Genomic DNA, 274,948 nt, shown 5'->3' with positions numbered 1-274,948 from the left:
GAGATGTTTGAGAGGGAATTGGATAATTATTTCGATAGGAGTTATGTGCAAGTGTGCGAGGAAAAGGCAGGAAGTTGACACTAGGTAACAGAACCCATGCAGGCACAATGAGCCAAATGGCATCCTTCTGTACCGTAGCAATTCTGTGATTCTGAGTTTCTGAGAACATATTACAATCGATATTATATGCGTAATGTATATTCTAACACCCAGATTTACTGTATGTTAAATATGAGTGCTAGACCCCACAGCACATACCAGAGAGCAAATGTGGTCAAGTTAGATCCCTGAGATTTCTCAGCAACTTGACCCAGGTGCTAAAGACATGGTGGATGATCAAATGTCATTGAACTTTACAAAAGGGATCATACTTCTCTTTTTTTGATCTGATCTTGAAGCTCCATCATGGATGGCCTCAACAACTGCTTACCTTCCTCCTCAGAGTTTATATTCCCCTGGACTCGGCACTCCAGCATTTTGCCAGAATCAAAAACTAGTTACTGTACAGAAGGTGGCCATTCAGCCCATTATAGGTAAAAACAAGGACTGCAGATGCTTGAAACCAGAGTCTAGATTAGAGTGGAGTTTCCAGCATCTGCAGTCCTTGTTTTTACCTAGCTGATTTTAACCCTATTGTGAATCCTTTTGCAAGGATGCCTGCCTTGAAGACGTTATCCTCCTCTCAACCCCACCGCCCTGTGGCCCAACATTTCAACTATCCCTCCCACTCTGCCGAGGACATGCAGGTCCTGGGCCTCCTCCACCACTGCCCCCTCACCACCCGACACCTGGGTGATGAACGCCTCATCTTCCACCTTGGAACACTTCAACCCCAGGGCATCAATGTGGCTCATGTATCTCTTCACTCTGCAGGCACTCTACCTCTATTCCTGATGAAGGACATTTTGCCTGAAACGTCAATTTTCCTGCTCCTTAGATGCTGCCTGATCTGCTGTGCTTTTCCAGCACCACTCTAATCTAGATTCAGCCCATTATATCTACATTGGCCCTCTGAAGGAATGTTATAACTTGGTGCCATTCTCCTGCTTTTCTCTCTTCACCCTGTCTATTATTTCTATTCAAATAGTCATCAAAATCCCTCCAGAATGCATCTCTGGAACCTACCTCCACTCCTTGGAAGTGAATTCCAAACCCTAACTACTTGTTGTGTGAACATATTGTCTCACGACATGTTTTCCTCTTTTGCAACTTACTTTAAATCTGTGCCCTCGTGAACCTGATCCCTTCACAAACAAGACTAGTTTTGATCTCCTCTACCCAGACTCCTCATGATTTTAAAAACTCTGGAAATCCCTTAGCCCTCTGCTCTTTAAGGAAGACAGTCCCAACTACTCCACAACTGCAGTTTTTCATTCTTGGGACCATTCTTTTAAACCTCCTCTATATGCTTTCCAATGTGTTCACATTATCTCTGAAGTGTAGCAGAGAGAACACAGCATTCCATTTGAGGCCTAATGAGTGGCTTATATCACTTCATCATAGCTTCTTTGCTCATGCACTTGATGCAGGAAGTAATGAAGTTTTGGGAATTGCATGTTTTATTAACTGTTCTCTCCACCTCATCTGCCCCCTTTATTGAGTTATGCATTGATACACTTAGATCCCACTGTTCCTGCACACCTTTCAGATGATTTCCTTTGTTTTATTCTGCCTCTTTCCACCAAAATGCACCTCCTCACATTTCTCTGCATTAAACTTCATCTGCCACCTCCACCAACTTGTCAATGTCCTTCATACATCCTACACTATCCTTCACATCCTTTACAATTTTGATTCTGCATTGTTCACAACAGATCTTAAACTGCTGTATGTTTTCCCTTATCCCAATTACATACAACCAATGTAATTCAATTGCCTAACTCTTAATTGTTAACAAGCTTCTTTTCAGTATAGGACATCCCTGAGCACTCCAGCACTTGCTTACAAGCATAATCTGAACTTTGCACCAAAGGCCAGCCTATGCCTGGATTTTCTTCCAAACTTCATTTTTTTCCTGCTGGCTCAAACAAATACTGCAAACAGGTATCTAACCCCTGCTCCATGGTGTACTAAACTATTACTTGAGCACTAGCCTCTTTCATGCCCTTCACAGCTCCTAGGACTTTCTTGAACCCTTGCTACAGAGAGCTATTCAGCTGCTCTAGGACTTCTGTGAGGCCAGGTGATTGATGGGGAGAGGATAAAAGCTGACTGGAGATTCGTGACCAGTGATGTTCTGCAGGATCAGTACTGGGACCCCAGCTGTTTGTTATATATAAAAATAATTTGGAGGAAAATGTACATGGCTTGATTAGTAAGCTTGCAGATAACACAAAGACTGGGGAGCTGTGACAGTGGAGAGGATTCCCAGAGGGCATATTTAGGCTGGAGACTTGAGTATTTTGCTGGAAAAGCACAGCAGGTCAAGCAGCAAATGAGGAACAGGAGAATCAAAGTCTCAGGCCGGAGCCGAAACATTGATTCTCCTGCCTGACCTGCTGTGCTTTTCCAGCATCATACTCTCGACTCTGATCTCCAGCATCTGTAGACCTCACTTTCTCCGAGGCTGGAGACTTGGCAGATGGCGTTTAACCTGGACAAATGAAAGATGGTGCATTTTGGATGATCTAATGCAGGATGGAAGTATACAGTAAATGACAGAACGCTTAGTAGCATCAACTTACAGACGGATTTAAGCATATAGGTCAGCAGTTCCCTGAAAGTGGCAACACAAATAGATAAGGTGGTCAAGAAAGCATATGCTAAGGTTGCCTTCATCGATTGGGGCATAGAGTATAGAAATTGGCAAGTGGTGTTGCAGCTGTACAGAACTTCAGTTAGGCCACATTTAAAATATTGTGTACTGTTCTTGTTACCGCACCATCAAAGGATGTGGAGACTTTAGCGAGTATACAGAAACGGTTTACTGGGATTTAGATTTATTACAATGTGGAAACAGGCCCTTCAGCCCAACAAGTACACACTGACCCTCTGAAGAGCAACCCACCCAGACCCCTACATTTATCCCTTCACCTAACACTACAGGCAATTTAGCATGGCCAATTCACCTAACCTGCACATTTTTGAACTGTGGGAGGAAACCCATGCAGACATGGGGAGAATGTGCAACCTCCACACAGGACAGCTGCCCGAGGCAGGAATTGAGCCTGGGTCCCTGGCATTGTAAGGCAGCAGTGCTAACCACTGAGCCACTGTGCCGCCCCAGTGATGTTGCCTGGTTTGGAGAGTATTCGCTATGAGGAAAGATTGGACAAACTTGGTTTGTTTTCACTTGAATGTTAAAGGCTGAGGGAGTGACCTGATAGAAGTTTACAAAATTATGAATGACATGAACAGAATTGATAGATGGAACCTTTTTCCCAGGGCAGAAATGTCAGTTACTAGGGGACAAACTTTAAGGCAAAAGGGGAAAGTTTAAAGGAGATGTGAGAGGTTAGACTTTTATACAGGGGGGGTTAAGTGTCTGGAATACGCTGGCAAAGGAGGTAGTGGAGGTGGATACAATAACAACTTGACAGGTATATGAATATGATTGATGAGGAAAGGCTGTAGATGTCATACACATGGACTTTAGTAAGGTGTTTGACAAAGCTCCATGACAAGCTGATGAAGAAGGTGAAGTTGCATGGGGTCCAGGGAGTTCTAGCTAAATGGATAGAGAACTGGTTGGACAACAGGAGACAGAGAGTAGTAGTGAAAGGGAGCTTCTCAAAATGGAGATCTATGACCAGTGGTGGTCCCTGCGATATGTGGGGTACCACTGTTGTTTGTGATATACATAAGTGATTTGGAGGAAGGTGTAGGTTCCCTCATTAGCAAGTCTGCAGATGACATTAAGATTGGTGGAGTAGCAGATAGTGAAGGGGACTGTCAGAGAATACAGCAGAATTTAGATAGATTGGAGAGTTGGAGAGTGAAATGGCAGTTGGAGTTCAATCTGGACAAATGCGAGGTCATGCATTTTGAAAGATGCAATTCAAGAGTGAACTATACAGTAAATGGAAAAGTCCTGGGGAAAATTGATGTACAGAGAGATCTGGGTGTTCAGATCCATTGTTCCCTGAAGGTGGCATTGCAGATCTGTACAATGATCAAGTAGGCACACGGCATGCTTTCCTTCATCGGACGTGGTATTGAGTACAAAAGTTGGCAGCTTGTGTTACAATTGTATAGGACTTTGGTTTGGCCACATTTGGAATACTGCATACAGTTCTGCCACATTACCGAAAGGATGTGGATGCTTTGGAGAGGGTGCAGAGGAGAGGGTGCAGGATGTTGCCTGGTATGGAAGGTTCTAGATATGCGGAGAGGTTGGGTAAATCAGTATTATTTTCATTGGAAAGGAGGAGTTTGGGAAGCCCTGATTGAGGCCTACAAAATCATGAGAGGTGTAGGCAGGGTGGATAGCAAGAAACTGTTTCCGAGAGTGGGGGACTCAATTATTCGGGATCATGAGTTCAAAGTGAGAGGGGAAAAGTTTAGGGGAGATACACGTGGGAAGTTCTTTAAGCAGAGGTTGGTGGGTGCCTGGAATGCATTGCCAGCAGAGGTGGTAGGGGCATGGACAATAGCATCATTTAAGATGTATCTAGACAGATACATGAATGGACAGAGAACAAAGGGATACAGATCCTGAGAGAATAGGTGGCAGGTTTAGATAGAGGATCTGGATCGGCGCAGGCTTGGAGGACTGAAGGGCCCGTTGCTGTGCTGTAAGGTTCTTTGTTCTTTGTTCTAATAGACCGGGAATCGAGGGAGACAGAACAAGTTGCTAATTGGCTGACCCCCACATGACCAGCCATCCAAGCAGCACAGCCCATGAGCAGAAGTGGCACTCGCTTCTTTTCCTGCTGTGGACAACTGTGCCACAGCCCAAACATTTGTACAATTGAGTCCACTTAATGCAGCTTTGCCATCTTCTCTTCTGTATAGGCAATCGAGGATGACTTGCTGCTCTTCCAGCTCGCTGAAGTCTGAGATGGCTGGTAAGTTCAATGTACACAACAATGCGCACAACAAGGTAGATTTTACAATTGGGGGAAGGGAAATTACGATGCTGTAAGACAGGATTTGAGGAGCATACGTTGGGAGCATAGGCTGTCAGGGAAGGATGTGGTGGAAATGTGGAACTTTTTCAAAGAGCAGATACGACGTGTCCATGATATGTATGTACCTATCAGGCAGGAAAGAAATGGTCGTGTGAGGGAGCCTTGGTTGACGAGGGAGGTTGAATGTCTAGTAAAGAGGAAGAAGGAGGCTTACATAAGGTTGAGGAAACAGGGTTCAGACAGAGCAGTGGAGGGATACAGGATAGCCAGAAGGGACCTGAAGAAAGGGATTAGGAGAGCTAAGAGAGGGCATGAAAAATCCTTGGCGGATAGGATCAAGGATAACCCCAAGGCATTTTATGCGTATGTGAGAAACCTGAGAATGACGAGAACGAGGGTAGGTCCGATCAAGGACAGTAGTGGGAGACTGTGTATTGAGTCGGAAGAGATAGGAGAGGTCTTGAACAAGTACTTCTCTTCAGTATTTACGAACGAGAGGGACCGTATTGTTGAAGAGGAGAGTGTGAAACGGACTGTTAAGCTAGAAGAGATACCTGTTAGGAAGGAAGATGTGTTGGACATTTTGAACAACTTGAGGATAGACAAGTCCCCCAGGCCTGACGGGATATATCCTAGGATTATGTGGGAAGCAAGAGAGGAAATTGCAGTACCGTTGGCAATGATCTTCTCGTCTTCACTGGCAATGGGGGTGGTACCAGGGGACTGGAGAGTAGCGAATGTTGTGCCCCTGTTCAAAAAAGGGAATAGGGATAACCCCGGGAATTACAGGCCAGTTAGTCTTACTTCTGTGGTAGGCAAAGTAATGGAAAGGGTACTGAGGGATAGGATTTACGAGTATCTGGAAAGGCACTGCTTGATTAGGGACAGCCAGCACGGATTTGTGAAGGATAGGTCTTGCCTTACAAGTCTTATTGAATTCTTTGAGGAGGTGACCAAGCATGTGGATGAGGGTAGAGCAGTGGATGTAGTGTACATGGATTTTAGTAAGGCATTTGATAAGGTTCCCCATGGTAGGCTTATGCGGAAAGTCAGGAGGCATGGGATAGAGGGAAATTTGGCCAATTGGATAGAAAACTGGCTAACCGGTCGAAGGCAGAGAGTGGTGGTAGATGGTAAATATTCAGCCTGGAGCCCAGTTACAAGTGAAGTTCCGCAGGGATCAGTTCTGGGTCCTCTGCTGTTTGTAATTTTTATTAATGACTTAGATGAGGGAGTCGAAGGGTGGGTCAGTAAATTTGCAGATGATACGAAGATAGGTGGAGTTGTGGACAGTGAGGAGGGCTGTTGTCGGCTGCAGAGGGACTTAGATATGATGCAGAGCTGGGCTGAGGAGTGGCAGATGGAGTTCAACCCTGCCAAGTGTGAGGTTGTCCATTTTGGAAGAACAAATAAGAATGCGGAATACAGGGTTAATGGTAGGGTTCTTAGTCAGGTGGAGGAACAGAGGGATCTTGGGGTCTATGTACATAGATCTTTGAAGGTTGCCACTCAGGTGGATAGAGTTTGTAAGAAGGCCTATGGAGTATTATCGTTCATTAGCAGAGGGATTGAATTCAAGAGTCGTGAAGTGATGTTGCAGCTGTACAGGACTTTGGTTAGGCCACAGTTGGAGTACTGTGTGCAGTTCTGGTCACCTCACTTTAGGAAAGATGTGGAAGCTTTAGAGAGGGTGCAGAGAAGATTTACCAGGATGTTGCCTGGAATGGAGAGTAGGTCGTACGAGGATAGGTTGAGAGTTCTCGGCCTTTTCTCGTTGGAACGGCGAAGGATGAGGGGTGACTTGATAGAGGTTTATAAGATGATCCGAGGAATAGATAGAGTACACAGTCAGAAACTTTTTCCCCGGGTACAACAGAGTGTTACAAGGGGACATAAATTTAAGGTGAAGGGTGGAAGGTATAGGGGAGATGTCAGGGGTGGGTTCTTTACCCAAAGAGTGGTGGGGGCATGGAATGCGCTGCCTGTGGGAGTGGTAGAGTCAGAATCATTGGCGACCTTTAAGTGGCATTTGGATAGGTACATGGATGGGTGCTTAATCTAGGTTAGAAGTTCGGCACAACATCGTGGGCCGAAGGGCCTGTTCTGTGCTGTATTGTTCTATGTTCTATGTTCTATGTTCTACAGTCGGCAGCCTCTGCCACCTGCAGGTCAGGATGTATTCAAATCATCAACCTTAGATGAAACTAACTGAGAAAAGTCCTGGGACCAACCTGGGATTTTGTTTTGATCAGTGTAGCATTGCGCATAGGCAACATTGCATTAACTAACTTCTTTCAGGATATAAGGCAGATTGATAGCAAACACTGAAACTTTCTTGAATTCCTTCTATGTTTTGATACATATATGGGCTCATATTTCATTCGCTCATATTTCATGTGGAAGTAGTCATTGATATCCAAAGATTTCAGTGAAAAAATGTTTGAAAGCATTAGCTCTCATACTGCAGACATCTAAAATCCAGTAATGTGGTAGATATTCTGAGGGCTGACATTGTATTTCTTGTTTATTCTTCGCTGTGGTTCAGACTTCCCAGGGAGATATTGAATACAAAGCTCCACATGGGAGAATGTTGGGATGGGTTCTGGGATTCATCCCCAACTCACATTCCCACTCCCCTAACCGCACCCTGCCATTCACTCCATCTCCTCAAAAGATCCTGCTTGCCCACTCGCAGCAAGGATTACCATTTGTCTTCACCGTTTTGGCTGCGAGACAGTGGCAGCTACATTTTTGTCATTTGCCGTTCATCACCCTGTTTCAAGGGTCAGCTCTAAAACAAAAAGGCTTCTGTATTGGTTAGAAGCACGTGACTTGCATTCAGCACCAAAGTCACAACCTTTCCCCTTACATTGATTCTGTTTGGAGTCTGTCAATGGCAGGCTGCAGACATTAGCACTGTGATATCGGGATCAGATCTCTCATTGAAGCCAATTCTTGTTAGATAAGTAGGTGAAGGAATGAAGATACTATAGTTAAACTTTAGGCGATCATCTTTAGATGCTTATCAGATATCAGACATATACCAGTACAAATGTGCATTCTAGATAGGGCAGATGATTAACAGAAGTTGAAACCGGACTTTTTGCTGTTCCTCATCTTAACCATCATCAGCGAATAGGACTGGTCTCCTGTGCTAAAGGCAAAACTTAATAGCAGATTTTCAACATGTGACCTTTTAGGACAGTGAGATGCTCTATTGGATGCGTAGAATTATGATGGCCTTAGAAAGGATAGACAGGGAGAAACCTTTCTCCTTGATGGTGGGATCACTGACCAGGTGGCATAGATTTCAGGTGAGAGGCAGACAGTTTAACAGAGGAGTTAATAGTTTAACAGTTGAAAGGAAAAACACTCCACATCTAGAAGGGGGAGGGAATCTGGAATTTACTACCTCTGAGGATAGGAGAGGCAGAAGCCCTCTCAACATTTAAGAAATAATTAGATGTGCAGTTGCGATGCCAAAGCATACAAGACTATGGACCGAATGCTAGAAAATGGAATTAGAATAGTTAGGTGGTTGTTTTTGACTGACACAGATGTGATGGGCCGAAGAATCTTTTTCTGCTTTGTAGATCTCTATGATTTTAAAACACACCGACATCTATTTGAAAATCAATGACTTTCTCCGATGGAAATGAATGTCAACATTTCATCTTTACAGAAAGGCACCCGGGTCTATAAACAAGAACAATTTATATTTAGATAGGGATTTAAAAATAAGAAAATATTGTAAGGCATTTGGCAGAAGTGTTATGAAAACAAAAAGATGAACTTGAGCTACATAAGAAGATATTGGGTCAGATGACCAAAGGCTCAATCAGATGGTTAGGTTTTAAGAACTATCTTAAAGGGAGGAATATGAGGTAAAGAGATGGAGATGCAGAGAAGGAATTACAAAGCTAGAAATCTGAAGGCACAGTCAATAATGGTGTATTGATTACAACCAGGGATGATCAAGAACCTAGACTCTGAGGTCATTTTATTTGGCAGGATGTACCGATGATTTATTAATGTATTCTTCATGCTTAGAAACCACGAAAGTCAGGCTAATAGAAACAACAGTAAAATGTGTTTATAGACTGGAGACAAGAATTTAACTGGTGAAATAAAGACAAAATACACATCAGAAGCTGATTTAACAAGCAAGTATGCCTTTGGAGACATCTAATTCAATATAAAAATCTTTAATGCAAAGTCATAAAATTGATTTTACAATAATCATTGACAAGAACCACTTGTAAGTATCTGGATGATGCTGAAATATTTCAATGTACAAGATGGTGGCAGCGGAGGAGCAGTGTTTGGGCCTGGTTTCTGAACTTGGGCCTCATCCACTTCCATCTGCCTTTCTTCTTTTCTCAATTTGTTTTACTGATGCTCTTTCTTCTGCTCCTTTTTTGGCAGGGAAGGACTCCTTCCTGGAGTGTCAGTAATGGTGGGAGTTGTTCCTTTCCAGAGAGTAGATAGTAGTGAGAGTGGTTCCTTCCTGGAGTGTGGGTTGTGGTGGGAGTGGTTCCTTCCTGGAGTGTGGGTTGTGGTGGGAGTGGTTCCTTCCTGGAGTGTGGGTTGTGGTGGGAGTGGTTCCTTCCTGGAGTGTGGGTCGTGGTGGGAGTGGTTCCTTCCTGGAGTGTGGGTTGTGGTGGGAGTGGTTCCTTCCTGGAGTGTGGGTCATGGTGGGAGTGGTTCCTTCCTGGAGTGTGGGTCGTGGTGGGAGTGGTTCCTTCCTGGACTGTGGGTCACGGTGGGAGTGGTTCCTTCCTGGAGTGTGGGTCGTGGTGGGAGTGGTTCCTTCCTGGAGTGTGGGTCGTGGTGGGAGTGGTTCCTTCCTGGAGTGTGGGACGCAGTGGGAGTGGTTCCTTCCTGGAGCGTGGGACGCAGTGGGAGTGGTTCCTTCCTGGAGTGTGGGACACAGTGGGAGTGGCTTCTTCCTGGAGTGTGGGACGCAGTGGGAGTGGCTTTTTCCTGGAGTGTGGGACACAGTGGGAGTGGTTCCTTCCCGGAGTGTGGGTAGTCGTCGGAGTGATTCCTTCCCGGAGTGTGGGTAGTGGTCGGAGTGATTCCTTCCCGATGTGTGGGTCGCAGTGGGAGTGGTGGGTTTTTTTGCTGAAATGGCTGTCCTGTGTGCACCAGCGGCTGTAACTTGAGACTGAACGAGGCACCAGTTTCTTTGGCCCCATGGACCCGGTGTCGAGTTTGAGCCCAGTTCTGGAACCGGTGGCGGTAACTGCATTACTGAGTGTGAACGCATGGTGGTGGTGACATCGATAGAGACAGGGGCGGTGCTGAGGAATAGTGACATAGTCCCAGAGATGGCAGTGTGGCTCCAGGACATAGTTTGGCCTAGCTACCTGACGGTGGAGACAGTATCTGTGGGAGTGTGCAGGATCTGGGAACACCTGAATGTACACAGACTGAGGGAAGGACCCTGTGGTTTTGTTTATCTGGCAGTGAAGAGTCAAGGCCGAGGCAGGTGAGTGATCTGGAATTTTCCTTTTCTTTTGCCATTCTTTTATTTCTGCTTTTGTTTTTAATCCTGTCTTTTGAATCTAATATGGCGCTGGAGCATGGCCACTTTGTACACTTTTGACTGTATTCTTGTACTCGAGTATACACGACAATAAAGTCTAAATTTTCTGTAACAAAAGAAACAGTTTGCTAAATGATGCTTTTTGAAGAGCAATGTCTCTTTAATTTAAAATGGATACTAATGCTAACATAAAACTGCCAAGCATGACAACATTGAAAGAATTTCTTTTTTTCTGACACGTGGATGAAAGGAATAAACTTCTCATTTATAAAACAGTGACTGCAGATGCTGGAAACCAGATTCTGGATTAGTGGTGCTGGAAGAGCACAGCAGTTCAGGCAGCATCCAAAGAGCAGCGAAATCGACGTTTCGGGCAAAAGCCCTTCATCAGGAATAAAGGCAGTGAGCCTGAAGCGTGGAGAGATAAGCTAGAGGACGGTGGGGGTGGGGAGAAAGTCACATAGAGTACAATGGGTGAGTGGGGGAGGGGATGAAGGTGATAGGTCAGGGAGGAGAGGGTGGAGTGGATAGGTGGAAAAGGAGATAGGCAGGTATGACAAGTACGGACAAGTCGTGGGGACAGTTACTGAGCTGGAAGTTTGGAACTAGGGTGAGTTGGGGTAAGGGGTAATGAGGAAACTGTTGAAGTCCACATTGATGCCCTGGGGTTGAAGTGTTCCGAGGCGGAAGATGAGGCGTTCTTCCTCCAGGTGTCTGGTGGTGAGGGAGCGGTGGTGAAGGAGGCCCAGGACCTCCATGTCCTCGGCAGAGTGGGAGGGGGAGTTGAAATGTTGGGCCATGGGGCAGTGTGGTTGATTGCTGCGGGTGTCCCTGAGATGTTCCCTAAAGCACTCTGCTAGGAGGCGCCCAGTCTCCCCAATGTAGAGGAGACCACATCGGGAGCAACGGATACAATAAATGATATTAGTGGATGTGCAAGTAAAACTTTGATGGATGTGGAAGGCTCCTTTAGGGCCTTGGATAGAGGTGAGGGAGGAGGTGTGGGCACAGGTTTTACAGTTCCTGCGGTGGCAGGGGAAAGTGCCAGGATGGGAGGGTGGGTCGTAGGGGGGGTGTGGACCAGACCAGGTAGTCACGGAGGGAACGGTCTTTGCGGAAGGCGGAAAGGGGTGGGGAGGGAAATATATCCCTGGTGGTGTGGTTTTTTTTGGAGGTGGCGGAAATGTCAGCAGATGATTTGGTTTATACGAAGGTTGGTAGGGTGGAAGGTGAGCACCAGGAGCGTTCTGTCCTTGTTATGGTTGGAGGGGTGGGGTCTGAGGGTGGAGGTGCGGGATGTGGACGAGATGCGTTGGAGGGCATCTTTAACCACGTGGGAAGGAAAATTACGGTCTCTAAAGAAGGAGGCCATCTGGTGTGTTCTGTGGTGGAACTGGTCCTCCTGGGAGCAGATACGGTGGAGGCGGAGGAATTGGGAATACAGGATGGCATTTTTGCAAGAGGTAGGATGGGAAAAGATGTAATCCAGGTAGCTGTGGGAGTCGGTGGGTTTGTAAAAAATGTCAGTGTTAAGTCAGTCGTCAATAATGGAGATGGAGAGGTCCAGGAAGGGGAGAGAGTTGTCAGAGATGTTCCAGGTGAATTTAAGGTCAGGGTGGAATGTGTTGGTGAAGTTGATGAATTGCTCAACCTCCTCGCGGGAGCACGAGGTGGCGCCAATGCAGTCCTCAATGTAGCGGAGGAAGAGGTGGGGAGTGGTGCCAGTGTAATTACGGAAGATCAACTGCTCTACATAGCCAACAAAGAGACAGGCATAGCTGGGGCCCATATGTGTGCCCATGGCTACGCCTTTGGTCTGGAGGAAGTGGGAGGATTGAAAGGAGAAATTGTTAAGGGTGAGGACCAGTTCAGCCAAACGAATGAGAGTGTTGGTGGAAGGGTACTGTTGGGGATGTCTGGAGAGGATAGAACGGAGGGCTTGGAGGCCCTGGTCATGGTGGATGGAGGTGTAGAGGGATTGGATATCCATGGTGAAGATGAGGTGTTGGGGGCCGGGGAAACGGAAGTCTTGGAGGAGGTGGAGGGCGTTGGTGGTGTCTTGAACGTATGTGGGGAGTTCCTGGACTAGGGGGAATAGGACAGTGTCAAGGTAGGTAGAGATGAGTTCAGTGGGGCAGGAGCATGCTGAGACAATGGGTCAGCCAGGGTGGTCAGGCTTGTGGATCTTGGGAAGGAGGTAGAACCGGGCAGTGCGGGGTTCCCAGACTATGAGGTTGGAAGCTGTGTGTGGGAGATCTTCTGAGGTGATGAGGTTCTGTATGGTCTGGGAGATGATGGTTTGGTGATGGGGGTGGGGTCATGGTCGTGGGGGCAGTAGGAAGAGGTGTCCTTGAGTTGGCGTTTGGCTTCAGCGGTGTAGAGGTCAGTGCACCAGACTACCACTGCTCCCCCTTTATCCACTGGCTTGATGGTGAGATTTGGATTGGAGCAGAGGGATTGGAGGGCTGCGTGTTGTGAGAGTGAGAGGTTGGAGTGGGGGAGGGAGGTAGGCAGGTTGAGGCGGTTAATGTCCCGGCGGCAGTTGGAAATGAAGAGGTTGAGGGCAGGTAATAGGCCAGCGCAGGGTGTCCAGGTGGATGCAGTGTGTTGGAGGTGGGTGAAGGGGTCCTCGGAAGGTGGGCGGGAATCCTAATTGTGTAAGTAAGCTCGGAGACGGAGGCGACGGAAGAATTGTTCGACATCATGGCGTGTATTAAAGTCATTGATGCGTAGACGGAGGGGGATGAAGGTGAGTCCTTTGCTGAGGACTGATTGTTCGTCCTCAGTGAGGGGGAGGTCTGTGGGGATGGTGAAAACACGGCAGGGCCGGGAGCTGGGATCTGGTGTGGGTGTAGAGCTGGGAGTGGGGGCGGAACCTGTAACTGGAGTGGGTGTGATGGTGGGGGGAATGGGGATGGAGTCATGAGCAGGGGTAGTGTTTCCCTCGGGGTTCTGGGGAGTGGGGATAGTGACAGTGGGGTCTGTGGGGGGCATGTCAGCAGAATGCAGGTGAGTGGCGCTGGTGGGAGCGGAAGTGGTGGTGACCATGGCAGTAGGGGTGGCGGAAGTCACTGAGCATGTGGCATCAGCGATGATGTGACGGGCGGAAGTGATGCCACGCGTGATGCATGAGGAATTGTGAGGGGTGGAAGTTGTTGTGGGAGTGGCCATGATGGGGGCGGAAGTGACATCATCAATCAGCGTGGGGCATGAGAGCTGCATCAGCTGCATGGCTAATGGCGTCTGAGTAGATTCCAAGGCCAGGGGAATCTTCTGGAATGTTTGAGGAGCGCTGGTTATGGCGGTGGGTAGATAAAAGTTTGTTGTACTTACAGTTTTTGATGTTTGAGATGGAGTTGAAATACTGTTTGTTGAGAGTATGAATTCTCCTGAGGATGTAGTACAGAGTGGGTCCTTTGCAATTCTGAGAGAGTGTGGCCCTCAGCTGAGGCAGGGCTGACTGTAGAGAGGTTAGGTGCCGGCGCATTACTGCAAGCGTGGAGCGGAGGATCTTGAAGGAGAACTGTTGCTGGTGTTTTTGAATCTGTAGTCTGTACTGTTTGTCCTGTTCGGGTCTGAACTCTGCTGGTTTAAAGGTGGTCCGGATTCCGTGTGGGATGAGTTGATTACGGAGGCAGGCACTGAGGAAGCAAATGTGGCTGTGGTACTGAGTTTGTTTCACGACATGGTTGAAGAGCTTCAGAGCAGAGAAAATGACTTGGGAGTTGCAGTAGAAGAGGGACTCCCTGAGATTCTTGTAGAGAGAGGAGGAAAACTTCTTCAAGGCAGGCATCCTTGCAAGAGGATTCGCAGTAGTATTAAAATCAATGAGGTAAAAACAATGACTGCAGATGCTGGAAACCAGATTCTGGATTAATGGTGCTGGAAGAGCACAGCAGTTCAGGCAGCATCCAAGGAGCAGTGAAATCAACATTTTGGTCAAAAGCCCTTCATCAGGAATAAAGGCAGTGAGCCTGAAGCGTGGCGAGATAAGCTAGAGGAGGGTGGGGGTGTGACTGTTGTCAGATATCGCAGCCCTGGTGTTAAAATGAAATGCCCTCCACAGTACATCAGGCAAGTTAAATTCTGACCTTGGTATCACAAATGGAAATGATTGCTATGGCTTCTGTCCACAGCTGTTTCTCACAAACCCCATTTCATGAGTGCTCAAATAAAAATAGGGATGCTACAGTCCAATCCTGTCTATTCTCTGTGTTGTTAGGGTGCATGCCGGAGAAACAGATGAAAAGCTAGTCATTTATTTTGTGAGGATTTCTTAAGATAGGGATTTTGAGAGATTCCTAAATTAATTACATAATAGAGAGACTCCAGTACTAAAGGTTACATGACATCTCCCTCAATGAAAAATTATGCAGAATGACCGATCATTAAATTTTATTCACTCTGCACTATTGAAGTGCCAGAATACCACTCCAGTGACAAACCTGACAACAGTTTTGGGAAAATGGGAAGTATGGGGTATAAAAGCAATTGGCTGACCTGAAGCAAGATGGACACAGGCAAGATAGAAAACATGTTAACATTGATGCTCATATTACAGGCAGCAGACTTCCACAGTCAGCCTTGCTCTGTGTGTTGTGGTCAAGCAATATAGGATCTTTAATGGAAAAGCACTCAGAGAGTTCCTATCATGACCTCGGCAAGTATCAAAACACTTTATAAATAGAGTAGAGCAATTTGTGTAGTGCAAATACAATACTGCAACATAATAAAAGATTACAAGCTGTTCATATGGAAGAGAATATGACAATGAGGCACATCAGGGGATATTAAGCAATGATGAAAAGCTTGGTCACAGAGCTGGTTTTTATGGAGAATTTTAAAAGAGACGAGAGAACTTAAGAGGTAGAAGGATTTTGGGAAGTCGAAAGCTTAGGGCTGTGCCAACTGAAAGACAAACCACAAATGGTGGATTGAAAGGCACTCACCAATACAATTAAAGTCAGGAATGCTGAGGAGGTCATATTTAGCAGCACGTACAAATCTAGGGTTTCAAGACTGGGAGGATATTTCACAGATAGGGAGTGAAAAGTCCATGATATGATTTAAAAATAGGCGCATTTTCTTTAAAATCCAGATGTTTCTTAGACAGGAAGCACCAGAGTGGTGGGTAAAAAGGCGGAAGTGGGTACTGCAGATGCTGGAGATTAGGGTCAAGATTAGAGTGGTGCTGGAAAAGCACAGCAGGTCAGGCAGTAAAAAGTAAAAAGGTGGGTAAAAAGGACTTGTTGTGAATTATTTTTATCTCTTCATGGGACATGAGCATTTGTGGGAAGGCCTGTGTTCCTCGCCAATCCCAAATTAACCAGGAGGAAGTGGCAATCAGCTGCTTTTTTGAACCACTGCAGCCCATGTAATGCAGGTACCACCATGATCCAGCCACATTGAAAGAAAAGCGATATTGTCCCAAGTCAGGATGATGTGTGGTTTTGAGGAAAGTTTGGAGGGAGTGTCAATCTCATGCCTGCTGCCCTTATCCTTCAAGGTGGCATATAGGTCTTAGTTTTGGAAGGTGCTATGGAAGGAAACTTGGTGAGTTGTTGCAGAGCAACAAATGGTTGAGGAAGTCAAAAATCAGTGTTGCCATTAAATAAAGAAAACGGACCATTCTAACTCCACTGGCAGCTGCCATAATATCAGATGTGTAACGTGATGAGAAGAGTGAACAAATTGATATTTTGGCTGGGTGTCACCAATACTTTACCCCAAAATGATCTGAATTGAGTTGCACCTTCCAAATGTCACTCACGTATGATGGTATTATGCTTTCCCCATATGTCATTTTGTTGTCCATCCATTGAGTAACATTTCACATGCTGTCATAGAGAAGTACAGCACAGAAACAGACCCTTCGGTCCTACCTGTCATTGGCGACCAGATATCCCAACCCAATCTAGTCCAACCTGCCAGCACCCGGCCCATATCCCTCCAAATCCTTCCTATTCACATACCCATCCAGATGCCTCTTAAATGTAAAATTGTACTAGGCTCCACCACTTCCTCTGGCAGCTCATTCCATACACGCACCACCCTCTGAATGAAAACGTTGCCCCTTAGGTCTCTTTTATATCATTCCCCTCTCACTCTAAACCTATGCCCTCTAGTTCTGGACTCCCCGATCCCAGGGAAAAGACTTTGTCTATTTATCCTATCCATGCCCCTCATGATTTTATAAATCTCTATAAGGTTACCCCTCAGCCTCCGACGCTCCAGGGAAAACAGCCCCAGCCTGTTCAGACTCTCCCTGTAGCTCAGCTCCTCCAACCCTGGCAACATCCTTGTAAATCTTTTCTGAACCCCTTCAAGTTTCACAACATCTTTCCAATAAGAAGGAGATCAGAACTGCACGCAATATTCCAACAGTAGCCTCACCAATGTCCTGTACAGCAGCAACATGACCTCCCAACTCTTCTCCTCAATACTCTGACCCCATTCTTTAATGCTGAATAGTGTAAGGGAAACCCTTCAAACAATTGGAATTTGAAAGGAGATAAAATATCAATTTGTGTAAAAAGACTTGACTATCTTTAAACCAATAAAGCTTCATTACGTAAATCAGTAAAAAATAAGACTACTCTTGTTATAAGAAGCAAGTGAGTTTTAGATTACTTACAGTGTGGAAACACACCCATCAGCCCAACAAGTCCACACTGACCCACAACCCATTCCCCTAACACTACGGGCAATTTAGCATGGCCAATTCACCTAACCTGTACATTTTTGGACTGTGGAAGGAAACCAGAGCAAACCCACGCAGAATGTGCAAACTCCACACAGTCAGTAACCTGAGGCGGGAATTGAACCCAGGTCTCTGGCGCTGAGAGGCTGCAGTGCTAACTACTGTGCCACCCACAGTGTCTTAGCTACAGTACCCCCAGCCTCACCCTCCCTACTATTTATCTCTCAGCACCCAGGCCCACAAGCCTCATTCCTAATGAAGGGCTTATGCACGAAATAACGACTCTCCTGCTCCTTGGATGCTCCCTGACCTGCTGTGCTTTTCCAGCACCAGACTCTCTACTCTTGTTATAATCCCAGACCACACTACCAAAAATTATGTTACAGTCTAGTTATTGATCATCAGTTCTTTTTTAAAGTAGGTAAAGTGTGAGAACCCCATCATTTACTAAGAAAATAAAACCAGAACATTCCACACTTTGAATAAAGAACAATACAATGTATAACTGTAAACCAATCAATGATATTTAAACAATTAACATTGAAGCATTCAGAAATCTCATCAAGTTAGTATGGATAGCAGACAAACTGTAATCAAATACCTGACAGAGGACAAATAATAAATGCAGTTAAGAGAGATCTTACGGACTTTTCAGCAACTACCTCACCAACTTGGTTTAACAAATCTCATTAAAACTTCACAAGAAATTCTGTAGTCTTCTTGATTTCCTTCAAAAACTGTTTCATCATGGACTGCTTCAGTGACTGCTCAATAACTTCTGGTACTTCACTCTCCTTTCCTGGGATAACTCTTCACTGGATTATTTATCCCATACTTCAGTCCTTGAATGTTGGCATAACTTCAGGCTTTTTGCAGACAGCTAGCTTCACCAAGCTAGTAATCTTCTAATCTTCTCCAGCTATGCAAAGCTGTATTCCTTGTGGGCTGCCTTTACCCTCATTTCTCCTCTGTGCTAAATTACTAATGTTACATGACTTCTTCAGAGCTGCACAGCTTCCAGGGCATTTCCTGAACCCTAACTCCACCTGCTCCACCTCCCTTCCCAAGCATCTTCTCTGTCATAATGACTGAAGCTTGCTTTTTATGGGATCTTCTCACTGCTCAAAGGTATGGCATTTTCCTAGTTGATCACTGATGGCACTGTAGTACTTGACACTGCCATGAGTACATGCTACACAATAATGATGGTTTGAGGTGAGTCAGAAGAGTGGATACTGTGGGCAATCTCAGTAGAATGAGTGGAACTAATATAATATCAACACCTTCAGAACCATTTCCTTTCAACAAAGAAAACAACCTTCTCTGCTGACTACCACTTTCCAACTAACTAAACTGATTTGTTGGTAATCCTGGAACTGTTTTAGTACCCTGTTGAGATAGTTAAAACAATATAATGGAATTTTAATATATGTAAGAACTGTGTTAGAAGAGGTTACTTTAACTTATGTATTTCAGGATTCTATTGCGGCCTCAAACTTGAGTTACTGCGGTTGCTGAATAAAGAGGCTATTCTCACCCCTCACTGACTTCAGTCGTTATTTGAACACAATCCCATGGTTCACACCTGAACCCCTATTATAATTGTGATGATACTTGCTAACAAACATGTAAGAACACCCTTTCTTTATAGAAACTTCCTCCTCTTATCCTGCAGCATAGATCATCTTTATATTCTGAAGCCACTAACTATATTTGCATGATTAAGCTTTTACACCAATTAAACACATGTACATAAGGCTGCTGGACAGGTACAAAAGATAATTGATATGCTTAGATTGGAATGCTAGCCTTCATCTCAAAAAGGGTTAAAATTCAAAAGAGTGCAAATTATGCTAAAGAGCTCTGGTGAGACCCTATTTAGAATATAATATTCATACCTGCACTTCAGGGCAAACTTACTGATGGCAGTGTGGATCAGCGGTTAGCACTACTGCCTCACAGTGCCACGGATCTGTGTTTGATTCCACACTCAGACGACTGTCTGTGTGGAGTTTGCACATTCTCCCTGTGTCTGCATGAATTTTCTCCGGGTGCTCTGGTTTTCTCTCACAGTCCAAAGATACACAAGTTGGGCGGATTGGCCATGCTAAATTGGCCACAGTATTCAGTGAGGTGTCGGCTGGGTGGATTAGGCATTGGGTTACAGGGATGGGGTGAATCTGGGTGGGATGATCTTCAGACAGTTGGCATGGACTCAGTGGGCTGAATGGCCTGTTTCTACACTGGAGGGATTCTATGATTGGCCTTTTGAGGGGCTGCTTTACAAATTTATCAGAATAATACCAGGATTAAAAGAATTAAACTATGAGGAAAAATTGTATTGACTAAGTTTGTATTCTATCAAGTATAAAGTTTTACAGGATGGCGATATTCAATATATTTTATGATACTTATGTGATAGATTATATCCAGACGAACAAGTTTCTCTGATGGAGGAGTTCAGATAAGATAACATGGCCCTTGGGAGGAAACCAGAGCACCCAGAGGAAATTTGTGCAGATACAGGGAGAATGTACAAATTCCACACAGACATTCCCCGGAGTGTGGAATCAAACCCAGGTCCCTGGCACTGTGAGGCAGTAGCGCTAACCACTGAACCACACTGCCATCAATAAATTTGCCCTGAAGTGCAGCTATGAAAATAGTACTCTAAATACAGTCTCACCAGAGCTCTTTAGCATAATTTGCACTCTTTTGAATTTCAACACTAGGTCATTTATTGCCAGGAATCAGTCCTGCATGTAGAGTATAGTGGGAGTCTAGAATTCATCCTCATATAAAGCTGTCAACATTGGGTCAATTGAAAGTATCAGAACTGTGACTGATAGTTTTCTGCTTATATCTGTGTACAAGAGGATACGGAACTACAAATGGATCAATCATAATCTAACTGAATGTACAAACAGGCTCAAGGTACTGAGTAGCCTTCACCTACCTCCATGTGCCATAAAAAATGACTGTAACATTAGGGTTGACAAGATAACTATAGCAGCAGTATGTCATGTGCTGTTTGTACTCCCTGGGCTGAGGGTGTGAAATGGTAGCAGAGAGGTTATCTCCTTTCTGACCTCATCTTTGTCAAGGGGAGAACTATCCTGATTATTCCACGTTATGGATGATTATTTTTCAGTTCAGTGAAAAATGAAAGATGAACCAATAATTCCCCACATTACAAATTCCACATACTGGTTTTGGAATCTTATATTGTGACATATTTATTAAAATCAATGACAAAATTAAACATTTAATGCATCAATAAATTTTATAAATTACTGGGAAACATTTTTTTGTGTTTTGATTTCAATTCAATATTTCTATTTTGATTCAAGTAGGCCAGAATGCATAACATGTGAAGCAATTATATCCCAAAAATGTGTTATGAATTTTATATTAAAGATTAACTAGAAAAAAAAGTCTCTCTCAAACAGTATAACTATGACAGGTATTAATAATATTTAGCTAAAACTGAGTTGCCATCCACAATTTTGCTAGTTTTAAAGTAATCCCAACCAACCATTAATGCTATTCGCATTAAGAGCTGTGTGAAACATAGTGCAAACATTTATCTTCAAGTTGATTTCTCCCTAATACTGAAGTGCAGCACCTCACTTTTACTTGCTACAGCACTTCAGTATTAACAGGGCCAGGAACTCACTGTGTGGAAATCAGTTAACATTAGTCAGTTATTGTAGCCTTCACTTAGCTGATTGTGAATTTCCTTCACATCTGTCATCAGAGATCATTCCATTGTCTTTTCTTAAAACTTAAATTATTGATTTTCTTTTCCATCAGTTTTAAAAACTCCTACCTTAAAACATCAAAATTGTTTAAAGAACATAAATATATTGTTGCAGCTTAATATTTGAGTGTAAGTTTACCACTAATATTTGGGTGTAAACATGCGTTTAAAAGAATTTGAAATCAACTAATTGGATCCTACATTAAATCCCTTTTTATAGGACAAGGACAAGAAAGTGAAGTATATATTTCCATAATTACTCAAGGCTATTCAAAACCATTTAATTTATGACAGCAGTAACTCGCGCAGTATTCTGTGACTACACATAAATGCATATATTTCAATTAGATCACTTTTTCTACTCAGTGATAATAAATGCACAGCAGGTCATGTTAACTTCATCTCACTTAACCGTGTCTAACTGAATATTAACTGTATTGTGGACCCATGAGAATCCTGCTATAAAATTTGGTCTCTAGTTTTGTGTGCATTTCAGCATAAATAACTCAAAGTTAATTAGTTTACTTAAATTCTGAAGAAGGGTCACTAGACTTGAAATGTTAACTCTGCTTTCTCTCCACAGGTAATGCTGAGTTTCTCCAACAATTTTTGTTTTGTCTCAGGCCTCCAGCTTCTGCCGTTGTTGATTTTAACTTTCTTTAATCTATTGGTAATATAGAATGTAAGTATTATTGAAAATTGAGATGTTGTTGAAACTTTTTGTCTTGTGCTCATCAGGACAGTTGCAAGAATACCAAATTTCAGAGGGTTTGTTATGACTTCTGTTCAAGTCTAAGAGACACAATGTCTAGATATATTCCTTTATCCTGCAGACAACAGGTACATCTATATAAATAGGTGCAGCATCCAGCAAACGTTAATGACCTATATTGTGAGTCCAACTGGTAATCTGATTGTTGGATAATTCTTATCATGTTCTGGATTATTTAATAATTGCAGTCCAACTACTAATCTAACATTAAAAATTGTTAAACTTTGCAACCGCAGGCTGTTTGAATATTGTCAGCAAAGTGACAATTCTGAACAGCCATAAAGATGTACTGTTTAATATAATTTCCTAGCCTTGGGGTGTAGCCTACGTACCGGGCATTGCACTGGCACAGAAATTCCCACATTTGTGTAATAGGCAGACGATCATCTTAGTTTGACAGCATTAACTTATTAATGTACAATGGCACTTGTTTTGCTCCTGCACAGAAGCTATGAAAAATAACTAGCTTTACCTGTTCCTCAATGTTTAATTTGGATACACCAAATTTCCAGGATGATTTTCAATGGACTCAACACTTTACTCATTCTTAAGTGGCAGCCTTAGGTCTATTTATGAGGATGCACAGTAGACAATTATCTGAGAGGGTGTCAGAGAATTGTCCAATTATAAATAAAGCCATTATGCGGATCTTGTGAAATTGACACTCACGCTATATTGTGAGAAGAGAAATTGACAGCACATAGGCAAACGGACACTTTGCACAGTTGAGTCAAAAGGTCGCTTTCCTGAGCCCCAGGTACAGTCAGTTCTTATAGGCTTACAAGAGATCAATGTTAATTGCAAGACAATACAATTTCAATCACATTTGAGAGGAACAATGCTGCTAGTCTGGCAGTATCAATCAGTTAACAGTAGCAACAGGAGATTAGTTAATCTAAGAGATAGGTGCTAATATTCAGCATCCTGGCTGCAATAGTTTCATAGGGCAGTGAACATTCATCTCAAGTATCCTGGTGCCATTTGGTCTGCATGGGCATTGTGGTGACGGTTCCTGGGGAGACAGTGAGCACCCTTCAGGCTTCAGGAGCTGCGATGCCATTGTGTGGCAGTGAATCTCAATAGTAGGTCATCTAGAGAGATGTTCCTTCAGTCAGAAAGGGCTTAGGGTATGTCTCTATTACTGTCTGTTCCTGAGTATGGCCAAGTTGAGATAGCAGTGGCATTATGGGTAGGCCCTCTTTGGCTAAAGACAACTATAGTGTGTGTAAGCAAGTGGTCTGTAGGCAGAGTGGTTTTTCCTTCTCTCACGGGGAGCCATTGTCCCACAGGATAGCTTTAATGTGCTTGCTTGATTGTTAGCGAGAGCAACCTTTTCATGCAGAGGGTGGTGTGTGTATGGAATGAGCTGCCAGGGGAAATGGTGGAGGCTAGTACAATTATAACATTCAAAAGGCATCTGGATGGGTATAGGAATAGGAAGGGCTTAGAGGGATAGGAGCAAAGTGCTGGAAAATGGGACTAGATTATTTTAGGATATCTGTTCGGCATGGTCGAGTTGGGCCGAGGGGAGTATTTCTGTGCTGTACATCACTATGACTCTACGAGTGGCAGGTGAAGGAGGAGTGGTGGCAGTGAAAGGGGAATAGGTCATAGAATCGTACAGCACAGAAACAGACTAGATTAGATTACTTACAGTGTGGAAACAGGCCCTTCGGCCCAACAAGTCCACACCGCCCCGCCGAAGCCAACCCACCCATACCCCTACATTTCCAACACTACGGGCAATTTAGCATGGCCAATTCACCTGACCTGCACATGTTTGGACTGTGGAAGGAAACCCACGCAGACATGGGGAGAACGTGTAAACTCCACACAGTCGCCTGAGGCGGGAATTGAACCCGGGTCTCTGGTGCTGTGAGGCAGCAGTGCTAACCGCTGTGCCACTGTGCCGCCCACAAACCCTTCGGTCCAACCTGTCAATGCCGACCAGATATCCCAACCCAATCTAGTCCCACCTGCCAGCACCCGGCCCATACCCTCCAAACCCTTCCTATTCATATACCCATCCAAATGCCTCTTAAATGTTGCAATTGTACCAGCCTCCACCACTTCCTCTGGCAGCTCATTCCATACATGTACCACTCTCTGTGTGGAAACGTTGCCCCTTAGGTCTCTTCTATATCTTTCCCCACTCAACCTAAACTTATGCCCTCCAGTTCTGGACACCCCGACCCCAGGGAAAAGACTTTGTCGATTTATCCTATTCATGCTCCTCATAATTTTGTAAACCTCTATAAGGTCACCCCTCAACCTCCGACGCTCCAGGGAAAACAGCCCCAGCCTGTTCAGCCTCTCCCTATAGCTCAAATCCTCCAACCCTGGCAACATCCTTGTAAATCTTTTCTGAACTCTTTCAAGTTTCACAACATCTTTCCGATAAGAAGGAGACTAGAATTGCATGCAATATTCCAACAGTGGCCTAACCAACGTCCTGTACAGCCGCAACATGACCTCGCAACTCATGTACTCAATACTCTGACCAATAAAGAAAGCATACCAAATGCCTTCTTCACTATCCTATCTACCTGTGACTTCGCTTTCAAGGAGCTATGAACCTGAACTCCAAGGTCTCTTTGTTCAGCAACACTCCCTAGGACCTTAACATTAAGTGTATCAGTCCTGCTAAGATTTGCTTTCCCAAAATGCAGCATCTCGCATTTATCTGAATTAAACTCCATCTGCCACTTCTCAGCCCATTGACCCATTTGGTCCAGATCCTGTTGTAATCTAAGATCACCTTTTTCGCTGTCCACAACACCTCCAATTTTGGTGTCATCTGCAAACTTACTAACTGTACCTCTTATGCTCGCATCCAAATCATTTATGTAAATGACAAAAAGTAGAGGGCCCAGCACCGATCCTTGTGGCATTCCACTAGTAACAGGCTTCCAGTCTGAAAAACAACCCTCTACCACCACCCTCTGTCTTCTACCTTTGAGCCAGTTCTCTATCCAAATGGCTAGTTCTCCCTGTATTTCATGAGATCTAACCTTGCTAACCAGTCTCCCATGGGGAACCTTGTCGAACGCCTTACTGAAGTCCATATGGATCACATCTACTGCTCTGCCCTCATCGATCCTCTTTGTTACTTTTTCAAAAAACTCAATCAAGTTTGTGAGACATGATTTCCCACGTACAAAGCCATGTTGACTGTCCCGAATCAGTCCTTGCCTTTCCAAATACATGTACATCCTGTCCCTCAGGATTGCCTCCAACAACTTGCCCACCACCGAGGTCAGGCTCACCTGTCTATAGTTCCCTGGCTTGTCTTTACCACCCTTCTTAAACAGTGGTACCACGTTTGCCAACCTCCAGTCTTCCGGCACCTCACCTGTGACTATCGATGATACAAATATCTCAGCAAGAGGCCCAGCAATCACTTCTCTAGCTTCCCACAGAGTTTTTGGGTACACCTGATCCAGGTCCTGGGGATTTATCCACTTTTAACCATTTCAAGACATCCAGCACTCCCTCCTCTGTAATCTGGACATTTTGCAAGGTGTGACCATCTATTTCCCTACAGTCTATATCTTCCATATCCTTTTCCACAATAAATACTGATGCAAAATATTCATTAAGTATCTCTGCCATTTTCTGTGGCTCTACACAAAGGCCGCCTTGCTGATCTTTGCGGGGCCCTATTCTCTCCCTAGTTACCCTTTTGTCCTTAATATATTTGTAAAAACCCTTTGGATTCTCATTAATTCTATTTGCAAAAGCTACCTCATGTCCCTGTTTTGCCCTCCTGATTTCCCTCTTAAGTATACTCCTACTTTCTTTATACTCTGCTAAGGATTCACTCGATCTATCCTGTCATATGCTTCCTTCTTTTTCTTAACCAAACCCTCAAATTCTTTAGTCATCCAGCATTCCCTATATCTACCAGCCTTCCCTTTCACCCTGACAGGAATATACTTTCTCTGGATCCTTGTTATCTCATTTCTGAAGGCTTCCCATTTTCCAGCCGTCCCTTTACCTGCGAACAACTGACTCCAATCAGCTTTTGAAAGTTCTTGCCTGATATCATCAAAATTGGCCTTTCTCCAATTTAGAACTTCAACTTTTAGATCTGGTCTATCCTTTTCCATCACTATTTTAAAACTAATAGAATTATGGTCGCTGGCCCCAAAGTGCTCCCCTACTGACACTTCAGTCACCTGCCCTGCCTTATTTCCCAAGAGTAGGTCTAGTCTTGCACCTTCTCTAGTAGGTACATCCACATACTGAATCAGAAAATTGTCTTGTACACACTTAAGAAGTTCCTCTCCATCTAAACCTTTAACACTATGGCAGTCCCAGTCGATGTTTGGAAAGTTAAAAATCCCCTACCATAGCTACCCTATTATTCTTACAGATAGCTGAGATCTCCTTGCAAGTTTGTTTCTCAATTTCCCTCTGACTATTGGGGGGGGGGTCTGTAATACAATCCCAATAAGGTGATCATCCCTTTCTTATTTCGCAGTTCCACCCAAATAACTTCCTTGGATGTATTTCCGGGAATATCCTCCCTCAGCACAGCTGTAATGCTATCCCTTATCAAAAATGCCACTCCCCCTCCTCTTTTGCCTCCCTTTTTTTCCTTCCTGTAGCATTTGTATCCTGGAACATTCAGCTGCCAGTCCTGCCCATCCCTGAGCCATGTTTCTGTAATTGCTATAATATCCCAGTCCCATGTTCCTAACCATGCCCTGCCTTCCCTGTCAGGCCCCTTGCATTGAAATAAATGCAGTTTAATTTATTAGTCCTACCTTGTCCCTGCCTGCCCTGACTCTTTGACTCACGTCTGTTCTCAGCTGTATCCGTCTCAGATCGATCTCTTTCCTCACTATCTCCCTGGGTCCCACCCCCCCCACCTTACTAATTTAAATCCTCCCAAGCAGTTCTAGCAAATTTCCCTGCCAGTATATTAGTCCCCTTCCAATTTAGGTGCAATCCGTCCTTCTTGTACAGGTCACTTCTATCCCAAAAGAGATTCTAATGGTCCAAAAATGTGAATCCTTCTCCCATACACCAGCTCCTCAGCCATGCATTCATCTGCTCTATCCTCCTATTCCTGCCCTCACTAGCTCGTAGCACTGGGAGTAATCCAGATATTACTACCCTTGAGGACCTCCTTTTTAAATTCCTGCCTAACTCTCTGTAATCTCCCTTCTGAATCTCAACCTTTTCCCTTCCTATGTCATTGGTTCCAATGTGGACAATGACCTCCTGCTGGCCCCTCTCCCCCGTGAGAACATTCTGCACCCTCTCTGAGACATCCTTGATCCTGGCACCAGGGAAACTACACACCATTCTGCTTTTTCTCTGCTGACCACAGAAATGCCTGTCTGTACCTCAGACTACAGAATCGCCTTACACAATTGATATCTTGGAAGCCGACATGCCCCTCATTGCATTAGAGCCAGTCTCAATTCCAGAAACTTGGCTGTTCGTGCTACGTTCCCCTGAGAATCCATCACCCCCTACATTTTCCAAAACAGCATACCTGTTTTAAATGGGTATATCCACAAAAGACTCCTGCCCTAGGTGCCGACCTCTCTCACCCTTCCTGGAGTTAACCCATCTATGTGATTTTATCTGAGACTTTCCCCCTTCCTATAACTGCCATCCATCAGATACTGTTGCTGTTGCAAATTCCTCATCGTTTCTATCTGTCTCTCCAACCAATCCACTCGATCTGATAAGATTCGCATCCAACAGTATTTATGGCAGATATAATCCGCAGTAACCCTAAAACTCTCTTTAAACTCCCACATCTGACAAGAAGTACATGTCACTGCAAAGGCCATTTTTGCTCCTTCACAATCTACAGACCGTCTTATTCCTCTACAAGTACTGCCCAGGTTAATAGCTATGGCTTATATTTTAAGTTTAATCAAGAGACTTATCTCCAAAAAAATATAATCAAGAAAGAATCCACTATACTTACTACTGCAGCCTTTCTCTTGGACAGACTTAAAACAACGATTAACTTATCTGATTCTGTGCTGTGAACTTCGCCCAACAGTTCCTCCAACATTAGTTGTGAATTAGTTGTTAATTTTCGCAGATGCACTCCAATGTCCAGCGATACACGAGTTCAGACAGCAAAGACGATAAATGTGCAGGCTCTCTCATTCTCTCGTGTTCTCTCTCTCTCTCTCTCTCTCTCTGTCTCTCTCTCTCTCTGTCTCTGTCTCTCAGTGATGCAAAATACTAGTTTAGTATCTCCCCCATTTTTTGCGGCTCCACACAAAGGCAGCCTTGCTGATCTTTGAGGGGCCCTATTCTCTTCCTAGTTACCCTTTTGTCCTTGATGTATTTGTAAAAACCCTTTGGATTCTCCTTAATTCTATTTTCCAAGCCTATCTCATGTCCCCTTTTTGCCCTCCTGATTACCCTCTTAAGTATACTCCTACTTCCTTTAAACTCTTCCAAAGATTCACTCAATCTATCCTGTCTATACCTTACATATTCTTCCTTCCTTTTCTTAACCAAACCCTCAATTTCTCTAATCATCCAACATTTCCTAGGTAAAAACAATGACTGCAGATGCTGGAAACCAGATTGTGGATTAGTGGTGCTGGAAAAGCACAGCAGTTCAGACAGCATCCGAGGAGCAGTAAAATCGACGTTTCGGGCAAAAGCCCTTCATCAGGAATACAGGCAGAGTGCCTGAAGGGTGGAGAGATAAGCTAGAGGAGGGTGGGAGTGGGGAGAAAGTAGCATAGAGTACAATAGGTGAGTGGGGGAGAGGATGAAGGTGATAGGTGAGGGAGGAGGGTGGAGTGGATAGGTGGAAAAGAAGATAGGCAGGTCATGAGGACAGTGCTGAGCTGGAAGTTTGGGACTAGGATGAGGTGGGGGAAAGGGAAATGAGGAAACTGTTGAAGTGCACATTGATGCCCTGGGGTTGAAGTGTTCCGAGGTGGAAGATGAGGCGTTCTTCCTCCAGGCGTCGGGTGGTGAGGGAGTGGCGGTGAAGGAGGCCCAAGACCTCCATGTCCTCGGCAGAGTGGGAGGGGGAGTTGAAATGTTGGGCCACAGGGCGGTTTGGTTGATGGGTGTGAGTGTCCCGGAGATGTTCCCTAAAGCACTCTGCTAGGAGGTGTCCAGTCTCCCCAATGTAGAGGAAACTGCATCAGGAGCAATGGATACAATAAATGATATTGGTGGATGTGCAGGTAAAACTTTGATGAATGTAAAAGCCTCCTTTAGGGCCTTGGATGGAGGTGAGGCAGGAGGTGTGGGCAATTCCTGCAGTGGCAGGGGAAGGTGCCAGGACGGGAGAGTGGGTTGTAGGGAGGGCGTGGACCTGACCTGGTAATCAAGGAGGGAATGGTCTTTGCGGAAGATGGAAAGGGGTGGGGAAGGAAATATATCCTTGGTGGTGGGGTCCGTTTGGAGGTGGTGGAAATGTCGGTGGATGATTCGGTTTATGCGAAGGTTGATGGGGTGGAAGGTGAGCACCAGGGGGCATCTGTCCTTGTTACAGTTGGATGGGTGAGGTCTGAGGGCAGAGGTGCGGGATGTGGATGATTTGCGATGGAGGGCATCTTTAACCACGTGGGAAGGGAAATTGCGGTCTCTAAAGAAGGAGGCCATCTGGTGTGTTCTGTGGTGGAACTGGTTCTCCTGAAAGCAGATACGGTGGAGGCGGAGAAATTGGGAATACGGGATGGCATTTTTGCAAGAGGTAGGGTGGGAAGAGGTGTAATCCAGGTAGCTGTGGGAGTCGGTGGGTTTGTAAAAATGTCGGTGTCAAGTTGGTCGTCATTAATGGAGATGGAGAGGTCCAGGTTGGGGAGAGAGTTGTCAGAGATGGTCCAGGTGAATTTAAGGTCAGGGTTGAATGTGTTGGTGAAGTTGATGAATTGCTCAACCTCCTCGCAGGAGCATGAGGTGGTGCCAATACAGTCATCAATGTAGCGGTGGAAGAGGTGGGGAGTGGTGCTAGTGTAATTACGGAAGATCAACTGCTCTACATAGCCAACAAAGAGACAGACATAGCTGGGGCCCATACGGGTGCCCATGGTCTGGAGGAAGTGGGAGGATTCAAAGGAGAAATTGTTAAGGGTGAGGACCAGTTCGGCCAAACGAATGAGAGTGTCGGTGGAAGGGTACTGTTGGGGACATTGGGAGAGGAAGAAACGGAGGCTTGGAAGCCCTGGTCATGGCCGATGGAGGTGTAGAGGGACTGGATATCCATGGTGAAGATGATGTGTTGGGGGCTAGGGAAACGTAAGTCTTGGAAGAGGTGGAGGGCGTGGGTGGTGCCTTGAACATATGTGGGGAGTTCCTGGACTAGGGGAATAGGACAGTGTCATGGTAGGTAGAAATGAGTTCAGTGGGGCAGGAGCATGCTGAGACAATGGGTTGGCCAGGGTGGTCAGGCTTGTGGATCTTGGGAAGGAGGTAAAACCAGGCAGTGCGGAGTTCCTGGACTATGAGATTGGAAGCTGTGGGTGAGAGATCTCCTGAGATGATGAGGTTCTGTATGGTCTGGGAGATGATGGTTTGGTGATGGGGGGTGGGGTCATGGTCGAGGGAGTGGTAGGAAGAGGTGTCCTCGAGTTGGCATCTGGCTTCAGCTACCAGCCTTTCCTTTCACCTTAAAAGGAATATACTTTCTCTGGATTCCCATTATCTCATTCCTGAAGGCTTCCCATTTTCCAGCCGTCCCTTTACCTGCGAACATCTGCCCCCAATCGGCTTTTGAAAGTTCTTGCCTAAAACTGTCAAAATTAGCCTTTCTCCAGTTTAGAACTTCAACATTTAGATCTGGTCCATCCTTTTCCATCACTCTTTTAAATCTCATGGAATTCTGGTCGCTGGCCCCAAAGTGCTACCCCATTTCTCTGGGTGAATTACTCTTTGGAGGGTCAATGTGGACTTGTTGGGTGAGGAGCCTGTTTCCACACTGTAGGGATTCTAATTCATTGGTGTGGGGTGGCACGGTGGCTCATGGCTAGCACTGCTGCCTCACAGCGCCAAGGGACCCAGGTTCGATTCAAGCATCAGGCACCTGTCTGTGTGGAGTTTGCATGTTTTCCCTATGTCTCTGTGGGTTTCCTGTGGGTGCTCTGGTTCCCTCTCACAATCCAAAGATGTGCAGATCAGGTGAATTGGCCATGCTCAATTGCCCATAGTGTTCGGTGCATTAGTCAGGGGTAAATGTCGGTAGGGGAATGGGTCTGGGTGAGTTACTCTTCTGAGGGTCGGTGTGGGCTTGTTGGGCCGAAGGGCCTGTTTCCATACTGGAAGGAATCTAATAAAATGAACAAACCAAACAGACTCGCACTCCCCTGCAGGATGTGATCTCCCTGTGAGTGAGGAACAGGTAGTGTTTGGGCTGGGTCCATCTGCTCTAAGCCAGCCACATCATTTTTCTCTCTCTACTTTTCATCTTTTTCTTTCCTTCATATTCCTGATGTCACAGGGAGGCTGGAATGGTGCTCGAGTGGAGCTTTGTAGACCTAATATGTGGACTCCTGGAATGGCGGCTGGGCATCAGCTGCAGTGATGGTGGAGCAGGGACTCCTGGCTGTGATAGGCACCGAGCAGGGACTCTTGTTATTGGGGTCAGGTCATGGAGTCATAGAATCATGGAGATATACAGCATGGAAACAGACACTTCTATGCCGTCCAGACATCCTAACCTAATCTAGTCCCATTTGCCAGCAACTTGGCCCATATCTCTCTCAATCCTTCCTCTTCATATACCTACCCAGATGCCTTTTAAATGCTGTAATTGTAGCAGCCTCCACAACTTCCTCTGGCAGCTCATTCCATACACGCATCATCCGTTTTACAACATGCTTCTGATAGGAAGGAGACCAGAATTGCATGCAATATTCCAAAAGTGGCCTAACCAATGACCTGCACAGCTGCAAAATAACCTCCCAACTCCTGTACTCGATACTCTGACCAATAAAGGACTGACTATGGCAGTATCAGCACCCAGAATAGGGACTCCTGCATGCGATAGGCCTGGAGTGGGGAACTTGCAGAAGTCCGGGAGCTGTGTCTGAGACCCCGACCAATGAAGATGAACTCTAAGCATTTTCTTTAATTCTTGGATCTCAAAATGATGCTGGAGTAGAACGACAAAACACTTTTCACTTTATCTCCCTAGGTATATGTGACAATTCATCATTCATCATTAAATAGTGTCGCATTTTCACCTTTTGCAACAGATATTAGAAACTGCGTTGTCAACCTCTGATTCATCCTGCCTTGGCAATAGGACATTGTTCATCCTGTAATACACTCAGCAATTATGACCAAATATGGAGCTGCCAGTTTCAATTCACTGGAGATATGGGTTTGCTTATAAAAATTGTCAGAGCATTAGTATAGCATGAGGAAAAAAAATTTAAACTGTAACTTATCCTCAAGCTTCTGCTTCTCATGTTATGCCACATTTTTTTTCCCGGAATGAATAGCTTGAGACAAAGAGCCCGGTGTTACAGCCGCTTGGGGAGAAACTCAAAGACATGGCCCATTGTTTGTATGATTTCTGTTCCAGAATGTAGTGTAACCTGAGCAGAATGACATTAAATAGCCTGAAAGAATATGGAATATTCAGCATAAATAAGCTATGAACATAACTCTTGGAGGCTGAATTATCAACAATCTTCTGCATTGATTCAAAAGTCCATTTATTTAAAATAATCCCTCTCCACAAAACTAGTCATCTCCTAAGAATAACATAGCCAATAGCACCAATTTAGAGGTGTCCATTACACTGTACTTAGTGTTACACTCACACAGGCAGTCCTGATTTAATTATCCATTGCTAATAACCTACAATTGCACAATCCAGCAGTCAATTGTGGCCTCACTCAGACCTGCTTCTTATATTGATGCCACAAATACATCATATTCAGCTTAAATGAGTTCAAATTCAGTCAATTAACTTTCCCTTGAACATCAGACCACTGACCAACAGTCAGTGAAAGCACTGAGCATCCTTTTTTCAGCTGCAGAGACTACTTGGGGGAAAAAATGTACAGTCTGAATTAGTTAGATCTCAAGATTTCCCATTGACAATAACTTGAACCCAGACTTTGTGGCCTGGAGGTACTGTACTACAATACTGAGTACATTTTGCAAAGGCATGTTCTGAATGATTTAGAAGGGACCTAAAGGGCAACTTCACTTCAGCAAAACCGACACACTCTGAGTACATTGTGCTGTTCAGGTCCTGATGAGGGTACTGCTGGTCAACCAAGTTTAGCTCCAGAACCTACGTTTATTTATTTGATATGCAACTAGCTTCAAACACATCCAACAGGTGACATTACACTGGCAGTGCATCTTGTAGATAGTGCACACTGCTGCTACAGAGCATCAGTGGTGGAGGGAGTGCATGTTTGTGAATGTGATGTCAACAAGTGGGCTGCTTTGTCCTGGAAGGTGTCAAGCTTCTTCTGTAGCCATTCTATAATACAAAGCCTGTCTATAATGCATCACTGGGGCTGCATCATCCAGGCAAGTGGGGAGTATTCCATCATACTCCTGACTTATGCCTTATAGACAGGCTTTTGGGAGTCAGGCGGTGAGTCTTTTGCTGCAGTATTCCAAAACTCTAACCTGCTCTTGCATTTATGTGATGAGTCCAGTTGAGTGTCTGGTCAATGGTAATCCTAAGAATGTTGATAGTGGGGGATTCAATGATAGTAAAACCGTTGAATATCAAAGGGTGGTCACCATTTAATATCAAGAAGAGGTGATTAGATTTTCTCCTATTGGAGATGGTCATAGCCTGGAATTTGTGTAGCACAAATGTTACTTGCCACTTGTCAACCTAAGCCTGGATATTCTACAGATCTTGTTGCCTTTGAACAGAGGAGTCACAATGTCAGAGGAGTCACAACTGGTGCTGGACACTGTGCAATCATCAGTGAAGATCACTGCTTCTGAGCTAATGACAGAGCGAAGGTCATTGATGAAGCAGCTGGAGATGGCTGGGCATAGGAAACTACCCTGACGAACTCCTCTGCCAGAGATATCCTGCAGTTGAGATGACTGACCTCCAAAAACCATGATCACCTTCCTATATGCCAAGTATGATTCCAGTTAGTGAGAGTTTGCCCCCGATACCCATTGATTCCAGTTATACTGGAGATTCTTGATGCCACACTCAGTCCAATGCATCCTTGATGTCAAGGGCTGTCACTCTCACCTCACCACTGAAATTCAGCTCTTGTCCATGTTTGAACCAAGGCTGTAATGAGGTCAGAAGGTGAGTGACTCTGGCATAACCCAAGCTGGGCATCACTGAGCAGGTTATTGCTGAGCAAGTGCTGCTTGATAGCACTGTCGATGACATCTTCCATCACTTTACTGATGATCGAGATTAGACTGATGGGGCGATGATTGACCGAGTTGGATTGTCCTGCATTTTGTATGTAAGACATATCTGGGTTACTTTTCAAACTGTTGGGTAGATATCAGTGTTGTAACTGTACTGGAACAGCTTGCCTAGGGGAGCGGCAAGTTCTAGAACACAGGTCTTCAGTATGATTGCCGGAATGTTGTCAGGATCTTAGTCCTTTGCAGTATCCAACACCCCCACCATTTTTTTTTGACATCACGTGGAGTGAATCAAATTGGCTGAGGGCTGGTATCTGCGATGATGGGGACCACTGGAGGAGGCATAATCAATTGTCCACTCGGCACTTCTGGCTGAGGTTTGCTGTGAATATTTCAGCCTTATCTTTTGCACTGATGTGATGAACTCTTCCGTCATTATGGTTGGGGATATTTATAGACACTCCTCTTCCAGTGAGCTGTTTAATTGTCAACCACCTTTTGTAACTGAATGTGGAAGAACTGCAGAGCTTAAATCTAATCTGTTGGTTGTGGGATCACTTAACTCTGTCTATCACTTGCTGCTTATGCTGTTCGACTTGTAAGTAGTCCTGTTTGGTAGCTTCACCAGGTTGACACTTCAGTTTTAGGTTCAGCCTGGTGCTGCTTTTGGCATGCCCTCCTGCACTCTCCATTGAACCAGGGTTGATCCCCTGGATTGATGGTATTGTTGAGTGGGGAATATGCCAGACCTTGAAGTTGCAGATTTTGCTGAAGCACCTTTCTGCTGCTGTTGATGGCCCACAATGCCTTATGGATGCCTGGTCTTGAGTTGCTAGATCTGTTGGAAGTCTGTCCCATTTAACACCATGATAATGCCACATAACACGATGGAGGGTATTCTCAAGTGAAGGTGGTACTTCATCTCCACAAGAACTATGCGGTAGTCACTCTTACTCATACTGTTATGGAGAGATGCATTGGCAGCCAGCAGATTGGTAAGGATGAGATTAAATATGGTTTTCCCTCTTGTTGGTTCCCTCACCACCTGCCATAGACCCAGTCTAGTAGCTATGTCCTTTAGGATCCGACCTCCTTGATTACGAGTGTTGCTGCTGAGCTAATCTTGTTGGCGGACATTAACTCAGAGTACATTTTCCACCCGTGCCTCTCTTATTGCTTCCTTCATGTGTCACTCAACATGGAGGAGTACTGAGCCATCAGCCAAGGGAGGACAGTATGTGGTAACAAGGCTTCATTATCCATGGTTAATGCCACCTCTGCTGTGTCTGTCTTACTGGTGGATTAGTGGTGCTGGAAGAGCACAGCAGTTCAGGCAGCATCCAAGTAGCTTTGAAATCGATGTTTCGGGCAAAAGCCCTTCATCAAGAATAATCATGCTTTATTCCTGATGAAGGGCTTTTGCCCGAAACGTCGATTTCAAAGCTACTTGGATGCTGCCTGAACTGCTGTGCTCTTCCAGCACCACTAATCCAGAATCTGGTTTCCAGCATCTGCAGTCATTGTTTTTACTGGTGGATGATGATGGTGGTGTCTGGGACATTGTCTGTAAGGTATAATTCATTATGTATGATTATGTCAGATGGTTGGTTGATTAATCCGTGAGCCAGCTCTCCCAATTTTGGCACTAGCCCCAGACTTTAGTCAAGGAGGACTTTGCAAGGCTGACAGGGCTGTTTCTGCCGTTGTCTTTTCCGAGGTCAATGCCAGGCGATCCATCTGATTTCATTTCTTTGAGACTGTAGCGATTGATACAACTGAGTGGCTTGCTAGGCCATTTTGCAGGGCAGCTAAGAGTCAACCACATTGCTATGGGTTTGGAGTGACAGTCAAGAGAATGAGGGGACAGAGCTGAGTATGGTAGCCATCGTCAAGGAGAAGGTGCTAGATAAACTGTATGGCCTGAAGGTGGATAAATCGCCTGGCGTCAGTAGTGATCTTTCAGGAATCACTAGAATCAGGGAGAGTCCCAGAGGACTGGAAAATCACTAACAAGACACCCCTCTTTAAAAAGGGAGTAAGGCAGAAGATGGAAAATTACAAACCGTTTAGCCTAACCTCAGTCATAGGCAAGATCCTGGAATCCATTGTGAAGGATGACATTTCTCCATACATGGAAATGTATGGTAAAATAGAGGAAAGTCTGCATGGTTTCATCAAGGGGAAGTCATGCCTGACAAATCTGCTAGAATTCTTTGAGCAAGTAACAAGTAGGTTAAACCAAGGAGGCAATGGATGTTATCAATCTGGACTTCAAGAAGGCCTTTGACAAGGTGCCACACAGGAGGCTACTGAGTAAGATGAGAGCCCATAGTGTTAGAGGAAAGGTGTTAGCATGGATAGAAGCTTGGCTGTCTGGCAGAAAGCAGAGAGTGGGGATAAAAGGATCCTTTTCATGATGGCAGCTGGTGACAAGTGTTGTTTTGCAAGGCTCTGTGTTGGGACCATAACTTTTCATTTTATACATTAATGATATAGGTGAAGGAACTCAGGGCATTCTGGCTAAGTTTGCAGACAATATGAAGATAGGTAGGGGGACAGGTAGCATTGAGGAGGCGGGGAGGCTGCAGAAGGATTTCCAGGTTAGGAGAGTGGGCAAAAAAGCACCAGATGGAGTACAACGTGGGAATGTGTGGGGTCATGCACTTCGGTAGGATGAATAGGGGCATGGTCTATTTTCTACATGGGGAGAAAATTCAGAAGTCTGAAGTACAAAGAGACTTTGGAGTTCTGGTCCAATATTCTCTTAAAGTAAATTTGCAGGCTGAGTCAGTAATTAGGAATACAAATACAATAATGACATTTATTTTGAGAGGTCTTGAATATAAAAGCAGGGATGTACTTCTGAGGCTCTATAAGGCTCTGGTCAGACCACATTTGGAGTATTGTGTGCAGTTTTGGGCCTCATATCTCAGGAAGGATTTACCGACCCTGGAGCATGTTCAGAAGACATTCACGAGAATGGTGCCAGGAATGAAAGGCTTAATATATGAGGAACATTTGAGGACTCTGGGTTTATATTTGATGCAGTTTAGAAGGATGAGGACTGATATAATCAAAAAATATGGAATATTGAGTGGCTTAGACAGAGTAGATGTTGGGAAAATGGTTCTATTGGTAGGCTAAAACCCGAGGGTATAGCCTTAGAGTAAAGGGAAGACCTTTCAGAAGAAAGAGAAGGAGAAATCTCTTCAGCCAGAGAGTGGTGAATCTATGGAATTCATTGCCATAGAAGGCTATGGAGGCCAGGTCATTGAGTATAGATAGGTTCCTGAGGATCAAGGGGATGAAGGGTTATGGGAAGAAAATGGGGTTGAGAAACATGTCAGCCATGATTGAAAGGCAGAGCAAACTCGATGGGCTGAATGGCCTAATTTCTGCTCCTATGTTTTATAATCTTATGGTTTTAGGTAGGCCAGACCAGGCCAGAGGATGGCAGATTTCCTTTCCTGAAAAATATTAGTGAGCCAGATGGGTTTTTCTGACAATTAGTACTGGTTTCACGGTCATCAGTCGGTTCTTAATTCCAGTTTTTTAAATTGATTTCAAATTCCACCACTTGCAGGGTTTCAATCTGAGTCCCCAGAACATTAGCTGAGTTTCCAGATTAATAGTGTAGCAATAAAACCACTGGGCCATTGCCTTTCCATATGTTTGCAATAGTTTTTAGATGCAACATTGGAGCTGAGAGACTCTGTAAGGCAGCATTAAATCTTTATAATACTTGTAGAAATCAAATTTTAAATATATAGTAAGAGTTCAACAGCATTTTTTAATTGACTGTGCTACCTGAACTGCAGGAGTTAACTAATGAGGAGACATTAGACAAATTAAGCCTTTAGGCTTTGGAATTTAGAAGACTAAGGGGTTATATAATGAAGGTTTCAGGATATTAACAGGAAAAGACAGGGTAGATAAAAATATATAATTTCCATTGGTTGAAGATTCTAGAACCAGGAGAATTAGAGCCAGGCCAATCAGGAGATATGTTACAAAGCACTTCGACTAATAGAGGTTTGGAACTCTCTTTCTCAACCAGGGGTCAATGCAAATTCAACTGTTAAATTTAAATCTGAATTAGACAATGCTTTACTAAGTAAGAGTGTCAAGTGATATGGGCCCAAGGCAGGCTTATGGATTTAGGCCACAAAAGGCGCCATGATCTTACCAATTGGTGGAGAGAGGGCTATTCCTGTTCCCATTTTCCTAAATGACACATATGCAATTGAGCTGACGTTGCCTATCATTTTTCACAAATGTTCCAGAAGCTGTTAAGTGGTGAAATATTCAGTGAGTGACCATGCTTGCTCCCTTTTACCTCAGCATTCAGACTTCAATCACTGCTGTTGTGTTGCTTATGTTGAGGGCACAGGTCAACCCCAGGGCATCAATGTGGACTTCAACAGCTTCCTCATTTCCCCTTCCCCCACCTCATCCTAGTTTCAAACTTCCAGCTCAGCACTGTCTCCTTGACTTGTCCGACCTGCCTATCTTCTTTTCCACCTATCCACTCCACCCTCTCCTCCTTGACCTATCACCTTCATCTCCTCCCCCACTCACCCATTGTACTCTATGCTACTCTCTCCCCACCCCCACCCTCCTCTAGCCTATCTCTCCACGCTTCAGGCTCACTGCCTTTATTCCTGATGACGGGCTTTTACCCGAAATGTCGATTTCGCTGCTCGTTGGATGCTGCCTGAACTGCTGTGCTCTTCCAGCACCACTAATCCAGTATTTGGTTTTCAGCATCTGCAGTCATTGTTTTCACCCTGAATAAAGGAGAGTTTGGCGACATGTTTGATTGGTTATGTGGATTGATTAGTTCGATTGATTATCCAGCCCAGAAAGTGTAGAGGATGTTGAACCAAATGATAAACACATGGAGGTGTATGTGTGGAGACTATACTTCAGAAAGAATGTGATTGGACACTTCGGTGCAATATTGACTAAAGACCTGAAGTCAACCTTGAGATACTGCCTCACCCTATCAGAGCTGGTGAAAATCTCTATACTAGGTTGAATTGTTCTGGTTGAAGAATGTGGTGCTGGAAAAGCACAGCTGGTCAGGCAGCATCTGAGGAGCAGGAGAATCGACGTTTCGAGTATAAGCTCTTCATCAAGAATTCTTCTGGTGTTGGATTCTTATGCACTTTTGTTCTCTTTCAAGTTTATGTTGTGACATTATGATGATCCTTCAGATTCTATCATCCCCAACATAGGCTACTTTTTTGGAGACCTCAAGTCTGCAGCCTACTTTCTTATCAGAAGTAGCTCCCATGTTCCTTGTTACATTCAGGGCTAAATTTCTGTCCAGTAGTTAACCCCTTTACTTCAGGACATTTCTTCTGCAGGCGGTCTTGAATGCCCATTTGTCACGATATAACAGATTATCAATCAGTGTTATCTTCCCTCTTGCAGGAAACAGCTTGTTTATGTTTGTGTTGCTTTGACTCCTGCTTCCCAGGCTAATTAGCATATTTGTTTTTAACTTCTTTATAAAAGTTTCTCTTGTCCCTTTTATGTCAGGAAATAATTTATTCTGGAAAGAGTCCATCCATGAAGTTATTAAAGTTCTAAAGTTTACATTGTCACAACACCCTAAAAGGAAAGTTGAGAGCTCATTTCAGAATCTCAACAAATGTTAGAGTTAAGCAATTGACTGTGCATAAGATCTCTGTTATCCCTTTAGTAATATTACTTCCACCAAGGGAACAGACATTGGAAAGAGAAACGTTACAATTAACTCAATTGTTTTAAATTTTTCTAAGTGTTAATACAAATATCATTTATATTTTAATGGTCTAATTTCATATTTATTGCATGTTAGGGAGGTTAATATTCAGTGGTTTACAATTGCTCTAAAGGGAGATTGATGATATAATCATGCTTAAATCTGAACTGGCAATTGAAATTCAGTAATTGAGTCCTACACTGAGGGTGGTAGGGAGATGAGGTGTAATTTCTAAGTGATTCAAAGAATTCAGAATGAATTTATTGCCCTTTAATTAACATGCCTTAAAATGTTTATTAGGGATCATTGCCACAGGTTTACCTAGCCTGAAATCTCAGTGCTGCATAGCTAGATGAACTATTGTAGAGAATCCCCCATCTGCGCCACCCACCCCGCTGAAATTAAAAGGCCCATAATGCTAGTCAAAGAGCTGAGAAGTGCTGCCAATGTGCTGACCAATGTTACGATCACCTCTCAAGCATTTAACTGGCCATTTTTCAATTCTGTCTGTGGGACATAATGTGAGGTTATCTGCTTTAATAGCAAAGATGGGTTATTATCTGACTGGTCATAAATAGGGTAAAGAGGAGGAAAGCTGAAGGTCCTTGTACACCAGTCACTGAAGGCAAGCATTCAATAGGCACTGAAAAGCAAAATAGTATGTTGGCCTTCACAGCCAGAGGATTTGAGTACAGGAACAGGGACATCTTACTGTAATTGTACAGGACCTTGGTGAGACCACTCCTGGAGTATTGTGTACAGTTTTGGTCGTCTTCTCTGAGGAAGGATGTTCTGGCAATGGAAGGAATGTAATGGAGGTTTCCCACACCGATTCCTGGGATGGCAGGAATGATGTATGAAGAGAGACTGGATTGGTTAGCACTATATTTATTGGAGTTTAGAAGAATGAGATGGGGACATCATAGAAACCTATCAATTTCTAACAGTATCAGACAGGAAGGATGTTCTTGATGACTGGGGTGTCCAGAACCAGGAGAGTCACAGTCTAAGGATACAAAGTATGCCACTTAGGCCTATGAGGAAAAATAACAACTTAGAAATTTCAGAAATTTTTAAGCACCACAATCTGCAAATTCTACTCCAAACCGTTTACCATTCTGATGTGGAAACGTATCACTGTACCTTTACTGTCGCTATGTCAAAATCCTGGAATTCTCTTCCAAATGGTATTGTGGGTTTACCCAAGCCAAATGGACGGCATCAGTTCAAGAGACCAACTCACTACCACCTTCTCAAAGGCAACTATGGATGGCCAATAAATGCTTGGTCCAGCCAGGGGTGCCCCCAACCCATGAATGAATAAAAAGTAATAACCTACCACTGAATGTAGTTGAGGACAAAACACTTATTTTGAATGTTTTCAAGAAGTAATCGTGTATAGTTCTTAGGGCTAAGGTGATCAAATGGTGTGGAATGAAAGCGGAGCCAAGTTCAGTGTTGGATGATTAGCCATGATCATTTTGAATTGTGGAGCAGGTTTGAAGGGCTGAATGGCCTGTTCCTGCTCCTATTTTATATGTTTCTCTGCTTCTATGTCATTGCTGCACCATTTTTGCCTGTCATGTTTCCCTATTGTTCCAGCAATGCCAGCACTACAAACTCTTCGAGAGCTTTTGAGGACATCATAGATGCTACATCAAAATACTTTCTTTTAGCTTGGAACTTTCTAAAATACGTGCATGAAACATTGGTATTCAGATTAAACTTTTCTTGAAGACCTTCCTCTAGGACCCCATCCCTGGGGCTCAATATCTGCAGCAGGACCCAAGCCCTCTGTCTGATTTGTAAACTTTGCTGTCTCTATTGTTCTTCCTTCTCATTCACTCACTCTGATGCAGTGTGTTCTCCTGCAACAAGGTAGCTGAAACACTCAGATATATCCTTGCTACACACACTGTTTGGACAAGCAATTCATAATGTTGTGTAATGCTGGATATGACAGGGTAATCATTAATCTCTGGGGATATTCTCCTCAGTAGTGCTTTTTAGCTCAGAAGAAAAAGATGATTTAGAATCTTGACACCCCTTGAGTCAAAGCCATACATTTTAAAAATTTTAATGTATAAATTCCAGAAACTTCTGTTTGGTATTTAACACTAGAAAGTAATTTTAGCAACAAACTTAAACTAATGAATAAATTCATACTTCTCCTGGTACAATTCCTCATGTGGAAATGATCCTATCAAGAATATTGGTTAATAAATCAGTCTGAACTGGCTGTTCAATTTGCAGCCTTCATCCCTATGGACTCTTCTTGGCTGTCTTACTTCAAATGCTTTATAGTTATTTTTCATTCTCACCATCAGCAAATCCCAATGTTAATATCAATTGCAATCAACTCTTTATTTTATTTAAGAATTATAGATAACTATATGATTCGGTGGTATTGATGTACTGGTGTTTATGTAAAAGTTAAAAAGCACAGACTGATCTCTAATACACAGTGTCCTATCTTCAAATCTCAGTATAGACAGAATTTGTCATAAATACTCAGTGATAATTTCAGCACTGTTTGTACAACAAGCTCATTTCAGAATCATTTACAACTTTCTACCCAATTGTCGCTGGACTCAAACTACCTCAGAGAACATTCCATTGGCACTAACTGCAGGCCTGATGAGATTATCCTCAGTTGGGTTGAACAGTGGTTAATTGAGTTTTGAATATATAGAAATGGCATGATGCCAAGATCACGATGCCAGTAAGAAACCAAATGCATGAAGTATTTCATGGGACCATTCATGAAGCAATAAAAGACCAGTTAATGAAACAAAATCCTACAGAGCAATCAACTTTACCATTAATTTAGTCTCTCTGGAGACAAGAGTGGAGTTTTATTCTTGTCTGATACTCAGAGAGAATTCTGTGACATGATTTTCATGATCTGGCCATCACCCATCAAATTTCTGCCATGAATCTAACATTTACACTTGCTCAGCCTTCATTCTTCAATTATAAATGGTTCTGGGATATGATGGATCACTGAAAGAAGCTTATTATGCCAAGTGTCTGGTCCACTTATGGGCAAAGCAAATTTTCACTGCAATATAAGATGGAGGTAGCAAACTCTGACCAGAAATAGTTCATTTCAAATTTTAAAATGAGGATAATATGATGTAATTTCATCCTGCCAATATTTTCTGTCATTCAAAGAGTAAATATATACGCAACATGTTCTTATGTTTGTTAGGGATTAATCTAAAGAAAAGTTAATTTAAAAGGTATTGTAAAAAGATTGATTTAGCAGAGTGTTCAGGGAGGTGGTGAAAACAGATAGCGTGAAAGCTTGAGGGAGAATAGACAGACATTTGAAGGCATTGGAATTGAGTTATTGCCTTTGGGAGTGGATGGCTTGCATCGTAATTCCTGGTCCTAAACTCCCCCTTATTCCAAACAATAGTGAAAGTATCTTATATTTATAAAGCATCTTTAACGCAATAAAACATCCCAAGACACTTCTCAGAGCAATTTTAAACAAATATGAAATATCAGTCAGATGACCAGATACATAGTGAAAGAAGAAGGTTATAAGAAATATCTTAAAGGGACAAAGATGTTTAGCAAGGGTATTCCACTGCCTAGACATGGAGGCATAATAATGAGTATAATAATACTGATGGTGAAATTAAAGTTGTGTATGATCCTTGTGTATCCATGAATACTCAAACTGCTGCCCTGGATCCCGGGGGAACTAGACTGGGAAGAGCTGTCTTTCATAACTTCAAAATGATGGAATTAAGTCCAGAAAATGCTGAAAATGTCCAGTAGCTCAGGCAGTATTTGTGAAAGGAGAAATAAAATGTAAGTTTCTGGTTGTTGAATTTCATCAAGACTGCATAGGTCACGGATGCAGTAGTTTTGATCTTCTGGAAATAACTGGAAAGTTATTCCTGGTACCCTCCAATTAAGTATTTCTTAATCAGAAGGAGGATTGTCTATCATGAAGTCATTACTGTTTGTGGATCGTTACTGAGTGCAAGTTGTTTGACACATTTCCTACATTACTAAATAGCAAAAATAAAACTGACTGTGAAACTTCCAGTTGTCATGAAAGGCACTATATAAATGCCAGTTTTTCTTTTTTATTTAAATTATTTTTTTCAGCAACTGAGTCTTCCAATGAGGGGCAGCACAGTGGCTCAGTGGTAGCACTGTTGCCTCACAGTACCAGGGCCCGGAGTTCAATTCCAGCTTCGGGCTACTGTCTGTGTGGAGTCTGCACGTTCTCCCTGTGTCTGTGTGGGATTCCTCTGGTGCTCTGGTGCACAATCCAAAGATGTGCAGATCACGTGAATTGGCCGTGCTAAATTGTCCATAGTGTTCAGGGTAAAATGTAGAGGAATGAGTCTGGGTGGGTTACCCTTCAGAGGGTTGGAGTGGACTTTTGAGCCGAAGGGCCTTTTTCCATACTGTAGGGAATCTAATCTAATCAAACATCAACACATGAACAATTAGAAATGCATGTAATATCAGTCAAAGGGCTCTTGGGGCATATTAATAATGTTTCTACATCTGCAGCCAGAAAGACTGAGCTCAAGCCATGTCTGAACAAGTTGATTTAAGAAATGTAAAATCAATAAATCAGACTGCATCAGTCCTCAGCTTCACGGTGTTATGGCCTACTGAGTGGAAATTAACTGATGTGCAGGAAAACTGATTATTGTTGATTCTAATGGAGAAGAGTTTACCTCTTAGTGCCAGAATTAATGGTGCCCTACACAGTAATTTCATTCTTTTATCCACCACATAGAGCACACAGCAAGCTCTCCAGAAAATCTGTGCCAAGAGCTCCCACTTTCCTTGCTTGTTAGATCATCTTGGTAGGAGTGTCAGTAAAAGTGCTACAAATGGTTAATGTTACTGAAGAAAATCAAAAATGCGCTGAGGATTCTGGAGCATTATGTAACATCTTCTCACACCTTCAACATTCACTATTTTGTAAAGTGGATTGTTTTACTAATCCATCATGGAGATGGAGTTCAACCTGGATAAATGCGAAGTGATGCATTTTGGAAGGTCAAACTTGAAAGTTGAGTACAGGATTAAAGACAGGATTCTTGGCAGTGTGGAGGAACAGAGGGATCTTGGTGGGCAGGTACATAGATCCCTTAAAATTGCCACACAAGTGGATAGGGTTGTTAAGAAAGCATATGATGTTTTTGTTTTCATTAACAGGGGGTTTGAGTTTAAGAGCCGTGAGATCTTGTTGCAGCTCTATAAAACTTTGGTTAGACCGCACTTGGAATACTGTGTCCAGTTCTGGTCACCCTATTATAGGAAAGATGTGGATGCTTTGGAGAGGGTTCAGAGGAGGTTTATCAGAATGCTGCCTAGAATGGAGGGCTTATCTTATGCAGAGAGGTTGACTGAGCTCAGACCTTTTTCATTGGAAAAAAGAAGGAAGAGAGGGGACCTAATTGAGGTGTACATGATAATGAGAGGCATAGATAGAGTTGATAGCCAGAGACTATTTCCCAGGGCAGAAACTGTTAACACGAGGGGTCATAGTTTTAAGCTGTTTGGCGGAAAGTATAGAGGGGATGTCAGAGGAGGGTTCTTTATGCAGAGAGTTGTGGGAGCATGGAATGCATTTCCAACAGCAGTTGTGGAAGCGAGGTCATTGGGGATATTTAGGAGACTGCTGGACATGCATATGGTCACAGAAACTTGAGGGTTTGTACATTAGGTTTACCTTACATGAGGATCAATGGTCGGCACAACATCGTGGGCTAAAGGGCCTGTTCTGTGCTGTACTGTTCTATGTTGACCTTTAAAGTTACGTTGATCCTTACATCAACCACTTGTGCACTGTTTGTATGCATTGTCAGCTTTTTCCAATGGATGAAGTGCCACAATGCAGTGGAAAATGTCACAAGATTTCTTATTAGTTGTGCTGTCATCTTTTCTTTGGGATACGAGAACCCAGGAGCATTGTGACCTTCCTGCCTTTGCACCCACGCTCTTCACACACAGTTCACAAACTGCACCGTACAATGTTAACCCATTGTGAAAAGATAGCAATAATATGCAAAGTCACACATGCACCAGGAATGCAGAATGCAAGCTGCTAAAGTGCACAGCTCAGCACTCCAGATGGAAAAACAGTCAGAGAAATACCCACAGGAGGTATTTAAGGAAATGCATTTGTTGCTCCTGCTGCTAACATTGACAGATAACCTAATGATTGAAGATGAAAATAACTTTAGGAGGGAAACCAGTGATGCTTTTGATCGAATCCAAACTGAGCAGCTGTTTAATGTGCCTATCCCATTTACAAATGAGAAATGAATGCATTGAATTTCTAAACGTGTAATGCCATTTTTAATGGGGTCATGAGCTCATTGATAGATATCCATTGCTACATTATACTGTGCTACATGCTCTGAAAGTATAACTAGTCTCTGGTTTGAGTACTAGATAATACAGATCACTACAGCATAATGCAGAGTGATCCTATCATGTTCTGGGTTTAAAATCTCTGGGGAATTGTAAGTATTTGTGCTGAGGGAGTCAGAAAATTCCATTTGAAAGGTTTAGTCGGTATTTACATTCCTAGAGGCATGGCAGGGATACCTGGCCACAAAAGTGATAAAGCCTCCCCCGAGAAAAGCTGTGAAGTACATCCAGGGAAAACAAGGAGGCTATGTTTAGCATTCAGGTTTAGTCTCAGCTTAAGTATTCAATCCCAACTTTGGGTGTTGCACTTAAGAAGGATGCGAAGGCAATAGAGGGAGTGCTGAAAAGATTCACAAGAGCAGATAAGGATCTTCAGGTATGTTGTTGATAATTAAGAAAAGCTGAGACTGTTTCCTTTGGAGGAAGAATGATTGAGGGAAGATTTAATAGAAGTATTCAAAGTGATGAGGGATCTGCACATAGTAGATAGGGAGAAATAGTTCCCTTTTTGGAGGAAGGATCAAGAAGCAAAGGGCACAAATTTAAAGTAATTATCAATTGAAGCAATGATGACATGTGAGGAGTAACTTTTTTATGCTACAATGATTAGACCCTAGCACTCCCTGTGGTTGTGATGGATGCAGATTCAATGCAAGCATTCAAGAGGGAATTGGTTTATAATCTGAAAAAGAATAATGTGCAGAAACACGGAATTAAGGTGGGCGGAGGGCACCAAGTAATTTGCTCCTAAAGGCAACCAGCACAAAAATGAGAGGCCGGATAGCATCCTCCCTTGTTGTAATTTGTGTGCAGAGGTCAGTTGCAGTTGCGTTTGTTAGAAATATTCATGCAGTTCTGTGTGCTGGCCACCAGGTGGCCCTGCAGCAGTATTAGTGATCCCAATAAATGAGTGGAGTTCAAAAACGAGAATTATTTACAATGTAATGATGGGAATGGCTGAAGAATGCACTAATGTGTGTTCTGTAATGTTTGTTTTTAAAGTTAACATTATTACTTTTGTAATCCATCACAACTTTTAGCCATCAGGAAGACTTTGTTTTTCCTGAACAAGGGCTTATGCCCGAAATGTCGATTCTCCTGCTCCTTGGATGCTGCCTGACCTGCTGCCCTTTTCTAGCAACACATTTTTCAGCTCTGATCTCCAGCATCTGCAGTCCTCACTTTCTCCTTTGTTTTTCCTAACCCAAGCAAAATAATGCAAGTCACAGAAAGCATCATCACATTTCACGCAAACACTAACTTTCCTAATACTTGAACACTCTTATTGGAATTAGTCAGGTTCATACCAACTTTATGCAAAGGAATAAGTGACATAAGGATTTCTGGTGCTCTCCTGAAATGATAGACATTGCTGCAGCTGTGTAGGAGCATATTAGGCTATCCTGCCATCCTAGATCATGGCTGATTATTCGGCTCTGTATCATATTCCCACACTATCATGATATCATTTGATGTCATTAATAAATAGATATCAATTAACCTGTTTCTTGAACTTGCACAATGACTGAGCTTCCTTAGTCCTTTGGGGTGAAGATTTCCAAAGAGTCACCAGTCTCTGAGTGAAAAAAAAACCTTCTCATCTCAGTCCTAAATCACTTGGCCTTTATTCTGAAATTATTTCCTTAAATTCTAGACGCCAGCCGGGGCAAACCTCCTTCTACCATCCACCCTGTGTATCCCTTTTAAGAATATCGTAAATTCCTATGAAATTATCTCTCATTTAAACTCCAGAGAATACAAAGCTAATCACCTCAAACTCTTTATAGGACGACCCTCAGATACAGAAGTATTCTGTGTCCCTATGCAGGCAAGACCAAGACAATATCCAGACTTGGGTTGATAAGCAGCAAGCAACATTCATGCCACACAAGTGCTAAACAATGGCCAACTCCAACAGGAGAGAATCTAACCATAGATCTTAACATTCGATGGCATTAACATCACTGAATTTCCCACGACCAGTAACCTTGGTGTTACTATTCAGCAGAAACTGAACTGGGCCAGCCAAATAAATGCTGTTGCTTCAAGTGCAAGTCAAAAATTAGAAATTCTGTGGCTCATGTCTCCCCTTGTCCCTGTCTATTATTTTCAAGGCACATTCATGAGTATGATGGAATACTGTCCACTTTTCTGGATGAGAGTAGCGAGTCAAACAGCGTGGTGCTGGAAAAGCACAGCCTGTCAGGCAGCATCTGAGGAGCAGGAGAGTCAACATTTCGCACATATGCTTTTCATCAGGAAGAGACGACACTCAAAATGTCGATTCTTCTGCTCCTCGGATGCTGTCTGACTGGTCGTGCTTTTCCAGCACCATACTGTTTGACTCTGATCTCCAGCATCTGCAGTCCTCACTTTCTCCTCCTGGATGAGAGTAGCTCCAACAACTCAAAAAACTCAAAACCACTGAGAACGAGGCAATCCACTCATTGGTAACTCATTCACCACCTTCAACATTCACTTACTGCATCACCAAAGCGCTGTAGCAGTAGTGTATACATCTACAAGATGCACTGCAATAACTCACCAGGGCTCCTCATATGCATGTTCCAAAATTGTGACCTCTGCCACCTAAAAGGACAAAGGCACCAGATGCAGAAGAACATAACCACTTGCAAGTTCCCTATCAATCACTCTGGAACTACTTCACTGTTTCTTAACTGTTGAGTCAAAAGGCTGGAATTCTCTTCCTAGCTGCAAAATGGGTGTCCCAACAACACACAGTTCACAAATGCAGCTCACCCCAACTTCTTCAGGCCAATAAGGAATGAGCAATACATGTTAGCCTAGTCAGTGCTCAAGGATACATTAATAAAATCCCATCACTCCAGTAACCTGTCTCTATGCACTACCTCTATGAGAGGAGACCAGAAATGCACAAAATACTCCAGGTGTCTTCTCAACATTGTTCTGTACAATTGAGGCACAACTTCTTCACTCCCAAATCCTCTTTTAATAAAGACTAATGTACTGTTTACCTGCCAAATTGCTTATGCATCTGCATGCTCACTTTCAGAGACTTATTAACAAGGGTATCTGGTCCATTTGGAAATAATCACTTTCCTACTCCTCACTATTTAAGAAACACTCTGTAGTGAATAATCACACACTATATTCCTATTGTGCATTACATTATAATTCCACATTATATTCAGCGTTATATTCCAATCTCACATTATTTTCCATTTTCTATGCTCTTGCCCATTCACTCAGCTTTTCCAAAGCCCCTTGAAGTCCCTGTACATCCTTCTCACAACACACATGCCTGTCAAATTTTGTCATGTGCAAATATTATAATGCTCCTCATATCCAAATTCTTGATATAGGGTACCCCAATGGTTACAACATGCCAACCTGACAAGAACATAGAGCAGTTCAGGAACAGACCTGTTGGCTCACCATGTATGCACTGACCACGATGCCATTGATGACACTAACCATGATGCCACAATGGTCCATCTATCCCTACTCTGCTTTCTGCCTGTTAATCAATCCTTCATCCATGTTACTATGTTGCTGCCAATCCCATGTGTTCTAATTTTGGTTATTCACCTCTTTTGTGGAACTTTTCAAAAACCTTCTGAAAATCTAAATGCACCATATCTCTGTGGATATGCCTCCCCACCTCCCCCCCCCCCCCCCCACCCCCGCCAACCCCCCCACCGTGTTGACTCTACTAGTAACATCCTCAAAAAACTCAAGCATGTTTGACAAACATAATTTCTCCCTCATAAATTCATGCTAACTCTCATCAATCGAACAATTATTTTAAAATATCCAATAACCATAACCTTTTTAGTATATTCACATATGTTCCCAACAATTGATATCAGGCTAACAAGTCTGTAGCTCCCAGTTTTCTCTTTCCCTCCTTTCTGAAACAGTGGAGGTATTTGCAATGTTCCAAACTATGGGCACATTGCAGAATGAAAGTAGAATTTTGAAAGATGATCAGCATGTATATTATTGTTGCTGTAGCCATTTCTTTTAACACTGTGAGAATCATTGGGTCCAGAGAGTTTTCTAGACTTCCATTCCGATTAATTTTTGCCTGTTAATCAATCCTTCATCCATGTTACTATGTTGCTGCCAATACCATGTGTTCTAATTTTGGTTACAATAATATTTTTCTTACCAATAGTAATTCCTCTTATCTCCTCAATGTTGCTCGACTCTTGAATCACATTTATTTCAGAAAGAGTTCATCTATCTTCCTCGACAGTAAATACAGACAAAATAATAGTTAGCTTCTCTTTCTCTATTTAACCCTACAAATTATTCTGTCTCTGCCTGCAATGGACTAATATTTGTCTTTGTTAATTTATTCATTTCTATATACCAATGGAGACTTTTGCAATCTGTTTTATGTTTCTTGCTTGTTTATCTCCCTGGAGGTATACAGGAAATACAGGGGTTTCCTGAAGAAGAAAATCAGGAGGGCGAGATAGCTTGGCTTAGAAGATTAGGATGAATATAGAGAGGTTCTTTCAGTATATTAAAGGATAAGAAGATATTACAGAGAGTTAGGGCCCCTCAAGCACCAAAGTGGACATGTATCTGCAGAACAGCAGGAGATGGGCGAAATCCTCAATGAATATTTCTCCTCTGTGTTTACTGTGAAGAAAGATATGAAGACTTAGGAACTTGGGGAAGTTAATGGTGATGTCTTGGGGATAGTCCGTATCACAGTAGAGGAGGTGTTGGACTTATTAGAGTTTTTTTTTCTGTTTTTCAGCAACTCGAAGGGCGGGAACTTGCACCAGGGGCTGGCTGGGAGCGGTGAGTCACTGATTTGAGCCTTTAAAAACTTACCATGAGAGCAGGAGTCCTCCATTTCTGTTTTTCAGTGGCAGCAGCAACTCGAGGGGCGGGAGCTTGTACCAGGGGCCTGCCGGGAGCAGTGAGTCACTGATTTGTGCTTTTAAATTTGAAGTCAGAGAGCAGAGGTTTCTGGGAAAGGAGAGACTTCTTATTTTTATTTCCGTTCTGCTATTTAAGTCAGTGTCTTCTCAACCCGAGACCCTACCTTTGTAGGGACTCCCACCCAACCACCTCCTCTAACCTTAAAGACCAGGGACATATCAGGTAAGCATCTCTTTTTTAACTTTGTGACTAGGGGACTAGCAGGGATGGCATTGCAGGGAGAGCAATGTTCCTCCTGCATGATGTTTGAGGTGGGGGATGCCATTAGTGTCCCATTCAAGAACATCTGCAGGAAGTGCACCCAACTCTCACTCCTCCAAGACCCTGTTAAGGAACTGGAGCGGGAGCTGGATGAACTTCGGATGAACTTCGAGGCAAAGGGTGTGATAGATAGGAGTTACAGGGAAGTAATTACTCCTAGGTAAGAAGAAAGCTGGGTGACTGTTCGAAAGGGGAAAAAACAGTCAGTGGAGGGATCCCCTGTGGTCATTCCCCTGAAAAACATGTATACCATTTTGGATACTGTTGAGGGGGACGACTTACCAGGGGTATGCAGTGGGGCCCAGGTCTCTGGCACAAAGCCTGTCCCTGTTGCAAAGAAGGGAAGGAGGGAAAGGAGGAGAGTGTTAGTCATTGGGGACTCAATAGTTAGAGGGTCAGATAGAAGGTTTGTTGGGAATGAACGAGACTCACGGTCGGTGTGTTGCCTCCCAGGTGCCAGGGTCTGTGATGTCTCAGATCGTATCTTTGGGGTCCTGAAGGGAGAGGGTGACCAGCCTCAAGTCATTGCCCATGTAGGCGCAAATGACATAGATAGAAAGAGGGATAGGGATGTAAGGCAGGATTTCAGGGAGTTAGGGTGGAAGCTGAGAGCTAGAACAAACAGAATTGTTATCGTTGGTTTGTTACCTGTGCCATGTGATAGCGAGGCAAGGAATAGGGAGAGATATCAGCTGAACACGTGACTGCAAGGATGGTGCAGGAGGGAGGGTTTCATGTACTTGGATAATTGGGGTTCATTCTGAGGAAGGTTGGATCTGTACAAACAGGATGGTCTTCACTTGAACCAGAGAGGTACTAATATCCTGGGTGGGAAATTTGCTGGTGCTATTCGGGTGGGTTTAAACTAGCTCAGCAGGGGGATGAGAACCTGAGGTGTAGCTGCAGTGAACAGGAGGCTGAGAGTAGGAAGGACAGGGACGGGATTTCAGGGTCACAAGAAGGTGCTGGCAGATAGCAAACTGGTTTGAAGTGTTTCTACTTCAATGCCAGAAGTATCCGAAATAAGGTAGGTGAGTTGCAGCATGGATAGGTACCTGGGATTTCAATGTTGTGGTCATTTCAGAGACATTGATAGGGCAGGGTGAGGAATGGATGTTGCAGGTTCCAGGGTTTCGATCTTTCATTTAAAAACAGGCAAGGCGGTAAAAGAGGGGGAGGTGTGGCCTTGTTAGTCAAGGATAATATAACGGTGACTGAGAGAATTTTTGATGAGGACTTGTCTACTGAGGTAGTGTGGGCTGAGGTTAGAAATAGGAGAGGAGAGGTCACACTGCTCAGAGATTTTTATAGGCCTCCACAGAGTTGCAGGGAGGTGGAAGAGAGGATTAGCAAAATTATTCTGGGAAGGAGTGAAAGAAACAGGATGGTCATTATGGGGGACTTTAACTTCCCCAACATTGATTGGAAATGTTATAGCTCTGTTAATGGGATGGATCAGTTTTTGTCCAATGTGTATGGGAGGGTTTCCTGACACAGTATGTCAAAGGGCTGACAAGAGAGGAGGCCACACTGGATCTGGTGCTTGATAATGAACCAGGCCAGGTGTTTGATTTAGTTGTAGGTGAGCACTTTGGAGAGAGTGACCATAATTCAGTTATGTTTAGCTTAGCGATGGAAAGGGGTAGGTACATGCCACAGGTCAAGAGTTATTGATGGGGCAAGGGCAATTATAATGCGATTAGGCAAGAATTAGGATGCATAGAACGGGGTAGCAAAATACAGGGGATGCAAACAATCGAAATGCGGAGCTGGTTTAAGGAACAGACATTACGCACCCTTGATAGGTATGTCCCTGTCAGGCAGGGAGGAAGTGATAAGGTAAGGGAACCATGGTTTACAACAGAAATTGCATCTCTTGTTAAGCAGAAGAAAGAGGCTTATGTGTTGATGAGGCAAGATGGTACAGATGAGGCGATGGAGTTACAGATCAGCGAGGAAAGATTTAAAGAGAGAGTTAAGAAGAGCAAAGAGAGGACACAAGCAGTCTTTAACAAATAGAATAAAGGAGAACCCTAAAGCTTTCTATAGGTATGTGAGAAATAAAAGGATGATTAGGGTAGGAATAGGGCCAGTCAAAGACAGAAGTGGGAAGTTGAGTGTGGACCCTGTAGAGATCAGAGAGGTGCTAAATGAACATTTCTCATCGGTGTTCACTCAGGAAGAGGAGAAGAATGAGATACGAAATATTAGACTAGAAAGGATCGAGATTCGTTACACTCAGGTATTATCAATTCTAGAAGGAGTGAAAGTAGACAACTCCCCTGGGCTGAATGGGATTTATCCGAGGATTCTCTGGGAAGCTAGGGAGGAGATAGCAGAGCCTTTGGCTTTGAGATTTGAGTTGTCATTGTCTACAGGTTTAGTACCTGAGGACTGGAGGAATGCAAATATGTACCATTGTTCAAGAAGGTCAGCAGAGATGACCCAGGTATTATAGACCAGTGAGTCTTACTTCTGTTGTAGGAAAGGTTTTGGAAAGGATTATAAGAGATAAGATTTATAATCATCTAGCAAGCTGCAATTTGATTTCAGATAGTCAACCTGGTATCGTCAAGGGCAGATCGTGTCTCACAAACCTCATTGAGTTTTTTGAGAAGGTGACCAAACATGTAGATGAGGGTAGGGCAGTTGACATGGTATACATGGACTTCAGTAAAGTCTTTGATAAGGTTCCACATGGTAGGCTGTTGGAGAAGATGCAGAGGCATGGAATTGAGGGTGATTTAACAGTTTGGACTAGAAACTGGCTTTCTGAAAGAAGGCAGTGAGTGGTGATTGATGGAAAATATTCAGCCTGGAGTCCAGTTACTAGTGGTGTGCCACAAGGATCTGTTTTGGGACGACTGCTGTTTGTCATTTATATAAATGACTTAGATGCAGCCATAGGTGGATGGTATAGTAACTTTACAGATGACACTAAAATTGGTGGAGTAGTGGACAGTTTGAAAGAATGTTACAAGTTGCAGGGGGACTTGGATAAACTGCAGAATTGGGCTGAGAGGTGGCAGAAGGAGTTCAATGCAGCTAAATGTGAGGTGATACACTTTGGGAAGAATAACAGGAAGGCAGAGTATTGGGTCAATGGAAAGATTCTTGGTAGTGTGGATGTGCAGAGGGACCTTGGAGTCCATGTGCATAGATCCATGAAAGTTGCCACCCAGGTGGGTAGTGCTGTTAAGAAGGCATACAGTGTGTTAGGTTTCGTTGGTAGAGGGATTGAGTTCCGGAACCACAATATCATGCTGCAACTATACAAATCGCTGGTGCGGCCACACTTGGAATATTATGTACAGTTCTGGTCGCCCCATTACCGGAAGGATGTGGAAGCATTGGAAAAGGTGCAGAGGAGATTTACCAGGATGTTGCCTAGTCTGGAGGGAAGTCTTATGAGGAAAGGCTGAGAGACTTGAGTCTGTTCTCGTTGGAAAGAAACAGGCTAAGGGGGGATTTGATAGACACATATAAGATGATCAGGGGATTAGATAGGGTAGACAATGAAAGACATTTTCCTAGGATGATGACATCAGCTTGTACAAGAGGGCATAACTACAAATTGAGGGGTGATAGGTTTAAGACAGATGTCAGAGGCAGATTCTTTACGCAGAGAGTGGTAAGGGCGTGGAATGCCTTACCTGCCAATGTAGTCAACTCAGCCACATTAGGGATATTTAAACAATCCTTAGATAAGCACATGGATGCTGATGAGATGGTGTAGGGGGACGAGCTGAGAATAGTTCATGGGTCGGCGCAACATCGAGGGCCGAAGGGCCTGTTCTGTGCTGTATTGTTCTATCTATGTTCTCTGTACGATGGTGAACAAATCTCCTGATCCCGACCAGATATATCCAAGAAAACTGTAAGAGGCTGGAGAAGAAATTGGGGGGGCCCTGGCTGATATTTTTGCATCATTTTCAGCCACAGGTGAGGCCCTGGAAGACTGGAGGGTAGCGAATGTTGTGCCATTATTTAAGAAGAGCTGCAAAGGGAAACCTAGGAACTATAGAACAATAAGCTTAACATCTGTAAATAGGTAAGTTACTTGAGAAGATTCTGAGGGATAAGACATACATGCATTTGGAAATACAAAGTTTGGTTAAGAATAGTCAGCGTGGCTTTGTGCTTGGGAGATTATGCCTCACAAATTTGTTAGAGTTGTTTGATGAAGTGACCAGTAAGGTTGAAGAGGGCAAGGCGGTAGACATAGTCTATATAAGACCATAAGACCATAAGACATAGGAGTGGAAGTAAGGCCATTCGGCCCATCGAGTCCACTCCGCCATTCAATCATGGCTGATGGGCATTTCAACTCCACTTACCCGCATTCTCCCCGTAGCCCTTAATTCCTCGAGACAACAAGAGTCTATCAATATCTGCCTTGAAGACATTTAGCGTCCCGGCCTCCACTGCACTCTGCGGCAGTGGATTTCAGTAAGGCCTTTGAAAAGGTTCCACAAGGTAAGCTGCTCTGGAAGGGTCGATCGCATGGGATCCAGGGGGAGCTGGCAAATTGGATACACAATTGACTTGATGATAGGGAGCAGAGGGTAATAGTGGAAGGTTGCTTGTTGGACTGGAGGCCTGTGACTAGCGGAGTGCCTCAGTGGTCAGTGCTGGGCCCATTGCTGTTTGTTATCTATATCAATGATTTGGATGAGAATGTCCAAGGTAAGTTTGCAGATGACACTAAAATAGGCAGTATTGTGGAAGGTTCTCAGAAATTGCATCAGGAACTTGATCAGCTGGGTAACTGGGCTGAGAAATGGAAAAATGAGTTTAACATAGATAAGTGTGAGGTCTTGCACTTTGGAAAATCAAATCAAGGTAGGAGTTTCATGGTGAATGGTAGGGCCCTAAGGAGTGTAGTGGAACAGAGGGATCTTGGAGTTCAGGTGCATGGTATTCTGAAAGTGGAGTCACAGGTAGACAGGGCAGTGAAGAAGGCTTTTGGCACACTGGCCTTCATCAGTCAGGGCATTGAGTATAGAGGTTGGGAAGTTATGTTGCAGTTGTACAGGATGTTGGTGAGACCACACTTGGAGTATTGTGTTCAGTTTTGGTCATCTTGCTATAGGAAGGATGTTAGTAAACTGGAAAGAGTGCAGGAGAAATTTACACCAATGGTCTGAGTTATAGGGAGAGATTGGACAAGCTAGGACCTTTTTCTTTTGAGCACAGAGACTGAGGGGGGAATCTGATAGAGTTGTCTAAGGTCATGAGAGGCATGGATAAGGTGAATGCAAGCTGTTTTTTTCCTAGGGTTAGGGAATCAAGGTCTAGAGGGCATCAGTTTAGAGGAAAAAGAATAAAAGGAAACCTGAGGGGTAACCTGAGTGATTTTTCCACAGAGGGTGGTACATATATGGTACGAATTGCCAGTGGAAGTTGTTGGGGCAGGTACATTAACAACATTTAAAAGACATTTGGGCAAATACATAAATAGGAAAGGATTAGAAGGATATTGGCCAAGTGCAGGGAAATGGGGTTAGTGTGGATGGACATTTTGGTTGGCATAGACCAGTTTGGGACAAAGGGCCTGTTTCTGTGTTGTAGCACCTTATGACTCTATATATAGTTATTTGGTATACTGAACTTGAGTATTACTGAAAAAATGCATATTTAAGCAAATCATTTCCTCCTTAACTCATCAGGATAATTCACAAGAAATAGCAAAATGTAGAGAAATCAGTATTTATGCCCTCTGAGAGGAAAGTGCTGTTTGGTTAGCAAATAAATTCTAATTGACGGAGGAATTGCCATAGAGAATGTACTAGTTATATGATATCTGTCAGTTAATTTGCAGCTCTGTTCAACTTCTATTCAGACAACTTGATACAGCGGGATATAGATCAATTGCAGATATTGGCAGAGAAATAGCAGATGAAGTTTAATCCAACTAAGTGTGATCTGCTGCACGTTGAGACATCAAATATTAAGGAAAAGTATCTCGTTATTACAGAACTCTGAACAACATTAATGTACAGAGGGATCTTGGGGATCAAGTCCATAGCTCCATGAAATTGGCCACACCAATAGATAGAGTGGTAAAGAAGGCATATGGCATGCTTGCCTTTATTAGTTGGGGAATTGAGTACAAGAGTCAGGCTGTCATGTTGCAGTTTTCTAAGACTTTGGTTAGGCCATACTTAAAGTATGGTGTTCAATTTTGGTTGCCACATTACAGGAAGGATGTGGAGGCTTTGGAGAGGGTGCAGAAGAGGTTTAGCAGGATGCTGCCTGGATTAGAGGGTATGAGCTATTAGGAGAGGCTGGAAAAACTCAGGTCATTTTCTCTGGAGCAGCGGAGATGCATAGATAGGGTTGACGGTCAGAATCTTTTTTCCAGAGTTGAAATGTCTATTAATGGGGGGGGGGAATGCACATTTAAGGTGAGAGGGGGAAAGTTCAAAGGAAATCTGAGGGGCAAGCTATTTTATGTAGAGAGTGGTAGGAGTCTGCAATGTGCTGCCAAGGATGATGGTTGAGGCAGATATGATAGGAGCTTTTAAGGGACTTTTAGATAAGCACATGAATATGCAAGGAATGGAGGGATATGGACCAAGAGCAGGCAGAAGGGATTGGTTTAATTTGGCATCATGTTCAGCACAATATCGTGGGCCGAAGGGCCTGGTGGTATGCTGTGCTGTTCTATGTTCTATGCTGTTCAAACATGCCTCTTTATTATTTGGGGCATGAATACAAGCACAAGGAGGTAATGCTGAATTTGACATTTATTAAATCTCTGCTCAAGTATTGTATACAGTTCTGGATGCCTGCCTATAGGAAGGCAGAGGAGGTATTGTCAAGGGTACAATAAAGATTTAAAAGAATGGTCCCAACATTGAGAAACTCCAGTTATGACCATAAATATTTGAGGTTGTACCTTGAAGAGAAGAAGGATAGGACGAGATTTGATGGAGGTTTTCAGAATCATGAGAAGGTGAGTTTAAGCAGATAGGAAGAAACTTTCTCACTTGTAAAAGGATCAAAACTGAGAGCATGCAGATATGAAGTGATTTGCAAAAGAAGCAAATGAGATGTGAGAATGTTTTTTCACACAATGAGTGTTCGGGTCTGAGGCGCACGACATTTCAAGTGCAAGATGGTGCTGACTCCTTGTGAGCTCCATACAGCAGATCGAACTCTAACATTTCTTATAACTGTTTTGCTCATGTTAATCTTGCCTAACACATGCCCTGAATGCCTCTGTCCAAGTGGTTTTTGTTCACCCTATGATCTGAAAGTCTTTGCTTCATATGATCTGCCTGTACTACTCGTAAACAAAGCTTTTCAACTGTACTTAGGTACATGTGATAATAAATCAATCAATCAGGTAATATGGTGGAGGCAAGGTCAATTAAATCATTCGAGAGAACAGCAGATGATTATTTAAATAGAGCCAATATGTAGGAGTATGGGGAGAAGCCAGGAGTATGGCACCAAGTCACTATTCTCATTTGTAGAGCCAATGGAAACATAATAAACCAAATGGCTACCTTCTGTACTTTAACACTTCTGTGATTCTGTGACTTTCTTTAACCCTGGTGTTGTCATTGTCAGCACAATATTAAAGAGTTAATGGTTGAGCCATAAGGACCAGAACCACTTTGCCCCTGAAACCTTCACCAGCTGGTGAGATGCATTGTCATCCTTCACCTGTTCTGCCATCGAGATGCTTTAGGGTTACACTTTGCCTGACCCCTTTCCCCCTGACCTTGCCACATGCATGCCATCCCAGGATCAAGGAGCTCCCACTGGCATCACTCAAGGGATAGTTGGAGAACGAGAGTCACTGCACTATATCAAAGTAATAATCCACAGAGGGATTATAACAGTGAATTTATTAATTCATGGGATGTGGGCATCGCTGGCTGGGCCGGTATTTATTGTCCATCTCTAGTTGCCATTGATTAGGTGATGGTGAGCTGTCTTCATCACATTGGATGTAAAGCAAGTTGCAAGGGCTGCAATATTATTGCCAATCTTTTCTTTCCTTTAAAAGAATCTAAGAATTTAACTATTTCCTCATTAAGACCCAGATGATGATCAAACTGGGGCGGTATAGTGGCTCAGTGGTTAGCACTGCTGCCTTACAGCGCCACGGACCCGGGTTCAATTCCCAACTCGGGCAACTGTCTGTCTGTTTGCACATTCTCCCTGTGTCTGCGTGGGTTTCCTCCAGGTGCTCCGGTTTCCTCCCAAAGTTCAAAGATGTGCAGGTCAGGCGAATTGGCCATACTAAATTGCTCGTAGTGTTAGGCGCATTAGTCAGGAGTAAATGTAGGGGAATGGGTTTGTGTAGGTTGATCTTCGGAGGGTTGGTATGGACTTGTTGGGCCGAAGGGCCTGTTTCCACAGTGTAGGGAATCTAATCTAATCATAAATAATGCAGATTAGAGAAATCTGGAAGGAATGTTGAAATAAGTGCAAGTGCTGGAGAAACACAGCAGGTCTGCTCTCATCTGTAGAGAGAGTTAAAAAACAAGAGCACAGTTCATCTTCAGAACATACTAAAGATGCTGCCTTTCTGTTTTATTCCTAATGATGACCATTCACCTCTTCATTTGTCTGAAGGTGACGATTTGCAGACTGTTAATTTCTAACACCTCAGGTGGCCAATCATTTTGTATGAGTTTATGCAATGAGTCCGAGTAAGCTAGTTGACCATCTTAACACCTATCTTTACCAAGAAGCATATACTTCTTGCTGGGACTGCTGGAGAGTGACTCAGGACCAACTATATTACACAATGATTTAAAAAAAGGCATTATGAAAAGAGAGATTTATGAGTTTAGGGTGTAGGTTTGCTCGCTGAGCTGTAGGCTTGATATCCAGACGTTTCATTACCTGGCTAGGTAACATCATCAGTGGAGACCTCCAAGTGAAGCGAAGCTGTTGTCTCCTGCTTTCTATCAGGCAGGGAGGAAAGGGTCGTGTGAGGGAGCCGTGGTTTAATAAGGAGTTGGAATCCCTTGTTAAATGGAAGAGGGCGGCCTTTGTAAAGATGAGGCGTGAAGGTTCAATAGGGGCGATTGAGAGTTATAAGGTAGCCCGGAAGGACCTGAAGAGAGAGCTAAGAGCAGCAAGGAGGGGACATGAAAGGTCCTTAGTGGGTAGGATTAGGGAAAACCCTAAGGCTTTCTATAGGTATGTTAGGAATAAAAGAATGACTAGGGAAGGAATAGGTCCAATCAAGGATAGTAATGGGAAGTTGCGTGTGGAGGCTGAAGAGATTGGGGAGGCGCTGAATGAATACTTTTCGTCAGTATTCACTCAGGAACAGGACATTGTTGTCGATATGAATACTGAGGCACGAATAAGTAGAATGGATGGCTTTGAGATATGTAGAGAAGAGGTGTTGGAAATTCTGGCAAGGGTGAAAATAGATAAGTCCCCTGGGCCTGATGGCATTTATCCTAGGATCCTCTGGGAAGCAAGGGAGGAGATTGCAGAGCCATTGGCCTTGATTTTTGTGTCCTCTTTGTCGACAGGAGTAGTGCCAGAGGACTGGAGGCTAGCAAACGTGGTTCCCTTGTTCGAGAAGGGGAGTAGGGATAATCCTAGTAACTATAGGCCAGTGAGTCTCACTTCTGTTGTGGGCAAAGTCTTAGAGAGAATTGTAAGGGATAGGATTTATGAACATTTGGATAGGAATAATGTGATCAAGGATAGTCAGCATGGTTTTGTGAAGGGCAGGTCATGCCTCACAAACCTTATTGAATTCTTTGAGAAGGTGACTAAGGAGGTAGATGAGGGGAAAGCGGTAGATGTGGTATATATGGATTTTAGTAAGGCGTTTGATAAGGTCCCCCATGGTAGGCTACTGCAGAAAATACAGAGATATGGCATTGAGGGTGAGTTGGAGGTTTGGATTAGGAATTGGCTCTCTGGAAGAAGACAGAGGGTAGTAGTTGATGGCAAAGGTTCATCTTGGAGTGCCGTCACTAGCGGTGTTCCGCAAGGATCTGTTTTGGGACCATTGCTGTTCGTCATTTTTATAAATGACCTGGAGGAAGGGTTAGAAGGTTGGGTGAGCAAGTTTGCGGATGATACGAAAGTCGGAGGAGTTGTAGACAGTGAGGAAGGATATGGCAGGTTACAGCGGGATATAGAGAAGCTGCAGAGCTGGGCAGAAAGGTGGCAAATGGAGTTCAATGTAGCTAAGTGTGAAGTGATTCACTTTGGTAATAGTAATAAAAAGATGGATTACTGGGCTAATGGTAGACTACTTGGTAGTGTGGAAGAGCAGAGGGATCTTGGTGTCCATGTACACAGATCTCTGAAAGTTGCCACCCAGGTAAATAGTGCAGTGAAGAAGGCATATGGCGTACTGGCTTTTATTGGTAGAGGAATTGAGTTCCGGAGTCCTGAGGTCATGCTGCAGTTGTATAAGACTCTGGTGCGGCCGCATCTGGAATATTGTGTGCAGTTTTGGTCGCCATACCATAGGAAGGATGTGGAGGCACTGGAACGGGTGCAGAGGAAGTTTACCAGGATGTTGCCTGGTATGGTAGGAAGATCCTATGAGGAAAGGCTGAGGCACTTGGGGTTGTTTTCATTGGAGAAAAGAAGGTTTAGGGGTGAATAGATGATTAGGAGGTTAGATAGGGTTGACAGTGAGAACCTTTTTCCACGTATGGAGTCAGCTATGACAAGGGGGCATAGCTTTAAATTAAGGGGGGGTAGATATAGGACTGATGTTAGGGGTAGGTTCTTCACTCAGCGAGTCGTAAGTTCATGGAATGCCCTGCCAGTAGCAGTAGTGGACTCTCCCTCTTTATGGGTATTTAAGCGGGCATTGGATAGGTATATGGAGGATAGTGGGTTAGTGTAGGTTAGGTGGGCTTTGATCGGCGCAACATCGAGGGCCGAAGGGCCTGTACTGCGCTGTATTCTTCTATGTTCTATGTTCTATTTATATGTTTGTCCTGGAAGGGGTTCCTGGGGTTTGTGGTGATGTCATTTCCTGTTTCGGAGGGGTTGATAGATGGCATCTAGATCTATGTGTTTATTTATGGCGTTGTGGTTGGAGTGCCAGGCCTCTAGGAATTCTCTGGCATGTCTTTGCTTAGCCTGTCCCAGGACAGATCTGTTGTCCCAGTCGAACTGCTGGTTTTTTTCATCCGTGTGTAGGGCTACAAGGGAGAGAGGGTCATGTCTTTTTGTGGCTAGCTGGTGTTCATGTATCCTAGTGGCTAACTTTCTTCCTGTTTGTCCTACGTAGTGTTTGTGGCAGTCCTTGCATGGAACTTTATAGATGACGTTGCTTTTGTCCATAGGTTGTACTGGGTCTTTTAAGTTTGTTAGTTTTTGTTTGAGAGTGTTGGTGGGTTTGTGTGCTACTAGGATTCCGAGGGGTCCTAGTAGTCTGGCTGTCATTTCTGAAACTTCTTTGATATATGGTAAGGTGGTTAGGGTTTCTGGCTGTGTTTGGTCTGCTTGTCATGGTTTGTTCCTGAGGAATCTGCGCACTGTACTTTTTGAGTATCCGTTCTTCTCGAGTACGTTGAATAGGTGGTTCTCCTCTGTTTTCCGAAGTTTGTCTGTGCTGCACTGTGTGGTGGTTCGTTGGAATAGTGTTCTGATACAGCCTTGTTTGTGTGTGTTGGGATGCTTGCTGGTGTAGTTAAGTATTTGGTCAGTGTTTGTCGGTTTTCTGTATATGCACGTTTGTAATTCTCCGTTGTCCTTTCTTTCGACTGTGACGCCCAGGAATGCGAGTTTGTTGTCGGTTTCTCCTCCTTGGTGAACTTTATGCCTGTGAGGGTGTTGTTGATGATGTTAAATGTCTCTTCTATCTTGTTTCGTTCTGTGATGACAAAGGTGTCATCTACGTAGCGGACCCAGATTTTTGGTTTGATGATTGGTAGGGCTGTTTGTTCTAGTCTTTGCATTACCACTTCTGTTATGAATCCTGATAGCGGAGATCCCATGGGTGTGCCGTTGGTTTGTTTGTAGATTATGTTGTTGAAGGTGAAGTGGTTGATGAGGCACAGATCCACTAGCTTCGTGATGTTTTCGTTGGTAATGCGATTGATGGTGGTTGGGGTGTGTGTGATGGTCTCTTCTAAAAGTGTGGTAAGTGTTTCCTTTGCCTGGTCGATGTTGATGGAGGTGAACAGGGCTGTTACATCGAATGAGATCATTGCTTCGTCTTCCTTTATTTTGATGTTTTTGATGATTCCTGAGTGGAGTGGATGGAGTGCTGTGAGTCACACCACTCACCCATGGGTTCTCCGCTATCAGGATTCATAGCAGAAGTGGTAATGCAAAGACTAGAACAAATAGCCCTACCAACCGTCAAACCAATAAATCTGGGTCCGCTACGTAGATGACACCTTTGTCATCACAAAACGAAACAAGATAGAACAGACATTTAACATCATCAACAACATCCTCACAGGCATAAAGTTCACCAAGGAGGAAGAAACCAACAACAAACTCAAATTCCTGGACGTCACAGTCAAAAGAAAGGACAACGGAGAACTACATACCTGTGTATACAGAAAACCAACAAACACTGACCAAATACTTAACTGCACCAGCCACCATCCCAACACACACAAACGAAGCTGTATCAGAACACTATTCCAACGAGCCACCACACACTGCAGCACAGATGAACTTCGGAAAACAGAGAGAACTGCCTATATAACGTATTCGGGAAGAACGGATACTCAAAAAAAATACAGTCCGCAGATTCCTCAAGAACAAACCACGACAAGCAGACCAAACACAGCCAGAAACTCTAACCACCTTACCATACATCAAAGAAGTTTCAGAAATGACAGCCAGACTACTAAGACCCCTCAGAATCCTAGTAGCACACAAACCCACCAACACTCTCAAACAAAAACGAACAAACTTAAAAGACCCAGTACAACCCATGGACAAAAGCAACGTCATCTATAAAGTTCCGTGCAAGGTCTGCCACAAACACTACGTAGGACAAACAGGAAGAAAGTTAGCCACCAGGATACATGAACACCAGTTAGCCACAAAAAGACATGACCCCCTCTCCCTCATAGCCCTACACACGGATGAAAAAAACCACCAATTTGACTGGGTAAACACATCTATCCTGGGACAGGCTAAGCAAAGACATGCCAGAGAATTCCTAGAGGCCTGGCACTCCAACCACAACGTCATAAACAAACATATAGATCTAGATGCCATCTATCAACCCCTCCGAAAACGATCAGGAAATGACATCACCACAAACCCAAGGAACCCCATCCAGGGCAAACATTTAAATAGAAAGCAGGAGACAACAGCTTCGCTTCACTTGGAGGTCGCCACTGATGATGTTACCTAGCCAGGTAATGAAACATCTGGATATCAAACCTACAGCTCAGCGAGCAAACCTACAGCCTAAACCTCAACCTGAGCTACAAACCTTCACAAACTTTGCAGATTTATGAGTATCATCAAAATCCCAAGGTCAAATGAATGTCAAATTACATTATCATTGCCATTAATTTCACACATTTTATTTATTACATTGACTCAGTTTTCTATTTTAGAAAATGCTTTGCAGCAGACCTTTCATGAAGATGTACTGAGCTAACACAACATTCACAGAATTCAGTGCACCAAGTATGATGCACTTGGTGGATTAAAGTAGTGAATTAGTATTACTAAATGTCCAAGGATTCAAATCCACCTATTACTGTGATGCGAAAAGCATCTTTGTGTTCCCTTACTTTCTCGGTAGTTGGTTGTACTGTAATACCAAAGTATTGTTTATCATCCCATTATGATGAAATGAAGGGCACTCTGAAGGGCTGGTGTGTGAGTATAGTCAGGACAATGTTCCAGAAATGGGATGAGCTTTCAAAGGAATCTTCCTGGCTGCACCCACTCACCAATATCCCCTTGCGCATCAAACCATATTGATCAGCTAGATCGAGTCCTTGTGCAAACATCAAAGTGAGATGAACAAGCTGATTAGTTATATACAAAAACAGAAATTACTGGAGAAACTCAGCAGATCTGTCAGCATCTGCGTAAAGAAAGCAAAGTTAATGTTTTGAATCCAGTAACCCATTCTTCAGATTTCCAGCATCCACAGATCTTTGTTTTATTTGATGGTTAGTTTTATAGTTTGTTCTGGATAATTTAGAGCCATAGAGCCATAGTGATGTTCAGCATGGAAACAGACCTATCAGTCCAACTTATCCATGCCAACCAGAAGCCGAAGTTAATCTAATGTCATTTGCCAGCATTTAACCCATATCCTCTAAACCCTTGCTAAATTTGCTTAACTGTAAACCCAACAGCTATTTATACTCCTGCTGAAGTGATTAATACTGGTACAACAGCTCACCAACTTTCAGCAGGTATTATCAATATTTTATAAAAACTGAAAGAACTGAGGATGCTGTAAGAAACAAAAAGAGAAGTTACTGGAAAAGCTCAGAAGGTCTGGCAGCATCTGTGAAGAGAGATCAAAGTTAATGTTTTGGGTCCAGTGACCCTTCCTCAGAATAATGGTAGCCAGAATAATGGTTTATATGCAGAAGACAGGGTGGGGGGAAGGGGTAAGGAGTAAAAGATAGGTGGGGAGAGAGCCCAAAGAAGGAGAAATAACATGTGGACAAAGGAATGGATAATAATCTGGCTGGGAGGGTGAATAGCTGCTAATGGAGACTGACAGTGGCTAACAATAGATAGTGCGTAATGGCAGACTGGGATAACAAGACCTGGTGTGTGTGATAGGGGACGAGGACATGGTCAGGGGAGTTGTTGAGTCCAGAGGGCTGCAGGGTCCCCAAGTGGAAAATAACGTGTTGTTCTTCCAGCTCGCACTGAGCTTCACTGGAACACTGCAGCAAACTTCAGCCAGAGATGTTGACCAGTGAACAGGGTGGTGTGTTAAAGTGGTAGGGAACTGAAGACTCAGGGTCTTTTTTGCAGCAGAGCACAGATGTTCTACAAAGTGGTCACTCAGTCTATGCTTCATTTCTCTAATATAGAAGGATCAATAGGGAAGAGGGAACAAAAGGAAATGATTACAAATGTAGACCATTTCTTTAACAAACATATTCAGAGAAATAGTGTTGCTAAGAGAATTGTGGAAACCTTTGTATTTTTGGCAACCTTTGATATCTGGCATTCTATCACAGTATCTAAGTGTTCTGATTAGATTGTGTGTTTTAAAACAAATCTCTCTCCCAACTCTCATCACCTGGTTGTAAACAGGGAGCCAAATTTCTTCAGTCTGTTTGTGGACTTTGTGAGGACTGCAACAACAAAAGTAAACTAAAGGCAAGATTTATTTCACATACTCTTACATATGACAAAAGGTCAATATTCCCCAACACAGATGCACTAGTAAATATACAAAGTGTAGATCAAGTTGAGAAGGATACAGAGGTTATTCAATTCACAGCAAGTAGAAAGCAACTGCGAGATACCAGTTTATCAATATCTTTGCTTTTAAGATGGGGATCAAAAGTTAAAAGCTGGATTCAGCAATTTAGATTTCTTAGTTGGTATGGTTGATTGATTGGCCAGTGATTCGGGAGCTGTCGACCATCTCTTTGCTTTTAGAAGAATCTCTCCGAAGTTCTTCTGTGCAATATTGCTTAAACCTTGAGTACTGTTTCACTCTTGTCATGATAACAAATCTTACTTGCAGAGATCACAAAGGTCATTGACTGCTTTTTCCAGTCCAGAGGAATTTCCTTTATAGTCTGAAGTTAGGGGTTTAAATATTGCCAGCAGGTGTTGTATGAAACAGAGAACAAAAGCAACAGTTTTTTTACACAGTTGTTTACAAGATCTCCAGCACACTGGATGAAAGAGTGATGAAAACTATTCAATGCTAACATTCAAATGGAGGGCTGTAGGGAACGAGGAGAGCAATGGAATAATTAGGTGTTCTGCCAAAGATCCAACGCATGCACTATAGGCCAAATGGCCTCCTTCTGACTTAAGTCATTCTGTGATTCTATAATCTAGTTTGGCAGCATAAAATTAAGGCTTAACTTTCTTTTCCATCCATACCTTTTGGATCGAGATACTTAATGTTGTGTTCGGAGTGTTCAGTTCAAACATTCAAAAGTTCAATCTTTACTTCCTACTGGTCTCGACAATTAATTTGGGATTAGAATAGGTGCTTGTTTTTGGCTGGCACAGACTTGATGGACCAAAGGGCCTTTTCCTGTGCTATAGACCTCTATGATTCTATAAGGAGGCCTAAAAATGGCATTCTTTGGTAGGAGAAAATATCCAACACATTTGGTATGGGGGAAGGAGAATTTGAACAGGACCTATTTCTTTCTCTAATCCAACCAACTTGCTCATGATGCTGAGAGCTTACAATGTAAAGAATATGAATATTTCTTCCTTTTGTTTCTCCCCTCCATTCAAATGTCATTCTGTAATGTGTCTTTTAGGGTCACATTTGCGAAACCATACTAATTCCATATCTTGTATTGTTGTGCTACATTTCACATCTAGATTTCAGTACAGTATATCTTTAACAGACATGTGCATGCTATCACCATATCATGTGAGCTGATGGTAAAAGGTCTCAGACTCTATCTTAGTGAGGTCACTTGAAGCATTTCAAGCTGATGGGAGAAAAATCACTGGACTGAAAATGTTAACCATGTTTTTCTCCCCATTAATGGGAAGGCAATGGCCTTGTGGTATTATTGCTGGGCTTTCAATCCAGAGACACAAATATAATGCTCTGGGGACCTGGATTCAAATTCTACCATGACAGATAGTGGATTTTGAATTTTAAAAAGATGTCACTGAGTCAAAATCCTGGAATTCCATCTCAAATGGCATTGTGAGTCAACACACAACAGGTGGACTGCAGCAGTTCAAAAAGACAGCTCACCACCTTCACAATTTATAGCAAAAGTTTACATTGTGATGTAAGTGAAATTGTACATTGAAAAATACCTTGATTGTTTGTTAAGTCTCTCATCTGTTAGAATGACCATGATAGTTTCACTTCTTTCATATTCACTTCTTTCAATCGCAAAACATTTTTAAAAAAGTTATATTTTCAGGTGAATGTTACCAATTGGTGTCAGCCCAGATAATGTGTTGAAGGTGTTAGCCCCCTGTGTGCTGCTGTCTGTGCCATAATGTTTAGACTGATCCTAATCTAAAAAATGAATGAACAGAAACATGAATTCATGCAGTTTTTGAACAAAGTACAATGTAACTCTGCAAGTATAAAATCACCCTACAAACCTATATGTGTATGTGTGCATGTGGGTTTGTGTGTGTGTGTGTGTGGTGCGGTTGGGAGGTTGTGAGCGTCTGTGAGAGAGAGTGTATATGTGTATGAGTGTAAAGGGGTCTAAGTCTGTGAGAGGGTGCATGTGTGAGTGTGGGAGTGTGTGTGTGTGTGTGTGTATAGGAGTGTCTGTGTGTGTATAATGCAATGGGGTCACCTGGAATGTGACATGAACACAAGATCCTGGTTGAGGCCATCCCTATGAGTACCAAACTTAGCTATCAGCCTCTGCTCGGCCACTTTTTGCTGCTGAGTCACTCTTGGTGCGAGACATTGAAAAGTCTAGCCAAACGTGACCGAGCAGAGGCTGATAGCTAAGCTCGGTATTCATAGGGAGGGCCTCAACCGGGACCTTGGGTTTATGTCACATTACAGGTGACCACCATTGCACCATACACACACACACAGACACTCCCACACTGATACATGCACTCTGTCACAGACTTAGACCCCTTTACACTCACACACACATGGACACGCACACATACACTCTCTCTCACAGACACTCACAATCCCCCTCCATAACCCCCCCCAACACACACACACACACATACACACACACACACGTTTGTGGTGTGATTTTATACTTGCAGAGTTACATTGTACGTTGTTCAAAAACTGCGCGAATCCATGTAAGATTCTGTTAATTCATTTTTCAGCTCTCAAGGGAAACTAGGGACAGGCAATAAATGCTGGCCAGCCAGCGTTGCCCACGTCCCTCAAAAGATGAATAAAGTAAAGAAAGAATTCCACAGACTCACTACTCTCTGATCAACTGCAGATCAGTAGTATTAATAGTAAGCATGCTAGTATGAAGCAAGAATACTTGTCTTAAGTACCATATACAGGTATGACAATGTTGTATTCAAACAAAAATCCAGGTGTTCTTGTGCATGAAACCAGGACTGATTAATTACCATTCTAATATGGAGATCACCACAGAAGGAGCATCAGAACAGTTAAGTAAATATTCTTTTGCACCTCTCAATGCAGCGTTTGTTCTCTTTTTTCATGACAGAATGGTTTGGGTTCTACACCTGTTATAATTCAGAGAAAGTGCATTCTGTATTAATTATATCACTATATATAAACCATTGTTAAACTATTCCAAACAACATTCCTCCAGTAAATAATTTACAGCAGAATTCACTTAAAACTGACCAGAGTATGCAGTCAGTGACTTGTATCTGAATAACAAACATACTCTTCTGTATTGCTGGACATGAAAATGGTGCAAACCTCCAGAAGATTCTATGCCATTAAATCCTTCTCTTTCTCTGATTTATATCCTTGTCTCCTCAACATTGTTCAAAGGAACTATCCTCAGGACTACTGACAAAGGCTAAAATCCCAAACCTCCACACTTAAAGGCTCATACAATTGTGATGTGGTGGGGGGGGGGGGTGGGGGGGAGGGGGGGAAGGGGGGGAATCTCAAGTCCCTATTAATTAGGAAGGGGAAAGAGCTATTTAACCAATAAGTTATCTCTTTTAAATGTATATTTCAGAAATGCACCAATTGTCTTTTGAGCCAAATAAAACTTTACAGATGGAATTTAATCTAGGAATGAGTGAGATCATGGACTTTGTTAGGAAGATTCTACAGGCAGACTATTGATCAGACAGAGAAAGGCTCCAAAAATGAAGGTTACAGGTGTTTCTTGTGTGTGAAACATAAAATATTAGTATGCAGATGCAGCAAATAATTTTAAATAAGTAAATAGAATTTTGCACTTCATTGCTAGGGTGTTGGATATTAAAACCTGGGAAGTCATGTTACAACTGTACAGGGTTTTGGTGAAGAGAAAGTGAGGACTGTAGATGCTGGAGATCAGAGTCAAAATGTGTGGCGCTGGAAAAGCACAGCAGGTCTGGCAGCATCCAAGGAGCAGGACAGTCGACAAAGCAAGCATGATCTCTTCATCATTAATGAGGCCAGGATGGTAGTGGAGTAGGGCACTCTAGCCGGATCTCATCTGCATCATCCATTTCTTTTATTTTCTCTCTTTTTCATTTTCATTCTCTCAGCTGTCTTTTTCCACTTCTGCCATTAAGCAGAGTGGAGGTGGTAGTTTGACTAATGGCCCAGAGCAGGGGTGGCCAGTGGGCTGGAGCAGAGGAGGGACAGTGACCAGTGGGCTGGAGCAGAGCGGGAGTGGCCAGTGGGCTGGAGCAGAGCGGGAGTGGCCAGTGGGCTGGAGCAGAGCGGGAGTGACCAGTGGGCTGGAGAAGAGCAGGGACAGTGGCCAGTGGGCTGGAGCAGAGCAGGGACAGTAGCCAGTGGGCTGGAGCAGTGCAGGAGTAACCAGTGGGCTGGAGCAGAGCGGGGACAATGGCCAGTGGGCTGGAGCAGAGCGAAGGTAGCCAATGGGCTGGAGTAGTGTGGGGGCAGTCAGTGGGCTGGAACAGAGCAGGGACAGTAGGCAGTGGGCTGGACCAGAGCAGGGACAGTAGGCAGTGGGCTGGACCAGAGCAGAGACAGCGGCCAGTGGGCTGGAGCAGAACAGGGACAGCGGCCAGTGGGCTAGAGCAGTGCAGGGGTTACCAGTGGGCTGGAGCAGAACAGGGACAGCGGCCAGTGGGCTAGAGCAGTGCAGGGGTTACCAGTGGGCTGGAGCAGAACAGGGACAGCGGCCAGTGGGCTAGAGCAGTGCGGGTGTAGCCAGTGGGCTGGAGCAGAACAGGGACAGCGGCCAGTGGGCTAGAGCAGTGCAGGGGTTACCACTGGGCTGGAGCAGAACAGGGACAGCGGCCAGTGGCTGGAGCAGTGCGGGTGTAGCCAGTGGGCTGGAGCAGAACAGGGACAGCGGCCAGTGGGCTGGAGCAGAGCAGGGACAGTAGCCAGTGGGCTAGAGCAGTGCGGGTGTAGCCAGTGGGCTGGAGCAGAGCGGGGACAACGGCCAATGGGCTGGAGAAGAGCGGAGGTAGCCAATGGGCTGGAGTAGTGTGGGGGCAGTCACTTGAGGAGATAATAGTGTTGAAGGCTGAACTGTAGTCAATGAGTAGGATTTTTATGAGGCTGCTCTTGGTGTCAAGATGTTCTAGGGAGGAGTGAAGGACTAGTGATATGGCATCTGCATGGATCTATTGGTCTGATGGGCAAATTCGAGTGGGTCAAGAGTAGTGGGGAGTCTGGGGTTGATTAATGCCATGACCAGCACTTTCAAAGCACTTCATGACCACCAAAGTTAGGGCCACTGGGTGGTAGTCATTGAGACATGCTTCATGAGCCTGTCATGAGCACAGGGATGATGTTGGCCATCTTGAAACAGACAGGGACAGTGACCTGCTGCAGGGAGAAGTTGAAGATGTCTGAGAAGACCTCTACCAGTTGATCTGTGCATGATCTGAGTGCACGGCCTGGTACTCCATCTGGTCCCATCACTTTCTTTGGATTCACATGAAGGAAAGCTGATATTACATGTGATGCAGTGACTGTTGGGATAGGTTCATCAGGACTTATTGGAATAGGTGTTACCTCTCTGCCGAAATTCCGCTCAAAGCGAGCATAGAAGGCGTTTAGATGATCTGGGAGGAATGTGCTGTCGTTTGCTATCTTGTACATTGTACACTTTTCATACTCCTCCTGTCCTTTTGTAATTTGAGCACATGTGACAATAAATTTAATTCTTATTCTAATTCTGGGGCTTCACCTGGGATACTGTGTGCAGTTTTGTCCCCCTCCCACCCCGGAATTAAGAAAGACTTTATTAGCACAGAGACAGTCTGAAAGCAATTCCCTCAATTCATTCCTGCGACGAGGGGATTATCTTGTGTAGAATAGCCTAACAGGTTTGGTATTTATTCATTAGTGTTTAGAAGAATTAGGTGTGATCTTACTGAAACATACAAGATTCTGAGTGGGCTTGACAGGGTAAATGTTAAAAAGGTGTTTTCATAAGTGGGAGATTCTTGAACTAGGAGGACATTGCTACAAGATAAGGGAACACTCACTTAAAACTGGGATGTAAAGGAATTTAATCTCCCAGAGGGCAGAGAATGCCTGGAATTCATCAAGCCACAGATCTATGGAGGCTAGATCACTGAAATTATTTTAAAAGGGGGTAGATAAATTTGAAATATCATGGAGTTTGTGTGGATATAAGAGCTGGTATGAACCAGTAATTGAGACCTGGATCAGAGTAACCAAGATCATGTTAATGGCAGAGAAGGTTTGAAGGCTGAAGGATCTACTCCTGTTTCTATTTTGTATGTTCTTAATTTCCAATGTTCTTATGTACATTTGTTGTAGAACAGCTTTCATTCATAAAATATTACATGGAATTACATGCAGTCTTTCATCTTTAGTGGAAAAAAAACAACTTGATTTTCCTCCTTATTCCTTAACTTCCTCAGTGTTATCTTGTATTGAAATTTTTAATTTCGTTAATAATTCGCCTCGATCAGCTTTGTCGATCTCATTTATAAACCTGGCAATTCTTTCCCTCTTTTTTTTCTGAACTTAAATTCCTTCCATCAGATAAAAAAAATTTGCTGTGCTGAAATACTAAAGAAAACCTTATTAAAATGTACTTCCCAGATAAATTTTACATTCTGCTGTAGTTGGCTAATATGGAGTTGAAAAGGAAAAGATTATAGTGACATTCCTTTTCTGCCTACACTGTTGGCAAGATATGTAAGCTCTCTAATTAGACCTAAACCATGTATAGCAAGGTTCCACACTATTCTTAGGGTTTGTTAGAAATTTGGCAATATTCACGTGGGAACATTCATTATTGTTGTCGTTCACATTGAGATTCTAAAATTAGAGAGAAAAAAGAAATCAGTCCTTATTCAACTCTAAATACTTTGTCATCAAATCAAAAACCTTAGATGCTGTGCTCCAGTGATAGTTAATTGTGATTTGCTTGCCTGACTGAATCACATTAATGTTCCACTTCTTGCCCTCCCAACGTTGTGGTACCAGGATGTTTAATCTCACAGTATGGGACGAGTATGTTTCCAGTACTGATATGGTGCAGAATTTATTATTCAAATGGAATTCCCACATTTGTTGCAACCGTGAATCCATCTTTTGTATCAGATGGATTTTGTATTTTTTGTATTTATTCTTTCATCAATTTTTGTATCTGCCGAAAGGTCAAATTCATCTGAGGCTCAATTGATATACTTAGACTTATAGTCATAGAGATGTACAGCACGGAAACAGACCCTTTGGTCCACTTGTCCATGCCGACCAGATATCCTCACCTAATCTCATCCCATTTGCCAGCACTTGGCCAATATCCCTCCAAACCCTTCCTTTTCATATACCCATCCAGATGCCTTTTAAATGCTGCAATTGTACCAGCCTCCACCACTTCCTCTGGCAGCTCATTCTATACACACACCACCCTCGACATGAAAAAGTTGTCCCTTAGGTCCCTTTTATACCCTATCTTATTATAACTTCCCCATTCACCCTAAACCTACACCCTCTAGTTCTGGACTCCCCCACCCCAGGGAAAAGACTTTGTCCATTTATCCTAGCCATGCCCCTCATGATTTTATAAACCTCTATAAGGTCACCCCTCAGTAGTGGACCCAGCCCGAACTTGGTGGCACTCCACTGGTTCACATGCCTCCAGTCTGAAAAGCAACCTCTGTCTTCTACCTTTGAGCCAGTTCTGTATCCAAATGGCTAGTTCTCCCCGTATTCCATGAGACCTAATCTTGCTAACCAGTCTCTCAGAGGGACCCTTGTTGAACACCTTACTGAAGCCCACATAGATCACATCCACCGGTCTGCCTTCATCAACTTTCTTTGTTACTTCTTCAAAAAACTCAATCCAGTTCTTGAAACATGATTTCCCATGCACAAAGCCATGCTGACTATCCCTTATCAGTCTTTGCCTTTCCAAATACATGTAAATCCTGTCCCTCAGAATTCCCTCCAACAATTTGCCCACCACCGACATCAGGCTCAGTGGTCTATAGTTCCCTGGCTTTTCTTTGCTATACTTTGAGCACCCCATTGAATTTCTGGATGTACTTAATCCCACTCTCACATCAGGCTTCCAACATATTTCTGTCCATTGTAATTTTTCTTTTTCGAACTGATACTGTTACATTCAGTGATCCTGTTAAATTCCATTTTCCCTTAATTTTCAAAATAAAATTCATTTACGGATTTCTTATATGCTGATTTCTCATTTCACACTCTCACTTTGATGAAATAAAAACATATTGCACTATTTGCTGCTCTAATTCATTCAAAATTTATGGAGCACTTTTGTTCCCTTTTCACAGCCGGCATCTCTTCTTGCAACCTTCATGCGTTGGCTGCTCCTATTCCTATCTGACATTGGTGGCTCATTAGGTGATGGAAGTCATGCATCAATTACCCCCTCCCCCTACCCCCCAAACCCCGAGAATCATTAGACTTGCACTGATTGCAGGATGACAAATATGAAAAAGAAACAAATTCTGTCTCAGAATATTCCATGTGCAGACCTGCAAGTCCAAACACCATTTGCAAAAACAGCATTCTCATCTTTAAGGTTTCTCTTTGGAATCACTATATGCCTCTATATGTCAATGCATGCATCCAAAGATATTGGACGTGCTTGAAGTGCCTGTTGCCATGGTGACAAGCTAGCTTGGTTATATAGCATGTGCCTCACTTACCAAAATGAGTATGACTGCTCCAGTTTTCTGAATTACTTTACCTGTTTTTAACTTCAGTGGCCTGCAGCATGAGTCATGTCTCTTCACTAATTTATGTTGCTATTTGTTGGAAGCATTTTGGTGCATAGTATGTTTGAAGAACATCCATTGTTAATTGGATATTTTGCCAATGCAAGGAAGGCTTTGCTGACTTTTATCCCTGTGGTTAGCACTAAAATAACATTGAAGGACAAGGGTGTGATGGAAATAATAGCAAGGTTATGCATTAGAATTTCATGCTTCAGAAGAATGCAATCTGGTTGAAGTACCATCAATTTGATGCAGTAAATGCATTAATCAGGGAAAGTGTTCGCACTAGAAAAACCTTCCCTTGTATGAGGTCAAGTTCCTTTCCTGCGATATGCGGAGTGATATCTGTAATTCTTGGCTTGCTACTTAAGGGAAGTCTGGACTTACTCCTCAAAATGATGAAGAATGCAAGAAATCTGATTTGAACAAAGAGCATCTGGGCTATAATATTGTATTGATATCCACATGATTATACTACATAGGATTCTATCGTTGTACAAGGTGATCTCCAACATAAAAAAAACTATTAAAGACACAACTTCTCTAATATTATCCCAGTGTTGCATCTGATTAAAGTCAAGAAGGCCAGACCATTGTGTCAGCAATGATATACAGGTAATACCACTGGGCTAGTAATCCAGAAACCCACTGGATACGTGGGTTAAAGTTCAATCATTTTCTGAAGAAACTCAGCAGGTCTGGTAACATCTGTGCAGAGAAAGCACTTCTGTTTATTGTTTGTTTCAGATCTCCAGGAACTGAGTTCTGTGGGGTTTTTTTGTTGAAATAAGGAATATTCCTTAGAAAGAACCTTCCAAACCCAGGACTGTTACCATCTGGAAGCCATGATGTGGAGTTGTTGGTGTTGGGCTGTGGTGGCCAAAGTTAAAAATCACATACAACAGGTTATGGTCCAACAGGTTTATTTGGAACTACTAGCTTTCTGAGCGCTGCTCCTTCATCAGGTAACTCGTGGGGCAGAATCATAAGATACAGAATTTATAGCAAAAGATCATAGTGATAATAGCATCATAGCAAAATTATACAATATATTGAACACATATAGATTGCTGTTTAGTCTTTCACCTTTTGGAATGGGTTCCAGATATTGAGTAATTAATATGTAAATCCCTGAACTTCTTTCAATTCACATTCCCAAGATAACTTAAGTTTTTATTAAAAAGGTGAAATTTCAGCTCAGACAATGCATTAAAGTTGCGAGTTTAGAGTCTGTCTGTTTTCCAATCTTGAGTCAGACTGGTTCTATTTCCAAAGTAGGAATCCCTCTCTCTCTCTCTCTCTCCCCCTTATATGCATGCACACACACACATATAGGTCTACAGGGTGAATGTGCATTTGCGCACAATCTGCAGGCAGTCAATCCATGTAATATTTTATAAATTCCTATTTTGGAAATTGAACTAGTCTGACTCAAGATTGGAATACAGACAGACTCTAACGTTACCCCTTTAATGCATTGTCTGAGCTGAAATGTCACCTTTGTTTAATAAAACCTTAAGTTATCTTGGGAATGTGAATTGAAAGAAGTTCTGGGATTGATATATTAATGAATTGATACCTGCAACCCATTCTAAAAGGTGAAAGACTTAACAGCAATCTAGGTTTGTTCAATATATCATATGAGTTGCATAAGACTGATCTTTTGCTATAAATCCTATATCTTATGTTTCTGCCCCACCTGATGAAGGAGCAGTGCTCCAAAAGCTTGTACTTCCAAATAAACATGTTGGACTATAACCTGGTGTTGTGTGATTTTTAACCATCTTAAAGGACAAGGGCAACAGACCACTTTTAAATTCTTCTCCAAACCTCTCATCAACCTGATATATCCTATTCCTTCACTGTCACTGGATCAAAACTCTGGAGCGCTCTTTCTAGAAGCACATCTCTCAATGAATGGAAAAGGAGAGGAGAGGTGAAATGAAGCAGGCTGGATTATTTGAAAATGAGAGCTGTTTGACCTTTCTAATTCTGAACCACGCAGTGTGTTAAGGGCAAATGTCAACACAGAACAGAACACAAGAGAAATTAAAAGATTGTAAAAATAATCCCTGTCTTTATCATTACAAGCATTATATTCCTATACAAGACCTTAGAAGTAAGACACAAGTAAATGGAATACCCTTGTAATTCTGCAAATCGTCTTTAAACCAAAGAAACTGGAGTTCACAAATTCACAAAACATGTTTAATAAAAATCCTAATGGCTACCTATGACTTTCATTGAATAAATGGACTAGTGAAATACATTTCTTCCATAGTCTTTACTAATGGAACTAGCCATTCAGTTGAGACTATATTAACAATCAATCACTCAGTTCAATAAAAGAATGGTCATGGGTGTGAAATAAATTCAGTAATGGTCCAACTGATCAACCAATGGATAATCAAGCAAGAAAAAAATTGCAACAAATTTAGCACATCAAAGGAGGCTGTGAAAAATATTCACTGAAATCTTTTCACTGGCCTGTTTGGTGCAACATGATTAATCATCCTTGGTGATTTATCTCAAACCTATCATGTATCATCGGTAAAGCTGAAAATCTATAGGGATGTGAAAGAAGGATTGCCTTTTTGATTAAAATGCAGGTTTTTGAAACACACAAGATTTACTGCAAGCTCTTTTTAAGGTGATAAATACAGTTTAATGGTGTATCTCTATGTTGTTTATATCGTAGTCTTGAGTACTTGCAGGAATTTCAGATATTTCTATTTTCATAGCTAATGTCTCTTCAAAATCACCTAGCTGCTTTCTTGAATAAGATATTGGATTAAATCCCTGCATTGGATATAATAGCAGATTAGGAAAGTGGTATGAAAATTTTGTTCAATTCAATCCTGGCTTGGTCATTGGAGGAAAGTTAGTTTTGAAGATGTATGAAAGCAGGTTAAATTACATTTTACCAATAAAGATGAATGGTATTGTAAGCAGTGTGTTTGCAAGCATAAAATTATAAAAAAGATACTGATAGGTCAGTTGATTGAACAGAACTGGTGATAAACAGATTTCAATGTAGGCAAATGCGAATCACTCACTTGAACTTAAAAGGGATGAAGTGATAATGGAGGCCCAAAAAGACTTATGGGTTCAGATAAATAGATCACTGAAATGTGGTAAACAAGTTAAAATAATTAAAAATAGCTAATTGATTGTTACCCTTTATATCCAGATGGTTGAACACAAGGAGGTATAAGTCATACATCAGCTATACAAAGCCCTGCTTAGACCATTTCTAACCAGGAGTAATGTGTTCAGTTCTTACTCACCTTAGGAAAGTTGTTTTTGCACTTGAAGAAAATTATGTAAAGTTTACCAAGATTAAGCCTGGACTCCAAGGGTTAAATTGCAAGGACAGATTATTCCTTAGAATAAATCAGATTGTACTCCTCAGAATTTATAGGGCCATGGATCATGGAGTATCATAGAGGTATCCAGCACCGAAACAGGCCCTTTGGCCCAACTCATCCATGCTGACCAGATTTTCAAAATAGAACTATTCCCATTTGCCTGAGTATGGCCCATATCCCTGTAAACATTCCCTATCTATGTGCCTGTCTGAATGCTTTTTTGTTTGATTGAAGCTTTCTTCACATAGAGGCAGGCAAATGGAGTGGTTAGAGGAAAACTATTTCCATTAGTTTCACTGGTTGGAATGTCATAGGACTAGAGTCATAGTACAAAGATTAGAGTCAGAGGAGTGAAACCAGAAAAGTGTTTTACACATATTGGGTGGAAGACCTTTGGAACTCACTTCCCAAAGAAAAGAGCAGTTGATGCTAAGTTAATGATTAATTTCAAACTGAGGTTAGTAGACTGTAAGAAATTTATAGAATTTAGATTAGAGTGGTGCTGGAAAAGCACAGCAGGGCAGGCAGCATCCAAGGAGCAGGAAAATCGATATTTAGGGCAAAAGGGCTTTTGCCCGAATCATCGATTTCCCTGCTCCTCAGATGCTTCCTGACCTGCTGTGCTTTTCCAGCGCAACTCTAATCTAAACTCTGGTTTCCAGCATCTGCAGTCCTCACTTTTGCCCTGTAAGAAATTTATAGAATCCCTAGAGTTCAGATAGAGGCCACTCAGCCCATTGAGTCTGCACTGAGCTTTCAAACAACATCCATCCAGACCCATCATATTCCCATTACCCAACATTCCCCACACCTAACCCACCTAATTTGCACATCCCATGGCACTACAGGACCACTTGGCATGGTCAATCCACCTAACCTGCAGATTAGATTAGATTCGCGCAGTGTGGAAACAGGCCCTTCGGCCCAACAAGTCCACACTGACCCTCCAAAGAGTAACCCACCCAGACCCATTTCCTTTTGACGAAAGCACCTAAGACAATGGGCAATTTAGCATGGCCAATTTACCTAACCTGCACATGTTTGGACTGTGGGAGGAAACTGGAGCACCCGGAGGAAACCCACGCAGACAGGGGGAGAATGTGCAAACTCCCCACAGACAGTCGCCCGAGGCTGGAATCGAGCCTGGGTCCCTGGTGCTGTGGGGCAGCAGTGCTAACCACTGAGCCACCGTGTTGCCCCAAGATCTTTAGATTGTGGGAGAAAACTGGAGAACCCAAGGGAAACAGATGTGGGGAGAACATGCAAACTCCACACAGTCACCAGAGGCTGGAATCAAACCCAGGTTTTGGCATGGTGAGGCAGCACTGCTAACCACTGAGCCACCTTAAGGGCTGGGGAAGCTCAGCATCTATGGAGACAGCAACAGAGTCAAGGTTTTGAATCCAACATGACTTTTTTTGGGAACCCAACTGAGTTCAGAAAATAAATAATGTTGGACTCCAAGCTTCTCTGACTGCAGATGCTGCCAGACCTGCTGAGTTTCTTCAGCACCCTTCCTGGTGTGTGTGAAATCTCCATCATTCGCGGTACATCACCGCCGCCCTTCATCATTTGATGACAATATAAATACTACTGAGAAAGGCAAGCTCACAACGATTGCAAACTTCAAAGGGCACGTTTGCAGATGGGGTTGCACACAAAAGACATTAGAAGAAAGACATGGTTGTGGAGTTGCTGAACCATGGGCAGGAAGTGAAACAAGAACACTGAAATAATAAACAAAAACACGGATGAGGTTTAATGCCTACTCTCTCCAGATCCATGGGCAGTACCAGTCCCATTCCGCTGCACTACTGCTAAGTATCTATGTATTCCAGATCGATGTAAACACCATTGATCAGTATAGGATCTTCTTGCAAGTTTATTGTAAAAATGAGTTCTTCCCTTTCTGACTGCACAAACTAACATTGCTGTGTTTGTTTATTTTTTTGGTCTTCCGTTTTTCCAGACTGAGAAATTGCAGTAGAAGGACCTTTGAAGTGGAAATGAGGGAGGGCTGTGTTTGTAACAGCAACAGCGTTAGGAGCTGGGGGGGGTGGGTAACTGAGAGCTCTCCATTTCCAGCTGATCGTCAGAGCCCGGGCATTAGCAAAAGGAGAGGGAGGACCGAGGCTGGTCGCTCCTCTGTGTCGTGTTGAGATTTTCTGTTTCTGAACGAACTCGACCCTGACCAGGCGATTTTGTGTGTGTGTGTGTGTGTCGTTGCAAACCGTGCATAAACTGGATAACATCTGGCAGTTGTGTGCAACCAGACCAGCGCTGCAGGCAAGCAAAAGGAATGGACTAGTTATTTTTAAAGGGAGTTAATCCATCAGCTTTCCAGCCGTTTGGAGTCGGTACATCTCGGTATGTTTTATTCTTGCTTTAAATAGGGGTTCATTTTTATTTTACTGAGACTTTCTGCCTCTCTGTGTGAAATGATCGCTGAAACTAATTGTGATCCATTTTTTCAAGGTCTATATTCTCCATATTCATGTTTTAGACTTGAACCTGCATTTGTGTTACATCCCCTAACTGGCTGGGCTCGGGAACCTGCCGAGTGTGTCTTAAGTGCTGGGCTATACCAGTCCAGGATGTGCCCTTTCTGAAGTTCGTGTTCTTCTGCCATATCTTCCCAGCTTGTTACGGAGCCGTGTCACTTTGCCATCCTCGCTCAATCACACATCTGCCGGAGAGGGAACCAACACCATATCTGATTCTAAATGAAGCTCATGGAAACAAAACCAAATCCACGCACTCTTGTGTATGTGTGTGTGTATCCAGAAGGGCTTGCCTTGCATTGAAAAAAGCCTTTCTCGTCTCGGGACCGCACAAGATACTTTCTTGCTGTTCAATGAAGTGCTTTTGAAGTTCACTGTGTTGTGATGCAGGAAATCATTTTGGCAGTGACCAACGATTAGCGGTTTGAAGCCTCTGATGAAGGGTTGCTGACGTTCAATCAGATAAAGCCGGGCAGCTGATCAGAGTGAGAAAACTCCCTATTTAGCTCGGCCAAGCAAGCTGGTGGTTTTTCAGAAGGAAAGGCAACTCCCAGGTTTCTCATAGTATGAGCAGTGCTTGTTCAGCCTCAGTGGCAAATTGCAAGTCTCACATCAGCTTTCACAACCTTTCTTTCCAGCTGGGTCGCTTTGTCCCCAGATAAGACTCTGCTTAAATAAGACCAGAAGAAATGGAAACGGGAGAGGGCCGTTCGGCCCCTCGAGCCGACTCCATCATTCAATGAGATCATGGCTGACCCGGCAATCCTCACGTCCACTTTCCTGCCTTCCCCCCCGAAGCCTTGATTCCTGTGTACTTCAAGATAAATGACCTGCTTCTGCTCCTATATCATATGGTCTTATTAAGACGATAGCGAGTTGTCTGCTTAAATATCTCCCATTGTAGGCCCATTGTTGTCAGGTCAGGGAATGAGCCAGTGACAATGACGGAACAACAATTCCAACTCAGGATAGTGCTGGCTTGAAGGGAACCCGTGTTCTTCTGTGTGTTAAAAACTGAGATTTTGAATGATTTGGAGATGCTGGTGTTGGACTGGGGTGTACAAAGTTAAAAATCACACAACACCAGGTTATAGTCCAACAGGTTTAATTGGAAGCACACTAGCTCCTTCATAGGAGATTTTGAATGACTTAGTCCAAAAAATCTTGATGAGTTATTAAAAAACCTCTTGTAGATAATACACACTGGTGATGGAGAGGATAACTCTTCAAAATAAGTTGGAGGGTATCCATTGAGTGGCCTATTTTGCCCTAGATGATGTTGAGCTTCTTTGAGTCATGAAGCTGTGTACATGTAGGCAAATGGAGCATCTTGTAACACAGTTGTGCCTCACAAATGCTTTGAAGAATCAGTAGGTGACTCACTCTATGCAGGATGCACAGCCTCTGACCTGCTCTTATTACTACCATGGCAGTTCAGTTTCTGGTCAAAGGTGATCCCCAGAATGTCAAAGAGTTCACAGCATGGAAACAGGCCATTTGGCCCAACTTGTCCATGTCACTAAGTTTTCACAATTATCTAATCCCATTTACCTGCGTTTGGTTCATATCCCTCCATACCTATCCCATTGATGTACCTGTCCAAATGTTTCTAGAGTTGAGTCTTGAGGTGATATTTTGTTTTGCAGCTTCTTCCATTAGGATAGTCATTGGGAAGAGAGAGTGGGGGCAAACTGTTCTGAAAATGAATGATCTTTATTGTTTGCACAGATGGTTAATCTTGTGCTTTGTCATTGCTGATACTTGCTTCATTTCTTAAAATCTATTCTGTATTTTAAAGAAATGGTCAGTCTACTTTGTTCCCTCCTTTCCTGTTTTCTGTTCCAAATCTTTGATCATAGATATGACACTGATGTATTTCCAACATTGATCTGTGCAGCATCATGCAGCATGTCTTTGGATCACTTTCTTCTTTCTTATTCATTCGTGATGGGTATGGTCTAGTTATGTGTCTACTTGTCGGAAAATTTCATTACAGAACTTAAAGCTTCCTGTTGGTGATACATATGAGATTTGTTTTTGCTATTGGATGTTATCTTTCATTTCTCCTGCCAAGTTTTGTAATTCCATAAGATTGTCTTGTAGTAATTTTAATATGATCTACATCAATCAGAATCAATCAGTAGCCTGCTCTGCTCATATATGATAAAACTGTAGTTCCTCCTTATTGGGGTATTTTTGCAAATTGTTCTGAGTAGCGAAAGATGAAAAGCTTTACAGAATGTGTACTTTTCCAGCAATGGCCAGATTCTGTATAATTGAGATAAGCAACATGTCCAGACAAATTTTTTGTCCTCACTATTTCTGGCAGAAATGTCAATGGATTTAAAAATTCACATTGTTTGAATGGTGTCACTGCCTACTTTGCACAGGTTTAACTAAGACTTCGGAGCAGTGGCATTAGTTACAGTGATTTAGACCCACTTTCCCACCACTGAGCCAGCTTTTTGGGAGTGAGCGAAACCTGCTGCCATTCAACTGCCCACCTGAGCAATTACTTGCCCACTTTTGGAAGAAAGTTGATGATGCCATCAGAGTATTCCCAACGTCAAACATACCTCTCCACTCAGTTGTCTGGGGATGTCCTCCTTGCAGCAGGAGAGACTTTACATTCCTTCCAATTTCCTAATGCCCTTGTACCAGAGGGCCACAGCAAGTTATCCAGTAGGATTCCTGTTCCACAGTGATTGCCTAACAGCTATGACCATAGTTTCCTTTAAGCGTTGAACTGGTGCCATGGTGCTCTGATTGCACAGCATGGCCACTGTCCTTAGCAAGCCAGGGCTCCAAAAGGCTATGTGTTAATTGACTGAGTAAAATGATGCAGGCAATTGTATCTTGTAGGCTGGATTGCAAAATGGCCTGCACTAATTTAAAAACTAAAACGATAAGATTCTGCCCTGTGAGTGCAACTTTACCACTGGGACTGGTCTGTGTCAATATTCAACATTGTTTCTCAGGACAAGATAAACCTACTTCCTGAGAATGAATAATAAAAATACAAATTTATCTATCTCTCTTTGTTCCACCATTTAATTACCACTTCACTTTAACTTAGAAAATTAGCATTGCTGAACATGACAAGGTCATGACAAGGTCCCATAATTAATGTATGATATATGAGCTTGACTAGTCACTGGATTTGACAGCAAATATCTTGATTCAGAGGTTGTACCTTCAGCTTTAAGTAGGAAAATAAATTTCACTTAGAGTTTGTGGGCGGCACGGTGGCACAGTGGTTAAGAAAGGTTGTGAAAGCTGATGTGAGACCCGGGTTCAATTCCCAGCCTCAGGCGACTGACTGTTTGGAGTTTGCACGTTCTCCCCATGTCTGCGTGGGTTTCCTCCGGGTGCTCCGGTTTCCTCCCACAGTCCAAAGACCTGCAGGTCAGGTGAATTGGCCATGCTAAATTGCCCGTAGTGTTAGGTACGGGGTAAATGTAGGGGTATGGGTGGGTTGCGCTTTGGCGGGTTGGTGTGGACTTGTTGGGCCGAAGGGCCTGTTTCCACACTGTAATGTAATCTAATCTAATGTAATCTAATCTAAAAAAAAGGTGCACAGCATGGAAACAGATCCTTCGGTCCAACCCGTCCATGCCGACCAGATATCCCAACCCAATCTAGCCCCATCTGCCAGCACCCAGCCCACATCCTGGATTAGTGGTGCTGGAAGAGCACAGCAGTTCAGGCAGCATTCAAGGAGCAGCGAAATCGACATTTCGGGCAAAAGTCCTTCATCCTGATGAAGGGCTTTTGCCCGAAACGTCGATTTCGCTGCTCCTTGGATGCTGCCTGAACTGCTGTGCTCTTCCAGCACCACTAATCCAGAATCTGGTTTCCAGCATCTGCAGTCATTGTTTTTACCCAGCCCATATCCCTCCAAACCCTTCCTATTCATATACTCATCCAAATGTCTTTTAAATATTGCAATCGTACCAGCCTCCACCACTTCCTCTGGCAGCTCATTCCATACACGTACTACCCTCTGTGTGAAAAAGTTGCCCCTTAGGACTCTTTTATATCTTTCCCCTCTTACCCTAAACCTATGCTGTCTCGTTCTGGACTCCCCAACCCCAGGGAAAAGACTTTGCCTATTTATCCTATCCATGCCCTCATGATTTTGTAAACCTCTATAAACCTCAGCCTCCGAAGCTCCAGGGAAAACAGCCCCAGACTGTACAGCCTCTCCCTATAGCTCAAATCCTCCAACCCTGGCAACATCCTTTCAAGTTTCACACGATCTTTCCGATAGGAAGGAGATCAGAATTGCACACAATATTCTAACAGTGGCCTAGCCAATGTCCTGTACAGCCGCAACATGACCTCCCAACTCCTATACTCAATACTCTGACCAATAAAAGAAAGCATACCTAACACTTTCTTCACTATCCTATCTATCTGCGACTCCACTTTCAAGGAGCTATGAACCTGCACTCCAAGGTCTCTTTGTTCAGTAACACTCCCTAGCTCCTGACCATTAAGTGTATAAGTCCTGCTAAGATTTGCTTTCCCAAAATGCAGCACCTTGCATTTATCTGAATTGAATTCCATCTGCCACTTCTCAGCCCATTAGCCCGTCTGGTCCAGATCCTATTGTAATCTGAAGTAACCCTCTTCGCTGTCCACTACACCTCCAATTTTGGTGTCAACTGCAAACTTACTAACTGTACCTCTTATGCTCACATCCAAATCATTTATGTAAATGACAAAAAGTAGAGGGCTCAGCACCGATCCTTGTGGCACTCCACTGGTCACAGTCTGAAAAATAAACCTCCAACACCACCCTTTGAGCCAGTTCTGTATCCAAATGGCTAGATTCTCCCTGTATTCCATAAGATCTAACCTTGCTAATCAGTCTCCCATGGGGAACCTTGTCGAACGCCTTACTGACGTCCGTATAGATCACATCTACCACTCTGCCCTCATCAATGCTCTTTGTTACTCCTTCAAAAAACTCAATCACGTTTGTGAGACATGATTTCCCACGCACAAAGCCATGTTGACTATCCCGAATCCGAAACCTGAACACTTTGTGTGCAGTCCTGAGGGAGTGCCACGCTGTTAGAGGTATTATCCTTCAGATAAAGTTATAATCTGAGGTCCAATCTGCCTTTTTGGCTGATTGTTAAATTTCCCTGGATGCTAATAAATGACAAAGAGCAGGGAGATTTCCCTGCCTTGGGAATTAGTCTGAAGTGTCTTACAACCAGAAACAGTAATGCAGATTATCATGTATTATCTCATTGCTCTTGTGCGACCTTGTGTGCAAACTAGCAGCTACATTAAAATATTAACTGAAGTCCAAAATTATTTGATTGATTCGAAAGATGTCTGAAACATCCCAAGATCTTGAAAATAACTACAAAAATGTTAGTTCTTTCCTGTCTGTGAGCCACATTAGTTGGAATTGGAATGACTGTACATCATTCAAAATGATAGGTGGGTGAATGTTTAATTAACAATGAAGTATTTTTGCAAAATGAAAATCTTTCATATCTAGATTTTCAAAAGAAATAAACAACAAAGATTGGGATAATGATCTGTGGTGTGCATCTCTATAGACATTTATGAAGATTTAGAAGATATGATAATTGTGATACAAAATTTGGCTGTTTCCCTGAAATTTTCTGAGGACTATTCACGTACGTAGGTTCATAAGATATGGGAGTAGAATTAGGCCATTCGGCCCATTGAGTGTATTCTGCCATTCGATCATAACTCATATACTCCTCACCCCCACTTCTTACCTTCTCCCCACAACCCTTCAACCCATAACCAATTAAAAAGCCATCTAACTCCTCCTTAATTTTACTTACTGTCCCAGCACCACTGCACCTTGGGGTAGCAAATTTCACAGATTCACAATCCTTTGGGAGAAGAAGTTTTTTCTTAACTCTATTTTAAATTTGCTATCCCTTATTCTAAGACTATGGCCTCTTGTCCTAGAATACCCCACAAGAGAAAGCATCACTCCACACCTATTTTATCCATACCTTTTATTGTTTTGAATATAATCTCCCCAGATTCTTTGAAACTCTTGACAGTACAGGTCTAAGCTGTTCAATCTCTCTTCGTATGACAAACGTTTGACAAATGAGATGGGGATCTCTGGGATCAGTCTAGTGAACCTCCTCTGAACTGCCTTCAATGCCTCTACATCTTTCCTCAAATAACAGGACCAAAACTGTGCGCAATATTTCAGGTGCGACTGTGTATAGGGACAATTATATTTTCTTATCTTTACATTCTATTCCTTTTGCTCTAAAAGCCAACACTCCATTTTATTATCTGTTGTACCTGCACCTTCATTTTCTGTGACTCATGATCTCGGAATACCCAGATCCCTCTGCACTGGAGTGCCCCGATGTTTCTCTCCATTTAGATAAGTGCCATTTGTGAATCACCATTAACCAGAAGTTTAACTGCGCCAACAGTATAAATACTGTGTGTTATGGACCAGGCCAGACTCCCTCAAAACACTTCAAGAAAGTAACCCAGACCCCAAATTTGTCAGTTGTTTTAAGGAGGTATAGAGCAGATGTTCCAGGAGGGATGCAGTTGGTCAAACCACTTAATTTTAAACAAAACAGACTTTATTCTCAAGATTACTGAATGAAATACAAACAAAAGAGAACAGAATACAGAATAATTTAACCTATCTGAAAACCCAATAGATTACCGCAACTTACCGATGCTATCCCAAATATTTGCAACAATCTTCACAAACCCCCCTTGGCAAAAAAAAAGGAAAAATCAAACACAGGAGACAGAGAGAGATGGTGGAGAGATTCAGCAAAGACCACCTTCTTCCGTGTAGCTGTTTCTCTGACCAGCAACCTCAAAACTGACTGACTGCTTTCAGTGAATGGCCAGACTGCTAAAAACCAAAACAAATCCGAGAAAAGCTGAGCTGGAAGAATTGGCCATTCCTCTTTCATTGAACAAGCGTTTGTTTTTAATTTGAAAGCCTGTATCTGAGGCAGTTTCTGTCAGCTATAATCAAACTTGCCCTAAAACCCTTCAAACCTAGACTTTTCAGAGTCACTGCTTTTACCAACTCTCTGAAAAAATTCAAGGACAGCATAACCTTGTTAAAGGAGCAGTATCATCACATATGGCTACACAATTCAGTCAGAATCATGGAATTTACCAGTGAGTAATTCATGTCTTAATTTCCCCAAAGGGTCAGTGAACCTGATTTCTCTTCATAGATTCTACCAGACCTGCTTAGTTTTTCCAGTAATTTCCGATTTTGTTTCTGTCTTCCATCTACAAAGCACAAGTCAGGAGTATGATGGAATACTCTCCACTTACTTGAATGAGTGCAGCTCCAACAAAAAGTGGGTTTAAAGTCTCCCACTTGACTGGCATCCCATCCACCAAGTTAAGCATGAATTCCCTCCAATGTGGCTGCAGAATACACTTTACAAGATGCATTGCAGTAACTTGCCAAACGTTTTGTGACAGCATCTTCGAAACCCTCAACCTCTGCTCCGTAGAACAACAAAAACTCTACCAGCTAGAAGTTCCCTTCCAAATCAAAGGCCACTCTTGGAAATACATCACCAGTCCATCATTATCACTGGATCAGAATCTTAAAATTCGATCTCTACCAGTATTGTGAGTGTACCTTTGCCATGTAGACTGTCCCCATTAAAGAAGAATGACTATTTGCTAGACTTTTTAGTTATGCTTGAAATACTTGAAGAAATAGAAAAAAGGTCTTGTCTTGCATGGTTGAATTGCATTTTGATGCATGACACATCGTTATGATCACTCATTGAATGTTTAACATATGGCAGGAAATGTGACTGAATTATTGCACATATAAACTGCATTGTACAGAAGACATATTCTCAAAGGTGCTGGAAGAACCAAATTTAATAGCACAGAAGGAGACTATTAAGTTTATTCTATTTATGCCAACTATTTACAACTCAGGAATTGTCTGGAGAGAGCTGAGCTGTATCTTGCCAATCCACTCACATATTTAGTCCTAGAAACAATTTTAATCTCAGTTTGAGTCCTGCTTGTTGATGGTGAATTTTAGTATAATTTGTTTGCATTCTGCAAAAGCCATTTTGTTCTGTTTCCAGCCTTTACAGCTAATTTTGAGATAGTTAGTTGTGAATTTCATGTTTTATTTCTGTTCCTGCCAAGAAATGTTGTCAGATTTTGACAAACATTGTTAGACAATAAACTCTAGTTTGCTATAGTTGATGGGCAGAGAGATTAGATTAGATTACTTACAGTGTGGAAACAGGCCCTTCGGCCCAACAAGTCCACACCGCCCTGCCGAAGCGTAACCCACCCATACCCCTACATCTACATCTACCCCTTACCTAACACTACGGGCAATTTAGCATGGCCAATTCACCTGACCTACACATCTTTGGAGTGTGGGAGGAAACCGGAGCACCCGGAGGAAACCCACGCAGACACGGGGAGAATGTGGAACTCCACACAGTCAGTCGCCTGAGGCGGGAATTGAACCCGGGTCTCTGGCGCTGTGAGGCAGCAGTGCTAACCACTGTGCCACCGTGCCGTGGGAGTGCAGGTCCATTGTACCCTGAAGGTTGCTGCACAGGTGGATAGAGTGGTCAAGAAGGCATATAGTATGCTTGCCTTCATTGTACAGGGTATTGAGTATAAGAGCTGGCAAGTCATGTTAAAATTGTACAATACTTTGGTTCGGCCGCATTTAGAATACTGTGTACAGTTCTGGTCACCACATTACCAAAAGGATGTGGACGCTTTGGAGAGAATACAAAGAAGGTTTACGAGGATGCTCCCTGTATGGAAGGTGCTAGTTATGAAGAGAGATTGAGTAGGTTAGGTTTATTTTCGGTAGAAAAAGGAGATTGAGGGGGGACCTGATTGAGGTTTACAAAATCATGGAGGGTATAGACAGGGTGAATAGAGACAAGCTTTTTCCCAGGGTGAAGGATTCAATAACCAGAGGTCATGCTTTCAAAGTGAGAGGTGGGAGGTTTAAGGGAGATACATGCGGTAAGTACTTCACACAGAGGGTGGTGGGTGTTTGGAACGCATTGCCAGCAGAGGTGGTAGAGGCAGGCACGGTAGATTCATTTAAGATCCGTCTGGATAGATGCATGAGGAGGTGGGGAGTGGAGATATGCAACAAGTGATCACTTCCACTTTGTTCTGAAAGTTGTAGATTCATGACCAGATTTTCATCCTCAAAAATACTATAGTCTTTGTATAATTGCTGTGATATTGAAGCATCATGTGAGGAGCTGAAAAAGTCAACAGAATAGGAATTCTCAAGCTTCTGATATTAAGTTTTTAACAATTTCACCAAATTCATCAAAGTTGACATCCACATAGTGATGAATTTTCAAAACAAGTTGACCTTGCTTTTCCCCTCAGTTTAGTATATCATGAAATTAGTCCTTCTGTGACTCTGATCAATCCAATAGCATCTGGTTCCAGTAATGAAACATTACTAAGGATTTCTCACCCTGGTGTTTAACAGAAGCAATGTGATTTCCAGTTGCATTGATCTGAGGTGAGAATAGATTGGGGTTTGGATCTAGACAGCCTGTTTGAACTCATTGTCAGTGTTTAGGTATGGATAATGGCTACTTGAGCAAAGCATGAGAGGATCTACAACACCCAAGGAGAGATTCCGCTGCTCGGAGTGAACCTGGTCAGGAGAGGGGAGAGAAAATAAAACTTTGAAAGGTTATGTTTAGCAGCTACAGAAGGGAAAATAAATATTGGCTCAGCTAAGTAGACTTGTTGGACCAAATGGCATGCTTCTTCCCAAATATATCAATAAAAACTGCTTATGAACATTCTGCACCAATTCATAAAGTCTACACAGAAAATAGCAACTTAGTTCCAGGTGTGATACTCCCGTCAAGTTCTTCCCCAACCTATCCTCTGGATCCTGATCAATTAGTTCCTGAATCTCTAAGTGTTCTAAAGGTGAAGTTAATTTAAAGGAAATTAAAGGATTTGTTCATCCATGAGAAGGCCATTTTTGAACCATTGCCATCTGTGCACTGATGGTTCCCATAGAAAGATGTGAGAAACAGTCCTGGGAAATAGACTCAGTAACAATGAAGGACTAGAGCTTTCACGACTTGTTCTGATGCATATATTTAGATATTTGTTTCCACTGTATTTATGTTGGACAAATTCTTTTGGGTTCATAATTAAGAATTCTGTTCCAGAATGATTTGGAAATTGTAGGCTGGCAGTCAGACATCTGGAACAAAAATGATCTTGAGGTTCCTTTCTAAAATTCTTGTGGTGTGAGTGACAATAGAAAGGTTGTATTCATAGACCATTTGTAAACATCATGAAGACAGGAAGAGTGAACTACAGGGTTTGGGTCTGAGGGATAACTAGGTTTCTTTCTTCATATGGTAATAGCAAACCAGTTAGTGCTTTGTAAGTTGGTCAAATATATGATAATTTTTCCGGTACTTGTTCACAAATTACTGTTGTTTTTATTCACTTTTCAAACTTATCATGGAAGGAATTTCAACTTATTTACTAGCAACGTGGTTCTTAAGTATATTAAGTAGAAAAGACTAGTGAAGAATAGAGTGGGGCCCATAAGGAACAAGCAGGGTAAACTGCTCTCTGAAGTAAAGGGCATGGCAGAGTTAGTAAATGAGTACTTTGTTTCTGTCTTTAGCAAAATTGGAAAATGGTGAAAATGGCCTTATTGAAAATGTCTGTGTTGAGCAACTGAGCAGTGCAGTGATAGAGAAAGAAGAGGCTTTTCCAGGCCTCTCTGAGCACAGGATTTATCCCAAAGACTGGGGGATTGCAAATGCGATGCCATTGTATAAGAAAGGGGCAAAGGATAACCTAGGAAATGACAGACCTGTCAGCTTGACATCAATAACAGGAAAACTAATGGAAGCCATAATATGAAATAAATTAATATGACATAGAGAAAGAGAAGTTAATACTCGGCTTTTGTCAAGGGCTGATCAGGGCTGACAAATTTAATTGAATTCTTTAAGCTGACACAGGCAGTGGATGAGGGGAATGCTGTGAATGTGATGTATTTGAACTTTCAGAAAGCATTTGATGTGATGTCACATGACAGTTGGTTAGCAAATTGGAAGTGTTTGGGTTTGATGTGAAATTGGCAGCATGGATTAGGAATTGGCTAAAAGGTAGAAAAAAGAGGGTATGTATAGGTAGGTATTTCTCAGATTGGAAAGTGATGTTTCCCAGGATTTGGTTTTTCTGATTTTTATAAATGATTTAGAGATGGTATTGAGGGCAATATCTCTAAATTTGCAGATGATAGTCAGCGAGGCAGAACAGTGAATTGTGAGAATGATGCTGAGTGGTTTCATTGACAAGTTGGCCAAATGGTCAGACACCTAGCAAATCAGTTTTAATGCATAGAAATGTAAGGTCTTGCATTTTGGTAGAAGAAACACAGAAAGACAATACAGGCTCAATGGTACAACTCTGAGGGGAATTCAGAAGCAGAGATATCTTGGGGTTCACTTGCATAATTTTCTGAAGGTGGCCAGGTAAGTTGAAACAATTGTTAAAAAAGCTTATAGGATCCTCGCATTTATAAATAGAGGCATAAAGTATGGAAGCAAGGAAGTGATACCATGCCTCTATAATTCATTGATTAGAATACATTAGAGTATTGTGTTCAGCTCTGGCACTGTATTTAAGGGAGGATGTTAAAGGTCTGGAGAGAGTTCAAAGGAGATTTTTGGTAATGATACCAGGAATGAAGGATTTTAGATACAGGAAAAGATTAGAGGAATTGTGCTTATTCTCCTTGTAACAGAGATGATTAAGAGGTGACCTTGTTAAGGTGCTCAAAATTATGAATAATTTTGCCAGGATAAAAAAGGAATTTCTGATTCCACTAGTTGGTCTGTCAGTAAAGAGGAGGTGCCATTTCAAGATTGTCAGTAAGAGAGCTAGGAGTGAGATGAGGATAAACTTCGTTACTCAGCGAGTTGCTAAGATGTGGAATACGCAGCCTAGAAAACTGGAGGATGCAGATTCCATACAAAGTTTCAAAACAGATCTCACTATATATTTGAAAGTGATGAATTCAGAGGGCTATGGAGATAGGGCTACAGAATGGATTTAGTTGGATAACTCTTTTGTGATACAATAGTCTCTTTCTGTACTTAAAGTTCTATGATTCTATACATTTAAATTGTAAATCTAGCACCGTTTTCATCGGGTACAGAATGAAATCCAGAGGAGATCATTTTCTTTTCACCCTTTAATAGCTGGTAGAACTAAAATCATCCTGGAGGAGCTTGAAAAACTCAGAGGTCTAAGAATGGAAATTAGTTTGTTCCATCTCCTTGGTGCTAAGGTAAAGCATCTCCAGTCTACATGTAATGCTTCTCCTTTGGATATTGTTTAGTGATTTGATTTGATTTATTATTGTCACATATACCTCAGTACAGTGAAAAGTTTTGTTTTGCATGCAGTATGAGCAGATCAGACCCAACATGTGCATTAGGGTAATAGAATAGGGTGAGGAATACACTGTTATGGCTGCAGCGAAGGTGCACAGAGAGCAAGATCAGCATTAAAGTTCCATGTGGTGATCAGACAATTAACCAGTGTTGATGCTGACTATCTTGTCAGATCTAGAAAGTAGGAAATTCTAGTGTGCTGGAACTGATCTATTCCTTCCCACATTTTTGTTGCGAAGTTTCTTCCTTTAGTTTTGTGAAAACAAGATAGAAATGGGAATAGATCCAGATCTGAAACACAAACAGTCAATTCTCGAGGTCTAGCAATGTGACTTATTACATTTTTTCTCTGAATAATAATGGATCTGTTACGGTGCTATGTATGAAGTACAAATAATATTTATATTGATATAACCATAGGGTAGAATGTTGAGACTGAAGCTGCTACTGTAAAGCTTGCAAAATAGAGTTATTAATTGGAAATTTAGATACAAAGATTATGTCCCTACATAATTTTCCATCTAAATGTATTAGAAACCTCCTGTTGTGTGGTCTTAATAATTACATCCAATAAGATGTTTGAGCCTTGTGGCCATGCTTGATATGCAATGTACTGGTGGTGTGCTGAACTCACATTGCTTTAACATGCTGGTAAATGGTGATTACTACTTATTATGATCTTATCTCTCTTGCTGTTTTGTTCCAGGGTAATGAATTCTCTCTGAACCATGTGACATATAGGGGTTTTCCATAACATCAGTGAGAAATCAGCACAACCCTCTGAAATGACAGATGGCTAAAATTTGTGCCATTTCTTTAAGGCTTCTGATATTTTCAATTGAAGTTGAAGATCAGGGGAACAGTTTTGGGACAATGGGACATTGGATAATTCCCCACAGAATTTCAAGACTCTACCTACACCTACATGAAGACTTAAGAGTCCAAGCAGCATGGAAACAGACCCTTCAGAGTTGATAAAGTGTGGCGCAGGAAACGGCAGCATCTGAGGAGCTAGAGAGTCAATATTTCAGGCATAACCCTTCATGAGTCCTGATGAAGGGTTATGCCTGAAACATTGATTCTTTTGCTTCTCAGATGCTGCCTGACCTGCCACACCTTTTCCTGCGCCATACTTTATCGACTTTGGCTTTGTAACATCTGCAGCCCTCACTATGTCCTAACAGACCCTTCGGTCTGACCAGTCCATGCCAACCATGTTCACAACCTAAACCAGTCCCACTCGCCTGCACTTGGCTCATATCCCTCCAAACCTTTCCTTTTCCTGAACTTATCCAAATGTCTTTTAAATGCGGTAACTGTACCTGCATCCATCACTTTCTCTGCCAGTTCATTCTACACATGAACCACTCTCTGTGTAGAAATGTGGCCACTCCTATCCTTTTTAAAACTTTCTCCTCTCACCTTAAAAATATGCCCCTAGTTTTGAACTCCCCTTCCTTAGGGTCATTCACCTTATCTTAGCTGCTCATGATTTTATAAACTTATATAAGGTTACCCCTCAGCCTCCAATGCTCCAGGGAAACTGCCCCAGCCTATTCAGCCTCTCCCTACAGCTCAAACCCTCCAACACTGGCACCGTCCTTGTAAATCTTCTCAGCACCCTTTCAAGTTTAACAACATCTTTCCTATAGCAGGGAGACTAGAATTGAAAGCAGTTTTCCAAAAATAGCGACCTCCCAACTCCTATATTCAATGCACTGACCAATAAAGCAAAGCATACCAAATCCTTCCTTCAGTACCTTGTCTATCTGTGACTCCACCTTCAAGGAATTATAAACTTGCACTCCAAGGTCTTTTTGCTTTGCAACACTCGCCAGGACCTTACCATAAAGTGTATAAGTCCTGCCCTGATTTCCCTTTCCAAAATGCAACACTTCACATCTATCTAAATTAAACTCCACCTGCTAATCCTCAGCCCATTGGCCCATTGGATCAATCCTCAACATGCTATTGTATTGTCCTCAATACCATGAACACCTGCCTTGCACAATAACCTTTTATGTGGCATATTTCTTGAAATGCCACACCTGAGGCCAGTATCCCATCACCAAGTCACCCTTTACTTACACATGGAGAGTCCTTGACAATTATCCAGCTCCCTCAGAGACAGCTCTCAGAGTGAACAGAACCTCTGACATTCCTGTTCTTACCTGTCAACCATGTCTCCTTGATTGGACCAGATTAACAGCCCCAAACGGGAAACTCACATTCAATGAGATCCACCTGGCTGACCTTGTTACAATCACTACATCTCTCTGCATCTGAGTTATAAGCCTATTTTTATTTTGTAGCTCCTACTGGGGCATTTTAGCACCAGGTCAGGTTTCTTCGACTCTAAATCTGATATGGGTGGCATGAAATGCACAGTAGATCGCCTCTTGCACCCAGAGTGTTGCAGAAGCAATTCATTCCCTTCTTCAGGAGACAAAGGCACCAAGGTGGCAATATCCGCTGTGTCCATCTCAGATGCCAAAGCATCTTCAGTGCTTGATGAAGGTGGAGATTCCTTAGGTTCTGGAACAGTCAGAAATTTTGTCATGGAGTTGGGCACGTTTTGCTCCTGCACTGAGTTTGCAGCTTTCATATGGTCCACATACTTGTTCAGGACTGTTGCACCCACCCGAACGTTATTCACCACTAGACCTGACCTCATGTTGACCATGCCTCTTACCGATGCAGGGTCAATCCGATGGGTCCTACACCAAACTTCATCCCGGAAGCAAATTTCTCTCTCGCTTGCTGGAGTCTTGGGTCCGACATTGGCATTCCTGATGCCATTTCACCTCCGCCCTCCCCCCGATCGGAGATCAATATTTAATCTGGTGTATCGTCTTCTCCCCTTAACAACTCTGCCTGAGCTATCCCTGTAGTGCTTGAGGGGTGGTCCTAAAATCAAATGGGAAGATGGAAATTTTGGTATCTAGTGAAGCAGTAGGCTGTTTCTTTCAGCCTGCTTTCAACGTTTGGACTGCTCTTTCTATGACAGCTGATCTTGTCCCTTTGTGTTTCAGCTTTCTGCAATGTTTTCTTTTGCAATTTTCTTTGGTAACTTATCAGAATCTAGGTAATTATGGAAGATCTACATTGTATGCCATGCAACAGTCAGCCATTGACTTGAAATGCTGAGGATCAACACACAATGTTATTCTTTACAATCACAGGAAATATTTAGAACATATACCCTCACTGTATCTCCATGCTCCAAGTGCTGCACTTGATTGCCTATTTTACACACCATTCGATAATAGTGTCCGTTGATGTTAATGGCAATGAAAATCTGATGAGGGAGAGAACACTGCTGCCTGTTTCATGCAGCTGTCCAAAATGGACTTTGTCTCGATATGAACTAAAATGGGCCATTTTTTTCTCAACAGTCGGGACTGTGAAAAAAAGTAGTGAATTGCCAACAAGTGCATGACAAAGAAATTTGTAAAGATATGGTGTACAATATAGTATTGGTAGAATTGGAAATATCTGTCACAAGGCTGGATGCTGTGCAACTTTGACATTTGCTGAATTTGAGATCACAGGAAAAAATGATATAATTAAAGTGGTTTCTGAACAATTATATTTCTATTGTTAACCTTCAGCACCAGTCATAAGCTTGTAAATTGATAGCATTTTGATGGTAAAGGGTGCTCTCACTGTGTTCTGCGGTTTCAAGGCTTGTGAGCAAAGGTTTAATCCTGCATAATTGGGCAGGAATGAAACCAAGTATGGATATTGCAATATGTAATCAGGAATGCAAACTTCATCATCAACTTGAGGGTGGGATGGTGGCTTAGTGGTTAGCACTGCTGCCTCACAACACCAGAGTCCCAGGCTCAATTCCAGCCTCGGGCGACTGCCTGTGTGGAGTTTGCACATTCTCCCCATGCCTGCGTGGGTTTCCTCTGGGTGCTCCGATTTCCTCCCACAGTCCAAAGATGTGCAGGGCAGGTGAATTGGCCATGCTAAACTGCCTGTAGTGTTAGGTGGATTAGTCAGAGGGAAATGGATCTGCTCTTCAGAAGGTCGGTGTGGACTTGTTGCCCCAAAGGGTCTGGTTCCACACTGTAGGGATGAATCAAACCTAATCTAATCATCTGAGAAATAAGTGACAAAATTTGGCAATATGACAATAATCAAAATTGTTATATCTTAAGTTGGCAGGTAAGCATTTCACATATTTTTCTTTCAAATCAAAAGATAAAATGATGGGCCCACCATCCGTGGTTCACTAAAACAGTTATACACAGCATTAGGCTTAAAGAAAGAACACATAATTGCTTAAATTTGGGTGGCAGTTCAGAAACTTTTGCAGAATATTAAAAAATGGCAAAGAATAACTAAGAAGTTAACAGGGAGGGAACAATGAAAGTATAAGAGAAAACTAGCTAGAAATATAAAAACAGCTAGTAAGTGTTTCTATAGTTATTTGGTAATGCAAAACAGTGAGCTTGGAGAATTAATGATGGAAAATAATGAGATGACAGATCAATTGAAAAGATGGTATTTATCAATCTTAACTGTAGAGTACTATGTTAATGGTAATAGTATAATAATTAAACACTCTTCAGGAATTGCTTGACTCTATGTGTTAATTTATTTAAAACACAGTAAAAAAAAACTTGCATGTTATGGTGCAAACATTCCAGCAGCCAAGTAATTTCTGTATGCAGCTTGTAAACTCCAAAATTGAAAATATCCAGCACATGTTGTTTTAAAGATAAATTAAAGATACTTCAAGATAAAGTACATGTACAATATACGTGTCCTTTCCAAAAGAAAGATTAACTATTTACAAACCCAAGATAAGTCTAATTGCTGATATGTCCACATTTCATGATGGTGACTTTGTTGTTCCTGTTCATGTTTCAGATATTGTACACAATATCATAAAACTGGGACGAAGTTGGGAAAATGGAACAGACATTATTTGTACCTAGTTCCTCTCACCATTACACCATTATATGTACAGACCACAAAGGATCTTGGTTCTGAACACATTCTTGTCAACTCGACTGGCTTCCATGTACCTTCTGTGAGGTCCTGAATGCAAGCTTACACAGAACATAGAACATAGAATGTTACAGCGCAGTACAGGCCCTTTGGCCCTCGATGTTACGTCAACTTGCGAAATTGATCCGATGCTCATCTAACTGACACTGTTCCATTATTATCCATATGTATGTCCAATGCCCATTTAAATGCCCTTAATGTCAGCAGTTTACTACTGTTGCAGGAAGGCCATTCCATGCCCCTACAACTCTCTGAGTAAACAAACTACCCCTGATATCTATCCTGAATATATCACCCCTCAATTTAAAGTTATGTCCCCTCAGGTTAGCATTCACCATTCAAGGAAAAAGGCTCTCACTGTCCACCTTGTCCAATCCTCTGATTATCTTATACGTCTCAATTAAGTCACCTCTCAACCTTCTTCTCTCCAATGAAAACAGCCTCAGTTCCCTCAGCCTTTCCTCGCAAGATCTTCTTTCCATACCAGGCAACATTCTAGTAAATCTCCTCTGAACCCTTTCCAAAGCTTCCACGTCCCTCCTATAAAGTGGTGACCAGATCTGCATGCAATACTCCAGGTGCAGCCTTACCAGTGTCTTGCACAGCTGAATCATGACCTTGTGGCTCTGAAACTCAATCACCCTGCCAATAAACACCAACACACCATATGCCTTCTTAACAACCCTATCAACCTGGGTGCTAACTTTCAGGGATTTATGCACCTGGACAAAGAGATCTCTTTGATCAATTACACTGCCAAGAATTTTACCATTAATCCAGTACTCTCCATTCCTGGTACTTCTTCCGAAGTGAACTCCCTCACATTGAGAGTCATAGAGTCATAGAGATGTACAGCACAGAAACAGACTCTTCGGTCCAACCCGTCCATGCCAACTAGATATCCCAACCTAATCTAGTCCCAACCTAATCTGCATGCACAATCACCTGATGAAGGAGCGTCACACCGAAAGCTAGTGTGCTTCCAATTAAACCTGTTGGACTATAACCTGGTGTTGTGTGATTTTTAATTTTGTACACCCCAGTCCAACACCGGCATCTCTGAATCATAATCTAGCCCCACCTGCCAACACCCAAACTTCATTTACTACTTCTCAACTCAGCTCTGCATCTTATCTATGCCCCTCTGTAACCCACAACATCCTTCAGCACTATCCCTAACTCTTAGTGAGTTAGATGACCTTAGTGTCATCTGCAAATTTACTAAATTCTACATCCACCTCCAGATCATTTATAAAAATGACAAACAGCAGTGGCACCAAAACAGATCTTTGTGGCACACCACTGGTAACTGAGCTCCAGGATGAACATTTCCCATCAACCACCACCTTTTAGCCAGCCAATTTCTGATCCAAACCGCTAAATCACCTTCAATCCTGAAACTCCTTATGTTGTGCTTGTTGTCCCACTTGTACTCTTGGGCATAACTGTACCTGTATTTTCATCGTGTACATTTTCAAGAGAGAGCAAGTTCCAGATTTTATCCGGGAATGTTTGCACCTGGAGAATTTAAACTTTATAGAGGATTATGAGGCACTTAACAAATGAGTTATCTGTGCATATCTTGCTAAAAGCTGAAAGGCACATGGGAATAAAATTATTAATCATTTATCCTGATAATATATACAATTATTGGGCAGAATCTTGTCAGAGTCTGCATGATGTAGGCTATGGTGAGATTTTGTAACAGAAGAGTGTTCTGGCGAGACTTACCTTGATAGCAGGAGCATCATGATGTATCTTCTATGCTTTTGCCAGGCAGCATAGTGAGTTTGCATTGGTGAGTTGGCAATTAAGAGGAGTTATTTAGGAGCAAATTACTGCGGATGCTGGAAACTGTGTTCAAAACAATAAATGCTGCAAATCACAGTGGGTTAGATAGCATCCATGGAGAGGGAACAAGCTAAGTTTTTGAGTCTAGATGGTGCTTCATCAGAGCTGTGATGAAGCATCATCTAGACTCGAAATGTTAGCTTGTTCTATCTCCATGGATGCTGTTTGCCTCACTGTGATTTTCAACATGTTTTGTTTTCAGTAAGGGGCATTGTTGTTTGTTAAACTCCATGTTAATGACTCAACACACCTCACACATATTCAGCTTCCTAGGTTACCAAACATGTTGAGCAACCTCGATGGAATTGCTTAGGTTGTTATATGCAGTCAGAGCACCTTGTGACAGTGGAGGTCTCACCACTTGAAGTTTGAGGCAGTGACAGAGCAGAGATCCATCATTTTCTGAGTATGGATGTGCCCTTATAAATTTACCTGTGTACTGAGCCCTTTCACTTAAAGGTTGTGTAAAGGCAGAAAGGGAGGAAAAGATAAGGAAACACACATTTGTAAAAAGCTGCTGATAAAGCTGAATGTGAGTAATGGCAACAATAGTGCATATCTTGTAATCTTTATTGCTTTCTTTTGAACAACTCAATAATAAGATTACCTGAAAAAATGGAATGCTGCCTGCCTCAGTGTGTAGTAGCAGCAAGCTCCATCCATTCACTTACACCTTCACTGTTTCTATTGCTTAGTGGCAAAGGTTCTTAAAATGGCAGAATATCTACATCAGTTGCAAAGCCTTTGACAATAATACGTGATAGCTTTGGGCTTTTAACATGAGCCATGGATCAATCTCCTACTGTGTCAGCAGATTTCCCTTCATCGTCAATTCTGTCAACACGTTAATCATTATTTTGTTGTTTGAAAGGCAGTTCTGCAATAAATTAATTTATTCGTCCATTTTCCATTATAGTGCATTGCTAATTCGAGTGAAGATTAAGTAATGCATGACGATACTTTCACAACTGGGATCTGATTAATTCATGTGCAGCTGATAACTTCGAAGAAATATTAATAAGACTAATGAATTTTTTAAAAATGATTAGATCACAGAGCTGTTTGAATCTAGAGGCCTGCAAAAATATTCAGAGAGAGAGAGAAAGACTGGAGTCCAAAACTCACCACAGTAGCATTAATCATTAAATTTGATTAATGCAATCATTCTGCAATATTTATAAAAAGAAGTAGCATCAGCCATGTTCATGAAGCTGGGTTGTAGTAAAGGCCAATATCTAAATTTCTTCCCTTTGGGCGTGTAACCAGTTATCCTTACTCAGCTGATTCACAGCAATGTGATCAACTCTTAACTGCCCTCTGCTTGGGCTTAACAAGCAGTCAGTTGTACCAAATAGCTTCGAGAAAGAATACATTTATGTAAGCCTGTGCCAGAATTTGGAGAGCTGTCCCAAAGATTTGTCAAGAAAGAGCCTGACATCGTCATACATATGGAGTCATACATTTCAACTAATATCCAACACTCTTCCATCACTATGCTCAAGTATAGTGCGATCCACCAGGAAGGCAGACCAGAGGTGATGGCACCATGGCGTATATTGTTGGGAAAAACTTGCACTTGGATTCCTATCATTGACTCAATTTTCATGGCATCAGGTGAAGCATGGACAAGGAAACTTCCTGTTGATTAATATCTAACACCCACCTCTCAACTGATTAATGAACACTCCTCCACATTGAACACAACTTGGGAGGCAGCACTGAGAGTAGCAATGGGAACAGAATGTACTCTGAATGAGGGACTTCAATGTCTAACACCAAGAGTGGCTCAGCCACACCACTACTGACTGAGCCCTGAAGGATATATTTACTAGACTGGGTGTATAGCAGGCATTGAGAGAACAAACATCATGTCAAAGCCTAGTAGGGCTCCTCTTCACCAACCTACCCTTCGCAAGTGTACTATTCATGATAGGACTTATGGAAAGACACAGCGTAGGGATGAGGTCCATACAGAGTGTGAGATTGAATCTGAGTCATTCTCCCAAATGATATAAAAGATGTGGCTGATGGAATGGATGGAATAAAAGCTATGGGCCTAGAAAACATATTTCCCCAACTGTAGTGTTGAAGACTTGTGCTCCAGAATTAGAAAAACCTCTAGGCAAGCTCTCCAATATCGCTACATCATCGGTATCTCCTCCGTATAGTGGAAAGTTGCCCAGGCATGTCCATTCCACACAGAGAGAAGAAATTCGATCTGGCTGACTATAACCCATCGGTGGACTCACTAATGTCAGCAATGCAATGGAGGGTGTCACTGACAGTGCTGTTAGCAACACTTACTTCACCAATAAAATTGGTTTCAGATCTCATTGCAGCCTTGGTTCACGTTGGACTTTCAGAGGTAAGGTGAGAGTGTTCAGTTCACCCTTACCATCAAGATGGTATATTATTAAGTATGGACCCAAGGAGGCCTTGCAAAACTGAAGTCAATAAGAATGAGGCGAACACTCTGCACTATTGAAATCATAACCAGCACAAAGAAAGATGGTTGTTAGATGTCAGTCATCTCAACTCTAGGCTCTGCAAGCTTAAACTGGTTCATCAATGAGTTTGCCTCCCTCAAATGTGGAGATGCTCAGTGACAGTCAGACAGCTGCATTCACAGTTCTCAGCATGTCCACACCCTAGATAAAATAGTGACTTATACCACAGAATTGCCAGGTAATATCATTTGCAACAGAAGAGATGTAACCAGTTCCCTTTGATACTCAACAGCACTACCATCACTGAATTCTCCACCATCAATGTCTTGAGATCACCATTGACCAGAATCATCATTGCAAGAAAAGGTAAGGAATGAATAATTCACCTCCTGAATGTCCAGTGCTTACCTACCATCCAGAAGCTAAAAGTCAGGATTCTGATGGAATCCTCCCCTTTGTCTGAATGAGTCAACTCCAATAACAATAAAGAAGCTTGGCACCATTAAGACAAAGGTAGCACTACTACTCGAAGTATTTAGTCCCTCCATCACAAATGCACAGTAACAGCAGTCTGCACCACTCACAAGATGCACTGCAGAATTTCACAGAAGCACCTTCAATAAGATTTTTCAAACTCAAACTCTGCCACAAGGGCACAAAAGAAATGGAAACACCATCACTATCAAGTTCCCCTCCAAATCCCATACTGTCCTGACTTGGAAATATATTCATTCATCATCACCTTGATAAATCCTGGAATTTCCTCTGTAACTGCACTGTGGCTTAACTACACCACATGGATTGTGGTGGTTCAGAATGAGGAGGCACCATCTTCTGAATGAGAAATTAGTATTAGTAATAAATGCTGACCTTGATAACAATGCTGAATGAGTAATGATCATGGATAGAAAAGGAACGGCTGAAAACGTACAGGAACTCTTTTGAATCTGCACTTCAGCTCGTCTATATTGGAAGGCCAGCTGAACAGCAAGTGATGCTTTAATGTAACTACCCAAGACTCAGAATAGCTCAGCAACTGATCTCACCCTTATCTCCTCACCCCTTCCAGCTCCAAATCAGTTGGAAACCAAAACAGAAATTGTTGGGAAAGCTCAGCGGTTCTAGCAGCATTGGTGGACAGAAAGCAGAGGAGTTACTGGCCACCCTTGATTGGCTGCAATGGGCTGGGTACATTGTCCGCGTTACTGATCTGAGACTCCCCAAATGGATGCTCTACTCCCTGGTTCCAAAATGGCCGGTGAGGCCCAGGTGGACAGACGAAGTGCTTCAGGGATACCCTCAAGGCCTCACTGGCAAAGAGTGGCATTTCCACTGATACCTAAGAATCACAGGCACGTCGAGACTTGATTTGATTTGATTTATTGCTGTTATGTGTACCTAACTACAGTGAAAAGATTTGTTTTGCATGCAGTACAGACAGATTATAACAGCAAAATACAGATCATAGGGTGATTGAACAAAGCGAGGCATACAGAGTTACGACTGTGCAGGAGGTATGTAAAAGAAAGATCAACATTAAATTTGAAATTGCAGAGGTCCATTCAGCAGTCTAAGAACAGTGGGGAAGAAGCTGTCCTTGAACCTGATGGCACGTGTGTTTAAGCTTCTGTATCTTCTGCCTGATGAAAAAAGATTGGAAGAGATTTTAACCAGGGTGGATGGGGTCTCTGATGATGTTGGCAGTGAGAATTGTAGATGGAGTCCATGGATGGGAGGTTGGCTTGTTCGACGGTTGGGATGTGTTCACAACTTTCTGTAGTTTCTTATGGTCCTGGGCAGAGCCATTGCCGTACCAAGCTGTGACGTTTTCAGATAGAATGCTTTCTGTGGGACATCTGTAAAGGTTGGTGAGGGTCCGTATGGAAATGCTAAATTGCCTGAGCCTTGTGAAGAAGAAGAGGTGCTGCTGTGCCTTCTTCACCATCGCATTGACATGGGAGATCCCAGAGCAAAAGTGAGGACAGCAGATGCAGGAAACCAGAGTTTAGACCAGGGTGGTGCTGGAAAAGCACAGCAGGTGGGGCAGCATCTGAGTAGCAGGAAAATCGACGTTTCGGACAAAAGCCCTTCATTATGAATAGAGGCAGGGTACCGCCAGGGTGGAGAGATAAATGGAGGCGGGGGGGGGGGGGGGGGGTGAGGTGGCGCTGAGGAGAAAGTAGCAAAGAGTACAATAGGTGAATGGGGGTGGGGATGGAGGTGATAAGTTAGAGGGGAGGATGGAGCAGATAGGTGAGAAGGGAGATTGGCAGGTAGGACAGGTCATGAGGACAGTGCTGAGCTGGAAGGTTAGAACTGAGGTAAGGTAGGGGGAGGGGAAATGAGGAGAATGGTGACGTCCACATTGATGCCATGGGGTTGAAGTATTCCAAGCCGGAAGATAAGGCATTCTTCCTCCAGACGTCGGGTGGTGAGGGAGCGATGGTGGAGGAGGCCCAGGATCTGCATGTCCTCAGCAAAGTGGGAGGGGGAGTTGAAATGTTGGGCCATGGGGCAGTGGGGTTGATTGGTGCGGGTGTCCCAGAGATGTTCCCTAAAGCACTCTGCTAGGAGGCATCCAGTCTCCCCAATGTAGAGGAGACTGCATCAAGAGCAACAGATACAATAAATGATATTGGTGGATGTGCAGGTAAAACTTTGATGGACGTGGAAGGTTCCTTTGGGGCCTTGGTTGATGGTGAGGGAGGAGGTGTGGGCGCAGGTTTTGCAATTCCTGTGGTAGTAGGGGAGGGTGCCATGATTCGAGGGTGGGTTGTTGGGCGTGGACTTGACTAGGTGGTCACAGAGGGAATGGTCTTTGCGGAAGGTGGAAAGGGGTGGGGAGGGAAATATATCCCTGGTGGTGGGGTCCATTTGGAGGTGGCGGAAATGTCGGCAGATATTACAGTTTATGTGAAGGTTGGTAGGGTGGAAGGTGAGGACCGGGGTTGGAGGGGGGGGCGTTCTGTCCTTGTTACGGTTGGACTGGTGGGGTTTGAGGGCAGAGATGCGGGATGTGGATGAGATATGTTGGAGGGCATCTTCAACCACATGAGAAGGGAAATTGCGGTCTCTAAAGAAGGAGGCCATCTGGTGTGTTCTGTGGTGGAACTGGTCCTCCTGGGAGCAGATAAAGCGGAGGTGGAGGAATTGGGAATACGGGATGGCATTTTTGCAGGAGGTAGGGTGGGAAGAGGTGTAATCCGGGTAGCTATGGGAGTCGGTGGGTTTGTAAAAAATGTCAGTGTCAAGTCGGTCGTCATTAATGGAGATGGAGAGGTCCAGGAAGGGGAGGGAGATGTCAGAGATGGTCCAGGTAAATTTAAGGTCGGGGTGGAATGTGTTGGTGAAGTTGATGAACTGCTCAACTTCCTCGTGGGAGCATGAGGTGGCACCGATGCAGTCATCAACGTGGCGGAGGAAGAGGTGGGGAGTGGTGCCGGTGTAACTATGGAAGATCAACTGTTCTACGTAGCCGACAAAGGGACAGGCATAGCTGGGGCCCATACGTGTGCCCATGGCTACGCCTTTGGTCTGGTGGAAGTGGGAGGATTCGAAGGAGAAATTGTTAAGGGTGAGGACTAGTTCGGCCAAACGAATGAGAGTGTCGGTGGAAGGGTACTGTTGGGGATGTCGGGAGAGGACGAAATGGAGGGCTTGGAGGCCCTGGTCATGGAGGATGAAGGTGTAGAGGGATTGGATGTTCATGGTGAAGATGAGGCTTTAGGGGCCGGGGAAACAAAAATCTTGGAAGAGGTGGAGGGCTTGCGTGGTGTCTCGAGGGGGGATACAACAGTGTCGAGGTAGGTGGAGATGGGTTTGGTGGGGCAGGAGCAGACTGAGACAATGGGTCGACCAGGGTGGTCAGTCTTGTGGATCTGGAAAGGAGGTAGAATAGGGCGGTGCAGCGTTCCCGGACTATGAGGTTGGAAGCTGTGGGTGGGAGATCTCCTGAGGTGGTGAGGTTTTGTATGGTTTGGGAGATGATGGTTTGGTGATGGGGGGTGGGTCATGGTTGAGGGGGCGGTAGGAGGAGGTATCTTCGAGTTGGCGTTTGGCTTCAGGGGTGTAGAGGTCAGTGCGCCAAACTGCCACTTCACCCCCTTTATCTGCTGGCTTGATGGTGAGATTGGGATTGGAGCAGAGGGATTGGAGGGCTGTGCATTGTGAGGGTGAGAGGTTGGAGTGGGGGAGGGGGGACGACAGGTTGAGGCGGTTAATGTCCCGGTGGAGGTTGGAAATGAAGAGGTCGAAGGCAGGTAATAGGCAGCGCGGGGTGTCCAGGTGGATGCAGTGTGTTGGAGGTGAGTGAAGGGGTCCTCAGAAGGTGGGCGTGAGTCCTGATTGTAAAAGTAAGCTCGGAGGCGGAGGCGGCGGAAGAAGTGTTCGACGTCACGATGCGTATTAAATTCATTGATGCATGGATGGATGGAGGGGGATAAATATGAGGCCTTTGCTGAGGACTGATCGTTTGTCCTCAGTGAGGGGGAGGTCTGGGGGGATGGTGAAACCTCAGTAGGGTTGGGAGCTAGGACCTGGTGTAGGTGTGGAGCTGGGAGTGGGGGCAGAGCCTGTAACTGGAGTGGGCGTGGTGGTAGGGGAATGGGGGTGAAGACATGAGCAGGGGTGATGTTGCCCTCAGGGTTCTGGGGGGTGGGGATAGTGACAGTGGGATCTGTGGGGGGCGTGTCGGCAGAATTCAGGTGAGTGGCATTGGGGATGGAAGTGGTGGTGAACATGGCAGTAGAGGGGGCAGAAATCACTGCAAGTGTGACACCACCGATGACGTGGGGGGCGGAAGTGATGTCATGTGTGGTGCATGAGGAATCGTGGGGGCGGAAGTGGTTGCGGAGGTGGCCATGATGGGGTTGGAAGTGGTATCATCAATCACTGTGGGATGATCCCAGGCCTGATTGTGGCATCTGTTGTGGATCTGTTGTGCCAGTCGGCAAATTGCAAGGGACCAAAGCAAGCTGGGAGGCTAGAGTTGGTGTGAGCCATGACTAACGTCTCAAAACACTTCATAATGATGGAGGTCAGAGCCACCGAGCAGTAATCATTGAGGCACACCACATGTATTTTTGTTGGTACCAGGATGACGGTGGTCTTCTAGAAGCAAGTGGGGACTTCAGATTGTAGCAAGGAGAGGTTAATGATGTCAGCAATTACTCCCATTAGCTGGGCCAGTCACTTTTCTTGGGTTCCCTCTTAGGAAGGCTGAGCTGACATCTGCAGCAGTGACTGAGGGAACAGGTGCGTCTGGGCTGTCATGGCAGTGACACTGTTCCACCGGCATTCTGCTCGAACTGAGTGTAAAAAACATTGAACACATCAGGGAGGGTTGTGTTCCTGTGCACTATTTTTTCAGCTTCATTTTGTATCTCATTCTGTTGTATAAGCCTGGCCACAGGCAGTGGGTGTCCGTGTGGTTAGTCTGGGTCTCTAACTTGGTCTGATATTGCCTCTTGGCATCTCTAATGGCCTTGCGGAAGTTGTATCTGGATTTCCTGTAAAGGTCTGAGTCATCTGACTTGAATGCCTCGTCTTCAGTAGGCAATGGATCTCCCAGTTCATCCATGGTTTCCGGTTGGAAAACACATGGATTGACTTCTTTGGCATGCTCTATGCACTTCTGTTGGGAAGAAGTGGAAGCGGGGTGAAAATAACATTAGGAGCATGCTGCCACACCAATGCCCCACTCAGCCCTTCCCATGACTACCTTCTGCCCCAAGTCTGCAGAAGCAGCATCGACTATACAGCCACCAACAGACTCTGAGAGTGGAAGAGAGTCACCCCCCGTCTGTGAGGGACTGCCAATGATGAAGATAACGATGATGATGAACACAACAGAAATCATTTCAAGTTCAACTCTAAGTTTGAGCATATATTCAAAACAATTGCTTTTTCAAGCACAACTGGATTTATGAGACCTGGATAAATTATCGAAGGAAAGACCAAGACTGCGTTCTGACAATTCTAATGTAGTGAATCATTGTTCTTATCTCTGGGTGTTAGAGCAGCAGGTAGGCTATTCAGCCTGTTGTATTGCTGCTGACTCCTTCAAAGAGTTATTTAAATTCGTCCCATGTCTTATAATGGCGTAAAATGTCTCTTTGAGAAAAGGCATTGTGTAATATGTTGTAATGATTTGAAAATCAATTAGAAGGCACATGTGAGATGGATACTTTGTAAATTTGTTTACAAACAGTAAATATGAAGACTGACATAGTCTTCCCTTGATTTTATGTATTCTCCTAAGAGGCCTCTTATGGCCTATTGTTTAAGTGCTGTATTTTGTTCAAATTTTACTGACAACATCAATTGTTTCTATAAGATGTATGTGCTTGTAATGCTGTATTGCCTGAACCATGAGCCATATAAAGCATTCCTCAGCAATCTACAGGTGCTTTTGGAAACCTTGAGCTTCTGCCCTTTAAGCTAGGACTTACACCCTTCATCCATAATGTTCTTACTCGAATCAGACATTTTGACAGCTCTGCTTTCCCTTCTAAAATCTTTTCCACTCCGTTATCTCCAGCAACCAAAGGTGGGGGAGAGGTGGAGTTTATTTGACCAAAGTGGGTGGGCTTTGGTGCAATTGAAAAATGAAAAGATTAAAAGCTACCAATCCATTGGCAATCCAGGCAGACCCTAGAGTTTCACATCGAGTGCCCAGGAAAAAACTGTGGCAGAGGTAGGTCCGCTGTTATTGCAGATTAAAAAGTAATTGGCGACATTCCGTCTTTCTGGAGCTAATCATGTTGTTCAATGCGAAACAGTAGAGTTTGTAAAATCTTGAGGTACTGAACTATGACAGTGGCTTCTTTGCCTCAAGAAGAGCTATTTATTTTCAGGTCTTTTTCTGAAAGTGGTTTTCACACTTTAGGGGTGATTTCCACTATCTTGGTTTTAAGCCTTTGATCTAAACTCACAGCAGCAACAACACAATGTTAGCATGAGCACTGACATCAGCACCCAACTACACCGGCAGCAACAGTCCCCTGTACCCTAACCACCCACCTCTTACCAGGACCCACGAAATGAACACAGATCTGCAGCTCGCACGATGCAATAGCCCCAACATTAGCGATACTGGTAGAGGCTTACCACTCTGGATATAACCGATTCCCCTGCATTCAGGAGACTCAGACTTTTGTATCAATTCATTGCTGATATCTGCATTACTGTCAGGTGGACCACAAGAAAATGCACTGCTTCTGGCAAGTTATCTGCTGGCCACAAGTACATTATTTGGAATGTGAAATGTGTTGAGAGGATGGATTGACTGACATTTGTGGAGTGTCATAATGAAGGATGACTATGACATGGCAGTAAAGTAAGATTAGGGTGAGTTCCTGATGGGGCTGGTCAGATGAGGATGCAAAGTGTTACCTTGAAAGAGAGGAGAAAATACATTTGACTTAATCTGTGACAATTTCCATGTGGGATTGGAGAGATCTGAGAGCTTGAAAATGGCATTTCACTTATCTTGTCTGCCCTGATAATGCAATTGATTTTTTTTTTGTGCCACTGTATCCAAGAATGAAGCACCATGCTGCCCATCAGTCATCTCGGCTTGATCTCCGAGGTAGGCTTTGTTCTCCTGTCTGCTGGCAAAGGCATCTTTGTGGGTTGCAGCATGATGCCCATCTGAAAACCATGGGACAGCTTTCATTTTTGGACATTTCATCGATCAAGTAATTTCTTCTTCCTCAATAGTTAGGGAATTCTACAATTCTGACCCTTACAGGATCACCTTAATTAGTGAATGTGAATGGTTCAGGGTAGGTCATTGTTAGCAAATGGGATCGTGAAACCGTTGTTGTTTTTTTTTTAAATTGGTTCACTATGGTGCTTTAATGAAGGAAATCTGCTATCCTTACCTGGTCTGGCCTACATCGCGCAGCAATATTGCTGACTCTTAAAAGTCTTTTGAATATAGTTGGCTCTTAAATGACTTAGTTGTATCAAACCACTACAAAGCCAAAAGGATTGAAATCGGTCATAACATCTTGCATTGACCCAGGTACCAGAAACAACACTGGCAAGCCTAGCCCTGACAACCCTGCAAAGTCCTCCTTACTTTGGGCTTGTACCGAAAAAAAATCAAGAACTGTCTCATAGCCTAATCAAGTAACAGCTGATGTTATCAGTTGTTTATGTTTGAGCGAACATCGCTGTGTTTCAGACATCACTATTCCTACAATTGTCCAGCCCCATCATTTTAGCTCTTGGTTAAATGTATAGGTTGAAAAGTGTGGCACTGGAAAAGCACAGTAGGTCAGACAGCATCTGAGGAACTAGAGAGTTGACATTTCGAGCATCAGGAATCCTAATGAAGGGCTTATGCCTGAAACGTTGACTCTTCTGCTCCTTGGATGCTGCCTGACCTGCTGTGCTTTTCCAGTGCCACACTTTTCAACCAACGTCTCCAGCATCTGCTGTCCTCACTTTCTCCTTAAATGTATAGGTGTCTGTTTAATGTTGACAAAAAGTGTGTCTCCTTGGAAGGAATTTAACAACATTGTCAGAATTTATCAAGTGAATAAGTGATTAGGAACAAATACAAAAACATAGGAGCAGGAGTAGGCCATTCAGTCCTTCAAGTCTGCTTCGTTCAATTAGATTATGGGAGACGGTTTACCTTAAGATCACTTTTCCATATACCTTGGTGTCACTGGTTTCTAAAAGTCTATTGATTTGTTTTGATAAACCAATGAGGAAAATAAGTAAATAAAATTTAGCAACTTTACTCGTTGATTAAGGCCACTGAGATTTCCTCATTTAGTGAGATGCTGGGTACTTTCTCATTTTCAACTGAGCCTTTGGTGGAGGTGATCTTTTGCTGAACTTAGTTGTTGTCATGTGAATTCGTTGTTGTCATCACCTTTGAAGCTAAAATAACTGTATAGGTGCTAATATCCAGATGAACAGAGAATGTCACCAAGTACTCAGCTGGATTAATGAAAAGCTCGCTTCAGGTATCAGTCTGAATTGTGCTCATCTCATCATTGCAGAATCTGAATCTCATCATTGCAGAATTTGAATTTTTGATGCAAAAGACTTTGAATGATCAATAACAAGGTGTAGTTTATTTGCCCATGTGGAGGCATATGATTGACAAAAGGAAGTGTGCAAGCATAATTCAGCAAGATCAAGCATTTCATGCTGTCTGTGGAGAAATGTCTAGGTCCACTCAACCAATTGTTGAGGAATCTATGTTGTAATGATGTTTAAACAGTGCCTTGGTATTCCTCTATTTGGTGCATTGTTTATTAAGAATTTAATGGGCCACCATTGATTTTGTTTCCCAGAAGTATAATGTGCATAATTCAGTACCAGACCTGAACAAGATACAAATTCCCTTTAAACTGGGAGAGATTAGAATTAGATCCCCCACAGTAGGAAACAGGCCCTTCAGCCCAACAAGTCCACACTGACCCTCCAAAGAGTAACCCACCCAGACCCATTCCCCTAACCTATATATACCCCTGACTAAGGCAACTAACACTATGTGCAATTTAGCATGGCCAGTTCACCTGACCTGCACATCTTTGGATTGTGGAAGGAAACTGGAGCACCCAAAGGAAACCCATGCAGACACTGGGAGAACGTGCAAACTCCACACAGACAGTCACCCGAGGCTAGAATCAAACCCAGGTCCCTGGCGCTGTGAGGCAGCAGTGCTAACCACTGAGCCACTTTGGTTATTTAAAAACTTTCTTCTGGAATGCACTTCTGCATCTGCTTTGAGTGTGTTGGCTTCACAGAATAATATCTGTATTCCATCAATATTGCTTACTGTTTATACAAATAGCAGACATTTCTTAAAAAATGCATTTTTTTAGATGCACTGCATTTCTAAATATGAGCAAAACATTTTGGTGAAATTTAAGTTCAGCAGGGGTGTAAGGTGGTAACAGAAGACCACTGACAAATGGAACTAGATCAGGATATGATATCTGGTCGTCATGGACCAGTTGGACTGAAAGGTTTGTTTCTGTGCTGTACAACTCTATGACTCTATATTTTTGCAAGCCATGCAATTCAAGGGCAGCTAGAGGTTGGCAATAAATGCTGGCCAGCCAGTGTTGCCCATATTTTATGAGTAAATGAAAATAAAATTTACTCAGGAGATGTTATTAGCTGTCATAGGCCTGCATTCTCAGTAAGGGATTAAATTACACTAAATCCTTCTTTCAGTGGAGGACAAAGGATTCCTGAAGAAGGGCTTATGCCCAAAACGTCGATTCTCCTGTTCCTTTAATGCTGCCTGACCTGCTGCGCTTTTCCGGCAACACATTTTTAAGCTAAGGAATCCATAGAACCAGGGATGGACAAAGACAGAGGATATGTCCCTGAAACCAATGCCCTGACTCCCACATTGAGAGGCTGTAAAACTGGTAGGGGACTATGGAGGCTGATCCTGTACAATGGTCGGGGCATTAAAGTGAAGATGCCAGCAGCTAGGGGTTCAGACATGCAAAGGGTGAAATTTTCCTGGTCCTTTCAGAGCTTTTAGGAAGGACAACAGGGAAATTTAACTGAGAGGGATACAAAAATTCCATTTCCTGATGACGGTTTTAATGTTTTGATACTACCTTCTCAGAACCATTCAGGCAAGTCGGCTTTCCCATTGTCGATGTTCAAGAACTTCTTTTGCATTTAGCCATGAATACTTATGAGCATCCTGGCTGGAATTACACTCCCGACTGTAATCTTGTCAGATAAACATTGGAAACATGTGTAAATATAAACTTAACTCTTTCCATGAGGTATTACCTGGCAGGATGGACTTCTTCCAAAGTGACTTTCAGAGGAGAACAGGGCCATGTGGTTCCACATGAAGGTGATGTGCCTCTTGAATTGGCCTTAAGAAATCTACTGGAGCTGCAGGGACAGGCTGGGGAACCTCTGGCAGATATTCCAGGGGCCTTGCATAGTCTTGATTGAATGGTGGAGGAGTCTGTTTAAGTTCTAACTTATGTCCTGGCTCCAGCATGGGAATTCCTGGCTACCTCACGGAGACGGTGATGACTGCTATGGAGAGCCATGTGCAGCAGATGACTGCCAAACATGTCCCCAGACCTGCATTCCATCTTTCTGACCATAGATCCTACACACTAGCAGCTAACTGAAAGGCAGACATATTATCTTGAGCTTTCCCTCCAGATGATCCATCTCTTCCACAAGTTAAGAAGGTGCCATGATGGGGAGGAGCACTAGCAAGCCAACAGGATGGATCAATTCAAACCATTTTAGGGGACCTCAGCCAATGACCACAGTGCCTCCAGTCAGTGAGAACAAGAAGGTTGTACTTGTCACAGTGCAATCAGCACAGTCTTTATGGCTCTCCTTCCTGAACTGAGAATATCTAACCATTCTGGGATCTGTATATTTTGCAGTGGCCACACCTAGTTTCCTAAACCCCACCACCACCCTTCAGCACCCATTGCCCCCTTCCCACCCCCAACACTTCATGGATATCTCTGTCCTCAACCTGTACTCCAGAGAGAGGGTCAGTTTACCTCAGTTGACTGGATGGCTGGTTTGCAATGCAAAGTGATACCAACAACAGGGGTTCAGTTCCTGCACCGGCTGTGGGTACCATGAATGATAACCTCTCTTCTTGCCTGAAGTATGGTAACCCTTAGGTTAATTTACCACCGGTTGTGTTGTTCTCTAATGGGAGAGCAGCCCAATGGTCTGGTAAAACTGTGGTTACTTTGCTCCTGAGACATCTTAGTGTTGCTATAGCTATTTCCATGAACACTCCCGCTATCATCCAAGGGATAGAAACCATCACTCTTCCTCAATCTAAATGATCACCTCATTCTTGCATTTGATGGTATTCAAAGGGGCTCACCCCATTGTTGCTCATCTCCAGTCTGTCCCCCATCGTCCAAGTATCCTGGACCTGCTTCACATTATTAATGACCCATGACTAGCCATCATAGAATCACCCCCACATGGACTAAGATTTTTAGATGGCTTTTCATAAAGCCTCTTACAGGAGTGCGGTTAGAAAATTTTAAATGTATGAGAGAAGCAGGAATATATGAATTGATGAGCAGAGAGTAGGAATAAATGGGCTAAGGTTAGGGTTAGGGTCACATTGATACATATGACTAGTGGAAACTACAAACGTCAGTGTTTGGCCTCCAAGTGTAGTATATCTCAATGATTCACATTTATGGACCAAATGTAACATTTTCAAATTGCAGATGATATGAAATTAAGTGTGAATGAATGTTGCGAGGAAGATGTAAGTGATTTCGGGAGGATTTGGTTAGATTTGGTGAATGGGCTAGAACATGGCAGAGGGAATGTAATGTGGAAAAATATAAGACTTTGGAAGGAGAAACAGATGTACACAGTATTCTTCAAATGATTGGAAAATGTAGATATACAAATGGACCTGGGTGTCCTTGACAACAAGCCACTGAGGGCTAACTTTTAGGCGCAGCAGTGTCTTAGGGAATGTTTGTCTTTATCGTAAGAGGATTTGAAAAGGAACAGTGAAGCCTAATTAAAATTACATAAGAGCTAGATTAGGCCACACCCGGAGCACTTTGCGTTGTTTTGGTGTCTGTATCTCAGGAAGGATTTTATGAAGAATTGCCATGAAGGTTCACCAGATTTATTCCTGAGATGGTGGGACTGACCTGTGAAGAGATACTGGGCAAACCTGACCTGAATTCTCTAGAATTTCGAAGAGTGAGAGCTGATCTCATTGAAACGTACAGAATATTTAAAGGCATAGACAGGGTAGGTAAAAATAAGGTGTTTTCTGTGGGAGGGGAGCCTAGAACTGGGGGGCACTATTTAATGTAATGGGGCTTGTCACAGAACCAAGGGTAAGGAAGCAATATTTTACTCAGAAGGTTGTAAACCTTTGGAATTCTCTACTACAGAGGGCTGTAGAGGGTCAGTCTTTGAATATGTTTAGGGTAAGGATTGGTAGACTTATGATTACCAATGGTATTCAGGGTTGTGAGGATGGGGTTGGTAAAAGCCATAAAAACATTGAATGATGGAGCAGGCTGAATTGACTTGAAGACCTCCTCCTGTTCCTGGGATCCTGTTACAATTTTAGAGGCTCATATCTTATATTTCCTTTTTGTTCCTTTCTTTTCTATTATTCCAGCCTTAATTTATATTGTAATCATTATCTTCTCACTTATCCATTTATGGAATGTGAGCATTAACTTAAAGACCAGCAGTTATTTCACAAACTGAATAGACTTTGAGGGGACTGTCCTGACCCATGTTCTTGAACCATATGACAGAGTGCAGTTAGCTAAGAGGTTCCAAAATCTTCACCCCTCAGAAATGAAGGAAAAGCAATACACGTTCAAGATGGGATGGTGTGTGACTGCAGGATGACTGCTGATAGAGTATTCCCGCAATTTCTACTGCATTTACCTTTCTGTGTAGCAGATGATGCAGAATTAGAATGTGCTTTTGAGGAAGCCTCGACAAGTTTCAGAGGTGGATCTTATCCAATTCTCCGGGTGAGGGAATGAATGTTGAAAGTGGTTAAATGGAGTACCAGTCAAGTGGGCTGCTTTATCATGAATGGCGTTGAGATTTTTGAGTGTTGTTGGAGATCCACCCATCCAAGCAAGTGGAACGTATTCCCCATCACTTGTATTTCATGATTTATACTTTTGGGCAGGCACTGGGGAGATGGAAGGGGAGCCACTTACTGTAAGCAATCCAGCCTCTGATGTACTCATTTAGCTACTGACTGTGAAATGCCACCTATTTCCAAGGCTGATCACTAGAATGACCCAGATGCTCACAAATTCAGCACAATGGTGAATTTGATGCTTGTAAACACAGGAATGCCAGGGAGGCCAAAAGGCATACCATCACTGTTTACTATAGAAAAGACCTTTAAGGTCATCTTCATAGCATTGAGTAAAGGAGTTAGGATGTCATGTTGCAGCTGTACAGGTGAGGGCTACTTTTGGAATAACATGCACAGTTCTGATCACCCTTCAATAGGAAGGATGTTGTTAAACTTGAGATGCTGCAGAAAAGATTTGCAAGAATGTTGCTGGGAAAGGAGGATTTGAGTTGTAGAAAGAGGCTGGGTAGGCTGGGTCTTCTTTCCCCTGGAGCGTCAGAGGCTGAGGGGTGACCTTATAGAGGTTTATAAAATTAGGAGAAAGTGAGGACTGCAGATACTGGAGACCAGAGTTGAAAAATGTGGTGCTGGAAAAGCGCAGCTGGCCAGGCAGTATCCGAGGAGCAGGAGAATCGACGTTCTGGGCATAAGCCATTCTTCAGGAATGAGGCTGGTGTGTCAAGCGGGCTGAGATAAAAGGTGGGGGAGGGGGGAATTTGGGGGAGGGGTGCTGGGAATACAATAGGTGGAAGGAGGTGAGGGTGAGGGTGATAGTCCGGAGAGGGGGTGGGGGCGGAGAGGTCGGGAAGAAGATTGCCGGTCAAGAGGGCAATGCTGAATCCGGGGGTTGGGACTGAGATAAGGTGGGGGGAGGGAAAATGAGGAAGCTGGGGAAATCTACATTTATCCCGAGTGATTGGAGGGTTCCTAGGCAGAAGATGAAGCGCTCTTCCTCCAGGCGTCGTGTGGTCAGGGTCTGGCGATGGAGGAGGCCAAGGACCTGTCCGGAGGTCATGAGAAGGTTCAGGAACAGTCGAGTCCACCTGCCCCCCTGTAAAAATGCCATCCCATATTCCCAATTCCTTCGCCTCTGCCGCATCTGCTCCTAGGAGGACCAATTCCACTACCGAACTACCCAAATGGCCTCCTTTTTCAAAGACCGCAATTTTCCCTCTGACAAGGCTCTCCACCACATCTCCTCCACTTCACGCACCTCCACCCTTGAACCCCACCCCTCCAATTGCCACCAAGACAGAACCCCACTGGTCCTCACCTTCCATACCACCTGGATACATCGTATCATCCTCCATCATTTCTGCCAACTCCAAACAGACCCCACCACCAGGGATATATTTCCCTCCCCACCCCTATCAACATTCCGGAGAGACCACTCCCTCTGCGACTCCCTCGTCCGGTCCACACTCCCCACCAGCCTAACCTCCACTCCCGGCACCTTCCCCTGCAACGCAAGAAGTGCAAAACATGCACCCACACCTTCCCCCTCACCTCCCTCCAAGGCCCCAATGAATCCTTCCATATCCATCGCAAATTCACCTGCACCTCCACACACATCATTTACTGTATCCGCTGCACCCGATGTGGTCTCCTCTACATTGGGGAGACAGGCCGCCTACTTGCGGAACGTTTCAGGGAACACCTCTGGGACACCCGCACCAATCAATCCAACTGCCCCATGGCTGAACACTTTAACTCCCCCTCCCACTCCACCAAGGACTGCAGGTCCTTGGCCTCCTCCATTGCCAGACCCTGAACACACGACGCCTGGAGGAAGAGCGCCTCATCTTCTGCCTAGGAACCCTCCAACCACATGGGATGAATGTAGATTTCTCCAGCTTCCTCATTTCCCCTCCCCCCACCTTATCTCAGTCCCAAACCCCGGATTCAGCACCGCCCTCTTGACCTGCAATCTTCTTCCCGACCTCTCCGCCCCCATCCCCTCTCCAGACTATCACCCTCACCCTCACCTCCTTCCACCTATCGTATTCCCAGCACCCCTCCCCCAAATTCCCTTCCCCCTACCTTTTATCTCAGCCCGCTTGACACACCAGCCTCATTCCTGAAGAAGGGCTTATGCCCAAAACATCGATTCTCCTGCTCCTCGAATGCTGCCTGGCTTGCTGTGTTTTTCCAGCACCACATTTTTCAACTTTATAAAATTAGGGTCATGAATAAGGTGAATAGCCAAGATCTTTTTCCTATGGTAGGGGAGTGCAAAATCAGAGAGCATAGGTTTAAAATGAAAGAGGAAAGATTTAAAAAAGGACCTGAGGAGTAACCTTTTCACGCAGAAGGTGGTGCACATATGAAACCAGCTGCCAGAGGAAGTGGTGGAGGCTAATATAATTGCAATATTTAAAAAGCATCTGGATAGGTATATGCATAGGAAGGATGAAGGATTTAGCGGGATATGGGCCAAACGCTGGTAAATGGGACTCGGTCAGACTGGAATGTCAAGGTTGGTGCAGATGAGTTGGGCTGAAGGGTCAGTTTCCATGCGTGTGACTCTATGACTCTACCTGCCTGGATGGACATAGATTCCAGTCACTGTTACTCTGTTATCTGACTCTTAATGCAGTGGGTAGAACTATCTTCTTGCAGCTCCTCTGTGTGCTCCTTCAGCCTTTTGCTACCTTCTGCTGAGGCTTTCTTTTGCTGCTCTGACCTTTATCAAGCCTCTCCACATGTCCAGTCCCTCAGCTGCCTGAAGCAGCTCTTAGGGTCACCCACCACCGGGAAATACAAGCCTCTCACCACCAGAGATGGCAACTCTGTGCCACTGATTGAGCAGCCAAGTGGCTTGCCAATATATTTAATGCACTGACCCATCCTTTCTTAGCTTGGATGGCTGTCTGCTGCCTACATGTCAATTTATATGCCTTAACTTTAACCCTGATGGCTGTGCTACCCTACGCTTGCTGACTGAAAGTGAGACCTTTTAAGTAGCTCCTCAGGAGCTTAACAATCGGTGAATTGTTGGAGTTGCAGGTTTCAGGCACCCTCTCCCATACTTATATTGAAATGTGTGTTCTGAACACAATGGGATCCGATTCCCATCCTGACTGACAATTGAAAATCCATCCCATTGTATCTCTATTTATACAACAATCCTGTGTTAATGCCACTGCATTTATCTGTTCACTTAGTTCTGTACCTAGCTTTATTTCAAAAGATTATTTAATGTTTCTTGAAAATAAAAATGCTTTCTGTTTTAACCACTCTTCAAGGAAATGTTTAACCTTACAACAATCTTCTGAATAATAACATTTTTCTGAATGTATCTCCTCTCTTTTGTAGTGAGAATTTTAAATTGCTGATTTTTCAATTAGAATAAGCCATCTTTTGATTATGAATCCAGTAACTCATTTTTCCAACTGTAAAAAGGTTTTATTTCCCTCAACTTTATCCAATTCAGTGGAAATAGTCCTTATATCTCAGGTCTGGGATTACAATTGTAAGTTTTGAAAACCAGGTACTTTTCTGGTGAAGCATCTTCTTTGTGTTCTTTGTGTTCCTAACACCATTTTGATATAAACGGTGTCCAGATCTCCATTGGCCTCTAATTGTGGTACACTTAATGTTTACACAGATTTATCATTACTTCTTTGTTCTTATTGTCTATGCCTCATTTCTAAAACAAAAGTGAGTTTAACTACCTGCAGGCCACAGGCCTAACCATCATCAGGTACTTTAATAATCTTTTTCTCCAACACAATGTCCGAAGTGTGTATGTAGTGAGATATGTTTATAACTTTTTTAGATATTAATTATACCAAGTAACATTCATAAAACACAAGTGCAATAACCATCTCAAACAACAGTGAATCTAGCCATCACCCCTTGGTAGTCAGTGGCTTACCGTTACTGAATTCCACCACTATCAATAAATTACCATTAATTAGAAATGTTGGCTGAACCAGTCATATAAATACAGTGGTGATCAGAACAGGTCAGGGGCTAGGAATTCTGCAGTGCATAACCCACCTTGTTCAGTATCTACCAGATACAACTCAGGAATGTGATGAAATATTCCCCATTTGCTTGGTTAAGTGCAACTACAACAAAACTCAAGAATCTCAATACCACCCAGGACAAAGTAGCTCTTTTGATTTATGTCACATCTGCCATGTTCAGCATTCACTTGCATCACTACCAACACACACTAGCAGCAGTGTACACTGTCTGCAAAATATAACCGGAACAATTGTCTGGCAGCACCTTAGCCATAGCCTTTTCATCTTCTGTCCTTTCCTTTCATCACAGGCTCATGAACATGTTCCCCTCATTCTGACCTTCAACCCTAGCAGTCTTTGTTTCTACTGATCATCCTTTGCCATCTCCAGTATAAGGACACAACCAAACACATCTGACCCTACCCTCCCCTTTCAGCACACCAAATGGGATTATTTCTCCTGCAAAAACTGTTCCACTGTTTAATCAACTCTCCCAAGTTTCTGCCCTTCCAGCTTTCCATGTAAATACAGAAGATGGCCTTTTAACCTAACCTCTCTTCTTCATCATCCAAGGTCCCAAACATTTTCTCCAGACCAAATTGCAATTTACTTGCACTTATTTCAATTAAGCCTTCAGTTTTCATTCTTCATGATATATGGTCTCCGCTAGACTGGCATGACAAAATGCTTTGTGGAATGCCTCATTGCAGTCTGTAAGCAGTCACCTAACAGTCTTACAGTCATCTTAATTCTCCAGCTTGTTCTTAGCCTGCTTTTTCTGGTCTCAGCCTCCTGCAGCATTCTAATGAGGCTTAGTGCAAGTTAATAGTACAGTACTTAAACTCTTGATGAAGTAATTTAAAGAATTCTAGGCTCAATCTCACATCTTACCTCCGCTCTTTTCTTTGCTAGTTGTTTTTTTCTCTTGTTTTTCTCTCTTTCCTGTCTTTGCTTTCAAATGGTCGTTATTCGTGACTCAGCCATACTCACGACCTCCGAGGACATCAGATCTGGTGTGATCTTATTGAATGTTGGAGCAGGCTTGAGAGATCAAATGGCCTAACTCCTTCTCTTAATTTGTACGTTTATAGGTTTCTTTTCTTACTTTACTCACCCCATTACCATTTCCTTCAGCCTTGTACCATTAATCGTTATATCACTTCATCGCTTTGTCATCTACATGTTACAGATCTTTCATTTAGTCCTATTTCCCACTCTTCCTCCTTTTATTTGCTTAATACCTAAATTTTTAACCTTTAACAGTTCTAACAAAGTATCAACAACCTGAAATATTTCTCTCTATTTCTATTCTCTCTGTACAGGTGCTGCCTGAACAGCTGAGTAATTCCAGCTTCTTTTATACTTATTTCAGATTTATAGCATCTGCAGCATTTTGCCGCATTCTTCTTACTCTAGTTCTTTCTCCCAAAACAAATTAATGTATATTTGCTATGCCTTTCCATTCTGTTGACTTATACCCCCTGACATTTTGCTGTCTGCCTCTCTGTTTGCCAAGCTCTTAGTATTATTGGGAAATTTCGGTATCATGTTTCAAGTTAATATCAAGTGTCCAAGAGCAAAGTACTAAGCTGTGGGGTACACTCCCAATTTTTCACTGACACAAACTAAATTTATTAATACTAACCTTGTTGTTTCCTATCTGTCATTCACATTATTACATTTCCTCATTATATATTCAGATTTGCTCAGAAGCATATCTTCAGACAACCTTTCAAAGTCTCAAGCACAAAATCTGCCTCACTGACTTTATTCAATTATCAGTTCTTCACCCAATTCTATTACATTTGTCAACCATGACTTTTCTTTGAACAAATCCAGGTTTCTTTTGATCAAGCTATGTGTTTTTAAATGTTGGTTGACTTTTATTGTGAATTACGTTTTCTGATGGATTGCTTGCAGCTGATGTGAGACGACTGATCTGTCATGATCCACTTTATCTTCCTTGTGAAATGTGGTATTAGTGACCGTCTTTTGTTACAGTCCAATTTCCTCGCACAGTTTAAATACCTATGGAGGATATTTTGACTAGAGCTTTTTCTCAGTGATGCCTTCAGCAGCCTTATGGATAGAGTATTCGGAGCTAGTGACTAATCCAGTTTGGGAACTAATTTTAAAGAGAAATTATTTTGCGACCATTATTTCCAAGGTGGTTATGCATTATCATTTCTACTCCTATCTTCTGTCACCCAAAGAACATTGAAGGCAGCATGAACAGAGTCCTGGGTATCAAATCTATAGTATTATCACTTGTGCTATTTGAAGGGAGGTGTAGCCAAATTATTTACCCAAGAGATGTCAGAATAGTGCTTAGTTAGAATTAAGCAATTAATAGATTCAAGAAAGAAATAGATATGTTTCTGATGAAAAGTGGAATAAAGGGGTACGGATAGCAGGCAGGCAAGTGGAGTTGAGACCAGGATAAGGTCAGTCATGGGAGCAAGCTCGAAGGTCTAAATTGCCTACTCCTGCTCCTAATTTCTGTGCCCCAATGCTCCTCAGAACAACAGGCAGCTTAGTGACAGTGAAAAGGATAGTAAGGACCAATCCACCATGGCATTGCAGTTATTTGATACATCAATCTCTCAGAATTGTGGCACTTGACATGCCACAACTGCTTCAGTATAATGTGGGTTTGGGACTGTAAGATCAAGCTGGCTAATTAACATGAGAGGGAGGTCTCTTCTGCCTCCCAGATGCTTTTGCAGAGCATGAGAAACCAACCGTCTCCCGTGAACCTGGTCCAGCTGGAAGAAGCACCAGAACAGATGGGAATGTAATGCTGGCTTTTGAAAAGTCCCAATGTGGGTATGAATTTTGCAACTTCACCTGTGGTCCAGCCCAGTAAGAAGCACTCAGAAGATATAAATTTCTAAAGGCAGATTAGCAAATCAAATTTAAAAATAAATACTGCTTCAAACATCTTCTCCAGCTGCAGAAATGTGAATTGCTGAATCCCCAGTCCCTTCTGTTCTGGGAGCTGTTCTTCTCTGCTCTGAAAAGCCAATTGTGACAGCTGTTGCACCTCACTGAGTGTGTATGGGCTGCCCAGAGTTCACCGGCACTCCCAGTCCTGGAAACCCAGAGTCCCTTTCACCAACTTGGAATGTTGGTAACCGAGCATTTATTCAGGGGAGAGATTGGATTGGACAATGTAGTTACAGATGGACAAAGTGGCAGTTAGAGATTGAAGAAAAGCTCAGCATTCTGTATGCATGTAGTGTCAGAGAGATGCATTGAAGAGCCTGATAAGATGACAAGTGAATTGCAAAACAGTGGGAATTTTGTTTTGCAACCTTTCCAGATGGCACATTATAGAAAGACCACAGAGATGTAGTAGCAAGCAGCTGTTTTGTATGTCAGCAGCAAAATGGCACCCCACATGAACAGAGATGATTAAAAAGCATCATTCCGAAACAGGGAGCCTTGTAAAAGGTCAGATGCTGAAAGTTATGTCAATGTAGTCAAAATCTGAAACTCACTGTGTTCAGGTAACAAATGATTGTTGTAAATTTAACTATGATATTGGCTGGTTATGCTGTCAACGTCAGCCTATTCAAGTTAACTATTTTCCTTCAAGCACTATCGAAATAACAAAAATGGGAGACATAGTCTGCAAATGTTACCTAATTCAGAGCATTATTAATCCCAAATAATATTTGGTACTGAACATATTGCTAGATGTTTAGGAGAGTGCATTAATTATAGTTAATTTAGTTATATTTTAAATGAGGATATCTGATGGGACTGTAATATCTTAAACCTGAACCTTGCTGATTATTATATACTTGCATTGTCATAGTATTTAGCAGTATTTCTCAGGTAGTGAAAGTATTTTGATTTCATAGCAATATTGTTTCTCTGCTAAGATGAGTTTGTTAGTGCAATTTAAGGTGATATATGAGCAGTATTTATAGCTGGATATTCACAGGTGAGTGAAGCTGGTGTGGAAAACCTGCAATTGTTCAACTGACTGTTTCTGTAAATAACATTGGATTCAATGTCATTTTTTTTTCAGCACAGAACAGGCCCTTCAGCCCACGATGTTGTGCCAACCATTGATCCTCATGTATGCACCCTCAAATTTCTGTGACCATATGCAAGTCCAGTAGTCTCTTAAATGTCCCCAATGACCTTGCTTCTACAATTGCTGCTGGCAACGCATGACCATGCTCTCACAACTTTCTGTGTAAAGAACCCGCCTCTGACATCCCCTCTATACTTTCCTCCAACCAGCTTAAAACTATGACCCCTCGTGTTAGTCATTCCTGCCCTGGGAAATAGTCTCTGGCTATCGACTCTATGCCTCTCATTATCTTGTATACCTCAATTAGGTCCCCTCTCCTTCTCCTTTTCTCCAATGAAAAAAGTCCGAGCTCAGTCAATCTCTCTTCATAAGATAAGCCCTCCAGTGCAGGCAGCATCCTGGTAAACCTCCTCTGAACCCTCTCCAAAGCATCCACATCTTTCCTATAATAGGGAGAACAGAACTGGATGCAGTATTCCAAGTGCGGTCTAACCAAAGTTTTATAGAGCTGCAACAAGATCTCACGACTCTTAAACTCAATCCCCCTGTTAATGAAAGCCAAAACACCATATGCTTTCTTAACAACCCTGTCCACTTACGTGGCCATTTTAAGGGATCTATGTACCTGCACACCAAGATCCCTCTGTTCCACCACACTGCCAAGAATCCTATCCTTAATCCTGCACTCAGCTTTCAAATTCGACCTTCCAAAATGCATCACCTCGCATTTATCCAGGTTGAACTCCATCTGCCACCTCTCAGCCCATCTCTGCATCCTGTCAATGTCCCGCTGCAGCCTACAACAGCCCTCTATTCTGTAAACGACACCTCCAACCTTTGTGTTGTCTGCAAACTTGCTGACCCATCCTTCAATCCCCTCATCCAAGTCATTAATAAAAATTACAAACAGAAGAGGCCCAGGAACAGAGCCCTGTGGAACACCACTCACCACTGACTTCCAGGCAGAATATTTTCCTTCTACTACCACTCGCTGTCTTCTGTTGGCCAGCCAATTCTGCATCCAGACAGCTAAATTCCCCTCTATCCCACTCCTCCTGACCTTCTTAATGAGCCTACCATGGGGAATCTTATCAAATGCCTTTCTGAAGTCCATATACACCTCATCCACAGCTCGACCCTCATCAACTTTTCTAGTCACCTCCTCAAAGAACTCAATAAGGTTTGTGAGGCATGACCTGCCCCTCACAAAGCTGTGTTGACTGTATTTAATCAAGCCATGCTCTTCCAGATGGTCATAAATCCTATCCCTCAGAATCCTTTCTTACACCTTGCAGATGACAGACGTGAGACTTACTGGTCTGTAATTGCCGGGGATTTCCCTATTTCCTTTCTTGAAGAGAGGAATTACATTTGCCTCTCTCCAGTCCTCAGGTACGACTCCAGTGGAGAGCAAGGATGCAAAGATCTTCGCAAGTGGTGAAGCAATCGCATTTCTCGTTTCCCAAAGCAGCCAAGGACAAATCTGGTCTGGACCTGGTGACTTGTCAATCTTAATGTTTGACAAAATTTTCAGCACATCAGCTTCCTCTATCTCTATCCATTCCAGCATGCACACCTGCTCTTCAAAAGTTTCATTCACTACAAAGTTCATTTCTTTCGTAAAGACAGAAGCAAAAAACTCATTTAGGGCTTCCCCTACCTCCTCAGACTCCACACACAAATTCCCTATGCTATCCCTGATCGGCCCTACTCTTTCTTTGACCATTCTCTTATTCCTCACATAAGTGTAAAATGCCTTTCTGTTCTCCCTAATCCGTTCTCCCAAGCCTTTCTTGTGCCCCCTCCTGGCTCTCCTCAGACCATTTTTGAGCTCCTTCCCCGCCTGCCTGTAATCCTCTAGAGCTGAGCTTGACCCTAGCTTCCTCCACCTTATGTAAGCTACCTTCTTCCTTTTGACGAGAAGCTCCACCGCTCTCGTCATCCAAGGTTTCTTTATCTTACCCCTTCTTGCCTGTCTCAGAGGGACATATTTTTTCATCACTCGCAACAACTGTTCCTTAAACAGTCTCCACATGTCTGTAGTGCCTTTACCATGGAACAATTGCTCCCAATCCATGCTTCCTAACTCATGTCTTATCGCATCATAGTTTCCTCTTCCCCAATTAAATATCCTCCCATTTTGCCTAATCCTCTCCTTCTCCATAGCTATGTAGAATGTGAGGCAGTTGTGGTCACTATCACCAAAATGCTTTCCCACCACAAGATCTGATACCTGCCCCGGCTCATTTCCAAGCACCAAGTCTAGAATGGCCTCTCCCCTAATCGGCCTGTCAACGTACTGAGTTAGGAAACCATCCTGAACACATCTTACAAAAACAACTCCATTCAAATCTTCTGTTCGAAGGAGGTTCCAATCAATATTGGGAAAGTTAAAGTCACCCATTACAACAACCCTAGTACTTTTCCGAAATCGGCCAACCTACGCTTTCTTCCATCTCCCTGCTGCTATTGGGGGGGGGGGGGGGGGCCTGTAGTAAACCCCTAACGAGGTGACTGCTCCCTTGCTGTTCCTAATTTCCATCCATACTGACTCGGTAGGCAGATCCTCCTCGACAATGGAAGCTTCTGTAGCTGTGATACCCTCTCTGATTAGTAGTGCTACACCCCCTCCTCTTTCCCCCCCTCCCTATTCTTTTTAAATGCTCTAAACCCTGGAACATCCAGTAACCATTCCTGCCCCTGAGAAACCCATGTCTCTGTTATGGCCATAACATCATAGCACCAGGTACTGCTCCATGCTCAAAGTTCATCATCTTTATTCCTGATACTCATTTCGTTAAAGCACACACACTTTAACTGATCCCTTGGTTCCTTCCCAGGAAAATCCTTCCCACTGGCTGGTCTACCTCCTGCTACTGCCTCATCTGCATCAACTCTTACCTCCAGTATACAGCTCAGGTTCCCACCCCCCTGCCATACTAGTTTAAACCCTCTCAAACTACTCGAGTAAACCTTCCACCCAGGACATTGGTCCCCTTCCAGTTCAGATGCAATCCGTCCTTCTTGTACAGGTCCCACCTTCCACAGAGGGCATCCCAATTATCTACATATCTGAAGCCCTCCCTCCTACACCAGCTGCGCAGCCACATGTTAAGCTGTGTCGCTCCCTGTTCCTAGCCTCGCTATCGCGTGGCACCGGCAGTAAACTAGAGAACACTACTCTGTTCGTCCTGCTTTGCAGCTTTCATCCTAACTCCCTGAAATCACTTTTTATATCCTCAATCCTTTTTTTGGCTATATCATTAGTGCCAATATGTAACACGATTTCTGGCTGTTCGCTCTCTCCTTTTCGAACCTTATACACCCGAATGGAGACGTCCCGGACCCTGGCACTAGGGAGGCAACATACCTTCCGGGAATCCCGATCCTGACCACAAAATCTCCTGTCGATTCCCCTAACTATCGAGTCCCTTCCATGAGTACTTTTCTATTCTGCCCCCTTCCCTTCTTTGCCACAGTGTCAGGCTCAGTACCAGAGAACTGACTACTATGGCTGATGGTAAAGATGATACAACAAACAGGATGTCGGTAGGCTAGCTTAATGAGCAACTAACAGAATTGAATTCACAGAATTGTAAGGTGATGCAATTTGATAGAAGGGATAACATAATGCAATATAAACTTACTAGCATAATTATGGCGGGGCAGGGGGGGAGATGATTGCACAGTAGCAATGGGCAGCACAGTGGCTCAGTGATTAGTACTGCTGCCTCACAGCACAAGGGTCCTAGGTTCGATTCCAGCCTCAGGCGACTGTCTGTGTGAAGTTTGCACATTCACCCTGCGTCTGCGTGGGTTTGCTCCGGTTTCTTCTCACAATCCAAAGACGTGCAGGTCAGGTGAATTCGCTGTGGTAAATTGTTAGGTGCATTAGTCGGAGGGAGATGGCTTACTCTTCGGAGGGTCGGTGTGCACTGGTTGGGCCGAAGGGCCTGTTTCCACACCGTAGGGAATCTAATCTAATGATCCAAAAGCCCAGGCTAATGTTCTAGATTAAATTCAAGTCTGGAATTGAAAAATAGTTTTAAAACTATTGTTCTTTTGTAATGTAAAAACTCATCCATCCAGGGACTAACACAAAGAAGTTTTTTTAATTTAATTTCTTCATGAGAAATGGGTACTGCGGGTTAAAGGGATGGTTAAAGAGTATTCGTGAACCAGATGGGTTTTTATGACCGTCGACAATATAGTCACTTCCTGGACCCATCAGCAGCAGCACCACAAGAAGTATAACGACCCGGTCAGCTAAGTGGACCTCATAGAATACGAGCTGCCTGATTGAACCAGATTAGCCGCCCCTGTCAGGCAGCCATGACTGACAGTTATTCATAGAAGCGTCAGAGGTTCTATTCACTCTGAGAGCTGGCCCTGAGGAAGCTGGATCAATGTCAAGGACTTGCCATATGTAAAGACTGGACTCAGTGTGTGGCAAGAATGTTATTTTTCTTGGCAAATGACATTGGGGCAGATGAAAAGCAATGATTAATTCTCCTGGCAGCTTGTCGGCCCAGAGTTTTTTTTCAGTTATTAAGAAACTAATTGTCTCTGAGGCACCAGATACTAAAATCTTTCAAAAGTTGATGGATTTAGTTAAGGAACCTCAAGCTTCCTCGAATTCTGAGACAGTATTAGTTTTACTTGGCAATTTGAGAACAAGGGGAGTCTGTATCGGGGATTTTTACCAGGTTAAGATGACTGTCAGAGGCATGTGACTTTGGTTTAACCCTTAGTGAGCTGCTGAGAGACTGTTTGGGATGTGGGATTAATGATGGAACTGTAAAAGCACCTACTACCTGATGCCCAACTGGGCTTTAAACAGACGCTACAACTAGCTTTATCACTGGAAAATGTAGCAAGTGGAGCTTATGAGTTAAAATGATTCCAATGGAAGTCAACATCCTCAGCAGTCTGACTGACCTTGAGGAATACCACTTAAGGCATTTGCATAGCCTCCATCAGGAAGTACCTTTTACAGAGGAACTCTAGGTCAACCTACAGCAAAACCCCAAAACAAAACCAATTCTTGGCCAAACGATTAAAATTTTCTTCAGAATCTGAATTGCCAAGCCATTGTAGTTGTTGCTAGTATGCGCACTTGAGACAGTAAAAGAGACCCACTAGACATAAATGGAATAAGAAACCTCATGGAGCATTATCGAGGAGAGTACACATCGTGGAAGATTTATCTACATCTGGTTTGGAAGAGTTAAATTGCTCAGCAACATCCAAATCAGAATTAATAACAATAAACATTTGGTTAAATGGTCACCTGTTTCTAACTGAGGTCAATACCAATGCAGCTGTTTCAGTGATCACAGAACCAATCTTTACCAAAATTTGCTCAGGACTCCACCCTTAAGTTTGCATAAGAACCTATACTTGGGAACCTTTACAGCTTAAGGGTACAACTTTGGTCTGATCTCTTATGAGACGTAGCTGGTTCAGCTACCACTTATTGTAGTAAAGAGATCGGGCACAAGTTGATGGAGTGAGATTGGTTGAGAAAGATTCACCTAAATTTTCCAATAGAAAATGGCAGTTAAGGTTCTTGGAAGATTTGTGTCTTGACTTGTGGATGTGGTGGTAGGTTAGCTTGCTGAGCTGGCGGGTCATTACGCAAACATTTCATCGCCATGCTAGGTAGCAGCATCAGTGCGATTTCCATGAAACATTGTTGTCTACTCTGCTTAACATTTATATGTTGACTGGGGCATATAAATATTAACTTACAGCCACAGAAAATGGCTGCATGAGTGAAGTCTTAATTAGAAACCGGAGGTTTTACAGGAAGGTCTAGGGAGTATTAAAGGAGCCAAGGCCACCTTATATGTTGACCAAGAGGTAATTCTATGACTCTGCAAAGGTTCACCCAGTACCATGTGCCTTACAGGCTAAAGTAGAGACAGACATCAGAAAGCTGGAGAGCAAAGGAATCAGCAAACCAGTTCAGTTTGTGAAATGGGCAGCAATGATCAGACCAATTGTGAAGCCCGACAGGTTGTTTCTCCTTTGTGGAGATTTCAAATAAACGGTAAACCACTTTTCACAGCTGGATAATTATCCAATCCCGCGTATAGAGAACTTACAAAGCTGGCAAGGGGGGCTGTCTTTTACAAAGCTGGACATGAGCCACGCGCACCTACAATTGTGATTAGATGAGGATTCCCAGAAGTAATACCCTTTGGCTTTGTACCAGTGTACGAGGCTGCCTTTTGAGTTTCATCAACCTGTGCCATTTTCCAGCAGATGACGGAAAACATTTTGCAAGATCGCCATTTATCTGGACGATGTACAATGAAGACCAATAAAGAGCATTTAAAAAACTTAGACATAGTGCTTAAGTATTTCTCTAAGGTGGGTGTATGCCTTAAGAGGGAAACATGTGTGTTCCAGGCACCCCAAGTGACTTACTTGAGCTACAGAGTCAACGAGGCTAGGAAAGATAGAGTGAGGGTGATCAAAGATGCCCTGGCTCCCATGTCTGTACCTGAGCTTGGGTCTTTCCTTGGGCTGGTGAATTTTTATAGAAAATTAATTTATAACATGGCATCCATTCTGACACCCCTGCATCTACTATTGAAAAAGGGTCAGCCTTGGAAATGATCTCCCAGCCAAGATGTAACTTTAGGGAAATGAGAAGCAACTATCATCATTTAAGGCACACATCCCAAGTGAGATGTGGTGCTGTCATGCACTGCATTCCCATGTGGTAGTGGAGTAGTGTTGGCTCACTGGTGGCCCAGCAGAAAGGAATGCCCAATAGCATACACTTCCTGGACTTTGGGTGATGTCGAACCCCGATCCTCCCAGATAGAGAAAGTACCATTAATACCCTTACAGACATAAATTTATACTGGTAACAGACGATAAACCCCTGTTTGGGTTACTTAAAAAGGACAGGGCCACGCTGTCCATAGCTTCAGGTCAAATTCAGCGGTGGTTTCTTATTCTGAGTGCATGCAATTACAAGTTGGAACACTGTCCTGGAGGTCAAGTGACAAATGCAGATGCATTGAGCTGGTTCCCGCTGGCAGATACACTACCGTTGGTGCTGCCACTAGAAGAATCTGTTTTGGTTTTAAACTTTCTGGACATTCTTCTGGTTACTGCTGACAATATCAGACTGTGGCACAAAAAATGTCCCATTCTGGTAAAGCTAAAACAGCTAGTGGTGGTGGGAGATACAAAAAGACCATCACAGCCAGTATTGGAACCTTTTTAGATGTGGAGAGACCAGATCACAGTGAGGGATGGCATATTATTATGGGGAATAAGAGTGGTTGTCTCAAGCAAAGGTCATCAGCAGACACTGTCTGAACTCTACTAGGGTCATCCAGGGGTTTCCAAAATGAAGAAGCTGGCAAGAAGCTATATTTGGTGGCCAGGATTGGATGCCGACATAGCTGTGTTGGTAAGCCAATGCCCAGAGTGCCAACAAGGACAGAAATTACTGCCAGCAGCTCCCCCACATCTGCCAGGTAAACCCTGCACTCGGTTACACATTGGCTATATAGGCCCTTTCATGGGCTGTATGTTCTTAGTCATTGTGGATGTCCATTCAAAGTGGTCGGACATGCATAGGAGTTACTTGTCAAACATGGAGATGATGATTGAAAAGTTGAGAGTATCTTTTGCAATACACAGACTCCCGGAGGTATTGGTCACACACAATGGGCAACCATTTACCAGGAGGGAATTCAAGTATTTCCTAAAGTCGAATGGCATTTGGCATGTAAGGACAGCTCCATACTATCCATGTATAAAAGTTATACATGGAAAACGTTATAGACCTATGACTCAGGACTCCGAAGGGAAAGGATGCAGTGATTGTAATAGGGTAAGCTGGGTGGACCTCATAGAATATGAGTTCCCTGATTAGGGCTGTTAATCTGGTGTAATAAGGGAGCCCTGGCTGACAGATATGAACAGGAATATCAGGGGTTCTGTTCACTCTAAGAGCTGGCTCTGTGCTGGCTGGGTCAGTGTCATGTACTGTGCACATGTAAATAAAGACTGATTTCGTGACAGGTTACTGGTCTATATGGAGTTATTTCACACACATGTTGGAGGTGAGTTATGGAGTTGGAATTAACATCTGTTAAGAAATCCCGACGTGTGAGGTACTGCCAAACCAAAGATAAAGGATGGTTCATTTGCCACTGCTCCAGAGGTTGAGGTCACAGATATATACTGCTACAGGGAATTCAGATAAGGACTCAATGGGGTGGCATATAGGGCAGTGCTGAGGTGTATGCACAGCGAGATGCTGCAATGCTTACCAGCCTCCAGTTATATATAAAGGAGTTAGGCTCCAAGCTGGCAGAGGGCATAATACTGAGCTTGCTCTGTCCACAACCTTTGCTGCACCTCCCTTCCTCCTTGACATAGAACAGTCAAAGTTCAAACTCTTGTAGTTAGGAATGTTTTCTTTTAGCATATTCCTTTAAAAATATAGTTTTGTGATAGTTATGTGATGTTTTTTTGGCTGCAGTGCGTGCTATTTCTTCAAAGTTCCTTTGACAGAATTCTTGAACCAGCTGGAAGAACTAGGGCAGGAAGTGTATGGAAGCAACAGTAGGTATTTCAAGTCTCATGCCATCCTGATTTGACACCTTTCCACATTGCATATCTACACCATATGAACAGTAGCAGTACCAGAAAGCAGCTCACCATCTCCTTCTCAAGGACAACTAGAACGAGCAGCAAATACTGGTTTAGCTTAGATCCCACAGAACAATTAAATTAGTGTTGTGAAGAGTGTTATTTGATTCCCATTTCAAGACTAGCAGAGGAATGATTTAAGATGAAAACAGCTCCTGTTGAGATGTTTCCACCTCAAAAATAACATTTTTAGCTATCTGAGCATTCCCAAATGTGGCAAAACATTTTAATCTCTTGGGAATTATCAGGGCATCATACTGCGGTTCAATCTTAAATACAGAAAATTCCCATCAGTGCATCTGTGTAAGTATCATTTTGCACAGAGCCCAATATAAAGTTGCATAATGCCATCAGTGTTATTTTGGAAAGAATATGAAGAGGCATTTAATTGTAATCAAAGCATCACAGATTTTCTCTTAGAATTCTGGAGTTGTAGGTGAAGAAGAATTACACCAGTGGATTCATTATGCAAACTGCTCTCGAATTTCATATGGCCTATTCACCAGCTCTCCCACTAACCATTTACTTCCCCAAACCTTCACCTGGGCTGCTCGGTAGGAGGCACAAAATGCAAGATGTTGACAAGCAGGAGGGTTGGATATTTCCAAGTGAGTGGGAGAGCAGGGGAGGTGAGTATATTTATATTTTGAAACGTATTTTATTTCAGAAGTAATTTCATTTACTAATACAGGCATTTAGGAATGTGCAGAATTTCAATGAGGAGGGTATAATGTTTTAGAATAGAATATCCTTTATTGTTACATGTACTCAAGTACAGATGTACAGGAGTACAGTGAAACATTTTACAATGTTGCCTCTTATGGCATCATCTTAGGTACATGTATCTAGGTACAAATCTGGGGTACAAAAACAGGAATTTAAAAAAGAAAGTAGTTGCATTACTTTACAGAAATAAGACATAGTTAAAAGGATAGCCATGACGTCATGTAAACAAATTACTCATGAACACTACATTGCAGTGGCTGAGTACAGGGGCTTCCACACGTGGTCTGGCTGCCCATGCCAGACCCCAGTCCAACTGCCATCCCCTGTCCCAATCCAAACTTCCAATCTGCTCCTCATCGGTTCTCAGCTGCTCCATGGTTTATTTTCTCCGTAGCTGCAACCCCCTCACCGGTCTCCACTCTGGGACTGGACCCCCTCACTGGCCCCCACTCTGGGACTGCTCGCCCTCGCTGGCCCCCACTCTGGGACTGCTCCCCCTCCCTGGCCCCCACTCTGGGACTGCACCCCTCCCCGGCCCCGATTCTGGGACTGCACCCCTCCCCAGCCGCCACTCCGGGACTGCTCCAATCATCAGCCCCCACTTCGGGATAGCTCCCCCTCCCCGGCCCCCACTCTGGTACTGCTCCCCGTCCCCGGTCCCCATTTTGGGACTGCTCCCCTTCCAGGTCCCCAGTCCAGGACTGCTCCCCCCCCCGGACCCCGACTCTGAGACTGCTCCCCCTCCTCAGCCCCCAATCTGAGACTGATCCCCCTCACTGGCCCCCACTCTGGGACTGCTCCATCTCCCTGGCCCCCACTCTGGGACTGCTCCCATGCACCAGCCCCCACTCTGGGACTGGTCCCCCTCCCCAGCACTCACTCTGGGACTGGTCCCCCTCACCAGCCCCAACTCTGACATTGATCCGCCTCACTGGCCCCCACTCTGGGACTGCTCCCTCTCCCTGGCCCCCACTCTGGGACTGCGCCCCCTCCACCGGCCCCTTCTCTGGGACTGCTCCCCCTCCACTGCCCCTGCTCCAGGACTTCTCCCCCACCCCGGCCCACAATCTGGGACTGCTGCCCCTCCACTGCTCCCATTCTGGGACTGATCCCCCTCCCAGGCCCACATTCCAGGATAGCTCCCTCTCCCCAGCCCTCGCTCTTGGACTGCTCCCTCTCCTCGGCCCCCACACCAGGACTGCTCTCCTTCACCAGCCCCCAATCTGGGACTGGACCCTCTCCCCGGCCCCCAATCTGGCACTGCTGCTGCTCCCCGACACCGCTCTGGGACTGCTCCCCCTCACTGGCCCCCGCTCAGGGACTGCTCCCCCTCACTGGCCCCCGCTCTGGGACTGCTCCCCCTTCCTAGCCCCGACTCTGGGACTGCTCCCCCTCTACTCTCCCTGCTCCAGGACTGGTCCCCCTCTGCGGCTCCCACTATGGGACTGCTCCCTCTCACCAGCCCCCAATCTGGGACTGCACCCTCTCCCCGGCCCCCACTCTGGGACTGTTTGCCCTTTCCGGCTCCCCACTCTGGGACTGCTCCCCCTCAGAGGCCCCCACTTTGGGACTGCTCCCCTTTCCCAGCCCCCACTCTGGGACTACTCCCCCTCCCCGACCACCACACCTGGACTGCTCCCCTTCCACTGCCCCTGGTCCGTGACTGCTCCCTCACTGGCCCCCAATCTGTGACTGCTCCCCCTCCCCTGTCCCCACTCTGGGACTGGACCCTCTCCATGGCCCCCAGTCTGGGATTGCTCCCGCTCACCAGCCCCCACTCTGAGACTGCTCCCCCTCCCTGGCCTCCACTCTGGGACTGTTCCCCCTCCCGGTCCCCAGTCCAGGACTGCTCCCCCTCCCCGGACCCCCACTCTGAGACTGCTCCCCCTCCCCAGCCCCCAATCTGAGACTGATCCCTCTCACTGGCCCCCACTCTGGGACTGCTCCCTCTCCCAGGCCCCCACTCTGGGACTGCTCCCATGCACCAGCACCCACTCTGGGACTGGTCCCCCTCCCCAGCCCTCACTCTTGGACTGCTCCCCTTCCCAGCCCCCACTCTGGGACTGCTCCCCCTCACCGGCCCCGAATCTGGGACTGCTCCCCCTCCACTGGCTCCCACTCTGGGACTGCTCCCCGTCCCGGCACCCACTCTGGGACTGCTCCCCCTCCACTGCCCCTGCTCCAGGACTTCTCCCCCACCCCAGCCCCCAATCTGGGACTGCTCCCTCTCCTCGGCCCCCACGCCAGGACTGCTCTCCTTCACCAGCCCCCACTCCGGGACTGCGCCCTCTCCCTGGCCCACACTCTGGGACTTCTCCCCCTCACCAGCCCCCACTCTGGGACTGGACCCTCTCCCCGGCCCCCAGTTTGGGACTGCTGCTGCTCCCCCACACCGCTCTGGGACTGCTCCCCCTCACCGGCCACCGCTCAGGGACTACTCCCCCTCACTGACCCCCACTCTGGAACTGTTCCCCCTCAGCGGCCCCCACTCCGGGACTGCTCCCCCTCCCCAGCCCCCACTCCGGGACTGCTCCCCCTCCCCGGCCCCCACATGGAGACTGCTCCCCCTCCCCAGCCCCCACTCCGGGACTGCTCCCCCTCCCCGGCCCCCACATGGAGACTGATCCCCCTCCCCAGCCCCCACCCCGGGACTGCTCCCCCTCACCAGCCCCCACTCCGGGACTGCTCCCTCTCCCAGGCCCCCACTCCAGGATAGCTCCCTCTCCCCAGCCCCCACTCTGGGACTGCTCCCCCCAACCGGCCCCCACTCTGGGAATTCTCCCCCTCAGGCCCCCGCTCCGGGACTGCTCCCCCTCCCCAGTCCCCACTCTGGGACTGCTCCCCCTCCCCAGTCCCCACTCTGGGACTGCTCCCCATCCCCAGCCTCCACTTTGGGACTGCTCCCCCTTCCCAGTCCCCACTATGGTCCTGCTCCCCCACCACTGCCCCTGGTCCGGGACTGCTACCTCACCGGCCCCACTCTGGGACTGCACCCCCTCACCGGCCCCACTCTGGGCTGCTCTCTCCCCGCCCCCCCGGCCCCACTCTGGGACTGCTCCTCCCCCCCGGCCCCACTCTGGGACTGCTCCCCCTCACCGGCCCCCACTCTGGGACTGCTCCCTCTCCTCGGCCCCCACTCTGGGACTGCTCTCCTTCACCAGCCCCCACTCCGGGACTGCGCCCTCTCCCTGGCCCACACTCTGGGACTTCTCCCCCTCACCAGCCACCACTCTGGGACTGGACCCTCTCCCCGGCCCCCAGTTTGGGACTGCTGCTGCTCCCCCACACCGCTCTGGGACTGCTCCCCCTCACCGGCCACCGCTCAGGGACTACTCCCCCTCACTGACCCCCACTCTGGAACTGTTCCCCCTCAGCGGCCCCCACTCCAGGACTGCTCCCTCTCACCAGCACCCACTCCGGGACTGCTCCCCCTCCCCGGCCCCCACTCCGGGACTGCTCCCCCTCCCCGGCCCCCATATGGAGACTGATCCCCCTCACTGGCCCCCACCCCGGGAATGCTCCCCCTCACCAGTCCCCGCTCTGGGACTGCTCCCCCTCCCCAGCCCCCACTCCGGGACTGATCCCCCTCCCAGGCCCACATTCCAGGATAGCTCCCTCTCCCCAGCCCCCACTCTGGGACTGCTCCCCCCAACCGGCCCCCACTCTGGGACTGCTCCCCTCACCGGCCCCCGCTCTGGGAATTCTCCCCCTCAGGCCCCCGCTCCGGGACTGCTCCCCCTCCCCAGTCCCCACTCTGGGACTGCTCCCCATCCCCAGCCTCCACTTTGGGACTGCTCCCCTTTCCCAGTCCCCACTCTGGGACTGCTCCCTCTCCTCTGCCCCCTCTCCGGGATTGCTACCTCTCCCCTGCCCCCACTCCAGGACTGCTCCCCCCCACTGGCCCCCACTCTGGGACTGTTCCCTCTCCCCAGCCCCCACTCTGGGACAGCTCCCCCTCACCAGTCCACACTCTGGGACTTCTCCCTCTCCCCAGCCCCCACTCCGAAACTGATCCCCCTTCCCTGCCCCCAATCCGGTAATTTTCCCTCTCCCCAGCCCCCACTCCAGGACTGCTCCCCCTCCCCAGCCCCCACTCTGGGACTGGACTCCCTCACCGACCCCCACTCTGGGACTGGACTCCCTCACTAGCCCCCATTCTGGGACTGCTCCCCCTCATCCGCCACCACTCTGGGTCTGCTCCCCCTCCCCAGCCCCCTCTCTGGGACTTGACCCTCTCCCGGGCCCCCAATCTGGGACTGCTGCTGCACCCCGACACCGCTCTGGGAATACTCCCCCTCACCGGGCCCCACTCTGGGACTGCTTGCCCTCCACTGCCCCCATTCCGGGATTGCTCGCTCTCCCCAGTTCCCACTCTGGGACTGCTTCCCCCCCACCGACCCCCACTCTGGGACTGCCCCCTCTCTCCGGCCCTCACTCTCAGACCGTTCCCCCTCACCAGCCCCACTCTGGGACCGCTCCCCCTCCAATGCCCCCACTCCGGGTTTGCTCCCTCTCCCCAGACCCCACTCTGGGACTGGTCCCCCTCCCCGCCCCCCACTCTGTGACTGCTCCCTCTCACCAGCCCCCAATCTGGGATTGCTCCCCCTCACTGGCCCCCACTCTGGGACTGCTCCCTCTCCACAGCACCCACTCTGTGTTGCTCCCCCTCCCCGGCCCCCACTCCGGGAATGGACCCTCTACCCGGCCCCACTCCGGAACTGCTCCCCCTCCCCCGCCCACACTCTGGGACTGCTCCCCCTCCACAGCCCCCACTCTGGGACTCGACTCCATCACCGGCCCCCACTCTGGGACTGGACTCCCTCACCGACCTGGTAAAAACAATAACTGCAGATGCTGGAAAGCAAATTCTGGATTAGTGGTGCTGGAAGAGCACAGCAGTTCAAGCAGCATCCAACGAGCAGCGAAATCGATGTTTTGGGCAAAAGCCCTTCATCAGGAATAAAGGCAGTGAGCCTGAATCGTGGAGAGATATGCTAGAGGAGGGTGGGGGTGGGGAGAGAGTAGCAAAGAGTACAATGGGTGAGTGGGGGAGGAGATGAAGGAGATAGGTCAAGGAGGAGAGGGTGGAGTGGATAGGTGGAAAAGGAGATAGCCAGGTCGGACAAGTCCGGACAAGTCAAGGAGACAGTGCTGAGCTGGAAGTTTGAAACTAGGATGAGGTGGGGGAAGGGGAAATGAGGAAGCTGTTGAAGTCCACATTGATGCCCTGGGGTCGAAGTGTTCCGAGGCGGAAGATGAGGCATTCTTCCTCCAGGCATCTGGTGGTGAGGGAGCAGCGGTGAAGGAGGCCCAGGACCTCCATGGGAGGGGGAGTTGAAATGTTGGGCCACGGGGCGGTTTGGTTGATTGGTCCGGGTGTCTCTGAGATGTTCCCTAAAGCGCTCTGCTAGGAGGCGCCCAGTCTCCCCAATGTAGAGGAGACCGCATCGGGAGCAACGGATACAATAAATGATATTAGTGGATGTGCAGGTAAAACTTCGATGGATGTGGAAGGCTCCTTTAGGACCTTGGATAGAGGTGAGGGAGGAGGTGTGGGCACAGGTTTTACAGTTCCTGCGGTGGCAGGGGAAAGTGCCAGAATGGGAGGGTGGGTTACAGGGGGGCATGGACCTGACCAGGTAGTCACGGAGGGAACGGTCTTTGCGGAAGGCGGAAAGGGGTGGGGAGGGAAATATATCCCTGGTGGTGGGGTCTTTTTGGAGGTGATGGAAATGTCGGCGGATGATTTGGTTTATGCGAATGTTTGTAGGGTGGAAGGTGAGCACCAGGGCGGTTCTGTCCTTGTTACGGTTGAAGGGGTGGGGTCTGAGGGCGGAGGTGCGGGATGTGGACGAGATGCGTTGGAGGGCATCTTTAACCACGTGGGAAGGGAAATTGCGGTCTCTAAAGAAGGAGGCCATCTGGTGTGTTCTGTGGTGGAACTGGTCCTCCTGGGAGCAGATACAGCAGAGGCGGAGAAATTGGGAATACGGGATGGCATTTTTGCAAGAGATAGGGTGGGAAGAGGTGTAATCCAGGTAGCGGTGGGTTTGTAAAAAATGTCAGTGTTAAGGCGGTCGTCACTAATGGAGATGGAGAGGTCCAGGAAGGGGAGCGAGGTGTCAGAGATGGTCCAGGTAAATTTAAGGTCAGGGTGGAATGTGTTGGTGAAGTTGATGAATTGCTCAACCTCCTCGCGGGAGCACGAGGTGGCGCCAATGCAGTCATCAATGTAGTGGAGGAAGAGGTGGGGAGTGGTGTCGGTGTAATTACGGAAGATCAACTGTTCTACATAGCCAACAAAGAGACAGGCATAGCTGGGGCCCATACGTGTGCCCATGGCTACACCTTTGGTCTGGAGGAAGTGGAAGGATTCAAAGGAGAAATTGTTAAGGGTGAGGACCAGTTCAGCCAAATGAATGAGAGTGTCAGTGGAAGGGTACTGTTGGGGACGTCTGGAGAGGAAAAAACGGAGGGCTTGGAGGCCCTGGTCATGGCGGATGGAGGTGTAGAGGGATTGGATATCCATGGTGAAGATGAGGCATTTGGGGCCGGGAAAACGGACGTCTTGGAGGAGGTGGAGTGCGTGGGTGGTGTCTCGAACGTATGTGGGGAGTTTCTGGACGAGGGGGGATAGGACAGTGTCGAGATAGGTAGAGATGAGTTCACGAGGTAAAAACAATGACTGCAGATGCTGGAAACCAGATTCTGGATTAGTGGTGCTGGAAGAGCACAGCAGTTCAGGCAGCATCCAAGTAGCTTTGAAATCGACGTTTAAGGGCATTTGCCCGAAACGTTGATTTCGAAGCTACTTGGATGCTGCCTGAACTGCTGTGCTCTTCCAGCACCACTAATCCAGAGATGAGTTCACACCGACCCCCACTCTGGGAGTGGACTCCCTCACCAGCTCCCACTCTGGGACTGGACTCACTCACCAGCCCCCACTCTGGGACTGGACTCCCTCACCAGCCCCCACTCCGGGACTGCTCCCCCTCACTGGCCCCCACTCTGGGACTGCTCCCCCTCACCGGCCCCCACTCCGGAACTGCTCTCCCTCACTGGACCCCACTCTGGGACTGCTCCCCCTCACCGGCCCCCACTCCGGGACTGCTCCCCCTCACCGGCCCCCACTCCAGGACTGCTCCCCCTCACTGGCCCCTGCTCTGGGACTTCTCCCCCTCACCAGCCCCCACTCCGGGATTGCTCCTTCTCCCCAGCCCCCACTCCGGAACTGCTGCCCCCCACCGGCCCCCACTCTGGGACTTCTCCCCCTCACCAGCCCCCGCTCTTGGATTGCTCCCCCTCACTTGTACCCACTCTGGGACTGCTCCCCCTTACCGGCCCCCTCTGTTGGACTGCTCCCTCTCCCCCGCCCCCACTCTGGGACTTCTCCCTCTCCCTGGCCCCCACTCTGAAACTGATCCCCCTTCCTGGCCCCCACTCCAGGACTGCTCCCCCTCCCCAGCCCCCACTCCAGGACTGCTGCCCCTCACCAGCCCCCACTCTGAGACTGATCCCCCTTCCCGGCCCCCACTCCAGGACTGCTCCCCCTCCCCAGCCCCCACTCCAGGACTGCTGCCCCTCACCAGCCCCCACTCTGAGACTGATCCCCCTTCCCGGCCCCCACTCCAGGATTGCTCCCTCTCCCCAGCCCCCACTCCGGAACTGCTGCCCCCCACTGGCCCCCACTCTGGGACTGCTCCCCCTCACTGGCCTCTGCTCTGGGATTGCTCCCCCTCACCAGCCCCCACTCCAGGACTGCTCCCCCTCACCGGCCCCCACTCCAGGATTGCTCCCTCTCCCCAGCCCCCACTCCGGAACTGCTGCCCCCCACTGGCCCCCACTCTGGGACTGCTCCCCCTCACTGGCCCCTGCTCTGGGACCTCTCCCCCCCACTGGCCCCCACTCTGGGACCTCTCCCCCCCACTGGCCCCCACTCTGGGACTTCTCCCCCTCACCAGCCCCCGCTCTGGAATTGCTCCCCCTCACTTGTCCCTGCTGTGGGACTGCTCCCCCTCACCGGCCCCCGTTCTGGGACTGCACCTCCTCACCAGCCCCGCTCTATGACTGCTCCCTCTCCCCTGGCCCCACTCCAGCCCCTGCTCCAGGAGTACTTCCCCACACCTCCAGGATTTACCTCTGGGGCTCGACATTCCCTCCATTCCCCTCTGAGTCAGACTAAGTCATTAATTGAAAAGAAAGCCGGAAGGTGAGGGAGAAAAGAGGTAAAAATGAAACGGAAAGTGAGAAGAACCGGCAGAGCAGAACACCTCTGGCCTGAGTGTCCTACTCTTGCAAGGTTTAGGGTACCCTTCTTCAGAATCTTCTTAATGTTTCATTCTGACAAGGGAAGTCCTGCAGAATCCAAGCACAGCTTTTAAACTGGTAATAGGAACATCTCATTCGCTTAACATTTTGTTGCTTAATGTTGCACTTTTTAGGTTTTAATCTGCAGCATTAACGCAAGAAGTCTCTCATTCTGCTGTTCTGTATTATGGTCTCATGCTTTTTTATTTACTTTAGCACTACTAAACTAAAACAAATGATAAATCTTTCATAAACTGTTGCAGTTTGTCATTTTATAAGATCTTGAGGCACAAAAACAGAATTTGTGATAAAATCTCTTGCCATAAACTAGTTGCCTATAGAAGTGGCTGCAATCAACCTAGATGGAAATCTCACCGGATGTGTGTTGAGGGGAAGGTGTTATGACATCTTGTCCTTCTAGAATGATCCGTATTACATTTATTCTGGTCAGATATTCCTCATCACTTTGGTTTGGCCTCAGTAAAGATCACTTGGTTGGTGACAATCCATTGTGTACCTCTATATGTAAGTAACATTAAGACTTGAAGCGGCAATTCTCATTGTCTGAGTGACAATTACAGATAGAAATGATAAAGCACATTCAGTGCTGCCTTTAACTGAACATTTCTGCTATTGTTTATCGGCTGCAAAGAGTTACAAAACTCTTTGGCCTTTACTTGCGGCTCATTATTTATTTATGCTTTCCTGTAATGTGGGAGTTGCCAGTTTGTCTCGGATTTGTTGTTCATCTCTAATTGCCTTTGGGAAAGTGGTGGTGAGATGCCTTCTCGAACCACTGCAGTCCCTCTGGTATAGGGATACCCAGAGTAAGAGAGTTCTAGGGATTTTGACCCAGTGACAGTGAAAGGATGATAATATAGTTCAAAGACGTGAAGGTGTGCAGCTTGGAAGGAAGCTTGCAGGTTTCTGCTCCCCTTTCTCAAGCCAGTAGAGATTGTGAATTTGGAACGTGCTGTTGAGAAATCCTCTACAAGATGCTGCAGTGCTTCTTGTAGATGCCTCTGCTGCCCCTGGTGGACAGAGTGGATGCTGAAAATGTTGGATGGGCTGCCAATCTGGGATCAGTATATTTCTTTTTTGAGGGCTTGTCTTGAGATTGAGGGTTGTTTGACTTGGAAGGGCTACTTCTTCATTCACACAAGCTCCTTCATTAGGTGAGCGGGGAAGTACCTGTTCCTACGAAGTTAATTGGATGGAGTAGTTCTGGAAAGGTTGGGATGTCTGAAGGATGTTTGGAAAACTCTGCTTCTGCAAGGCGTCTGAGGACATTGCTCAGGGTTAGGGTGATTTTTAGGATGATAAATCAGAAAGGGATGAAGCCACGGCAACAGAGAAACCAGCTATTGACAGAGAGGAGGAGTAGGGTCCTCAGCAAAAGGTCTTACCTACCTTACCTACTTCAGAGACAGCATTTCTGCCTGCACCTACACCAGGAGCAGTATGTTTGTTTCATGTGCTTCACCAAAAAGTTGGTTACAGGACTCTGCCACCTCTCGGACCAGACCACCATTCTCAGAGGTGGATAAAGACATCATTACATTACTTTAGGGATTGGGAGCAGGAGTAGGCAACTCAGCCTTTCAAGCCCACTCCATTTAACATGATCATGGCTGATCTTATTCTGCTCTCAGCTGCTGCCTCCTGTCTGCTCCCTTAGACCTTTTCATCAAAAACATTCTTTCTTGAATCTGTTGGTTGATTCGGCTTCCACTGCACCCTGGGGCAATGAGTTCCAATGGTTCACAACCCTCTGAGAGAAGTGATTTCTCCTCATTTCAGCTTTGAACCTACAGTTGGTTCTGTTATAACGCGGTAGTTCCATTCTCATGCAATCCCATGTTATAAGAAAATCGCATAATAGCAGTACCATTTAAAATAATGGGGCCAGAGGTGCATTATAACCAACACATGCTTTAAAGATTTGCACTTTAGAAACAGTGTCCCCAATTCATCAATCATGTTACAGTGAATTCGCATTAACGAAATGCACATTATAGCAGAATGTACCTCCTCTTACTCAATATCTATGGTCTTTTGTTCGAGACTGTCCTACGAGAAGGAGCATCTGTTCAACATCCACCTTATCAATCCCCTTTAGCATTTTATATACCTCAGTACAATTCCCCCTCATTCTTCTGAACTCTAGCGAGTACAAGCTCTTTCATCCCTAGAATCAACCTTGTGAACCACTTCTGAACTGCCTCCAGTGCCACTACATCCTTCCTCAAGTAAGGAGATCAAAACTACATGCAATATTCTAGGGGTGGATAATTGTAACACTGCTTTTCTTACTTTTATAATTCTGCCTTTTTGCAATAAATGCCAGGATTCATGGAGTCATAGAGATGTACAGCACAGAAACAGACCCTTTGATCTAACTCATCCATGCCGACCAGATATCTCAACCTAATCTAGTCCCACCTGCCAGCACCCAGCCCATATCCCTCCAAACCCTTCCTATTCATATATCCATCCAGATGCCTTTTAAATGTTGCAATTGTACTAGGCTCCACCACTTCCTCTGGCAGCTCATTCCATACACATACCACCCTCTGAGTGAAAACATTGCCCTTTAGGTCTCTTTTATATCTTTCCTCTCTCATCCTAAACCTATGCCTTCTACCTCTGGATTCCCCCACCCCAGGGAAAAAAAAACTTTGTCTATTTATCCTATCCATGCCCCTCATGATTTTATAAACCTCTATAAGGTCACCCCTCAGCCTCCGATGCTCCAGGGAAAAAAGCACTAGCCTATTTAACCTCTCCTATAGCTCAAGTCCTTCAACCCTGGCAACATCTTTGTAAAGTTTTTCTGAACCCCTTCAAGTTTCACAACATCTTTCCAATAAGAAGGAGACCGGATTGCACACAATATTCCAACAGTGGCCTAACCAATGTCCTGTAGGGCTGCAACATGACCTCCCAACTCCAGTACTCAAAACTGATCAATAAAGGAAAGCAAACCAAATGCCTTCTTCACTATGCTATCTTACTGTGACTCCACTTTCAAGGAGCTATGAATCTGCACTCCAAGGTCTCTTTGTCCAGCAAAGAAGCTGGAGGACAGGAAAAGTTTCTGGCCATAACAGCTGCTCCTTTTTTGAGGTATTTTCGATGTTGGAGGTGATTTCCTTGAATTCCAGGAGCAGCAATTACTGTTTTATATGCGGTTGCATTGTTTTGGAACTTGGAAAAAAGTCAAACCAACTGCACTTTTGAAAGGGAGGGGAACAGACAAAGGAAGCACGTGGTGAGGTCCGTGCAGGAGAGAGAGACAGCAAGATTCCATTTGACTTTCTTATTATATCCTGCATCTGCATACCCATTTTCTGCAATTCATGCACAAAGATGCCCAGATCCCTTTGCACTGATGCAATCTACTTCCCATTTGAATAATAATTTGCCCTTTTCTTTTTCCAGCCAAAATGGACAACCACAAACTTATTCACATTAAACTCCATCAGCCAGACTATGGCCCTTTCTCCTAGCTTAGCAATATCCTTCCGTTGTCTCCTCATCACAGCCTATTTTAGTATCATCCATGAATTTTGCTATGTTACTCTGTCCCTGCTTTGGGAACATTTACATAGATTGTGAATAGTTGAGGTCTAAGAACTGAACCCTGCGGCATCCCAGTATTTACAGTTCACTGTTTAGAGAAGGCCCCATTTAACTCTGCCCACCAAGACTTCAACTTCTCCCGAAGAAATGTGAAGCAGGAGGAGTTGGCACACACTTTGCCAGGATAGCAGGCATTCCCCAGTGCTGGGTGCGTTTACTGCATCACTATCTCTTTGCAGGCACCATATCTCAATGGTGCCAATGTGTTGAAATTGCAAAGAAGTGCACTCACTCCATGCCCAATTGATGTTTGACTGCATCCAGTACATTGTGTCAGTAAATTCTCAGCAGTCATTGTACATTCACACTATGTCAGTCCACTGTTTCAGTGATTACCTAGCACCATGTCAAACCTAAAGGTGATTGCTCAGTGACAAGGGCAAGGGCTCTACGTGTGGCTGATGGTTTTCACCCTTCACCCCTCTAGATGTGGTCAGTAGCTCAGAAATAGAAGCAATGGTTCTCCTACCTGGACCACTGAGGAGCTGTTGCCTGGTCGGATTGGATGACCAAATTTGTGGTGTCCTCCACAACCTGGCTATCACGTGGCTACAATTTTTGCCACCCAGGATTTGGTCACTGCTATAGGAGGAGAAGGTAGCTAACACATCACTTGCCAGATAGGTTTTCTGTGAGAATATCATCAAGCTCCAAGATATCTGTCATTCAATACTTCCATACCTTACCATCTCTTATGATTGATAATCATAGGGATCCACTTGACCATAATCCTGAAATAAAAAATAATATCGCAAAGCAAGCATTTTGCACCAATACATCAACATCTGGTTATTGGTTAGCTCAGTTGGCTGGATGGTTGGTTTGTGATGCAGAGTATCGCCAACAGTGTGGGTTCAGTTCCCCTACTGGTTGAGGGCACCATGAAGGACAGTCCCCTGAGGTGTGGTGACCCTTGGGTGAAGCCATCACTTGTCGTTTCTCTCTCTAGTCTGACAGTATCTCTGTGGTCTTCTGGGATGATGGCAGCTGTAGCGACTGGAACCAGCTGGGTCTTGTTGACTACAAGATCCTTTTGATTGGGGTTTTTAACCTGGGCTAATCAGGAAAGCCCTGGCTGACCAATATATCCAGGAGTTTAGAATCTCCTCAGTTCAGGTGACTGACTCCAAGCTGGCTGGCCACAGGAAATAAAGGGTGACTTGGTGATGGGACACCGGCATCTGTGCAGTTATTCCAGCAACTTTACCTTTTATTCAACAATGCATCTGGTACTCCATGCAGTCGATGTAATACTCAACAAATCATCCTTTTGAATTGCCCTAGTCCCTGTTATACTGGTGCCTTTGCCTGTCTTCCTGCTCCTAGACAGTGCCGCCCCCGAGGCTGGTGGAAGATTGCAGATATTCAGTGAAGGAAGATGCAGATGGCCTTGCTAGATTTCCTTGAGTAACTCTGGGCCTTAAGAAGGGCAGGAGTGGTAACAGACTGGTTAACTGGCAACATCACAGGCAGAGACAGTGAGCAATGGTGGTGGGGACGTAAATACTGGCATCATGAATGAAGGCACAGATTTGTGCTTCGTGGAGCCGCTGCCACTCCTTCAGGTGGATTTTGCAGCAGTTTATTGGAGGACAAAATGCTTAACTACTGTGACACCCCACAGACCCCTTTACTGTTGGTGTGGTGCCAAGAGCGGTCTGAACCTTACTGGTGCCACGCTGACTGAACATTCACAGACATTTCCGGGTTCTCAGTCTGAGCTTCTAGTGCAGCGTTTAGAGGGTAGCCTGGCTTCTGCCTGTGCAGCAAAATGAGGCTGAGATATCAGCCAGCAGACACTGAGTCACTGGTGGCTTTAAAGTGGAGGTGGCCACTAATCCCACTCTATTCCGAGCTCTGTGGGAGACCCTGTGTTAGATTAGAGCCAGACATGTGCATGCTCCTTGACATTGGCAACAAGCTTAAGGAAGACACAAAATAGGAGCAGGAATATGCCACTCGATTCCTGGAATCTGTTACGTCATTCAGTAAGGTCAGATTGTTGTCATGATTCCACATTCCTGCCTGCTGCCCATAACCCTGGGTTCCTTGTTAATGAAAAATCTGTCTGAACTAATCTTTCAATACATTCAGTCAGCCAGCCTAGTTCATTGAAAGTAGAGTCACAAGTAGACAAGGTAGTGAAGAAGGTGCCTTTATTGGTCAGTGTACTGAGTACAGGAGTTGGGAGGCCATGTTACAACTGTACAGGACATTGGTTAGGCAACTTTTAGAATATTGCATTCAGTTCTGGTCTCCCTGCTATAGCAAAAATATTGTGAAAGTCGAAAGGCCTCAGAAAATATATACAAGTATGTTGCCAGGGTTGGAGGGTTTGTACAATAGGGAGAAGTTGAATAGTTTGGGGCTGTTTTCCTTGAAGCATTGAAGGCTGAGGAGTGACCTTGTAGAGGTTTATAAAATCATGAGGGGCATGGATAGGGTAAATAGCCAAGGTCCTTTCCCTGAAGTGGGGGAGTCCAAAATTGGAGGGTATAGATTTAAAGTGAGAGGGGAAAGATTTAAAAGAGACCTGAAAGACAACCTTTTCATGCAGAGGGTGAATAAGCTGCCAGACAAAGTGATGAAGGCTAGGACAATTACAGGAATTAAAAGACATCTGATGAGTATATGTATAGAAAGAGTTTCGAAGGATATGGGCCAAATGCTGGCAAATGGGACGAGATTAATTTAGGATATCTGGTCGAGGTGAAACAGTAAGACTGCAGGGTTTGTTACCATACTGTACATCTCTATGATTCTATTAACAACCCTCGAGAGAAAAGAAAACCCCTCACCTCAGTCTTAAACGGAGATCCCATATTTTGAAACTTTGTTCCCTAGTTCTAGATTCTCCAATGAGAGGAAATGTTCTCTCACCATTACTTTCCCAAGCCTCCTCAAAGTCTCAAGTGTTTCAATAAAATCACCTCTTATTCTTCTGAACGCCAATGAGTGTAGCCTCGGCCTTTACTCAGAAAACAATCCCTTCATCCTAGCAATCAGCTGAGTGAAAATTCTCTAAATTGCCTCTCATGCTTGTATACACCTTCTTTAAATAAAGGTGATTAAGGCTGTGTATGGTACACTCAGTGTGGTCACAGGATGCTTACGTTTGCCTTCGAAGGTTTGCAATGTAGGTTCACTGGATTAACACCTCAATCGGTGTCACAAAAAAATTACCTCATCGTTATCACATTGCTGTCTCTCAAAGTCGATATACATAAACTGGTTTCCAAGTTTCCTACATTATACCAGTGACTGCACTTCAATGAGTATATTGTTGGCTGTAAAATACATTGTAAAATTGAGTGATCATGACAAGTCACTCTTATTGCTTTCAGGTTGATTCAACCAACAAGAGCAATATCCTGTGAGAATGTATCTATACTTACTGGAATTCAGAAGAATGAGAAATGATTTCATTGAAATATAAAACTGTAACAGTACTTGTCAGGTTAAAGACTGAAAGAGTATTTCCCCTGGTGAGAGAGTCAAGAACTAGGCGTTACTGTCTCAGGATAAGGAAAAAGCCATTTGAGACAGAGATGAGGAGAATTTGCCTCCATTACAGATTATCAGTCTTTGGAACTCCCTAACCCAGGGGTTATGGATAAGCAGTTGTTAAGTATATTCAGGCTGAGATAGATTTTGAACTCTCAGAAATTATGGAGATGAAAAGGGAAAGCCATTTTAAGGTTGATGATCGGTGATGGTCTTATTAATTGATAATCGAAGTACAAACAGCCATATTGCTTACTGTTGCTGTTAGATCTTATGTTTGTACCACAAGCAAATTCCACCTTCATATTGCCCTCAAAAGTCAAAGCAGTGCCAGTATCTGATTGTAGGATTAGGATAAGAGGGTGAGGGACTGTGGAAACAGAAGTTAGGTGTGCCTAATTCACTGAATCATGGAGGGGGTCACAGCACAGAAGAAGGCATTCGGTTCAAAAAGGCATTCGGCTCATCTATAAAATAACTATCATTGCCTAGAGCCAATGTCCTACTTCTTCCTTATACCCTTACACGTTACTTTTATCCAAATAATCGTCTAATGCCCTCCTAAATGGGCTTTATGACTCTATGACTGTATGAATGCCTTATTGAATCTACATCCAACACACTTCCAAGCAGGGCTAACTACTTGTTGAGTAAAAATGTTTTTTTCTCACTTCACTCTGGCTTCTTTTGCATATCATTTTGTTTCAATGCCTTCTTGTTGTTCACTTTATGAGCAGGAACAGTTTCTCCCTATCTACCATAGCCATCACGCTCATGATTTTGAAAGTATCAATCAGATCTCCTCTGGTTACATCATGGACAGATTGTGCAGTGCAACAGATTGTAGGATGAGAGTGAATAGAATTTGAGAAGGTGCTTTAATGCCAGCCTTGATCAATTCAGTGATGCTGCTGAGCTTGGCCTCAGTGATAACCATACCAAATATTCCCAGCACAATCGCCTCCATGAGGATCAGGGCATGCAGACCCATCACTAATGGCTTGTTGTTGTGTTACCTATTATTTGACATCTTTTCCTGTAAAAGAGAGGTTAGCCTATCATCAAGTGTGTTGGAGAGATGTGCTTGCCACATGCAGTTGGAAAATGAAATATCTCCACAGAGGCCAGTATCCTGTCAGCAAGTCACCCTTTATTTATACAAAGAGAGTCCTGGACATTGATCCAGCTCCCTCTGAGCCAGCTCTCAGAGTGAACCTCTGCTCATGTGAATAATGTCTGACATTCCTGTTTGTGTTTTTTCTCTATTTATTTTTTTCTTCTTTTTTTGTTTTTTTTTACTTTTATTTCCCCAGCACCCATGTTGTGTGTGTGCAGGTGTGAGACACAGTGAGAGACACAAGGTGTACGAATCTTTATTCAATTCCCACCACCAGGAAGATAGGAAAACACCCGAGTGGCCAGTGACAAGCAGTGCCCTTCACAAAAGGCAATGCTCTGTGATCAAACAGTGAAGTGGAGAAAACATTCCTGTTTGTTTTTTTTTCTTTTTTTTGTGTGAGACACTCCTGTTCTTTAACACTTCCCTTTTTTTTGCCTTTTACCCCCACACTACCACCTAACTGCGGTAGTGCTTGTTTTTTCCCCCAGCACTCATGGTGTGTGTGTGTGCAGGTGTGAGACACAGTGAGAGACACAAGGTGTACGGATCTTTATTCAATTTCTACCACCAGGAAGACAGGAAAACACCCGAGTGGCCAGTGACAAGCACTGCCCTTTACATCAAAGGGCAATGCTGTGTGATCAAACATTCCTGTTTGTATCTGTCAGCCAGGGCTCTCTGATTGGACCAAATTAACAGCTCCAATTGAGATTTACCTGGCTGACCTCATTCCAAACACGACATAGAGGAAGCATTTACCCTTTGGAGTGTCGGTGTGGACTTGTTGAGCCGAAAGGCCTGTTTCCATGCTGTAGGGAATCTAATCTAATCTAATCTACTACACCTACTGCAGAGGGACTGTAATGGAGGTTAACCAGATTAATCCCGAGGTTTGTAAGAAGTGACTGGGGAGACTTTGCCTGTGTTTACTGGAGTTTTGAAAAGTGTGAGTTGACCTCATTGAAATTTATAACATTCCCACAGGGTAATACAGGATGGAGTAGGCACAATGTTTTCCCGGTTGCTCACTGTCAGATTAGTGGACATAGTCTAGGATAAAGGGTTGGCCATTTAAGACTGGGCTGAGTTAGAGTTTCTTCATTCAAAATGTGGTGAATGTTTGGAAATCTGTTCCCTAGAGGATGGTGGAAGATCAGCCATTGTGCAGACAACCCTGTAGGTTTCTGGAGATGAATGATATTAAGGGATATGAAGATAGTGCAAGAGAGTGGCAGATGTGCTGCTCCTAAACTCTTCTTTATGCTTATCTCTATTCCTTTCCTTCCTTCTGTACTTTCTCTTGGGTCAGTGATGTACTGTGGTGTGGCAGATGATACCAATGGCTCCTGGCTGCATTTCGATGGGAATTGTTGGGGAAAGAATTGCCAGTCAACAGCTCTCTTTCCATTCCATGTCTAAAATCTTCCTCTTGATGGATGTCACTCCTTCCCATTCTTTCCTCTATTATTATTCCTATTCCAGGAGCCAGGACAGGAGGTTACATCAGGGGCCAATATTTGGAACCAGGGGCTCTGGTGGTCTTCTGTGCTCAGACTGGGCACTGTGGGGCAGGATGGTAGGCCAAGAGCAGCATTGGGGCCCATGATTTCTATCTCTGTCTCTCACTCTCTTTGTATAACCAGTTCAATGTGAGCTCTTCTTTCCATCGTGCTTTGAATTTTGATTAGTTCTTGCATGGGCCCCAGTATTCAATCAGTAAATAACAATGGACATCAACTTGTGTTATTAAAGCTTTTGGGAAATTGCTCCCTTGTTTCTCAAGGTTAGTATATGGTCAGAGGCAATTGCAGCCCACACTCTGGGCAAAAATATTGGGCTGGATTTTGGAACCCTGCCAGAGGCCTGGAGGGACATGTGTGGTCTGACATTTCCTCTGCTCACCACTTGCCAGCTTTCTGGCAGCTTCACAACTCTGGTCCATTTTTAAGGAAGCAGGTCACTCCCTCACAAAAAGTGGGTAGCTTTGTACATAGTTCAAGGGCCTATTCAGGCTGATGATCAGAGGCCAAGTGGGTATTTCTAATCCGCCTATTGGCCACTCACTGTTTCTGGGACCTGAAGGATGACTGAAGGTAACTGCAAGTGGAAGATTTGGGTCCACAGCTTCATGATCCTTTCGACCTGGCTGTGGGGCTGCTCTGGGACTCGGCTCAGTATATGGTGGTGGGACAGAGAGATTTGGGTTGGGTCTGGAGGGTGTGGTTATTGATGAATAGTGTGACACGTTCAGTTGTGTTGCTCATTTCGGTTACTGCAACGAATCACCAAGTTAGACCAGCTACTAACTGGCGGAACGTTCGCAACGTTAGCTTCTGGTAGGTCTCCTGTTTCTGACTCCAGTCCCTGACCCTGAGTTTGATGTGAGAGACATCCTGAAGCACCCTGGGTAACACACAGTCCATTGAAAGTTTAAAATTCCGAAGCAATTACAGTTCATATGCACATGCAAGGACCTCCAGTGTTTTTGATTCACAACACAGACTCATGCCCAGATTTCAGTGTGTTGGACTTCTGAGGATTTAGGTCAGATTTTGTTCAAGGTTTGGCCCAGTATGCTAAGATAGACTGTAGAGGTTAAATCCTTATACTGCTATTTGATAAATCAGCAGGCGTTAAGTGGATTATTTTCTATTTTTGATTTTCTATATCTGTGAGTTAAACTTCTGAAGCAATCTATAGCTAACAGATTGCTGTTCCCCTTTTCGGGGTGTAGTTTAGCTGTTTGTTAAAGCAGGACTTCAACTTACCTAAAAAGAAACAACTAGAATTTCTTCTTAAAAAAAAGCAAATTGCTGTGGATGCTTGGATCTGAAACCAAAAGAGAAAATGCTGGAAAATCTCAGCAGGTCTGGCAGCATCTGTCAGGAGAGAAAAGAGCTGACGTTTCGAGTCCAACTGACCCTTTGTCAAAGCTTTGACAAAGGGTCAGTTAGCCTCAAAACATCAGCTCTTTTCTCTCCTTACAGATGCTGCCAGACCTGCTGAGATTTTCCAGCATTATCTCTTTTAGAATTTCTTCTTGCTGCTTTGGTGTGAGAGATAAATGAAAGGACAGGCATGGTATGTGGTTTACTTCATGCAAATTATGTTACATTTACCAATATTAAAGTATTGGAATTTATAATATTAAAGTATTATAAATCTTGAAAAGTTATTTTTGTTCTTGCTGAAAGACTACCATCATTACCAATAGCTTGTCTTTAGCATACAATCATATGTAATTCACTAGTGAGGAAAAATTATCAAGCTCTGACAAGACATAAGTTATTCCATGAACTAAACTTTGAGGAACTGAGATGTTCAGCTTGATCTTGTGCAATTGATGGGATGACAAAAAAGAGTCATGATCCCTTATTGTGTTTACAATGGGACTTTATGTTATAGACAATTGGAAGGAGATTTTCTGCATCTAAGCCCGAAGGTAACATTGAGTATTTAAATAAAATACCATTGATTAGTTAGCATTGAGGTTCCTTCAAAAGAGCAACAGATGTATCTCATAATCAGTTGAGGGAGTACTGTGCCTTGATCAATCCTTATCCCATCACAACACACACACAAAAATGTCAGTGCCTTTTGGATATTAAATTGTACTTAAGGAATGAGAACGAGAGCTGTGCCTGTGTCTTAGCATGCCGATAATTGACATTATAAAGCAAGTTCATCAACTAATGTGTTGGCTGACAATTGAAACCTGACCCATATTGAAGGGCCAACCTATTTCCTTGGATTCAGTTTTCTGTTAAACATTCCAAAACAAGAGAGAGGTGTAACCCTCAGCTATGATACTTCACAATGAGTCCTAGCTTAAGCAATGTTGTCTTACTTGTTAGTTGAGAATGTGAAACCAAACAATCCCTCTTTTATAACAAAACTTGTAGTTAAGTAACTCACGTTCAATTGTTCACTGACCGGTTTAAAGCTGTACAAACATCTAATTTAAAATGTAAGTGTAATAAATGAGATATTCACTCTCATTGCAAAAGTCCATGCGGGCGCTTAGCTGGAAAAATCACCTGTGCGTGAAAACTACTGCTCAAAAAAATGCAAATTATTTTGTGCTCAGTCTGACAGGCTGAAGAATAGCTTCTCATTGCTGTTAACCACTGGATGAAGATTTTATTTGAAGTGCAGAATGTTTCATTTCAGGGTGTGTTTTTATTTAGAAATTACTTTCCTTCTGAGTCAGACCATACAATGGTGCAGATTATGAAATGCTAATAAACTCTGAATTACTGTGTGAGCCATGAGAAAATTGGCACAGGCTCAACAAGGTTAAAGAGGTTAAACATCTGACCCAAAGCTTGGTGTGGAAGAAACAGGTTCGAATTCATAGGACTGGGGAAGGAGGGAGCTGTTCTGATGGGATGGGCTCTACCTGAATCCAATGGGACTAAGGTAACTAGAGCATAACTAGGGCTTTGGATAGTGCTTTAAACTAAATAGTTGGGAAGTGGATTCAGTTCCATTGAAATTCTGGAAACATTTAAAAGTGTAAAGGGCTCAGCCGAGGTTATGAAAGATTTCAGAACAAGCAATAGGTCAGAGAATATGGCAAGTATCCAGAATCTAACTTCAGGCACAGCAGATAAGGGGACAACTATGAGAATGGGTGGGGGTGGAGGGTGTCAGTTTATGCAGCACTGAGAAGTTGCTCTTCAATTCACACAATACACAAAACAAGGTAAATTTGCATGGATTGAAACTGGCAGGTGCGATGTATTGGGTATCACAGATATGGATGTAGGGAGATCAGGACTGGGAACCAAATATTCAAGGATACATGTATTATCGAAAGGACAGGCAAATGGGCAAAGGGGGCAGGGATGCTTTATTAGTAAGAAATGAAATTAAATTGGTAGCAAGAAGTGATGTAGAGTTGGAATGAGTAGAATCTTTTGGTGTGCATTGAAGAACTGCAAAAGAAAGAAGACCTTAATGGGAGTTATGTACAGGCCTACTGGCAGAAGTCAGGATATGGGGAAGAAAATAAATCAGAAGATAGAAAAAGCATGTAAGAAAGGCAAAAGTACAATAATCACGGTGGACTTCAATATGCAGGTGGACTGGGAAAACCAGGTTAATAGTATATTTCAAGAAAAGGTATTCATAGAATGTCTACAAGATGGTTTTTTTTAAAGAAACTTGTGGTAGAGGCAAAGATATAGGAGCAAAATTAGGCCATTCAACCCATTGAGTCTGCTCCACCATTTGATCATGACTGATATGTTTCTCAGCTCCATTCTCCAACCATCTTCCCCTAACCCTTGTTCCCCTTACTCATCAAGAATCTATCCATCTCTGTCTTAAATACTCTCAAGAACTTGGCCTCCACAACCCTTTGTGGCTATGAGTTCCATAACTCACTATCCCATGGATGAAGAAACGCCTACCCATCTCACTTTCTTAGGGGATCCTTCACCTTAAGCTCCCTAGTCAAGTGTGTGTCATTACAGATCACTAAATCCAGAATTGCCTGTTCCATAATAGGTGGCTATGCACTTTGTGGGAAGAATAGAGGAATGGACTATTTTGACTATCAGAAATCTGAATGAAAAAGAGACTCATTCAGGATTTTCTTCAGGTTAACATGCAGATTCAGTTGATGGTTGGGAAAGCAAATGCAATGATGGCATTCATTTTGAGAGGGCTAGGATACAAAAGCAGGGGTTTATGGCTGAGGCTGTATATGACTCTGGACAGCCCCCATTTGGAATATTGTGAGAAGTTTTAGGTCCAGTATATGAGGAAGGATGTGCTAACGTTGGAGGGGGTCTGTAGGTGGCTTACAAGAATTACCTTGGTGGAAGGACTTGTCATATGAGGAATAGTTGAGGACTCTGGATCTGTACTCAATGCAGTTTGGAAGGATGAGAAGGACAATCTGATTTAAACTTACAGAAGAGAGGCCTGGTCGAATAGATTTAGAGAAGATGTTTCCACCTGGAGAGACTAGAACCCAAGGGCACAGCCTCAGAGTGAAGGGATATCCCTTTAGAACTGAAATGAGGAGGAATTTCTTCAGCCAGAGGGTGGTTTATCTGTGGAACTTGTTGCCGCAGAGGTCTGTAGAGGCCATGTCAATAAATAAATATAAGACAGAGATAGATAGGGTCTTGATTAATAAGAGGATCAAAGGTTACAGGGAGAAGGCAGGAGAATGGGATGTAGAAACATATCAGTTATGATCAAATGACAGAGTAGGCCCAATGGTCTAAATCTGCTCCTATGGCTTATGGTTCTAACAGCATTATGCAGATAGACTGGCTCTACGCCTTCTAAACCCAACCTCTAGGTTATGTACCCTCAGTGCCCAATCAGTTTGATTAATCAGTATCTTATATTAAGCTTCTGATGAGTCACTAGTTAGTTTTCTCTTCTTGCTACAATAAGTGACACCAGCTGTTTTCAACTGATTGACAGATAATTGCCATTACTAGGTCATTGACTGCTTAACATCACAATCTAACCTACATGAAATTTGATCATTCTATGTCAGAGACTGATTTTTAATTCATATCTGAACCTGAAAATTACTTAGCTGAACTTATCACAGGAAGCTAATTCATTCTTTTCACATCTCACTTGGGTGTAGTCACCTGAATGTCTTACTGACTAGCTTCAAATGAAAACATATTGCTGATATACATGTGAGAACAAGGGATATGTACTCATACAAAGCCAGTCACTCATGGCTGGTTTTAGTGGATTGTTGTATGTAGTCATTGTTTTCGTTTTCTCATCTTGATAGAAGTTATTCATTTTATGCAAATGCAGTGTTATTTACTTGACAGGATGATTTTTTTAAACAAGTACTCTATCAATTAACATGTCAATGTGGAATCTCGAGTATTTTATGAGTATTAAAAACAAATCCAAAATATGCAGTGGTAAAAATGGTTTAGGGAAAAGATTTACAGAAGAACATTTATTTTTAGTGTTTGGGGGATTAAGAGTTACAATGGACCCAATTTCACCACAAATCCAACAACTTTATCATGAAAGTTTTAAACTTGAAAACAATACTGCCACTTAAAACACATGGTTACTTACTAGTTAGTTAGACTGCGATAACTACAGACTGATTAGCTCAATTATGACAAGGACTGATTTGTTTCCAGTGAGACGTCTGTTGTTGGCCTCACTCCTGATGGCACCATTTTAATGAGGCTTTTAGTCTGATGTTATGCTTTGGCTATATGGCAAACACTGAGTGTTCAATCCCTCAGTGTCACTTAATTGTCAGACTCTGCTAGTTTCTGGAGTCTGTGGTAACATGTTCTGAGAATTGTCAGCTGATTCCTGCAGTAAATTTAAACAAATTTGAAAACGTATTTTTACGACACTTCAGAAGAAAGAAGCCAGTGGATATCTAATGGATAATTGGGATACATGATATGAAATCACCCACCATATGATAGTCAGTAGATTTTAATGCCATAAATAACAAAGATGCTGGGACAAATCCAGACTAGATATTTGCTATTTTGAGGGGTATAGGTCCCATAAAATGGTATCTGAGGCATTGTGTCCACTTCTGCACTCACAATACGTTCTTGAGTGGACAACATTGAATAGACAGCAGGGATATCATTGTGGGGTTTGAAGTTGCAGCGATCTCATATAACAATGCACTGCCCAGGCGAGAAAATGAGATCCCAAACCAGTGTTATTTCAGGGGATCATTAACTTCCGGCAGATTTGTTGCTGGTTTCCTTCTTCTATAATTGTTGCAATTAGATGCCTTTCATTGTTTTATTGTTCATTGTTTTAGAAGCCTGCAGGGAGTCATGTGATGGTGTTTAAATACAATTTTGGTGAGTTCATGATATTTGCACAAACCAGTTGTTTCCAAGCATAGATGCCCTAGCCGACCTTCCCTGGAAGAGTGAGCAGAAGCCATACAGAGCAGGCAAAGATGTGAGAAGAGGGGTAAAGAAGTAGAGAGCAGGAAGTTTTATCATTCTTGATAGAAATTGTCTTACTTGCAACCACAGGGACAACCAAACTTGAATTGATATAAGAACAAACTAAGAACAAAAAGCTCAGCAAGCCAGGTAGCTTGCAGAGAGAAAAAGAGCTAATGTTTTAGCTTAAGGAAATCTGACCAAGCACTGAGTACATTACACATGCTCATACTAACAGATAAATAGGTGATTACTTGTGTACTTGAGTAGCACAGACACTCATAACATTATGTTTTATCATGCCTTCAATAAAAACAACTGTCAGGACCGAAACGGAAAAGTGAGGACCTCCATTTACTTATGATTTTATATAAAGTCTACAAAGAAAATTCTATTGTCAATAAGACATAACTTTGCTGAAGAAAGTTTGACTCAGTCTCATACATGATGCTAGAGGTATTAAAGGCTTTAAAATTATGAGATTGATTCATAGGTAGACATACAGAACCCAAAATGAGGGGCCAATAAATATATGATAATAGCTATTTCAGGACTGAACTTAGGTGAAAGCCCTTGATCCAGGGATTGTGAAACCTGCCTAACAGACGAAGAGTTAAAGTGAATAGATTAGATGCTCAGTGGCAGCAGTGTACAAATCACCAAGGTTCGTTTGACAGCACCTTCCAAATCTAGGGCCTCGACCATCTAGAAGGACAAGAGCAGCAGATATATGGAAATATCATCACCTGCAAGTTCCTCTCCAAGTCATTCACCATCCTGACCTGGAACTTTATCATTGTCCCTTTGGTATTTTAGTATTTTTATTACTTTAGTATTCATTATGACTGCACTCACACCACATGGGCTGCAATGCTTTAAGAAGGCAGCTCACCACCATCCTCTTAGGGGCAATTAGGGAAGGGCATCAAATACCATTTCACCCAGTAATGCTCATGCCCTCTGAATGAATATAACAAAATAACGTGAAGGTTCAGTAAATGTTGATCTTATTTTTTGTAAACAGTGAGGGAAAGTGACGCATAAGAATTTGTTGATAAGGTTAGGTCAAGATATGAGGGAGGAAGTTCATGTAAGAGCATAAATTTTGATGGATCATTTGGTTGTTTCAGTGTTATAAACTTAGTAGCATTCCACCAACTCTGCTTCATAATGAATTAGATTTTATGTAGGTCTATGTTCTTTATGCTTTAAGCTTGATTTATCATTAAAATCAAATTGTTATAAATAAGCTCCACAAAATATTCGAAATAGCTCTTTCCTATTCCTTGAACGGTGAGTCATATGAACTGCCCTTTCCAGGCTCAGGCTTTGCTTTGTTGATGATGTGACAAATTTGCTCTTTGTGTAAAATCATATCTCCTTTTCAAGACTGGAAGAAGAAGTTCTTTTTGCCAGACATCACAGACTTTCTGATTCTAATCGTTTTCATGTTTGCAGATTGTCTGTACATCATATTCATGATATAAAGATCCCAGTTAGATCCCAACTAGACAAAGCATTTGAAATAAAAAGAGAAGTTGCTGGAAAAGCTCAGCAGGTCTGGCAGTATCTGTGGAGAGAAATCAACGTTACCGTTTTGGGTCTGGTGACCCTTCCTCAGAAGTGTTCTTCCTCAGATGAGTTCTGAGAAAGGGTGACTGGACCCAAAATGTTAACTTTTATTTCTCTTCACAGATGCTGCCAGACCTGCTGAGCTTTTCCAGCAACTTCTCATTTTGCTTCTGATTCACAGCATCTGCAGTCCTTTCGGTTTTTGATTGATTTCTTGGAACTGCAACTCAGGAACCATGTGTTGGCTTTACAGAGGGAGCAGCGCAGACCGATCTGAATGATGATGGGCTTCAATTATGAGGGTGATTTGCACAGGCTGTGTTTGTATTCCCTTCAGTATAAAGATTAAAAGATAATCTATCTGAATCCTTCAAGGTGAAGAGATCATTTTTAAGGGTAGAAGAAGGAAAACTGTTTTCATTGGTGGAGCATTAAAATTTGGACCTGCGTACGGGCATATCCAAACCCCTTCAGATATATTGAGGAGATAGCCTAGACCCTAACCTTTATCTTCTTTAAAGGCAAATATAAGGTGTTGTGTTCTAGATATAATTTAATGCATTACATTACTCAGCTTTAAGCAAAACACACTTTAGTCTTATCCTTCAGTTAAAATACAATCAAAAGAAAGAAGAATTGAATAAACTTTAACTCTATTGGAAAACTTAACAGAATAATATATTATTTAACTACTAAACAGCAACTGCTCCGATATAGTCACATCCCAGAAACGCACCCTTAGTGAAGGCAATTTCAGTAAAATAGATTGGTGTGATGTTTCTCCAGTCCAGAAGGAAAGAACCACAAGAGAAACTTTGGTAAAGAGAGAGGTATGGCAGCTTCCACAACCAACTTCAAAACCCCAGCAACTACTGAAAGCTAAACTAAAACCTTGTTTCCATGGGAGCCTGCTTCTACTCCAACTTTTCAAAAAAAAAAACCCAAGGCCTCACAAGCTGTTTATTGATTCTGAAGAGAGAGTTTGGCATCTATGGCTCATAACCTCTCTTCAAGAGAAAATAGGACAAAATACACCTCCAAAGCTATAGTACCACCATACAAGGATGATATCAGGGAGTATTTCTTCACATGAAGGATAATAGAAATGTTGGATTCGCTGTCCAAAATCTGTGGATACAGGACAAAATGAAAATATAAAGAATTAGATAAACAGAATTGAACATTTGTGTTTGAAATTCCAGTTTCTTATCTAAGATATCAGAGATATTGTTTAGGATAACAATCATGCTGCATTATTGCTGAATATCTTTTATTGCTTCTTATAAAGCTGCCAGTCTTTTTTCTCAACCTCTCTTTGCTTCACTTATTTTCTCTTTCAGGTCCCTTCTGAGCATTTTGTATTTAGCTTAGATCTCAATTATAATTTCTACCTGACATTTGTCATAAGCACACTTTATCTTAATTTCTATCCCCTTTCTCTATTTGTTGTCCCACCTTTTCCTTTTGAGGGGATATGCCTTGACTCTGCCTAGACCATTTGAAATTGCAAGCTTTCAAAATGCTGCCCTTTTATCAGGTGAAGCGCCACTTTTGCCAGAAGCCAGTTGAGTAGTGCCTCCTTCCTTGTTGGACTGGACACATACAGCTGCAGAAAAATCTCCTGAAAAGAATTTAAAGATACTTGCACTCTCTGCCCTTGACAGTACCTCTATCCAAACCTATATTCAAGTTATTAAAGATTCTCATTAGAATTTTTCTATAATGCTTGAATCTTTCTATAATTTCCTTGCAATTTTTTTCCATTGCATCCTTCCCACTGGCTGGTGATCTGTAGACCATACTGAGCAATGTATTTGCATTATTACCTTCCTTAGGCCTAGTTACAGCATCTCGAGCATTGAAGTGTTCTCTTTAACCAATTCTGCCACCCTTCATCCCTTTTATCTTTTTCTATCTTTGTTGGAAACTCTGGTTAACGCAGTCCTGCTCTTGCTTCAGCCAGGCCTGTGTTATAATTCCACATGACAATCTGCATCTGCAACTTATCAATTTTATTTCTTGCCTTCACCAGATTCCATGATCCAATATTGTTCCACCTTACTCAATATTTATCTGACATTAACACAGATGACTAAGAGCTTTCTTTAAAAATAACATTGGCAAGACAGTAGTTGTCATGACTGGCTCCTGTCAAAACACTGCACACCAGCACCTAATTCCATCATCCTCTCTGGCAACGTTCTGAGGAAGGAACTGCTGTATCACAAATTCAATGCCCTTTTTGAGCCTGAGTTGAGTTCGAAACCCCACCACAAATTTGCCACTATAGTTGCTTAATTTTCTTTGAGTCACTTCACCTCACTTTAACCATACCTTTCTGCTGCTGCAGAAATCTTAACCTACAATTTCTCATCTTCATATTTGACTAATCCAGCACTCCTAACCGGTCTGATAATTCCATCAATTAACTGGAACTCACTGAAAAGATCATGGTTCTGTATCTGGTGTGCTTTTCCTTTGGATGTATCACAATCATAGATAAGCTGCTTTATTCAGCCAACCTGACTCTGGTTAGTACCAGGAGAAAGTGAGGACTGCAGATGCTGGAGATCAGAGCTGAAAATGTGTTGCTGGAAAAGCGCAGCAGGTCAGGCAGCATCCAAGGAACAGGAGAATCGATGTTTCGGGCATCAGCCCTTCTTCAGGAATGAGGAAAGTGTGTCCAGCAGGCTAAGATAAAAGGTAGGGAGGAGGGACTTGGGGGAGGGGTGTTGGGAATGCGATAGGTGGAGGGAGGTCAATGCACAAACAGACATATGGTGCTGAGTTCGAGGGATTTGACTGCAACCTCATTTCCCCTCCCCCCACAATGTCTCAGTCAAATCCCTCGAACTCAGCATCGCCTTCCTAACCTGCAATCTTCTTCCTGACCTCTCCGCCCCCATCCCACTCCGGCCTATCACCCTCACCTTGACCTCCCTCCACTTATCGCATTCCCAACGCCCATCCCCCAAGTCCCTACTCCCTACCTTTTATCTTAGCCTGCTGGACACACTTTCCTCATTCCTGAAGAAGGGCTGATGCCCGAAACGTCGAATCTCCTGTTCCTTGGATGCTGCCTGACCTGCTGCGCTTTTCCAGCAACACATTTTCAGCTCTGGTTAGTACCAGCAAATCGGATAGAGCCTGCTGATATAGAAGGCATCATAATGACTTTCCACAATGCAGCATCTAACACAAAGGGTGATGTCCATGCTGTAAAACTCTAACATGGAGAAGACCACAGCTGATGCGGTTGACAGAAAGGGCAAGGAAGAAAGGAACATGAATTTTTGGAAGGGGTCAGTTAGATTGAGAAGCTAACCCTATGAGTTGTGCCATGATTCCTGTGTTGCCTTTCACCCTTATCCAAATTGCAAATACACAACTGAAATAAAAATTGGCTACCACCACATCCATATTGGGCAGAGGTTATGGCTAGAGTTATAGAATCATAGAGTCTTTTGACACCTTCGGTCCAACCTGTCCATGTCGACCAGATTTCCCAATCTAGTGCCATTTGCCTGTATTTGGGCCTTAACTTTCTAAACCTTTTCATGTACCGTCCAAATGTCTTTTAAACACTGTAACTGTACCTGCATCTACCACTTCCTCTGGCAGCTCATTCCATATATGCACAACCCTCTGTGTAAGAAGTCTTAAGCCTATGCCCCCTAGTTTTGAACTCCCCCAACCTAGAGAAAAGACATTTGCTATTCACCTTATCTGTGCCCCCTCATGACTTTATCAATTTGTGTGATTTGAGGTCCTTCAAAGGCAGCAGCAATGAAAAGAACTCACATAATGCAAGTTAAAGACATCTGTTATCATATGATTTGTATGTGGGCGTCATGCGTTGACCAACTGTGTTGACTAAAATTCCTGGTCAGAAGCAATCTTAACCATCTCATTCATCATTATAGATTAATTTCAGTAATAACTGTGAAACACAAATAATGTCAGGCAAGCTGTAAAGATTCACCTCATTTGCAAATCACCTTTCAAGATTTCATTGCCTGTACAAGTTGTAGGAACTGCTGACTTCACAGCTCGGACTACAAACTGTTCACACATTATCCAAAATGCAATGCTGTCTGTTTTTGGTAATGCTTAGGTTGGAGTTGCGGAGTGGGGGGAAATGTTTTCATTATTGCTGCCACACGTACAATCTCCTGCTGTATGTGTGTGTCAAAAGACTTGAGAGGGATAATCTGAATCAGGTCCCAGTGAGTCAGGCTTAGAGTCAGGTAACAGCACAGTATCAATAGTATTGATGGACCTTCCTTCAACTTTGTTTCAGTTTCCTGAGAGTCTCCGACATACCTGCCTGCTGCCCATATGTCTGTTTGTGCATTGAAATGAGTTAATTAACAGCCGACACCATGGAGTGTTCTCCTGCTTGGGTCTGAGCAAGTACGTGGTCTCTGGCAGTTCTCCAAGTGCCAATGGCCTGGGCCATGTCTTCCTCAGCCAGCTGCTGAGACATAGCAGCGATGTGTTCACCAGCTTGTGCTCCTCACCCTAATCTGGTGAAGATACCATGGAGATGTCAGTCTCTGAGCTGCAGGAGGTGGGTGTAGGAGGTAGCCTTGCTGATGCTTCCTCACAGGGATCTGTGGATTCTTCTCAGAGTTAGCAGAGGAGCTGATGCCCTGAGAGGCTGCTCTCTTATCGAGTCATATAGAGTCATGGAGTCCTACAGCCCACAGACAGGCCCATCAGCTCAAACTGGCCCATGCTGACTAAAGTGTCCACCACTCAAACCCCATATTTGTGGCCCATATTCTTCGAATCCTTTCCTATCCATGTATTTGTTCAAATGCCTTTTAAATGTTGTTAATGTACCCACTTCCATTGGCAGCTCATTCCAAGTGCATATCACCCTCTGTATAATAAAGCTGCCCCTCAGGTTCCCTTTTATACTTGCCCCTCTAACCCTAAACTGACGCCCTCTAGTCTTTGATTCCCCAACTCTGGGAAAAAGACTGAGTGTATTCACCCTATCTATGCCTCTCATGATCTTATGCACTTCCATAAGATGCCCCCTCAGTCTCCTACGACCTAAAGAAAAAAGTCCTAGCTTGTCCAACCTCTCCCTGTAACTCAGATCCTTGAGTCCTGGCAACATCCTTATAAATTTTGTTTGTGCTCTTCCTAGTTTAATAACATCCTTCCTATAGTAGGGTGACCAAAATTGAACACAATACTCCAAGTGTGGCCTCACCAACATCCTGTATAGCTACAACATAACTTCCCAACTTCTATACTCAATGCTCTGACTGATGAAGGTGCACGGTGACTTCAGCACAGCGACTGTACAGATGCCACTGGTGCCTGTGAGTAAAGGTTACATTCACAGTGGTCATAATGCAAGGGGCAGCTCAACACTCACGATGAATCCCACTTGGTTGTCAGGATGTGGAGATGTCTGTATCATCTCATCAGCGGTCATGGTCATTTCCAGCTAAGGTAAAGGTCCTCTACTCATAGGGGGTTAGGAGACAAGTGTCGGGCCCTGCCCCATCTATTCTGGCTGTCTCTACCCTACTGTGGGCTGTTTGCTCCTGGAATGATCCAAAGGGAGAGGTTGTGAAGGAAGTGGGTGGCACAGCTGTTGGTGTTGGTGCAGGTTGGGGAAAGATGGTGAGGAGCCCTGAGTGAGTAAATAGCATGTGCAGAAGCCATGCAGGGGTGATTAGTCTGGGGGTGTTTGGGGTATGTGAGGGTGGTTGATAGAACATGCTACCTGTAATAGTAAGACCGGTGGGCCTTGAGCAGTGTTGACAGGTGGGTACAGTAGCAGAGTTACAGAGAGCATGCACTAACAGAGAGAAGATGATGGCACTTACTCTAATGGGAGAGAAGAAGGTCATTAATCTTCTTGCTGCACTATTGGGTATTCCCCTGGACTGTTGACAACACACTGACCCAGGTGACAATGTCAGACCAGACTGGCAGGTTCTGGTATTGTGGCTCCCTGTAAGGAAAGAGGATGACACTTTTCTTCACTATGTCATCGAACAGAACTTCCTGATCCCTGTAGGTGAAGTGGATTACCAACCCCCCTCTCTGAGCCATGTCCTTTGGAATTGGGCAGCAGCACATAATGAATAGCAGCTCCTGGGTTGCAATGATTGATTGTGGTGGCAAGAGTCCTAGAATGTTCCAGCAGCACTGAGTATGTATGCTGCTGATTAGTGAGAGAAGAGCACTGTAAGGGCTTAATGCATACATTATGAGATGAGCAGCAGAGAATTGTGTGAGTAAACTTGCTGGAGTCCAAGGACAGAGACCATATATATAAACTTAGGAACAGCAGGAAGCCATTCAGCCTCTTGAGTCTGTTGTATGATTCAATGAGATCATGGCTGATCTGTGACCTAACTCCATGCCTTTGGCCCATATGCCTTAATACCTTTGCTTAGCAAAAAATTATCTATTTCACATTTAAAATTAACAGCTGAACCAGCGTCTATTGCCTTTTGTGGAAGAGAGTTCCAAGTGTCTTCCACCCTTTACATGTCGATGTACTTACTAACAGCTCTCCTCAATTTCTAGATCGTGCCCCTTCTTTTAGAATCCCCAATTCTAGAGTTCAAATCCTTGTCGTTAAGTGAATGTATCTCTGCGTTCTGTACAACATCCTCTAGCTTTATATATGTGTGTGTTTTGTTATTTTGAATCTCATTCCTTTGCTCCAACTTCAATCTTGATGTTTTCAACCATCCTGAACCCACACACTCCCACTTGTGATGTTTCTGCTTCTTTACACAGCATTTCAAATGAGGCTGTTCTGAGCATCCCTGTGGTCATCTCATTTATGCACACTTTCTCCACTCTCTGGTGTATTTTGTGAAACTATTTGGCAAAGTTTATTTGCATTTGAAATACCATACAAATACAGGTTTGCAATGAGGGTGACAAAACCTGCCCATTAATTGCACAAACTGCTCAGATTTCCACAGCCAACTTCACTTCTTTGACGTGGAGTCAGTGGGGAAAGGTTGGTATGGTTACTCACTGTTCATCTCACAACATGATAACTTGACAAACAAGGACAAAAAAAAACATTCCCAGCAAGAAAATTTCTTCTGACATGTTTAATCTGAGTCATCACTGGTATTCAGAGTCCAAGCTGCTCCCCTCTGTTGCCTGTGTTTAAAATGATTCATAAAACTCAATGAAAAAAGAGAATTTGAACCTTCTGGGCATATAAAGCTACAGAGACCCTGAATTATGTTAGTCAAATGAGGAATTATCCAGTTATCAGTTACTTATCACTTCCAGAGTACAGGACCTGAAAGGGCATGTAACTTGCAGATAATTTTATGAAGCACACAAGTGCAGTATAATTCAATGAACAGCAACTTTTGTCACTTTAATTGCCTCATTTAGTTCCATTATATTCACTTGCAGCAATTAAATATTCATCAATTAATAAGGGGCAAGTAACCACAACCATAAAGTATATGTCAGGACTTAGGTTTGATCAAAGCTTTACCTAAAGGAAACTAGGTGATTGATAAGACCCAGAAAAATCTTCCATTGAAATTATGATGCAAGGTTGACTCATTGATAATTGTGCAATATTCAGCACCATTTGCAATGCCTCAGTTACTGATGCAGCAAGATTGTATCCAGGTCTGATAAGTGGTTAGTAATATTTGTATCACACAAGTGCCAGACAAGTGCCAGACAATGAATGTTTCCAACGAGAGAGAATCTAACCATTGCTTCTTTACATTCAATGGCGTCACTACCCACTGAATCCCCACAATCAACATACAAGGGGTTACCATTGACCAAAACCCATGCTGGGTTACCCAAATAAATACAATGGCTACCAAGAGCAGGTCGGAGGTTGGAACATCTATGGTGATTATTTTTCTTCCTGACTCTCCCCCAAAAGCCAGTTCACCATTTATAAGGTACAATCTCCACCGTCCTTGCTAATGAAACCCAGATGCCAAGAATAAGTAATAAACAAAGATCTCAAACATCTCCCAGTTCTAAAGAAGGACATCATTGACTTCAAGCAATTGTCTCAATATTGGGCTGAGATTTCATGGATGGCAATGGAATTCTGGTTGTGTTGGATTTTCCAAAGCAACATAGTATTTTGGCATTTACCATGTGACGGGAAGGTTGTCTAATGTGGGATGTATGACTAATTATAGGGGTCTCATCATGGGGAAGAAAGTAGTGTTTCCGGAACAGAAAAGCATTGCTACAGTTTGACAGGGATGCTAAAAATGCATTTATCTCTTCATCCCTCCTTTATCTGGCAGGAAAAACAAAATGGAGATAAAATCTGAAAATAGTGAGCACTGTGGCTGAGTCAGCAGTATTCAGTCTTCTCAGTTAGAAACATGTAGGCTCAAACATTGCTCCAAGACTTGAGAACATACATCTTGGTTAGCACTGCAGTGCAAGACTGAGGTGGTGCTGCATTGTTGAAGCTGTTGAACAGGACATTAATCCACGGTCTATTTTGCTGAATGGTGGCAGGTAAAAGACCCTGTGACAATGTGTCAAAGAATAGCAGGGGCGTTCTCCTTAATTTCCTGGCCAATATTTATTTTTGTGATGTTGATTGAGGGACAGATTGTTTAGTCATACCACCTTAAAACCTGTCATGATACCAGGAGCAACTTATTATGTTTTTAACTAACTTTTGGATATCGAGACAACATTCTCACTAGGCAGCAATGCATTGCCTATTGAGGGGGATTATTGATTGATAACCATCATAGTAACTGCACATTGAGCCTCATGATGATGCAGCTTTCTATCCTGCCATCCACAGCAAGCAAACAGATGTCAATCATTCTCTAGAAGTCAGAGCAAGTACCTGGTGACTCGGTCCAAAAAACCTCCATGTTGTACACCAGATGCCAACCTCTCAGCAAATGTTCAATGGACACATGACCCCATTGGAGAAAGTGAGGACTGCAGATGCTGGAGATCAGAGTTGCGAGTGTGGTGCTGGAAAAGCATTTCTGATGAAGGGCATATGCCCGAAACGTCGATTCTCCTGCTCCTCGGATGCTGCCTGACCTGCTGTGCTTTTCCAGCACCACATTCTTGACATGCACCCCATATCCTTGGACATCAGTAAATGACATGTGCAAGCCTCTAAGACTGCTCATCACACACCCCCAATCCACATACAGTCCATCTCTGTACTTCGGTGCTACACCTCATTGCAATGCTGCTGTAGGATACTTTGTGCTCAGGAACACACATCCAGCTCACAGACTGGACCAAGCTGCATCCCAGGACTGCTTCCATGCTCTCTTATTAATTACTCCCTTTCAGCCTACTTAGATACTGACAGCTTTCCTATCTCGCCTTTCTGCTGTTTGTTCCCTCAGCCAGATAAACCAGACTCACAGTACTGATGTATTGCTGTACTGTTCAGTACAGACTTAAAACTAGGAAGCTTGTTTTGTTTGTCAGCAGTCCTCAGTCAAGAGATGGCAGATGGCCTTTAGTTTGGTGATCCTGGCATGGTAAGTCAAGGGCAGCTTCCAATACCAGTGGGGCTTGGACACAGTCAGTCAGCTGCTTGGGCTCTCAGGCTCAGGATTCACTCCTTATAAAGCATGAGGAGCCAAATGTCAAGCAGCCCATCAGCTACCTTAAGCCTTTGGCCTCATTGTGGGCTGTTTTCCTCCAGGACTAAGGGAGGTAGTTTTTAAGGGAGATAAACTGTGGTTGGGACAGTTGTTATTATAGTTGCAAGTGGGGTTAAAATGGAAGGTCTCCCAATTGAGTGAGTAGGAAGGGTTTTTGCCCGAAACATCGATTTCGCTGCTCGTTGGATGCTGCCTGAACTGCTGTGCTCTTCCAGCACCACTAATCCAGTATTTGGTTTTCAGCATCTGCAGTCATTGTTTTTACCCAGCACTGAGGGCATGCTGTGTTAGTAGTGTGGGGTGAGTAAAGGTAGATGATGCAGGAAAGATGATAGGGCATAGACCTTGTGGGAGGTGAGTGCGGTAGCAGAGATAGAGTGAGTGTAAGATATCAGAGAGAGAAGATGGTGCCATTTACATTGGCTGAGTTGAGAAAGTCATTGACCTTCACCATATACCATGTTCAATTCTCTAGATAGCTGGGTCCATACTGAAGTGGGTGGCAATCTCAGAGTTGGCTGGTATGGTATGGTGCGGTGGACTCCTCTGGGTTTACTGAGGAAAGGGCCATCTCTGTTCCATGTCACTCCCATCCTCCAGGACCTAGAGCTCTCTTTTCATAAACTGAGGGGTCACATCAGAGGCAAATGTCAGAAACCAAGGGCAGTTCGGAACTGACAGTACTTGGCTGGGTGCACAACAGGATTTTAAAGATGGCTCCAGTCTCAGGGATTCCAGTCCATTCTGGGATACCCCAGCAGTGATGAGTTGTTGCTGCTGAGGCAAGTGCCAGGATATGAGGAGAATTGGAGGTGATGAGTTCCAAAGGAAAGGCTAGGTCATTAATAAGGTAGCTTTGGGAAGATACAGCAAGAAAACTCATGAGGCTTCACAGAGAGAAACTCCTTATGAAACTTATCATAGCTGTCACTTGGCCAAAGCATAGCAGAATTCAGCCCATTGGCTGGTAAGTGATTTGGGATATTCTGGAGTGATGAAAGCTCCAGAAAGATGCAAAATATTTGAGACACACAGAATTTTATACAAATATCTAAATGATCAATCCCCCTTCTGGGAGCACATTGATCACTCCACTCTCCTACTCATCTGTAAATTGGCCATGGGCAGATTAATTCAGGTTGGAGATTTAATATTCGTGTTGATTCACTGATTTCTTGCCCCCTCAAAATTTGAATCTTTGAGTTTGATACAAATAGCTTTCAACATTCAGATCAGCCAATAGCTTGTGCCATGTTAAAATGTGGGGGTAGTGAGGACTGCAGATGCTGGAAAGTCAGAGTCGATAAAATGGGGAGCTGGAAAAGCACAGCAGGTCAAAGAGTATCCGAGGAGCAGGGGAGTCGACATTTCAGGTCGGGACCTTTCATCAGGACTGGGGAGGGGGAAGGGGACTGAGAAATAGATAGGGGGAAGGGTATGGGGCTGGGAGAAAGGTGGGTGGGATGATGATAGGAGGATGCAGATAGGACATGATAATGATTGGTTAGTGGGAAGGGTGGTGCGGATAGATGGGAAGGAAGATAGACAGGTTAGGTCAGGTCAGAGGGGTGGGGCGGAGAGGGAGGGCTGGACATGGATGAGGCGGGTGTTGGGGAGATTTGGAAGCTGGTGAATTCTATGTTAATGCCATATGGTTGTAAGCTCCCAAGGTGGAAGAGTTCTTCCTCCAGTTTGCATGTGGCCTTATTTTAATGGTGGAGGAGGCCTGGAATGGACATGTCATCGGGGGAATGGGAGGGGGTGGTGAAATAGCTGGCAATTGGAAGCTGGGGTTGATTGGAACATAAGGACAATAGATATCCCCTGAACTGGTCCCTGGGTTTGTGCTTGGTCTCTCCAATGGAGAGAAGACCACATCAGGAGCAACAGATGCAATACATCAGGTGAGAGGAAATCCAGGTGAATCTCTGCCTGATTTGGAAAGATTCTTTGGGGCCTTGGACGGAGGTGAGGGGAAAGATGTGGGGGTAAGACCTCCCCCTCACTGATGCTGAATGGTCAATCCTCAGCAAAAGACTCACCTTCATTCCACTATGCCCACATATCAATGAATTTTACACACGTCAAGATGCCAAACTCTTTTCTGTCGCTTCTGTGCCTACTTCTTTAAACATGACGCCCACCCACCCTCCAAAGATCCATTCTCTCACTTCCAACAAACTCTATCCTCCTGGACACCCTGTCTGATCTCCTACCCAGCCTTGATCTCTTCATGTCCAACTGCCATTGCAACATCAACTACCTCAATCATTCTACTCCTCTCACCCTTTTCAAACTCTCCCCCTCGCAATGGGCAGCCTTCCACTCGAACCCCAACCTCACCGTTAAACCAGGTGACAAGGAAGCCATGGAGGTGGTTTGGTGCACTGACCTCTACTTTGCTGAGGCCACAAGCCAACTCTCTGACACCTCCTCCTACCACCCACTTGACTATGACCTCTCCTCCCATCATCAAACCATCATCTCCAAGACCGTCGACAACAATATCACCTTGGGAGATCTCCCATCCATGGCCTCCAACCTCATAGTTCCTCAACCCTGCATCACTCATTTCTATCTCTTACTCAAAATTCATAAACCCGACTGCTCCATTTGACGGATAGTTTCTGCCTGCTCCTCCCCCACTGAACTCATCTCTTATCTTGATTCTGGCCTGTCCCCTTTGGTCCAAGAACTCCCCATCTACATTTGGGACATCACTCCATGACTTTCAATTCCCCAGCCCCCAACACCTCATCTTCACCATGGATATTCAGTCCCTCTACACTGTATTCCCTGCAAGGAGAGCCTAAAGTCCCTCCATTTCTGCATCTCCCACCAACCCACCCAGTACCCCTCCAATGACATTCTTATTCGATTGGTGGAACTGATCCTCACCCGAAACAACTTCTCCTTTCAATCCTCCCACTTGCTACAAGCCAGAGGAGTGTCTATGGGTACCCACATGGTTCCCAGCTATGCCTGACTCTTCATAGGATACGTGAAACAGTCTCTGTTCCACAGCGACACCAGCACCAACCCCCACTTTTTCCCTCTGCTACATTGATGACTGTATTGGTGTTGCCTTGTACTCCCATGAGGAGCTTGAACAGTTCATCAACTTCATTTAGACCTTCCACCCTGCCCTCAAATTCACCTGGACCATCTCTGACACCTTCCTCCCCTTCCTGGACCTCCCTGTCTCAATCTCCAGCAACCGACACAACAACGACATCTATTACAAACCCACTGACTCCCACAGCTATCTCGACTACACCACCTCCCACCCTCCTCCTGCAAAAATGTCCCTTACTCCCAATCCCTCTGGCTCCATGATATCTGCTCCCAGCTTGAGTAATTCCACTCCAGGAAATCCCAGATGTTCTCCTACTTCAAGGACCGTAATTTCCCCTACCCTGTGATTAATAATGCCATCGCCTGCATCTCCTTCCCTTCCCACTCCTCTGCCCTCAAATCACCCCCCCCAAAACAAAAATAAGGACAGAGTCCCCGGTTGTCACATTCCACCCCATTCATCTCCAAATCCAGTGCATTACCCTCTGCCATTTCCGCCACCTGCACCTGACCCTACCATAAAAATGATACTTCCATCCTACCCCCTATCTGCTTTCCATGGGAACTGTTCCCTCCACAATGCTCTTGTGAAATCCACACTCCCCACCCAACCCCTCCTTCACACCCAGAACTTTCCTATGTGGCCACAGGAGGTGCAACACCTGCCCTCACATCTCCTCTCTCACCTTTGTCCAATTCTCCAAAGAATCATTCCAAGTCTGGCAGAGATTTGCCTGCATTTCCTCTAACATGATTTATTGCATCCGTTATTTCCGATGTGGTCACATCTACATTGGAGAGAATGAGCGCAGATTTGGGGGCTGGTCAGGGAACATCTATGGTCCGTACGGTTCAAACAGCCCCACCTCCCAGTTGCGAGCCATTTCAACTCCCCCTCTCACTCCCCCGATGACATGTCCATCCCTGGGTCTCCTCTGCTATCAAAATAAGGCCACATGCAGACTGGAGGAAGAACACATCACCCACTATAGGGCCTTAACATAGAATTCACTGGCTTTCAAAAACCCTCATCCCCACCTCATCCTAGGTCCAGCCCGCCCTCTCCACCGCATCCCTTAACCTGACCCTACCTGTCCATCTTCCTTCCCACCTATCTGCTCCACCCTTCTCACTGACCAATCACAATCACCTCCTTCCTGCATCCACCTATCGCCACCCCACCTACCTTGCCCTAAGTCCCATCCACTCCCTCTATTTATTTCTCAGCCCCCTTCCCACTCCCCAATCCTGATGAATGGTCCTCATCTGAAATGTCGGCTCCGGTGCTCGTCTGATGTTGCTTGACCTGCTGTGCTTTTTCTAGCTCTACAGTTTATTGACCCCATCTCCTCAATATTAAAGTGTGCCATTTCAAAACCTTCTCTGAGAGAATAAGTGTAAAACCATTAGAGATCATGCAACGGTTGGTGATCTATATATAAGTGTGAAGATAGCTGAAAAAAAAATTACATCATAGTGCCTACAATTAGAGTCATAGAGCCATAGAGATGTACAGCACGGAAACAGGCCCTTCGGTCCAACCTGTCCATGCCAACAAGTTATCCCATCCCAATCTAATCCCACCTACCAGCACCCGGCCCCTGTCCCTCCAAACCCTTCCTATTCATATACCCATCCAAATGCCTCTCAAATGATGCAATTGTACCAGCCTCCATCACTTCCTCTGGCAGCTTATTCCATATACGTACCACCCTCTGCGTGAAAATGTTGCCCCTTAGCATCTTTTATATCTTTCCCCTCTCTTCCTAAACCTATGCCCTCTAGTTCTGGAGACCCCCCACCCCAGGGAAAAGACTTTGTCTATTTATCCTATCCATGCCCCTCATAATTTTGTAAACCTCTATAAGGTCACCCCTCAGCCTCCGATCCTCCAGGGAAAACAGCCCCAGCCTGTTCAGCCTCTCCTTATAGCTCAAATCCTCCAACCATGGCAACAATCTTGTAAATCTTCTCTGAATCCTTTCAAGTTTCACAACATCTTTCCAATAGGAAGGAAACCAGAATTGCATGCAATATTCCAACAGTGGCCTAACCAATGTCCTGTACAGCTGCAACATGACCTCCCAACTCCTGTACTCAATACTCTGACCAATAAAGGAAAGCCATACCAAACGCCTTCTTCACTATTCTATCTACCTGCGACTCCACTTTCAAGGAGCTATGAACCTGCACTCCAAGGTCTCTTTGTTCAGCAACACTCCCTAGGACCTTACCATTAAGTGTAGCGGTCCTGCTAAGATTTGCTTTCCCAAAATGCAGCACCTCACAATTATCTGAATTAAACTCCATCTGCCATTTCTCAGCCCATTGGCCCATCTGGTCAAGATCCTGTTGTAATCTGAGGTATGGAATTGTGCACATGCATGAGTACACGTATCAGCAAACACTGCTGAAAATGAAACAGGAAACAATACAACAAAACAAAATGGGGGCAGAGGTTATGGTCAGCATTGATAGGATGGAGTTTTCTTAATTATGTTTCAGTCAGGAACATGCAGCAGAAAGGTCCATGTGAATTAGGAAATGATGAAATCATGTATGCAGTGTCTTCCTGGGAATCAAGTCCCTTGGCAGATTACAATGGTTTAGGTCTGCAGGAAAACCTAGGTAAATGTTTGAAGTGCGCGAACTCCATGTCAGAGATACAAGTTATTACAAATGAAATGGTAGAGCCACAGTACATTTGGCAGGGGAGAAGCCCTCCTATAGGTAAATAAATAGAATAATACAGGTGGTGGATGCAGATACAACAGCAACATTTAAAAGGCATCTTGACAGACACATAAAAAGGCAGGGAATAGAGGAATACAGACTGCATGGAAGAAACATGTTTTTAGTTTAGAAAAGGCATCATATGGACTGAAGGGCTTGTTCCTGTACCGTACTGTTTATTTGTTCTCTGTAAGTTTTCAAGTGGAAAACAGGAGATGGTTTAATGGCAAAGTGAAAGGCAACAGGAGCTATGATATCAAATATTAAAGCATTAAAGGCATCAATATAATAGTGTGAAATGATGAGGGATACACAGTAAAAAGAAAGAAGGTAAAGAGTACAACAGCTGCCTTCAATCCCTTGGGTTTCTTAAAGGAGAATGAGAACTTTTCAGTTTGACAGCATTGATTTTGCAACCATTTCCTGCTCTGGTTACAAATTTTACTTTCTGAGCTATGCTGATCTGCTGTTGAGATTTTAATACTATGCCCAACACTGGAGTGCATAATCCTTAATTTGAATAATCTAATTTGTTTACCCCTTAAGTGTTCAGTCAGTGAAATGCTGGCAGTAGATTGCCATCCAAGGAAACATTTCTACTGACAGATGTCTTTGAGAATTTAGGAGCAGATTAGGAAAATAGTGTTTGAAAATATATTTTTTAAAAGTGCACTGTGTATTATAATAGGATGAATTATGTTGAGCAATTAAAGAATAAACAATACTTGGCAGGTAAATAGATTTGAAATGAATTCATATAATTTTGTACTAGAATTGCAGTGTTTTAGATCTATTGCTATTGATCTTGTTAACTATGTAGTTATTGCTCTATGTGAAAATATTCCATTGACAATTTTAGAAGAGCTTCTTCTGGTATTCCTCAGGTGGCTATTTTAATGTTTATCATAAATAACAGGAAAATTCATCAAGCATTTGTCCACAAACAAAGCCAAAACTAAAATTTCAGCTACAGCTGCAGAAGGAAAATAGCACTGATTTAAGGCCCCACTTTTCTGCTGGAGCTTAATATCTCAGTTTGCTTTTAGCCTTGGGAAAAAAAAGTACACTTAAGTTTTGCTTTCTTTAATTTCATATGTTGTTTTCACCATTATGGACTACAGAATTACTGTCAGTTTCGATTCACAGACAATTGTGGAAAAACTGAGAAATGCTAACTTAAGATTGGTATATAAGACAAAGACCACAGGAGGAATCTTATGGAGGTCTGAATGACATAGGTTCTGGCAGGACCTGTGGCAGAATTGTGTAAGAAATGCAGTGAAGCCTAACTTGATGTTGGGAGAAACTCACTACATCTTTTATACATTTGTGAGTGATGCAGTGAGTTGCCAGTTAAGAGTGTTTGTAGATTGTTAAAAGCCTGATTAATGATGTTTCACTAATATTCAACTTTCCATCTTATGCGAATAAGAAATGTGCTGAACAAGCGAAATGTTGAGAATTCTCAACATGGAAGTCAGAGCCTGTTACCACCCTGGCCCCAAAAGACCAGGCACCAACATTTGAGGGCACGCTGCATGGGCACTGGTGCATAAACTTCATGGCCATTGACATTAGGAACTGACATGTGCCATCCTCGAAGAGTCCTCAATGTATATCGCTAATCCACTCACAGCACGCTTCTGTAACAAAAGGCTACCTCCTTTGATGAATGTGATCACCAGTCAGCCATGACAATCTTCCTGGCTGTGTACCTGTGCTAAATGGCACAACAGTACAGCAGCCCTGTGAGCATGGTATCTCTGGCTGAGGGGACAAAATGTGAAAATGGCAAGGCAAGGCAGGAGCTTCCAGTACCATGACAATAGTGTCATTGCTGTAGTATCACAATGATAGTTGCTGGCGCAGCCCATCATTGAAATACAGAAGCATGCTGTAAGTGGATTAGCGATATACATTGAGGACTCTTCGAGGATGGCCATGTCAGTTCCTAATGTCAATGGCCATGAAGTCTTTGCACCAGTGCCCATGGAGCATGCCCTCAAATGTTGGTGCCTGATCTTATCCTGATCCTTATATAGCCTCAGCAGCACATCCCTGTTTTTGTATTCTAGCTCTCTTAAAATGACTGATAACATTACATTTGCCTTCCTAACTGCCAACTGAACCTGCATATTAATCTTATGAGAATCCTGAACTGGGATTCCCAAGTCCCTTTGTGCTTCAGAATTCTGAAGCCTTTCCTCATTTAGATAGTATTCTATACCTATTCTTGCTACCAAAGTACATAACCTCACGCCTTCCCACATTGTACTCCATATGCCACTTTTTTGTCAACTCTCCTGGCCTGTCCTAGTCCTTCTGCAGCCTCCCCACTTCCTCAACACTACCTGTCTCTCCACCTAATTTTGTGTCATCTGCAAACTGAGCAACAATGCCCTCAGTTCCTTCATCTGGATCGTCAATGTTGTGGATCAGACACAGGGGTCAGTTAGCCCCTCCGGCCTGTCAGAATCAGGATGGTACCCACTTAAGGGATGAGGAGCTCAATGTTAGGCAACACATCTTGACTCTGTCTGCCCTATTGGGGCTGTTTACCTCTTGGACAGAGAGAGATTAACGGAGATGACAGTGGGTGCCACAACTGTAGTTGCAAGTCAGGAGCTGGTAAGATGGGGATAGAAGAAGTTGAGAGAGATAATTTTGGGGCATATCAGCATATCAACTGCGATCGAATGGTTGAGCAGACTAAATGGCCAAATGGCCTAACTCTATTCTTATATCTTATAGTCTAATGGCCCTCTCACTGCCCCCATGAAGTATATCCTATTGTTATAATCTAACTGTTAGTAGTCCAGTAAATAATTCCAAACAAATAAAGTAACATATAAATAAGTCATTCCTTCTCCCAAGCAATGCCATGTGCAATCTCCAGGTTTGTATCAAAAGCCTTATTTTTGTTTTTTCATGGTCCAAACGGTAAAACCTGTAAATGTATAATCCAACTGATTTCACAATATAATTTTGAATTGGGGGAGTGGGGGGGGGGGGGAGGGGGGGTTGCGTAGGACAGGCCATATTTCTAAATACCTCCTCGAATTGATAATGTGAGACCTGGCTCTCTTCAAACAGGTAATGTGTGCCCATGTATAAACGCACGCACACAAAAAAAATTGGCCCGAGGTGAGTTTCTCAAATTGCTGCTGGAAACCACACCTCCACTCTGTGCAAAGGCAGATACTATTCACTGCACAGTCGGCGGTGGAGCTCTCACTGACATTTCTCTTACCTCCAGAGCTACAGGAGAAAAGCTAGCATTTCCTGGGCACAATCAGTAAGTCCTTGTCTTAACTATCCTTCAATATGTTGATGCTACTGGTCAGATATCTGGTGCTTAGCTGGGTGGTTAAAAATTGAACTTGTCTGGTTAAATGTTGTTTCCACAAATCCAACATTTACACTTCAGTGGTTCAGTGAATAGTTGATCAGGATCTGCGAAATCAGAAATGCTTTCACTCCTTTAAACAGGATTCATTTTCGGCTGTGTGATTTTTTTTTGTTGTCTCTGTCATCAATTTCACACCCAAAGCAGACTGGAGTGATGATCTATCTGAAGTAAGAGAAAACTGTACAATTTATTTTCAAAACATTTTTTCAGGGTTTGAATACCAGTCAAGGAACTCTAAGTTTTGACGAGTCTTAACTTGCATTTAGCTTTCTCGATGCAAACGTACAGCATTCAGCAGAGCCAGGCTATCCTGTAACTGCACCATGTCCAGATTCAATTCAGTGAAAGTAAGTAACATTCCTGGAAAGTGAATTTGTGTGGCAGTTTTGGGTTTGCTTTTTTTTTTGCTTTCAGTGCACGTATAGCTTTCCTATTTTATAGATTTTTATTCTCCACAATTCTATTTACTTTACCAGGCTTTTGCTTTGGTTTTCCAACACTGTCTATATCAGTACTTCCTGCCTGGAGTTAACTAGTTGAAATTCAGGGAGCTTGTCCTCTGCAGGAGAAACAATTTTAGATCCCAGAAAGCATGTTGATGTATTTGCAAGACATGCAAATTAGTCTATTTAAATCTCAAATTTTATATTGCCATGCAAAATGAAAAGGGAAAAAAGCTGCATGTGCTAGAACTTCAAAGTGAAATCAGAAAATAGAGACATAGAAAATTGGGGCACGGGTCGGTCATTCAGCCTGCTCTACTATTCATTATGATCATGGTTAAATATTCAACTCCATAACCTGTTCCTGCTTTACCCTTTGATCCCATTAACCTTGAGTCCTTCTTGAAATCATGCAGTTCTTCAACTGTTTTGGCCTTGACTACTTTCTATAATAGCTAATTCCACAGTCTCACTACTCTCTGAGTGAAAACACTTCTCCACATTGTGGTCCTAAATAGTTGAACCCATATCCTCAGACTGAGAACCCTGGTTCTGAACTCTCCAGCCATTGGAGACATCCTGCAACTACCTTGCCTAGTCCTGTTAACCTTACAGAAATTGCTATGAGAATTTGAGTTCCATGAGTTTGAAACTTCTATGAGTTTCTTCTGAATTCTAAAAAATATAATCCTAACTGTTTCAACTGTTCTTCATTTGTCAGTCCCAACATCCCAGGAATCAGTCTGGTAATCCTTTACTGCACTCCCTCTCCAGCAAGACCATCCTTCCTCAGGGGCTAAAACGGCAACAATATTCCAAATATAAATGCAGAAAGACATTCTTGTTCTGGTACTCAAATCCTGTTGCTACAAAGGCCAATATACTATTTACCTTCTTTACAGCTTGCTGCACTGTAATGCCTGCCTTTAGCAACTGGTGTACAATAATAAAATACATAACAGGCCAGAGCGCTGTCGATTATTGGTCTGTCAGTGGTATATTTTCAAGCCTTGAAATGGGGTCACAGTTGGAAAAAGTTTGTGAAACATTGCTCTACAACTCTGAAGTACACAGTAGATGTGTTTGCAATGTGGCCAAATAGATTATCAATTTAATTAATTTTTGCGATTTTGGCAAAATTTATTGCCCATCCCCAGTTTGAGAAGGTGGTTGTGGACTTGCTTCAATTATTTGTATTCAGTGTTAATTATTGCTTGATGAATTAAATGGCAAATGGACTGCTTCAGGGAACACTTAGGAGACAACAACATTGACAAGGATCTGGATGTATACATCAGCCAGATCAAATAAGGATGATAGGTTTCTTTCATGGAACAGATCTCAGTCACTCAGGTGTCAAATGATTATCTTGACAGTTTCATGATCAATTTTACTAATACCAACTCTTTATTTTGAAACCAAATTCAAATTCTTTAAGTATATTGTAAAATTAGTACTAGCTTTCTCTGATTCTAGCAGCTTCTAGATTATGTGTTCAGTAGTCTAATCACAACACTACCATTCCCCCGCCTCCTTTAAAATTAGACGTGATAATACTTGCTGATGCTGGCTGACCTCCCATGACCTTTTCACGTTTCATACTTTTCTGGACATAAGCACACATTTTAAAAGTTGAAGTGACTTTTAAGATATTTGTTTATGTGCCCAAATAAATCTAAAATTTGATTTCATACTAGGCTAAAACTTCACTTTGCATTTCAGGGCTTGCAGAATGGATTAGTTTGTATTAAGAAGTTTCTGTAACTGTGCTGTAAGGGAGACGTCTAGTTTTGCCAAAGGTGTATTATTGCCTCAGTAACAGATATATCTGACTGGTACCAATGATAATTGGTGGGTCCATTTGAAGATTATTTGAAGGATCGATCTAGCATTCGTGACTTTCCCACACCTAGTGACATTTGTTATAAAATAAAACAAAATACTGCAGATGCTAGAGATCTGAAATATAAACAGGAAGTGCTGGGAAAACTCAGCAGGTCTGGCAGCATCAGTGAAGAAAGAAAGAGAATTAACGTAACAAGTTCAATGTGACTTCTTCAGAAATGACTTCCAAAGGACAATCTTGCCTCTGTTTCCATTACTGTTTTGTTTCCTAGACCAGCTGATATAACTTGAGGAGTGTCACACTGTATCAAATGTGGCTCAGCCTCTCCCACTTTTGTACCATTCTGTTTGGCCACATTGCAAATACTGTGAACATCAAGGGCCGTTAGAGTAGGGCTTCCCAGATCTTTTTCCTTTTTTGAGACTTGAAAGTTCTCACAACTTATCAATGAGACCTGTGACAGAAGATTGAGGTGGATGGCCAGTCTGTTAGAATAAGAGTTCAGTCAGACCTTCACAGATCAGCCTTGGAGGTCACAGACTTGATATTTCAGCTTGTGATCCACCTTAGGGTCTGAACCCCACTTTGAGAAGCCTTCCTGTTGTGGGACTTGAACCCAGAGCAGCTACCTATTGCACCACATAACATCCTCTGTTCCGGGAACATGAGTTATAATGTGTTGCCAACCTAGCATTGTATTATCAGAGCTAATTATTCAATCTGGTGTATGTGTATACACAGACTGTTGGGGATAGCAAGTTCTCAGGTTCTGAGATTTAATTTCATAACTCTCTATGCTGGGCAATATGGGAGTGTATGTGTTGAAAGGAATGGAATATTTTCTTGAGTTATGTTGTGCCAAGCTGAGTTTAACACAGTTCGACGAACCCTTTATCTCTGCAAACAATGCACTTGCACTCTTCAGAGGGGCCCCCGAAACTTTAGTCTGCCTCCACCTTTTAACCAAAGTGACACAATGTTTGATAGACTTTCAGTTTTTGTTACAACAGGCCCCTTTGATAACAATATTGACAAACACGTTTGATTGTTTTGGTATCTTTTACCTTTGATGCTACATGGACCACTGAATGTTCAGCATATCTCCAAGCTTTCATCATTATGACACATTGTTTATGAAGTTCACACTTTTTGAGCAACTATAAAAACAACGTACTACGTTCTAGTATTTGCTGCCTCCACAGTAAGACAACTTGGCACTGATCCAGATTTACAAATTGACGATGCACTGGGAGAGGCCATGGACGTTTGAAAACATAAGATTAGCAGGCAAGGGTGAAAGCTGCCAGCACTCCATATGTAGTTCACCAGCAGAGGCCTAACTTTCACTTGCAGGAGTATATTTCTGCTTGCTACTTTGTGTCTAGATGCATAAATAAAGTTGAAAGCATTTTAGAAGGGCTTGATTCTCAAACGGAAGAGATTGAAACTTGAGATAGTCAGACAAAACAGTTCTTTGTGGGTGATAATTACATTTCTAATTAGTCATGCTGTAGTATTGCATTATGGATACTTAATAATGTCATTATAATAATCAAAGCCCTACTGTAATGCTGAATAGCCATGAATTTGTCAATTACATTTTATCAAGAAAAGTAGTTGTGATCTCCCTGAAAAAGCTTTTGTTTTTAAATAATAAAACTCTGATGCAATCTGTATCAATAATGTTATCTTCTGGTCATGATGCATGAAATATAATTTGCTTGAAAGCAAAGCTGTGAACCTTTAGCATATTTCTACCATTTCAAATCATAATAATTCATAGATTATTATATGTGCTTTTACACCATGCTTTTGACCTATGCTCACTCCAATGAGAACACTAATGCATAAATATTTACATAGTCACTGCATTTTTGAATTTATGCAAGTTTTTGAGACTTGCTTTATAAAACTTTCTCTTGGCACGTGGGTTTGCAGAGATTAGAGTGGCACTGGAAAAGCACAGCAGATCATGCTGCATCCGAGGGATGCTGTGCTTTTCCAGCACCACTCTAATCTTGACTCTAATCTCCAGCATCTGTCGTACCCACTTTTGCCCACATGGGTTTTCCAGGTTAGACCAACACTTATTGCCCATCCACACGATGTCTGAGAAAGCACTGCATTCTTGAATTGCTACAGCCAAGTAGTACAGAGACATTTTCAATGATTTTAGAGGAGTTCCAGAATTTTGACCCAGTAGACCGTGAACATCTGGCAATATAATTCCAAGTCAGTGTATGGCTTAAAGAACTTACAGCAAAGTCAAAAGTAACATCTCTCTTAATAGATTGTACCACGGATTTTGGAGTATGAAAAAAGATGTGTATCGGCCTTAGTTGTTACTCCTTTATAACTCTGAGAGTGAAACCTAGTAGTAGATGGAGTCAAATGAGATTTTGTATTCGGTGTGAAAGAAAATGTTTGAGAGCCCACTAGGGCTAATTGGCCAATATTGCATATATATTAAAACAAAGATGTGAAGGGATAAGGTTGTTTTTAACATTACACCTGTAAAATGACTGAAGACATTAACATCTTGCATTCTTATCTTTTGTTTTAATTCATGGGGTATAGGCATCATTGGGAGGTCATCATTTATTGCCCTTCCCAAATTAACCAGGAAAGTGTGTTAGTGAGCTACTTTCTTGAATAGCTCAAGTCTTTGGGGTGTAGGGGAACCCACAGTGCTGCTTGTTTTAATTTATTGTCATATGTACTGAGGTACAGTGAAAAGTTTTGTTTTGCATGCAGTATAGGCACATCGTACCATTCAAAGTGCATAAGGGTAATAGAACAGAGCAAGGAATACAAAGTTACAGCTGCAGAGTAGGTGGACAAAGAGCAAAGACTAAATTTGAAATTTGAAAGGTCTGTTCAGAAAAGGTCCATTCTTAACAGCAGGGAAGAAGCTGTTCTTGAATCTTTTGGCGCATATGTTTAAGCTTTTGTAACTTCTGCCCGTCTGAAGAGGTTGGAAGAGATAAACTGGGGTGGGAGGAGATCCCAGGTTTTTGAGCCAGCTACACTGAAGGAATGGAAACATAATTCTAGATCTAGATGGTGTGAGGTTTGGAGGAGAGCTTGAAGACAGTGATATTCCAATGCGTCTTTGGCTTTTGCACTCTGAGGTGGTAGAGGTTGTGGGTTTGGAAAGTACTGTCTTAGGAGGTTTGGTGAGCTACTGAAACCTGTCTTGAAAATGGTACACACTACTGTCGGTGATGAAACATGTGAAATATTGATTATGATGATTGGGTGCCGATCAAATGACATAATCAAAGGTTTTGAAGTTTCATTAAGCAATTGAATGAATCACAGTTGGAAATGAAATCTTCAAAAGTTGAAACTAATGTAAGGAAATTCTTGAATGAAATAATGATAACAGTCATGCAGGAATGCGTACGAATGCAGTGGAACAATCTTGTGGTATTTATGGTGATGCACGTTACAACAACAGAAAACCACATAATCATAGCATTTGAGCAGAGGAAACCAATTCCCTTATATACAACACCATGGACAAGGATAAGATCTGCTTAGTTTATACCATGAACAATGTGGGCCAGCAACGCCCACATCTGAAGAAAAATAATTCATGGATCATTATTTCAAGTAGTTCGAGAGGGTTCAAACTAGTATGGCCGGGGGGTGGGAACCTGAGCTGTATACCGGAGGTGAGAGTTGATGCAGATGAGGCAAGAGCAAGAGGTACTGGATTAGTGGTGCTGGAAGAGCACAGCAGTTCAGGCAGCATCCAAGTAGCTTCAAAATCGATGTTTCCAGCACCACTAATCCAGAATCTGGTTTCCAGCATCTGCAGTCATTGTTTTTACCAAGAGCAAGACGTAGACCAGCTAGTAGGAAGGATTTTCCTGGGAAGGAACCAGGGGATCAGTTAAAGTGTGTTTGCTTTAACGCAAGGAGTATCAGGAATAAAAGTGATGAACTTTGAGCATGGATCAGTACCTGGTGCTATGATGTTATGGCCATAACAGAGACATGGGTTTCTCAGGGGCAGGAATGGTTGTTGGATGTTCCAGGGTTTAGAGCATTTAAAAAAATAGGGAGGGGGGAAAAAGAGGAGGGGGTGTATCACTACTAATCAGAGAGGGTATCACAGCTACAGAAGCTTCCATTGTCGAGGAAAATCTGCCTACCGAGTCAGTATGGATGAATAGTTCACCTCTATCGACAAAACCCTAGCCAGAGAAACAATAGCCAACCTGCTGGACACACAGAACAGACAACAGGACGTTGAACCTATCAACAAAGGCTGCATACTCAAACTACTGGACCTGTGCCTCACAACAAACTTCACATTCAACAACCAAATATATGAACACATCAACGGCACCCACATGGGCTCACCGATCTCTGGACTCATAGCAGAAGCAGTAATGCAAAGGTTAGAACAAACAGTCTTACCACAAATTCAACCCAAACTCTGGGTCAGATACGTGGATGACACCTTTGTAATCATTAAAAACACAGAAATAGAGAATACACACCGGATCATCAACGCCACACTCACAGGAATCCGATTCACTAGAGAGGAAGAAAAGGACAACCAACTCCCATTCCTAGACGTGATGGTACAGAGAACACCGAACGGAGAATTCACCACAAAGGGAAACAGGAAAGCCACACACACAGACCAAGTCCAGAACTACGAAAGCAACCACCCCAACACACACAAAAGAAGTTGCATCAAGACACTATTCAAAAGGGCCACAACACACTGCAGTAGACCAGAACTGCAAAAAGAGGAAGAGGAACACCTATACAACGTATTCGCCAAAAACGGATACCCGCGCAATTTCATCAACAGATGCCTAAGGTAAAGACAACGGAACAAGGACATGCTGCAACCCAAAGGACTAGCCACACTACCATACATCAGGAGCATTTCTGAACTGACAGCCAGACTACTGCAACCACTAGGACTCATAACAGCACACAAACCAACAGCCACGCTCAGACAACAACCCACCAGAACGAAGGACCCGATACCCAACATGAGCAAAACCAACGTAGTGAACAAAATCCCATGCAAGGACTGCACAAAACACTACATAGGACAAACAGGAAGACAGCTAACGATCCACATCCATGAACATCAACTAGCCACGAAACGACACGACCAGCTATCCTTAGTAGCCACACACGCAGATGACAAGCAACATGAATTCGACTGGGACAACACTACTATTATAGGGCAAGCCAAACAGAGAACAGCCAGGGAATTCCTAGAGGCATGGCACTCATCCACAAACTCTATCAACAAACACATCGACCTGGACCCAATATACCGACCACTGCAACGGACAGCTGGAACTGACAACCAGAAGCGGCAGAGACAGGCCACTACAAATGCCGGAGGAAAGATCACAGAAGTGCTTCACAGGAGGCTGCCAAGCACTGAGGATGTCACCGAGACAGGGGATGAAACGTCTGTAACACAAATTCGCAGCTCAGCGAACAGAACCACAACAACGTGCACCCGAGCTGCAAATCTTCTCACAAACTTTTAACTTTCCCAATATTGATTGGAACCTCCTTCGAGCAGAAGATTTGAATGGAGCTGTTTTTGTAAGGTGTGTTCAGGATGGTTTCCTAACTCAGTACGTTGACAGGCCGACGAGGGGAGAGGCCATTCTAGACTTGGTGCTCGGAAACAAGCCAGGGCAGGTATCAGGTCTTGTGGTGGGAGAGCATTTTGGTAATAGTGACCACAACTGCCTCACATTCTACATAGCTATGGAGAAGGAGAGGATTAGGCAAAATGGGAGGATATTTAATTGGGGAAGAGGAAACTATGATGCGATTAGACATGATTAGGAAGCATGGATTGGGAGCAATTGTTCCATGGTAAAGGCACTATAGACATGTGGAGACTGTTTAAGGAACAGTTGTTGCGAGTGATGAATAAATATGTCCCTCTGAGACAGGCAAGAAGGGGTAAGATAAAGGAACTTTGGATGACGAGAGCGGTGGAGCTTCTCGTCAAAAGCAAGAAGGTAGCTTACATAAGGTGGGAGGAAGTTAGGGTCAAGCTCAGCTCTAGAGGATTACAGGCAGGCGAGGAAGGAGCTTAAAAATGGTCTGAGGAGAGCCAGGAGGGGGCACGAGAAAGGCTTGGCAGAACGGATTAGGGAGAACACAAACGTATTTTACACGTATGTGAGGAATAAGAGAATGGTCAAATAAAAGAGTAGGGCCAAGCAGACCCCACCACCAGGAATATATTTCCGTCCCCACCCCTTTCCGCCTTCTGCAAAGACCGTTCCCTCCGTGACTACCTGGTCAGGTGCACACCCCCCTACGACCCACCCTCCCATCCTGGCACTTTCCCCTGCTATCGCAGGAACTGTAAAACCTGCGCCTACACCTCCTCCCTCACCTCTATCCAAGGCCCTAAAGGAGCCTTCCACATCCATCAAAGTTTTACTTGCACATCCACTAATATCATTTATTGTATCCGTTGCTCCCGATGCGGTCTCCTCTACATTAGGGAGACTGGGCGCCTCCTAGCAGAGCGCTTTAGGGAACATCTCTGGGGCACCCGCACCAATCAACCACACCGCCCCGTGGCCCAACATTTCAACTCTCCCTCCCACTCTGCCGAGGACATGGAGGTCCTGGGCCTCCTTCACTGCTGCTCCCTCACCACTACCAGGCGCCTGGGGGAAGAACGCCTCATCTTCCGCCTCGGAACACTTCAACCCCAGGGCATCAATGTGGACTTCATCAGTTTCCTCATTTCCCCTTCCCCCCCTCACCCTAGTTCCAAACTTCCAGCTCAGTAACTGTCCTCATGACTTATTCGGACTTGTCCTACCTGCCTATCTCCTTTTCTACCTGTCCACTCCACCCTCTCCTCCCTGACCTATCACCTTCATCCCCTCCCCCACTCACCAATTGTACTCTATGCTACTTTCTCCCCACCCCCACCCTCATCTAGTTTATCTATCCACGCTTCAGGCTCACTGTCTTTATTCCTGATGAAGGGCTTTTGCCCAAAACGTCGATTTCAGAACTCCTTGGATGCTGCCTGAACTGCTATGCTCTTCCAGCACCACTTATCCAGAATCTGGTTTCCAGCATTAGATTAGATTAGATTAGATTAGATTACTTACAGTGTGAAAACAGGCCCTTCGGCCCAACAAGTCCACACCGCCCCGCCGAAGCGTAACCCACCCATACCCCTACATCTACATCTACCCCTTACCTAACACTACGGGCAATTTAGCATGGGCAATTCACCTGACCTGCACATCTTGGACTGTGGGAGGAAACCGGAGCACCCGGAGGAAACCCACGCAGACACGGGGAGAACGTGCAAACTCCACACAGTCAGTCGCCTGAGGCGGGAATTGAACCCGGGTCTCTGGCGCTGTGAGGCAGCAGTGCTAACCACTGTGCCACCGTGCCGCCCATTGTTTTTACCTCAATCAGTGATAGCATAGGGAACTTATGTGTGGAGTCTGAGGAGGTAGGGGAAGCCCTACATGAGTTTTTTGCTTCTGCCTTTACGAAAGAAACGAACTTTGTAGTGAATGAAACCTTTGAAGAGCAGGTGTACATGCTGGAATGGATAGAGATAGAGAAAGCTGATGTGCTGAAAATTTTGTCAAACATTAAGATTGACAAGTCGCCAGGCCTAGACCAGATTTGTCCTCGGCTGCTTTGGGAAACGAGAAGTGCGATTGCTTCACCACTTGTGAAGATCTTTGCATCCTCGCTCTCCACTGGAGTCGTACCTGAGGACTGGAGAGAGGCAAATGTAATTCCTCTCTTCAAGAAAGTAAATAGGAAAATCCCTGGCAATTACAGACCAGTAAGTCTCACGTCTGTCGTCTGCAAGGTGTTAGAAAGGATTCTGAGGGATAGGATTTATGACCATCTGGAATGGCATGGCTTGGCTTGGTGATTAAATGCAGTCAACACAGCTTAGTGAGGGGCAGGTCATGCCTCACAAACCTTATCGAGTTCTTTGAGGAGGTGACTAGAAAAGTTGATGAGGGTCGAGCTGTGGATGTGGTGTATATGGACTTCAGCAAGGCATTTGATAAGGTTCCCCATGGTAGGCTCATTCAGAAGGTCAGGAGGAATGGGATGCAGGGGAACTTTAGCAGTCTGGATAAAGATTTGGCTGGCCAACAGAAGACAGTGAGTGGTAGTAGAAGGAAAATATTCTGCCTGGAAGTCAGTGGTGAGTGGTGTTCCACAGGGCTCTGTCCTTGGGCCTCTACTGTTTGTAATTTTTAATAATGACTTGGATGAGGGGATTGAAGGATGGGTCAGCAAGTTTGCAAATGACACAAAGGTTGGAGGTGTCGTTGACAGTATAGAGGGCTGTTGTAGGCTGCAGCGGGACATTGACAAGATGCAGAGATGGGCTGTGAGGTGGCAGATAGAGTTCAACCTGGATAAATGCAAGGTGATGCATTTTGGAAGGTTGAATTTGAAAGCTGAGTACAGGATTAAGGATAGGATTGTTGGCAGTGTGGAGGAACAGAGGGATCTTGGTGTGCAGGTACATAGATCCCTTAAAATGGCCACCCAAGTGGACAGGGTTGTTAAGAAAGCATATGGTGTTTTGGCTTTCATTAACAGGGGGATTGAGTTAAGAGTCGTGAGATCTTGTTACAGCTCTATAAAACTTTGGTTAGACCGCACTTGGAATACTGCGTCCAGTTCTGGTCGCCCTATTACAGGAAAGATGTGAATGCTTTGGAGAGGGTTCAGAGGAGGTTTACCAGGATGCTGCCTGGACTGGAGGGCTTATGAAGAGAGGTTGACTGAGCTTGGACATTTTTCATTGGAGAAAAGGAGGAGGAGAGGAGACCTAATTGAAGTATACAAGATAATGAGAGGCATAGATAGAGTCGATAGCCAGATAATATTTCCCAGGGCAGAAGTGGCTAACATGAGGGGTCATAGTTTTAAGCTGGTTTGTGGAAAGTATAGAGGGGATGTCAGAGGCGGCTTCTTTACACAGAGAGTTGTGAGGGCATGGAATGCATTGTCAGCAGCAGTTGTGGAAGCAAGGTCATTGGGGATATTTAAGAGACTACTGGACATGCATATGGTCATAGAAATTTGAGGGTGCATACATGAGGATCAGTGGTTGGCACAACATCGTGGGCTGAAGGGCCTGTTCTGTGCTGTACTGTTCTATGTTCTATTTTCTATGTTATTTGTAGTTTTGTGTCATAAAGCGTTTTGACCTATGCTTCACTCCAATGAGACCACTGATGCTTAAATATTTACATAGTCACTGCATTTTTGAGTTTATGCAAGTTTTTAGACTTGCTTTAATAAAACTTTTTCTTGGCACATGGGTTTGCAAGTATGTGTTTGTGTGTGCATGTGTGTCAGAGTGTGTGTGTGTGTGCAGATACTCACACACTCACACACACACACACACACACACTCACTCACATGCACCCACTCACACCCTCTCCCATATACACCCACACACATACACACCTCTGTTTCCCTCACATACACACACATACACACACACACATAAGTCTATAGGATAAATTTGCATTTGCAGAATTGTATTTGCTGATACATTCTACTTTTTTCAAAACAGCACACAATCTGCAGGCAGCCAATCCATGTGACATTTTATAAATTGCTACTTTGGAAATAGAATCAGTCTGACTCAAGTTTGAATACAAACAGACTCTAACCTCATACCTTTAATGCATTGTCTGAACTGAGATGTCACCTTTTTTCATAAAACCTTAAGTTATCTCAGAAATGTGACTTGAAAGAAAGTTCTGGGATTTACATATTACTGAATAATACCTGCAACCATTCTAAAAGTTGAAAGACTTAGTAGTAATTTAGGTTTGTTCAATATATTGAATCAGTTGCATGACACTGTGATCTTTTGTATAAATTCTGTGCCTTATGATCCTACTCCACTAGTTAGCTGATGCAGAAGCAGCACTCCGAAAGCTAGTGCTTCCAAATAAACCTGTTGGACTATAGCCTGGTGTTGTGTGATTTTTAACGTTGTAAATTTAACAGTTTTTGCATTGATTTCTCAGATTTGGGAAGTCAAGCAGTAAAAGTGAGGCAAGAGCATTCCACTCCAAAAGACATTATGTGGCCCTCCCGATGGGTTGGGAGGAGCAGGAAGACTCGGCCCAGTCAATCAACCAAACTTTCAGGTCACTATATCACTGAACAGGAGCTCTTTCTAACCCCTGTCCAAACTAGCCATTGCTGTTTCAGTGTGAAAGCTACAAATTGAGGATTGTAAAATTGAGTTGGATTGAATTTGTTTGCATTCCATCCCTTTCATGAAGTATAATTTCAAAAAGATATCAGAAAGTAGAAAAGCTAGATGAGGGTAAGGGAGGTTTAAGGAGCGTAATGCAGATTGTGGCTGAGAGAGTTGAAACCAGGAACACCAATGATTGAGAATTTAAAACTGGGAATGTTGATGAGATCACTAATATAGCACACAAACACCCTGAACAAGCAGGAGGAGATTAAGAAATAGAGATGGTGAAATCATGAAGGGATTTAAAAGGATGTCAGTCTTAAAATCAAGATGTTCCTTAATTGTAAGTCAAAGTAGGTCGCAGGGATTTTGGATGAATGGGTCTTGGTGCATTAGTGTTGCAGAGTTTTAACTGGGTTCAGATTTACAGAAGGTAGAATACGGGAGAGCAGACGGAACTGCAGTGGCACAGTCATATTGAAAGGCAATGAGGAGTATCAGCAGCAGGGGCAAAGTCCAAAGTAGAAATAGATGACCTTACAGATAGCACAAATCTGTGCTCCAGGCAATCCCTGACCTTAAACTCCATATCTGTTCAGTTGTGTGAACTCAGGTGCTTAAATAAAATGATTCACAACTTGTGTTATATTTTAGGATTTTCTAACTTGTATTTAACATACTCCTCAGCTATTTAATCTGTAATTTAATAGTATTTGCTATGACCTCCACAAAAACTAACACATTTTAATCAAAAATTCAAGCTGCCAATTAACAATTGGAAGAAAAAAAACATCATTTTTGAAACTTCTGCTATGACAAAAGACTAAATTATGCTTTGACTAAATATTATATTTTTGGAGACAACTTGTACATTAAATGGTGGAAATGAGATTCTCCATTTAAAATTTTAACATGATGGAAAAACTATGGGTATATGTTATGTTGTCACTTGAGAAGGCAGTTCACGGTCTAGGAAACAGTAAAAAAAAGATTCTCAACTCCTGATGGCACTGCTTCTCATTACAATAACTACTTTTCGCTGTGAGTGTAACACTAGAGATTCCTCCTGCAAAAACTGAGTTTTAAATCTGAGGGTGAGCACTCATCCGCATTCTGTGTGGTAAATGATAGAATCAGCCCTTTCTTGGCTCAGTTCTGACAGCTTCTATCTTTTACTGTACAATGCAGAGGTGGCTGCAAACTACACAAGACAGAACTGCCAACTACTTTCTAAATGCATTTCTCATAGTTTATAGGAAACCTGTAACCTAATCTCAAAAGTGGTTTCCTTTACCTCCATTCCCATGTCAACAGGAAATACATTTGCTTTGTATCTAAGTAAAATGCTAATTAGTTTGTTTTAATCTGGGTTCCCTTTCATCTTAGAAGTAAATTGATAGTTTATAGGAACACTGTTTAACACTTGATCCCTATAACATCTTTGGGGAACTTTGGAGGCATTGGAGTCTGCTTATGTCATATTCAGATATTGTGATAATTGGCACAAAGTGGAAATACCTCATGCCTTCCTCTCAGTAAAATAATCAGAGTCTTCCTTGATCTCTTAACAACCAAACGGCCCAGTAAACCAGCAGGTAAACTGCAGAACAAGTCACCTGATCTTCATTTACCCTAACTTACAAACTGCAGTCCTAAAATATAAGAACATAAGAATGAGGAGCAGAAGTAGGCAATTTCTTTAGTAAGCCTCTTCGGATCCTCCTCACAGCACATCTTGAGCACTGTCTGTAGTTTTGGTCTCCTAGTCTGAGAAAGGATATTCTTGCTATTGAGGGAGTCCAGTGAAGGTTCAGCAGACTGATTCCCGGGATGGCAGGACTGACATATGAGGAAAGACTGGATCGACTGGGCTTGTACTCACTGGAATTTAGAAGAATGAAGGGGTTTGGATCTCATAGAAACATATAAAATCCTGATAGGACTGGACAGGCTAGATGCGGGAGACATATTCCTGATGTCTGGGGATTCCAGATTTAGGGTCACAGTAAGAATCAGGACTGAGAAGAGGAAGAATTTCTTTATTCAGAGTTGTGAACATGTGGAATTCTTTTCCACAGGAAGCTGTTTGGGCTAGTTTATTAGATTTATTTAGGAAGAAGCTGGGCATGGCCCTTGCAGCTAAAGGGATCAAGGGGTATGGAGAGAAAGTGGGAAAGGGGTACTGTGATTGCATTATCAGCCATGATCGCATTGAATGGTGGTGCAGGCTCGAAGGGCTGAATAGCCAACTCCTGCAACTATCCTCTAGTTTCTATGTTTCCAAATTCAGTCCCTCAATCTCTTACAAGCTAAAAAGATACATTCCCAGAAAACATACTGTTCTTATAAAACTCCCAATGGTACTTTATTAATGTAACACAATTGAAACCATGTCAAGTTGTTCAGGTTTCATATGCCCTGTCTGTTTTGTTGATAATGATCAGCATGATCGCAGCACAGTTTGGAATTCCTGGTTTCAGTTACATAAAGATCAGATTGTATCTTTGATTTAAAAGCAGAGTGTTTCAGAGATCTAATTAAGAGCACAGTTCCTTTGACTATTCAGGAATAGTTTGCCCCATTGTGAATATTTATTTGTTTTAGGCTTGGCAAAGTTTCTAGGCAATGTAGTTAGCCATCAATTTAAAGTGTTTGCTGTCCTGTCATAAAATGGATGTATGTGTCACACGAGAGTTCACATACAATTTGGTATTGACACCAAAATGATTGAAAGAAGTGGGTGTATGAATCTCCCTGGTGATATTTTTAATAAGACTATAAGAAGATCATAAGAAATAGGAACAGGAATAGGCCATTCAGACCCTTGAGCCTGCTCCGCCATTCGAAAGATTCATGGCTGATTCCACTAAGATAGGGCAGTCACAGAGAATACTGCCTGCCATCTTGAAAATACAGGTAGCCATACTTGCATCATATCAAGATTGGTGTACTTCAGTGTTTAGCCTTTATTTTAACCTCCTCTCACCTGCTGTGTGGTGGTTTAATATTGAATCACGGTGGCATTCCTCATGTCCAATTTCCTGCCTTTTCCTCTAACCCTCGATTACACTACTTATACGCTATCACTACAGCTCTCTGTGGCAAGGAGTTCCAAAAACTCTCAACCTTCTGAGAGAAGAAATTTCTCCTCATCTCAGCCTTAAATTGGGGCCCCTTTACTCTGAGACTATGTCCTCTGGACACTCCCATGAGGGGAAATATCCTCTCAGCATTTACTCTGTCAAATCCCTTGAGTCCTAAATGTGTCAATGACATCATCTCTCGTTGTTCTAAATCGCAGTGAGTACGGTTCCAGTCCGTTTAGCCTTTTCTCAGAAGACAATCCCTGCATTTCCAGGTATCATATTAGTGATCTGAAGCTTCTATGAACAAAATATCTTTACTTAAATAAGGGGACCAAAATTGCTCAAATTACTCCAGGTATGGTCTCACCAGCATTTTGTATAGTTGTGTTAAGACTTCCCTACTCTTATACTCCAACTCTCTTGAAATGAGGGCCAACATTCCATTAGCCTTCCTGATTACCTGTGTGCTAGCTTTCTGTGTTTTGTGCACAAACACCCATAAGTCCCTTTGTGTTGCAGCTTTCTGCAGTTTCTCTCCCTTTAAGTAATATTGTGTTTTTTGTTCTCCCTTCCAAAGTGAAAAAACTTTCCATTTTCCCAAATTATACTCCGTTTATCAACATCACCGACCTATCAATATTTCTCTATACACTGTTTGTATCCCTCACAAAACCTGCCTTTCCACCTATTTTTGTGTCATCTGCAAATTTGGCTACAATGCATTCACTTCCTTCCTCCAAGTCATTAATATATATTGTAAATAGTTGCAGTCCCAGCACTGAGCCCCGTGGAACCCACTAGTCACAGGTCACTAACCTGAAAAAGAACCCACTATCCCCACTTGCTGTTTCCTGCCCATGAGCCAATTCTCTGTACATGCTAATGTAATACCTCCAACAGGGTAGGTACTTATGACTTAACCTTTTGTGTGGTGGCCTGTCGAATGCCTCTGGAATTCCAAATATAACACATTTACTGCTTCCCCCATATACACTCTGGTTGAGACTCCCTGTAGCTACCTTTGTTAGGATCCTCGCCTGCAAACCAGGGTCAAGGGGACTTATCTGCGTTTAGTCCTGTTAATTTGTCTCTAGTGATGGTGATGGCACTTAGTTCCTCCTCCATTTTCTTTATGTTAATGGGTGGTTCGAACGATCTTTCACCTTAACGACCAATGCAAAATATCAGCATAACTTTTCTTGTTCCCCAAACCCATCTCCCCAGATTCATTTTCTAAGGGGCCTGTGTTCAAAATCAGTTTTGAAAGGTGATGCTTGACTAGGAACAAGGTTCTAATCTTTAGTGGAACGTTTTGTAGATCCATGTGAAAGCAGAAGCGTCCTTCATTTGATTAGCGTCTGGCGTGACTGCAGGATGGCTGAAAATGTTTCAGAAAAAACCATGTAAAAGGTCATTGACCGGAAGTGTTACCTCTCCTTCAGTCCCCTATTTGCTGAGTATTTCTAGCATTTCCTATTTTTACCTCAGATTTCGAGTATCCTCAGTATTTTGCTGTTGAAAAGAAACATAATCAGTCTTGCTCCTTATTTGTTCGGTTGTGTTTTCATAATTGACCCCTACAGACTTTCCCATTATGCATATGTTTTTATTTCAGTACATTTCATAATTTGTGGCAAGGGCTTTTCAGCTTGGAACAAACATGTGCAGGGACTTCTGATGGAGTTTTCTACCTATTATTCAATAGCTATTTAGTCCAGCTCCCTCTTCAGGGGACTTTGGACCTGGGTGAATAACTGTATATCCTCCATGTAAAACCAAACAGTGAGGAATCAATACTAAGCACAGCAGAGGCTGAACCAAACAGAGTTGGATATTTAATTCAATGGTAAATCATGTGCAGAAAGCAACATTATGAGAGAGAAAGAGAAACTAGATAAAAGAAAGGAGATAGTGTTGGTGGTGCAGTAGCTCAGTGGTTAGCACTGCTGCCTCACAGTACCAAGGACCCGGGTTTGATTTCACACTTGGGCATCTGTCTGTGTGAAACTTTCAAATCCATCATGTCTGCATGGGTTTCCTCTGGGTGCTCCAGTTTCGTCCCATAGTCCAAAAATGGACAGGTTATGTGGATTAGCCATGGAAATTGTCCCATAGTGTCCAGGGATTTGCAGGCCAAGTGGATTAGTCATAGGAAATGCAGAGGTATAGGGTGTGGGGGGAGGGGGGGGGGGGGTGGTGAGTCGAGGTGGGCTGCTCTTCAGAGGTCAGTGTGGACTTGACGGGCTGAATGACCTTCCACACTGTAGGTATTCTATGAGAAAAAACAAAGGAAACATTTAAATGTCCATCAATATTTAAAAGCTTAATGAAAAAAATTCCATACTTGTAAATGTTAATTTCTAGTGGTTAGTGGTTGCTTATCAGTAATCGAGGAGTATCATGTTGTTATAAGGTAGAACAGACAGACAAGCTCTGACTTTTCATTTTTTTAGTGTCCATCTATGACAAGTTCATGCCGTCCTATACATTTCAGTTATGAGGGTGATGATAAGATATTGGTATGAGCAGCTCAGATAACAACATCCTGATTTTTATGTTTGTAACTTAACGATTGTGAGCATGATCAGTTTGCTCTTATTTTTGTACTAGGCTCTGGGCTCTTATTCAGTAAATAATACTTTTGGGTTGTGTTCCAATAGCCACTGTTTCGAAGAAAATTTGGAAATATGGTGCAAGACTGAGTTAAATCCAACAATTCTGTTGAAGCAGTTACAATCTATGATAATTTAGATACTCTGAGTATTTTCTTGTTACTGACAGGATGGTGATAGTTCACCAGCCTAGATTTTAAAGAAGGTGGATCAAAGGACTTTACCATGGGACTGTTACTGAGTTTGACCAAGAAGCCAATAAGAAGTCCAGTTGGCGGGTGGTGAAAGGGGTGTTTGCCTGTCTCTCTTCCACAACTATGTCCTCGTTTGGTATCTCTGAAGAGGGAGCAGCGTGATTTCTGGTATGCTTGAGTCCTTACGTGAGCAGTGGCTACCAGAGGGACTGGAGGGCATCATTACCCTCTGAACCATCACCTTCAGTTTAACTGCTGTGCAAAAACATTAAGACTGTTTATTTTTACAGTCTCTAGTTCTTTGAAAATGGGTACTTAGTTACTCATGATTGACTAACACATCGTTGATTCTAAAAGAAGCAGGAGGAAGATTGGTCAGCTGTACATTTTAATAAAGATGTCTGCCGTCATTTTAACAGTTACTGAATTTTCACCACAGTTAGCTGGTCTTATTTAACCTCAGGAAACAATGCAGCAGGAAGAAAGTAAAAATCATTGAACCACTCCCCAGGACCTTTCCAGGACTGTTGTCGTAGTGCTTACTGTAGGCCCAACAAATTGATGGTAAACTCTTCCCCCACCATTACCTGCTTCTCACTTCAGCTACAATCAGAATCTTTTGATCACGATCCTTCATTATCACTAGCGCTCTCAGCCCCACACCAGAAGATCCTCCTCTATAGGAATTCCTGTATGGCAATTGACCTGATCCTGATGGGAAGCTATTGAAAAAAATTAAGGTATCTACCATCATAGTCCAATCCCCTTCAGTCTTTCCACATGGATCAGAGAAATAAGATCATCTTTGTCTTGAAAGGATGAGGTTTCTAAAGCACTCTGATATTGAGACCTCCTTTGGTTAAAATGCATTCTTTAGTGATAGATTACTCACTTACTGATTTCGCATGCCATTCTTTTTTGAAGGATTACTTTAGAAGACAGGTTAGCATGTGTTACAAACCTATATGTGCTCCATGTTCACTTTCATCAGTTTCTGATGACATGAATTATTCAGTGGCCATGCTTCATTTTTCAGTTCTCTGTGTAACTTTCATAATAATGATGATCTGTTTTACATTACATGAGTAGAAAAGCATGGGTAATAACTTATACTCTTTCTAATTCAATAATTAACTCTTAGCTTGGGAGCAATTTTAACTTGTTTTAATTTAAGTAAACTAGTTTGAACGAGTGGGGTTTTGCTTGCAGACTAGGTTTGTTTAAGTGTCATTGCTCATTGTCTGTGTCACATCATCTCAATGGAATTGCATCAAAAACAATTTCCATCTATGCAGCATCTTCATAAGAACGTAAGGAAAGGGAGCAGGAATAAGACAGTCACCCCTCAAATTTACTCCACCATTCTATAAGATCATGGCCAACTATCCCATGCCTCAACTCCTCGTTCATGTCAGCTTCTCATAGCTCTCAAATGTGCAGTTTTTAAAAAGTCTATCTGCATTTTCTTAAATTAATTTCAGTGATCCAGCTTCCACAACTCACTGGAGTGGAAAATTCTAGAGATTCACAAACATCTGGGAGAAGAAATTCCTTTGCATCTCAGTTTTAAATGAGTGTCCTCCTACACTGAAACTATGTCTCCTAGCTTGAGAATATCCCCTGAGGGGAAACGTCATCTCAACTATTACCCTGTCAAGTCCCCACAGAACCTTGTATGTTTCAATAAGATCACCTCTCATTCCTCTAAACACTAATGAATAAAGGCCTAACCAGATTAATTCAACCCCTTCATTCCAGGCATCAGCTCAGTGAATTTATTTCAAGTTGCTTCCATTGTCAGTAGACCTTGATTAAATATGTGTCAGGAATCTGGTTAGCAGACGTACGCTGCAGAAATTGCCATATCCCTCGTCAGTACAACAACAAAACTGGCGAATACCCGAAAATGTAGAATTTTTCCAGGAACATCCTGTACAGAAAGCAGGGCAAATCCAACCTGGTTAATTACTGCTCCATCATCATAAGTAAAGTGATGTTAGGGATCAAACAGGACTCGCTCAACAATAATCTGCCCACTGATGCACAGTTTCATTTTCATCAGGAACACTGGCCTTAATTTAATCTTGGAGAAGAAAAGGACTCCCTGAGGGGAAGTGACAGTGTTGGCCCTTAATGACAAGGCATCAAGCAGCTGTGGTAATGGGAGTCAATGGGAATTAGTGGGAAAAGAAAGGGAGACAGTAATGGCTGTTAGAGGTCAATCCTCTCAGCTCCAGAACATCTCAGTACAAGTAGTTCGGAGTAGTGTCCTAGGCCTAATCATCTTCAGCTGCTTCATCAATGACCTTCCTTCCAACCTAAGATCAGAAGTGGGGATGGCTGCACAATGTTCAGCACCAGTTGTGATTCCACAGATTCTGAAGCAGTTTGTATTCAATTACATCAAGACTTCGACAGTATCCAGGCTTGGGCTGGAAGTGGCAAATAGCTTTCAGATCACAGATGCCCAGGAATGATCATCTCCAACAAAGGCTGCAATACCAAGCAAACAATAGCTGCAATACTCTGTCTTGGATGATGTTGAAATAAATCATAGTTGAATCAATTCAAGGAACTAAAGGGTTTTCCATCTCTCTGTTGACTAGATCCTTGTGGATGGTAGCAAGGCATTGAAAGGTCAGAAAGAGAGACATCATCACAAGGACATGTCGCCTCCTCTTTTATAGCAGCAGTTTTGTTCTGGGGTATCCAATCATTTTCTGACCTGAGGAGGGATTTAATGATGGGAAGGTGACCAAAGGTCAGGAAGAACTGGCTGAGTTGTGCAAGTTAGTGACTACATTGGCACTTAAGTGAAGTTAATGTTACTTGTTACTGGGTGAGTCCTTACACTGAACATTGGGGACACTGGAACTATTAGTAATGCTTATTATTACTTGTGTGAAAAGGATATAGAGACATGAGAGAAAAATATTTTGCCAGAATGATTCCAAAAATGAGAAGTTGTACCTACGTGGAAAGATTAAACAGGCTGTTTTGTCCAGGAAACAGAAGGTAGAGGATGGCCTGATAGCTATCTTTAAGATTTTTAAAGGGATTGATCATGGTAAAAACAATGACGTTTTGGATGCAAGCAAGATCAGGATTATGGACAATAAATATAAAATAGTTGGCTAATAATCCATTTAAGAGAAGCCTGTTTATGCAGTGAGTGGTTAGAATGTGGAACTTGTTCAAGCAAGATGTAGCTAAAGCAGAAAACATAGATACCACACAACATTCACTCCCTCCACCATTAATGCTCAGTAGCAGCAACATGTACTATCGAAAGAAGCACTGCAAAAAATTGCCGGAGATCCTCAGAAAGCACCTTCCAAACCCATGATCACTACCATCTCGAAGACAAAAAACTGCTGATAGAAGAGGTTGCCACCACCTGCAAGTTCTCCTCCACCCCATTTAGCATCCTGACTTGGAAACATATTGCTGTTGCTTCAGTGTCATTGGGAGGAAATCCTGGAATTCCTTCCCTAAAAACATTTTGGGTCTATGTACCACACATGGAATGCAGCGGTTCAAAAAGATAATTCACCACAACCTTTTCAGGGGTAACGAGGGATGGACAATAAATGCTGGCCAGCCAGTAACATCCTATGTTGTATGAGTGAATTAAAAAAACACGTCAGCCAATGACCATCTCCAACAAGACAGAATCCAACCATTTCCCTTAACATTCAATGATGTCACCATTAATGAATCACTGTCAATATCGTAGAGCTGACCACTGACCAGAAGCTGAACTGGACCTAGCCCATATAACTACTCTGGTGACAAGAGGGATAAGAATTCTATGATAAGTAACTCACCTTCTGCTTCTGCAATGCTTATTCCCCATCTAACAATGCACAAACCAGGAGGGTGATAAAATACTATCCACCTTCCTGAACTGTGTAGTTCTAAAAATATGCAAGGGGCCCAACACCATCAAGAGCAACGTAGCTGCATAATTGGCACCCATCTATCACCTCCAGTATTCCCTTCCTTTGCCACTGGTGCACAGTGGCACCAGTGTGTACCACTTTCAAACTTCACCCCGCAACCAGGCTGCTTGGGAGCACCCAAGAACTCTATAAGAATAAGGGCGGCATATACATTGGGATATCATGACTTGCAAATTCTCCTTAAAGCACAACACTGTCCTGACCTGGAATTATGTCATTGTTCCTTCACTGTCACTGGTTTAATTTATTTGAACTCCCTCCTGAACAGCATTGTGGCATCCCTACACCCTGAGGATTTCAGCAGTTCAAGAAAGCAGTTTACCATTCTCTCTCAAAGTCGATTAATAAGGGCAGTTAGTGCTGGCCAAGGCAGTAATACCAATGAATGAATTTTAACCAATAACATAGATGCATTTAAAGTGAAGCTCGATAAGCACAGTTAAGGACAATTAATAACAGATTATGTTGGTAGGGTAAATCAAGTAACAACAGAGGATGTTTGTCTGGAACATTAGCACTGGCCTGAACATGTTAGGTCAAATGGTCAGTTTATGTTGTAATTACATCCTTCCTATTGCTCATGAGTTATTTTTTCATTTACATTTTGTATACATTGTGTAATCGACATTGTATTTCTCTGCTACTATTAGGTAGAGAGATTGCAAAACCTGTCTTTACAAAAGAATTCATCATTCCTGAGTTTTATTAATTTAACACTTTCTGTGTTGTATATGTAGTTGTTATTATCTGGAATGGGCAGGTTGTCTTATAAGAATTGAAAAGTGTGGTGCTGCAAAAGCAGAGCAGGTCAGGCAGCATCCAAGGAGCAGGAGAGTCAATGTTTCAGGCATAAGCCCTTCATCAGGAATGTCAAAGCTTGAAAGTCCCAGTCCCTGCTCCTGTGACTAATTCATATGATCCAATGTTATTATAGTGAGTAAATTAAGGTCTGTTCATTTTGTTGGATTTCGTGAAATGAAATATATCTTTTCACTGTGTGGTACAAAACCTGCTGGGAAAGGAGAAAGGCTTTAATTTACCTTTCTGGTTTATGGAATATAACATTCTGTTTACTCTTGGAGACCATTAGTCGTGACTGACTTCTAGGTACATTTTCAGAAATCTCTGTAAACATCTGTTTCTCACGGAAAGATGGAAGTAACTCAACAATTTGAAAACAAATAACACATTAGTTAAAGTGTCTTTTTGAAAAATAACTGTACATGCAGCAGTAAAAAATGAATGTCGTAATCTGCTTTTTGTCAGTCCACTCAATCTATTACATTTGTAGAAATATCCTTACTGTTTTACAGAGAAATGTTCATTAGACATGTGTAAACACGTAGCTTACTTTAGTCAAAGTAAATCTTAATGGAAGTTTATGTTCATGATCCACATACCCATTAATTGGAGCTGTGAAAGACCTATCATTAGCTTTGAACTTATCACTTGCACAAAAACTCAGTTTGAGATATAGGAAATAAACTTTATGAGACACAGTTATTGGGAGGATCAACATTGTGACACTTCTCACAGAAAAGGAACTGTAATGGTACAACCAACGTCAACTCTCAAGAATCCTATGTCAAGGCTGCATGTATAAAATTAAACATTTGAACTGAATGCTTTTCATATATGTTCATTTAGTTTTCCAAATCAACATGGTTGGCAACCCACCATCTGTGAGATGATGGGCATATTGCCTCAGAACTTTGACAAGGTCAGATGATGTCATCTACTACACTTGGATGGCTACACAATCCAATTTTAGTAAGGTACAGGTTTCCAGGGGTGCCATGCATGAGGTTGTCCCTTGCAAATGGTGTGACATGGTCTTTAATGATTTCTTAATTAATGCTTCACAGACAATTGAGGCATTTTAAAATGCTTCTACAATGAGGTGTAAGTGAAGAGAGACAAGACATGAATTTCTATTAAAAAGCTTTAAGAGATTTGGAAAATTGGGAATCAGCAGTTTTTATGTTAGATGAGGATGGCAAGTGGGATTGTTCCCAGTGGAAACTCACCCCAGAATTTATACCACACGCTAACAGAAACTGTGATACAGGCACAATGCTTCAAATCTGCAGGCAGGCACTGCTAAACCATAAGACTCGTGTTTGTCTGGGGTCAGGTATATTTGCTGTTAAAGGAATGTGGATGTCATGGGCAGAGGAGGTTGGCCTAGGCTCCATAAGATTAATAAGGGAAAAGAATGATGAAGGGATGGTGGGGACAGGTTGGATGGAAAGGGGTGATTAAGGATTGCAATGTGAAATGGAACCGGGTACTGATGGGATGTAGTTGCACTGTTAAGTTGCAGCCATGATTTTATCTGTTCGTCTCTGCTTTGTTACTTTGTCACCTGACAACTGGAACCACCAATAAATGCTCGCCCCTTCATATAAGTCACATATTTGACCATCACTGCCCCTTTAAGTTTTATTGTGAATTGCTTGAATTCAGTTCCTGACACAAAAACTGACACAATTTAAGTTCAACTGAATTCTGAGAAAGGGTCACTTAACCTGAAACATAAACTCTGATTTCTCTCCACAGATGCTGCTAGATCTGTTGAGCTTTTTTTCACAATTTCTGTTTTGGTTTATGATTCACAGCATCTGCAGTTCTTTGAGTTTTTAATATTTAACCTCTGTGCACATTAGGACTCTAATATAATGCTCTGATTTGAGCTTCACATTTCTGATAGGATGTGTTTAGGTCGGAAGTTTGGTTTGTAGATGTTTCATAATCAACTGCCTTAGAGATGTTATCACATACCTTTGCAGCAAGTGAAACTTAAACCCAGAACTCCTGGGTAAGTTACAGGGACACTACCACTGAAACACATGAGCATCCAATTCCCAGATTAAACCCAGCTCAATATTCCTCAACACTGAAATATCACATTGGATGGAAATTGAATCAAGCATTTGACTTGAATGCAGGAACGTACTCTTTAACCAAGTAGGGTCAGTGGGCCAGCGCTAACTGAACCAGGGCAGACAGATGGAATTGTAGTTCATCCATAAATCCTACTTGGGATGGAAAAGCACAGAATTTAGCAAATTAATTGCAAAAAAAAGCTGGAGTGCCAGAAGATGACTGAAGCAATACACTGCAGCACCTTCAGCAGTGAGAAGCTCTAATAGTATGTGAGATTTATCAGATAGTTTCCATTAGAAATGTAGACATAGGAAGTCATCATGGAAAGCTTTGGAAGTGTTTCAAACTTGGCATCTCTAAGAAATTATAGTTAAAAACCGGATTTGGTTCTTAAAGTAAGACGCATTTCTATTTTACAGGGATAAAAATATCATGAGACTGCACGACTCTTGAGATTTACATGTACATTAATAAATGCTTTGATTAAAACTCAGTAGCTGCTTAGAGTACCGAGGTGTTCTGTATGTTTGGAACCATTTGAAATGTATATATTTCTTTGTCACCAACAATAAAGATTGCAGTTAAAGAGTGAAGATGGTCTCTCATACGATTTTGATTCTCATGTTCTGCTCTTTTTGAACTTTTTTACAGCATCAGCGTGAATAGCACTATGACTGATGGGGACTATGATTATCTGATCAAGCTCCTGGCTCTTGGAGACTCAGGAGTTGGTAAGACCACGTTTCTGTACAGATACACAGAGAATAAATTCAATCCCAAGTTTGTCACTACAGTGGGAATTGATTTTCGAGAAAAGAGACTGGTGAGTATTTTCCTATTATTTTAACCATTCTAGCTGAAACCTAATTCCAAGAGATAAACTAGGAGCAGCAAGGTGGCTCAGTGGTTAGCACTGCTGCCTCACAGTGCCAGGGCCCCAGGTTCGATTCCAGCCTGTGTGGAGTTTGCACATTCTCCCCACTTCTCTGTGAGTTTCCTCCAGATACTCCGGTTTCCTCCCACATTCCAAAGATGTGCAAGTCAGGTGAATTGGCTATGCTAAATTGTCCATAGTGTTAGGTGCATTAGTCGGGGGGGGGGTTACTATTCGGAGGGTCGGTGCAGACTTGTTGGGCTGAAGGGCCTGTTTCCACACTATAGGGAATTAAATCTAAAGAGGAAAAGTCTTACATAAAATTAAATTTGCTTCAAAAGTGTACTTGTAAAAGTAATTTTCTATCCATTATTTGAATGTTCTGTGGGGAAATGTCACAGTTTTCAAATGGCAGGTATCATTGTTAAAATATCGTCGGTTTCCACTTATTGCAAAGTACTTTCTGGCCAAGTGGGATCTCTGAGGTGATTTGTATAATGAAAGATTAAATTAATCAGTGAATTAAGTTAATATATCAATGCTCTTATGATTGAAGCTATAGAAACCAGGTTTGGGCTGATAAGTGGCAAGTAACATTTGCATCACACAGTTGCTAGTCAATGACCATCTCCATCAAGGAAAAACTATTCACTTTGAATCCCTCAGTGTCAACAGCCTTAAGCTCAGCATTGACCAAAAACTGAACTGCATCAAACATATAACTAGTATGGCTGCAAGAGCATGTGAGAGACTGAGAAATCTGAGGTAAATGACACAACTCCTCACTCCCCAAAACCTCTACATCAACTAGAAGGCACAAATCAGAGTGCGATCAGAAACCCTTCACTTGTCTGGATGAATGCAGCTCGAACAAAATTCTAGGATGACTGGAAAGACTGAGGGGGGGGGGCGAACTGATCGAGGTCTACAAGGTTATGAGAGGAATAGATAAAGTGGATACTCAGAGGTTTTTCCCCAGGATGGAAAGGTCAACTACAAGAGGGTACAGGTTTAAAGTGAGAGGGGGAAAATTTAGGGAAGAAGGGCAGGGAAAGGTTTTTTTTCAGAGGATGGGTGCATGGAATGTATTGCCAGTGGAGGTGGTGGAAGCAGACAAGTTAAGGCATATCTTGATATATAGATGAATGGGAGGCGAACAGAGGGATAGAAACCACATATGGGCAATATGTAGCAGGTTTAAATAGAATTAGGATTTGGTGCAGGCTTGATGGGCTGCATTGTATTGTGTTATTGTATATTATTGTAAGAAGCCTACTTGATTGGTAACATATCACCAGCATCAATGTCCTTTCAACATTAACACATTGTAGCAACAGAGTGTAACATCAACTAGGTGCATAGTAGTAAGTCACCAAACATCCTCTGGTAGGTTCCTCCTTCTAAATTTCTTCCACTTAGAAGGTGAAAGTCAGCAGATACATTGAACACCATCACTTGTTACTTTCCCTCCAAATCACACACTGTCTTGTTTTGGAATGATATCCCAATCCTTCCTTATTGCTCGATCAAAGTCCTGGAGCTTCTTTCCAAGTAGCACTGTGGATATACCTATCAGATAAAGTACAAGGATTCAAAAAGGTTGCTCACCACTACCTCCTTAAAGATAATTAGTTTTAGGCAAGGAATTCTGGCCAACCAACAATGCCCACATCCCATGAAAGGATAAGTATAATAAATTGATACTAAGTGAGATGTCTTTCCGTCTCAAACACTCCTCCCCATTGAGATAATGTCTTGTTGCATTTGACTGTATCCTAACCCAGATGTGGGATGTGCATAATCTTGATGCCACATGTGAAGAATTTAACCACAATGCATCCCATTCAAATCAGGCAGTGCCTTTGATGGTAAGCAACAAATGCTGGAGATCACAGCAGCTCAGGTAGCATCCATGGAGAGAGAGCATGCTAATGGTTCGAGTCTAGATGACCCTTAATCAGACCTGTGCAACAAAGATGTACACGGTAAAAGAGATGACATGGATTCCTGCTGGAGGGAAGAGCAAAACCTCTTCAGGGTAGACATTCCTCGAAGAGACACGGCAGTCGATTAAACACAATGTAGGAGCAAATTACTGAAGATGCTGGAATCTGTGCTGAAAAAAAAACAAATGCTGGAGATCACAACAGGTCATACAGCTTCCATGAGTCTAGATGACTCTTCATCAGTGTCCTTGACTGTGCCAGGTTTAGACCCACAGTGAACTTTAATTAAGTATTTAACTAAAACTTTGTTTTCCACAGGAAACGTGAAGGAAGGATAATATTCTAATGGAAGGTGCTTCTTTACTCTTTGCCCATTCAGTTTTTTGAGCTTAAACTTCCTCTATGACCTGGTAGAACATGTTTTTATTTTGAAACGTTTGAACCAGTGAAGATCCTTCGACGTTGACTTTCCTTTGTGTTCAAAAGCTAGAAGGCAGTGGCTCTCTGAGGGATTCTGTGTATCAACAATAATTTAGTGAATGTTGGGAATTTCTAAACTGGCAACAAACCAGCCGGCATTGAATCCCTCTGGCTTGTGTGACTTCTGACCAACATTCCTACCAGTGCAAACTGCCTATAACTTCCCATAGGAGACAGTCTATCATGGAGAACCAAAATAACAGATCACAATGATATTGTAAAGAAACCTGAGGATAGCCATCATCAAATATAACACCTCAAAATGTATTGGTTAACATTAAATAAAGGGGAGAGTGAAGGATATTTTCTATTGAAACTATGTCCCATCTTGTCTCTCAATATTGAAAATACAGCCCAAGCTGGTCATCATCTTCTCAATGAAAAATTTATGACTTGAAGTTCTTTTTTGTAGGATGGTGTATGGCTTAGAGGAGAAATTGCAGGTGCTGGTATTCTTATACATTTGCCACCGTTGTCCTTGTAGATGTAGAGCTTTATGGTGGTTTGGATGGTGCAGTTGAAGGAGATTTACCGAGTTGCTACACCTTGTAGATACTGCACACTGGTGGTGGGAGAGTGAGTGTTTAAACTGGTGGATGAAGTGCCACAGAAGTAGATGATGTCGAGCCACTTGAAGCACGATAGAAATATAAAACCCTGTGTTCCAATATTTCCAGTGTTTCCAATTTATTTTAAAAAATAATATCTTTTAAGGCAGAGAAAGTTCTTCAAATTACTCTATCATAAAAAAATGGGAATTCATTTGATTTGTTTCTGTAATCTGCTGGGCATTTTTTATCAAGATGTCATGAACTTAATCATATAGCTAGAAGACTGAACCATCTTGGTCATGTCTTATTAGCTCATGTCTGACAAGCTGTATGTTCAAAAGAGGCACCCCAAGACAATTTGCCAGTGGGGATGGGACTGGAAATGAACCAAGCTGTAAGTGTGTGTGTGTACGCACGCGCCTGTCTTCTCTGTGTGTGGGTGTGTCAGAGTGTGTGTGTGTCTGAGTGTGTCTATATGTAGGTGTGTGTGTGTGTGTGTGTGTGTGTGTGTGTGTGTACACGCACGCGCCTGTCTGTCTGTGTGTGTGTGTGTGTCAGAGTGTGTGTGTGTACATGTGTGTCTATGTGGTGGGCAAGTGTGTATGTGGTGGGCAAGTGTGTGTATCTGTGTATGTGTGGGTGTGTGTGTGTGTGTGTGTCTGTGTGTGTTTTTCAGGTGGGGGGGAGTATCTAATGTGTGGGGTCTGGGTGCAATCAAGTACCCAGAATGTTTTTCTGGGTCTACAGTGTATACCTAGTTTTTCAATGTAAATGTAATAGTCAAAAGGAACTCACTGCGACAGTAACATTGCCTCTTTACTGCGAAATCTGTAAGGAATGGAACTAATAAATCTGATAATATTAATCCTTTGTGGCAATCCACCACTTACAGGCAGCATCACTAATAAAATTGCATTCTTTTGTTTAGGAGCACCATGTTGGAGGAGTGAATGGTAAAACAGACAAACCTTTTAGAATCCATCTGCAACTATGGGATACAGCCGGGCAGGAAAGGTAATTCTGTATATGCTGTTAATTAACATGCAACCACATCTCAACCCCAGCACCAATATATTTGCAGTTTGTGGTGGGAGGAAGGAATATGATGTAAAATAGAGCGGGAGGGGGTAGGCCACTGCAATCCCCATCCAATACCAAGTTATGTTGTGTTTGACTAAGACATTGACCAGTTCTCTTGCCCTTGGGCCATTTGAGGCCTTTGGGAGCAGGGTTTCACTGTCCTCATAATAATACTGTTTTCTTTATTTCAAAAATATACTTTATTGATTAAAAATACCTTTATATACATACATAGAGACTGAATCATGTGAAGAAAGAAACAAACAAACACTGGAGTTTGACTCTATATGGCTAGGGAAGGCAGACTGAAGGAACTCATCCCTCTGCCTTACCATCTCAGCTGAGAGCAACAAAACATGAAGCTTACCTCCTTTTCAAGGTAGTGCCTGGTGCCAATCGGACCCACCTGCACCAAAGATGTTCGCCTCATTTTATACTTCATTAGTACCGCTTGGCACCCAGTGAATGCTGGCACTGCTAGTAATATTCAACTGCCAGCCAATCAGATTAGGCCGAAGTTGTTGGGGTCAGGATTTCTTTCTCCATGGGATGATGGTCTCACAGTTCCCTCATTTAGGCAGACCCTAGTGGGTTATCACTGAAAGGCAAGCAGCAGCCTTTTTTACAGTTTGTAACACCAAGCCGAGGTTGTGGTGTGAACAGTACGTCCCCTCCCCAGTAATATTCCGCTCTGTAAATTTCTTCAGTTTTTTTCATATTCTAATCAACGATTGACTTACTTTCCTCCTGCTGGTATAATTATACTCTACTTAAAAAGGCTCTGCCTTGATGAAAAAGAAGTTTGGTAAATACGCTTTTTATTCAAAGAGAGGTAAAACATACCACTTCAGTACTAATAGTACTAATAGTACTGAAGACTTGTGCTCCAGAACTTGACATGCCCCTAGCCAAGTTCCTCCAGTACAGTTACAACACTGGCAATTACCCGACAATATGGAAAATTACCCAGGTATGTCCTACATAAAAAGCAGGACAAATCCAACCCGGCCAATTACCGCCCCATCAGTCTACTCTTGCTCATCAGTAAAGTGATGGAAGGTATCATCAACAGTGCTATCAAACAATGCTTGCTTAGCAATAACCTGCTCAGTGACACCCTGGGTTCTGCCAAGGCCACTCAGCTCCTGACCTCATTACAGCCTTGGTTCGAACATGGACAAAAGAGCTGAATTTCAGGGCTGAGGTGAGATTTTTTTTGTATTCATGCATGGAATGTAAACATCACTGGTCAGTATTTATTACTCATCCCTAATTGCCCTGAGGGCAGAGAGATTCAACCACATTGTTGTCGGTCTATAGCCACATGTAAGCCAGACCAGGTACGAATGGCAGATTTCCCTCCTAAACAATATTAGTGAACCAGTTGGGTTTTTCCAATATTCAGCAGTGTTTTCATGGACATGACTAGAATCTTAATCCCAGGTTTTTTACTTAATTCAAATTCTAACAACTTTTGACTGCAGGCCACATTGACCAAATGTGGCCTCAGGAGTCCGAGCAAAACTGGAATAAATGGGTATCGTGGGTAAACTTTCCACTGCTTGGAATCATACCTGGCACACAGGAAGGTGGTTCTGGTTGGAAGAGGTTAGTCCAGGTCATCTCTGCAGGAGTTCCTCAGGATAATTTCCTAGGTCCAACCATCTTCAATTGCTTCATCAATGGCCTTCCCTCCATCATAAGGTCATAAGTGGGGATGTTCACCAATGGTTGCACAATGTTCAGCACCATTTGGGACACCTCTGATACTGAAACAGTCCATGTTCAAATGGAACAAGATCTTGACAATATCCAAGGTTGGGCTGACTGGTGGCAAGTAACATTTGAATTGCAAAAATGCCAGACTATTACCATTTCCAATAAGAAACAATCTAACCTCTGCTCCTTGAAATTCAATGGTATTACCATCACTGAATTCTGCCCCCCCCCCCCCGCCCACCGCCGGCTATCAATATCTTTGGGGTTACCATTGACCAGAAATTTGGCTACAGAAACACAATAGCCCCAAGAGAAGATCAAAGGCTAGGAATACTGTGGTATTCCTTGATTCCCCAAAGCCTGTCCATCATTTACAAGAAATAAGTAAGGAGTGTGATGGAATACTTCCCACTTGCCTGGATGAGTACAGCTCCAACAACACTCAAGAGGCTTGACATCATCCAAGGCAAAGCAACCCACTTGATCAGCACTACATCCACAAACATCCATTCCCTCCACCACTAAAACACGGTAGCAGCAGGGTATACTATCCACGAGATGAACTACGGAAATTCACCAAGGATCCTCAGACAGCATCTCCATATGCTTGACCACTTCCATGTAGAGGGACTAGGGCTGTAGATACCTGGGAGCACCACTACCTCCAGGTTCCTCTCCAAGCCACTCACCATCGTGACTTAGAAATATATCACCTTTCCTTCTCTGTTGCTGGGTCAAAATCTTGGCATTCACTTTTTAATGGCCATAGTAGGTTGACTACAGCAGTTCAAGAAGGCAGCTCACCACCACTTTCTCAAGGCAACTAGTGACGGACAATAAATGCTGGCCAGCCAGTGACACTCACATCCTATGAATGAATTCTTTTAAAAGTTATAAGGGAGATTTTAAAGCCATTGGGCTTTCAAAATGATTCTGCCTTCAATTTGATTCTGGCCTGTCTAAGGGAGTGTAACATAAGAGGGAATTTAACCCTTACATTTAGTTAACCAGAAGATTTTTTAGCTGTTCCTTTGATTACAAGTTGGTAACATTGCTTGATAATAGAGTCTGGAAATATTCAGCATGTCAAATGAAAGGTCATTGACCTGAAACATTAATTCTGGTTCCCTTTGTGATTTCTGCCTGATCTGCGGAGTTTCCCCATGTTATCTCTTTCTGTGTCAGATAATCAGCCTCCACTGTGGTTTGTCCTTTGTACATATTTAATCTGCTCATTAATTAACTATGGACAGATATCAGATGTTTTACTGGGTTTGTAAGAAATATTTAGCATGTCGCCTCTGCTGTTCTATGTTAAATTATCTATGTGAAAGAGGGTTATTTAATGCTGAATGACATTATAAATACGTCTGCAAATGTTTTCACTGCTGCCAAATAGTTAATGTAACATTTCTGCTCTGAGCACAAAAATGTTTATATGTTTTAAGTAAGATCATAAGAATATTGGACATGGGAGCAACATTAGGCCATTTGGACCATTCAGTCTGCTACGCCATTCAACCATTCAACCCAATTCTCCTGCCTTCTGCCTGTAGCTGTTGATCACTCTACCAATCAAGACCCTAACTATCTCTGTCTTAAACACTCTCAATGACTTGACCTTCACAACCTTCTGTGGCAATGAGTTCCAAAGATTCACCAACCTCTGGCTGAAGAAATTCCTCCTTATTTCAGTACTAAAGGGTTGTCCCTTCACTCTGAGGCTGTCTTCTTGGGTCCTAGTCTTTCCTACCAGTAAAACCATCTTCTCCACTCTATTTAGGTATCTCAGTTTTTTATGTTTCAATCAGATCCCCCTCATCCTTCAAAACTCCAATGAGTACAGACCCTGAGTCCTCAACGGCTCTGTAAATAATTCATTTACTTTAAGCAATGCCTAAACATTGGTAATATAAATATATATTGTCAAGATATTCTATAATTCCAAATTTCAAATTCAAATTCTATTGTGTACAATTCTTGCTTCTGTTGCTCACATCTTTTATTTGTGTGTGAAAAATATTCTTTGCCAAACTATTAACATCCTCCTGGAGGACCTCAAGTGCTGACTTTTGGAAGGCAGTCATTACCCAATGGAAAATGGTGCTACAAGTGAGAAACATTGTTTGGTTTGTAGACAGAAATAGGAATAACATGTCAATGGTTCAATGAACACAGAGAGAAAAATATTCTTTAGACACAGTCCATGCATTGCGTGAACTGACTGACAAGTTTGGAAACCTGAGAGACCGCTGACCATTAGTGTGCCTGAGTTGTCAAAGCTGAAGAAGAGCTCTAATTGAAAGTGTTTCAATCAAACATGCATGAATCTTATCAGCCTCAACAACACGAATAAGCTTGACACCATCCAAGACTGATACCACATCCACAAACATTCACTCCCTCCAACACTGACACTCAGTAGCAGCAATATATACTATCTACAAGATGCACTGTAAAATTCATCATGGGTCCTTAGCAGCATCTTCTGAACCCATGACCCTTACCATCTAGAAGGACAAGGGCAGCAGACATATGGGAGCATCGCCATTTGCAAGTTCCCCTCCAAGCCACTCAGCATTCTGATTTGGCATTCTGGGTCTACCTCCAGCATGTGGTCTGCAATGGTTCAAGAAGGCAGTTCATCACTATGCTCTCAAGGACAACTAGGGATGAGCAATAAATGCTGGCCAGCCAGCAATGCCCATGTCTCATAAGCAGATTTTAAAAAAAAGTGCATATAAAATGTTTTCAAAAGATATAGCTGGTACATAATTAGTAAATGTAATAGTGCTAGTATTGGTACATGTGACAACAAATGGTGGCTCAGTGGTTAGCACTGCTGCCTCACAGCACCAGGGACCCAGGTTTGATTCCAGCCTTGGGCGACTGTCTGTGTGGAGTTTGCACATTCTCCCAGTGTCTGCATGGGTTTTCTCAGGGTGCTCTGGTTTCCTTCCACAATCCAAAGATATGCAGGTTAGGTGTTAGATGCATTAGTCAAAGGGAAATGGGTCTGAACTAAGTTCCATTGTTTTTGTGAGGAAATCAAAATAAAGATACACTGCGGTAACACAAGTCCTTTAAGAAATGCAAACTTTATAGCAATGATTCTCATTGTCAAATGACCAGCAATGTTAAAGATTCAGGCATTTGGGCCTCATAGCTGGGGGTGTAGATTTGCTCTCGCTACCATTCTGCTGTTGTGCAGTACAGGAACTGAAACTCTGACCAGCAATGCCTGGTGAATAATTCTTATACTGAGCTACATGAGAGTTTGCTATGCTTTTAAAAGAGCAAAGTTGAGTTATGTAAGTCTACCCATATGTGATAGTTTAATGGATGGTTGGGCAGTAGGAATAATGGCATAGGGTCAAGATGTGTGTGTGTGTGTGTGTGTGTGTTTGTTTGTGTGTGTGTGTGAGAATTTGCCCCAATATTTGGCTGCTTCAACCTGTTACACTGTCATACAATCATTGAATCCCTCCAGTACAGTAAAGGGCCATTCAACCCATCGGGTCTGCACTGACCCTCCAAAAAGGATCACACCCGGACTCAGAAACACCCCCCCGCCTCCCCCCACCCCGCACTATCCCCATAAAGCTTACATTTACCATGCCTAACCCACAGAGCCTGCACATCCCTGAATACTGCGGAGTAATTTATCATGGCCAAAACACCTAACTTGCAAACCTTTGGACTTTTTCTTTTCCTTTCCTGTTCTTTTCTTCTACCCTTTTAAGTTCTTACCTTGTAAAGCCAAACAGTTGTCCATAGGAAAAGTCACCTCGCTAAGTGTACTCATCCCCCCCCCACTACTGCAGAGTAGGCTTGAAAATGTTTTGCTAGTCCTCTTGACCACAGAAGATTATTGAACTGGGAAGGCTCAAAAAATATCAGTGAAATAATAGCCTTCAATGTCACAATCAATAGGGAAAAATATACTTAAAATAAATTACTTCTCAAGCAACAAGAATTTTCATTGCTAGAGAAAATAATGTTATGTTTTGATTTGCAAGCCAGAAATTCCTAAAGCAATATTCCACTGTGACAGAGTGTAATGATAAGGGATTGACAACTTGTTTTTTTTTCAGATGGTTTATTGCATTATTTTTCTTCATTCCTAGGTTTCGAAGCCTCACCACAGCCTTTTTCAGAGATGCCATGGGATTTTTATTAATCTTTGATCTAACGAGTCAACAGAGTTTTCTGAATGTGAGAAACTGGATAAGTAAGTTGCAGTAGTAATTCAGTTCTAATTAATGCATTCCTTTGCAAGGTGGAGCTTGAGAACCTTTCATGATCATGAATAAACCTGTTTCTCTACATTGTAAAGTTTCTCAAAATGGATGCATACTCAGCAATTATTAGTACAAAAGCAGATACTGAAGATGCTAGAAATCTGAAAAAGAAGCAGGAAGTACTGGAGAAAAGCAGTACATCTGACAGCATTTGTGGAGAGAGAAACAGAGTGAATGTTTCCAGTCCAATATGACTCGGAAGAGAACTTGCTGAGTTTCTCAGGTAGTTCCTGATTTTAGTCCAGCAACAGTCAGTGTTGTGTTTACATCAGACTTTCAAGTAATCTGAAAATAGTGTCACCTTATCTGTTAGAAACCCTGCAAGTTCACTGAACTGAACTTCGGATAAACTAATGTATGGTCACAGTCTGATTGCTGTTAGAAAGTAGACCTGAGACACAAATCTATATATGTGTGTGTGTGTGTATATATATATATATATATATAGGCAGAGCTGAGTTTGCCTTATAAACCTTATAATAATTTTACAGCTGGGAAGTTAAAAGTGTGCACTGGATATATATTTTTTAAATTCATTGATGGGATGAGGATATCCCTGACTGCCCTCGAATGGAATGTCATTTCAGAGGGCAATTCAGAGTCAAATATAGGTCTGGAGTCTGACATAGGGCAGATCAGGTAAAGATGGCAAACATTTGTGAACTTGATGAGTGTTTCCAACAATTGAAGCCAGTTTCATGATTATTATTACTGATGACTATTGTTCGATTGAATTCAAATTCTTCCAGCTGCCATGCAGGAATTTGAACCAATGTACCAACAGGAATCATCTGGGTGTTTGGATTAATAGTCCACTGTCATTAACATAATCATCTTCCTGTATGATAATGCATGAAAGTTGCAAAAACAGAAGTGTGAGATATGTGACTTTAAATTAAACAATATATATATAATTGCATAAAATTTATAATAGTCTTTAATTGGCAGTCTTACAAATAAAAGATCACCTTGAAGTTGCTTCATTATTTTCATAAAGCCATCTAAACAAACAAAATAGCTGTAAAATAATGACTAAAACATCCATTTACCATCCAGGTCCTTGGGGATTTATTTTCAATTTAACTCTGTAAAACATCAACGTATTACTTACATTGGAAATTTAAATAGGGACCAGTGTGCTAAATTCAACCTCAACAGCCTCAGGAGCACAAAATGTAATTTGCAAAATTTGACTGGCTTGCAGTGGTGTATAAAATCAGAGTCAGAGGGTCAGTGAAAACTGTCAGGAAGGTGAGGTTTGTACCTTTTCAGTGAATCTTCAACAGGATCCGGTGAACGGCTTATTTCCTCCCCTTATAAATGAAGAATACTGCAGATAGAGTCATAGAGATGTACAGCATGGAAACAGACCCTTCGGTCCAACCCGTCCATGCCAGCCAGATATCCCAATCTAGTCCCACCTGCCAGCACCCGGCCCATATCCCTCCAAACCCTTTCTATTCATATACCCTTCCAGGTGCCTTTTAAATGTTACAATTGTACCAGCCTCCACCACTTCCTCTGGAAGATCATTCCATATACATACCACCCTCTCCATGAAATAAGCTGCCCCCTAGGTCTCATTTATATCTTTCCTCTCTCACCCTAAACCTCTAGTCTGGACTCCCCAACCCAGGGAAAAGACTTTGTCTATTTATCCTATCCATGCCCCTCATGGTTTTATAAACGTCCATAAGGTCACCCCTCAGCCTCCGACACTCCAGGGAAAACAGCTCCAGCCTGTTCAGCCTCTCCCTGTAGCTCAAATCCTCCAACCCCAACAACATCCTTGTAAATCTTTTCTGAACCCTTTCAAGTTTCACAACATCTTTCCGATAGGAAGGAGACCAGAATTGCATGCAATATTCCAACAGTGGCCTAACCAATGTCCTGTACAGCCGCAACATAAGTCCTGTACTCAATACTCTGACCAATAAAGGAAAGCATATCAAACGCCTTCTTCACTATCCTGCGACTCCACTTTCAAGGAGCTATGAACCTGCACTCCAAGATCTCTTTGTTCAGCAATACTCCCTAGGACCTTACCATGAAGTGTATAAGTCCTGCTAAGATTTGCTTTCCCAAAATGCAGAGACTCACATTTATCCAAATTGAACTCCATCTGCCACTTCTCAGCCCATTGGCCCATCTGGTCAAGATCCTGTTGTTATCTGAGGTAAACTTCTTCGCTGTCCACTACACCTCCAATTTTGGTGTTATCTGCAAACTTACTAACTGTACCTCTTATGCTCACATCCAAATCATTTATATAAATGATGAAAAGTAGTGGATCCAGCACTCCACTGGTCACAGGCCTCCAGTCTGAAAAACAACCATCCACCACCACCCTCTGTCTTCTACCTTTGAGCCAGTTCTGTATCCAAATGGTTAGTTCTCCCTGTATTCTATGAGATCTAACCTTGCTAACCAATCTCCCATGGGGAACCTTGACGAATGCCTCACTGAATTCCATGTAGATCACATCTACCACTCTGCCCTCATCAATCCTCTTTGTTACTCCTTCAAAAACTCAATCAAGTTTGTGAGACATGATTTCCCACGCACAAAGCCATGTTGACTATCCTGAATCAATCCTTGTTTTTCCAAATATGTATACATCTTGTCCACCAACAGCCTGCTCACCATCGATGTCAGGCTCACTGGTCTATAGTTCCCTGGCTTGTCTTTTTAACCCTTCTTAACCAGTGGCACCACGTTAGCCAATCTCCAGTTTTCCGGAACTTCACCTGTGACTATTTATGATACAAATATCACAGTAACAGGCACAGCAATCACTTCTCTAGCTTCCCACAGAGTTCTAGGGTACACCTGATGAGGTCCTGGGGATTTATCCAATTTAGAGTGTTTCAAAACATCCAGCACATACTCCTCTGTAATATGGACATTTTGCAAGGTGTTACCATCTATTTCCTGACAGTCTATATATTCCATGTCCTTCTCTGCAGTAAATAATGATGCAAAATACTCGTTTAGCATCTCCCCCATCTCCTACTTCCACACTGTAAGTAATCTAATCTAATCTAATCTTGCGGCTCCACACAAAGGCCGCCTGCAGATCTCCCTAGTTACCCTTTTGTTCTTAATGTATTTGTAAAAACCCTTTTGATTCTCCTTAATTCTTGCCAAAGCTATCTCATGTCCCCTTTTTGCCCTCCTGATTTCCCTCTTAAGTATACTCCTACTACCTTTATACTCTTCTAAGGATTCACTTGATCTATCCTGTCTATACCTGGCATATGCTTCCTTCTGTTTCTTAACCAAACTCTCAATTTCTTTAGTCATCCAGCATTCCCTATACCTACCAGCCTTCCCTTTCACCCTGACAGGAATACACTTTCTCTGGATTCTTATTATCTCATTTCTGAAGGCTTCCTATTTTCCAGCCATCCCTTTACCCGTGAACACCTGCCCCCAGTCAGCTTTTGAAAGTCCTTGACTAATACCGTCAAAATTGGCCTTTCTCCAATTTAGAACTTCAACTTTTAGATCTGGTCTATCCTTTTCCATCACTATTTTAAAACAAATAGAATTCTGGTCACTGGCCCCAAAGTGCTCCCCCACTGACACCTCAGTCACCTGTCCTGCCTTATTTCCCAAGAGTAGGTCAAATTTTGCACCTTCTCTAGTAGGTACGTCCACATAGTGAATCATAATAGTTTTGCATGGTGGCTCAATAGTTAGCACTGCTGCCTCACAGCACTAGGATCCCCGATTTGATTCCAGCCTCAGGCGACTGACTGTGTGGAGTTTGCACATTCTCCCCGTGTCTGCGTGGGTTTCCTCCGGGTGCTCTGGTTTCGTCCCACAGTCCAAAAATGTACAGGTCCAGTGAATTGGCCATGCTAAATTGCCGATGGGGTTAGGTGCATTAGTCTGAGGGAAATGGGTCAGGTGGGTTACTCTTCGGAGGGTCGGTGTGGACTGGTTGGGCCAAAGGGCCTGTTTCCACACTGTTGGGACTCTAATCTTAACAAACTTCTCTCTATCTAAACCATTAACACTATGGCAGTCCCAGTCTATGTTTGGAAAGTTAAAGTCCCCTGCCATAACCACCCTATTATTCTTATAGATAACTGAGATCTCCTTACAAAATTGTTTCTCAATTTCCCTCTGACTATTAGGGGGTCTATAATACAATCCCAATAAGTGATAATCCCTTTCTTATTTCCCAGTTCCACCCAACTAACTTCCCTGGATGTACTTCTGGGAATATCCTCCCTCAGTACAGCTGTAATGCTATCCCTTATCAAAAACACCACTCCCCCTCCTCCCTTGCCTCCCTTTCTATCCTTCCTGTAGCATTTGTATTCTGGAACATTAAGCTGCCAGTCTTGTTCATCCCTGATCCATGTTTCGGTAATTACTATGATATCCCAGTCCCATGTTCCGAACCATACTCTGAGTTCATTCGCCTTTCCTGTTAGGCCTCATGCATTGAAATAAATGCAGTGTAATTTATCAGTCCTACCCTGTTCTCTGCTTTGTCCCTGCCTGCCCTGACGGTTTGACTCAACTGTACCAGTCTCAGATTGATCTCTTTCCTCACTATCTCCCTGAGTCCCACCCACCCCCCCCAGCTATCTCCCGGGGTCCCCTCCGCCCTTCACCGTACTAGTTTAAATCCTCCCGAGCAGCTCTAGTAAATCTCCCTGCCAGTATATTAGTCCCCTTCCAATTTAGATGTGATCTGTCCTTCTTGTATAGGTCACTTCTACCCCAAAAGGGCTTCCAATAATCCAAAAATGTGAATCCTTCTCCCATACACCAGCTCCTCAGTCATCCATTCGTCTGCTCTATCCTCCTTTTCCTGCCTCACTAGCTCATAGCACCGTGAGTAATCCAGATATTACTCCTTTCAAGGACCTCTTTTTTAAATTCTTGCCTAACTCTCTGTAATCTTCCTTCAGAATCTCAACCTTTTCCCTTCCTATGTCATTGGTTCCAATGTGTACAATGGTCTCCTGCTAGCTCATCTCCCCCTTGAGAACATTCTGCACCCTCTCTGAGACATTCTTGATCCTGGCACCAGGGAAGCAACACACGATTCTGATTTTTCACTGCTGGCCACAGAAATGTCTGTCTGTACCTTGGACTAGAGAGTCCCCTCTTGGAACCTGACATACTCCTCATTGCATTAGAGCCAGTCTCAATGCCAGAAACTTGGCTGCTTGTGCTACATTCTCTTGAGAATCCATCACCCCCTACATTTTCCAAAACAGCACACTTGTTTGAAATGGGGATAGCCACAGAAGACTCCTGCACTAGCTGCCTACCTCTCTTACCTTTCCTGGAGTTAACCCATCTATGTGACTGTATCTGAGACATTCTCCCCTTCCTAAAACTGCCATCCATTACATCCCCTTGGTCTTGTAAATTCCTCATTGCCTCTAACTGTCTCTGCAACCGATCCAATTGATCTGATAGGATTCGCAACCAACAGCATTTATTGCAGATATAATCCTCAGCACCACGTAAACTCTCCCAAAACTCTCACATCCAACAAGAAGAGCATATCACTTTACTACAGGCCATTTTTGCTTCTTTCAATCTACAGACCCAGAAAATAGCACGATCTTATTCCTCTACAAAACACTGCTCCAGGCTAATGTAATACCTATGGCTTATATTTTAAGTTTAATCAAGAGACATATCTCAATAAAACATATAATCAAGAAAGAACCCACTCTGCTCACTACTACAGACTGACTGTAAGGCCATGAGTAAAATATCCGCTTGCCTGTTTCTGTGCTGTGACCTCTCCCAAACAGGTTCCTCCAAGATTAGTTGTGAATTTCACTGTTTGTTCATTTTCCCAGATGCACTCCGATGTCCAGTGATACATGAATTCAACAGCAAAGGCAATAATTGTGTAGGTTCACTGCTGTGGCAGTTAGCAGTGCAGGATTCTTTCTTTCTTTCTCTCTCTCTCTCTCTCTCTCCCCCTTCCCCTCCTGCACTGACCTCACAATGTGCTTCCTTTGTCTGTTCCTCTCCCTTTTAAAAGTGCTGTTGTTTTGACTTTTTTATTTCTCCAAAGTTTCAAAACAATGCAACAGCATATAAAACAGTAATTGCTGCTCAATGCTGAAACCCTGAAACAAAGACTGTAAATACTAGAGAAACTCAGCAGGTATGGCAGCACTTGTGGAGAGAAACAGTTATACAGTCATAGAGTCAGACAGCATGGAAACAGACCCTTTGGTCTAACTCATCTATGCTGACCAAGTTTCCCAAACTAAACTAGTCCCGTTTGCCTGTATTTGGCCCGTATCCCTCTAACCCTCTCCTATTAATATACCTGTCCAAATATCTTTTAGAAGTTGTAAGTGTACCAGCATCTATCACTTCCTCTGACAGTTCATTTAATATGTAAACTATCGTCTGGATGAACAAACTGCTTTTTGGTCCCTATTAAATCTTTCTCCCCTTACTGTAAAGTTACGCCTTCCAGTTCAGAACTCCACTACCCTAAGGAAAAGACCTTTGCTATTCACCATACCTATGCCCCTCTTCATCTTATAAAGCTCTATAAGGTGGCCCCTCAATCTCTGACACTCCACTGAAAGAATTCCCAGCCTATCCAGCTTTTCCTTATAACTCAAACTGTCTGGTCTCAGTAACATCCTTGCAAATCTTCTCTGCATTCTCTCCAATTTAATAACTTTCTTCCTATAGCAGGGTGAACAGAACTGTACACAGTACTCCAAAAGTGTGCTCACCAACATCCTGTACAACCTCAACATGGGCTCCCAACTCCTATAATCCATGCCATGGCCAGTGAAAGCAAACTCACCAAACACCTTCTTTACTATTCTGTCTACCTGTGACGCAACTTTCAAGGAACTATGTACATGATGCTCTAAGTCTCCCTGTTTGACAACACTCCCCAGGGCTTTACCATTAACTGTGTAAGACTCATGTTTCCAAAATGCAACACCTCATATTTATGCAAATTGCCCATTGTCCAATTGATCACGATCCCTTTGTAATCAGTCTACTATACCACTGATTTTGGTATCATCTACAAACTTATTATCCATGCTTCCTAAATTCTCACTTTAACTCCACCAACACTTCTTCAGAACCCAGTAGTAAACAAATAAATCAGTTGGTTGCTTGTATGACCCTGCTCTGAAGAAGAGTCGTATTGGACTCAAAATCTTAGCTCTGTTTGTCTCCATCTTGACATATGCTGAGTTTCTCTGGAATTCTCCAGGTTTATTTCATCCCCTGTCTGCAGTTGGTATTGACACATTTATAATGTCAAATTGAATAGGGGGCACCGAACGGAAAATGATTTTGAAATATGTGTTCTGTAACTTTAAAAGAGTGCATGAGAAAAATAACTCTGCCACTTCAAAACACACAGATCAATAATGTTCTTGTAAACTGTTTTGCCCAGTCTCCAAAAAGATATAGATATGTGAAAAAGTATTCAGAGTTACTATCCAATGTACTTCCATGCCTTAGAGGACTACATCGAAATGACAATCTCAACCAATTAAACTTATTTTCACTGGAGAAAAGGCTGAGGGGAACCACTTTGGCTGTTTTCAAAAGCGAAGGATAAGAACATGAGCTATTTATTATGAATAGCACACATAGGACTAGAGGGCAAAGGTTCAAAATTCAGAAGACTTGAGCAAGGTTAAAAATGAGAATAAAAGCTTTTTCTGTCACAGAAGAGTAGATATTTGAAATTAATTTGCAGAGAAGGTAATTGTTCCAGGGTCAAATTGTACATTTAAAAAGAGATTGGCCTGTCAGAATGATAGAAGGTTAAAGAGATTTTGAAAAGGTTACAGAAGAAAGGTTAATGATCCTAAAACGAGGATTAATTTTGGCCATTGAAAAGAGATCCATTAGAGAATTATCATAAATGGATGTCACTGGAGTGGACTTGACGAGCTTAATTATTTTTTGTGTCTCTAGATTTCTCTAGATGTCCTTATTATGTAATAGCCCAACCTACCTATGCTTCAAAATGTGTAATAGACTCTTTTCTTCAAATTACAGAACATTTAATTATTTTAGTCTTGCAAAATAGAATGGAATAGAATAGCCTTTATTGTCACGTACAGTCAAACGAGTGCAGTTAAAAGTTGGTGATGTCACCTTCATTTTAGGTACAGGATACCTAGGTACAGATACTTTAAGTGTTTGTTACCAAATTGAAAGACTTAAAAAAAGGTCTAACATTGTTATACAAGGTTCCAAAAAATACTCATTTTCCTCAAAGTCCAGAATAAGAGTAAAAAGTATCTTTAAAATATCAACCAAACTTTCATTGATTCAAATGAGAGTATTTCTACACACCTTGGTTAATTGTTTCCTGAAACTTGGCAGTGAACAGTTGAACAGTGATTTTTATTACAAAATGGGCTTGACTTTAATCTGACATTGAAATAAACCTGCCAGTGCTCTAGGTAACAAAATGACATTCATGAAAAATGGTTAGTTTCGAGGTTAGGTTCTTCCAGAGGCCCTGCCCTCAGACTGAAACACACCACATATTTATCACTAATTGCCAACATTTTCTTGATTCCTAAGAAAAAAAAGGAGTATTCGTGACAGAAATCATGCCAAGTAAGAAACAATCCTCCAGTAATATAACTGAGCAAGTTAATATCTTGACTTTACCAATAATAGCAATCACTGTAGGGAAATAAAAGTATCCAATCTAATGAACAATTTGAAGCAAGAAGTCAACATACTTTAACACAGATTTGGCAATAGATTGAGGATAGAAATCTACCATCTGAGATTGTGGATGTGAAATGGCCAAGGAAATACCATCATAGACACAAGTGCATAAGGTTAGTCAAAATCTGGCAGCATCTATGGGGAGATAGCAGAATTAATGTTTGGGGTCCAGTGTCACTTCATCAGAACTTTAATATAAGAAGTTTAGTGTATAAAGTTAATAATGGAAATAAAGCTTGGGAGAAGATGCTGTATGAAAGTGTAAGCGTCTGAAAGGTTTAATGCTGAAGACTGCATAACACTGCCCAATTAGATGATGCTATACAGTCTTATGAGGCGAAACAGATTTGGACTTCAGAGGTGTTAAACTTTAAATTGAAATCTATCTCAAAGTTTCAGTAACAATGTAACTTATATACAGTAACCATGATGCAATAAACTGTATTTTATTTAAGACAAGAGCCTTTTCTTATTCGACTACTAGGTAGCTTTCCACTCCCACACTAGATCAACGAGGCCCTGTAGATCCCTCATTGGGAAGCAGATGGTGGTAGCAAATCTTCCGGGTGGATCTCACACCAAGGTGAGCAGCGTTGAGGATTCATTGTCACTAGTACACATTGCTGCTTTTGTGTACTGCTCACAGAAGGATTGATCTTTAAATGGATGGCTAAGTGGCTGATCAAGTGAACTGTTTGCTCCAGATGCTGCAGAGCTTGGTGAGTTTTGTTACAGCTGCACCCAGTCCAGCAGGAAGGAGTATTCTTTATATTCCAGTTAAGATTAAGGTCACGTGTGACCCAAGGCAATACCATTGAGCTTTAAAGGTATATGCTGAGGGCCTTTATTGTTGGAGGTGGTGTCTGGCATGTTAAAATGTTTCTTTCCATTTATTAGCCCAGGCCAGGGTGTATGAGAGTCTTGTGTGCGGGGGCTATTTTAACCCAACTCACCTGACAAGAAATTAATGAGATCGGATCGACTATCTGTCTTAGATGCAATTGGTTTTCTAGGCGAGAGTGAGGACTGCAGATACTGGAGGTCAGAGTCCAGATTAAAGTGGTGCTGGAAAAAAAAACAGGTCAGGCAGCATCTGAGGAGCAGGAAAATCGATGTTTCAGGCAAAAGTCCTTCATCAGGAATTTTGATATTCCTAATGAAGGGCTTTTGTCCAAAATGTCGATTTTTCTGCTCCTCAGATGCTGCCTGACCTGCTGTGCTTTTCCAGCACCACTTTAATCTGGCAATTGGTTTTCTATTGAAATCAGTGGGATGTAAATCATTTGAAATTCTGTCTCAACTGGTTACTGCAGTAGGGGTACATTTTAATGATTCTCCTGTCTCTCTGTTAGGGTTACTTTTTGCCTTTGATTTAGAGGGCTGCAGTTTCAAAGGAATTTTAGCAGATGGAATGTGCATTGTTAAGGTGCCAAGCTTTGACTGGTGTTTTGAACTGAGGCCCCTACCAGTTCTCATCACAGTTAATGGAAATATTCAAAGAAGAATAGAATGCTCCAGTGATAACCTGGCTTGTAATTACCTCTAAATCAACACTGCATCTAGTTATTCCTTTCATATAATTTGTGGAATGCTCAAGCACACTGTAATATTTATGCAAGTAGCAATCAAAATGCATGTGATAATTCAATATAAATTCCTGAGAGATATATAGTAAAGCAGAACTTAAATTCCAAAATAACTCTTAGTTGACTCTTCACAAGAACAAATAATACTGGGACTGCCAGTTGGGACCATCTTTGTGATTTGATACTTTCCATTAAAGGATGTTAGAAGAGCATAGTCATTTCATGGCATTCTTACCTAAGACCATAAAACCATGAGAAATAGGAATAGGTTGGCAATTCAGTTCCTCGAGCCTGCTGTGCCATTCAATTGGATCGTGGCTGATTCAATATTCCTCATGGCCTCTTTTCTGCATTTTCTCCATAGCCTTTGATTTTCCTATTATTCAGGAATCTATCTATCTCAGCCTTAAATATCTCAAAGGACTCTGCCTTTACAGTTGACTGTGGCAACGAGTTGCAAAGACTCCCAACCCTCTGAAAGAAGAAATTCCTTCTTATTTCAGTCATAATTTGGTGCCCCTTTATTAGGAGACAATGCCCCCAGTCACATGAGGGGAAGCATCATCTCAGCCTTTACCATGTCAAACCCCTTAAGAATCTGTATGTTTTGATGAGATCACCTCTCTTTCTTCTAAACATCAGTAAGTAGAGTTTAGCCTTTGCTCAGAAGACAATCCTTCCATACTAGGGATCATTATCATGAATCTTCTCTGAACTTCCTCCAATGAAGCAATAACTTTCCCTAAATAAGGGGATCAAAACTGTTCAGTGTACTCTCGACCTTCACTGTGTTCTGTTCTCCTATGTCCCAAGCAACTGCAGAAAACGTCTATTACCCGAGGAAAATGCTAATGAATTGGTGCTAAAATAGGTTTCCCAGTAACAGGCGGCTTGCCATCTGGACACACAGTGGGAAGAGTGGTCAGATACAGGAAAACATCAGCGAACTAGCCTGACGTGCTCTGGACAGAAAAATACCTTGTCACCCATCCACAGCTATCTCCAGAGGGCTGTGAAAAACTGCCCCCCCCCCTCCCAATTTCAGGGCTGGAGCGTCTGATCTGTTAGTGATATTTTAGAAAAAAATTACTGTTTGTTCAATCTATTGTACAGAAATACCTGGATTCCCTAAGAAAAGTTGTTTCTCTGGATGCGATTTTTCTGCTTGCTAAATGTAATCTGTTACAGAACATTATTGTGCCATTTATGTGCAATGATCAATGTGGCACTACTATTCTTAGAAAGTGTGTTGGAAAATATTTAGACTGGAACAATGTATTATTTCACCAAAATAACTTCAATCATTGTGTAATGTAATGGTGTAGTTCAATAATTATGTGACTGAGTGTGAGCTGATGTTCATCAATTGCTTTCATCAATTGATGAAAATCGTGCAAGGTTAAGTATTGGAAAAGCTCTTTAGTGTGCTACTTTGATACAATGACTACACTTTCTAAACTAAATCTGAGAACATACAGAACAGTTCCAGAGCAATCATTAAGAAAGAAAATATGAGTTGTGCTGTGTAGTGAGGCAAAATAAATATTTAATACCATATATTTTAATAATGCACACATACACGACAAATGCAAAACAAGTGTTTGTACAATTACTATGGATCAGACCCTGTTTACAAACAAGAATGCTGTAGCACCAGGAGTGTCAGTGATTTCTACATGCGTTGATATGATTTACTAATCTAGGCTGATTCAGTTTTGTAAAACAAATTGTAACAAAATTCAAACTAGGATGTTCTGTAAGAACAGCTTTGTAGCTTTATTTTTGAAGATACCTTTGTATTCTGTTGCAGAGTCTTTCTTCTACTCAAAGTAAATACGGATAGACATTTTGGACATTTTTCAGTTCATTCACAGGAAGTGGGCTTAGTTGGCTTAGAGATATTTATTACTCATAGTTCATTATTACTTATAAAAATAACGATGCACTGCCTTCTTGAACTGAAACAGTCCAAGACTTTCTAGTCATTGACATGCATCCAATGCACTTACAACTTTACTTAAATGGGATGACCACTGCTGCAGATGTGGTCTCAGCAATACTTGAAGCATAACCTTCCTTTGTTTGTATTTAATTCACTGTGTGATAAATGGTACATTCTATTAGCCTTCCTAATTCCTTGCTATACCTGCATACTAACCTTTTGTGATTCATGCATATGATGCTCTGCACCACAGAGCTCTCCAATGTCTTACCATTTAGACAATGTGGTTCATTTTATTCTTCCTGCCAAATGTTATGTATGTTATGATCTGTCTGTACTGCATGCAAAACAAAACCTTTCACTGTACCACATGTGAAAATAATAAATCAAATCATATAAAAAATCAAAATGGACAATTTCATATTTTTGTATATTAAACTCCATTGACCCCATTTTTGTTTATTCACTTAATCTACCGATATCATTTTGAAGCTTTCTAACTCTTCTTCACCAATTACTTTCTGATCTACCTTTGTGTCTTGAGCAATATGAGTGATTTGCTAGACTGTTTGGAGGTCAGTTAAGAGTCAACCACATTGCTCTAGGTCTGCAGTCAAATGTAGGCTAGCCTGAGTGAACCAGTTGGACTTTTTAAACAGTAATCAACACTGTCTTCATGGTAATGATTAGACTTTAATTCCAGATATTTATTGAATTCAACTTCCACCAATAATGTGTTGGAATTTGAACTGAGGTCCTTGGACTATCTCCAGATTGCTCGTCCAGAACACTTACCAGTATGCCATCATCTCCTTCCAAGTATAATGCTAATGTCTCTTCTCCAGTTGGTCATAAATTTGGAAAATCCTTTATAAGCTAGCGTTTAAAGCAGTAATTATATTCTTTAGACAACTCCACTTTCACCAACTCTCAATTCTTGTTCTGCATTATGTGTCATTCAGTCAGTGTTGGAGCTGAGGCAGTCACAAGGATGCTGTAGAGTCTACATCATAGTTAACAATAATGCCAATGATAGACCGGTCCTGGTTATTTCTCTCTAACAAAGTTATTAATATTTATACATTTCATAGATGATCATCCATGGAAATTCCCCCTACTACTCTCTTCGGTATCATACTCTACATGAGACATATTGCAACATGTGAAATTAAAACTTAGAGCATCCGAAGACCGGTTTTGTGAACTTGATTGGGGTTTTTCTGCAGTATTGTTTTCCCAGGGGTTGAAGGATTCACTTGGTTCATCCAGGCATAAATAATGAGGATGACTGTTTTACTACTGACATTTTGGTGCAGTCTTCATCAGTCTGTGAAGTTAGCTCAATCCCCATGGACAAAGTTCCTTTACTCTTTGACACTTGGCTGCATGTCCAGATTTGATACTTTGATTGGATTTCCTCATGCATTTGAAATTCCTGGCTTGCAGCAACTTGGATTGTTTACTACTACCCTCAGTCTGTTTGAGTTACTAATTGTCTTAATTCTTTTCTTCATTCAGGCCAACTTCAAGCAAATGCATATTGTGAAAATCCTGATGTGGTTTTAATTGGAAATAAGGTGGATTTGTCCGATCAGAGAGAGGTACAGGAGTATCAAGCCAAAGAACTAGCAGAAAAATACGGGTGAATGCTTGCACGCCTAACTTTTATTATCTCCTTCAACAGAATTGCATTTGTGTCTATTTATGAAGAAATATGCTTTAAGAAGGAAAAACCTAGTGAATGAGACACACTGGTCAGACTCACTTTTTATATTACCAAGTGGAACCCCAGTCCGAGCAGTGTTTTCATTTCTAAGTATTACTGGATTCTCCCTCTGACTTGTCAATATATCTGTGACTGACCATCAAACTAATTGTTTAAAATTGGAAAGTTAAGGTAAGCCCTGACTTGAACTCTGGACAGGATTTTGACATTTGGTACAGTAATGTGAGTTCAGAACTAATTCAAAAAGAACACCCATGCTACTTCAACTCCCAGGGCACATTCAATCCTGCTTGCTCACTTCCCACTCGTTTTGGGGAGGTGGCCCTAGAGTGGAATGGGAACATGTGAACAGACAAGTTAGGAGGAGAAGGAGGCTATTCAATAAGACCATGGCTGATCTTATTCTAACCTCAAATCTATCCCTGTTATCCCACCTATCCCTGTTATCCTTTCACTCCCCTATTTAAAAAGAATCTATCTACCCCCAAAGACTCAGGACACTGTGAGAGGGGAAAAAAAACTAATCTCTATTTTAAATGCTTGATCCCTGATTTTTAAACAGTGACCCCCGCACCCCCCCCCCCCCCCAACCCCACCCCACCCCACCCCCCCACGCCCTTTGCTGGTTCTTGGCTCTCCACATTCATCCTGTCAAGACCCCTCAGGATCTTATGTTTCAATTAAGCTACCTCTTCCTTTTTTTATCACTCCAGTGGATACAAGCACAGCCTTTCCAACCCTACCTCTTATGGCAATCCTCTCATTCCAGGTCTTAGTCCAATAAACTGTCTCTGCTTCCAATGCATTTACAATTTTACTTAAATAGGATGACCACTAATGTACTTTGTACTCCAGATGTGGTCTCAGAAGTACCTGAAGCATATTTAGTTAAATTTGTGATAAATAATCCAATTACTTGCTGTACCTGTAAATTTCCCTTTTATGATTCATACATGAGTCCCCCCAGATTCCACTGCATCACAGAGCTCTGCAGTCCCTTGCCATTAGATAATAGGTTTCATTTTTATTCTTCCTGCCAAATGGACAATTTCATATATTTCTACATTATACTCCATTTGTCACATTTTTGTCCACTCACTTAATCTATTATCTATATTTTTGTAGCGTTCTATCTCCTCCAAATAACTTACTTTCCTACCTATTTTTCCGTCATTAGCAAACGTTGCTACTACACCTTCCATCCTTTCATCTGAGTCATTTTTATAAATGTAAATATAAAATGTTAGTATTTGAGGTCCCAGCATTGATCCTTGTGGCACACCACTCATTATGTCTTGCCAGCCAAAAAAATTAACCATTTGTACCTGTGTTCTACTTCCTGTTAACCAATCTTCTACCCATGCCAAAATGCTACCCCCTAAACTGCAATAATGCTAATTGCAATTTACTGCAATAATGCTTGTAATGTCACCTTATCAAATCAAATGCCTTCTGCAGAAAATTGCATGGCATACCTGAATGAAGTGGCTGGATAGTGGCAAGAACTGTCTCTTGGGAGCATAGTGGAGGGTACAGCACAGAATCAGTGGAAGAGACAGTCTAAACCAGGGTGGCCAACTGTCTCAAAGGTGGACTTTACTTTCTCGGGCATTGAGTGAAGATGCTTGGGGAGTCTCCTCTCTCTGTTGTCAAAGTACCTTTGGCGCCTCCACACGTTGATGCAGTAACAAGGATGTCTACAGCAGGGACCAGTTGGTATTCTGCCTCTGCATCACAAACCAGATGAAATTGATGCCAAAGCCACAGAGTTTGCCAGGCCTTTGATTAGGAGCGTTTGACATACGGGGAATGGATGCGATTTTGACAGAGCCTGAATTGGACGCAGTCATTCCTTTAAAACTTCATTGAGCTGTAAGATCCATTTTTATTGACTGCACATGATATATTTTGTGAGCTGTGCCTGTATTATTTATTGGGGAATGATGCATGTATGGGACCATGTATGATTCTAAGCAACAGATTCTATGTACAGCTTAGCAGAAACATTGCTTGTGATTTTTAATGATATGATCTATCACGTATTGGGTTCCTATTCAATCTTTAGATCATAAATACCATGGGTGGGAAATGAAATGTTCACATTGGTGTGCACTTTACTTCCTTTCACATGGTAGAAACAATATCTCATGTTCTTTTCTTCCCTAGAATTCCCTACTTTGAAACGAGTGCTGCCACTGGAGCTGGCATTGATCAAGCTATAATCGCATTGCTGGACTTAATAATGAAACGCATGGATCAGTGTGTTGACAAGAGTCAACTACCTGATTCAGTCAATGGAGGATCTGCCCAAAAACTTGAACCTGCTGACCCAAATGAGAAAAAGTGTGCCTGCTAGAAACAACTTCATCAAAGCTAGAAAGATCTTTTGCATGTGCAAATGTTTTCACCTGAAGGTTTATTTTCCTATATCATTGTTTTTGCTTTTTTCTAACTTTCTTCCGGCCATCTTCAGCAGTAACTTATTATTGTAGATGGAACTGTTGGGTGTTGCCATCTGGGAGTTGATAAATGTCAGTTAGAAAATTTGACTTGTGGATATGTACCTCAATAAAGTGTATAATTGCCCAGCCAAATTAACAGCACTTATTGATGCTGCCTACTGGTTACATAAAAAGTAAACAAAACAGTGTTCTCTCTTATTGATAATTAACTTATCCATCGAAAATAAGGCCAACATATTGCAAAACGTAACAGCTAACTGACCCCATGGAGTAACTAATGTTGGGCAGTCCACAGCCCGGAGGACTCAACATTGAGTTCTCCAATTTCAAATAACATCCCTTCCCAGCCCCTCCCCCTCCCTTTCACCCCTCCCTGCCACCAACCTGATTTATTCCTTCCATTGGCCAACCAGGTCATACCCACTATCTGCCTTCACCTATCCACACCTCACTGTCCTGCCCCACAACCCCCTTTATCTGCGGGTCCTCCCTCACCAAACCCCAGTCATGAAGAAGGGTTACACCTGAAATGTCAACTCCTCCACCTCCTGATGCTGCCTGGCTTGCTGTGTTCTTCCAGCCTCCTGCCTGTCTACTTTGGATTCCAGCACCTGCAGTTTTCTTTTGGTCTCATAAAAGAACATTGACAATCTTAATTAAATATTTGGACTTCCTTTGAAGAGACCCATCCCTCTTTTGATAAAATGCTTTTGAAGAACGATCTTAGTTTGTTTTCATCCATCCCCAAACTGCTGTTGACAAAAACTTCAGTATTCATTCATTCATTCCCCCATGTTGAGAAGATGATAAAGTTTGCAGCTTGATTTATAGTCTTGCACCTTGGTGTTTATGTACTGAAAGCAACAATATAAAACATTTCTAAGTCTCTCCTTTCAATGTAGTGTTAATTTGCTGTATTTATGAGACATTGTGTCAAAGGAACGAGGCATGAAAACTATTGTTGATATATTTTTTTAAAAATGTATCCAGTTTAGAGATGTTTATACATTCTGGAGAAGGTAAGACTTGATCCCAGACCTCTGAGGTAGGGACACTACCACTGTGCCATAAGAGCCCTAACATTTGTGGATAAAGTGTGGTTAGTACTGAATTTCACCTGCATCAGGCCTTGGACCCTCAAGATAACATGATGGCTGCTTGTCTGTGTAGAGTATTTGCAACATTTTAAGGGTCAAAAACAGCCACGTTTGTACATGTATTAGGCACTTTGTGTTGTCTGGATGCAAACCATACAGCTTATCGACACCCAAAACTAGTAGAACTTGTGAGACATAATGAGAAGTTCTGAAGCCAGCAGTGCATAGACAGTGGAAATGAGGCCAGAATTGTTGAACGGATGGGACAGCCTTTATTATCCATCCCTAATTGCCCAGAGGGCAGTTAATTGTCAACTGCATTAGTGTGGATCTGGAGACACATATAGTCCAGACCAAGTAAGGATGGAAGTTTCCTCCCCTAAAGGACATTAATGAATCTGATGGGCTTTTCCTGATAATTGACAATGGTTTCACAGTCACCATTAGACTCTTAAATCCAGATTTTTATTGAATTCAAATTCTCCCATCTGCCGTGGTGGGATTCAAACCCAGGTCTCCAGAATGTTACCTGGGTCTCTGGATTAACAATCCGTTGATAATACCACTAGGCTGTTGCTTCCCAATTGGCATTGTAGAAAATGGCATCGGAAATAGATGCTGATGTGATCCCAATCCCTCCGAGCTTTCCCATGGGAGGGTTATGAGCACATTGGAGAACCCTGTGGCTGAAGTGGGAAGTCAACTGAATAACTTAAGAAGGCAGTTAAGAGCAATTTGGCACATGGATTCTCTCACTCTGAATTGTGACTCCAACCTGACAATTTGGAGAGGCAAAAAGCACAATGGTAAAGACTTCCTCGGTGAAACAAGTTGGGAATGTTTTGACTGGTTACATTCAGGAGCTGGGCGAGAGGCAGTTGTTCGACACACTCCGTCTCTTAGAGGGTGCTATCATTGCTCATCAGGTGATTGATAAATTCATAGAAGGCACTTCACCTGCCACCTTGCTGGTCACATTCAATACAGCATGGGAGACATTTATGCTACTAGACCTTGCATTGCTCCTGAGGGCAATGGTACCTGCAGCAACAGGACCAACAGGCAGCTGCCTGCTCCTCAGCCGCACTCCCCTCCACAAAGCAGTCAGGATGCGCACCTATATGCAGCTGAAAGGAGGTAAGACCCCATCAGTACAGGGTCTACAGGGAAAGGATCTGTTGTCAGGCATGTGTGAGCACTGGCACCTCAAGACATTCAGGCATTCACAGCAGGTCACTGTTGACACTGGCATCTTCATAGAACAAGACCTCCTTATCCAATGGGCTAGATGTCATTACCCATGGCTAGCAAGGTGTCAATCACTGGACATTGTTCTCTCCCTTCACCCCACTCCATCTAATTCCTCATCCCTATGATTCTGATTCTTGCCAAGTTGTGCTGTCCATGAAAAGAGAGAAAGCAGAGTGGACTGTGTTCATAATAGCATGTGTGCACAAGAGCAGGATGAAGGTAAAGTCACCATTATCTTACCAGACCATAGGGCTGCTCCCCCAATAGAAAGATGCGACTGGTGGCGGTTTAATGTAAGAGTCACCACACTGCCGGTGAGAGCAGAGATTGAGAAGGATGTGGTGACGTCAGCTGTTTTGTCAATTGAACCCAAGCTGCTGGCATCACTTTGCATCCGAAACTCACCATCCAGCCACATGAACTGAAATGCACCAATTGCAAAAGGTTACAGTGAGGCATGGGTCTGAGAAGGAAATGGGCTGAATGAAATTGTGAGTTACCTGGTGGGGATATGTGGAAGTGCAGATAGGAAGAGGAAAGTGTGATGCCACTCATCTGTCATTCCCTCCTGGAATACTGGATCCTCAGTGCACTCTGTCTCTAGGTTAGAGGGACCACCCTCCTACTTCCCCAGTCACTTGGATCCATGTCTACTTGGTTGGAGAATGGACCAAGTTTTCTGCCATTAGGAGAGCTCACAACCATTGATTTCACAGCAGAATCTGCAGGAAGGAGTGAACCCTGGTTCCTGGCCTGGGGGTTGTAGAGGGAGGAGGCTTCGAAGCTTTCATTCCTCTGGCTGCTGCAACCTGAAAACACAGATGGTGCACTGAGATTGTCTGAAACACGGTATTTTCCTGCCAAGCAAGAAAAACTGGATGTTTTCTTTGATAGCAGCATTCCTTGCATAATTTTGACAATGTCGAAAAGTGTGGTGCTGGAAAAGCGCAGCCGGTCAGGCAGCATCCGAGGAGCAGGAGAATCAACATTTCGAGCATAGGCTCTTAATCAGGAATGGGGGGGTTGGGGGTGCCAAGGGGGCTAAGAGATAAATGGGGGGGTAGGTGGGGGGTGGGGGGGTGGGGCTGGGGGTGAGGTAGCTGGGAATGCGATAGATGAAGGTTAAAGGTCGGAGTGGGGGTTGAGCAGATAGATGAGAAGGAAGATGGACAGGTAGGACAGTACAAGAGGGCAGTGTCGAGTTGGAGAGTTGGATCTGAGATAAGGTGGGGGAGGGGAAATGCGGAAACTGGTGAAATCAACACTGATCCCGTGTGGTTAGAGGGTCCCAAGGTGGAAGATGAGGCATCCCTCCTCCAGGTATTGGGTGGCTAGGGTTTGACAATGTCTAAGACTCCTATCTACATCTGCGCATGGTTCAATGATAGCCAGGATAGAGAATGAATCACCTCAATAGCCTGAAAGAAAGATGACATGGAAACGATTTGGAAAACAAGTTTTTTTTAAAGTTCTGTTCCCAGTTAGTTATCAGGAGAGGCTGGATAGGCTGGGGGGTCTTTTCCCTGGAGTGTCAGATTGGAGGGGTGACCTTATATAGGTTTATAAAATCATGAGGGGTATAGATAAGGTGAATAGTCAAGGTCTTTTCCCCAGCGTAGGAGAATCCAAAACTAGAGGATACGGGTTTACAGTGAGAGGGGAAAGATTTAAAAGGGACCTGAGGGGCAATGTTTGCATGCAGAGGCTGGTGTGTATATGGAATGAGCTGCAAGGGGGTGGTAGAGTCTGGTACAATTAAAACATATAAAAGACATCTGGTACATGAATAGGAAAAGTTTAGAGAGACATGAGTCCAACACGGGCAAATGGGACTTGTTCAATTTGGGAAGTCTAATTGACATAGGCGAGTTGTACCGTATGACTCTATGAAGGTGATCTTTTGAAACAGAAACTTAAATCTAAGTTAACTTTAAATTTTGATGCCAGTTTTGTTTCTATGTTCCCTTTGATATTTGTGAGTTTGGGCAACTAACATTTGGGAATTACCTCAATAGCCTGAAAGAAAGATGACATGGATGATTTGGAAAACAAGTTTGAGTAACAATGTGAGGAAAATGAGTGAATGATTGAATGAGGAAAGGCCTAATCTTGGTGCAGTGAATATTTTTGCACATAGTCAGGGTTGAAACGCTCCTCCAATTCAGTTTTATTTCTAATAATATTTTTGTATTCAATATTAAATCCAGTATTCAGAAGCACAACTATAACTTAACTGTTTTCAACAGTTGTATTACTGCTTGAGTTCCTTTTGAAAAGTCCTTATGAATCACCCTTTGTAACATAGCAGACTACTGGTCACTTATGGCTCTCTTTGAATTGAATTTGCTGATACTTGCAGCATTTTGATTTGAATGAAAGTGATTAGAATCTTTTCGTGGTCCAGTACAACAATATTAAGCAAATGGATAAATGCTTTTGAAAAAGTTTCATTTTGTTTTGAATTTACATCTGATGCTAAATTCAGTACTCCCAATGGAAATCTGAACTAAAGCCTGGGTCAAAGATGAGTTTCATTCTCTGTAGCACCAAGTCTCCTTGGATGCCTCAGTAGTTTGATTGTTGAATTTACCTTATAATTTAACCTTGTATTATTCTAGCACTATGATACAGAGATTAGTTCCATAAGTGCTATGTATATGAAATTATTATAAATCATGTCTTGAATGAATGATGAATGGTACTTGGATAGTTGGTTAGCTTATATTTTGTGATATGCACAAACTATTGATAACCTCTCACTTTGAAAAGATAATTGCATTTAATGGTTTTGTTTTATTGACTACTGTTCAAGTATCTTAAGAAAAGGATGCGATTTAGCCTGTGAGGTATTGATTTTTCACTTTCATTTATGCACATGGCTTCACATTCAAAGGTGCTTAAGGTTTGTGTCAACTAAGTTATTCCTGTACACATACTGTACTAACCCAGAGATGTATCATTGCCCAAAACTGATGTTGCTGGTGTAATGTAGGTACACTGTATTAAAGGGCTCTTTACAAGTGTTTATTCTCGGCATGACTTTCATCTCAGCCACAGTATTAAGACCAAGCACAATTTTGTTGGTTCATATTCCACCACTAAGCACTTGGGGCAGTCCCCATAGTGCAGCTACCTAAGAAGGACATCCTATGGTAAACAAAGTTAAAAATCACACAACACCAGGTTATAGTCTAACAGGTTTATTTGGAAGCACTGTTCCTTCATCAGGTGGTTGTGAAGCAGAACCATAAGATACAGTATTTATAGCAAAAGATTACAGTGTCAAGCAGCTGAAATGATATATTGAACAAACCTAGATTGCTGTTAAGTCTTTCACCTTTTAGAATGGGTTGCAGGTTTCAGTTCATTAATATGTAAACCCCAGAATTTTTTTAAGTCACATTATCAAGACAACTTAAAAAGCTTGTTAATTTTTTTTAAAAAGGTGCCATCTCAGCTCAAGACAATGCATTAAAGGTGAAACGTTAAAGTTAGTCTGTATCCCAATCTTGAGTCAGACTGGTTCTATGTCCAAAGTGGAATTTAGAAAATATTACATATATTGATTGTCTGCATTAACTGCCTGCAGGTTGTGCATTTTTTGAGCAAAATAGAATGTATCTGCAAAAATAATTCTGCAAATGACCGAGGCATGATATATTGGCAAGACCAAGCAGACACTATGACAAAGGATGGATGTGGCTCAGCAGTCACCAGACAGGGGTGTTCCCTCCCAGTCAGGAAAAATTTCAGCAGTGCGGGACATTTGGCCTCAGATCTTTGGATGACCATCCTCCAAGGCGGACTTCGGGACAGGCAACAGCACAGAGTGGCTGAGCAGAGGCTGATAGCCAAGTTTGGTACCCATGGGGATGGCGTCAAACATGTCACATTACAGGTTCATGTCACATTACAGGTTACCCTACTGCACTGCACACACTCTCTCTCTCTCTAACATACACACACACTTACATACTCACACAGACTCTCTTTCATACACACGCACTCACTCATACACGCACACATACACTCCCCATGCTCACACCCACGCACACACCCTCTCACGAGCTTATACATCGTCACACTCATAAACACATTTTACCAATCTTGCACACATGCAAAGACAGAATTTCTCATGTGCACTCACACTCACACGTGCACACTCACACATATAAGTCTATGGGGTGAATTTGTATTTGTAGAGTTATATTTGCAGATACATTCTATTTTGCTCAAAAAATGCACAATGTGCAGACAGTCAATTTGACTATAATCTGGTGTGGGGTGATTTTTAACTTTGTCCACCCCAGTTCAACACTGGCTTCTCCACATCATCCAGTGGTGAATCCTCGAGTGCAGTGGGTGAATATGAAGGGAGTAGTGTCACACAGACCAACTGGTGATTACGCACCTAAGATCTCCAATTTGTACCATATGGCTCCGGGCTACTAACTCATGTCTCACTCTGCAAACAACAAGCAAGGTGGTGTGGACAGGTAATAACACCAGTTACAGTTTTAGTGGTTGGATTGTACTGTTTTAGAGTCATATACATGCCCTCATTAACAGCAAGCTTGTGGAAGGAGGGAGAGGTGGGTGTGAGGCATGCTGCACTGGTGGAGGGAGATAGGGTTTCTAAATGTTTGGAGTGAGTTCAAGTGCCAGAGGCTGTTGTGTGAACGATGAGTTGTGATGCATTGAGCACCCCAAGAGGTTGGCAAAGTGTAGGATAAGTGATGTCATGGGAGGATTTATTATCGGCCTTGACCACCTGTGAAGGCCAAAAGTTAATTGGTTTCTGGGGAACATTTTTATATCACTCTTTTTCAAAACTGTACATTTCCAATTAGAAGTACAAGACGGTGATATATCCAAACCACTGGATTGTCTCCAACAAATGGTAACAGGCACAATACTATTAACTCTCCTGGTGTTAATACTGCACCACCTACTGGCCAGGAAATTTTCTTGCTAGTCTTCAGGCTTTTTCCTCAGTTCCATATTCACCAGCTACGACTTTGTATGAAGTATTGTGACCTTGTAACTTTCTCACCATCTGTTGTATCTTCACCATGAGCTTTACCAACTCACCAATGTATGGCTGGCTCATTCATTGCCATTCGTTCAAAAATCTCTTTCAGTTAACTTCTAAGAAGAGTTAGAGAAATGACAGCATTTGTATTGTTCTGCGAAACTGCACGTGTTAGTAACACAGTTGACCAATGCAGGTTAATGAATAATTCAGCTGTGTACTTTTATTGATACAAACCATGCTGATTCCATTCTGAAGAAGGGTCACTTGCTTTCTTTCCACAGATGCTGCCAGGTGTGTTGAGCATCTCCAGCAACTTCTTTTTTTGTTTCTGATTTGTATTGGCAACTTTGACTCATAGAATCATAGAGTCATAGAGATGTACAGCATGGAAACAGACCCTTCAGTCCAACCCGTCCATGCTGATCAGATATCCCAACCCAACCTAGTCCCACCTGCCAGCACCCGGCCCATATCCCTCCAAACCCTTCCTAATCATATACCCATCCAAATGCCTCTTAAATGTTGCAATTGTACCAGCCTCCACCACATCCTCTGGCAGCTCATTCCATACACGTACCGCCCCTCTGTGTGAAAATGTTGCCCCCTTAGATCTCTTAAATATCTTTCCCCTTTCACCCTAAACCTATGCCCTCTAGTTCTGGACTCCCCGAACCAGGGAAAAGACTTTGTCTATTTATACTATCTATGCCCCTCATAATTTTGTAAACCTCTATAAGCCTCCAACACTCCAGGGAAAACAGCTCCAGCCTGTTCAGCCTCTCCCTGTAGCTCAGATCCTCCAACCCTGGCAACATCCTTGTAAATCTTTTCTGAACCCTTTCAAGTTTCACAACATCTTTCTGATAGGGAGGAGACCAAAAATTCATGCAATATTCCAACAGTGGCCTAACCAATATCCTGTACAGCCACAACATGACCTCCCAACTCCTGTACTCAATACACTGACCAATAAAGGAAAGTATTCCAAATGCCTTCTTCACTATCCTATCTACCTGCGACTCCACTTTCAAGGAGCTATGAACCTGCACTCCAAGGTCTCTTTGTTCAGCAACACTCCCTAGGACCTTACCATTAAGTGTATAAGTCCTGCTAAGATTTGCGTTCCCAAAATGCAGCACCTCACATTTATCTGAATTAAACTCCATCCACCACTTCTCAACCCATTGGCCCATCTGGTCCAGATCCTGTTATAATCTGAGGTAACCCTCTTTGCTGTCCACATCACCAATTTTGGTGTCATCTGCAAACATAAGTGTATCTCTTATGCTTGCATCCAAATCATTTATGTAAATGACAAAAAGTAGAGGGCCCAGCACCGATCCATGTGGAATTCTACTGGTCACAGGCCTCCAGTCTGAAAAACAACCCTCCACCACCACCCTCTGTCTTCTACCTTTGAGCCAGTTCTCTATCTAAATGGCTAGTTTTCCTGTATTCCATGAGATCTAACCTTGCTAATCGATCACCCATGGGGAACCTTGTCGAACGCCTTACCAAAGTCCATATAGATCACGTCTACCACTCTGCCCTCATCAATTGTCTTTGTTACTTCATCAAAAAACTCAATCAAGTTTGTGAGACATGATTTCCCATGCACAAAGCCATGTTGACTATCCCGAATCAGTCTTTGCCTTTCCAAATACATGTACATCCTGTCCATCAGGATTCCCTCCAACAATTTGCCCACCACCGAGGTCAGGCTCATTGGTCTATAGTTCCCTGGCTTGTCTTTACTGCTCTTCTTAAACAGTGGCACCACGTTAGCCAACCTCCAGTCTTCCGGCACCTCACCTGTGACTATCAATGATACAAATATACAAGAGGCCCAGCAATCACTTCTCTAGCTTCCCACAGAGTTCTCGGGTACACCTGATCAGGTCCTGGGGATTTATCCACCTTTAACCGTTTCAAGACATCCAGCACTTCCTCCTCTGTAATCTGGACATTTTGCAAGATGTCATCATCTATTTCTCTACTGTCTATATCTTCCATGCCCTTATCCACAGTAAATACTGATGCAAAATTTTCATTTAGTATCTCCTCCATTTTCTGTGGCTCCACACAAAGGCCGCCTTGCTGATCTGTGAGGGGCCCTATTCTCTCCCTAGTTACCCTTTTGTCCTTAATAAATTTGTAAAAACCCTTTGGATTCTCCTTAATTCTGTTTGCCAAAGCTATCTCATGTCCCCGTTTTGCCCTCCTGATTTCCCTCTTAAGTATATTCCTACTTTCTTTATACTCTTCTAAGGATTCACTCATTCTATCCTGTCTATACCTGACATATGCTTCCTTTTTTTTCTTAACCAAACCCTCAATTTCTTTAGTCATCCAGCATTCCCTATGCCTACCAGCCTTCCCTTTCACCCTGACAGGAATATACTTTCTCTGGATTCTTGTTATCTCATTTCTGAAGGCTTCCCATTTTCCAGCTATCCATTTACCTGCGAACATCTGCCTCGAATCATCTTTCGAAAGTTCTTGCCTAATACTGTCAAAATAGGCCTTTCTCCAATTTAGAACTTCAACTTTTAGATTTGGTCTATCCTTTTCCATCACTATTTTAAAACTAATAGAATTATGGTCGCTGGCCCCAAAGTGCTCCCCCACTGACACCTCAGTCACCTGCCCTGCCTTATTTCCCAAGAGGAGGTCAAATTTTGCACCTTCTCTTGTAGGTACATCCACATACTGAATCAGAAAATTGAACAATGAAATTGGTGATGAAATTTCAGCTGGAATTGATTCTAAAAGAAAGCAAAATTGGACAGAGTGTGAAAAAGGTGACTGGCTCACACTATCTGTTTTGCATTTCATCACATAATACTTTAAACAGTTCTCAGTAAATAATCCCTGTTTAAATTTTCCCCATAAATCACAAATCTGTAATTTGACATTTGACAGACACTTTGTTTGCTATAGTTGGGAATATGGAGGATGACAGCTAGTTAACATACAAATGGATAATTTTAATATAAAGTAAATCACGATTAATCATGTAGAGTCTTTCAGGCACATTCTGACTCTCCAAGTGGGAATAAAATTCTCACAAAAATAAGAAGGCACTGAGAATGCTGTAATGTGGTACAATTCACAGGAGCACTAGAAAAATCTCTCAGTTCTCATATGGAAATGGCCAGTCAGCTCCTGGTGGATTAAGATTATTTTGTAATGCAGTGAGATTTTGTTATGGGACCTTTTTTGTTATTTTAGTTTCTGGATTTATTATTTTTAAAAGTAAAATTTGATCATTTGTCTTGTTACAGTTTTGTGATGCATTATTAACAGGGTACTACATTTTCTGACATTACAAAACCAATTGAATAATTGGAAATCATTTCTTTTGGCAGTTAATCAGATTTTGGAGCACCTGAAATGATGATAGGTGTAATATAAATTCAAATTATTTCTCCCTTAATTAGATCTACGTGTGGACTGTGCCATCCAATGTTGAAAGTTTGGGTGATTTGTCAGCCATCTGCTCTATTAACACCGAAGCAGTGTATTGTGCCAGGTTAACCTTTTGTTATAAGGAACCCAATGGTTTGGATATCGTACTATTCAACTGTCAATACCAGGTAGAACACAATTCAGATCAGAAAGTACATAGTATAGGAAATTGTGGAGATGAACCCAAATCTAACCAATCTGTCATGCCATAATATACCATTATATTACCAATTGTTGATTGAAAGTTAAATGGAGGCAAGGGAACTCAGAGAAATAAATCTTGATGTCTTGGAAACAGTCCACATTATAGGAGAGGAGGTACTCGAGGTCTTAAAAAACATAAAGGTGGATAAATCTCCAGGACCTGACCAAGTGCATCCCAGGACATCGTGTGAAGTTAGGGAAGAAATTGCAGGGCCCCTGTCAGAGATATATGTATCATCTACAGACAAAGATGAGGAGTCAGAGAACTGGAAGGTGGCTAATGTTGTGCCTTTATTTAAGAAATGCTGCATGGAGAAGCTTAGAAACTATAGGTGAGGCTGACATCAGTGGTGAGTATGTTGCTGGAGGGGACTCTGAGTGGTAGGATATATGTACATTTGGCGAGGCAAGGATTTATTACAGATCATCAGCATGGCTTTGAGCGAGGGAAGTCATGTCTCATAATTGAATTATCTGAGGACACAACAAAAAAGGGCAGAGCAGTAGACGTTGTCTACATGGACTTTAGTAAACCCTCAACAAGATTCCACATGATAGACTGATTAGTACATTTAGATCACATGGGATTCGGGGAGAACTGATCAATTGGATGATGGTAAGAGACAGAGGATAGTGGTGGTGGAAGCCCGGGTGTCCTTGGAGAAGGAGCACGCGGTGTCCACCAACACCCTGGAGTTGTTCAGGGAGAGGTGGGCGCCGCAGGGAGTGGAGTGCATCATTTCTCCCTCCAACTGTATTTTGATTTAGTCCCTACCCTCCCCTTCACCTTTTTGATCACACAGCATTGCCCTTTGATGTGAAGGGCAGTGCTTGTCACTGGCCACTCGGGTGTTTTTCATATCTTCCTAGTGGTGGAAATTGAATAAAGATTCCTGCACTCTGTGTCTTTCACTGTGTCTCACATCTACACACACACACCATGGGTGATGGGGAAAAATAAGCACTACCGCAGTTAGGCGGTAGTGTGGGGGTTCAGGGGGAAAAAAAATAAACAGGTGATAGCGAAAAAAGAAAAAAGATAGTGGTGGTGGATTGTTTTCAGACTGTAGGCATGTGACTAGCAATTGTTGTTTATCGATTTGGGTAAGAACTTAGGAGACAGGGTTAGTATGTTTGTAGGTGACACCAAAATTGGTGGTATGGTGGACAGTGAAGAAGGTTACAAAGTGAACTTAAATAATTGGGCCAATGGGCTGAGGAATAGCAGACCTAGTTTCATTTGGATAAAAGCGAGGTATTGCATTTTGGTTAAACAAACAAGTGCAGCATTTATACACTTAATGGTAGGGCCCTTGATAATGTTGTCAAACAGAGAGACCCAGGGGTTAGGTAAATAGTTCCTTGAAAGTTGCATCACAGGTATATATGGTGGTTAAGAAGACATTTAGTATGCTTGCCTTCATTGCTCAGACCATTAAATGTAGGAGTTGGGACATCATATTGAGGTTGTACAGGATGTTTGTGAGGCTACTTTTGGAGTACTGAGTAGAGTTCTGGTCACCCTAGTAAAAGAAGGATATTGTTAAATTAGAGAGTGTTTGGAAAAGAGTTACCAGGATTTTGCCAGGAATAGAAGGTTTGAGTTATTAGTAGAGGCAGGATAGGCTGAGACATTTTTCACTGAAGCATAGGACTTTGAGGGGTGGTCTTACATAGGTTTAGAAAATCACAAGGAGCATAGATAAGGTGAATAGCAAGGGTCTTTTCCCTAGGGTAGAGGCATTCAAAACAAGGGGCAAATATTTGAGATGAGAGGTGAAAAGTTTCAGACCACTCAAAGCACTCTTAAGCAGGCAGCCCCAGACCATAACTTTGCAATTTATTTTGGTAAGGGTACAGTGAAAATTACCAGATTAAGTTAGCTAGGTTGACTACTAGATAGACTCATAGAGTCATCGAGATGTATGGCATGGAAACAGACCCTTCAGTCCAACCCGTCCATGCCGACCAGATATCCCAACCCAATCTAGTCACACCTGCCAGTACCCGGCCCATATCCCTCCAAACCCTTCCTATTCTTATACCCATCCAAATGCCTCTTAAATGTTGCAATTGTACCAGCCTCCACCACATCCTCTGGCAGCTCATTCCATACACGTACCGCCCTCTGTGTGAAAATGTTGCCCCCTTAGGTCTCTTTTATATCTTTTCCCTCTCACCCGAAACCTATGCCCTCTAGTTCTGGACTCACCGACCCAGGGAAAAGACTTTGTCTATTTATCCCATCCATGCCACTCATAATTTTGTAAACCTCTATAAGGTCTCCCCTCAGCCTCCGACACTCTGGGGAAAACAGCCCCAGCCTGTTCAGCCTATCCCTGTAGCTCAGATCCTCCAACCCTGGCAACATCCTTGTAAATCTTTTCTGAACCCTTTCAAGTTTCACAGCATCTTTCCAATAGGAAGGAGACCAGAATTGCACGCAATATTCCAACAGTGGCCTAACCAATGTCCTGTACAGCCACAACATGACCTCCCAACTCCTGTACTCAATACGCTGAACAATAAAGGAAAGCATACCAAATGCCTTCTTCGCTATCCTATCCACCTGCGACTCCATTTTCAAGGAGCTATGAACCTGCATTCCAAGGTCTCTTTGTTCAGCAACACCCCCCAGGACCTTACCATTAAGTGTATAAGTCCTGCTAAGACTTGCTTTCCCAAAATGCAGCACCTCGCATTTTTCTGAATTAAACTCCATCTGCCACTTCTCAACCCATTGGCCCATCTGGACCAGATCCTGTTGTAATCTGAGGTAACCCTCTTTGCTGTCCACTACACCTCCAATTTTGGTGTAATCTGCAAACTTACTAAGTGTACCTCTTATGCTCGCATCCAAATCATTTATGTAAATGACAAAAAGGAGAGGGCCCAGCACCAATCCTTGTGGAACTCCACTGGTCACAGGCCTCCAGTCTGAAAAACAACCCTCCACCACCACCCTCTGTCTTCTACCTTTGAGCCAGTTCTCTATCCAAATGGCTAGTTTTCCCTGTATTCCATGAGATCTAACCTTGCTAATCAATCTCCCATGGGGAACCTTGTCGAACGCCTTACTGATACATAGATCACGCCTACTGCTCTGCCCTCATCAATCGTCTTTGTTACTTCATCAAAAAACTCAATCAAGTTTTTGAGACATGATTTCCCATGCACAAAGCCATATTGACTATCCCGAATCAGTCTTTGCCTTTCCAAATACATGTACATCCTGTCCCTCAGGATTCCCTCCAACAACTTGCCCACCACCGAGGTCAGACTCACCGGTCTATAGTTCCCTGGCTTGTCTTTACCGCCCTTCTTAAACAGTGTTACCACATTTGCCAACCTCCAGTCTTCCGGCACCTCACCTGTGACTATCAATGATACAAATATCTCAGCAAGAGGCCCAGCAATCACTTCTCTAGCTTCCCACAGAGTTCTCGGCTACACCTGATCAGATCCTGGGGATTTATCCACCTTTAACCATTTCAAGACATCCAGCACTTCCTCCTCTGTAATCTGGACATTTTGCAAGATGTCACCATCTATTTTCCTACAGTCTCTATCTTCCATATCCTTTTCCACAGTAAATACTGATGCAAGATATTCATTTAGTATCTCCCCCATTTTCTGTGGCTCCACACAAAGGCCGCCTTGCTGATCTTTGAGAGGTCCTATTCTCTCCCTCGTTACCCTTTTGTCCTTAACATATTTGTAAAAACCCTTTGGATTCTCCTTAATTCTGTTTGCCAAAGCTATCTCATGTCCCCTTTTTGCCCTCCTGATTTCCCTCTTAAGTATACTCCTACCTTCTTTATACTCTTCTAAGGATTCACTCATTCTATCCTGTCTATACCTGACATATGCTTCCTTTTTTTTCTTAACCAAACCCTCAATTTCTTTAGTCATCCAGATTTTAAAATAGACAAAATTTTATTCACAAAATTATACAATGAAACACAAAGAACAGAATAAAGAACCCCTACAGAACTCAACCTACCCACTGGACTTAATTATGCTGTTCCGAATATACACAACAATCCCAATAAGCAAACTCCTTCTAAAACCCAGTATAAATGGAACACATGCTTACAGGTTGAGTGTGAAGGGCAGAAAAGAGAGACAGAGAGAGCTTCCACTCAGTTCCCTGTTGTACTTCTCACTAGCTCAGGTCTGAACTAAAACTGCTCAGCTCAGCTCAGCTAAAGAGCTGACCACACCCCTTTCATTATACAGGTCACTTATAAAGCATGACCACTCTGGCCTGAAGTCTCATCTGTTTATATGTAAACAAAAGACCTCTCAAAATCCTTTTCATCTCTGTACCAAGTCCGCTTTCTTGCCCCTCTGAAAAAAATCAAGGACAGAGTCTCTGAGCCAAGGAAAAGCTTTTAGAAATAAAAGGGACTGGTTTTGTGACAGTGGGGAGGGAGTAGGGAATTTTATACCTGGGCTCTTGATTTTGGGAAGGCCCAGTGCTGTCCATTTTATTGCCAGAGAGGCAGGGAAACCTCAAAGCCTCTCTAAGATTCCACCCAAAATTAACTTGCACACAATTTGCAATTGTCAGTCATATTTAAAATATGAGTAAATTGTTGGAATATAGATGTGTATGCATTGCTATTTTAGAAATATGTTTGTTCATTTGTGAAATATAGGGAAGGGCTGAAACTTGCATATTTTATCAATCAGATAAAAGCTGTGTTGTAGAACAATTTTTTTTTCAATTGCTAAAAAGAATTTCCGTATTCATTCAGTCTGCCTTTTCCTTCTAAAGAATACTGATTTCTTTCTCTCAGGTCAGTATATTCGGTTCAATCCTCGTCATAGTCTAGGATGACATTTCATGCCCACTGCTGGTTGCTATTCCTAGTGCATTTCAAAAGGCAATTGAATTTCCCAATAAGTAATTTTAATACTTCATTCCACAATTCGGAACATGTATTATGAACCAGAAAGGTCTCCAGCATTCACGCAAATCAATTGTTGAGGGCAATAGGAGTTAGGTATAGGGTAGGGGAGCAAAAGCCTTTGCTTACAAAGCCCAGGGAAGGCCGCCTGCTGATCAAGAGGAGAACCAAAATTTAAATGGGCCTGACATGTAGGATATTTACCACAAAAATCAATGGAACTTCAGAAAATGTTACAGAGAGCAATTAGAACATGGAACTTGTTACCACAGGAGGCAGCTGAGCTAAAAATGTAGATACTTTTAAATAACAGCTGGATAATCTCACAAGCCAAAAGGAATAGAACATAGAGCCTAGAACATAGAACAGTACAGCACAGAACAGGCCCTTCAGCCCACGATGTTGTGCCGACCATTGATCCTCATGTATGCACCCTCAAATTTCTGTGACCATATGCATGTCCAGCAGTCTCTTAAATGTCCCCAATGACCTTGCTTCCACAACTGCTGCTGGCAACGCATTCCATGCTCTCACAACTCTCTGAGTAAAGAACCTGCCTTTGACATCCCCTCTATACTTTCCTCCAACCGGCTTAAAACTATGACCCCTTGTGTTAGTCATTTCTGCCGTGGGAAATAGTCTCTGGCTATCGACTCTATCTATGCCTCTCATTATCATGTATACTTCAATTAGGTCCCCTCTCCTCCTCCTTTTCTCCAATGAAGAAAGTCCGAGCTCAGTCGACCTCTCTTCATAAGGTAAGCCCTCCAGTCCAGGCAGCATCCTGGTAAACCTCCTCTGAACCCTCTCCAAAGCATCCACATCTTTCCTATAATAGGGCGACCAGAACTGGATGCAGTATTCCAAGTGCGGTCTATCCAAAGTTTTATAGAGCTGCACAAGATCTCACGACTCTTAAACTCAATCCCCCTGTTAAGAAAGCATATGGTGTTTTGGCTTTCATTAACAACCCTGTCCACTTCAGTGGCCATGTTAAGGGATCTATGTAACTGCACACCAAGATCCCTCTGTTCTTCCACACTGCCAACAATCCTATCCTTAATCCTGTACTCAGCTTTCAAATTTGACCTTCCAAAATGCATCACCTCGCATTTATCTGGGTTGAACTCCATCTACCACCTCTCAGCCCATCTCTGCATCCTGTCAATGTCCCGCTGCAGCCTACAACAGCCCTCTATACTGTCAACGACACCTCCAACCTTTGAGTCGTCTGCAAACGTGCTGACCCATCCTTCAATCCCCTCATCCAAGTCATTAATAAAAATTACAAACAGTAGAGGCCCAAGGACAGAGCCCTGTGGAACACCACTCACCACTGACTTCCAGGCAGAATATTTTCCTTCTACTACCACTCGCTGTCTTCTATTGGCCAGCCAATTCTGTATCCAGACAGCTAGGTTCCCCTGTATTCCATTCCTCCTGACCTTCTGAATGAGCCTACCATGGGAAACCTGATCAAATGCCTTGCTGAAGTCCATATACACTACATCCACAGTTCGACCCTCATCAACTTTTCTAGTTATATCCTCAAAGAACTCGATAAGGTTTGTGAGGCATGACCTGCCCCTCACAAAGCCACGTTGACTGCTTTTAATTAAGCCATGCTCTTCCAGATGGTCATAAATCCTATCCCTCAGAATCCTTTCTAACACCTTGCAGATGATAGACGTGAGACTTACTGGTCTGTAATTGCCGGGGATTTCCCTATTTCCTTTCTTGAAGAGAGGAATTACATTCGCCTCTCTCCAGTCCTCAGGTACGACTCCAGTGGAGAGCGAGGATGCAAAGATCTTCGCAAGTGGCGAAGCAATCGCATTTCGCGTTTCCCAAAGCAGCCAAGGACAAATCTGGTCCGGGCCAGGTGACTTAATGTTTGACAAAACTTTCAGCACATCAGCTTCCTCTATCTCTATCCATTCCAGCATGCACACCTGCTTTTCAAAGGTTTCATTCACTACAAAGTTCATTTCTTTCGTAAAGACAGAAGCAAAATACTCATTTAGGGTTTCCCCTACCTCCTCAGACTCCACACACAAGTTCCCTATGCTATCCCTGATCGGCCCTATTCTTTGTTTGACCATTCTCTTATTCCTCACATAAGTGTAAAATGCCTTTCTGTTCTCCCTAATCCATTCTCCCAAGCCTTTCTTGTGCCCCCTCCTGGCTCTCCTCAGACCATTTTTGAGCTCCTTCCTTGCCTGCCTGTAATCCTCTAGAGCTGAGCTTGACCCTAGCTTCCTCCACCTTATGTAAGCTACCTTCTTGCTTTTGACGAGAAGCTCCACCGCTCTCGTCATCCAAGGTTCCTTTATCTTACCCTTTCTTGCCTGTCTCAGAGGGACATATTCATTCACCACTCGCAACAGCTGTTTCTTAAACAGTCTCCACATGTCTATAGTGCCTTTACCATGGAACAATTGCTCTCAATCCATGCTTCCTAACTCATGTCTAATTGTATCATAGTTTCCTCTTCCCCAATTAAATATCCTCCCATTTTTGCCTAATCCTCTCCTTCTCCATAGCTATGTAGAATGTGAGGCAGTTGTGGTCACTATCACCAAAATGCTCTCCCACCACAAGATCTGATACCAGCCCCGGCTCGTTTCCGAGCACCAAGTCTAGAATGGCCTCTCCCCTCATCGGCCTGTAACGTACTGAGTTAGGAAACCCTCCTGAACACATCTTACAAAAACAACTCCATTCAAATCTTCTGCTCGAAGGAGGTTCCAATCAATATTGGGAAAGTTAAAGTCACCCATTACAACAACCCTACTACGTCCACACTTTTCCAAAATCTGCCAACCTATGCTTTCTTCCATCTCCCTGCTGCTATTGGGGGGCCTGTAGTAAACCCCTAAAGAGGTGAGTGCTCCCTTGCTGTTCCTAATTTCCACCCATACTGACTTGGTAGGCAGATCTTCCTCGACAATGGAAGCTTCTGTAGCTGTGATACCCTCTCTGATTAGTAGTGCTATACCTCGACCTTTTTTTCCCCCCTCCCTATTCTTTTTAAATGCTGTAAACCCTGGAACATCCAGCAACCATTCCTGCCCCTGAGAAACCCATGTCTCTGTTATGGCCACAACAACATAGCACCAGGTACTGATCCATGCTCAAAGTTCATCACTTTTATTCCTGATACTCCTTGCGTTAAAGCAAACACACTTTAACTGATCCCCTGGTTCCTTCCCAGGAAAATCCTTCCCACTGGCTGGTCTACCTCTTGCTATTGCCTCATCTGCATCAACTCTCCCCTCCGGTATACAGCTCAGGTTCCCACCCCCCTGCCATACTAGTTTAAACCCTCTCGAACTACTCGAGTAAACCTTCCACCCAGGACATTGGTCCCCTTCCAGTTCAGATGCAACCCGTCCTTCTTGTACAGGTCCCACCTTCCCCAGAAGGCATCCCAATTATCTACATATCTGAAGCCCTCCCTCCTACACCAGCTGCGCAGCCATGTGTTAAGCTGCGCCTGCTCCCATTTCCTAGCCTCGCTATCTCGTGGCACCAGTTGTAAACTAGGGAACACTACTCTGTTCGTCCTGCTTTGCAGCTTCCATCCTAACTCCCTGAAATCACTTTTTATATCCTCAATCCTTTTTTTGGCTATATCATTAGTACCAATATGTAACACGATTTCTGGCTGTTCGCCCTCCCCTTTTCGAACCTTATACACCCGAATGGAGACGTCCCGGGCCTTGGCACCAGGGAGGCAACATACATTCCGGGAATCCCGATCCTGACCACAAAATCTCCTGTCGATTCCCCCTATCTATCGAGTCCCCTACCACGAGTACTTTTCTATTCTGCCCCCTTCCCTTCTTTGCCACAGTGTCAGGCTCAGTGCCAGGGAACTGACTACTATGGCTTTCCTCTGGTAGGTCATCCCCCCCAGCAGTATCCAAAACAGGATACTTGTTGCTGAGGGGAATGTCCACAGGGGATCACTGCACTGTCTGTCTGTCCCCTTTCCTCCCCCTAACTGTAACCCATCTATGCTTGTCCTGAGCCTTAGGAGTGACCAACTCCTGGTAACTCCTCTCAGTTACCCCCTCAGCCTCCCGAATGATCTGTAGTTCATCCTGCTCCAGCTCCAATTCCCTAACATGGTTTTCAAGGAGCTGGAGTTGGGTGCATTTGTTGAGGCTAGATGAATGGTAATGGGAAGGGGCTTGCTTGGAACATAAATGGGCTGCCAATGGCTTTAAATGCTGTGAATACTTGGTAATACGTTGCAGTTCTTTAAGAAATGTCCCTTTCTGAAGGCCTCATCAGGCCCCGAATCCTCGTCCCACAAAGTTGACTTTGAAGCAACTCCACAAGGCTATGGTTAAAATAGAATTTGGAGGTGTTTTTGCAACATAATGCACATATATAAAGAGGAACCCCCCCAGGTTTCTCGTAGGTGTCCTTACCATGGTTTCAGATAAGAGGGAGACAGAGGTAATAAGTCACTGAGCAACTTTAACTATATCCCCACCAGATTAACATCACCCCTAATGATCTTTCATTGCCACTTGATGCTGTATTATCATCAGGTTAAAGATTTTGTGGAGAAGTATAGATTTTCAAATAAATTTGTTGGAATGTGCAGGCTCTTCACTAATATGGTCACAAGCCGTGAAGAAAGGCCTTTGGAGTGGAATGTTTCAGATTAAATTCAACATAAATGTCAAGCAAATAATTTATAAATGCCTGAATGAGTCTTTAGAGAGTTAGTTTATGTTAGAAATCTCAGTTTGATGCCGAATACAGTTTCAGATGATTGAAATTGTACCTGAAGCTGATTTTAGGGTGCTCATCTGGCATAGTGAAAATATTTAACTGTTGTTTTTACACAGTCTTTTGGTTTTGTCTTTGAGAATCACCTGACTTGCATATGTTGATGCACACTAGAAAATATCAATTGTTTTGATTGATCTCTGGGGAGAACACATTGCCCTTTTGAGTATATTGGGTCTATCTTTTCTGACATTTAAAAGTCTGACATGAAAGGCAACCTCATAAAATGTGTAGTTTCCAGAGAAATTGACGTGGTGGATATTTTTATGTTATTATTTGGTCATGAGATGTGGGCATCATTTTTTGAGGCTGTTTATTGACCATCCCTATTTGCTCTGGGGAGGTGGTAGTGAGTTGCCTTTTGCAGTCCATGTGGTGTAGGTATACACCTGGATTTTAATGCAGATATTAAGAAGCAACGGTAATATATTTGCAAGCCAGATGATTTGGTACTTGGATTCTGACGTGCTGTGGTTCAGGATTGAAATTCATACATGGAGAAATGTCACTTGGTGAGATAGTAAATGGTATATGAGGAACCAGATCTAAGGCCAAAAGAATTAACGCCTTGTGGAGAAAATTCAGAGAAACAGAAATCAGCATATCTCCAAGAGTTGCTTAGAATATCAAACAGATAAGATTTTAAGAAATTACTTCTGTTATCCAAAGGGAATGTAAAGACATTGCAGCTAATACTATATCATAAAATCCCTACTGTACAGATGGAGGCCATCTCATCACATCTGCACAGACCCCTGGAAGAACATCCCACCCAATCCCTACATTTACCATAATTAACCCACCCATCCCTGAATACTAACAGATCAATTTAGCATGGCTAATCCACCTAACCTGCTCACTCATTGGGCTGTGTGAGGAAACCGCAGCACCCAGAAGATACTCACACAGACACAGGGAGAATGTGCAAACTCCACATAGTTGACCAAGGCTGGAATCAAACCTGGGTCCCTAGTACTGTGAGTCAGTAGTGCTAACTACTATGCCATTGTGCCAACCCTATTTCTTTGCGTATTCTTTGGATGTACTTACAAAGTTATTTAAATGATGTGTACAAAAGATAACAGAGCCTGGATTATTGAAGTAGGTCAAGAGCTCAGATTTCACACAATTCCCAGGATCGTAAACGTGACCCAGGAAAAAGTGTCACCCTCAAAGGAGTTCAGAGGTAAGTACATTGGTCGGTTGGCTGTTTAAGAGGCTGGTCTTAGTGATGCAGCACCTTGTTGAAGCTATAAAAAAGATGATGAACTAAAAAGTCAACATCCAATCTACATCCCTCATGTCGACCAGTGCCACCTCATGCTCCACCCGCCCCATAGCTCGTACTATCCTCCATGTCAATCTATGTGTCCCAACCATCCCATGGTCTCTCATATCCCCCATGCCATATCTATACCCCTGTTTCCACCCGATGGCTCTAATAGCCCCTTTGGCAATCTTGTGCTACACTCACATATACCTTTCCCCTGTCTACTCAGCTAGCATCCACAGACATCAAAACCATACTGAGGTTAAATTAAGTTCTTTAATATCAATTGATGAATTCTCCATTACGAATCATAGAATTCCCTACAGTGTGGTAGCAGGCTATTTGGCCCATCAAGTCCACACTGACCCTTTAAAGACCATCCCACTCAGACCCGCCCCCCTCACTATCCCTGTAACCCTGCATTTCCCATAGCTAATTCATCCTAACCTGCACGTCTTGGATTGTGGGAGGAAACCAAACTAATCCCACACAGACATGGGGAGAATGTGCAAACTCCACACAGACTGGAAGCAAACCCAGGTCCCTGGCAGTGTGAGGCAGCAGGGCTAACCACTGAGCCATTGTGCCACCTTTGTCTGATGGGTAAATATATAATTACTACATTTAAATACATTTTATCCTTTATTATAACAAGTATTTGTTTTCATGGCCCTACCCCAAAGACTTCATATGTTCATATGGAGTTGTCAATCAAACAGTGAACAAGAATCCGACTGTGGTATAAAAGTTTGTGAAATCAGTGAGACAGCACTAATCCTGTAATGATGATTCTCAGGCTTAGTTTAGCAGACAGAGTGAAATAGCAAACGCTGATATTTTTTAAACCTGCAGTTCTTTTGCAAATATTTAAAGGAAATGAGGTTTAAATGCCTTGCCAGCTTCACCACTCTCAAGAGCCTCCATTGATAGCTCTCAACAACTCCAATGAACCTGACATTTACAATGAGTTTATTGACTGTTTACAGACTTGCACCTTATAACTTTGACAATCCAAAAGGGCACTTCACCTTTCCAAAATGGCACCTGAACTCTCCCAGAATTGATTCAGGATCATACTCAACAGAAGTCCTCTACATCTCCAAAGATGTGATAAGTCTGGATTTTAACCTACCAGAATCGAGAGTGTGTTGCTGGGAAAGCACAGCAAATCAGGTAGCATCCGACGAGCAGGAGAATCAATGTTTCGGGCATAAGCCCTTCGTCAGAGATGAAACCCGAAACGTCAGTGCTGTTACTCCTCGGATGCTGCCTGACCTGTATCACAGTCTCGACTCTGACCTCCAGCATCTGCAGTCCTCACTTCCTCCTATTTAACGTACTGGGTCAAGAACGCACAAGCCATGTTTTGGAAATCCATTTGCAAAAAATCAGCTGTAATTTAATGTCACTGCACTTTAACATGTGCAGTTGCCTCCCTGAATCACAGATCGCAAAATTATAATCTGACTCCATTGTTCCCCCCAACACCATCAAATGATGGGGCATGTATTTGAGGGTGGACCTTATGGCATTGTGCCTTTGATGCCATTTTCATGAAGATTTAGAACCTCTCTATCTGCACAAAAATGCAGGCTTTGATGTAATTTACTTCTTTCTCCCATTCCTTCCTACAACTGACAATCATATTCATACTCAGAAACAATTTCATTCCTGTTGTAGAGTTTTCTCACTGATATAGTTATCCAAAAAGCCCATAACACAAGACATTCTTGCTCTGTTTTCCTTAATTCATCCATTGCCTTTAGATGAACTGTTTCCACCTTTTATTAACATGTATTATTTAAAGTGTTTATTTTAATTGTTGCATGATGAGGAATCAAGGACTTAACTGACCCCCAGAAAAAACTCAGAAATAGAACCCAATGCTAATATTTATTAGAAATGCATCTTTTAAAAGGTTAGATATTAGGTTTATCCTTCTTTCATAACAATATCTCTGGTTCTACCATCATCAAGGCTGTTTTTGCAGTTCAGATCCAGCGAGTTTTCTTGTTGGTAAATACACAGCCTGGTAACTCAGTTTTGTTTCGTGATTTCTGTGACTATCAAGTAACTCCTGAAGGAATGTGATCATAACTGAAAGCTTGTTGAGTGAGAATGGGAATGAGCTAAGTTTTCAATGCTCTCCTCCTCAGTCTCTTGATGCTTTTGCCATTGACTCACACAGAACGGTTAGTGGCTTGAATGAGGTACCTAACTGATGTCAATTCTCAGTGTAAACCAACACCCTGTAAGAGGAGACAAGAACATTGGGGAAAATGGGCTGTATCTTACATAATTTGGCAAAGATTGAGTTGCATTTTGGAGAGATTTCCATTGCGCGGACTAACAAATTTTCTCACTGTATTTTACCAAATCTCTTTTTGAAATACTTAACCCACCCATATGGGTCTGTCATGTCTGATTCTAGTCCCATCCTACCACATGCTGTTACAGAATAACTCATTGCTCAGTGGATATCCACTCAAAGACCAGCATCCTGTGGGCCTATGCCACCTTTATAAGGTTGCTCATCACATTGTTCAGTCGAAGATTTTTCCAAAAGATGTCAGAGAAGAGGAAGGTGGCACCTGGTTCTGCAACAGAGGCCTCAAGACCCTGATTGTGAGGAGGATGCAAAGGAGAGGAGTCCTTTTTCTGTACGACCCACAAGTAGGCTAGACTGTAGACAACCAGGCTCAGAGTCCACAATGGGGTCAGCACATCATCCAGAGGAACAGCCAGTGCCTCAAGAATGTCAATGACTCTCTCTGTTGTGCTAGAGTAGGTGCCAAACTCTACTCTCTGCCACCTCACACTCAATGCTCCCTGCTATTGCATCCAGCTTCCACAAAAGCTCATGTGCTACCGCTCTAATTATTGCCTTCAAAATCTAATCTCACTTGGCCTCATCATAACCTCCCATCTCCCACAGCACAAAGCTACATCACCTTTCAGCTGTCTCTTCACTTCCTTCAAAAAACTCACCACGATTTATCAACCATCAAGACTAGTGTCTGTATCCCCCTCTTTCCTCCTCTTCTCTCATACAGGAAAAGACAGCCCACACCAGGCAGAATGAACCTGTACAGGTAGAGGGATGCCTGACACTAAGTTCCATGTCCCATACAAGGAGGGAAAACCTGGTCCTCACTGGAGAAGACAGGGAGCACTCATGTGGGATGATGAGGCGTCCATGTCTCACTAACCGAGTGAGTGCCCCTCTCCATTCCACAGAAATTCTCATATATAGTCTAGATTAGAGTGGTGCTGGAAAAGCACAGCCAGTAAGGCAGCATTTAAGGAGCAGGAAAATCGACGTTTCGGGCAAAAGCCCTTCCGGCTGTGCTTTTCCAGCACCACTCTAATCTAGACTCTGATTTCCAGCATCTGCAGTCCTCACTTTTGCCTAATTCTCATATATACCTCACTGTCAGAGTCAATCATTGCACACACATTTCTAACCATTGGCCACCAATATCTTCTCTCTATCTCTCTTGGGTCTTGCAGAAACTGAAAACGTCCAATACCTCTTGTCAGCATGTATTCCAGGAGCTGACTCTTCAATCTCTGAGGGGACGGAGTGACAGGGAGGGGATTGCTCTGGAGGGCTTTCAGCAAGTATAGAGTGAGAGTCTCAGTGTGTTTCCTTATCCCGACAGCAGATCCCTCAATGAAAGACTGCACCCTGCAATGAAAAGATCTTGCTTTCTGGGCTTCTTATGTGGCAAGTCCCCTACTGGACCACAGGGTGAATACCAGCGAAAGCAGGATGAGTCCCCTATTTATGGTCAGTTCAGAACCTCAGTTTATGATGGGGCAGTAAGGTTGCCCACAAGCTGTCTTGCCCGAGGCTTAACAAAGGTAGAGACAGTAAGACACCAGGTCATTCTTCCATCCAATTAAATGCCTTATCACCACTAAACCTGCACCAATGAGGGAATTAAATTGCACCTACTGATTATAATGGCCAGTCAGCAAAATATAGCTCAAAAAAAGTCTTCATGCCTAAATGTCACTTGTTAGTGAAATGCCTTGAAGTGTGAGGGCAAAGGATGACAGACACAAAAGTTATATCAAAGTGCATATTTATCAACATTTAGGAACATTTGCTGTGGTAAAGGGGAACCAATGGATGTGTTGTATTATAATTTCAGAAGGTATTGTTAATATGCTACATCAAAGTTTATTATGGAAAATAAAGACTCATGGTGTAGGAGATAAGATACTAGTTTGGATAGGAAATCAGCCAACTAACAAGAAACATAGCATAGCCATAAATGGAACATTTTATGCTTGGCAAGATGTAATGATTGATGTGCTACAGCGATCAGTATTACGTCCTCAACACTTTACAATTTATATCAATTGGCACTGAAGGTATGATTGCTAAATTCGCTGATGACACAAAAATGTTTGGAAGGTAAGTTGTGAACAAGACATAATGACAATTCAAAAGGAAAAAAGCAGGTTTAATGATTGGACAGAGATCTGGCAAGTGGCATACATGGGAAAATGGTGGGAGATTTTGAGGAGAGAACTAAAAAAGTAACATTTTATCTTAATGATGAGATTAGAGAGCTCTGAAATGCTAAGTGATCTGTGTGTTCCGTACATAAGATTAGTTTGCAGGCACAAATAGTAATTAGGAAAGCTAAGTGAATTAATGTTCCAGGATACAAATGCTACAGGAAGGATAGAAAGGAGGGCAAGAGAGGAGGGGGAGTGGTATTTTGATAAGGCATAACATTACAGCTGTACTTAGACAGGATATTCCTGGGAATACATTGAGGGGAGTTATTTGGGTGGAACTGAGGAATAAGGGCTTGTAATCAGTGGAAAAGTGAGAAACAAATTTGTAAGGCGATTTCAGCAATCTGTAAGAATAATAGGTTGGTTATGCTAAAGGATTTTAACTTTCCAAGCATAGATTAGGAATGCCATAATGTGAAGAGTTTAGATGGAGAGGAATCTGTTAAGTGTGTACAACAAAGTTTTCTGATTCAGTATGTGGATGTACCTACTGAAGAAGGTGTAAAACTTGACCTACTCTTGGGAAGTAAGGCAAGGCGGGTGACTGAGGTGTCAGTGGGGGAGCACTTTGGGGCCAGCGACCATAATTCTATTAGTTTTAAAATAGTGATGAGAAAGGATAGACTGGATCTAAAAGTTAAAGTTCTAAATTGAAGGAAAGTTAATTTGGCAAGAACTTTCAACAGCTGTTTGGGGGCAGATGTTCGCAAGTAAAGGGACAGCTAGAAAATGGGAAGCCTTCAGAAATGAGATAACGAGAGTCCAGAGACAGTATATTCCTGTTAGTGTGAAAAGAAAGGCTTGTAGGTAGAGGGAATGCTGATGATTAGAGAAATTGAGGTTTTGGTTAAGAAAAATTAGGAAGCGTATGTTAGGTATAGACAGGAGAGATCGAGTGAATCCTTAGAAGAGTGTAAAGGCAGTAGGAGTATTCTCAAGACAGAAATCAGGAGGGAAAAAAGGGGGCATGAGATATCTTTGGCAAAGGGCTTTTGCCCGAAACGTCGATTTTACTGCTTCCTGGATGCTGCCTGACCTGCTGTGCTTTTCCAGCACCACTCTATCTGCAGGGTTAAGGAGAAGCCAAAGGAATTTTATAAATACAGTAAGGACAAGTAGATAACTAGGGAGAGAATAGGGCCCCTCAAAGGTCAGCAAGGCAGCCTATGTTTGGAGCCGCAGGAGATGGGGGAGATACTAAACATGTATTTTGCATCAGTGTTTACTGAGGAGAAGGACATGGAAGACATAAAATGTAGGGAAGTAGATGATGACATCTTGAAAAATGTTCTTATTACAGAGGAGTAAGTGCTGGAGGTCTTAAAATACATAAAAGTGGATAAATCCCCAAGACCTGATCAGGTATACCCTAGAACTCTGTGGGAAGCTAGAGAACTGATTGCTGGGCCCCTTGCTGAGATATTTGTATCATCGCTAGTCACAGATGAGATGCCAAAAGACTCGATGTTGGCTAATGTGGTGCGACTATTTAAGAAATGTGGTGAGGAAAAGCCAGGGAACTATAGACTGGTGAGCCTGACATCGGTGGTAGGCAAGTTGTTGGAGGGAATCTTGAGGGACAGGATTTACATGTATTTGGAAAGGCAAGGACTGATTAGGGGTAGTCAGCATTGCTTTGTGCATGGGGAATCATGTCTCACGAACTTGATTGAGTTTTTTTTGAAGAAGTAACAAAGACGATTGATGAGGGCAGGGCAATGGGTGACATCACACAGAGGGTGATGTGTGTATGGAAAGAGCTGCCAGAGGAAGTGATGAAGGCTGGTACATTTACAGCATTTAAAAGGCGTCTGGATGGGTATATGCACAGGAAGCATTTCGAGGGATATGGGCTAAATGCTGGCACACAAAGTAGATTAGGTTAGGATATCTGGTCGGCATGGACGAGTTGGATCGAATGATCTGTTTCCATGCTGTACATCTCTTACTCTATTTATTACGAAACACATTGAATACCAAAGTAGAGAAGCCATGCTTTTGTTGTACAGGGCATTGGTGAGACAATTTGGACTACTGTGTGCAGTACAATATCTGTCTCCTGGTTTAAGTAAGGATATAAACATATTGAAGGCAGTTCAGAGAATGTTTGCTCGACTAATACCCAGGATGGACATATTGCAACATGAGGATATGCTGTTCCTTCAGGTTTGTAGCCATTGACATTTCAAAGGACTGTTCTAAGAAAAGCAGTTGTGTAAACTGTTTTCTCTCGAGTTTCAAAGGTGATCTCATTGAAACTTACAAAATACTTGAAGCGAAAGACAGGGTAAATGCAGGTAAGATATTTCCCCTGTTTGGGGAGCATTTAACTGGGGACATAAATTAAAAATATGGGGTATCCAATGTAGGTCTGAGATGAGGAGAATTTTTTATTTACTCAGAATGTTGAGAGCCTTTGGAATTCTCTGCTACAGAGGTCTGTGCCGGCTCAGTCTTTAAGTATGTTTAAAGTAAATTTGATAAATTTCTGATTACCACTGATGTTCAGGGTGAGTAAATGGCATTGAAGTCTTTAAGCAGCCATGATCGCTTTGAATGGCAAGGGCAGGTGAATGGGCTGAATGGCCTACTCCTGTTCCTGTCTTCCTGGTTAGTGGTGGCTTAATGAAAAATTCAAGATCCTGAGAAAAAACTGCTAGTCTAGATCTGGAAAGAATTATTCCTTTGGGGGGTCAATTTAGAACAAGAGCTCATTATTTAAAACTGAGGGGTCACCCTTTGCGTCTTTGGAATCCTCTTCCTGAAAAGCCGGTGGAGGCAGTATCTTTGAGTACTTTTAAGACAGAATATAGATTGTTGAGAAGCAAAGGGGTGAAAGGTTAATGGAAGCTGGCAAAATGTGGAGTCGAGGTTAAATTTAGATCAAACATGATGTTATTGAATGGAAGAGCAGGCTGGAAGGGGTGAATGGACTACTCCTTATCCTGAGTCGAAATGTGTGGCACTAGAAAAGCACTGTAGGTCAGGCAGCATCTGAGGAGCAGGAGGATCGATGTTTTGGGGATAAGCTCTTCATCAGTAATGATTCTCCTGCTCCTTGGATGCTGCCTGACCTGCTGTGCTTTTCCAGCACCACACTTTCCGACTCTGATCTCCAGCATTTGTAGTCCTCACTTTCTCCTATTCCTTATTGTAACTCAGATATTTGGATTCAAACTTTGGGAGAAAGATCATTTTCTTCACAGGGCTCTCATCACAGAGAAACTTGAGTCTTGGATAATTAAAGGGAGTCACCTTTACACCACATGACACCTGGTAGTCTACAGCTCCCCCTATGTTAAATAGTTAAGACCTTGAGCTGCACAAATCTCCAGGTCCATTGATGTCTGTCAACATTGTCCAATCTATAGTCAACTGAAATGGAGTAAGAATCATATTAAAATATCTTCAAAAATTCAATAACTTGTGTTTAGTGAACTTGTTCAGTGTCTCTCAATTACCTGCTTTATGTTGTTCATAGAATGTAATGAATAATGTTTGCACAAAATGATAGTTCCTCATTTTACAAAGAATAATTTGTTTTAATTATTTGGCATTTACAATTTATGAGGAATGCCATGAGAAAAGTTTAATCTTGTGCTTTTCATTGTGCACATTTTCAAATTGTAGTTTCATTCAATAAAGATTGGAGTTGAATTCTTATTTTGATATTTCCTTTACATTAAAAAAGCTACTGACTGCAAGCATTGTGGTTTGACAAAGGGAAGCATTTAGAAAGATAGCAGTAATATTTCCAATATTGTAAATAATGTCTGCAGCACTTTCACCACAGGGTCTGCAGGAGTTCACAAGGCAGCTTTCCACCATCTTCTCAAATTGATAACAAATATTGCCCAAGCCAACCACACACATCCAATGAAAGGTAAATATTTTAAAAATTCCCTTGTTCCTATATTTATTCAGTCTTGCTCCTATCAAATGAGAGAATCCTGCCATCTCACTCTTGTGAATCTAGTTTTCCACTGGTTTTGTTTTGCTTTTGATTCCATTTTTTATTTTGGAATAAGTTGCCTGTCTTCTCAAATGTGATAGTATCTCTCCTATAGCAGGGCAATCAAAACTCCAAAACTGGCCTCACCAATGTCCTGTACAAGCTTAATATGACGTCCAAAGTCCTGTACTCAATGCTATGACCAATGAAGGCAAGCATGCCAAACACCATCTTAATCACCCTGTCAACCTGTGACACAACTTTCAAAGAACTATGTATCTGAATCCTGAAGTGTCTCTGTTTGAGAATGCTACCCAGTGCCCTATATTAAATGTATAAGTCCTGCCCTTGTTTGTTTTACCAAAATGAAACTCTAGTCCCCACTCTTCAGCCCATTAGCCCAATTGATCAAGACCTCATTGTAACCTTAAAAAACCTCCTTAACTATCAAGTATATCATAAATTTTGGTGTCATCCACAAAAATTATGCTTGTCAATGCCAAAACACCTGGCAGCAGACAGCATGAATGTAATCTGCACCAGTCTCTATTGTTGAGGTAGAATAAGAGACCAGAAACAAAAACAGAGATTGCTGGAAAGGCTTAGCAGGTCCAGCAGAGTCAGTGGAGAAAGATCAAGAGTTAACGTTTCGGGTTGAGTGACCCTTCCTCAGAACTGAGAGACCAAAGGTTGGCTCATAGGCAATCAGGAATCTTCACTGTCAGCATGGCTTAGCAATGCTATCCACAAACCATGCAAATGTACATAGCTGCCATTAAAAGACAGCCATGCAAAATGCCACTAAATTTGTGTACTAAAGCAATATCTACATTGCTTGGAGAGTCCTGAAGGAAACCTGTACTACCCTACCATAATCAATCTTGGTATACAACATCGTGCACTACTTGACCTTCAGGAGAACATTGTCCTTGCTATCAGGTATAGGCAGGGCAGCAGATGAGATGAAGGAGGAGAATCTGGAAGCAAATAACCTATGTCTCCCATGGCCAAGCTATGTATAATGCATCTGACTTGGGTGAATAGAGCCTTAATTTCTCTTTATTCATTGGTGGGATGTGGGAGTCATGAGCTGGGCCAGCATGTATTAAGAGGGCAGTTAAGAGTCAACCACATTGCTGTGGGTCTGAAGTCACATGTAGGCCAGGCCTGGTAAGGATGACATTTGTGAATCAGATGGTTGAATCAACGTTGATTTCGCAGTCATCATTAGAATCTTAATTCCAGAGCTTTTAATTGACTTCAAATTCCACCATCAACTTCAGCAGAATTTGAACACAGGTGACCAGAACCCATTATCTGGTCCTGGGTTAATAGTCTAACAATAATACCACTGGGCCATCACCTCCCTCATTACCCAATCTAAAACAGTCCTCAACTTTATCACCCCACTGTTAAAGGTGGTCACTGCAACTCCTGGCCACAATCCTGCAAAAATAGACAATCCAAAACAAATATTCCAAATAAGCTCAACGTTTGAACCATCCCATTTAGGGGGAAAGAAATCATCTAACCACCTTTGATGTCCTGCTGTGGAAGTCTGGAACCCACTTTGCACCTCATGGTGAGGGCTATGGTGACAGCAATCTGAACATGAACAGGAGCATGCTGTGTTTGCATGGCATCAAACTGATGTTTCAAGGCACAGCTCAAAATGCCACCTGCACTGCAGTGGAAGCTGAGACACCAGCCAGCATGCATCCCTTCATAGTTCTGTCCTTGTAGATTAGATTAGATTAGATTAGATTAGATTACTCGGCCCAACAAGTCCACACCGACCCGCCGAAGCGCAACCCACCCATACCCCTAACTTAACACTATGGGCAATTTAGCATGGCCACTCATGGACTTCCCACAACTTTGACACTAGGAAGAATCAGTTCTATATTTACATTGAGCCCTGTGCTCCTTGGCAGTGATTATTTCATACAATGCCCCATTATAATTTTATTGGACTCCTCTGCAATTGTGCATGTTTGCTACCAAGCTCTCCAGTGATCTGGCACCTTTTCTACCCTTTTGCCCTGCCTGGTTTCGCACTCCCATGCTGATGCCTTGAGGGCAATTATGCCAGGCAAGCTGGTGAAACTCGTACCCTCTTGATCTTGATCATGGTCTTATTAATTGGTGGAACAGTCCCAAAGAGCCGAATGGTCTCCTCCTGATCTTGTTTGTAATGTATGTTCTGGTTGTGCAGTAACTTAGGGATTCTATTCTAGTAACCTCTCAACACCCAATGTAATTCCCTGAGGTAAAATTTGAGTCCCTTGTGTTGAATCACAGAGAGGGTCATGAAGGCATACGGCACAGAAATCTTTGGTCCAACTTGTCCATGCTGAGTAGATATCCAAAATAAATCTAGTCCCATTTGCCAGTATTTGACCCATATCCCTCCAAACCCTTCCTATTCCTATATCCATCCTTTAAAATGTAACTGTACTACCCTCCAGCACTTCCTCTGGCAGCTCATTCCATACACGTACCACCCATTATATGATCAAGTTGGCCCATAGGTCCTTTTTAAGTCCCTCCCACACCACCCCCCACCTTAAACCTATGCCCTCTTGTTTTGACTCCCCTACCCTGGAGAAAAGACCTTGACTATTCACCCTATACCTGTCCCATAGGATTTTATAAACTTCTATAAGGTCATCCCTCAGCCTCCAATGCTCCAGAGAAAATAGCCCCAGCCTATTCAACCTCTCCCTGTAGGTCAAATCCTCCAACTCATTAAATCATCACAGTCGACAGTGTCTGCTGTGTCACAGTCACTATCAACATTTTGCCCCTGTGTTCATTAAGAAGCTTTACTACCCTGAGTATCCTCTCCAATATCTCTACACCAAATGAAAAAATCAACAATCATCTGCCAAAAATAAATTCTGCATTTGGTAGGATCACTGAAGACTTTGGCAAAGGCATGTAACTTGTCTCAAAATAAAGATAAAAGCTTTCCAGATGGTGGTTCTTACATCACTTCAAGAATGTCAGGACTCACCGCTGCTGGGAGCAGTGAGTCACTGATCTGTGCTTTTAAGCTTGAAGTCAGAGAGCAGAGGTTTCTGGGAAAGGAAGGGCTTCTTATTTTTATTTCTGTTCTGCTATAGAAGTCAGTGTCTTCTCAACCCGAGACCCTACCTTTGTAGGGCCTCCCACCCAACCACCTCCTCTAACCTTAAAGACCAGGGACATATCAGGTAAGCATCTCTTTTATACTTTTTGACTGGGGGACTAGCAGGGATGGCAGTGCAGGGAGAGCAATGTTCCTCCTGCATGATGTTTGAGGTCAGGGATGCCAATAGTGTCCCATCCAAGAACATCTGCAGGAAGTGCACCCAACTCTCACTCCTCCAAGACCCTGTTAAGGAACTGGAGCGGGAGCTGGATGAACTTCGGATCATTCGGGAGGCAAAGGGTGTGATAGATAAGAGTTACAGGGAAGTAGTTACTCCTAGGCAAGAAGAAAGCTGGGTGACTGTACAAAAGGGGAAAAAACAGTTAGTAGAGGGATCCCCTGTGGTTGTTCCCCTGAAAAACATGTATACCATTTTGGATACTGTTGAGGGGGATGACTTACCAGGGGTATGCAGTGGGGTCCAGGTCTCTAGTACAGAGCCTGTCCCTGTTGCACAGAAGGGAAGGAGGGAAAGGAGGAGAGTGTTAGTCATTGGGGACTCAATAATTAGAGGCTCTGATAGAAGTTTATTGGGAATGAACGAGACTTGCGGTTGGTGTGTTGCCTCCCAGGTGCAGGGTCCATGATGACTCGGATCATATCTTTGGGGTCCTGAAGGGTGAGGGTGACTAGCCTTAAATTGTTGTCCATGTAGGTACTAACGACATAGGTAGAAAGAGGGATAGGGATGTAAGGCAGGATTTCAGGGAGTTAGGTGGAAGCTGAGAGCTCAAACAAATAGAGTTTTTATCTCTGGATTGTTACCCGTACCACATGATAGCGAGGCAAGGAATAGGGAGAGATATCAGCTGAACATGTGGCTGCAAGGATGGTGCAGGAGGGAGGGTTTCAGGTTTTTGGATCATTAGGGCCCATTCTGGGGAAGGTGGGACTTGTATAAACAGTACAGTCTTCACTTGAAACAAAGGGGTACTAATATCCTGGGTGGGAAATTTGCTGGTGCTATTCGAGCGGGTTTAAACTAGCTCAGCAGGGGGATGGGAACCGGAGATGTAGCTGCAGTGAACAGGAGGCTGAGAGTAGGAAGGACAGGGACGGGATTTCAGGGTCACAAGAATGTACTGGAAGACAGCAAACTGGTTTGAAGCATGTCTACTTCAACACCAGAAGTATCCGAAATAAGGTAGGTGAGTTGCAGCATGGATAGGTACCTGGGATTTCGATGTTGTGGCCATTTCGGAGACATGGATAGAGCAGAGTGAGAAATGGATGTTGCAGGTTCCAGGGTTTAGATCTTTCATTAAAAACAGGCAAGGAGGTAAAAGAGAGGGAGGTGTGGCCTTGTTAGTCTAGGATCGTATAACGGTGGCTGAGAGAACTTTTGATGAGAACTCATCTACTGAGGTAGTGTGGGCTGAGGTTAGAAATAGGAGAGGAGAGGTCACACTGCTCGGAGGTTTTTATAGGCCTCCGCAGAGTTGCAGGGAGGTGGAAGAGAGGATTAGCAAAGTTATTCTGGGAAGGAGTGAAAGGAACGGGATGGTCATTATGGGGGACTTTAACTTCCCCAACATTGATTGGAAATGTTGTAGCTCTAGTACATCGGATGGACCAGTTTTTGTCCAATGTGTACGGGAGGGTTTCCTGACACAGTATGTTGAAGGGCTGACAAGAGAGGAGGCCACACTGGGTCTGGTGCTTGGTAGTGAACCAGGCCAGGTGTTTGATTTAGTTGTAGGTGAGCCCTTTGGAGAGAGTGACCATAATTCAGTTATGTTTAGATTAGCGATGGAAAGGGATAGGTACATGCCACAGGTCAAGAGTTATTGATGGGGTAAGGGCAATTATAATGCGATTAGGCAAGAATTAGGATGCATAGAAGAGGTAGCAAAATACAGGGGATGCAGACATTCGAAATGTGGAGCTGGTTTAAGGAACAGATATTGCGCGCCCTTGATAGGTATGTCCCTGTCAGGCAGGGAGGAAGTGATAAGGTAAGGGAATCGTGGTTTACTCCAGAAATTGCATCTCTTGTTAAGAAGATGAAAGAGGCTTATGTGATGATGAGGCAAGATGGTACAGATGAGGTAATGGAGTTACAGATTACTAGGAAGGATTTAAAGAGAGAGTTAAGAAGAGCAAAGCGAGGACACGAGCTGTCTTTAACAAATAGAATAAAGAAAACACTAAAGTTTTCTATAGGTATGTGAGAAATAAAAGGGAATAGGGCCAGTCAAAGACAGAAGTGGGAAGTTGAGTGTGGACCCTGTAGAGATCAGAGAGGTGGTAAATGAACATTTCTCATCGGTGTTCACTCAGGAAAAGGAGAATACTGTAGAGGAGAAGAATGAGGCACGAGATATTAGACGAAAAAGGATCGAGGTTAGTTACACACAGGTGTTATCAATTCTAGAAGGAGTGAAAGTAGACAAGTCCCCTGGGCCAGATGGGACTTATCCGAGGATTTCCTGGGAAGCTAGGGAGGAGATAGCAGAGCCTTTAATTTTGATATTTGAGTCGTCATTGTCTACAGGTTTAGTACCCGAGGACTGGAGAATTGCAAATGTTGTGCAAGGGCAGCAGACATGACCCAGGTAATTATAGACCAGTGAGCCTTACTTCTGTTGTAGGAGAGGTTTTGGAAAGGATATTGAGAGATGAGATTTATAATCATCTAGCAAGCAACAATTTGATTTCAGATAGTCAACATGGTTTCGTTAAGGGCAGGTTGTGTCTCACAAACCTCATTGAGTCTTTTGAGAAGGTGACCAAGCATGTAGATGAGGGTAGGGCAGTTGATGTGGTATACGTGGACTTCAGTAAAGCCTTTGATAATGTTCCACATGGTAGACTGATGGAGAAAATGCAGAGGCATGGAATTGAGGGTGATTTAGCAGTTTGAACTAGAAACTGGCTTTCTGAAAGAAGGCAGCAAGTGGTGGTTTGATGGAAAATATTCAGCCTGGGGTCTGGTTACTAGAGGTATGCCACAAGGATCTGTTTTGGGACCACTGCTATTTGTCATTTTTATAAATTACTTAGATGCAGGCACAGGTGGATGGATTAGTTAATTTCCAGACGACACTAAAGTTGGTGGAGTAGTGGACAGTGTGGAAAAATGTTACAGGTTGCGGGGGACTTGGATAAACTGCAGAATTGGGCTGAGAGGTGGCAAATGGAATTCAATACAGCTAAATGTGAAGTGATGCACTTTGAGAAGAATAACAGGAAGGCAGAGTACTGGGTCAATGGAAAGATTCTTGGTAGTGTGGATGTGCAGAGGGATCTTGAAGTCCATGTGCATAGATCCCTGAAAGTTGCCACCCAGGTGGATAGTGCTGTTAAGAAGGCATACGGTGTGTTAGGTTTCATTGGTGGAGGTATTGAGGTTTCGGAACTGCAATATCTTGCTGCAACTATACAAGACGCTGGTGCGGCCACACTTGGAATATTGTGTACAGTTCTAGTCGCCCCATTACAGGAAGGATGTGGAAGCATTGGAAAAGGTGCAAAGAAGATTTACCAGGATGTTGCCTGGTCTGGAGGGAAGGTCTTATGAGGAAAGGCTGAGAGACTTGGCTCTGTTCTTATTGGAAAGAAGAAGGCTAAGGGGGGGATTTGATAGAGACATACAAGATGATCAGAGGATTAGATAGGGTAGACAGTGAAAGACTTTTTCTGAGGATGATGATGTCAGCTTGTAAGAGAGGGAATAATTACAAATTGAGGGGTGATAGATTTAAGACAGATGTCAGAGGCAAGTTCTTTACACAGGGAGTGGTAAGGGCGTGGAATGCCCTATCTGTTAAGGTAGTCAACTCAGCCACATTAGGGAGATTTAAACAATCCTTAGATAAGCACATGGATGATTTTGGGATAGTGTAGGAGGACGAGCTGAGAATAGTTCACAGGTTGGCGCAACATCGAAGGCCGAAGGGCCTGTTCTGCGCTGTATTGTTCTATGTTCTATGTGTGAGTTGGACAACCTACCAGCTTCACAAGAAGTATTTCATCTTCATCATCTGCAAACATTTGAGTCCAAAGATGTGCAAGTTAGGTGAATTGGCTATGCTAATTTGTCCATAGTGTTCAGGGAAGTATAAGTTAGGTGCATGTGTCAGGGGTAAATGGAGGGGAATGGGTCTGGGTGGGATATTCTTCAGAGGGTCAGTTTGGACTTGTTGGACCAAAGGGCCTGTTTCCACATGATAGAGATTCTAATTCTAATATTTAGCGACATGAGTCAGCAGAACCAAACTCCCAGCATTGAGGTGCTTGCAGAGTATTTCATAGGCAGTGTCAAGAGAATACGCTCATCAGAGCTCAACTTTGCTGGGCTACAGGATTTTACCATTGATAGTGCTCTACAGCCAGTTGAGGTCAGAATCACCTAAATTTCAATATGAAGATGAATTAAAAGCCAAGTTCCGAGCTTGCAACCTGGAACCCAAAACATAGGGAAAATAATCCTTGGACAGAGCCAAACAGAGAAGTCTCTGTCATCTATCAATTTAAGGTGGCATGGTGGATCAGTGGTTAGCATTGCTGCCTCACAGCACCAGGAACCTGTGTTTGATTCCATCCTGGGGCAACTGTCTGTGTGGAGTTTGCACGTTCTCCCCGTGTCTACATGGGTTTCCGCCAGGTGCTCTGGTTTCCTCCAACAATCCAAAATGTGCAGGTTAGATGGATTGTCCGTGCTAAATTGCCCATAGTGTTCAATGATGTATAGGTTAGGTGCGTTAGCCATGGGAAATGAAGGGTTACTGAGAAAGGATAGGGGACTGGGTCTGGATGGGATGCTCTATTTGAGGGTCAGTGCGCTCAGCAGGTCTGGCAGCATCTGTGGGCAGAAAGCAGAGTTGGGTGAGTCTTTATCGAATGAAGGCCACCAGCTCTAGCAATACTAGTGGAAGGTTAGCAAGCAGACTGAATCCGCCTTTGGGAAGAAACCATGGAAATACTTGTTTTCCCTTGTGGGAGAGTCTAGGAGCAGTGGGCATAATGTCAGAATAAGGGATTCCACAATCAAGATGGAGGTGTGAAGGAATTTCTTCTCTCAGAAGGTTATGAATCTGTAGAGCTCTTTACCACAGAGGACATTAGAGTTTGGGTCATTAATCATATTTAAAGCTACTATAGACAGATTTTTATTCAGTAAGGGAAACAGGGGTTATGAGGAGAAGGCAAGGAAAGTGGAACTGAGGATTATCAGTTCTGCCACGATCTCAATGAATGACAGAGCAGACTCGATAAATAGTCTAATTCTATGTCTTACAAAAGCATGTTGCAATATCAGCCTGCCCAAGGGTAAAACCTGGAAATTCTACTAATATATTTGACAAATAATTCCATACCAAAGTTCATATTCTGTTTGGTAACCTTAGATGAATTGTAGTTTCTGTAAAACATTCTTCTGCTGGGTTTGGATGCAGAATTGAAAACTGCCAATCTAACACCTTTATTTAAAAAGGGAAGCAGACAAAAACTGGTAACAATAGACCAGTTAGCTTAACATCTGTCATTGAGAAAATGTTAGAATCTATTGTAAAGGTTTAATAGCAGTGCATTCATTTAGAAATACATGATATAATAATAACTCAGACAGCTTGGTGTCACAAGAAGAAATCACACCTGACAAATTATTAGCATTCTTTGAGGTGGAAACAAGCAGGATAGATAAAGGGAAGCAACAGGTATAATATATTTGTGTTTTCAGAAACTATTTGATAAGATACCACATATTAAGCTACTTAGTAAGAAAACTGCTTAATGTGTTGGGTGTAGCACATTAACCTGGACAGAAAATTTCCTAACTAATAGAACGCAGAGCTGGGAAAAGGGGACATGTTTAGAGTGGCAACCTTTAAAAAGTGGATTGCCATGTGGATCAGAGCTGCAATCATAGTTACTTACAATATATAATACGGACTTGGATAAAGCAAGTGAATGTACTATAGCCGAATTTGCAGGTGCCAAAAAAAGGGAGGGCAAGGATGACAATCTGTACAGGGATATAGACAGGTTGTACAAGTGGGCAAAAATTTGGCAGATGGAATGTAAGTCGAAAAACATGAGGTTATACATGTTGATAGGAAGAATAAAGGAGCTAAATATTATTCAGGCAGAGACTGCAGAGAGCTACAGCAGAGGGAGATTTGGAATCCTTGTGCATAAAAAATCTAGCATACAAGTGAAGCATGTAAAAGGGAAGACAATGGAATGTTGGTCTTTATTTCAAAGATAACAAGGAATAAAAATGGGCAACTCTTGCTAAAATTATATAGGATACTGTTTAGACCATACCAAGAATACTGTGAACGGTTTTGGTCAGTTATTATGGAAAGATATACTGGCATTGAACACAGTCCAAAGAATGATCACTAGGTTGAAGGAGAAGTTGAATAGGTTGAACCTGTACTCATTAAAGTTTAGAAGTGACCTTGAAATGGTCAAGATTCTTATGTGGCTTGACAGTGTTGATGAGGATAGGTTATTTCTCTTTATTGAGAGTCTAGGGCATAATTTGAGTAAGGGGTATCCAATTTAAGACAAAGATAAGGAACTTCTTCTCTGAGGTAGTCAGTCACAGGTTGGGTGCCTGTCAGTGCCGATGAGTTGGACCGAAGAGTTTGTTTCCATGCTGTATGACTTGATTTGTCTGGGCATTAATATTTGTAGGACGAAAGATGCAAAAGTAATTAAATAGTGCCTGTTGGTTTGAAATTTTTCAAACTTTCATTGCCAAATGTTGAATGATCAGGAAAAGTAAGATTAGATTTAGCTATGCTACTTATTTTGACACTTGCAGGGAAACAAAAGAAATAATGCACTTACTATTCAGTCATACTCATCAACTTATACATGAAATACAATCAGCATGAGTTAGCAACTGTCTCTTGACAATTAATGGTGTCACCATCACTAAATGCCCCACTATCAACATCCTGAGGATTACCATTGACCAGGAACTCATTGTACTCCCCATATAAATACAGTGGCTACAAGTGTAGGTCAGAGGCTAGGAATACTGCAGCGAGTTACTCACTCTTGGCACTTCACTGTCTGTCCATCATCAGCAAGGCACAAGTCAGGAGTGCAATGGGATATTCCCCACTTGCCTGCAGATCCAACAACATTCAAGAAGCTTGTCATTATCCAAGACAAAGCAGCCCATCCACAAGCATCCACTCCCTCTATTCTCTTGACACCAGCAATGCAATGCTCCGTAAACACCTCAATGCTGGGAGTTTGGCCCTGCTGCCTCATGTGTACTATCTACAAGATACATTGCAGAAATTCAGCAAAATGATCCTCAGACAGCACCTTCCAAACCCATGACCACTTCCATCTAGAAGGATAAGGGCAGCAGATACATGGGAACATCAACCACCAGCAAGTGCTCCTCTAAGCCACTAACCACCCAGAATTGGAAATATATCACTGTTCCTTCAGTGTTGCTGTGCATTGTGGGTCTACCTACACCAAATGGACTGCAGCAGTTCAAGAAGGCAGCTCAGGTTGGGCAATAAATGTGGCCGCCAGCAATGTCCACATCTCATGAGTAAACAAAAATAAGGAGCTGGTGCTGGATTTTCACTGCGTGGAGGGGGCAAATTCAAAAGAAGGAACTGCACTCTGATCTGCCATTCTCCTTTCATCTCTGTCCTCATCATCTTCAAGGCAAATAATCTTCAGTGCAAGCTTGTCTATCAGCTGATCTTGTATGTGTCAGCTCCCTTGCATAATAGCCAGTGTTACACTGAAAGGTCATCAAACTAAAATAATTATATCAGGTCTTGATGAAATCACACCTGGTGATCATAGAGTCATACAAAACAGAAACAGACCCTTCGGTCCGATCAGTCCCTGCCAACCATAATCCCAAACTAAACTAGTCCCCCGCCAAACATTTCATATTCATGAACTTATCCAAATGTCTTTTAAATATCGTAACTGTACCCACATCCACCACTTCTTCTGGAAGATCATTCCACACACGAACCACTGTCTGTACAAAAAAATTACCCCTCATGTCTTTTTTAAATCTTGCTCCACTTAACTTAAAAATATATCCCTGGTCTTAAAATCCCCTACCCTTGGGAAACGATGCCTGCCATTTACCTTATCTATGCCTAGTTTTGGTCTCTTTAATAAGGAAGAATAGAAGTTTTCAACCTGTAGAGACATACCTGCAAGCAGGTGGAACTCAGACCTTCTACCCCAAGGGAGGGGCACTACCACAGGAGTCCTCCTTTTAAGTGTTACACTACAAATGTACCTACAAGCATCTTGTCCTAGGGGTTTGATGATTAGATTTGATTCCCTACAGTGTGGAAACAGGCCCTTCAGCCCAATTAATCCACACCGACCCTCCAAAGAATAACCCACCCAGATCCATTTCTCTCTGACTAATGCACCTAACACTTTAGGCAATTTAGCATGGCCAATTCACCTGATCTGCACATCTTTAGACTGTGGGACGAAATCGGAGCACCTGGAGGAAACCCACGCAGATACAGGGAGAATGTGCAAACTCCACAAGACAGTCGCCCAAGGCTGGAATCGAACCTGGAACCCTGGTGCTGTGAGGCAGCAGTGCTAACCACTGAGCCACCATGCCGCCCGTGTTTAGCTCAGTTGGCTGGACAGCTGGTTTGTAATGCAGATTGATGCTAACAGTGGCGTGGTGGCTCAGTGGTTAGCATTGCTGTCTCACAGCCCCAGGGTCCCCGAGTTGATTATACTGTCAGACAGCTGTCTGTGTGGAGTTCACACATTCTTCCTGTATCTGCATGAGTTTCCTCCTACAGTCCAAAGATGTGCAGGTTAGGTGGATTGGCTATGCTAAATTGCCAATAGTTTCGAGGAATGTGCAAGCTAGGTGGATTAGCCATAGGAAATGCAGGTACTGGATTAGTGGTGCTGGAAGAGCACAGCAGTTCAGGCAGCATCCAATTTGCTTCCTCAGTGCATGACTCCGTAAGATTTCGCTGCTCGTTGGATGCTGCCTGAACTGCTGTGCACTTCCAGCACCACTAATCCAGTATTTGGTTTTCAGCATCTGCAGTCATTGTTTTTACCTTGTTGATTTTAACCCTACTGAGAATCCTCTTGCAAGGATGCCTGCCTTGAAGAAGTTTTCCTCCTCTCTCTACAAGAATCTCAGGGAGTCCCTCTCCCACTGCAACTCCCAGGTCATTTCCTCTGCTCTGAAGCTCTTCAACCATGTTGTGAAACAAACTCGGTACCACAGCCACATTTGCTTCCTCAGTGCATGCCTCCGTAAGATTTCGCTGCTCGTTGGATGCTGCCTGAACTGCTGTGCTCTTCCAGCACCACTAATCCAGTATTTGGTTTTCAGCATCTGCAGTCATTGTTTTTACCATAGGAAATGCAGGGTTACAGAGATAGGGTAGAGTGGTGGGTCTGGATGGGATGCTCTTC

At 43.1% G+C, this 274,948-nt stretch overlaps 1 protein-coding gene across 3 annotated transcripts; it reads left to right on the top strand.

The window, feature by feature from the left end:
* The first annotated feature begins 80,989 nt into the window (after window positions 1–80,989).
* rab27b (RAB27B, member RAS oncogene family) lies at window positions 80,990–232,715 on the top strand. Of its 3 annotated transcripts, none has more exons than XM_072574125.1 (6): window positions 80,990–81,243; window positions 205,079–205,250; window positions 209,207–209,292; window positions 215,205–215,308; window positions 229,149–229,272; window positions 231,523–232,715. In XM_072574125.1, the coding sequence occupies exons 2-6, from the start codon at window positions 205,098–205,100 to the stop codon at window positions 231,710–231,712; spliced, it is 657 nt and encodes a 218-aa protein (XP_072430226.1). In that variant the 5' UTR covers window positions 80,990–81,243; window positions 205,079–205,097; the 3' UTR covers window positions 231,713–232,715. The 3 variants fall into 3 exon arrangements, with proteins under 3 accessions (XP_072430226.1, XP_072430216.1, XP_072430236.1); XM_072574115.1 differs by lacking the exon at window positions 80,990–81,243 and adding an exon at window positions 178,936–179,038; XM_072574135.1 differs by lacking the exon at window positions 80,990–81,243 and adding an exon at window positions 179,424–179,499.
* Window positions 232,716–274,948: the final 42,233 nt, after the last annotated feature.

This window comes from Chiloscyllium punctatum, chromosome 1 (genome assembly GCF_047496795.1).
Source record: "Chiloscyllium punctatum isolate Juve2018m chromosome 1, sChiPun1.3, whole genome shotgun sequence".
NCBI lineage: Eukaryota > Metazoa > Chordata > Chondrichthyes > Orectolobiformes > Hemiscylliidae > Chiloscyllium > Chiloscyllium punctatum.
This window is presented reverse-complemented; position numbering and strand designations above follow the sequence as displayed.

What these genes read in the sequence shown, in the direction of transcription:
- rab27b (XM_072574125.1), top strand. Translation starts at nt 205,098, where the DNA reads ATGACTGATGGGGACTATGATTATCTGATCAAGCTCCTGGCTCTTGGA. An exon ending in ATTTTCGAGAAAAGAGACTG is followed by an intron (nt 205,251 to 209,206) that starts GTGAGTATTTTC and finishes TCTTTTGTTTAG; the next exon opens with GAGCACCATGTTGGAGGAGT. An exon ending in GAACTAGCAGAAAAATACGG is followed by an intron (nt 229,273 to 231,522) that starts GTGAATGCTTGC and finishes TTTCTTCCCTAG; the next exon opens with AATTCCCTACTTTGAAACGA.